General features: G+C 38.1%; 3 protein-coding genes and 1 long non-coding RNA gene across 18 annotated transcripts; 2 read left to right on the plus strand and 2 right to left on the minus strand.

The window, feature by feature from the left end:
- Positions 1–29269: 29269 nt before the first annotated feature.
- BIRC6 (baculoviral IAP repeat containing 6) lies at positions 29270–224418 on the minus strand. 13 transcript variants are annotated; one of them, XM_030035311.2, is made up of 74 exons: positions 224018–224414; positions 208112–208293; positions 205113–205250; positions 204504–204697; positions 202475–202586; positions 201082–201164; positions 199665–199887; positions 199407–199567; positions 197429–197487; positions 194676–196070; positions 184881–185030; positions 179854–180079; positions 175312–175472; positions 172221–172310; positions 170843–170974; positions 170381–170559; positions 169643–169773; positions 168636–168797; positions 168391–168522; positions 168024–168121; positions 166632–166779; positions 162154–162287; positions 160911–161045; positions 160176–160363; positions 159211–159525; positions 158694–158793; positions 158011–158225; positions 157616–157824; positions 156957–157303; positions 155746–155965; positions 154673–154806; positions 151974–152111; positions 151091–151218; positions 150355–150486; positions 147716–147931; positions 147167–147350; positions 146630–146785; positions 146148–146281; positions 144331–144484; positions 143451–143567; positions 142308–142462; positions 140965–141091; positions 140001–140111; positions 134851–134984; positions 126600–126727; positions 123913–124475; positions 120665–120840; positions 119997–120093; positions 119613–119807; positions 117513–117713; positions 116591–116870; positions 114079–114335; positions 112762–112870; positions 112037–112258; positions 108219–108999; positions 107123–107266; positions 105198–105327; positions 101685–101816; positions 99169–99336; positions 97101–97274; positions 94619–94815; positions 92083–92383; positions 89130–89347; positions 86593–86757; positions 84416–84584; positions 52969–53179; positions 44334–44479; positions 43367–43477; positions 41949–42166; positions 41084–41245; positions 39469–39546; positions 35090–35278; positions 31112–31246; positions 29270–30117 (listed from the first exon to the last, which is right to left on the minus strand). In XM_030035311.2, exons 1-74 carry the CDS (start codon positions 224286–224288, stop codon positions 29938–29940), a joined length of 14547 nt encoding a protein of 4848 aa, XP_029891171.1. In that variant the 5' UTR covers positions 224289–224414; the 3' UTR covers positions 29270–29937. The 13 variants fall into 13 exon arrangements, with proteins under 13 accessions (XP_029891171.1, XP_029891170.1, XP_040984419.1 ...); XM_030035310.2 differs by having other exon boundaries at positions 160899–161045; XM_041128485.1 differs by having other exon boundaries at positions 151055–151218; positions 160899–161045; positions 169643–169779.
- Positions 73777–76858, plus strand: LOC115350108. The gene is made up of 2 exons (XR_003926324.2): positions 73777–74784; positions 75946–76858. It is a non-coding gene; the product is annotated as an uncharacterized LOC115350108 (long non-coding RNA).
- A 2607-nt stretch (positions 224419–227025) lies between the features above and the next one.
- Positions 227026–242695, minus strand: YIPF4 (Yip1 domain family member 4). 3 transcript variants are annotated; one of them, XM_041128403.1, is made up of 8 exons: positions 242437–242492; positions 239275–239390; positions 238727–238880; positions 235679–235850; positions 233370–233447; positions 231374–231487; positions 230880–230981; positions 227026–228978 (listed from the first exon to the last, which is right to left on the minus strand). In XM_041128403.1, exons 2-8 carry the CDS (start codon positions 239321–239323, stop codon positions 228841–228843), a joined length of 807 nt encoding a protein of 268 aa, XP_040984337.1. In that variant the 5' UTR covers positions 239324–239390; positions 242437–242492; the 3' UTR covers positions 227026–228840. The 3 variants fall into 3 exon arrangements, with proteins under 3 accessions (XP_040984337.1, XP_029891201.1, XP_029891202.1); XM_030035341.2 differs by lacking the exon at positions 239275–239390 and having other exon boundaries at positions 242437–242681; XM_030035342.2 differs by lacking the exons at positions 230880–230981; positions 239275–239390 and having other exon boundaries at positions 242437–242695.
- A 186-nt stretch (positions 242696–242881) lies between these two features.
- NLRC4 (NLR family CARD domain containing 4) lies at positions 242882–264820 on the plus strand. Its single transcript, XM_030035692.1, is given in 17 exon segments — positions 242882–243171; positions 253475–253734; positions 255124–255192; positions 255195–255497; positions 255500–255580; positions 255583–255792; positions 255795–255867; positions 255869–256096; positions 256098–256306; positions 256309–256574; positions 256576–257101; positions 259828–259917; positions 260685–260855; positions 262978–263031; positions 263034–263069; positions 263413–263580; positions 264576–264820. Coding segments are annotated over 17 exon segments (3279 nt in total).
- The last annotated feature ends 23538 nt before the right edge of the window (positions 264821–288358 follow it).

Consider the following 288358-nt stretch of genomic DNA (forward strand, 5'->3'; position numbering starts at 1 on the left):
TCGCGGCGGGACGGGAGGCTGAGGCGTGCTGGCTGGCGGCGCGAGCTGCTGCGTCTGCGGGTGCAGCGTCGCCTCGGGAGCAGCGGGGACAGCGCCCTCGGGGACAGCGGGTCGGACTCAGACGGAGCGGGCGGCCGTGGAGCGGGGCTCGCAGAGTGGGCCGTCTTTGATCGCGGACATGGGCACGGAGGGTGCGGCGGAGACGGAGGTTTTTCCTGCAGAGGCGGCACCAGCAGGACCTGATGCGCCCCCCCCCCCAGTATCCACGAGAGGAGTTGCGGCGGGTGGTTCGGCAGCTCATGGGGAGGGACGGTTTGCAACGCCTCAGGCACAGGCACAGGGCATACGCGGGCGTGACTTTACGGCACTTGCAACAACTGCCTTGGCCGCACTTGGGCGTGTCGCGGCCATGGATAGAGCGGACCCCCCTTGCGTGAAAGTTCGGCAGGGGATTGCCGAGAGGTTTACTGCCTTTTTAGATCGGCTTCAGCTTGCTGTGTAGGCGGCAAACCTCCCGGAGGCGGCTAAAGAGGCGATTGTGCTTGAATGTGCTAGGGCTCAAGCTAACCCACAGAGCGCAGCGCTTGTCTCTCATTTGCCAGCGGGTTCGTCCCTAGGTAACATGATACGCCATGTACTGGAGAGAGAGCAACACCGGGAAGCGCGTCCGATAGCGGCGGCCTTGCAACAAGTTTTGCAGGCGGGTACAGCCTGATACTGCTTTTGAGGAGGCAGTCTGTAAGCAGGCCGCTAATGAGCAGGATTCTGATTCTGATAATAATTCTTTTGTATCAGGCAGGGTGGACTCTGAAAAAGAGCCGGATTTAAGTCCCTCATTACCTCCACCGCTGCCTGCCGCGGCCATCCCGCCGCTGCCTCCCACGGCCTCTGCGCGGCCGGGACCGCTGCCGTGCCGCCGCCGTCCCCCACCCCCCCACCCCAATCGCCTGGTACTCCCTCTCCAGGGTTTGCAGAACTTAAAACAGAACCTAACTTTACTACACTACCTGTATCTCCTTCTCCTGCTAATCCCTCTAACTCTGTGCCTCTGTCTAATCCATGACGATTCACTTAATGATTTGGGAAAAAATACACATAGTTTGATGCAATGCTGTCGAGGAAAAGCTCTACAGCAAGGAGATACCATGTTTACTTTTCCTGTTGTATGCACACCTGCCTCAAGAAATGCAAGAACCTCAAGAGTTAGAGTTCTTAGGATCAGTCATCATGAATCCCTGTGTGATGTTTAATTACACCCATAACACCACTGGAAAGGGTCAGAATATAAATGCTATTTTGTCTGTATATAGAAATGCTACAGCTTGGTGTAACTATATCTATTCCAGAATATCACACTCTTTTTTTCTATTCCAGCTGCTTTACCTACGCGGATGTTTTTAATTTGTGGGAATAGAGCGTGGGAGAGGAATTCCATCGAAACTTAACAGGAGGCCATGTAGCCTCGGACAACTTACGTTACTAACACCTGATATTAATATGATTCACAGTAAAAGGCTCACGATAACTGACACAGGTTTAACTGGATGGCTAACAAGTTTGGGAATTACGGGATGGTTGAAAGATTTGCTTATGCATGGCTTAGTTATTTTAATTGTAATATTAGCAGTTGTAATGATTGTACCACGTATCTTAAAATAGTTGAACGTATGATTGCAAAAGCATTTCATGTAACTTGGCTTGCATAAAAATAATTAAAAAAAAAAAAAAGAGAGAGAGGAAGAGACAGAAAGAAAAAAAAATTAATGAAAACAAACAGCTGGAGAGGGGGAAGAGAGATGCGGTTGCAGAACACACAGACATGGCAGCTGAAGAGTGAGAACATGTAAGACAAATAACCCTGCAGACACCAAGGTCAGTGCAGAAGGAGGGGGAGGAGATGCTCCAGGCGCCAGAGCAGAGATTCCCCTGCAGCCCGTGGTGAAGACCATGGTGAGACGGGTCGTTCCCCTGCGGTCTATGGAGGTCCACGGTGGAGCAGTGTGCTCCTGAAGGACTGCACGCCGTGGAGGGGACCCATGCTGAAGATCTTCGTGGAGGACTGTCTCCCGTGGGAGAGATCCCACACTGGAACAGGGGAAGAGTGTGATGAGTGCTGCCACTGAGGAGGATGAAGTGACAGAGACAATGTGTGATGAACTAATCGCAAAACCTCATTTCCCGTTCCCCTGTCCAGCTGTGGAGGAGAGAGTGATAGGATAGCTATGGTAGGTAACTGGTGTTCAGCCAGGATCAACCCATCACATAGACAAAATGCATTATAAAATAGAATGAAATTACATTGCAATTGGGAATTTCAAAAACAAGGACTCTGTGTAACTCCTTTACAAGTGAATGAAAGTGTATGTGATTGGAATTAGGTGAAGGCACATTTGCAAGGTGCATTTGCTACTAATATTGCAGGAGAGACCTAAGACCTTGCACAGATATTACAAGATCAAATGGGAAATATACGAAATTAGCAGAATAAGGTGTTTTTCAAAGAATTGTCTAATACTGTTGAATGCTTAAATCCAAAAACATGATTTGAAGGTTTAAATTTGTATATCTGAATTTATATTGCTATTGGAGAATTATTAATCATTTGTGTGTTTGCAGCAATCAGAATCACCTGAGGAGCAGTACGAGGATTGTGTCAGTTCGAAGCTAGAGTCCTTGCTGCCTTCCTCGTGAATCTGATGTTCCTAAACAAAAAAGGGGGCGATGTGGGAGCAGCTCGGAACACCTGGCATTTGTTTTCAAGAGTGACCGTTAGAATTTGTTGTGCTGCATGTTTGCCAAGCCTTGAAGAACTAGTTTTACAAGGTCAGGTTGGAGGATGGCCTTGTGTAGGCCTGGGAAGATGTGGCTGAAGACAGTCACGAGTATGTCTATGGAATGTTTTTATCTTTAACTGTTCTGAGGACTGGCAAACATCCCAGCTGGGTCAGATATGCCCTCCTGTGCTAGTAGTATTGGCTGTGAGTCGTTAGTACTTTCTGGATCTTTGTTGAAACATATATAAGTTGGATTCTTTTGTGAAATAAAGGGAATCTTGCACGAAAAAAAAAAAAAAGGGAAATTGTGGGAGATTTCATAGAAAATGGGGGAACATTTCTTTGAGCCTGATTATTTAGAGTTAGCACAAGTAGCCCGCAGTCAACATGAGTGGACCGGAGTACGCTCCCTTTAAGCCACTACAGTATTTGCATGTTACCGTAGACACCTATAGTAAATATATTCTCGCTACAGCGCACAGGAAGCAGAATAGCTTGGTGGTTGTACAACACTGGCGTGCTTGCATAGCCCAACTGGGGATTCCACGACAGATCAAGACGGATAATGGTACAGCTTATACTGCAGAAAAGGTGAAACGATTTTGTGCAATCTGGGGTATAGCCCTTGTACATGGCACACCTTATAACAGCACCGGCCAGGCCATTCTAGAACGAGCACATCAAACCTTAAATACCCTGCTAGATCGGCTTAGGAAGGGGGACCAGGCGGAGCCCTCCTGCTTACGGGATAATTCACCTGTTCTCCGTGCACAGCGTCTCCTGTTAACTGCGTTAACTTCATTAAATCAGACAATTCAGGGGGACCTGGACCAGATGACAGCGCAACGACATTTTACGAGTACGGAAGAGAAAGGCCCCTACCCGTTGGTCCGTGTGCGTGATCCCCAGACACGCCAATGGGACGGACCGTTTGAGCTGCGTTGCCTCAGGCGGGGGTACGCCTGTGTACAGATACCTGAAGGGCTACTGAAATGGGTCCCTAGTCTCATGGTTCGTCCTGTCCTAGCCTCATAGTGTTTTGAGTGTTTTTTCTTTACAGATTGCTGTTATCCTTTCCTGGCTTGTGATGTCTTGGGTATCTGCTACGAATTTCTGACGCTGGAGCAATTAATAAGCAAGATAACAGAACTGCAGAAGCAAGAAGGCGCTGCAAGACCTTTATAGCAATTAAGAAAAATGTCATTTTGGCTTGGAGCATTTAGCTGCGGGATGGGGACTTAGGAGTTGGTTTGTATCTTTGTTAAAAATCGGGGTTTCTTTTATTCTTGTGTATTTTATTAGGTATAATGTTGCTTTTACTGTGTTTAATTAATTGTGTTCATATATCTTGTAGGTCACCTTAGCCAACATAACAGGTCAAGATTCTCTATGCACTACAACCACATCACTAAGCCCGTGAACCAATAGACAGGATGGCTATGACTCATGCAGCACGTCTGGCCAGCGACCGCATGTGCCATAGGCTCCCTATGTTTCAACTGAGGCGAATTTTAGCACCCGCTGGCCACGTGTGCTGAAATCTGTTCCTCTGCAAATGTACAAATACCGGGATTTTCCGAAGAGCATCGGGCTGGTGTACAGCAAGGCCATCGTTGCCTCTGTGGGAACGCCCATGTAAAGCTGGCACCTACCGATTGCTGGGCTGAGTTCGCGGATGGTGGTGACTAGATCTGCTAATACTCTTCTAATAGAAAAAGGGAGGGGGAATTGTTGTGGGAACATATTTAGCTAACGGTCACAAGAGCATTCCAGACGCCTTTAGAAGGCCGTGAACAGAATAAACAAGAAGACAAAAATAAGAAAGATACCAATTAGAAAAACACAGGTGCATATTCCACGATAAAGAGAACTTGGCACAAACAACCTCAATTCGGCAGTTTATCTTGACCAATTAGACTGAGATAAGTCTCGTATGTTTAGTTAGTATGACCAATTATATTTTATGTTTATGCGCGTGTGCAGTGTTGATGCAGCCAATCATTGAGTGCAACTGGACGCGTGGACAGTGCATGAATAGTGTGTGTAACCAATGGGAGCTAGTTGGACATGAGGAGGGGGAGATGTAGGGAACACCGTTCGGAAGATCTCGCGATGTCACGGAAAGGTAGAAGGCTAGTCGTCGCCTCCCTATGACATATCAGTAATCCCACCTACCGTTGTTAGTATAAAAGGAATTAACTGCGCAATAAAGGACGGAGTTGGCACTCACACCATGTGTGTTATCTGTCTCTTCCCTGGTCCAGGCCGACCAGTGATCTAATCGCGGCACCTTGATATGTAGCACTGCTACATCTTTCACCAGGGAACAGTGAAGCTCTTGGGTAGTCAATTCCAGTTGTGCTTGAAAATCACTTACAGTGCTGCTTTATATGTTGGTCCTCCAAAGCTTGACGTATCTTTGTGACTTTTGACTTCCGTAAGGTTTGGTGTGTGACTTGGAGCATGAGCATTGGTCATCTCTGGTTTATAATGTAAGATTTGGTGAGTACTGTGGATGAAAGGGGGTGGGGAGAGGTGTACGGCGGGGGGGGGGGGGGGTGTTAATTACAGAATATTCCATGTGAATAAACAGAAAAATACCTGATATGTTTTTGTGACTATTTTTACAATAATATGATAAGCAATTCCCTTCAGCTTTCTGTCTTAGATTCTGAAATTAGATTCTTACGTAATTAAACATTAATGCATTTTACACAAATTGGATTCCAGAATTGTTTTAGGTCTACAGAATGGTCACCAAACTCTTAGATGTTGCAATGTACCTTCAATATGGTTCTTCCAACTAATTAGTATGAAGGATTTAACTTTAACAGTGGTATTAGCTTAAATGCTCTGTGGTAAGTTATAATGAGAGACAGGAACATCCTGCCTGATGAGAAGTGTACCATCCTGCAAAACTTCCAGTTGCTGACAGCTTTGCCAAATAGCACAAATATGTAGTTTGATGTTTTCTGTTTGGAGAATGTCCGTTAGCTTGGACTTCTAGGCAAGGTAGGTGCAATTTATCTTTTTTTTTAAACAAGGGCACAAAAATGTTTCTTCCTGTGTTTTCTACTCTTTTCTCTGAAATGTATGTTTTGAATGAGGAGGTAATTAGTGTTTGGGGGTGTGGTGCCCTGTATGTCAGAGAAGTACTTTTTTGCCATCTCTGTTTTTGCCATCTCAGTTTGAATTTGCTTAAGTAAAAGTTCAGCATAGTTTTGCTGTGTGATAGAATTATAATAACAGAGGAATAAAGAGTGTGAGACGACCAAGTGTTAAGGCAGGAGGCCTCAAATTCTGGGAGCATCTGGAAATGACAAATTAAATTGTTCTGGTAAATTGAATCTAGATAATCACTTGTGCAATATGTTTTACAATAATGTTTTGCAATAATGTTTTACAGTATTATCAAATGTGATTTTGAATAACATGGAGCATCACTGTTGGTCCTGTTGGATGCTGTTGGTCTTCCAAAGTTTGAGGCTGGCAAAACTGGCTGCAAATGTTAGAAGTGGCAAAGAAGAAGGTTCTAGCAAAATAACTAGATTATAGTGGAGTGAAGCAGATGGAGAGAGAATATTCACAGTTAGAACACCAGTAGGTCTGTCTGACTGTCCTTTAGCAACCTAAAATCTGCATTATAATGAATTTTCATATTTTCCATAATGAGTTGCTCCCTAAACCTTTGAAACTACTAGCTTCTTTGAGGATTATCTGTCCTGGGAAGAACAAAAAAAAGATAAATGTTCTCTTTGAAAACCTGCCTCAAAATGCCTGTCAATATTTACTATATATTTGGAATTTGACAGAGTGAAGGATTGGTGAGATCATTAACAGTTGGACTAGGATGACTCATTTCCCTGTCCTTCATGACTGCTTCTGCTGAGCTCTTTACTTCTCCTGGCTGCCCAAAGGAGACACGGACATCTTCTGAGCAGGCTTCCAGTGAGCTGGAGGAAACTGACCCATTCTTTTACAGTCCTCGAAGGTGAACAAAGGATTCTGCAAATCTCACAAATTTTCTGTATACTGCCAGCACCCGTGATGCACTCAAGAGATTTTTTTCATTCATTTTGCACAGTTCTTAATCATTAGACTCCACAAACATTAGGAAATCTGTTGGTGTCATTCACAATCTCTTACTTTCCACAGGCAAAACTCTTGGTATTGGTAAGAACAGGATTTGACTTTCATTGACATGTATAACTTATGCATATTCTTTCACATCCTATGGTAAAGTGAATGGTATCTGTTATATTCCAATCCCCTTCCAGGTTTCCTGTGGCTAGTAGGATGAAAATAGTTCCCATAGGCTTTCCAACTGTTCTTCTCAGTAGCAGAATTATGCCTTACTTTTGTGCTGTGGGAAGTTCTTTCTTCTTTCCACTGTTGTAGATTAAGGTACATTCTAGTAGGGTTATGACTAGAGAGCAGACTAGAAATGCGCATGACGAGAAATCACTTTTTGTATCTTGTTGCTTGCCTGAACTCTGCTGATCTGTTATACATCCGTTCTGTTCAAAGGCTGATTGTAGCAATTATTAATAAAAATGGATTAGGAAATAGTGAGGGATTGGTCCATGTCTACATGTTAATTTATGTTCTGCCACAAAATAAATTACAGGGCATTGTGACCATGCTTTGAACATGAGAGTAGGGAAATGCTGTCCTCAGCCTGTTCACTTGAGAGAAAAGCAGTTGCTTTAGACTTAGGTTGTACCTCAGAGGAACACATTTTCTTGTTCAGCTTTATGAATAAAAAATTATTAAAGGCAAAACATTTTTGGGGTTGGGGGTTTTTTTGTCCTTATCTAGTCTTGAGTCTTGGTTTTAGGATATTTGAATTGCCTAAGGTTCTATTTGGCTATGTAGTATCTCTAGCTTTACTGATAAAGCATGGCCTGAAACAAATAGAGTCACTTTACTACGGATCAAAAGTTGACTAAAACCAGATTTGCAGTAACAAATTTGGGAAAGAAAAAAAGCTTATCAGAAAGTTGTTAGAGATGTGGGAGTCTATTAAGAGCTGGAGAATACTTTTTGTCTTTGTATGGATTCACACAGAGCAAAAATATGTTGGTGGTCTGACGTCCCAGAGTGGCTTTGAATTGTCTGAATCACAGAGCTGCATCATCATGACTCATTCTCATTGCATACTGACATCCCTGCTGGGAAAGAACTGCTGTCTCTCCCTTGTAGTAATTTCAGTTTGCACATTTTTGTTTTCTCCTCCCACTGATGTTTGTGTTCTTACAGACGTCTACAGTTGAGATTGCCTTCTTCAAGAAGACAGGCACTGTTTTGCAGGTGCGGTAGGTCATTTATTTCTGTATTAGAAGCAAGTATTCACTCCACCAAATGGAAAAGGAGTATAAAATCCTATCTAGTGTCTCTAGGGGCTTTGCTGTAACTGAAGTCCTTCCATGTCAACACACAAGAGGATAGTAACACAAGCACCAGTTGCAGATTTGTATTGTTTGTGTACACCTTTATATACGTAACATCTAAACCCTTTAGAATAAAGATGCTAATCCTTATAAAACAAGCAAGTGAGTAGCCACTGAAAGAAGAGCCTTTCTAAAATAAGATGATCACCAGTGCCATGAGTTCTTTGTATTCAGTTCCACTTGGCTCAGAACTATCCTGCCTGGGATGGAACAGTACATATCCTGTGTTTTTCACCACCATAGATCAGTCCTAGAACGAGTGAACCAGGAATGGCACACACAGAGTAGGTGCTTCACTAACAATATGTTCTTCTAATCTCTCTGGTTGTAGATGAGACACTGTGTTTTCAGGGCAGATTTCCAAATTTATGCTGGGGTGGGGGCTGGGGGGGGCAAAACACAAAACATCCTTTTTCCGGAAATTGTGATTTTTTTATCCCCCCCCCCCGCCCTTATGTTTGTCATCTTCTATAACTTTGATTACACAGTGGGTGATCTGTCCTTCCACAAGGTCAATAGAATTGTTACTCACTGCATTGTTCACAAGGACTTTTCAGGTGTATGTTAGTATTACCACCAAATTCTTGTCAGCACACTTGGGCTAAGAGCATTTGACTGCTGATATCTGGCAAAAAGTCCTACAAGATTTGCTTCTAAAATTGATAAGCCTGCGCAAGATGAGGAGAGATAGGCCGAAGGGGCATAGTGATAGTGCCGTCCTGAATAAAACATCTTTTCTTAGAACTTCCAAGGAATAGGTTTTAGATCTCTGCTGCCACCTGTGTCTTGATAATATTCTCAGATCTTCTTGTCCAGAGTTTTGGGGTGTTTTTTAAACTTTATGAACCCATGCCTTACCTTTTCTTATCCAGGAAACTGAAGCTTAGGTTATTTGATTCAAGTTTTCCTTTGGAGTTGGCAGTAATTTGAAGGCTGAGGGCCAATTCATTGTTCCCATGCTGGATGCTCACATGCCATTTCAACCTTTAATGCAGTTAAACTTTGTAAAACTGTTTAGCTAGGTTTTTCCCTTATTGTCAAATAATCCTTCTTAGAACCTATTGGCCTGGTTTCAGCTGGGATAGAGTTAACTGTCTTCCTAGTAGCTGGTACAGTGCTATGTTTTGAGTTCAGTATGTGAAGAATGTTGATAACACTGATGTTTTCGGTTGTTGCTAAGTAGTGTTTAGACTAATGTCAAGGATTTTTCAGCTTCTCATGCCCAGCCAGTGAGAAAGCTGGAGGGGCACAAGAAGTTAGGAGGGGACGCAGCCAGGGCAGCTGACCCAAACTGGCCAACAGGGTATTCCATAACATGTGATGTCCCATCTAGTATAGGAACTGGGAAGTGGGGGCGGGGAATCGCCGCTGGGGGATTAGCTGGGTGTCGGTTGGCGGGTGGTGAGCAATTGCACTGGGCATCATTTGTACATTCCAATCCTTTCATTATTGCTGTTGTCATTTTATTAGTGTTATCATTATCATTATTAGTTTCTTCTTTTCTGTTCTATTAAACCGTTCTAATCTCAACCCATGGGTTTTGCTTCTTTTTCCCGATTTTCTCCCCCATCCCACTGGGTGGGGTGGAGTGAGTGAGCAGCTGCGTGGTGCTTAGTTGCTGGCTGGGGTTAAACCACGACACCTATTTACAAATTCTTTTTGTCAGCAAGAGCTTTTTGGAGTGGTGAAAATGGATTTATACATTTATGCTTACATTTTAATGAGTATTTTTTTAATTACAGAAATCAAGTATGATAACTTAAAATTTCCTCAGCAAAATTAAGTAAATGTGTCATCACAGGGTCTCTGAATGATCAAGGCAAATTCATTAAGTTTTCTTGAACCTTAGGGACAGGTGGTTTTATTTCGTTTTGTTTTCTGACAATGGCTAAAGAGTTAGGAACATTACATTTCTTAGCTTTTTTTTTTCTCTTAATCAGTAATTCTCAACTTCTCCCTGGTTTCTTTCTCAAATTTTGCTCTTTTCTATATGAACTAGCCCATGAGAAAAGAGTTAGGATGGTATTTGGTCAAAAAAAGAGAAGCCTTAGGAGAGTTCATGATAGTCTTCCCATTTGTAATAGTTGCTATAAAGAGGATGTACAGGATGTTCAGCACACAAGTTCAGACTTCTGTGGTTTCTGAGGGTAGGAGTTTTGCCCAAATGTTCTCCTGACCTCCCTGATGAAGCTTTTTCCTTGTGATTTTGTCTCTCCTTAAGTTTTTTCTGAACCTTGAATCACCTTGATGGGAGAAAGTTACATTCACATTTGGTGACTATGAAATACACTTTGCAGCTGTACTAGAATAGAAACAACTTTCATCAGTGTAGAGCTTTACTGGTCTGCTCTGTTGAAGGTGTAGTCAGGAAAAGGGAGATGAGATCTTTCCATAGATGGTTGTGATCTGATCAATAAGCATGTGTGTTGTTTAAAACTGTGTATTCCATTTGTTGTGCTGCTCTATCATACTTTAATACTTTTTAGTCTAAGGATTTTAAACAAATGATTCAAAGCATTTAGTCAAATGCTTCTCAAAAAAAGCCCAAACAACAACAAAAAAGAACTTTTTCTCCTCTTCCTCCTCTGCTCTCCTCTTTTAGCTTGTTATCTAGTCCCCACTCTGCACCCAGGCAGAGCCCCAAAATGAATAATAAGTCTCATTGTGGGAATGACACTTGTGTGACCTTAGCAAGACTAGGTAGAATTACAGCTTTAATTGGAAATTGCTGCTGCTCTTTCATTGGTGTTTTTTAAAGTTACGTATTATTATTTGTAATGGCATTAGGTGTTTCATCTTCTAAAATAATGCATTATTACTTTTCTATAAACTTAGAAAGGTTATCAACAATTGTGTGTTGCTTTCCATCTTTTCTATAGATAAGTATATTTTTTTAATAGGCGAATTCAGATTGCAGAGGCGACATTGAGACTAACTGGCATGGAGCCAGATTCTGATAGCATCACAGTGTGGTATAGGTCAAGACTTAATTTAGTCTGGCTTCTAGTGTGAACAGATTCTCCTCTAATGTCATCTCTTCGCTCCTGGCATAGAATAATAGCTATTTCTATTTACATCTAATTTTCAAGCCATAAAATTTCTATGCTGGTACTAAAAAGGGAAGAAAGGTACAGGATATGGTGTCCTCACTATAGTTGAATTGTTTCTGGAAGAATAGAAGTAGGTTGGGCACTTGATTTTCATCCTGCTCTTTTAAAAATGAATAAATAAAGGTAAGATAAGGCTTGCATCTTTAAGTTGCCTAGTTAGTGTAGCAATATATGTTCATTTATGTTGTGAAGCCCTCCAGTTTCTAATTTAAATGAATCTGCTGCAGGAATTTAGTATGTGAAGCCTGAGTTTTGCAGAGATTATAGGTCCTTGTTAGAGGAGTTTCACCTAGCTTATACTTGTAAGTAATGTTGTGTCTTGGTCTTATATTTTTTAAACATGTAGTAGAATCACAAACACATATTCCCATCTTCTATTTCCTTATCTTTCCTTGCAACAATTTTCTCCTTAAAGTCCTTCATGACAAAGTCACAAAATGTATTCTGTCTCTCTTTTTTTTGAATAAGCCATACTGTCCTCCATTTCTGGCAGTCAAGTTTCTGGTCTTTCCAAGTTTTCAATCAGTTATTTGGGAACTCTGCTGCTTGTTTTGTTTAGTAGTATTCATATCATCTTCTCCTTATTCCTTATTGGGATTTGAGTTTTATATGCATGGGATCTTCAATCACCATTTTTTGGCATCTTAACATCTTGAATTAATTTAAGCAGATGAAGGAGATCAATAGGTAAGGTCTTAAATATTCTTGATAGCCAGATGCTGGTATATTTTGCATGCAGAAATCTTCCAGCTGCTGTCAGGTTGACAAATGAACTGAGTTTTGAATGTGTCCCCTGTTTACTTTAATGGCTGAGTGTTCAGGTATTCCAAACCTCATGTTCTGTCTCTGCATTGAAGTGCATAGGCCTAAATAGCAGGGAAGCTTCATATTTATTAGTTTAGTATATAGTACATTTCTTTTTTAGTGCCGTCAGAAATAGTTGATTTTAAACATTTGTAAGTATCTTCAGACTCAAACTCCAAACACAGAATCTTTTAACTGCTTCAGACTTGCACAGTGGGCACTTGGGGGAGGAGGAAGAGAAGCTTATTTCAGTAGCTGGCTTTTGAACCCTAGAGCTGAAAATGTAATTCTTTGTCACCTGTATTACCTAGAATTATTTTTGGAATTTGCTGCAAAGTTGCTATAAATCAAAACTGTCTCACCTTAGCGTGTATACAGATATTTCAGTTAGTCTTAGATACTATTGCATTATTCCAACCTTTGCAAATAAGCTTAAAAGAATCTATAGTAGTTACTATATTCTCTGATGTTATTTATGGTAAGGACAGGTATCAAAATACACACACTGTCCTGCTGTAGGAAGGTCCCACACTCAGAATGTATGGAATATCTGTTGTCACCATGTAAAGCCTTGAGAATGTTGACACAGAAGCTGGAAGGTAATGCAGCATGTGGGAGCAAAATTTAAAAGACATTATAAACTATGTTAGGATCATAGTAATAGAATAATTGTTGTAAAATTCAAGACATTAGATATCACGAAGATTTCATTGTTGCTTAATGACTTAGAAATAAAAAAAACCAGGGAAATCCCATGGGTCTAAGCGCAGCCAAAATCTCTGCCAAGGTGCAGTTTGGAAAGATGCCATTTAACCTCCAGGAAAAGATCCTGCCAGAAGCTTGGACTAATAACAGTGTTCAGACTCACTGCCTAAATAAATAGATTTTACAGTCTATTGGATGATGATGATACATAAAAATATATTAACAAATCCCAATAATGGGATAATACCAACATCTTAGTCCTACATATGATTGAAAATAAACATAGCACTTAACACAAGGGAGCAGAAAGAAACTATCTAGCCCCCGTATTACTGTTCTTCCTAGCCTGATTTCTTAGGGAAAACACATCTATGCAGTCTTGTCTTGCTGACTGTCCTCATTTAGTACATTCAGAACCCACGGGCCACATTCAGCCAAACTTAAACAGAGGCATAACTTGTCTCTAAGATTATTAAGTTTTTTCTACGTTTGTGAAAAAGCTGGGTAGATAAGGAAGAGAGAAATGTAACAGCCCCAGTTTGTGTCTCCTGCATGAAAACTTTTGTGTTATTATGTAACGGAGAACTCAACTTTGGGGGACATGGGGGTGGGAGTGGGGAACCATTAAATGCCCTAAGAGCAGAAAAAGCTTCAATTGCAGCTTGCAGTCAACTGAGACGCAAATCAGTTGGAAGCCAGGCCTCACTAACTCTTGTGTATGCAAAACTCCTGGTTTAGTTCTATCACCGTGATCCTTAAAATTTCTGCTTATGGCACACAAATTTGGAAACTGTTTACTTTTCCCAGTAAATTTTTCGATCTCTTAATTTCTCTTTGTATAATGTAGTTTTTTGTACTTAACACCTATTACTGCTTTTCCAGTGTCGTAGTATCCATGTACCTCTAGGCTAAATTCTGCTGCCATTGGCAATGCAAGCCACTGTCATAGTTCACTTTTGTCCCATATTGCAATTAGCAGTATAATTTTCTTTCATTATATGACAAGCTTACATTCAAGTCGTCTTTTCATCAATAAAAATGTGTAGCTTAAAATCTCAAGATTTCAGTTCTGTAACAGAATTTGTGACTATAAGTCATGCTGATGTCTTCTGGGGAAGGAAGAGGAAGATTGGATTCTGATGTACAGTGATTTTCTTTGTAAAGTTTTTCTGTGTCTGTCACTGTAATGCTTCTTGTTGTCAATGTGTTCCAGACTTTCTAACATGGAGGATGTGTTGCTTTGCTTCAGGTTACTAGCAGAGTTTTGAAAAAAAATTTCTAAGAAAAATACTAGCTAAAGAGAAAGTGTGAGAGGGAGAGATGAAAGGGAAAAGACTGCATTTTCTCTGTTAACTCAGGTCTGCCAAAATCCTTGGATTGCAAAGTTTACAATGACTTTCTTTTGGTATCATCTTAATTTCTCTTGGGATGCAATATATAATCTTACTGAAATATCTTTGATTGGTAGCAGGGCCTAACAGGGGTTTATGAGTAGGATATGTATTATCATCCATGGACTTGCAAAGTTTATCATTTAAACTAAAAACATTGGGAAAAAATGAAGTAGTCCCATAAAATACCCTCACTGCACCTGCCCTTGCAAAGAACTGAATGTTGCCATTAGGTTCTATATACGTCAATGAAATTAAAAGTTGCTGCTGCCACAGGGGCACCTTCATGGTGGTTCCCAGCTGCAGCAGCACTGGCTACTTCCTTTTCACAATTTAATGCTTTGTGTGGACCCAGGAAAACACCTGTGAATTTCTGGAACAGAGTTTCTTTAAGGAAGGAATTTCTGTTCCTTGCTATGTAAGAGGTTGCAATTCTAAGTTACAATTTTAAAAATGCTGACAGGGAGGGTAGGGCTTCAGTCTCTGGATGAGTGTTTGAGGCCAGAATTTTCTTTTTTGAAGCTAAGTTATTTTCAAATCACACTTTGATTTTAAAAAAAACCAAAACAAAACCACCACCACCACCAAAAAACCCAAACCAAAAAAACAGCCAGTATTTTGCAGCAGTGGTAACGGATTAGAAATAACCAGTTTTAAAGGAGTTTCCTTTGAACATTTCTTTACAAAACTTCCTCTTGGGCATTAGAGGTATGCTGATAGTGGAAGTCAAGTATATAACATTCTGTCTTGTTGCTTTTCTGTAAAGAAACCTAAAGCAAATTAATAAACATAAGTAAGATGTTATTACTAGTTTATTCATTTGCATAACTTGCAGGACTCAAATCAGTTTGTAGCTGGCTTCACATTTTAACCCAAGAGAATGTAAAATTCAGCTTTCATGGCATGAAGCATTGTAGGTGACATTCAGAACTTCTCTTCTGAAGGAACCCATCAAGAGCTTGGGGCCAGCCAACCTTTTCTCCTCCTTGTCCTTCATACAGCAAAAAGCAGTAGCCATGACCAAAAGTAAATGCTGAAAAGGTTATACTGTGGAAATCTCCAAGCTCTTGAGGATTCATAGAAAAATTGTTTGCTGAATATGACTAGAAGATGAGTTAGCTGTCTTGTTGGTTCTTTTTAAAAAAACCTGCTATCCCTGTTCTGATCTTTTTTCCATCCTAATGATGTTTGTCTATATATTAGAACTAAAAGTGAGATAGATTCCTTGCTCACATGTGTCTGAATACAATTCAAGATGGAAGAGTAGTCTGAGACACAGAAAAAGGATGTTCCCAGAAATAGTGATCTCCTAGTACTTCTACAGTCTTCATAATTTCCCTAGGCATGAGTGAATTCACAGCTTCTGTAATGTGTGACTTTTTGAAGATGATGAAGTAAAATATATTTGAAATTTATATAAAGCCAATGCTAAAGCTTACTGCTTTGTGTGCTAATGCAGCAGCAGTCTGCCTTTTTTTTTTTTTTTTTGCAGCACATGCTTCAGTGCTACTGTAGTCAGCTATCTGCCCTTGGAAAATTTTACAGATTTCTCAGGTGGAATACCTACCTTTAAATTTTCTTATAGTTTTTGTAAGTGAACCTCATATCTATTATTCAAATGACTAGTTGAAAAGTGAGAGAGATATCTTGTTGATAAATATTGCTGTGTGGTGTGAGGCATTGGTTTTATGTATAATTCTGGCAGCTGGTAGATTTCAAATGTGAGAAACTTGGCAAGTTCAGCACAGGATAATCTTCAAGCTGTGAGTAGCTTGGATGAAGCCATAGGATGAAATAAAACCAAGAATGACTTCCCTTAGAAGTGATTCATCTACATTCACAGAATGTAAGAAAACAGTGACAGCTTTTTCTCTGCTGTTGACAGTGCAGTTCAGTGCCATCAGCTAGAGCTTTGCTTACAGATTGCTCACATAATAGAGCACTTGCAATTTTTCCTATTTGTAGATATAGTTTTTTGAATAGAGAACATTTCAATAATGGTTTTCAAGCTCACATAAGTGAAGGAAGAGGTCCTTTCTTTTTGAATTTCCATAGTTGCATTGTTATTTATTCATATTGGGGTAGCACCTCTCATAGACCCTGCTGTGCAAGTCACTATACAAACTCAGCATAAGAGGTTTGTCAGTTTCCAGAGAAATAGTAGTCTAAATTCAGTACTGCAATAGAACTGCTTTTCATACTCATTGCCTGGGAAGTAATTTTCTTATTTTTAATGAACCATATTAAAATAGGGCCTAGAAATCTTAATCACAGCAGAAGAATTCGGTAACAGTCCTTGCTACAGGACTGGCAGGGCACAGTGAGTGCTGGCTGCTCCTTAAGGCCAGTGAGCTGAGGAGGGGGCACACAGCTGGCAGGGCAGGGTCCCTGCCAGCCAGGGCCCACTGCCCACAGTGCCTGAGCAAGGCAGGCCCATAGCCTGTGGTTAGGTTCAACCCAGTCTACATCATCATGCAAACTCACAGTGATGAGGCAGGTCCAAGGTCAAGCCAGCCCCTGGGCTGGGATCAAAAGGATCCATGGCTGTGGCAGAGCTAGAGACCAACACTGTGACAGCCTAGCTCAGGCAAAGACTGATGGCCCTGGGCTGGGCTTAAATAGAGCTCCTGGGCCCATGGGCAGAGGTGTGTGTGGAGGCCCCAGGTGAGGCTGGTCAGGGCTGTTAAGGCCTATTAGTGCACTAGAGGCCCTGGCAAGAACTCTTTCAGTGTTTAAGATAGGAAGAGTTGTTATAAGATGTACTGGGAGATGCTGTGGAGAGCTAATGTGTAAAAGGCAGAGAAAATAATGTTTTCATAAACCAGCTGTGTGAACAGCTGCATCTTGTCTGATTTTATCTTTTTAATGAAAAGATCTGAATGCTACATAAATAATGGAAATTGCTGCAAACCCTCTGTATATACAATCAGTACTTTGCAGGAGCTGTCATGGTAGATACTGAAAAAGGATGAGAAAAAGACTGTCAAGAAGCGGCATTGCAGACAAGCCTGGAAGGGTTTTGTTTTAGGTTGTCCATAATGCAGTGTGAAAGATAGCATTAATGTGTTTGTGGAGGAAAGGGTAAATAGGCAATGGAAATGGATGTTGCTAGCTGAGTGAGGGATCAGGCTGTACCAATTTACATACATCTATATTAAGAGCTCTAGTATCTTGGTCAGGGGGTCATGAATAAGGGGAGGGCGTGAACATTTAAGAGGTCTGATACATTATTGTTACTGACAAGGAAAATAATTGTTAATGGTAGCATTTAATGCTGAGAGTCATGTTCTGGAAGAACTGCCTGGTAAGTTGTGGCAGCACTGCTGGTAGAGGTGAAGCATCTGGACAAGAGGTTCAGTGGTTGACCAAGACAATTTTGAAGTCTGCTTTGTTTCCTTGGAGTGCAATAGAATTTTCCAAGCAAATGAAACCTAGTCCATGTTCTTTCCTCCCACACACAATTTACATCTTTTTCTCCAAAAGACCTCTTGGTTGCCTTGGAATAAAGAGCATTTCAGCCTCATAGCTCAAATACAGGGCAGATGGTGCCCTTGCAGAATTTAAATAAGATATCAGCATGTTGTCACCTGTAAGTACAGTGGTTAGAGGAGTTCTGCAGTGCAGTCACTGGGATGTCAAAAACAGAGGAAAGAGAAATTTTACTTCAGCAAATGCTGTGTACAACAGTTTTGTGAATTGCTTAAAGCTATTTTTTGGCTTGCTGCAGTGCACCTGGCAGAAAATGATTAGAATGAGACGCATGCACACAAAAGTACTGTGAGTTTAAAAAAAATATGTAAATGGTTTCTGCATGTAGTAGGTTGAGGGAATTAAAAATATCCATAGCTGGCAGGTTTAATTTGTCAGCTTGTAGCATGGCTTTAGATGATAATGGACCCCAGTATGAATTTAAAAAACATACTACCTTTATCAATATCAAGGAGTACAGAAGTATGAATACTCAGTTTTCTTAAAGTAAATACAAGGTTGTCAGCTGCAGTCTGTTCCTAAATTGAACACAATATGGAGGATGTGTGCATACATTTCCCTTTTCATTTGTGTTACTATTTTCATTATCATTTAAACATTGCATTAACATATTGCTCAAGTAAATCGTTTCCATTACTGAATTCCATTTTATATTTTCTTCTTAAAAGGGGTGGAAAGGTGAAGAGCTTGAAAAATAATTTAGGTGTAACACAATTATTTAGGGTGGCACTTTAGGAAAAAATGGTGAAGTTTTTACTGTTAACCTAGAAAATACTACAGGAGTTAAGAGAATTGGGCATCCAAGTATGAGGTAAGTACTAAACACTACTTAAATAGTCTGGAGCAAAGGGCCTCACATTACCAGAAGGGACCATTTTTTTAAAGAAAGAAGTCAAGCTTTGCATGAGCAAGGAGAATAGAGAAGGGAAAGAACAATGCAAACATTGGAAAAGTTGATAATAGTTTTTGCAGTGAGAACAAGGTAAGTGAATGGAAAAATCTATGAATTGATAAAGGGAGTCACACAGGAAAACAGCACTTGAGAACACAGTGTTTGAGTTTAAATTCCTTTCACTAAAACATTTTATACTCGTTTGAATCAATGTTTTTTTGGATCTGATTCTGCAGAGCCAGCAGTAAAGATTCTGTTTTGGGGAGTTTTACCACCCAGATCCTGACTGATTGCCACCAAGGGTTGTTCTCATTTAAGTGCATCCTCCAAGTGGCCACTGAACCAATATGCAGCTATATATAATCCAAAGCACTTGATATTGCACATTAATCTATTTCCTTATCCTTCTCCTGTATCAGTATTGAGAAATTACTGAAGCTTACCAAAGCTCATCAGAAGAGACCATGTCATCCCTGTCAGAACAAGGCAGAATTATTTTATTTGATTTTGCTTTTCTGTCATGATCAGTGGGCTTACACACATAAAACTACAGAAATATAATCTATGTCTTTATGAAGTATAAGAGCAGGAGAGGGTAAAAAAAGATTTGTTGTCCCTGAGGGTGGTTGGTTTTTATTTTGATGTGTCATGTGAGAGGCAGAAGGATTCCCGGACAGTATGCAGACGTATTGTAAAAGAAAGATTTCTGTTTGTTTTCTGTGGGTATTCAGGAGGATGATCTACTGGTGATGTATTGTTTGATTTTTTGGTTGGGTTTTTTGTTTGTTTGTTTGTTTTTCTGTAACATACTAAGGTTTTCCTGGTGCAAGGGCATGTTAATGGTATGTCTTAACCCCAAAATACATTTCAGAGCACATCTAGAGGAATTTAAAATTGGTGAGCTAATCAAGCTGAATAAAAATGAATAAACATCTCTGGTGAAAGGATTAGGTTGAATTCACCAGGAAACTGTCCTGTTGTAATGATCAAATTGCTTTAAGGATCTATTAAAATCTATAAATAGATTTTTTTTTTTTTTTTTTTTTTTTAACAGAGAAGGAACCTGACAGTTATAGGGTAAGTTTAAAAATTAGCACGGTAGAAATGCTAAGGCTGTACTTGCAGGAGCAGCTGAGCTGGCCAAACAGCTTGCTGCCTCTGAAAATGAGAGGTCTTGCCACCCTGCCTTCCTGCCTTGCTTTCATCCACACTGTCCCGTCCCTTCCTTGGAGGTTGCTCTGATACCCAGGAGACCCTTCCCTTGGCAGGCTGCAGCTCTTGACAGGTTCCTCTGTACAGGCAGCTTTTTGTCAAGTTGAGGATGACACTGTCACAGTGTTAGCAGTGGTCAGATGAGCACCGGAGCTCATCTGGCAGCTCAGGTGTAGGAGTGCAGCTCTGAAGTGAGGAAAAGGGGACCATCCTCATTCCTGCAGCAGTGATCTGTTAGATCAAGTCACGCCATCTCATGTGGCTGTGTACTGTGCTTCAGGATGAAATGGATAATTAAAACATTTGTGTTAGATATCAAACCTGCTTAACTGTTTTACAGAAATAAACTGCCCTGACAAAATTGCTTCTCCTTTGGAGTCAGGTGTTGAAGTATAATTTCAACATGAAAAGAAACAAATAATGAACCAATCCATATTTTTAAGTGTTAGTTCTCTTTTGTCCAGACTAGGTGTTCTGCAAGATGGTATTTGTTTCTTTGGGGTGTCTAATTTGTAAGTGAAGATGTAAAAGTCTTATGTGCAAAAAGCTGGCTTTAAAGGAGCTGATCAGGAAGCTGATAGAGCTACAGCCCTGCAACCATTGGAGGCTGTGAAACCCATTTTAAGAGCTGGATAAATGCTGAGGGGTTATCCAGCTTTCTGTTTTATTTGTATAGGAAATAGCTGTTTTAAAGGGGACTTGCTTCTTTCATTGCAGCTGGTCTGTGTGGGCTGTAGAATACCTCTGATTAGATCAGCTGCATGGAAAAAGAATTGCTATGCCTTACCCAGCAGGGCAGTGGTTACTGAGTATGCCCACTGCTGCATTAAGGAGTAGGGATTAAAGCTATGTATGTGAAACATAGTTTTTCATCTGTTTTCCCCAAAGGAAAAAAGAGCAAATAGAAAAAAAAAAAAAGGTTTGAATCAAACCAAAGTCAGTAATTCCTTCCAAGGCTTGACTTGGAGAGATCTTGGACAGAGAAACAGGGACTAACAGCTTTGACTTCTAGGTTTTGTCACAGTCTTTCCATTTTCCATGATGCCATATATATATTTGTTCTACCATGCTGCTGTAGGTTTTCAGTAAATAGCTGCATTTTGGTTAAGGTATAGGCTGCAATTCAGGCAAGGTTGGTTGCTTTTGGAGGGAGAAATAAAATTCTGTTTCTCTCCTGTACTACTGTTTCATTGTTTGAGAATTCTTATGCACATAGTCAAATTAGATGCAAAGCTAATTTCAGTTAAAAGAATTTGTGTTCAACTATATGTACATGTACAGATGGTGAACATGAAGTGCTGAATTATTACTCAGAAATTGTCCTTCAAAAGAGGAATGAAATTATACAACTTGCAAGGTTAATTTTTATTTTAATAATCTTTTTCAAATTTCAGAAAATCTTAATATTAGCTGGAGCTGGATTTTTATTCTAGAAAGGTCTTGGGTTCTTACTGCTCCAGTATTAAGTTAGGTGTATATTTTCTCAGTCTATAAAAGTGTTTCTGTGTCAATGTAGTATTTAGGTCTATTTTATGAAAATTAAAACCAAATTTTTCTTACCAGCAGCTGACATCAATCATGCCCTGCCCCCCTCAGTAACCTTTAATGCTAAACAATGTTCCAAAAGAAAAATTTATTAGATCACCTATTTAGATTCTCTGGCATCATCCTGTCATGGCAATGAAGTGATTTACATGAAAAAAAGTATTACCTCTGCTTTTAGACAAAATGAGTTTATGATGATTAATGGTTTTACTGCAAGTATGAGAGAAACTGGAAATGGCTGGCCTTTTTAAAGTGAAACATGGCCTATGGTCAGTTTTCCTCCTTATTTTCTTCACCTATTGTAAAATGGTTTTGGTTCTGAGTAAATGAAAATGTACAAATTATGTCTTGTAACTGAAGTAAGCTATAAATGCAGGGTATCCATGGTAACTTCTCTACGTAACTGGAAGTAGACACAAAAGGGAGAAAGCAATTAGCTTGAAGCAGAGTCTAAACTATTGTGGTGGTAGGGGACCTAGATCATGTATTCCATGAGTAGTCGTAGTCACTGAGGGAGCTAGATGTTTAGTTTAGGGAAGAGCAGGCTAAAGGGTGATCACCCCCAGCTGTCCCTCCTGGTCAGCATTTCTATGATTCTATGATACAATTGACTTTGGGCAAAGAACTTAGTATACAGAATGGTCACACGAATGGTGAAATAGTATTTTAACAAGAAAGCACAGAGCAAATAATCTTCTCTGATACATGCCTTAAAATGACACTCGAAACATTTCCTTTAGCTTCATACAGAGCTTTCTTTTTCCTTAGATGTCATATAAATAACAAGTAATACACAAAGGCCTAAACTAAGATGAGAAGATGATGCTGAATAAGAACTCTGAAATATTTTCTTTACGTATGCTAACTGAACTAAAACCCAAACACCATTAAGGCAAAAGCTGTTCAACTATGGCAATACTTCAATTTAGGAAAAATGTAAATAGTGGCACTTTTTCCAGAGGGCTTATAGAACAAATTCAGTCTGATAAAAAGAAGGCAGAGGTTGAGTTGAACACTGGTGTCAATTTAATCTGCATGGAAACTTTGCATCAGTTGCAGGATGTAATATTTGGGAATGAATAGCAAATAATTTCTGTATGACAGATCAAGCACGCTTTGCTGTGGGACCCCAGATTCTGACCAGTAGGATGCTTAATTGCAGCCTGTGATGAATGCTGGGGCACTGAGCACTGTTCTGTTGCCTCAGTGGAGCTTTGATGCATAGGTCAGTGTGTTAAAATGTGGAAAATGAACTATTAAAACTGGATGAATTTACAGTCGTGATTTGTCCTTGGTGACATTGACTGGACAACTGTCTTTGAGCGCACACTTGGCAATGGAAAAATCACTTGCTGTTGGATTCTGTGCCTGAAAATGCATTTGCAAGTAATAGCACAAGTGTATTTAAAGTAGTAATTAAAAATACACTTATGCAAGTCATACTAACATTTTTGGGAAGACAGCAGTATCACAACAAGCATTTTAACTGTGTTATTTTTATTCAGATGATTAATCCATGTCTTGCATTAGGCATACATCGAATTTAGCATTCTACTGCAGTTCTCTATATGCAATCTTGAAATTTCAGCACTGTCCTTCATTGATTTCTGCTAGCAGTCCAGACTCTTGAGAGCTCTTCAAGATAGAACCATCTTTCCCGAATTACACAGTTGTTTATCAGGAGCCATGTACTGTTGTTCTATTCTTTGTTTAAATGCCTTGGCTTCTCCTCTGATACAGGTTATTGATGTTCAGTTCCCTGCTGTGTGTCATTTGTTCATCTGGCTATTTGTTTTCTAACATGAATGATTTCCTTGGAGGAACAGCTAGAAAAGAGCGGAAGGAGGTTTAACACATCAGTAGGAAGTGCAGATACAAAAGGATATTTTGTTCTCTGGAGTACCTCTGTTTCGGTCTCCATTTGCTGTCATCAACAACTGTTTGTGTCTGAGTATATATTTGTAGTGTTGGTGTGGTGGTGTTTTTTTTTTTTTTTTAAACTAGAGTAAAATCTGCATCAAGCTAAATTGTCACTTGGATGTAATTTCCACCTTGTCTTCCCTGTTCTGTCATATGGATCAGGTGCTCTCTATTAGACCCTTCATGTTGCTAATGTTTAAAGCCTCCCAGGGAGCTATATGACAGCAGGTGTTTCAGTGTCTGTGTGACCTGCCTGCACACTCTATTGCCTTTAGTGATCATGAGGCAGACAGGAGATGTATTGAATTGAAGCTGGAAGAAATTTTTTTCCCCTAGTTTGGGGCTTCTGTAATGCTCTGGGACTTATCCAGAATCCCACATGATATGGCAGCATTCATTCAGCCAGCCAGATGGTTGCATGATTTCTCTTGTGACTGCTGCTGAGCTGGAGGCCAGCCCCTGTGAATTTCTTATATCACCAACTTTCACTGGTTGAAACAGCCTCAAAATCCAGTTGCCATTTGCACAGTGACAACTTGGTAGTTGAGAGATGGGTCCTGTTGGCAGGGATATCATTTCCTTTCCAGCAGTCCTGTCGTTGGCTATTAAGTTTTTGATCTGCCATGTCACCTCTGTTTCCTCTTGAATCACTGCCACAGTACTTTGCCAGCAAACATTTGCAAGGTTTTCAGGACAGCCTGAACTGTAGCTATAGCCAGGATGGAGGCTAGGACTCCTATCCTACAGGACCGTTCCCAGCCAGCGTGCACAGGGATCTGGCACCCTGGCTTCCCTAATGTGAGAATGCTGGTGCTTGCCTAGGCTGGTTGCACAGCCTAAGTAATGATGATGGCCTTCTTACATCCTAAGTTAGCCATACTGGTACTCCTTGTGCAGTGTTGAGTTGCTGTCATACTCTAGGCTTAGAATTGTGCTGGGCTTCAGCTAAGACTGCTGTACAGCTGTGTGGCATCCAACTCATTGTCACCTTCTTACAAGCTGCTTAAAATAATTGTAGAAATAAGCTTATCATTATTACCAGAGGTTTCAAACAAAGGAATTTTGACTGACAAATTCCTGGAAGTTTGCACTGATGTGGATGTTGCTAATTTAGGTATGGGCAAAGGTTTTCTGTGGCTGAAAACTTTAAAGAGTTTCAAGGTGAGAGAACAGGACTTCTGGAGACATCCAAACCATTGTTTAGGAGTAGATTGCAAGACATTTTCTGTTGGTATTCTTTTTCTGAATCACATACTTGTTTAAATGCCTGATAGAAAACAGAAAAGATGGACACCCGCCCAACCCCCCAATTTTGCTTTTCCCATTTGTTCTCCTGGTAAATGAGAAAATGCTTAATGAAGCAACAGAGGCAGTCTTTAATGATGGCAAACTGAATTTTTTTATTATAACATTTTAGTTTGCTTTAATTTTCTGATGGGAGGGGGCTGTGTTTTTGTGGTTTTTTTTTTAAGATGTCTTATATTTGCTATTGGGGGACTGGTGTGTGGTTGCTTTCTATGCAAAGAGTTTATGAACTACTGCAGGCTTCATGCATGGCTGTGGATGTGGGTGGGTAGGTGAGGAAGAGAACAATGAATGGAGGTGCAGGACAAACAAATTTAAAAAAAATGCAGTAAGTGGTTAAATTGGAAGTATGGAGCACAACAGTGGCAACAGGAAAGTATTTGCAAATTTTTAAATGGGGTGAGATATGGCATGTTTGAGACACGTTCCTCATGTAAAACCACATCTGCCTTGTTGCTCTAGTAACCACAGTAGATCAGCCTGCTTGTTTATTTTTGCAAATATACATTTATATTTGATTTAAGTATGATTTTGGGCATTACTGTCGAGGTTTAACAACTTCTCTTGTGTGCAAGTCTCACCACAGTCACCTCATTTCTAAATGTCTTTGAGGGGGACAATAACATGCATTTTCTTAGTCCCAGGAGATTTTCTTAGGGCAGTGCTTGCACTGGCTCCCAAGATTAACTCGCCTATCTTCCCATCAGAAGCAGGGCTGCAAGATGCCCTGCATGGTCTCTGACTGATTAAAAGCCTGCTTCTTTCCTTTCTGGACTTTTAACTAAACAACCTTAAAACCAAAATTTTGCTATCTACCTGAATTACAGAAATGTTACCAACTCTAGCATTAATATTATCTAGACATTTGAGGATGATGTTGTATTATTAAATGATACAGTTACAGGCACTCTTAATGTAAAGGATAAATAGCATTAATACAGCTGGAGAACTAAGTGGACCATGTTATCACTTTTCAAGAGCCAACAAGTTGCTTCTGAGGCAAGAAGCACATTAGAGAGTGCAGCCTGCAGAGAGGACAGGTCACAATATGCAGAACTGTTTCAATCAAGATGGAGCATTGTGGTTTGGGATTTGTTTTCTCACAGCCTTTATTAAAAATAGAGGCAGTGGTGAGATTATTTTAGAGTTCTACTATAGTAAATCACTGGGTAGATATTGTATTTTCTGCATTCATGTTCTAGGAGAATAAAATAACAGTAACAACAAAATCTCTGTGGATTGAAATGTTTTTACCTGTGATTTGGTTTAGTAATTGTAGAACTTGCTTTTGTCCCCATTCAGCTTACTGTATTTCAGAAAGCTCACATTCCGATATAAATGCCTGCACATTCCACCTAATGTCACTATCTATGGAAAAGGAGAGGGAAAATAAAGCTCAGAAAACTGTTTTCTGAAGACTAATAACTGCCAGACCTGATGCATTTATACACACATAAATAGGTATGTGTGTATATACATGGTAAAAAAAAAAAATCAATAACATATATCTGAAATAGCTTCTATAACATACACTTGTTCCTTATGGTCAGATAAAGGTAAATCTGTGTCTCCTTTCCAATGAAAAATACTTCTAATTTCTGTTTCTAACTACAGAGAGTTGACAGTCCAGGGAGGCAAGTCCACATGATGGTGACTGGCTTCTGGAGAAAAAATGAGGAAACAAGAACACTTCTAAACCACACTAATACAAAGGCAGCATAGAGGTAAGAAATGAAGATGACATGCCTGAGAAACTCCAACTAAAAACCTAAGCCTAAATAATTCTCCTTCACAGGGATCAGAGTAACATAGTATAGTCCTGGCTTAAACGTAGGTCAGCTGGATTTGTGTTCAGATATTTATGGGTAAACAAAGTAAATTAATAATACGGTTCTTTGCTTATCAAGTTGTTTGTTATAGGATGTAAAATAGAACATTTGTTTATGTAATACCAGAAACATTTTGGGGAAGAAAAGCTCCCCTAATAAACATCCTATGTACAGTTTTACATAGTTGCATGGAACAAAAGATTGTTTTGTAGTAATGTTTTCTTAACAATGTGATTCCTGCCAGAAACAGAATGCCCTATTTGATACAGCAAACAGATGTTAAAACCATCATAAGTAGTGTAGTACATTTATTATCTGCATTGTGTGAGCTTTTTGCTGCTTAATAGATCATCATCCAACCACAGTACTGATGACACACTCACACTGAAGCTCCCTAGAAGCTATTAGTAGTCCAGTGCCTTACCTGTGTTGGCATGATTTTACCTGCTGCAAAGGAGAGTAGACTAGCAGACATGCACAATCTCTACCTTGAATTTATGTCAAAGATTTAGAGAAGAAAAACAGTAACAAAGCCCAACAAAGCAAGCCAAACAGGCTGCTGTAGACCTAGTCCATCTATAGTCACACATACTTTATTCTACTAGTAGCTAAACATCTAACATAATTACTGGAGTGGAACTTGGAAGTTGCTTACAGGGTTCTTATGTTTCAAATTTTCTTGGTTTTCTCCTAGATTGTCATTTTTGTTTTTTCCTGTATAGCAGCAGTAGGATTACAGAAAAGCATTAATCCATACAGCTATGCACATGTTTTACCCGAAGGAAGTTCCAGAGGAAACTGCTAAATCTTGCGGCGGTATTATTCATATACTGTCTACAACTGCAAAACAGAACAGTTGTTTATGCACAGCAATCACTGTAATGAGTGGTTTGCTCTCGTGGAGCACAAGGTCTCATAGATTGCTGAGCTGTTCCCTCTTCAGTAGGTAGTGTAGATTCAACCAGTCAGAAAAGCTTGGCATTATTGTCTGTGACTTACTATGTGGTGCACGCTTCCTTCAGCAGAGTGGCTACAGTGATTCCAATGGCTGGCAACATCTCACTCTACACTGCATGGCAAGGTGGCAGTGGTGAAACTTGGGCCAAAGGCAGGACCAAAAACAAGGGGTAAAATTCTGTGACAATCTAATTAGCAGTTTGATGCCCTTTGCACTTTTGAAAATAATTTCTCTTGATTTTTTAAATATTTTCTACAAAAACAGCTTCACAGTTAAAACACAGGACTTTAATGTGATGGGTTAAAAACTGTGATCTATCTATACAGGTTTCTATTCAGTTTGATAAAATGGTAGAAGATGAGGGGAACTGGTTAAAAAATACTCAGTTGTCAACATACGTCATAGGTTTTACTGTGGTTTTACTGCAAAGTAACATAGCTACCTTGTGTGTTATATCTAAAAACCTTGAAAATAATGTAATTTTGTGTCTGTTGCCAAGTTCACAATTTACTTACTACACTATAACATAGTTGCATGTTATTAAGGATTGAATCTCTGCATTAATTTGGTACAATACCATTCTAGCTCAGGTTAGAGCAAAAAAATGCTAATTGGTATGTGGATACAAATTAGAGTTTAATATCCCATGCAGCTGTTTACATCTGCTTAATTAAGCAGCAGTAAGTTCACATTAGCATTGCTATGATACCATAAATACACACTAGAGAAAATGGTACAATCATGTTAGCCACCCTCTTAATGTCAAATCAATGCAAGTTAGGTACTTTTTATTTCAGTGTTGTTTTTTAATGGTAAAAAAAGTCTTCACGTTTAAGGAGGATCTTCAGGTCTGATACATTTGGTTTTGCTACAAGTGCCAGAATTTTATAAAAAGACTGTGCTCCTGTAGCTAGACAGTTTAAGCACTAAATGAAGAGATTTAATGGAAACCACTAACTTAAATATAGTTGGAAGTCAGCGGGTAATTTTGCTTTTGGAGCCTTTAAAAGAGTATCACAGTCATTTTGTACAGTAATAGAAGGGAAGTAAATACCCATCTAGAAAAACACAGTGCTGTTTTAACACTGATGAAGTTCTAACACTTTGACTATGTAGCATAAACTCTTTGTTTCATGTATTTACCAGCAGCTCTGGCACAGAGCTGCTTGGTTTGCTTTTTGATTAAGGATCCCCTGAAGTAACACAGACATGCCTAAGTTGTTCTTTTCAGAGGTATGTACAATCAGGACAGGCCTTGGATTAACACAACATATCAATGTAACAGAAAAATTGTACTTTGGTCATAACTATCAAAGTCTGTTAACCATCAGCATAAAAACACAACCTCAGTTGGTGCCATTTTTAATGATTAGCAATAATACATTGTAAAACAAAAAGTGAAAAAATTCCAGCGTGATACTTATAAACAAAGAACAAATAGAAAACAAAAAAGCTTCGATTTTGCCTGATTTATAGTATTTATAATACAACAGATTATTAGTCTGAGGTAATACCAGTAATAATTTTTTAGTCCTTCAAGGACCGCTCAAAAATTAAGAACAGTGATAGTAATGCATGTTATGTTGAAAGCAAGACTTGATTATTAAATCAAGCAAATCTCTTACCCTTTTTAGTTAGGGATCTGTGGTTGCAAGTATAAAATTGGAAATAAGTCTATACAGTAGGAACTACAGAACGTTGAGAGTCCTGTGTGGCACGTCATTAGCCCCTGTCAGTACTTAAGAACACAGTTGATTATGTAAAAATCAGACATTTCAACAGAGAAAAGACTTTGTTTCAGAATAGCCCTTAAGAAATTTAGAATACTGTTAGTTTGCATAAAATAGCCAAACAAAAGATTAATTCAGAAGTCCAAATTTTGGCATGAGGTAAAACCATGTGCATTTATTTCATCTGCATTTTAGAATTAGTAAGCATAAAATTAAATATGTTGACTGTAATGAATTCAGTCATACAAGTGCAAGTCTTCAGCTAGAATGTCTTTTATGGCAGTTTATTTAAAAAATGTACCAGTAAATCATAAAAGAGGGATCATGTCCATTTAACGTTTATTGAAGTATACAGGTTTTCTTTAGAATCAAATATGAGCATGAATATATGGCCAAACGTAAAATCTATCAAATTCAGTGAAAATTTTCTGACTTTAAATAGTAGCTGTAAGAATGACCAATATATATTCTTTGTTACAACTGCCCTCACTCTACAAGTAAAAAAAAATAATAAACATTCAGTAAACATTCTTTCCTAAGGTAGTTTCCCTTATATATCAGTGATTTATCCATTTCTTGTATACATAACTTTTTAAACATACCAATCAGTGGTTCTCACAACTGAAAAATAAAAGCACAAAAAAGTTTACACTCTTGTACAGGTAAATAAAAGATCATCTTGAATTAAACTGTATAACCTTAAGGGCATAGTATAGTTTCAATTTCATTACCTATTACATAATTAGCTTCTTACATACAAATATTGACATATTTGGCTTGTGCTTCAAAGCCTTTGTGTCTAGAAAGTCCATGTCAATGCAACTCATAACTTGAAATCAGTGGGGATATCTTTACTACTGCTGGGTTTAACCTGTTCGTGCAACATAGTCTCTTCTGAGCTTGTTGTGGCACTGCATTTTTCTGTGGTGTCGTCCGTGTCTGGATCCAATCCTTCAGGACAGGGAAGTTTTAGAAGTTCTTCCCGCAACTGCGCTGTATGACGCTGAATATACAAAAAGAAGTCAGCGTGGAAGACCATAGTTAAAACAATACTTTTCACAATGTTGGACAAAATAAGGCAAAAAAAAGGAGTAAGTAGAAAAGGTTTAAATGTGCTGTTTCAATGACTGGATAAACTTTTTCCCTGTATTTAAGGATTCGTACTGTCCTTGTAGTAACAGAATAATTAGCAAGTGCTGCTAGGGACAAATTAAAGGCAGTAAACAGAACTGCCGCAAACAAGTGCATCAATATAAATACTATGCTATTTGGCTTGCAGTTGAGTCATATCTGTGTTCTGTGATCACAGCAGAAACTGGCTTGTATTAGGTAGGTCATACAGTAAAAATGTAAATTTGTAAAGAGTTCATGATGAGATCTGTTACAGACACAGATATACAGAGATTTGTACACTGATTGTAGTAACGAACAGTAACTTCATTTTGAAGACCAGGCACATCGAAAGAATGCAAGTCTAGCAATAAAAGCCTTTAAAAAATTTCTTTTGCTCCTCTGGGGAAGAAAGAAAAAAAATATAGGTCTGTTGTCTGTGTGGACACAAAATACACAAATGATAGTACTTGGCTAGGAAGGAAGAAAACATTTATAATGGTTATAACTGTTAAAAGTTAACACAGGGTAAAACTAATTGTAATGGATCACAGTTTAGTAACTGTGCTTGTCTATTCAAAAAGCTTGTTTTCTGGCAAGCAATTGGTTGTAGTACAACTTTATCATAACCCCCCATCCACCCTGAGAGAGAACAAAATAAACTCTCTCTATCTTATACAACTATTTATAGAAAAATAGGCAAGATAGGCGCTAAAGGAAAATTTAACTTGTAGAAAAAATACTGAGAAAGTGGCATGCACATACACTTTCTCTCTTGACAGTTGGGAAACTGATGTTTGTTTACATGTTTTAAAGTTACTGAGCAATTTCATTGCCATTCGTCATCTTTTGATTAAAGAACATAAAACTACAAAAGCAAGTCTCACCTTTAGAGCTGCTGCATGATGTGACATAGTCCTGCCTACCCGTTTGTCACTGCTGTACTGCTGTATGTCTGCTATCCACTCCTCACACTGAGCCATGATCTCCACTCTTTTCAAGTAAAAATGTTTGTGGATGACCTGGGAGAAAACATTCAGAATGAAAGAACAGAGTGTTCATTGTGTTCTAAGAACTATATACTTCAACAATACAAAATCTGCAAGACCCCTATGAGTCTAACTGGATATAAGGGGGGGGGGGGAAAAATCAGTATGAGGATAATTCAGCATTGAACCAGGTTGCAGATACATTGTGGAATTTCTGTCCTGTGAGGTTTCCAAGACCCAACTGGAAAAAGGCCTGAGGAACCTGGTCTGAATTCAGCTGATACTGTTTTGAGGAGGTGGTTGGCCTGGACGTCTTTTCCAGTCTGTATGAATCTACAATTTATGTGCAGCCTGCCATTTCAGTGTTCACTTGTGTTATCTGGGTGAAGGGTAAATGAGTGCCACAAATACAGTATCACAGCAGGGAAAAGAAAAAGTGATGGCAGTACATTAGACGCATTCTTCAGTTCAAAGATTATCTTACTATGCAGCCACTAGGTATGGACATTTATGTTTGCATAGGGGCAGGGTTACTCAGATACAATATTAAGGCTTTTATTGTTGCTTTCACAGTCCTTATTAAAGAAGCATAGGCAGGAAGTATAAGCACCATGTCTTCCCCTGTCACTAACCACTTGCTGCCTGAACAGAAAACCGATAAGCAGAAACACTGTCAACAGTATAAGCATAGGAAAATAACATGCTTCTGCATAGAGAAGAGGGATCATACTAGCTGCTATGGAAGAGTTACAGTTACATGCCCTAGGCAGAGGCAGCACACCTCTGGGGACACTACAATTCCCAGGCAATAGTAGTTGAGCTGCTTACAGTTTGCATGGGAACCAGTATTTGATTGCATAGTAATTTTGGTATTTCTGTACACATCTGAGTTTAAAAAAACCAACCAATCAGACCCCAAAGTTGTGAAACTCTACTTAGTGTTGGCTTTGTCTTAAACAGTTTTCTAAAACTCTGCCTGGTAAAAGAAACAATAAAATCAAAGAAATTTTATGGAGGACAGAGAGTTCTTGGCAACGCTGCAACATAATTGACAAAATCATCTTTCCATCTAGAGGTTAGAGAATATAACTATCTGTCTAAAGAAAAACTGCATATTGAAAGCAGAATTGACTCCAGTTCTGGATGCACTCCTTATATCCATAATGGAGCTTGGAAGAAATCCCAAAGACTGGCAGTTTAGATTTCCTGAGCCTACCTGTCATTTAAGACACTGAAGGGGAGACAGCTCAGATTTGTGAAGGCAAAAGATCTTAGGAGCTGAAGAATGTAAGTTCTTTCTTAGACCTCAGTTTTCAGGCACTTTCAGCCTTTGCATTTATGTTACTGAATGATCATCATTGCTAAGGTTCCTAACACAGCCCTACAAAAAACCTAGAGAACTTAACAAGCTCGTCTCTCAGAGAAGTGCTCAGATAATCTATACAAGAGATGCATTTTCATTTGGATGGGGCTGCAGATGGAATTTAGCATTCTTCCAAAATTCAGCTATTGCATCAGAGAAAAATCTAATACTCTCCAGTTCATAATTTCCATTTTTTGATATGTAAAGAAAGATACATGCCACTTCACATAATGATGGGGAATATGTATTCAGAGAAGTAGAAAGGGAGTTCTCATGTTGCACAAGTTGATAGGCACTTGGGAGGACGCCAAGCTTAAGCTAGTATGATTGTGTTTTTAACACAAAAGCAAGCTATCTTAGCCTCAAACTTCTCCTTACCAAAGCAGGCTATCATAGCTTCAAATGTCTTCTCAGAATCTTGAGGATTTCATCATACTGTCCTAAAGACCTCAACACAGGGTAAAACAGAAAACTGTATCTTCGGAAATGAGGAAAACTGTGTTACCTAAACCAGAACAAAACAATTTGGATGCAAGCTTTTAAGTGTTGGCCAGTTCTCTTCCATGCAGCAAAACACTTGATGGTTCACAGGTAACAGAAGGTGGTTTCAAATGTTCAGGATACCTCTGCAAACTGATATCTACCTCTTAATGCTACTTTTCCTTTACACGTGCGTGGCTTAGCTTGACTCAGTCCTAGCTGCACACCACCTTTAGAACACTAGTAGTTGTATGGTTTTCAACGACTGCCTTTGGTAACATGTGCTGTGCATAAATCATCTGTTCTCAGGGGATGATTGGTTTTCCATTGAACCACCACCATTTGGATACACCTTTTTACTTTACCTTCCTGAAGAGGGGCAGGATGTCAGCTTACAAGCTACCTTTTTTATACGAGTAGTAAAAAAGCTAAGCTGCAGAGTAAGCACAGTATTGCTGAGATTCTTTTGAAAAGTGCAGTAACAGCAAACCAGGATTAATTTACCAAATACTGTAATAATTGCATATCCTTCATTTCTGTATATGTGAAAAGAAAGATGGAGCATTATTATCAGGGAGCCCACCACCTTCTGTATCTTCAATTAATTTAAACTTACTGTAATTTGAGAACTTCTGTTGCTAAAGTGAAACTGTTACATTTAGTTAGAAAAAAAGCACCTATTAGCAGAGGTTATTTGATTATGTGTCATGATATTATTTTTACCATGGTCTTCAACTTATTGAGTAAAACATTAAGAGGTAATTTAGAACAACCACCGTGTTTTTCTTCATTAATTCAAGACACCAGAGTAGACTGCACATCCTTTTCCACCTGCATGTGGATAAAATATTTAACTCCTGTCATGCAGGTGAAGTGTCTATGGTTTCTTATTCCACAAGACACAGTAACTGTAATGGAAAAAGGTTTTTGCATTCGATGTTTTTATGGACAGCAAGGAAGGGATGGGAGACTACCCTTTCACTCAGATACCATACTTAGCAATGTGCATAATCCTAAAATAATTATGCTTTTTCAGAATTTTAGTATGCAGACAATTGAAAGCATAGGTGATGCTACGAAATGATTCTACACCTCAATTTAGAAGAGGCAACAGTTTTAGTAGTTCAGAGTAAAATGTGTTTTTCTGTAAGTATTTGCTGGTAGTACTGTGAGATGACTCATGTTTGACCAACCATTCTGCATTAATATTCATACAGACTCTCTTACTTAGTGTATCTTCAACTCTTTTTTCCTTAAATCCTTTCTCATATATGTTCAAGTCCCTGAGATCTAACTGACCTGCTTTGAGAAAGGAGTTTGCCTAGAGATGCTGAGAGAAGTCCCTAACAACTAAATTATTCTATGACACTATAGGTGAATTAGTCTATTTTCAGGAATGTAAATAAATTTGATTTCTTTCAAGTAAGTTTTTTAAGATAGTGTGAATGCACGAAGGTTAGTATTACTTCTATCAGCATCAAGACAGTTGTTTTCAAAGGCATAGGTTTCTAGTTTAGCACAGATACTTTGTGGATCCTTCAATAAATTACATTCAGGCTGGTATTTGTTTTAAAGTATTTTTCCAATTTGCATTGTTTTGGTGTATCCAAAGTGCTTCCTAATACTTGCGTCAAATTCGTGTTTCTTGGAAAAATACCTCCTGTTAGCTATGCTGACTGACAAAACACCGAGTGCCCATTTGTAAGGCTGATCAACAGCTTTCACATGAAATGTAAAAGGTACCACCTGGCATGAAGAATGAGCCCATCTGTATGAACCATGTTTTATCAAACTGTGCACCAAGCCTCCCTACAGGTCAGTCCTAATTTGTGTACCTTCCCCTTTCCCAGAAAAGAATCTGTGAAGTCAGGTGCATCCTTATTCACTTCAGTCTCTAGAGTCAGTTGCCCCAGGGAATAAAAAGGAGGCTAAAATGGACATCTCATGCATGTTTCCAAATACCTGCATTAATCTTAACACTCAAACAAGAAAAATAAACAAACAAGATATTTACTGCATTTCACAAAACCTACCTCCTTAAAACATGGTGATGGATTTCTGATTTGTTCAAGCATTGCCCACTTGACTGTTGCCTGTCGTATATTTCCATCATATTCTCTGGAGCTCTGGGTACCACTTGGAGTACCTCTTGATCGTTCATAACCCGGTTCATTAAAATATGGTTCTGCTACCAGTATTAGGGATTGGACAGACACTAACACCTGTTAAGCAAAGAAACTAAATATTAAAAATGTGCCACCCACTTCTTTTTACAAATATACATAGTTTTGCTTACCTTATATAGAATCATAGAATGGTTTGGGTTGGAAGGGACCTTAAAGATCATCTAGTTTCAAACCCCCTGCCATGGGCAGGGACACCTTCCACCAGACCAGGGTGCTCAAAGCCCCATCCAGCCTGGCCTTGAACACTGCCAGGGATGGGGCATCCACAACTTCTCTGGGCAACCTATTCCAGTGTCTCACCACCGTCACAGTGAAGAACTTCTTCCTAATATCTAATCTGAATCCACCCTCTTTCAGTTTAAAACCACTACCCCTTGTCCTGTCACTACATGCCCATGTCCCTCTCCTCTTCCACAAGAAAGTCCCTCTCCGGCTTTCCTGTAGCCCCCCTTTAGGTACTGGAAGGCTCCTGTAAGGTCTCCCCGGATCCTTCTCTTCTCCAGGCTGAACAACCCCAACTCTCTCAGCCTGTCTTCATAGGGGAGGTGCTCCAGCCCTCTCATCGTCTTCATGGCCCTCCTCTGGACCCGCTCCAATAGGTCCATGTCCTTCTTATTTGGGGGCCCCAGAGCTGAATGCAGCACTCCAGCTGGGGTCTCATGAGAGCGGAGTAGAGGGGCAGAATCACCTCCCTCGACGTGCTGGCCACACTTCTTTTGATGCAGTCCAGGATACGGTTGGCTTTCTGGGCTGTGAGTGCACATCACCGGGTCATGTTGAGCTACTCGTCAACCAACAGCCCCAAGTCCTTCTCTGCAGGGCTGCTCTCAATCCACTCATTGCCCAGCCTGTATTTGTGCTTGGGATTGCCCCAACCCACGTGCAGGACCTTGCACTTGGCCGCCTTGAACTTCATGAGGTTTGCACGGGCCCACCTCTCAAGCCTGTGAAGGTCCCTCTGGATGGCATCCCTTCCTTCCAGTGTGTCGACCGCACCACACAGCTCGGTGTCATTGGCAAACTTGCTGAGAGTGCACTCAGTCCCACTCCAGAACCACTTCTATGGCAAAGTACTGTCATTGTAATACAGGCTACATGCAAGTAGGGAACATCCGTGCTTTCAAACTGAAACTGTTACTACACATTAAATACATAAGTCCTATGACTCAGTGTCCTACAACTGAGAAAATGACAAATGTAAGTTAAAAAATAACAAAAATACAAATATAAGTAAAATGTTTAAAGGAAGTGATGTCTGATTGCATCCTTTTGTGAAAGAAAGTGTATTTGTCAAGTTCTCAGTCAACAATTCTTGAACTTTTCCTGTGGCTGAGCTTACTAATTCTAATTCTGAACTAGATGGAAAAGGAACAAGGGAGGTGAAATGCAAACCACTGAAATTCATCTTGGTATATATGCTCTCCAATTTTTTTCTTTCAAATGCATTCAATTGACGTACATATATTTTTAGCCCTTTAGTTTCAGATTTTACATACAACACTGTGTCATATGTCTTTAAAACAAAACCTCAGTATTTCTCTTAGGAAAAAAAATGTTTTCAGTACTATATCAACAAAGCACCAACTATTCAGTGATAAGGAAATGACAATTTTGCCCCTTTCAGTTTTATTATCAAGTACATGTGGGAATAGATGCTTACATACATACAAGGCATTTAACTATATACCCAAATACTCCTAATATAAAACAAAGAATTAAATATATACATAGGGCACTTAAGAATCCAAATGTATATGTACTGCATATTCATGATTTGATGGCTTGCTAATTTTTCCAGTATTAGAATGTTTGTCCCTCTCAACTTGTTGTACTTCATAAAAATTACATTACTACAAAAACGTTGTTATGTAGGTAGAAAGATATAATTGACTTTTTTTTTTTTAAATGAAGGATAGGTTTTTCTTATGTACTTAGGACCAAGTCCAGCAAGAATTTTCGGGATTACAATTCTGTGACACAAACCTAGTTCCAGAACTGTAAAGAATTCAAAAAAGTGATTTGAACACTTTCATCTCCTGAAATATTGAAAAACTGATTATATGTTTCATGCCAAAGAATGGCATTTCCAGTACCTGGCATACTTAGGTGCAAGACATCCACTGCAGTAGATTAAAAATGTCAGGGCAGTTTTTTCTGGAAGTGACTCTCCTCCCAGCCTAGATACAATTTAAAGCTTGAAGCCTTTCCCTAATTTAGCAGCCCAGTTTGTGAATTTGGATATGGAAGACAACAGTCCTTTTTGTTGGAACATGCAGAACATACAGCTTACATCTGACAAACACTGTGTCAGCAACAATTCAGGACTTTGGTTCTCTCACAGGGCAGTGCCCCAACAACTAGTTGTGCTCTGTGCTTAAGCGTGGCATTCTCTCAGAGCTTCTCTTGTAGCAAAGCCAGCACAAAAGCATTCCAGCTTTCCATACTCCGCGATGTGTACTCACTCCATAGACACAATGCCAAACCAGTAACTCCTATCAAAGCAACAGCCCAACAATCAGTTGAATGACCCAGGTTAATCTCAGTCCCACCATTACCTCACGGAAACACACCCTTACCCCTTTGGTGCCATGACACTTTCTGTTTGTAGTTGTGTAGTTGCTGTGCTTTAACTATATCACAGAAGGGCAATCTAGGGCAGCTAAGTCTTTATCCTGATGGATAGGGCACGTGGCTGTGCACTGGGAAATGTGAACTAGCATCCCCCATTGGGCTGGGAAGAAAAATTAAACAAGTTTTTCTGTTTCTCAGGCAGGTGCTCCAGCTAGCTGCTGTTACATGGTATTGTGCACACCATCACATTGTCTCCCCTAGCTGCCATGCATTCAACCAGAAGAAGCCATGGCTATTTTGTGTTACACTTAAAAATCAAAATATGGATAAATGCATTAAAATATACAGAATGTGCCTCGCAAATCAGGTTCCAGCAAGAAAATGGCTACTTATGACACTAAAAAAGGCAGAATATTAATGCAAATGTGCTAAACCCAGGTAGAGTACTTTGGGTCCAAGGCTTCAGGTACCTAAGGTGTCTGGAAGTAGTTGGGTTTTGCTTTTTTAAATTTGGTATTTTAGATACATACGTATTTTTAAATAGCTATGGTAAAGAAATTTGACACTACGCAGCATTGTACTTTCTTGGCCTCAATAACCAGTTGTTACTTTGAATTATAATTGTAATGAATGAGAAACTCTAAACTGATCTTCCAGTTTCATTTGGGTTATAAAAGTTAATTTCTGAAGTATTTTGGGTGGTCTGACAATGGTTTAATCTCTGAGCCAAAAAACCCCATGTAGTGCTTAATTCTTTCCAAGCAATTTATTTAGTCCTACAGCTGTTTTCCATTTAATAGCTATAAAGTGTTTTTCTCCCAGTATAGGGGGGGACTTTTTCCAACAGCTTTTTTACTTTTTTCAAAATAAAACCCTAAAAAAGCTTTTAAATTTGAAACTCAAATGCTGCATGACATTTCTAACAATCAAATTTAACATTTTAATCTAAGAAAAAGGACTTCAGTGAAAATAAGACTTCTTAATACTTGCACCTTTCTACACTGATTTTATAGTTACAGTCCAAAATTTCAGTTCATCTCTTGATTAAGAAGTTGTATCTTGGGAGAGTTACACTATGTAAGGAACCACAATTTAGATCTCCAAATCCTACTTGACCCATGAAGGAAGAGGGAACATTAATATCTCTAGGGATAGAAATTCCACAATCTCTCTTGGACACTTGTCTTAGTGTTTGATCACCCTCATAGTGAAAACGTTTTTCCTAATATTTAATCAAAATTTCCCATGTCCCATCTTGTGTCAATTGGTACTTGTCCTAGTGCTCTGCAACTTTAAGAGGTGTCTAGCTCCATCTTCTGTGTATCTTCCAGTCTTTTTTTTTTTTTTTTTTTTTTTTTTTTTTTTTTAAAGTATGTGAAATCATCCAAGCAAAGTCCAGGCAGTGCAGGAATAAGCTGCACACATGAACAGCCACTCTTCAAGACAAGATCAATAGAAATATTGGTTGGAAAGAGCACTTTGAAGAACTTGTCTACTCTACAGTTTCTTTCCTAGTGTTCCAAGGACATTTTCTGGACTTTTGTCTTATTTATCCTTATTTGAGGAAGAAAATTCTGGTTTAAACGCACTAGAAAAAGAATCCTTAGGACCGACAGACCACTTACATCTACTGAAGAGAAAGAAGAAATGCTCACCTGCAAAAAACTTGATGTTTGGGGATTCCATTTCTCTTCTGGCCTCCCATGCCATGTGTTAAGTATGCTTAAACACACCTGAAAAGGTAACATTATTAATACCACAGACAAATATTATGATAAAATTGTTCTGCTTGGGCAGAACAGAATGTTAACATTACATTTAATTTTTTTTTTGACAAACTTTTGTATAACTGCATTCTAAAAGACAAATTTGTTTCCTGTGAAACTAACTTAAAATGAAAGCAGATAAAAATAATGTGGATAAAAAAGAACAGCATGTTAATAAATGAACAAGGCAAGATAGATTACTTTTCTTCAAGGAAAACGTATGGATTCTAGGGGCTCCAAAAATAAATGAATCATGAATAGTATCTGATTCTTTACTTTCCTCTTTAAATATTGTTCCAACATTTACTGTTGTGGTTTTTAGAGACAATAATTCTGCTTAAGGATGTGAAAGGTGGTTTCTGTCACACTGACTATCAAGGAATTGAAAATACTCCTTAACTTTTATGACTGATTTGGACTTTAGGGAAGCCTATGGAGTTCTTGAACCTTATCACGAAATGGAACAATCAACGATAGGGAACACAAAGAGACAAAATAAACAGAAGAAATTTAGAGGGAAGTATTTGCCAAGACTTAATGATAGGCAAAGAAAAAAGGAGATGATGTCTCCAGTATGAATTACATTCTCCATCCATGTTAAGAGAAAACCCCATGTCTAGTACTGGAAAGGAGTATTATAGCTTGTGAAAACAGGGAGCATGGGGAACCCATGAATGACAGTGGAATAAGGGAAAAACGTTAGCCTATGGATTAAATGTTTACACAAAAAAAAAGCTGAAGGGTGCCATAGTGCTACAGCCAAAGCTATTTTGTGGGTCTGTGCTTCAGTGGAGACATACACACAGCCATCTCTGTAGCTCTGTAGAGAACTTCACATGTGCTGATTTTTAATATAAATAGAAGTTGCATCTGCCTGATATGCACTTGACTTTCTCTCAGCTTTTTGGAGCCTTTAGAATGAGCCACAACATACCGAGAAGATATGGGAAGGAAGGGGGAAAGCTTGTTTGGTTTAACTTTTAATATTATTTCTAAAAGCTTTACTATTTTTTGAGAAAACTGTCATTAAGTCCATATTTTAGAGTTACATTTTCTTTTTTAAAGGATACTGAGGTTAAGGAAAGTCTATCTTCCCTCAAGAAAAAGCACTTTTGCATGGAAAAAGAGACAAGGCACTTGGCAATCACATTCAGCTGCAGCTGACATGAAGCATACTTTGCCCATGGAAAGGGTATTTCAGCTAGCCAATAGATTTCTGCCTGGTTAATTTAGCAAAGAAGGTGGAAAAGAATTCAAAATTACTTGCTTTTTGGTCCAATCCAGCTCATAAAGGCTTTAAAAAATCTCCAGGAGTATTCAGAAAGGAGATCATTCCCATCTGAAACTGTTAAATCACTCTTCATTTCAGTTTGAAGACCAGTTTTAACCAAATGGCTTCCTCCAGTATGTTAGGAGTGGCTGATCATTTGATTGCAAATGGAAAAAAAGTTTAATCCGTTTCACTTCCTTGTTACATCCATACACAAGAACAAAGTTGACCTACCTTACCATCATTGTAGAGGTTTGGATTAAATCTCACGCTGTGGCCTCCAGTTGTTTCCAGATTCACAAGGGGAGGGGAATTAGGATAGTCTTGTGGAAAATATACATCAAATTCAAAGCAACCATTTGCATAAGGGGTGTCTGCAGGACCAGTAATGAGAACCTACCATTGTAAAAAACAAGACGATAGTTTTCAAAAGAACCCTTATATTTGTCACACAGTTGAGATTTTTGTAAGTTTTATGAAGCATTTTATTTCCACATGCTACTTATCAGAAAATACCATTAGACATCATAATCATATGCAGGCTGTCAATCTGTTCATTTTGATACTCTGGGTAAGTAAAGCCCTCTGCTAACATTCATGTCTCCAGATTACAAATGGAAAACAAAACAGAAGGAGCTAAAACTCTACCCCCTATTGGATGCTATTAATAGAATTTTTCTTCAAACTTCAGGTCCAGAGATATTCAGTGTACTTCTCCATACCTACTGGTTTTAATCAACTTAAATGGTCATATGCAAAGATGCATATTGACCATAATGAGTAACAAAAATCAAACTTCTCCCTTCAAAATAGCTGAAGAACAATGAACCTTGTTCTGTGAAGACTCCTTGGCTAAAGGAGCACTCCTGGGTAGATGGACTCTCCCAAACCCCTGCCAAGTTACTGAGAAGTCAGGATCAGACTCTAAAATACTACTACTTAAATTGTAGTTTGGACAGCAATTAAAGTACACATGAAATACTTCTGGTTTTTTTTTTTTTTTTTTTTTTTTTTTTTTTTTTTTAATATTTAAGGCACCTTCTTAAACATTTATATGCCAAGCTGAAAAAGGGAAATAAAAATAACTTTGTTTCTTTACCTTCATAATGTCAAGCCGCTCCTCATCACAACGTACGAAAACACTGGATGAAGACGAGAGAGGCAGTGAGGTTGAAAGAGTCACAGCTTCTTGAGCAAGACGTCGGGCTCTGGCAGCACTGTTGGCGTCGCTTGCATTTTTTACCTGAGACATGTAGTGGTAATTTACTTTAAAAACCAATTTTCCGTCATCATCTTCAGAAACCATTTCAAATGTATCTAGAAGAGAAAAAGATTTTAATGCATCAGGAAAACAGTGAAATTAATAATGGATTAGTCTTGGATACAGATTCTGAGTATTAAAATCAGGAAAGTTTAATTTGCATTATACTAATGCAAAAAAATATGTATTTTGTGAGTTAACAGTGATCCCAGAAAACAAAGCATTAACAGTCCTGGGCTGAATTAATTTCTGCAGCAAATTTACAAGCTTTCACATGCAACTTGTTGAGTGTACACCATTTCTGATTTGGAGAGCTACCAGCTACTCCAGACCAGGAATATAATGATACTTATGACTACATAATAATGCTAATAAAGGAATCAGCATGAAGCAGACTGCCAGCAGTATTTACTTGTGTGGTGGCTGCAGTGTTATTAAAGAATCATAAAAAATTACAGTGAAGCTAGTTATCTTTAAACGCTTACTATGCAAAATCTGCAGCATGGCTGCCATGGTGAAAAGCTACCATACAAACTTCCCTACCTCCTATTCTTGGCATACACTCCACAAACATTTGTGAGGAAAATCCCTTACAAATACAACAGCAAAGAAATGTGATTGCAAACGCTGTCACTGCAACTGAAAAAATACTCATAGAACATGTTTTTGCAATAATTTTATAGCTCTTTTTGGATGAGATACTATTTGTTCTTTATGAATTTTTTTTGAACATGTTCCCTTTATGGCCAAAAAAAAGCGCTAATTCCCATCACATTTTCCACATGCAACATATTGCACTCCATGAAAGGACACAACGAAGTTTACTGCAGTTTCATTTTAAAAAACACATTTTGATCTGAATTCTATTCCATTTAAAAAATAAAAGCTACATTAACAAACATACATATACAGTCATATATGAGCTTTAAAAAAATCTACTAACATTCAATATAATTTGAGAACTGAAAGACTCATAAATCATTACGGGAATGAAAACATGAACACCATCATTGAATTCTTCTGGCCCCCTGAATTAATTGAGTGTATGCTTAAAACACTTATTAGTTCAAAGAGTATATTAGTTGGTAACCTGAAAATACAGACTTACGTAATTTTCCGTATGTGAAAAGTATTACTGGTTGCATATGTAAAAAAGTTGGTAACTCTAAAAAATAATTAGGGATTCTGTCCAACAGATTACATATTTCTTCAGTATCTGCTTTCTAAAACACAAATATTCACACTTTTCAACCTACCGAACTGGAGTTTTTTCATGACAGCCACATACTTTTCTTCAAGAGACCGTAAAACAGACAAAGGCTTGGGCCTCACAACAGCCTTTTTGGAGTATTCAGCCATCTTCTTTTCTGTTATATAAAATGTGATGATTATTTGTAGTTAACCATGTAATTTTGAGACAAGTACAGCAAGCATTTGGGGATTGTTTAACTTGAAATGACATTTTATGGTTACTTTGTTTGCAGAGAAGTCTCAAAACTGGGGTTCACTCACAATATACAAATCTGTTCTTCTCACTACCATATATTTCATTATCTGAACAGCTCAAAGTAAATTAAGGTCATAACCTCAGCTCAGAAATAATTCATGACTGCTGCTGCTATGAATACTCTTGTATTGTTTCTTCTATTTTTTTTTTTTTTTAAATTTAAAATAGGAAGTATGACATACGCTTATGTGGATGGACATGCACACGTGTATTCTTGGTGCACTCTCCAAAATCAGGAGCTGATTATACACGCCTCTAAAATCCACTCTCCTTATTAAACTACTTAATCTTTAGTTTTCTTTACTAGACAATGAGAGATGGTCCTTTGAACATCTACAGGTTCCATCCATGATTTATGATTTTTGTTCTGCATTCATCTAGTTAAGAGTTAATCTAATTCATAAGATTTAGTTTTAACAGCAAAGGCTTTACTATTAAAGATCATGTATGTTGTATTCTGCCGAGAAAAAAAAAAGTTGCTACATAATTGTGCTAAAAGTCGTGAGGTGTACTGTAACTTGCTTGAATTATTCTGTTTCCTGATCAAAACATTTAAGACTACCACAAGGTTCCAGCCACCTCTGAAAATATAGTCAGTGGTTGGGGGCAGTAGGGAAGTACTTTTTCTTGCTTTTAAGCTAATTTCTAAGTTAGCTGTTAACAAATGTATTAAAAATAAACACTATACAGTGTCTATAAAAGTATTTCTATTCTACCTTGGTTTGCTTGGCGCAAACTGGTGGTAGCAGCATAAACTATCTCCGCAGTCTTTTGGATGTCTGGTACCAAAAGTGTCAGTCCCTCTGGTTCTTGATCGGAAGTATCTGGTTTTACTCCTGCTTTAGCTTTGTCTTTTTTAGACCTGTTTTGGGCAAAGAAATAGGATGTAGTATGAGGGAATACTTTTCAACCAGTCATACAGTACTCAGCATATTTGTGAACAGGGAAAAATACCAAAGATTAAAGGATCAAGATTAAAATAAGTCTTCTGAAATGGAACGTCTCTATGTATCTCCAGGTTAATCACTGAATGTAGCAATGAACTGTGACAATACCAAACATACAGTCTTGATTTGACAAACAGAAGTACATCTGATACGAAGAGTAAAAATATGAGCACAAAGCCAGTGATACTAGTACGTGAGTTTCTGCTTCAACCATTTAGTACTTTTGATTGTTACACTGCATGCTGACCTTATCTTTGCACGTTTTCAAAAAGTGTTAGAAAAGCTTACAAAATCAATGTAACAAAGATCATGTTGTGAATGTGCATTTATTTCATCCACCCATGCAGATCCACATGCAAAATCAAGTCCGAAATAGGTAATAAAAATACTCTTTCCTACTACACAATACACTAGCAATTATTTAAAATACACTAATGCTAAAACAGTAGGAAACCTCTAGTAAAAATTCACAGCATGTCTATGAACTGCAACCCAGGCATCACAAGAAAGTGGGTCAAAAATGAAGTTTGTCTCTCTCTGCAGTTCTCTTCTGGGCTATAGAAGTTAAGACCTTTTATTTCAATAAACAGTTTAATGTAACGTAATTTTATAAATCTTACAAATATAGAAGGTGTCTATTATATTGGATGTTTACAATCAATGTATTGCAAATTGTCAATTTAAACACCTCAGATTTTTATGAAATAATTTGAAAATACAGTCTATATTAACACTGTTGTCTGATAGAAGCTTGTTGCCTAGTAATTTAAGATATATTTAAATATTTAGATTGTGACAACTCAGTCTTTACTAGCATGTGTATTCAACTGTTGAAATGAAGACATGGTATTTGATAACACTGTAACCTAAATGTGCATATTTAAAAGCTTCTGTGTTTTAAGAGCTAGCATAAATTTACATTGTTATCCTGCAAAACTTAGGAGATTTTAATGCTAACAGCCCCCAAATTGTTTTACTGCAGTTTCTGTAAATTTTTTTATTTTAACAGCACTTGTTCATTTTAAGACCCAAACAAGTTCAATAGCCAAGAAGCATGGGGTTTTTCTCTTTCCCACTACCATACCTAGAAGCAAACCAGAAAGCTATCTGCACAAGAAAAATTAGCAATTTAATGCTTTGATGTCCCAAACATATTTCAGCAACTACCACACACTATATCCTTTCTGTATTTTAATCTAAACTGAAATCATACATAAGGAGTGAGTCTCTAAACTATTCAGTAGAGGTGATTACAGTAATACTGAAAGTCTTTGTACTGTACCTAATCAAATGAGAATATCCCTAGAGTGCATTAATAACAAAATTCATTACTGCAGCATGGTACATTTTCCCTGTTCCAGATTTAATCCAAAAGAATGTCAGCCTGTTGTTGACTTCAAGCAATATTGAGCTTTCAGGTGCTCAAAGTTAAGAGGAAAGCATCAGAGCCAAACAGTGTCGTTCAGCATTTGCGGAACAATTTAAGACAAAGAAGCAGCATCTGCCTCTCCTGTTCATACTTTCAAAAATCCTCATTACTACCTTTTTCCTTATGGAAATCTAGGCCAATATTTTTTAAATAACCTATTAAACAGGTTCAGAAATATGTATTTAAGTCCACTAAACCTCAGGGATAACCTGTTTTAATATCACAGACATGCTAGCAGCCACCAGTCTCAAGAAAGGTGTACACATTTAGAACTGCTTGCTGCTGATGTAGAATGCTTAAGCTATTTACTACAAAACCCTTGGAGAAATTTTGGCTAAAACGAAATGTCAATGGGCTTATCCAAGAAAAAGATGCGTGAAAAGCAATAAAAATTGGTGGAGGTACTGAAACTGAAATTAATTCTTACAATTTTATTTTCTAGACAGTTGTCTTGTAGGTCTTTCATCTTCCACATGGTTTTACAATTTAGACTACTAGTTTTTTTCCTTCTACCTGGTCTTAGAATCAAAAAAATTCAAGTGTTGGCCTCATTAGACAAAACGCTTAACTACATGCTTAAAACCTCCTACAGATATACTAAGTTACTGACAGTCAACTGCCTAAGCAGACAAGGAATATGTATCTAGTTGAAGCAGTAGGAAAAGGAGACGTCTACTTCAAATGCAAATTCTCAGTACCAATAGTAAAATTTCCTCTCGTTCTCCCGGTTGTCCAGAACAGTTAACACTTCAGCACTTTTGAACTATCAAAAGAAAATGTATTTTCTTAATGTCTCCGTTATCATCAATATGACGATTCTGTCCACTATTACCATGAGCAAAATAGACAAAAAACCCCTCTCCTCAAAATACACTTTTTTAATCAAGTATTTGCAGAACCAGAACAGCTCTACCCTGTCACCTGTAGATATCTGGAGCTTGTGTGATCATCTACATTACCAAGTTGCCTAACTCCTGAGCCAGGCCATAACTGTGTGAAAGCAGTTTAAGAAGTAAAGTGCAAGAATGATTCTACCTCAGACACCCTCCCTGCCCCAGGTCTCATATTTGACCTTGATTCTGCCTAATCAGGGATTTCAGTCAGTTTCTTAGGGGAGTATAAGCTAGCTGGCATCACAAAAGCCCCAAATCAGACATACTGCCTTATCAACATTTAGTTTTCCCACACAAGTCATGCTTGTATATTCTAATGGTTAGGGTAAAGATAATTCCCCCCCCCCCCCTTTCAGGGAAAAACCCAACTGGTATTGCCGAAACTTACAAGACTTCTATTAACGATGACCTCCATTTTTTCTTCCCTCATTTTGTCTTCCTACCTTTATTTGATTCAAATCTTTTGCTGTAAGAATAGCAACTTCTTTTTGCTCCATAAATCTATTTCTTAGTGTAGTCTGAAACACGTGGTATTACTTTGTGTACACATGAAAAAGCAACCTGGTGACCATTCTACCATTTGTGAGCATGTATAACACGGGCAAACCAAATTATTACCATCCTCCCTTCTTGACGTCATCTCCACTTTTATATTGCTGCTGCGCTCCTGCCTGCCTGGATTCAGAGCCACAGTGAGCTCTCTCCAACGAGCCGCAGTGAGCTGTGTGTGGTACACAAGTGTTTTAGAGGGACAGAGTCCCAGCTCGAGAGAGGGAGTTGCTGGGAATTACAAGGCTCTCCCAAAAATACATGAATGAGGAGACGAAATACCAAAATTAAAGTGATAAAGCCAGTAAGATCCTTCTGCTCCTTCACTGCACTCTAGCAACCTGCATATAAATTTATGTATGCAGATAAACTAACAGTGTTATCAAACTCCTGAGCTCTAACTGTATGTTTTTCAATGGTATTCCAAAGAAACGTGAGAACCAACAATACTCATAAATAATAAACTATGGTCAAATATGTAACCATATGAATATTTTGCTGTACATTTTCTCTATTTTTAGAAAACCTTGAAATATCTGCATTATACTGTACATTTCTTTCCACCAGGATTCTGCTTGTGAAGTAAAATTTAGTGCAGTTCTTTAATACAGGCCAAATCTTTATCTAAATGTTACAATTTTCAGAGTGGAGGAGGAGCCAAATATTTAATTTAGACTTAGAAACTTCCTCATACAGTTTTTCAACCATTGAAGAAAAAAGCAGACAAAATCATGTCAACTCATATTTAAAGGGATGACAGTCACTAACATATTTGCTAGAAAAGACAACAGTATACATGCTAATAATTTAAGCCATTAATTTAGCTTGTGCTAGAAGATGACAGCCTTCTCTTCACGCTGTGCTAAATGAATAATGAATGATACACTCCCAAGGCAACTTTAATTTTTAAAGCCAATACTAATACTTACTCACCCATGCCTGATACTTAGAGGTAAATGTGATGATACGGAATGATACCTTTATCAAAGTATTCACAAAATAAAGCCAATGAACCATTCAGCCCCTGTGTAGTACAGGGACAGTGCTTATAGCAGAATTCTGCTCCGTTTTATACTGACGCTCACTGTCTTAGGATAAAACTGCCATAGGTTGGCAACTGTGGTATCGCTCAGCCCTCATGGTCCCCCACCTTCTGTAGGTTTCCACAGGGACCAAAGAGAAGCTCCTTCCTTCCAGTAATTCACAGATTCTTAAACCAATCTGCTGAAATCAGGCAAAACAAGCAAGGGACTGTGCCTTTGCAGATAAACACTGGTGAAAGCTAGTAACCTCCTCTGAGATGGCTCCATATATTCCTCCTTGGGGCTTCGAGCACTGTATTTACAGACACTAAGCTGAAGCATTCCAAAACAGCAAAGCCTGCGTGAATGCTCCCTGCAGCCAACCATCAGCTCTGAGCATAAGCTTGAGAGTACAGCAAAAGAAACTGACAGTTGTTTTGTCTTTTAAAGAAAAATAAATTAAAACAAATTAGGCCTCAATTCTTGGGACCCAATTCTAAAGAAAAACTTTTGTTTGCAAAATGTACCATTTCACATAGAAGTTCTCCAAAAAATGAAGACAATGAAAAGCTGTAGCAGGGAAAATGCCTCAGGCCTACCTGGTTGTATTCTAGCATCCCCATGCAACAGAAAAACATCCAGGTCATAACAACAATTTGGGGCCTGATACAATCAGACAACCTTGGAACTGTGCAGGATTAACCCTTAGTAGCAGTGTGACAAGTGACAGAAGCGTGAAGATGACAGAATTCAGATCTCAAGCAGTTATCATGGGGGTGGCTGGGGTGACGTGGAAAGGGAAAGCATAGTTGGGAATTTAAACATAGGCTTGCTATACTCCACATTACACCAAATTTTGCCAAATTAACAATTTGCCATGAAGCTCTCCTAGCAGATGGTGGTTCAGATGAGCCTGCTTTGCTGCAGAGAACTGCTGTCGTGTAGCAGAGGGCTCAGCCATCACAGCAAACAAATGTCTCAAACCCCACCCTAGTGGCAACCCATTAGACAAGGCTGACCACACTCTAAATTAGTGATGGCTTTTGACTCCCTTGCACTCCAACAGTCATGAGAAATCATCTCATACCTAAATGTCTTCTCCATCATCCAGAAATTTCCCAGTTTTCTAACAGAGTATTATGGCCTCTGAAAGTAAATGAAATCAAATGCTAACTGGAGTCCAAAACCAAAACTGTTCCCCTTAAATTCTGGATCCAAGTGGACACTCTCGCTCCAACATGGAGATGACATTTGGTAGACATGCAAGTGGAACAGCTGTTCAGATAAAGGAAAGTTTTGTCTTTGAAAGTAGATCCCACAATTATGTTGTTGTTCTGGCATTTGACCTGAAAGGGGCAGCAGATTGTCCCATTTAAGAAATTCATGCCAACACTTGCTTATATTGCTGGCACACCTTCAACTAATATGCTGAGAATTAAAACTTTCCACCCCAGTGATTCCAGGCTGTTCAGGCTGTTGGTGTTTTCATCCTTGTCTATATACTCCTTTAAAGACAAACAGTATTATGCTTAAACCAACCAGTGAAAGGCAAGATCTCTTTTTGTGCTGATATATCAAAGTAATATAAGAAAATTGTACAGATAATGTAACTGAACAAACGATGGAATTTTTATCAAATTCATCAATTATTAAAATAGCACTGATTGTGCTTATAGAATTCTTCTTTGTTTTCAGATCCTAAGCTGACACTGAAGAACTATTCATACCATATTTTATTTTACCAAATTAAAAAGAGCTTATGAGTAGTAGTCACATGCCATTCTCACAAAGAAGCTTTTTAGACTTCAACTTGGGGAAGTGACATGAGGAGATACAGGTTTACATGCACATTAAATCTGAGGCTAACAGTTAACCAGATTAGCAAAAAAAATTGATTGTAGTGGAGAATTTTATACATACATCTATACTGGAAATGGATTACACAGAAGCCAAATATATTTTATTTTCTATTTTAAGAAGATTACATATACTATGTTCTACATAATATTGCCAGCAAGCACAAGCTAGACACTTTTAGATGGGTATCCAACATAAAGAACTGTTATTTGTCCTTCCTAATTCTGTTTCTTTTGCACTAAGTCAGCAACACCCCCCCCCCCCGTACATTTCATGCTTGATACACAAGACTAGCAATCTCAATCAAGAAGGATTAGAAAAACTCATGGGTAAAGTCCAGTCCATCAGGAGTTACTAGAAGGAGTTCCCAATAATGGGATTCTGCTCAGAAAATCTCTTGGGTATTGGCTGGTAAATATTCTCAGTTTATAGTGGGAGGAAGAACATTCTATATACACCTTTTCCTGACATTATATTTACCTTCTTTTCATGATGTTTCAGCGTATGCTTAGGGACAGTACTAAATTTTGCAGGGAAGGACAGGTATTATTTCCTAACAAGCCATCTTTAAATTGGAAACAAGTAAACAGAATCAAGAAAAAATTAATTGCTGGAAGCAGAAAATTATTAAAAGAAAGAAAGGAAAATCTGTGTTGCGGCATTTGCCTTTCCAACTCCCTCAGTCAGGGCAGAAAAAGATGATTCAGCCATTAAAAACCCCCAAATCCTTGGTTCTGGAAACTAGAATGGTTGAAGACATACAGAAACAGAGATCGAAAGTTGGTTGTGAAATCTGTTCCAGCTACAGCACCTCCCAGAGGCAGGAGGTATTGGGAGGCATGCTGGGGCTCCTCCTGCATGGGCTAGTCTGGTGACTGTCCCTTCAAACAGCAACCACGTGCAGCACCGACCTAATGGGTCAAATGACTAAAACCCATTCCCTCTCAGACTTGTACCCTGCCCTGTGAGCCATAACAAAAGAGCAACGTTTTACAGAAGGTGACGGTCAGACCTCAGTGATAGCAGCATTTCTGAAGACAAGAAGCCATGGTTTTGCAGTGTGAGAATTGATGATAAAAGCAACCTTAAAGTAACACTGCTTGAATCACTCAGAAGTGCTCTGAGAAGATGATTTGACCTTTGGAACAGTCAGAAATGGCAGAAGAAACATCAGGAAGGTAGAGGTAAGTAGTTTTGACTGTTAAAATAATACAGAGCTGCATTGTATTTATCCAGAACACGCAGTTCTTCTTTGTCAAAGGAGAATATTTAGAGGGAAAATTGATTTAGCAGTATAGGTATTGGTTGTTACTGAGTAGAACAGGAAAGAGACTGATAGTCTCCATTTTATTCTGCTCCAACATCTATGGCCGAGCCAGCTGGGGGGATAATAGGACAATACTACCAGGTTTGAAGCAAAACTGTCTTGTAACTGCGGAACACACCAAAGTCATCAAGGAATAAAACCAGCTAACAATTAGCCTGAGCCTGGAAGAGAATCTGTATTTATTATTAGCTTTATAACCATTTTACAAAGGGAGTTACCTAAAGGCTGGTCTGTGGTTACTGAAAGAAACTGTCACTCATGGTTTGTCCGTATGTGTTTCCTTAAAAAGTCACCTGAACTCTGGAAGGTGTGCAGAACCAGCTCATACAGCATTATACTGCAAGGCTTACACAGCCCCATGGCATCACAGCTGAGATAGGATATTCAGATGCTTTTCCATTTGTTTGCTAATTGCTCTGCTGGACTGCAAGTGTTTGACAAGAACTGTCAAACACAGAGTTTCTCAGAGGAGGCTGGAAGACCCCAAAATCTGGCATGGATGGCTCCAGGGCATTCACTTGTAATTTCACATCATCTTCAGCATACCAGCTCACCTCTGACACCTGCTCTAAAGAACAAGCTAGCTGTCATAAAATCACCAACATATAGAAACATGCTTTTCATAGGTAGCACCAACAGATGCCACTAGCCAAAAATTTTCAACCATCTCTATATAGTTAGGGTTCTCACCACAAATAATAACTCCCAAATCTTTTGCCTCCTGAAACTTATTCTTCCTGACAGAAGCCAAAGGCTTCTGTCCTAACCAGTTAGCCTCCAAAGGAGCTGGTCCTTACCCAATGAGTAAAGCAGCACAGAAACATATAGAAGACATTTGGGACATTTCTTGTAAAAACTAGCATTTGGTTTGGCCCTTCCCGATCCCATTCTTTACAGAATGGGCTTCTTCAACAGCTCCCAAGGAATGCTCCTGCCTTCAGACTGACAGCAGGAAATGCACAGTCCTGCAAAATAAAGATTCACCTCTTTGAAGAGGGAAAGAAATTTAAGAAAGATTTGAAGCTCCTAGATTCTTGAGCAGCAACCCTCTTTCTGATCAGTGGGCAGTTACCGATGAAATGACAAGAGTATGCAACCTACCAGCTTCGTGTCATACAAAAAAAAAATTCCTTGTAAATAGTACAGTAAAACAGAATATATACATATAAACATAAATCTAGATCAAACAGATGGTATGTTCTTACTCTGGACTGCAGCACCCATTCAGATAAATACACAGAACTGAATCTTCTTTCACTTCTGTATTCATAATACGCAAGTACAAAATACAGTTTAAATGAAGGTTAGGGATGATAAAATTGATTACCTCAGTCGGTTGGTATAAGTATCTACACAGGTCTTCATTTTAGCCAACAAAGTCCCAACAGAAGCCTGTGACTCCAACTGTTCTTCCTCCTCTTCACTGCTTTCTCCTGACAGAGGAAGCAGTAATGGTACCATCGATGTGCAGGATGCAATAGCACGGAGTAATTCTAGCAGAGCTCGGTAAAGGGGAACGTGTCGGGCCATATCCAAAACTAATAGAGAAAAACAGTTTACAAAAATTACTAAAATTGAAGACCCTTCCATTCTTAGTACAGATGTTTAAAATAGAAAAGCTAATTTTCATAATTATTAAAATATTAATGACATTTAATGACAAAATACAGTATTTTGTAATAGCCATTTATAATTTGTGTTTTAATGGACTTGTCCAGAGAAAATTGAATAAGATACCTGGAAAACAAAGGTTAGCAAAAGACACAAGACAACAAAAGTGCTAACAAGGTATGGAACAGGATTACCACATGCTGTGTTCATTTCTAGTAGCTTAATATAAAATCCAGGCTCAAGTTGTATGCCGACAGTAATCGAAAACAAGTATCTACAGAGGAAAAATTGTAACCTGTGGTGTAGCAGGGTAGCATTTGCTGATTCTAATAGTGTAAGCATTAATAAAGACAGACTTTTCATATCGCCTACTTTATTTATAGTTATCTTCTCCGTTGGGAAAATTTGTCTGCATTATTGCAAGAATATTTATGGTCATGAAATAAATGAAGTTATATCTACCAAGAAGTCTAGCTTTGATTCTTTTCATGGAGAAAGTATAATTTTAAAAACCATTATGCATTCTTCAGAGCATGTGAAGGCTCTGAAGAAGACGCAAATTTTATCTGTATACATATGAACCACAAACCAGTAAAGATGAATAAGAATATATATTAGGTAGCCAAACTTCATTGCCTTAGTACAGCTCAGTGTGATATATATGTATTATAGAAGTAACTGTGGGCAGAATATAGATATCGGCTCCTCTGACTAGGAAAGACAGGCAGAGACTCACAATTCTAATGGATTCTCTAGCACCACATTGTTTATTTTTCTTTTCCACTTGCTTGGACAAATATGTAATGGATGTCATTTCAACTGACTTTGTATCATTAATAGAAATCCTGAAAACATAGCAATACACAGATACTTTAACACAGCTGCTTCCTCTGTCCCTAGGACATGCTGTTTTTAACCTAACTGCAGAAAAAAATTGCTCTAGTTCAAAGTATTTACAAATGACTGACTTTATGATAAAATAAATTTATGCTTTTTCCAGAAAAAAAACCCCAACAAACAAAAAACCCCTGACAACTCGCATTAGGACAGAACAAAGCATAGAACTCTCTAATGTTTCATTTAGCACATCTCACCCTCCAAGCTAAAGCAGATCACAAAGTTTCATCTTGTGTCACCAAACCCTTAGCTCTAAATACAGCGCAATGGGACAGTATAAATAGCCAAGCAAAATTCAACAAGCTGGTTTATCCAGGTTTAAAGCTGGATTTATCTCTACCAAGAGTTCTTTGATCAACAGCTTGCTATTGGTATTTTGAAACTATTACAATGGCATAAACTCTTAACTGTGTGAAGTTCTGTTGTGTTGAACAGGAGGAAAATTTACTGAAACAAAGCATTAATCTGTCGGGCCTGGTATTATGGCTCTAAAAATATCCTGTGTCAAAATATTCCATCTATTTAATGTAAACTCCATTGAATTTTAACATTGGCATTGAGAAAACCAGTTTCAATTATCTGTCATTTCTTACCTTTTATATATATTTTTTATATATACCTTCATTCCTTATGTTTAATCTCTAGTCTCTAGTGAACAATGATTGCCCACAGAAAAATGCCCACAATGTGTAAAATGGCCTTAAAATAAACACAAATAGGTCTGATGTGTGAATTAAAAAAAAAGGAGGGAGGGGGGTGGGGGTGAAGGCAGGGCAAAAGAAAGGGTGAAAGGGAGACCATAAAACCCCATAGTGTAGCCCTCACCAGAAATGACCTCCCACCTGTAGTGCTAAAGATCAAGCAGCTCCTCAATAGTTGTTTATTATTAAGATAGTGAGTGAAGGAGAGATACAACCTCTTAGATAACATCAGCATTTCACTTCTGGAAAGCTTTTATTTATTTATTTTAACAATGAAATTTTCATGAGGCCAGAATATATAATTTCAAATCCTTCAATGCTTGCTTGGGCTCTCCTTTGCTAAATGGATAGTTAAATTCAAAATTACTGTCATGAGGGAAACTGAACTGACATAACTTTAAAATGGGAATGTTTTCCAGAAAGATAGGAGACAATTTCTGGTTTTAGCAAATTTGACTCACTTGCACCGCTTTGCAATTGTTCCCATGTGAAACAAATGAAATGCATTCACTTGGTTTCGACTTAAACAATCTTTTAGGGAACAACTAACAATTTCTTTTACCTTAATGCTAGACTCTTCTAAACTTAATTTCTTGATACCATTATGTGTCTTACCCTATTTTTGTCTAAGGCCTTTACTATACTTACCAACAATTATGACCCATGCAAGTGTGTTTGTCCAAAATGCCAGAATTCCCCTCATCCCCAATCTAAATCCTAAAAATGTTTACCAAGATGGGATATCTGGATAAGTATCAGAAAAACTTGCCATAAAGAACTCAAAATTGGAAAATTACTGTTTATTACCTTTATTTGGCAGTTCATCTACTCCTTGTGCCTGCTCTGCTTTCAACTGAAAGAGAATGCCAAACTGACTACTGTATGTTTTCTGCAGATACAGCTCTGCTTTCTGAAATAGGTTAAGACGACTTGAGCATTTTTTTAATCTCTATATTTACTTGTAATTAGATGTTCCAAATTGGAAAATGCTCAGTTTTTAAGGCACTATGTTTAAGCCACTAGGACTACAAGACACTCCTTTGTAAAATACCCCTCTGGCCCAGACCTACTGTTTGCGAACCTGTCCATCTCCTCCTGGCGTGGCCGGCTGTATCTACAGATGTCCTAACAGCACCTTACTGGACTGACAGAGGCTTAGCAAGTCCAGCAGCATTCAAACTAGAACCTCAGTGCTCAGGCTGTACCACTCAGACTCCATCATCGTCTTTACTGATTTTAGTGTTTGCAGCATATTTAGTTAGTTGGGATTTATGACAGATGTCTTCCCTTTAGATATCATTATGTATATGTTTGGGGAGAGTATTTCAGAAATATAAATGATACAGCTTTGTAAAACAAAATATTTAGATCCTGTAACTAAGTCCTTTAAAGGAACTGAATTAAAATACTAAAAACATGAATAAAAATATAAAATATAAATCTGCAAATTAACAAATCCTATTTCCATCAAACAGAAGGAATAGAACCTTTGGACTATCATCCTCACATACAGGTATCTTACCAACTAAGATGTCAGCAATTTGGATTTTAAGCAAATATAAACTTCAGTGAAGAGCAAGTGTTAAAAGTAATCCACTGTTTTCTTCAAAGTATGCTATTCCTTGAGAACATACCCAACTTTTTTTTGCCTGACTGAATGGGGCAATGGAGGTGGAACATAACAATTTACTCAAATAAGGTAGCTTCTTGTGTAGGAAAAACTCCAACACATCACAAAATAGAAACAAATACTTTTGCTTACAGCAGACCTATAATTGGAATAGCATTAGCACATCGTAAATACGTCAGAACTTTTTTATATGGTTACTTCAGTTGTTTTTAGTGCCGCCTTATACATTTGATTTATATGGGCATGCACGTAAGCACACCAAACTGCAAATACACCACATGCCTAAGAAAATGAAAATGGGAGATTAAAATTCTTGGCTTTGTAAAAATGACAGATGAATATATTATCCAGGATTCTCTGTTATCCCAAAGTAAAAAATGTTATTAAATAATGACAAATATCTTTTCCAAAAAGCTTAGTTTGGTGCGTCTCTCAGACTCCTGCACTAAGTGTGCCTGGACTGTCCTGGCCGTCAGGCACACACAAACTGCGCGGTCTTTCACATCTGTCCATTTTTGTGCTGTTGGTGCTCCCTGATTCTGCAGGCAGTGAATTGCTGAGGAAGGTCCAACTCCCAGTACCAGGGACCAGTTCAGAAGCTCCCCCTTGTTGACTCTCAAACAGAACTGCTGCCTGAGAGAGCCTATCTGAACTTTTCCTAGGTTTCCTGAGCATTTCTTCAGATGACTACTATATGCCACATACTTATATCAGAAAAGAGGTAAAGGTTAAATTATTTTATTAGTAGACTCAGAGCAGGGGTTTGCCCTCAGTTTTTATCCTGCTTCCTTGTCTGCCTTAAACAGGGCCGGCAGGACAGGGCCGCCTGGCGACAACAGTGTTGCCTTAGAGAAGGCTCCAAAACCAGTGCCTGGAATGTGGCTTTTGCACCGCCTGACCCAGTCTGCTTCCCCTGCAAGCTTCCCATGTGCTTCTCAACTTGCATTCAGTAAATACACATCAAAGTCTCACCTTTTGGCTATACCAGTGGTTAACGAGTTCAAACAGTGGAGCATGAAGCAGAGCACGAGCTAAAAACTGCTGCTGAACCTGGAGTATGAGCAACCAAGCTGCAGACCTGCAAAATGTCCCCTCATCGGTGGCCGGGAGGCAGCTAGGACAGCCCAGGGTGAGGGAGCAGGGCCAGGAGGTGACAGAGAGCAGCAGGGCAACACCACCACAGGGTGGGCGGCAAGATGACAGCAGTGCTCTTTAAGGTTGGAATCCCAGTGCTACCACAGACAGCTGATTTAAGATTTAAAGGATAACAGCAGCATCTTTATTACCACCTTTGTTTTATTAATTGCAGGAATTAAGTTCTAGAAGGATGGGTGGATCTGTCCAAAAAACAGGCCAATGTCTTATTGTCCTTGATAATTAGCAAGGAAGTTCACTGTAGCCTTTCTGGACAATAGGCACCATGCATATATACTCACAATTCACATCAAGAAAGCATCTCGGGTCTAAATTTATCTGTTGCATTTATGAAAAGTAGAAATCTCAGCAAGGTCACTGCCATTTACTAAAATAGGTAGGGATGGCAAACATCTGGAAAACATCTCATGGTTTAGCGGGATAGTCTTATCCCTCCTTCCCATTCCTTTGGGTAATAAAGGTCAAGTTTTACTGGAATCACTACAATTCAGTTAGCCTCTTGCCACAATATTCGCAATTTAGAAAGGTACTGAAGGCTAAATAGGTAAAAAATAGACATTTCATAAAACCAGATCTCCCTTATATGCTAATAATAAGCAGTCTGATTTGGGGTGATGGTGAAGGGAGCTATTTTAAGATGTCTTGACTTTCAGAAACTGCTGAGCATCCCATCTTTTGAAAACTGCAGTCTTTCACAAATGCCTGAAGATCATGAGATATTAAGGCACTGATCACATTTTTGCAAACTTCTAGATACAGCCTACTTATTCCTGGGAAACAACTGATTAACATTCAAAGATTGTGTGTGTGATTTCAAAAAATTTCAACTGCTTTCCACGCATCTATTTATTCATCACCAGTACAGATCTATTTCTTACAAAGACCTAAGACTACCCATATGCAATTACAACCTTAATTTAATGAAAAGGCATATGAGGGCAGGTAGTTTCACAGGATCAAGGTATCAACTTAAATTGCATATATATCTGTAACAAGATAATGGCCCAACTGAGTCTAATATTCCTTTGCTTTCTTTTAATATTATACAATATTCAAACAAAGAATAGCCAGGCCTAACAGCCCATTAAATGGATAGTACTGAACAGCAATAAATTTTTTTTGCAATTCGTTTAACATCCTCAGTACAACTTAACTGGCTATGAATAAGATTATAAAACTTATTTCCATTGCAAAGGATATTTAAAACATATCACAAAGAATATGAACATTTATTTTAAAATAAAGGAAACTATTAATATAGCATATCCATTACATCCAAAAGTCTTCACACTTTACAGCAGATTAAAGAAACAAATAGAGAAGAATAATTTGTAAGAAAATGATAAAAAGGTCTGCTTTACTTGCATCTAACGTGAAGGCCTTCCCACCGTGATTCTCACTGTGACCAAATTACCCCAAAGGAGCCTACAAACTTGATGTAAAATAAAACAGAACAGACACTTGAGGAAAAAAACCAAACACATTTACCAGTTTTAAATATATCACATTGCCAGATGCATACCCTCCTTGCTTCTGTGCTACAAGAAAAGCTGTGTGTGTGTATATATATATATATATATATATATGTATGCTCTCAATCTATCTTCTGTACATCATTTCTCATTTACTAGACTCGCATCATTTAAGGACTTCTGGTGTTTCAGTTATTTTAGAGGCCCACAAAAGTATGACTATTTTTTCTCATGTGCAATTTCTTTTTACTTCTGACCAATATACACGACTGACTTTCTGCCTTTGCTGAAGGAAAGAAGGGTGTGCTGGCAGCCACAGCAGAAGGTACCACTGGGAACTCTTTCCAAATTACAGCCCTTTTATTTGTTTTCTCAGAGAGCTGCCACTGCAAACACGAGAGGGATGGTCATGAATGGACAATTAAAAGGAAATAACTGAAAAGAAAAAGGCATTCTGGAGAGAATGCATATCTAAGAACAGAAAACACAAATTTAAACAAAAAAATTCTTGCAAATGGCTACAAGTGTGGCTTACATTTAACAGATCAGAAGAGGGGAAAAAACCAAGTTAAAACTTGAAATGAACAAGTAAACCTCTATAATCAAAGATGAACCTGATTTCTGATTTTATAATTATGCCTTCATCTCCCATTCCAAGAGGCCTCCTTCTTGCATGGGGTAGAGGTTGCAGTGACCCAAGAGACGCCTTCAAGTCTCATTTCTTATTTTGTTTTGGATCTATTTTTCTCCCATTTCAGTGAGACTTTATATCTTCTTGGAAAGATGCATGATTGTGTTTTGTTAAATATTAGTCCAGAAGTAGCCACCTAATCCTGCCTCTGTTAAGTAATGTGAAAGAAAACCACTGACAGTTATGTAGAGCAGCTATATTATAAAACTATTCATATCATGCACAAATGCTCAAAATTTACTACAGTGTATCCAAACCTCCCCTGCAAAAAAACAAGAAAATACCTTTGTATTCCAAGACTCCTATTTTTTCTTTTATAGTATTAAAGCTTAAAGGACTAAGGTCTCAACAATTTAAGATGCTAAAAGTAAAATAAGACATTCTCATTACCATGCTACTTACTAAAAAGCTTAAGTCCAGTGCTAAGATCATGACTGCAGTACCACACACACCTGCCACTACATTTTTCTTTTTTATTTTACCTTTTTTTACCTCTGAATAATTTAAAAATAGATCTTAAAGTTCTGTCAATTTTACACCATTTCTAAAATACGCTTAGTAATTACTGAGGACATATTTTCGATGCCTCAGTATACTATTCACAAACCTAAAACCCATAGCCATGATTAAAGACTTCAGGATCTCATTATCATATTAAAGACTCTCAGTAGCTACAAACACCACTGTTCAAAAAAGTCACACAAAGGAAACACTCATTTTGTATTTTTAATTAAAACCTTCAGACAGAGTCTTGTGGCCACAGATATTGCCAAGCATGAGTGAGAGACACTGTCTTTCCAATAGGGCCACACGTCCTTTTGCTAAGTATTTTAAAACCAGAGCCATTCCTCAGCCCCCCTTTACTGCATCTTTGCAAACATATGATCTATGAATGCAGTCCACGCTGCAGGCAATAGTGTCAGTTCCAAATACGTCATGCTCCGCTGCCTCTTGATTTTCTGTTTCAGAATCAACCCAGGGCAAGCCTCTTTTATAATAGGCCTAATTAACACCCTGTGTTCTGCTCCATTTTGATAGAAAAAAAAGATTGCCTACAGAGTATTTCAAAATCAGATCTCTTTAAGAAAACATTAGCCTTCGGGTAAAAATAAAACAAAAGCTTTCTAAATATTGTCATCTTGTAATAATTTAATTAGCTTGACATTTTCTTCACTTTTCTTTATAGGAATAACACAAGCATTTTCACATTACTATTTTGAGTATCAGAAAATGGCATCAGAAAAGACTAGTCCCCTTGCATAACGAAGCAGGAGAAGGAAGGGTTAAGCCCCCTTACAGGTTATGAGTTACAAATCCTGTGTCAGAGCAGTAAAACAATGCAAGAAGGGTGGGCCTCTGAATTCAAGGCATGCAGTATCAGGCTCCAAGTTGATTATTATTATTATTGTTCAGATACAGCCTTATAATTTTGCTTTTCTGATGCCAGCACTGAGGCATTAGCAGTCAAAAAAAAAAAAAAAAAATCAGATCAAATGTTAGAAAAGATGAAGAGAAGTTAGAAATTACTTAATGGTACTGCATTCAATCATTTGTACTTCATGCTTCCAACACCATGTGCATTTTTCCCCTTTCTCAGAGGGACAAGACAGAACTGGAAAAGGGATGAGAGAAAGACGACTAAACAACCCAAGGTATGGAATGAGCTGCTGTACTATCTAAAATGAAATAAACTAAGACTTTGCAGCCTCAGTGACTAATGAAGTGTATCATAAAGGTTTTTTTTAAATTATGAGGGGTAAAAAAGGTGAATAGAGTTGGACTGATCAATATATGCAGAGGAATAGGCGCAGCATTAGAAGAAATAGCGCCACTTGTAAAAGAACATACACTGCACAACACCTCGCTGTTAAACTTTGGAAAAGCTTAGCACTAAATGCTGGGGCAGTAAATATTGTTACAGGTTCAAAAGTAATTGGGTAAATTCATGTAAGAACAGGCCATCAAGGGCTGATAAATGAGGAGACACCACCCTTGGCCACATACTAGCAATACCAAGGCAGCATCTGTATGTCAGCCCCATCGCTATATTCTCCCATAGGCATCTGTTATTGTCCACTATTGGTGATAAAGTAACAGGCTAACAACCTTGGTCTGTCTTGGCATTGCTAGTCTTATACGAGTCTTCTAGGAAACCTGGAAAAAAAAAAATAACATTTTAACTGCAATATAAAAGGAAAACTGTGTTCAATTATAGAAGCAAAATGCATTGCTCAAGTTAGTTGGTCAGTCATCTGGAGTTAGTGTAGTAATGTGGCTCTAGGGAGCAGACCATTGCTCTTAACTATTTCTGGGTTGCTTATTTTGAAAGAATATTTGGTTTTGGTGAAGTTAAGTATTTTCAGGAAAGTTTTGTTTACAAGTGAAGTCAAACAACACTTAAAAACCTGTCACAAATGTACCCATGAATCCAGAAAAAACCTTTGCCAGAAAAAGCACGAGGCGTTACTTCATTAGGCTGGTGTGTACAGTTGAGTAAACAGACACAATTTCCTGTATTTCGAAAGGATAGGAAAAAGAAACCCGAATGATATAAAAGACATAAAAAACAAACTGAGCTTTTAAAGCATAAGTGACTACTAAAACTATGCGTGGTCCTCAGTTTTGGAGATATTACTATGTCTGTGCCACACTCTAGTCCCTAATAATGGAATCCATTACAGAGATCACTCTCTGCCATTAAATAGTGCTCCAAATAATCTTAAAAAGGTAGTCAGGTAATGAAGGGATGCTTCTTGGGGGCTACAGAGCCATCTAACATGGGGGGTGAGCAATACATCATCAGGCAAGAATAATTAATGAAGACTAAAAATGCAAAATTCTATATTCATTAGGTTTGTTTGAAAAAATGGCCCAGTAGGCATCAGTGTAGAAAGTATGAGAACAGAGTACTGCAGAGGAAGTCCGTACTGCCACAGGATCCAACCCCACTGCAACTTTTAAGAATCTCTCCTTTGAAAGATTGCTGGTTTTACCCAACATCAGTTCTTTAAAACAACAAAATATGAAGAAACACAATTAAAACATAAAGCTATAACGAAATCATGCTTGTATCTAAATCCAGAAAACAAGTGTAAGGAAGTATCAATGTAAAGCTACAGGATTGCTCTATATTATCCAATAAATAGATAAAAGAAAGATACAAAAAAAGATATGAAGAAAGACCTATATAAGAAAGGCATTCAGAAACTGCATGAGAATGAAGTTTTTTGCCTGGTCAGGGGATGAAAAAAAAAAAACTTCATTATTAACACAACCCTTTACTACAGCATTTAGTAAGATAAAAAGGACCAATAATTTCTATTTGAGATAGATGTAATCAAATAAATCTAATATTAAAGGTAAGCTAGAAGTGTCAAATTAATCTTCCACTTAGCCAAGAAAATAAGAAAAATATTTTCTGCCCAGAAAAGAATACAAGATTTAAATAGTCTGCAGACAATACCTTTCTTGAAAAAGCAAAAATAAAACCAAAACAACTCAGGTGCAAGCTTGCCTACGACCTCATGTTGAGTGTCTCAAGTGCAGGCACTTCACAGAGATGGAAGGAAAGGTATCGCTACTCTAAGAACACAAAGCAGGATTTTTAAGGAAGTTAATCTGGCTTTCATCATCCCTGCACTGGAGGAAGGAATAGTGATTTCACTATTTTTGGCAGAGGAGTGGGCAAGCAGCCACCTTGAAATGGTCCTCAGTCTGAGCATTACCCCTTCCAGCCCATAAAACAGTCACTACTATTTTACAATAAGATGGGAATTGAAAATAAGATGGAAACGTGCCATTTCATTGCACATGCTGCAGAAATCAACATGGAAATTCAAAATTAGATGATGAAGTTGTGGGGTGTTTTTAAACCATTACTTCAGCAGATGGAAAAAGGCCAAGACCAAGGTCTTCTGTCAGCAGAGGATACCAACATTGTTACTGGAATGAAGGGATGTGTGGTTCCTGTGCTTTACAGCAAACTTTCCATATGTGTGAGCACACCTACAAGATCATGTCCTCAGGGGACAGAAAGATTACTTAGGAATCTCATTCTGCCTTAAATATCCAATTACTTCGCTTGGCCAAGATGGCAGAGCCCCTGTGCATATGCAACACAGAACCTTTACCACTTCAGTGTATTTTCTAGAGAATAGTTGGTTGTTTAAATACCAAGATGGGCTTTTGGCAAACACGCAAAGTGCAGGCTGAGGAGAAAAATTCAAGCCTAACAGCCTCCCTGAGTCTAAATTAAATGAAAGTTAACTGGTTGCACTCACTGCAGACTGAAAGTGCCTTAGAATGCAAATAGCTATGTGGCAAATTTATCAACCAGTTTAACTGAGCACCACATATGATGGGAAGAATCATCTCTGTGCCTCAGACTTGTGGAACAGGAGAATTTGCACCTTCCGTGCAACCTCACGCAAGTTCCTGCATCACTGTCCTAGTTTCAGCTGGGATAGAGTTAACTGTCTTCCTAGTAGCTGGTACAGTGCTGTGTTTTGAGTTCAGTATGTGAAAAATGTTGATAACACTGATGTTTTCAGTTGTTGCTAAGTAGTGTTTAGACTAATTCAAGGATTTTTCAGCTTCTCATGCCCAGCCAGCGAGAAAGCTGGAGGGGCACAAGAAGTTGGCACAGGACACAGCCAGGGCACCTGACCCAAACTGGCCAACAGGGTATTCCATAACATGGGACGTCCCATCTAGTATAGGAACTGGGGAGTGGGGGCGGGGAATCGCCGCTGGGGGATTAGCTGGGTGCCAGTCGGCGCGTGGTGAGCAATTGCACTGCGCATCATTTGTACATTCCAATCCTTTCATTATTGCTGTTGTCATTTTATTAGTGTTATCATTATCATTATTCGTTTCTTCTTTTCTGTTCTATTAAACTGTTCTTTTCTCAACCTGTGGGTTTTGCTTCTTTTTCCCGATTTTCTCCCCCATCCCACTGGGTGGGGGGGGGGAGTGAGTGAGCAGCTGCGTGGTGCTTAGTTGCTGGCTGGGGTTAAACCACGACAATCACTTATTAAAATGGATCATCCTCCATTATGTTACAGTATAACAATAAAGACTAACTCAAAAGGAAAGAAAATATTCTTTTGTTAATGAGCGGTACTATCTTGAAGTCGTCCTCTAGAGCAGACAAGAAGATACAACTACTATTAGAAAAAGCCAGAGTTTGTGTATTGGAATAATCTACCATAGATTAACTCTTTTTCTAGACTAACTCCTTTGGCCACAGAGATCCGTTTCCTTTGACTTGTACTCAGTACTATGAATACCCTCAGAGAACAGTAAGAAAGGAAATACTATCAATGGGAAGTGTCTGCGTAAGAGTATGGGAAATGCCAGATATATTTATGATATTTTAGTTTCAGAAACAGGAAAGAAAACAAGAACATAGAAGAAATAAAAGACGAGTGAGACTGTTACTGCCCAGAATAACGAAGACCTATCACTTGACCAAACAAATGAGACTTTCAACTGCTGAAAACGAAAGCCAGCCCTCACCTCAATGTTCCAGTAAGTTCCTTTTCAAATGCATGCCGAGCTACATGCCTCAGCTGACAAAACTCTTCCCATGCTTCCCTGAAAGTGAGCTCGCTCTTAGGAAAGGCAAAGTAAAAATGTCTAGAACTAACCCTGGCAATCTGCTCTGTACATGAACAGAAAGAAAGGGCTTGCTAGTTTGGTCAAAAAATTTTTAGCAGCTTATCCAATTGTGCTGCCACTAATTGACAAAGCCACTTATATGGAAAAAGACAAAAAAATTGAAAATGCATTACTTAAAATTCTTTCAGGAGTCTCTGGTGTGTACCGATAAAACATTTGTGCCCCATAGGTGGTTACTGTATCTTTAGCAACAAGGACCAGGAAGGCATGAGAGTTAAAAAAAAAAACAAAAAACAAAACCAAACAAAAAAAACAAAACAAAAAAACCCCAGCAGATCATACATTTCTGCAATACAATATGGACCTGCAGGACATCTAGTATGGTGTCACATTCTCCTCTGATGTCATATTCTCTTATCAAAAAGGACTGAGTCTCTTGGTAATGAGAGGCATCATTTTTAAAATTAATTCTTAATGCCTCCAGTAAAATCTGTGAATATTTGTAGCACATGGTGCTGCACAGCAATCTATTCCAGACACCCTGCACTCATATTCCCAACCATGATTACCAAGTCTAAATAAAACCACTTGAGATGTACTGTCTAACTAAAGTAAAATAAGAAAAAACGGGAGGCCCAGTAATATTTACTCTGGAAATTCTGAAAGCTGCAATGTGGTATCTCAAGTTTTAAAGGGCCTGCTGAATGTCTTTACCAATTACCCTCAGAGGGAAAACCAGTCTAGTACTTACAGACTCCCAATCTTGTCCTACAAGCATGGATATAGCTACCAGTGTTGGCTTCCAATTAATGAAGGGAAAAAAGAAACTCCTGGATGAAACACTCATGGGCCTTAACAATGAGAAAAATGGACCAGGAAAGATTAAGGATAGGCTCCCTCCGCTTTAAACAAGGCAGAACCTTTACTGTCTTGTGCCTTGAACAGTCACATCTGTGACCTGTGCTGTTGTCCGTAAATTAAACAGCTATCACAAGATGGTGACAGTCTAGTGGCAGAGAGAATTGCCAAAACCAAACAGTTTTGAAGACAATGGCCCCTACTTCTCAAGGGAATAATTGCCATTAGCTCTTTGAAGTAAACTTCGGTCTTTAAAGGACTAAGTGCTTTACCGGCCATGCAATCCAGTACCCAATTACAAACCAAATCTAAGCGGCTTTGTTCCTCATAACAACTAGGTTTTTAATTCTCAAATATCTCAATGCCATGATGTTTCAACACATATGTCATAATTACTCACTATAAATTACAACAAATTTCTGCAACACAGTAGAGCTAAAAGCACAAATTTACAATTTGTTCTTTCATAAATCTTTTATATTACTAACCACTCAAATGGATAATCGGTTTTAACATTTAAAAAAAATTCTCTTATTAAAGTTCTACTCCAAAAGCACTATCTACTAGGAACAGTCTGCTACTTTAAATGTTTTGAAAATATAATAAGCATATATTCATATTCTTTTGCAATAGAAAACAAAAGATTTCAGGAGATAATAATTTCATCCTTATTCCAACACCATTTCCAACTAAAGATGACAAATCAGAGGAAAGAAATGTGGCAAAAGGTGCTGGAATGGTGGTATATTCTAGGTTTGTTTCTTTTGTTTTTTAAGATCAGTCATCTGGAAACTCATATGGACAAGATTTGTTCTTTGTCACAAGGTAAGATGCTTTAAGGGCTCTGGAGAAAGAGGAAGTTGTTCTAGTATTGTTGTTCTCTGAGAGCCACCCTCCTGGACTAGGATCAGTTCTCACTACTCTGCTTCCCTTTGCTTGCCCAGTGAGGATCTGATATTCACTTAATGGACTCCTCTAACAGCTCAAAAACTTGATACTTGAAAGCCCTAACACTCCTCCAGAAGCATGCAGCCTACACTCAAACCAATGTGAAGAAATAGTCCTGGATACCTGCTGTCTTTGACAAAAAAACCTCTTGAGCTGCAGAGAACAGCACTGAATCATGACTGAAGCATTTTAAAAGTTACTGCTTTTCAAAGGTACAATACCCATACAAGAGATTCTTTTTGACACCAGTTGTCCTGGTTTAAGCCCAGCCAGCAACAAAGTACCACAAGGTCACTTGCTCACTCCTCCCCCTTGGTGGGATGGGGAGGAGAAAATACAACAAAAAGCTCGTGGGTCGAGACAAGGACAGGGAGGGATCACTCACCACTTATGGCCACAGGCAAAAGCCAGATTCAACTTGGGAAAAAAACCAAAATCAATTTAATTTTTTACCAATCAAATCAAAACAAGGATAATGAGAAATAAAACCAAATCTTAAAAACACCTTCCCCCCCCCAGCCCTCCCTCCTTCCCGGACTCAACTCGTGTCCCAATTTTCTCTACCTCCTACCCCCAGCAGCGCAGGGGGACAGGGAATGGGGGTTGGGGTCAGTTCGCCACACACTGTCTCTGCTGCTCCTTCCTCCTCAGAGGGAGGACTCCTCACTCTTCCCCTGCTCCAGCGTGGGGTCCCTCCCATGGGAGACAGTCCTCCATGAACTTCTCCAATGTGAGTCCTTCCCACGGGCTACAGTTCTTCACAAACTGCTCCAGCGTGGGTCCCCTCCACGGGGTGCAGTCCTTCAGGCACTGACTGCTTCAGCACAGGCTCTCCCATGGAGTCATGGCCATCTTCAGGGACATCCAACTGCTCTGGCGTGGGCTCCTCCATGGGCTGCAGGTGGACATCTTCTCCCCCGCTCACCTCCATGGCCTGGGGGGGACAGCCTGCCATCTCACCACGGGCTGCAAGGGCATCAAAACCTTCTCCGGCGCCCCTCCTCGCCCTCCTTCTTCACTGACCTTGCTGTCTGCAGAGGGGTTTCTCTCACATTCCACTTCCCTAACTCCACTGCAGGTTTCCCTTCTTAAATATGTTATCCCAGAGGTGCTGATTGGGTTGGCCTTGGCCAGCAGCGGGTCTGACTTGGAGACGGGGAAGCTTCTAGCAGCTTCTCACAGGAGCCACCCCTGTAGCCCCGTCCCCTGCTACCAAAACCCTGCCACACAAACCCAACACACCAGTGAAGAAGAGAAAAATGAAGATTGCCTGATGTCTCATGTGAGACTAGAGACTGAAGAAGAGAAAAAAGCCTCTCGCCTTTTTTCCATCATTCCCTTCCACCATAGCCAGAAGGTCACCACACACAGTTTGGGCTGAAACCCTCACCTCTAACTCTGGAACATTCATCAGTCACCAATTTCTGAGTTGCTTCAGTTCATCAAGAGAGTGATTTAAATAGCTCCCTCAAAACAAGTATGTGACATATCACTCAACACCCTCCAAAGGCAGATTGGCTCAGTTTTTCATAAACTATTACTCAACTGTCAAACTTAGCACTTTTCTTGACAAAATACCAGTGCATTCTGTGTGCATTCTGACCATATTCAGCTCAACCACTGAACAATAAAGCAGCGGTTGAGCTTGACCAGTACTAAGAGGAGCTGGTGTTGAAAGGCGTGTGGCAGAAGAACTGGTACCACTCCGTGTCCATTTAATTGATTTCTTAACCCAGAACTATTTTAAAGGAAGTGTGAGAGAATGGAACAAGTAAATTTCTGGTAAGTGAAGACTGACACGTGGGAACAAACTAGAGGAATTTCTGTAGTTAATTATGAGAGATTTCTGAATTATTCCAAGGATATTCTGGGTCAGCAACTAAGTTACAAAATCAGGAAAAAACCCCAGACAATAGCCAAAAGGCATTGAAGTTCCTCAATCAGAAGGAAAACAAGATGCAGACACATAGCTGAGGTGTCAAAATCATCAAGTCAATGCTGAGATGAAACACACGAAAGAGGTGTGAGTAAGAATAGTAAGAAATCTAAAAGTAACTTGTGTTGCTACAGATGAAGGATCTGAGTTCTTCCTCTGTTTTCAACAGAGAGTAAAAAACCACTTTGAAACCTGGCTCAAACTGGCCATGCCCATCACTGCTGACTCAAGGGCATCACACATCAACCTGTATCATAAAAATCAGACTAACAGCTCCCACAAAGAAAATAGTAGCTGTGTTTAGTTCTCAGGAGAGAGAGAAAAAAAAAAAAAGAAAAAAATAAGGAAGCAGGAAGGAGCATGGATATCAACTTCTCACTTAAGCTAAACGAAACCAGTTCATCTTAATTTGTGCATACTGTTGCATCTCTGAACAGACAGAGCTTTGCTCTATTGTTCTGCAAATTAACTGAAAAAGTGTCAGATGTCATAAAGAGAAGTTTGTGGAGGTTGTCAGAGAAGAAAACTAGAATGTATCACATACAGGATGCATGTGCTACCACATTTCAAGCAGTTTCCTGCATCTTAAGGAAAATGCAGAACAACTACAAGAGAAAAGTCTTCATGGACAACTGATGTATGAATTATTTTAACCTTTTAAATGCAGTCAGCTCTTTACATTTTTCTTTCCATTTTGGCCTCCAAATCTTTCTTTACATTCTGCTTTAACTTGCAATCTTCTTCAGAGCATTTGCTCTCTATAAGGGCAAACAGTATCTTAGTCAAAACATAAGATTTCTATGAAAAAATACAGCATATAGAATAATGTCAGAGTACAGGAAAATCAAAATTACATAAATCCATAAAAATACATGACAAAAAAGAAAACACACTTTGGTTAAGAGTACTTGTTCCTTTTGTAAATGTGGTGTTATGGGTGTTCACATTACTCATAGCAGTACCATATAGCAGGATAACAATCATCTAAGGATCAAGACTGTAAATCATTGAATTTATACCACTGAGTTTTTACAAGATAGCCTGGCAACTTCCTCTTGAAGTATGAATATCTTTAAAATATGACATACATTTGTATTGCCTAAGGTCTATTCCCATACAATACAAATCTCAAACATCAGCAGTAATGAACAGAATGACCTCTAATGAACAGAATTTGTTCTGCTCTTGGGATGCTACATAAATCAGTTACCACGGAATTGCCAAAGTCTTACTTGAAAGCTCTGCCTAGACAGAAGAACAGAATTAAATTTAGGACGTTTTTGGATACCAGAGTCCAAACCCAAATGCTGTGTAACCATGTAATGTTCACCCCAAAACAGGTGGTTTTATTACTGATTTGTATAAAATATACTCCCAGACTCTAACGTTATTTTACACAAAATGTAAAATATCTCCATATCTTTCCAAATATTATCGAATAGTATGGATAAATCAAGCCCTTTGAAATTAACCTATATTACTTGCTTCACTTGTGAGAAATTTCTCATGAAATTTTCTCTTCACACTGGAGATGCATTGTAGGTATAAGGTAGTTTTTTGTAAATACCAGCTTCTAACCAACATAGAATGTTATGGGTTGGAAGGGACCTTAAAGATCATCTAGTTTCAAACCCCCTGTCATGGGCAGGGACACCTTCCACCAGACCAGGGTGCTCAAAGCCCCATCCAACCTGGCCTTGAACACTGCCAGGGATGGGGCATCCACAACTTCTCTGGGCAACCTATTCCAGTGTCTCACCACCGTCACAGTGAAGAACTTCTTCCTAATATCTAATCTGAATCCACCCTCTTTCAGTTTAAAACCACTACCCCTTGTCCTGTCACTACATGCCCATGTCCCTCTCCTCTTCTACAAGAAAGTCCCTCTCCGGCTTTCCTGTAGCCCCCCTTTAGGTACTGGAAGGCTCCTGTAAGGTCTCCCCGGATCCTTCTCTTCTCCAGGCTGAACAACCCCAACTCTCTCAGCCTGTCTTCATAGGGGAGGTGCTCCAGCCCTCTCATCGTCTTCATGGCCCTCCTCTGGACCCGCTCCAATAGGTCCATGTCCTTCTTATTTGGGGGCCCCAGAGCTGAATGCAGCACTCCAGCTGGGGTCTCATGAGAGCGGAGTAGAGGGGCAGAATCACCTCCCTCGACGTGCTGGCCACACTTCTTTTGATGCAGTCCAGGATACGGTTGGCTTTCTGGGCTGTGAGTGCACATCACCGGGTCATGTTGAGCTACTCGTCAACCAACAGCCCCAAGTCCTTCTCTGCAGGGCTGCTCTCAATCCACTCATTGCCCAGCCTGTATTTGTGCTTGGGATTGCCCCAACCCACGTGCAGGACCTTGCACTTGGCCGCCTTGAACTTCATGAGGTTTGCACGGGCCCACCTCTCAAGCCTGTGAAGGTCCCTCTGGATGGCATCCCTTCCTTCCAGTGTGTCGACCGCACCACACAGCTCGGTGTTGTCGGCAATCTTGCTGAGGGTACGCTCAATCCCACTGTCCATGTTGCCAACAACGATGTTGAACGGTGCCGGTCCCAATACCCACCCCTGAGGAACTCCACTCATCACTGGTCTCCACTTGGACATCGAACTGTTGACTGCAATTCATTAAGTGAGACCATCCAGCCAATTGCTTATCCACTGAGTGTTCCATCCGTCAAATCCATGTCTCTCCAACTTAGAGACACAGATGTTATGCGGGACAATGTCAAAAGGATGGATTCCTCAAGTTTCCTATAATAAGAAATGTTACACCTCTCAACCTTTCTTTTTTTCTTCCCAAACAGCAACTTTTTGCCAGCACTGACAGCTTAAGCAGCTACTGCCCCATGACTCTTATTGTGCTGTGCTAGGTATTTATTTTTGGCTGGATTTGTTTTCCAAACCAGTCCACGGCATGTCCGCACAGACGTGTGTCAATACAATGGAAGGACGGGAGGGGAGAAATGCCATCAAACCAAGGTCCACAGCAAACGTTGGATCTGAATCATGGTGTGCAGGAGGTGTCACTCCCCCTTGACTGCATGCAGAAGGAGCCCAGAGAGATTTGTTTCCTTGGGTTCACCTTAGCCGCTGAAGTGGCAGTTGCATCACAACTATGAAAACAGCAAACCACTACGAGACCTCAACTATGGCAATAACAAGGCTAAGAAATACTTTGGGAACCTTTTGCTGCTCTCTGTGGATACTTCTTAATTAGCTGGTTATTTGCAGTGGAGCTGCTGAATGTACTTTATTGTCACTATTTATACTTGATAATAGTGCACGAAATTCTTCTGCTGACCTTGAATCTTTATACCTGCTTGTGTTGACAAGGTGACAGATTCCTACCCTCCAAACACATCATTAATCTTTAAATAAGAGATGCACATTGCACAATTTCCCCCCTTTCACAAAGGAAAGTGTTTGATTTTTAATATGTGAAGGTTAATATAGTACAATGGCTTGAAAATTTGGTTATGGCTAGGTGCTCTCAGCAACGTGAATGATCAGAATACACAGGTGAACATTTCCCCATCTTTGTATCTCTGAATGGATCTAAATGAATACAGAAATACGTTCAAGATACATAAACAGAAAACAATTCCAGGAACAAGTGAAGTTGCAGCAGCCTTTTCGGAATAAAGGAAGAGCTTAAAAGGAAAGACCATATACCCATAGTGGAATATATTTTACAGAGGCTATGCTGTAGAGATTTAACCTAATTACTTAATTCTAGAGTCAGACAATTTCACTGAGGCAACATTACTTTCAGGATAAAGGGCAAATCACGTACAAGTACCACACAACTCACGGCACTTCAAACATGGTATTTACCATTAAAATAATGCACATGTAAAATAAGCAGTTTTGTCCATTACTAAGAAACTAACGAACGTACTTAAGACACTTTAGAAAAATGAGAAAAAATTTCAATGTGTAAGTACATTAATCTGAAAAATGGAAGTATTTAAAGCAATGATTTTACCCTCTTTTGCTTGCTCACAAAAAGATTATTTAAAACTGCATTTCAAACAACACCTTGTAATTTCTAAAAAATATGCTGTTCTAGAAAGTGATCAAGGTTTTCAGTTACATTCCTACTATTTGAATTAAATGTAATTAATTATCTTTTGATTTTTCTTATGCATAAGCTTTTTGTACTTCTGAATTGCTTGATACTGCAAGTATTTTTTTTAAAAATAAGTTTTCCAACGTATGTAAAATATAGTTGCCTTCATATCAAGAAGCTATGCTATACCAATGAAACACACTCCTTCGGTAGTCTTCATAGATCAAAGTGACTGAATAAAATTATTTGAAACATAGCTACCTGCAGAGGTTATTAAAATTGTGGCTTTTTATCTCAAGAGAGTGGGAAGAAGAGGACTTCACAGAGCCCCCCCCCCCCCCACCGGCTTTCCAGTAGGGCAGGCAAAAAATACCTCTCTGATTTACCTATGAAAAAACTGAGTTACTGCTTCCTATGAAATCAGAACAGGAATATTTTTCTTTAAGTCTGTGTTTTCATTAATTACACACTAACCTGCATTCTTTGGGTGGTGAAGAAAAAGAAGAAGAAAAGCGTTAGAAGTAGTATTTCCCATAGAAACAATTGTCTGTCAAACAAAGCATAAAAAGACAAAAGGCAGAAACACTGTTTCAGCTTGAATGCCTTAATGTCACCATTTGTCATGCAGCACTTCCTCAGAAAACCCTGAAGTACAGTTAACTCTACTCCTCTTTACACCGCATGCTTTCCCCTTTGGTACAGAATTAAAATGTGCCGGGCCTGACAATGAAACAGCAGAGCCATCGCACATTGTTATGCAACTCACTGTCTGCAAGGGTGGCTCGTAGCTCCTTCTTTATTCAGCAAGTGCCAAGTGCATGTTTAATCAATGTCACAGCTCACCACAGTGTGCAACTAAAGCCACTGTCATTCCCCTCTTCAGATTTGCCTGGCTAAGTTATGCAATGCTCCGAAGAATACCTTGGAATTCTTTCCACAGGCTCTGAATGCAGGTGTGTGACAGCATTCACACTATTGCCAGTAAAGCAGACTTCTTCTCATCCTTTTTCAGGCTGGACTAAAATTACATAGTGTGACTGCACGTAGTTCGCTGCATTTGGAATTACAGCATGTCAACGTGAGAAAGCCTCTTCAGACGGCTGCCACAAAGAGTAAATCAAAGGCTGGGTTTTTCTGAAGTCTTAATAAATAACTAAGTATAACTGAATAACACCAGGAGCTGTTAGTATTTTCTTTTTTTTTTTTTTTTAAGACAAAACTGAACAGCATGCATTTCGTTGCTCTGCATCATCTAAGGAAAAAAATCCTCAATTTTAATGCGAATTAGTCAACAGTGAGGATCATTACCAGTAAGGGTTTTACTGTTTTTCGACTACACTTGCTTTATAGTGGATTACTGAGAGAGAAGGCCAGTCATTTGGAAGATTCTGTAACATTATTATCCTCACCGACAAACTTCTTCATCAAGGAACTGTTCATGCTCCTATCTGGTCTGTCTGAGTGAGGAGAGCAGCCCCTTCATGAAGATAAAAGCCTGGTTTGCCACTGAATCGACGAGTAAGAAGCATGTCTGATGACATTTTATTCCTGATGCAATGTAGGGTAAGAAACATATTTTCTTTTTTCTTTTTTTTTTTTTTTTTTTTTTTACCTTTCTATGAGCTATGCTCCGAGCTGATGGCTTTAATTAGACTCACAGCAGAAATATGTTTATCTCCAATGATTAAAGATGTTTGCCAGGAAAGAAAAATGCTATTGCACTATAAAACGTGATTGCAAATCTTCAGTAAATTGGGGTTATCTGAACTAGTAGAAATCCCAATCAAATTTTGGTTTAAGGTTAGAAATTTCTGATCAATAAGGCTAAAACAGCATAGCAGATTACATATAATATCAACATCTCTGCCACCAACTAACAATTTTACAGGGAATATGTTTCTAGAGAATATGTGACTAAATTAAGAGTACAAGAGCAGCTAAGTAATAGAGATGACCTGTCAACCTCACTTTTGCAACAAAAAATGTAATAAATCATACACACATCTGTAAATATCTATTTCAAGTCCTTATATTGCATAAAATTTTGTTACTATAAAAGTACTACTGTCCTTTGGCATACTGCAGTAATAAGCATATATAATAACAACAACAACCTTTATATTTGAAGAGACAGACATTTTCTGTTAAATGTTTACTGCTGCATGGATGTCCAAAAGCTGATCTATTAAACAAGCAAAAGGATAAGATCTCATTTGCAATTGCCTACTTAGGGCTCACTGGTCAAAAAAGACTGTGATACTGTATTAAGGAGGCATATTTTGCATGTTCAAAACCAGTAGACGTGAATATTTTCAACTGTTTTTGTACTGTGACAGTTAAATATTTAACAACAGCTGAAAATTCACATAATCTCCCCAGGCATTTCAGAGTATTTGACAATGCCCACATACTTGGTTTCATCAATTTGATGTTTCACAAGTAAACGAATTAGCTGGCTAAAGACAAATTTTAATTTTCTTTTATAATAAAGCATATTAATTGGCTTGAAGCATCAAGCTATTTTTCACTCCTATCAAATCTGTATCTAGAGAACAATTACTTTTAAAATGGACATGTTCATATAAAAAGAAAATAAAGGATGAATACAAATCAATAAACATAGAATTAAGAAATATTGTGTAAAGAAGTACAGAATTGTTTTTAAAAAGATCAAAGCTTGCATGTTTGTCAGACCAGATTTACCATTTGTTTTCTTTCTTCTAGCTAGCTGCCAGAATACTGGTGAAGGTATTTGCAGGAAAAATGGGGACCTCTGCCATCACAACACTGGAAGATGTAAAAAGGCAAGAGGAGAAAGAGGAAAAAGAAGAATCTATTTTAGCACTGCTTGGGATTATTGGAACTGTGCTTAATTTATTTGTTATTGTATTTGTGTACATCTACACTACACTTTGATGACATTTTTGAACATCAATTGCACAGCACACAGTGCAAAGACCAGCGATGGTAAGAATGATTTCTAAATTTAAAGCAAAAAAACCCCACTGTCTGAAAAGATTATCAAAAACATTCCAGAGCAAAGTGTGTGGCTAAGGGCGCTGCATCAACGACTGCTAAATGTATCTGCGAGCCCAGCTAGGGTGCTAAATTACATAAATGACGGCAGACAATATTCAACTTCTCATTGATAACAGATGAAAACCAAATAGCAGAAACAGAGATGGCACTGTTTTATTGCCAGCAAATGTGCAAGACACAAGAAATGTAAGCAAACACTGAAAACAATCAGAACATAGGAAGAGATTAATTAAATATACAAATACATATAAAGCAAATCCCATGATGCTTTCTATGGTTTTGTGCAGTATGTCTCTTCATAGCTGAGACCAGAAAACCAACAAAAGGGTTTTATTTTTAGATCACCATAATTTAAGCTTATAACTTACACTAATGTATAATAAGCGTGGGAACAGGAACACTGTTATACTAAAAATTGTAATATTATAAATAAAATTTTAACTATTGACTATATTCTGCAGCATTTTTGTTAGTCTTGTGGAAAGCTGAAAAGGTTAGATTTTCTTGCCTTTACCGAATCTGTATTTGAAATCATCATGCTATACCGACAATGTGCTTTTCTAATTAAAAATCCTTTAAAGTGGTGTGAAAAAATAAAGAACAGTTTCAGTACTTCTTTTAAGAAATATTAATAATTAAGATGACACACACTAATACATATTCTCCACATGAAAAAAAATGGTTACATTTTCTATATCACCATTTTCAGAATGTGTTTAAACATTAGTCAAATATAACTTTCATGTTGTCATCCTGATGCTTATTTTCAAGTAAAATAAAACATATCGCACAAGGATTCATGGTGTTGCATGGAAAACAGGTTTAATAATCTTTGTCCAGAAGAGTATACTCTCTCTTTCCAGACCAGGTCCTGAAGAGATTTTCCCTTTTTGTATTGTTTATGATTGAGGCCCAGAATTGCAACTTTTATGCATACTTCATGGAACATGCAATTAGACCATTGAAATTAATCAAACTGTTTACACATTTTAAATTAAACCTATGCATGTCTTTGAATTAGATCCAAAGCTGCAGACAGTCTGAGATCATAGGAGTTTTTGTATACATGAATATATCTCGCACATATCTTCTAATAGAAAAGCTGCTTTTGAAAGCTTAGGATTAAAAACACAGTAGAAAAACAACACTAAAAAAAAGAAACACTGATTTTGATAAATACTGTTCTTAATATTACATGTGCCACAGAGGAACAACAGAGGAGCTGTATTTCTGAAAATCAGCTCAGTTCCTTCTTCTAGGCTGAAAAGCTATATCCAGTCTTTCCATAAAATGAGAAGCAAAAGAAATACATCCCTTGTATAGGTGATAGCTTATTACTGTACAGAGCTTCATAACTGCTAAACCTACTGAGCCTTTGGAAGTCACTTCGAAATAAGCACATGCTTAAAATAAGGTCAGGGATCTAGAACAGCATGAATTCGGTAATGATATTTCAGTCAGTTGTAGAAACTACTCTGTAACACCAATTTATGGATGAATGAGGTGGAAGATGGTATATTCTGGTTTTGCGACTCTGAGTCAATACTGGCTCAACCAGAAGAAATGATAAACAGAGCTGAGGCCGCACTAGAAGGAAACATGTGCAGACAAGAAAATTTATTCACTCTCTGTAGTCTTCAGCAAGTCTCTAGTATTGTATACTCATTTTCAGTATATGAAGCACCAAAGCATTCTGTAAAACTAAACTACATTCTAGAGGAATTACGCAGGTTATTCATGTTTACTTAAGACTATAGAATAGAGTCAATACATTGAAAAATTTAACAATGTACTACTTATACCTACATACTTATAGATATTATTGCATTAATCTCATGATACAAGGATATTTGAGATGGGTCTTAAAATGAGAAGCTACAAGAACCTGAAAAGTGAACAGAAATATGAAATTCAGGTAGAAAACACTGTTTATTTGGATCCTGAAGTTATTTAAAACTTGTCAATTCTGTGAAATAAACAAACAGTTTTATTTCATGTCATTTCAGTGCATAGCTCTCTTCTCGAAATTGTGAATCAACTAGTACTCCAGCACTGGAGTGCGATACTGCACCTTTTTTTGTAAACACTTAAACAGCAAACCAGATAAAAAGCAATCCCAAAGTTATAACCAAATGTGGCAAAGGTTCAGCATTGTTCTTTTACCAATGAATGAGTTCATTAACATTGATGATAACTAGTGGAATTTTTAATTTCGGTAATTATATACTGTTTATCTAAACTGCCCTTGTACTTCTAATTTCACTCACAGCAAAAGGCTTTGACCCTTTGAAGGAAGTCACAGGATAATATTACCATTAGAGATTGCCCCAGCATACGAGTTATATTTAGTTTTAAAACAGAAGTCTAATATCGTCTCTTAACAGGTAATACTTACGCTCTATACTCATGCAGACCTAAGTCTAACTTTAGTTAAATGAGCTCCAATATACAGCTCTGGTGCTTATACATTTAATCCAATATACGCATAAGAATCTCAACAACAAAAATCATCTTAAGAGCAACTAACTACCTCTTATTAGACACAGTAAAAAGTCAATAGTCTAGGGAAAAGCAGAATTTCATAATGATTCAACATTTACACTGCAGTAGTACCTTCACACCTTCAGCAACTGATGAAAAAAGATGCAGTACTCTTAGCTGAATAAGCTCAGCATTATCAACTTCCCATAAGGGAACACTAGCTTCCTAAAGTACTCAGCCTACTCAGTCCAGTGGAACTGGACTACTTCGCAAAAGGTAAAGCAACACCATACAGTACCTTGAGAATAAGTATGATTAATAGAAAAGAAATACTCTAACTTCAGCAGGCAATCTAGTGTAGTTCAAGCTCTGAGGTAAGGAGGCAAGGCCTGGAAAGAATTACTTTAATGGACTCAACTAACAAAGGTATATCAAGAGAGGCAGAAAAAATTATTCAGTATGTTCACCTTCAACAAATTTGTCCATAATACTCACTAAATAAAGTTCACAATGAGGTATTTGGCAGCAGAATAAAGCAGCACAACTGTTAATGAATCCACAAGTCCAGGGTGTGACAGTACTTGGTAAACTATGAAAAGTGCATTAAAAGCAAATATGGGACTCTTAAGAAGTGGAACATGCTGGTCAGTAAATAAAATACTTTTAGTAAAGCCCTCACATAGAAATGCATCATCTCTTCTCAGCAGTCAAACCCAAGGAAGACTGAGCTAATCTAACACCACAAGCTATGATGACCACATCACATGGAATCTTTGTCCACCAAAGACAGAAGGTGGCTAAGAGAGATAAGAGGGCAGCATGCAAGAAAACCCCAGCTAAAATCACAGTATCATCTGCTTCCTGTAAGCCTAGGAATTCAAGCAAAGAGATTTCAGGCAGAATTCTGCAACTTCCTATGAGGTCTGTCTTCCAAGAAAGAGGTGGTACCAAACCTCTCTCACTCTTTGGCTTTAAACAAGATTAAGACATCTCAGGGTTAGCTATGTACTAGTTTAGGGACAAACCATTACAACTCTATTTTTAAGCAAGAAGAGTCTACCTAATATTGTGGTATCACTGATAAATCCCAACTTCACTGGGCTTTTTACTGTCCAAGCCCATAACAAAATAGACAGTCCCTGTCCTAAAAGTCACTTGATTTTCCTTCCATTTCACGATTCCCTTCCACTGCCTTCTCTCTATAAACCTTTTTAGCTACAAAGACTACTATTACTAATTCTTTTTTCTCTCCCACTTGTAAATACTAGCTTGTATTAGCCTTCATAAACCTAAGTCCATCAGTGAAGTAACTCTTACTTTTATCAGCAAAATCTAGACCTTCAAGATAGCCAGTTAGAATCTGATGGTCACACATTTGCTGGGAACCTCTTGTTGCACAGTGCAAATTTTATTCTTGTGCATTTTGTTCAAGGAGAGAAGTGTTCACATATTTGAAAGAGTTCCTACAGCAGTGATTCTTTCAAATGAAATGCGCTGTATACAAGACAACAGGGAAAAGGTTTTACATGACAGCTTTTGGTGTGAAGTGTACATAACTGCCTGGTAATGAATACATGCTAGATGTTCCATGATACAGAAGTTAAGAACAACATCAATTTTGCAAATGTAAACATGAATTAAGTCCTTAGGAATAAACACAAGTGTAATAAAAATATCTCACCATGTTACAAAGATAAACTTTTTTCTTTTATAAAATGAAAGATAATAAAAGCCACAGTAATGCCATAACAAGATATCAAACAAACAAAGGAAAAAAGTTCAAGAAATAGGGTGAGGATTACAGCAGCTACTGCTCCTTGTGACTAGAGCTATGATCTCTCTCGCATAATAAAGTAAGTCCTTCATAGACAGATAAACCTTCCACCTTGACAAGAAAAAAAGCAATTATGGAAATTAATGAAAGTGATCAGTTCACAATTTTCAAGGACTTCACAATCACCTTGCTCTGATGCAGATGAAGCTGCAGAATGTGTCAGAGCAATCTGGTTTATAATGATCTGCTTCAAGGTTAGGTTTCTAAAAGATTAAATGATATGCAAGCACTCCTTATCTGATCAATATTCCTTTTAACTAGAACAATCTAGATAATAATCTAGTCCATGTATGTTTTGGGCAAATTAAGCAGGAATGGCAAAACATATTTAAGCAACAAAAAACCCTAGATAAATTTCTGACTGTGACATAGGTCGATTTTACATTCTGATACTGGAACTGTTCAAGAACTTCGCCAAAACAACTTTGCAAGCAGCATGTATCATAACTGTAGCTAACTTAACATGTGTAAACAAAATATAAAGTTCTCATCAATACCAAAATGCTTACTATCTTTTATCACCACAGTGATATCAACCTACTGTGCAATAAAGGGAAGCAGCACATCTACAGCTTCATTGCACATATGTCTTTATAGAAAATTTTTCCCACATAATTTTATGCATATGGCTGATCACGTATCTATATCTATATAGATAGATATAGATATGTGAAGATCACTGTTATTGCAACCCTTGACAGCAAAACCTAAAATCTAGTAGAATACCTCCAGCATAAGGGTAACCTTTAACTGGTCCCACCAGCATCCATTCAAGTCCGAGAAAGTTACAAAGTTGCTGAAAAGTGCTATTTTGTGTCAGCATTGTGCTGGGCACAGCTTGTTCCTGCTGGGGTGCCAGAACCTGGCAACACCCTATTAGCATTCTGTATGCAGTGTCCTAATTTCTCAGTCCAGCATGTTACAGGAAGAATACAGTTACCTACCTGTTCCACATGAAAGTACCTTTTGACAGCAGAAAGTACACTGATCTGAAAATTAGAATGTACATGAGCGTTACCACTAATGCTGTTGCCTTTCCTACTCCCCCTGGGTAGGCATTCAGCCCTACTGGAGAAGAGATAAGTATTCAAGATAGGGAAGCCTGAAATTAGATGAGGTCTAACAGGAAAAACTCAAATCTGTTCTACTATATTGCTTTGGTCTTTGAGGTTTTAAAAAATAAAAATAATTTTAGAAAGTTGCTTCCATATTTGAAATTTTTCAACTATAAACACATTGTTTAAGTGAATTTTTCAGTCTTACGAGCATTGCACGAGAGCTTAACATAGCTCCAGAGCTTCTCCACCTCTGTCTCTCTTGCAACAGCCAAGCTCTCTGTCAGCTGTGTCTCCTGACACTCTGTTACTGACACTGAGAGCCCCAGCAACACCTGCAACTCACACTCATTAATGTGAGAATTATCTCTCTGCTTTTGAACTAAACAGCAATTACTGCATTGGAATTATGCCCGGCTATCACCAAGACAAACTGTTTTCAGGGTCTCCTTTCAAACTAAATACATCTGACTCAAATACTCATGAAGAGAAGACATTCTTCCCAGAAGTCACCCTTTTTGCACATTTCACTCTCATACTGATAACCCATCACATTTTCAAAGACAAGCTTGACTGATAAAAGCCTGCAAAGTTGTTCGGTTTTTTTTCTAAATCCAGAAGAACATCGTTAATTATAGTTTTATGTATAGACTTTTGAACAGGTACAGCAGGAAACATTCAAGACCATTGCTTGCATCAATCACAGCATAACAACCTTCAGATTTTACAGTTCTAAATTCCAACAGAAATAACCCCATCCTTTGTGAATTTGTAATCAGAAGAGTAGGTAACAGCTCTCCTCTGACAAGCAAGGTTTCACTTTGCTTTAATATAATTTAGCTGCTACATTAAGAGCTACACATCCATTTATAAAAAGCAGAAGGTACCTGCTTTGTTCACTCTTTACTAATTATTAATTCATAAGCACAACATTTCAACATCCCCTGGCAACCACAAACAACAGTAGTCCAGCAGTGGAAAATATACCTAGAAGGAACATTTCCTACTGAAACTTTGCCGTTTCTTTGTACTTTGGGAAAAACTAATGGTCCCTGAAAGCCAAACTAGTCTGAACTTCTCACCACCAGCCACATATCTCATCTATTCTATCAATATCTGACTGTTCTTCCCCAGTTAAAGGTGACTTACACAGATACGTTTTTCTACTGAAAACAGCAAAAAGCAATTTTAAGTGCTGCAATTCATCTATAACTCAGAACCAACAGCTTCATCCTTTAGATAACATAGCATTTTTTGCCAGGTCTTTGAATGACTTTTCCTTTCTGCCTCAACAAAGAATAATTTATGAGTATCTGTTAGAAAGATTATTTTATTGTTTTACTTCATCATTTAGTTTATTGTTTTACATTATATTTTCATTTGCAATAATGAGCCTGGTGTATAAGCTACATAGTTCATTTTCCTCACTGTAATACGTGCAAAACAGAACCAACAAATTCATTGCAAAACTAGAGACAGGTGTCAAACTGCAGACCAACAAGTGAAATATCTTCATATTTTTATTTTTACTGTAAGGCCCCAGCAGACTTTTTGAACTACTTCCATTCCATCACACAAGATTATGTAATGCCCTAGTTACTATAGATTAAGAGAGCCACATTCTTGTTTTAGTCCTATGTAGCTTTGTAAATACTTAAGACATAGATGATTTCTCTTTTACCTCGGAGATAAAATATATTGTGTAATTCAACAAGAAGCTATGACATTGTTTCAAGAAATTCATATCACCACACCCTACAACCAGCATCCAACAGAACTGCAGTAATGTGACAAGACGTTCATGAGTTACTCCAAAAATAGGGCAGGCAAAATAAGGTCCAAAACCAAATTATTCATATTTGGAACAACTCTATTTCTGCTACTTAAGGATTAAATCCATCTTCACAAAGTAACTGAACAAAAATCCAACCTAAGGCTCAGGAGTGTTTAAAAACTTCAGACTGACAGTTATCTGAAGAAAAAATGCTTATCAGTATCTTCATACTAAAGCCTGTCATCTAGTGAGACCGAACATAAATCACAAACCCAGTCTGCTGGTTTTGCCATTAGTTCCACACAGGCATTCACTTAACTCATACTGCTTGACAATACCTTGTATAACTGAACAGGTTTCCACAGCAAGGTACAACATACCGGATAAAAACAATCAAAACATCTTTGTTTTAAAATTATGAGTAGAAATGTCATGACAACATATAACTCATTTGTTTTTCCTTTAAAAAACCCCCAACAATTTCATTGTTCCCATATATTTGAAATATTTTGCACTTTTGATAGGAGGCTTGTTTTTGTATTTCCTAAATAAAGCAGAAAAAGCTCTTATCAAGGTAAAAGAGAATCGCCCTAGTACATGCAACATTTACCAACTTCACACTTATACTTGCTCAATTTTCTTACAAAATAAACATTTTTCTTCACAGTAAGATTCACAATCTTGTATAAAGTACTCTCTCTCCATGTATCTTCTGTAGAAGAACTAAAATGTAAACTTTTCAGATGGAAATACTATTTTCCTGGTAGTTTCAACAGTTTAAGAACTAAATTTCAAATTTAAAAAAAACCATTAAAACAACAAAGTTTAAACTCTTACAACAAATGAGTATTTCAACAAACACTATCATTTTGTTTTCTAAGGCTCAAGTGAATGTTCCATTAGTACAATTCTAAATTGGCAAATGTACTGAAACTAGCCAGAACCACCTATTGTTTGTATAAAAACTTATCTGACAGAACTTTGATTTAGAAGGAGACAATAGTACATTACCTGAATCATTGCGGAGGTATGATGACATTGCTGGGATGAGGCAAGATTGACTGAGTAGCTCTAGGAGAACGGATGGAAGAGCACTGCTGTTTTGTCCTCTCCCCTCATGGCTAGTTTGGGTGTCTCCATTTGAGGTACTCCCTGCAGGATTTATGTAACTGGCAAGAACCTGAAATACACAAAAATATTTAATCGAAACTGATTTATTCTAGGCAAAAGAACTTTGACTTTCCTCCCTTAAGGAAGACACCCTCATACTTCACTAGCTATTTTGCTAATTCAGTACGGTATTTATTTCAGCAGTCCCGAAGATGTTTTAGAAGAAATTCTATACAGTTATTAGATCATGATTCCAACTTTGGCTAAGGATAAAATTAAATAACTGTTATAATTCTGAATTACTTTAAGAGATCAATTAATATGAATTTTGACAAACACAGTGGAGTAACTCGAAGCAGATGTTTGCCAGATCACACCACTGAGACATGCAGCTGATCAGTCCTATTTACTTTAGAACACCAACTAGCAACAAAAGATTTTTTTGTTTTGTTTTGAACTACAAATGTTTCAAAAACCTTTGTAACTTCCTTTTGGATGGGACTTCAGGGTTTACAGATGAAACAACAACTTACAGTGAGCATGACAGTTACTGGGAACAACCACTTTGTAAGCACGGCTCTTGCTTCAGTAAACAAAGAGCAGCCTTCCTCTCAGTGATGGCAGGGGAGTTACTTCAGGACTGCACACCTGCTGTTCCCAAGGGTAGTTCTGGCTGAGTTCACAGGCCCCTACCATGTGTTGTAGATGTACAACCTAATGCACTGCCACGGGTCTGATTTGTGCAGTTGTACTCTCAAATTAAGTAAATTCAAGGCTTGAAAGGCTGTATTATTTGAAGTCTCAGGGGCTCTATTCACCTTTTTAGCCTCTTCTCCTTTCTTTCAGTCTCCCTCTTTCCTCTAACCCCATTACCATGGTATTTTGCTGCAGCATCTTATCAGCATTCTGTACAACAGAATTTTTCTAAACAACCTTTCTAGAGAAGGAATATCTGCTGTACAACTGACTGACATCTTCAGCAAAATGCTGAAGGGCTTTCTACTTCTTCCTCCACTTGCTGACTGCCCAAAGCAAATGCCTCCTTACCTCATGACTTATCACAGTTATAGCTAAACCTCTGCATGACATAATACAGAATACTGCCTAGAAGCTTTGCCAAGAGTAATTCAGGTGATTTTCCTCTTTCGTGCTTAGGAAAATTGTTTCAAATTTTATTTGTTTTGATTTTGCAAGGGACATGATACTTGTGTCTTGTACTCTACAGTGACTGAAATAACTGATTACATCAAAATGATATCTTCATCAGTCAAGGCATGGGCATTTTCAGAATTTCATCTCCTCTGTGCTCTACCCCAGCAGTAAGGTTAGCTAACGCATTTGAGGTGACAGTTCTGTGAATGAAATTTTTGATGACCAGATAGAATCTCATTTTCCCTACACTGAACCAAGATAACAGGGGTTAGTCGCATTTCACAATGGACTGAAAAGCCTAATTATGCAGAATTTTCTTGTCCTTAGCATGAGGCACTTGGACGGCATCAGAGTTTTACTAAGATCTGGATGTTTACTGGTGATTTACTATTGTCATTTAATTGACATACTCAAAAATTTATGTCTGAGTGATATTTTGTTATATTGGCATAATATATTCATGGACACCCAGTAACAACAATGGGCATTTCCTTAAAGCAGAGCAAAAATATGCGAGAAATGAATAGGTAAGATTATTTGGCACACAAAACAAAATGCCTATTCCCACATCCTCCCCATTTAATGGACAGTCTTTACTTTTGACTGAATGCAGCAATGTTGACAGAGATATGCAACAGCTCCAGGGAAATACATTGGAATGCTTCTTGGTTCATTGTCTATTCAGAACTGTCACCCAGGCTCACCTATGCAGGTCTTCTTTATGCAGCAGCCCAGTGATGTTTGAAACAGCCTCACTCAAAATATGACCTATACCATTTTTCGTGTAGACAGGCAGTTGTAAATTATTTTTTGCCCAAAATATTGTACTTTTTCAGTCATATAGCAGAGTAATTAAGCTCCATTTTTACTATCCAGTCCTAATGTTTTAAGTGCTTATCATTAATCAAAATTTCATTATTACACACCTGTAGAAGGCAGGTCACATGCTCTTCTTCTAGCCTTTGCTTAGTCAAAGCTTGTTCAACATCCCATCCTGAAGCTGTGGAGCCTGTTCCAAAGCCTGTGCCCTTAGCCCAGTACAACTGCTGTTCTTCTGTTGATGCACTGTTGTGTGTACTTGACACCTGTGGCTAAGTTTTTTTTAAAAAAAAGACAATAATTTCACATTTTTCATCTTATGAACGTTGTCTTTGGAAAGCCTTTGTTCTGCAAAAGAATGTAATCCCAATTTATTAACTTTATAAAGATACCATCAGGATCCAGTAAAATTCAAAGCTTTAGATAGGAAAGACTGCCATATCCATGGAGTTGTAGTACATGTCAGTGCTAAATCGTTGCAAGTGATTCTTCAATTTGACTAGAACTGTAAGCCCCTTTTTGTTCTCTTTTAAGATACTATCACTGCTTAAACAAGGAAAGCTATTAAAATGCTACTTAATCAATATCATGCTAAACATCACAGCTCTGTAATTATTACTGTTTAACACCTAGTCAAGTTTAATAACATAATTAGAGGAAGGAGAAGGGAGTAGAAATGTTATCAGAAGTACACAACTGAAATGTTAAGATGCTCAAGCACGTGCTGATTTTGAATAAATGCTCCAAAATAGCAAGAGGTGTAAGTTACATGTATAGCTCTAACACATGATCTCTGGGTCAGTGAAACACACACTATTTCCTGTCCAGATAAGAGTGGGGAAATGTCTTGTCCTTAAAATGTTCTGAGAGAGCACATTTTTCCAAAGGTATTTGTACAGCTTTTTCCAACGCTCTGCCTCACTGCATTTTACTAACATAACTCCAATATTATATTGCTTAGCCCTTATGAAACTATTCAAGTACTTATGTTAATTTTGAAAGTTTACCAGACCTTTGGTGAAAAGGATGCAAAAAAAACCTCTGCTAAGCATTTTTTTAACTAATGCTTTCCTAAATATATATTTAGCACCCTAAACAAGTAACCTCCGTTTTCCAAAGCAATGAACACTTCCTACTTTCATTAGCTACTCAGTGACAATTAGCCTTACTGGAAACCAGGTCATGTGAGTAGGTGCCCAACTTCAAGTTGTAATAGTTGATTTACGGCTCTGAAAATTTTCATTTTCTGTTCAGATCTTCCTTCAGTGACTTTGTTAAAGATTATACTTGAAGGAAAAGAAATGATGTATGAACAGACAGCAATGGTAAAAAAAAAAAGTTATCACCTATGAAGTACCATACTGACAGTAGTCTGGAATCACCATTTAACTTTTACATTGGGAATGTAATGCATCTCGGTGATGAAACAGCTGTGTGGTTACTCTCATGTAGGCATTACTCATTACGTCACTCATGAACATGCTGTGCCTTTAACACTCAAGAGGACTGTCATGAGCACTGACTTAAAGCACTTAAGGGAAAGCCTGGCCCCAGAATACAAGCCTCAGTGCAAGCCTGATGGATATCTAGTTTCAAGTTACCATCTATCACCTGATAGATATGAATTATGAGAAAGCAAGCTGTTTAAGAGGTCATGGTAGAACTAAAGCAGAGATAAGAATTAATGGTTGCCCTTTCCCTCCAAAAGCACAAAAATGCTAAGGTGTTCATGTGTCAGCAGCCTGATACCCCATTAGAAGCAGAATATCTCAGCTTCCCCTTAAATTTGACTAGCCATTAAAGTGAATTATTCTCAGGCACAGCTTCACCTCTTCCTTGCTCAACCTCTTATTAGTATCAGAGCTGCTAAAATAGGGACAGCCCTATATTTTGCAGCTACTTTAGCCATATTTAGCCACCAGAAACTTTTTCATGCAAGCCTCTGCCACAGCAATGCTAAAGAGGGCAAGTCACTAATTTTTTTTAAACACTTTTATAGACAATTATGTTTATAGTATGTTATGCAGAAATGGCAACTTATAATCCTAAAAAAATCAGGGGATACATGTTCTGAATAGAGGGTGGTATAATATGGGAAGTACCTTGAAAAAGTTTTGAAGATTCACTCAGGATCTTGAACACTATGGAAAATTTTTGTCTTTAGATCTCATTTCTCCATCAGTAAAAAGGGTATAAAAAAAAATCACTGCATTAATTCATTAATTTTCACAACTCATTTACGTTTGTGAAGCATTTAAGAGAAATATTTGCAGCCAGTAGAGTTTAGATTATGAATGCTAAATAAGGTAATGAGGTCATGCTATCTAACGAGAATTAAAGAACCACCATCCATTGAGCAGTATGCCTCTCACGCACTGAAAAAGAAGATCCTGTGAAAGAAACTGATTACACCTTAATGCCTCATGACAAGCCTTCTTTGTTGGTGAAATTTCATGTTTACTATGTTTCTTTGCAACATGCAAGGACAATTGCTTAATCAGGTACTTTCTAATTATTTTTGTTCTTCATTCAAATGCCAACTCTGCAGAAATTAGACTGTAATGAAAGCAATGAGCTTATTTTCTTTCTTATAGTTAAAACTCTTACTGCTTCTCAGTGGCAATTATTCTGCTGCTAAACTTACCTCTGCCTGGTTGGGACTAGAGCTGGGCACTCTTGGTGCATGGTGGCTTAGAGCAGACAGACAAGCAAGGATAAGATGTATAGCCCCAATCTCCAGTGCCATCCGCCTAAGCAGTACTCCATCATCAGTAGTCAATGGCGTAGTGCTGAACAAACTGCGCAACACATGGAAGGGCAGAGTTGGAAGCACGTTTGCTGAAGGAGACTGCAGAATATGACCTGGATTGAAGAAGAAAAATATCAAAGCCACATTCTCTTTCAGTAGTTCAATACAGCCTGTTAATCTCTGCAATAATTTATGAACAACACATACAGAAACCTACTAAGGCGTTAAGCATTCGCATATAGTAAGCTATCTAATATTAGGTTTCTCTTCACAAAAAAAAATTCAGCAGGAGAACAGTGTAGAAGAATGAATGTTTTTTTTTTTCCCTCTATGGATTTGGTTAAGAACCAAAGTTACAAAATCTGATTCACCATTTCCAGGCAGAAAACTCAGTGAATAACAGTGAGTATACTTCTGTATTGGACTACACTTCAGGTCGTATTTCTGAATGAAGAAAACAAAGGTGGTTTGGAGTATTTCTTTTTTTTTTTATTTTTAAAAACATTCCAGCTACAGCAAATTAATGCACATGGTCAGCTAATAGCAGCTCAGCTGACAAGGAGCTGTAGTTTATCATGATGTAGGATTTTTTTTTCATATTCGAATTAAGTCACTGACACAATCCAAGCTGTGATGGTATTCAAGTTGAATACATGATGAAATACTAGCATAATTTTAATTAGATGAGCTGCATGTTTGAATTTGATAGCAGAATTATTTTAAATTTTTAACCCTTTTGCAAAAATTAACCCTGTTCTAAAATTTTAACCCTTTCTGAGCAAAAATTACTTCTTTCAAAAGCCACGTTTCAAATAAGAGTGACCTATTAATGTAACATACTCAGATTGGGGAAACTGTCTCAATTTTTTCTGTATTTAACAATGCATTTCACATCCCTTCCCCAGTGCATATGTAAATAGAGATATTTGATAACTGAAAACACTTCAAATACTGAAAATAATTCAAAATAGCCAACTTTGTTCAGAAGTTTTGCTTCTTCTTTATATTAATGTTCTCCCTTATTCTTAGAGTTTACCAGCTATATCACCATCAGATGTCTAAACTGAAATACAAGTGTGTATATCTGTATTTGTATGTATATATATCTACACACACACACATGCATACACACGAGTTAATTCATATCTATCTGATACTCTTTGTAAAGACAGTAACAAGAAGGAAGCAAAAAGTCCTATGACTGGGATCTTCATAAATAAAACTGGAAAAAAGCCCATCTGATAGACTTCCAGAACTGCAGATGTAGCCAAATGAAGAAGCAAACAAAAAAGGAAATCTAAACATTTGCCCATGATTTATCTTTGCATACAACTGAATCCACATTTAATCTATAAGCCGTGGATTTTTAAGTGCAGGTCTTCATATTATGCGAGAAAGTAAAGAGATTCTAGGTGTATGTCAAGACGTATTTCCAACACAAAAGGAAAATATTAATGCTTTATAGAGAGAACTAATGTGGACTACTGTGTAAAATTGATCCCACATTTCATAGAGTTGAATTCAGATGTTTGGCTTAGGAAATGGAGAAATTGACTCTTTAGTCCAGCAAAAACAAAGGCTAAGAGGGAATACAACTCCTGTCAACAAATGCGTTGGAAAAAGAAGAGCTATTTATGATGAGGAACAATGCTGGGCACAAACTGGATCTGAACAAATTTAGGCTGAAAATTAAAGCAGTCCCTACCTATCAGGAAAATTATGTTCTGGAACTGTATTCCAATAGCAATAGTGGATGCACACAGACAAAAAAGAAAGCAACTCAAATTCTGACAGTTTGAGTTGGTCTCTATTTAAAAGAAAAAAAAAGAAAGAAAAAAAAGAGTATAAAAATTCTTTGCAATAGCAAGTGACTGGAGCCACTCAAGGACATAAAAATCTGAGGGACTGTACTCCTTCAGTTAATTACTACTCAAATGAGGAGGGAGTAAGCAGCCAGACTGAATTTGTGTTAACCAGTTTATTGTTGTCTACTGCACTGTACCTAAATACAAGAGAAATAAAAAGATAAACAGAAGGGAAGGTAACAAGACTCTTAGTTTCTCAGTTGGTCTTATGAGGTACGCATTGTCCACCACCCTACAGGCTGCTGAACAGAGACCAACTTCAGTTGATTGCTGCATAGAAAAACCAGCATTCTTTTCAAAGTCATAATGAAATGTCTTAAAAGTAATAAAACATCTTTCACATACACTCTTCCAGTGTTTCAAAACACTAAGAAACACAAACATTAGAACTATATGCAGAATTCCAGGTTCAGTTGTGAAGACTCTGACCACAAATTGTCTCTTGGCTCATCTGTTCATTCATTGAAGAATACCTCATTTCTCCCTCTGAACTCACACCGTTAAGGTAGAGCTTCTGCTCGGCTAATTTGATCACTACGATCTTTAGATCTTTCTCTCTTTTTCTAAAACATTATTATTCAACAGTTTATTCTACATCTGCTGTATCTATGCTCCTATCCATATTATTCTGCATTTGGTTGCAGAATTATACAATGTTTGCTCAATTAGTTGAGCATACCCAGCTACTCAGACCTTCCTGTGTGAACGCACCATCATCTTGACAGTGTCGTTGTGAGTTTTATCAGCAGTTATTTTACAATTACTCTGACATCTAGATGAGAACACTTGAATACTGATGACTGTGACAAAACTTTGCCAGACAGAATTTAGCATTTAGAGACAACAGACTATCAAAGATGCCAGCAACACAGTTCTGCACAAACCAATTCTAACTTCCTGCTAAAAGCATTACAACGTAAATAAATTTAAGTAAAATGATCTAGCTGTGGTCTACAAAGAAACATAATAATTGCAGCACATACTTCCTTCACCATCATCTGTAACTCCCAACACCAATCTCAACAGACACTGAGCATGTTTCCGTTCTTTTAGCAGCACCTCAGCATAGCCCGGGAGACGAAGAAATAAACCAAAGGCAGCCAAAGAATGCGCAGGTATGGGAGACATAGTCTGAACTGTTGACTTGATCGGTGGAGGTTCTGCAGCAATTGTTTCTGGTGCTTCATACACCAATTCCCCTGATTGTTCAATGGTAACCCATTCAAATTGATCACTGTCCTTCTGCTTTTCCTGTGTGGTTGATGTAACCACTGGAGTGCTCACCTTACAAAAACAACAAAAAAATTTGGTAGTCATTCAGTTAATCACCGAGGCAAAAATTTTATTAAAGTTAGGCTCTAAAGGACATACAATCTTAATATAGGACACCATTAAAAAGTCACATGAAATATACTACCATTTACCGATACAAGGACCAGGCTAAATGGCTAAAAAGAGCATACTTGCTGCATTTTCAATACAGTTCTAGAAAGTCCCACCTACACAAGCAAGCAACTGTATTTTGCCAACCTAAGCGCCTCAATTAAAACATGTTGTTTAAAATCTAGAGGCATAGGAGACATAAATTACACTGAAATAATCAATACAAAAATTAGTTTATGTATCAGGCTGTTAAATACAAAATGGCCCTTTTATTTTTAACATTAAACATTGAGTGTGAACTCAAGTGTTTAATTTTTAATCACAAATTGCAAAAAGGTGAACAACTGATCATAATACCTTTAAAAACCAAGAAAAAATTTCGGTATCTTAGCAGTCTTGTAGCAACTCGTGCTCCTTTTGGGCTTTTGACTGATTTGGCTGGCTTTATTACTATTATGCTCTAACACAACAGGCTGTAGTTCTGTTTTATGAACTAAGACAGCCCAGAGGACTATGCAGACTATGACAGGAATCAGAGTTTAAGGGGGTAACAGCTGTACAATTCCCCAGGAAACAGTCATACACTCAGTTAAAATGAAGATATGATACCCAGGTCCCTCTCATAATTAAATATCACAGAAGTTTCAGGCTTTTATGCTATTCATATGAACTGATGCAATCATATTTAAAATTTTACTATTTATCACCAGACTGATCTCAACTGGAAAAGATAAATCTGAAAAGACCTTGCAGAATTTATTCAGAATTCCAATTAAAAATCAAAGCCACGTTTAGCTGCATTTATTCCAATCATCTACACATTAAGAGAATCAGAAGTATCAGTCACTTGGAGAAATATAAAAGTAAAATTAAAGAATGACGAGTCTAGAGAATTCATCAGTCTTCACACTGAATCTTCTATTTGGTATTATTGTATTTAATTTGTTTTTATGGATCACAGAATTCTTTTCCAGTATTTGAATTCAAACTTATATCTCAAGCTAAAAAATTATGACAATAACTTCCCAGAACTATAGAAAAAGAAGGAAAAAAAGGGATGAAATTTCTCATGGTTGTAAGTTGCCTTTCATCTGTTGCAGAAATCCATGAATCGGTTTTCTTCAATATAGAGTATGCATTATCTCTCTTGGATTTCAAAATACAGCAATTATTTATGTGAACACATTTCCTTAACTTTTAATTTTTGAATGAACTTGATACTAGACCTCTAAAACATCTTTGCAGAAGTATTTACAAAGGATTCATACTAAATATCTGGTCTCACTACAGACTTCCTACTCCTGCCATAGTTTTACAGTCAGGATACTGAACAGCACCCTTAATTTATTAGTACCTTAATTTCAAAGGGAATATATATTCACAATATTTCCTGTTAGGAGTATCAGCCAAAAATTTAAAAAATACAGCCAAATAGAATTTGAATGATTCACAGGTTATTTTTTTCCTTTTTAATAAAGACTGTGTACCTAGAACAGCAGCCAAAGGTGTAATTTCACGCTAATGCCTCTATTGACACTTTTGAAATGCCTATCAGTGCCTCCAGAGAAATTCTATACATAATTATAATAAGTATATAAATAAATAAATAACATACATATTATTATTTATTATATGATTTTATTTTAGATATTTATTAATATAAATATAATTAAGATTATGCAGTTATTTATTATTTATAATAATAAATCTAAAATAAAATTACATAATCTGCTTTGAGAACTGAATTTCACTTAACCATAAAAAAAAAAATCGCTGAGGGTACATTTACATGAGCAATTAAATGATAAGCAAGTATGGCTTTATAGTACATCAGCAACTTTACGTTACTGCACCCTCCAAGATATTTTATGAATTAATGGAAGCAAGGCAAGCAGGAACACTGAATTCATGCATTTGTTCCACAAGGACATGGCTACTCAAGCAGACTGTAACATGTGTAGGGAAGCAGCATGTATAGCTGGACTGGGCTGTGGAGTTATGCACTCGCCTATTTTAAAGCAGCTTCCCCACATAACTGAGATGTCAAACAGAACATAGAGAAATATGAGGAAAGTACTGTCCTTAAACTAACAAAACACTCATAGCATGTTTTTCTACACTGATTTTTTCACTTACTTGCTGAATTACGTCAGGATAAAGCATAGGGAGTCTCTCTGCAATAAGGGCCAATCCACCCATTCCTGCAAAAACTTGCAGTGGAGACTGAATGGGACAGGTTTCAAGAAGCGATTCATCTAGAACTGCATCCATACACTCCTCCCCAGGACTGATGGCTTCATCTTCAGGGCAAGGTCCCAGTAAATCTGCATGCTCTACAAAAACCACAGAGGTAAGAGAAATTAAATCAGGGGTATACAGGAGTATGTACATCAGTTCACCCTAATTCAACCTGACGGACTATGAGAAATAGAAAAGGTCACACACACTTCCAAAGCAGGATAATCTTTGTAAGAAAGAGCCCAAATATAGCACTTTTGGTACACACAGCTTTGATGTCTACTGTTCTTAAGGATACAGGCAGAAACCACCTCTGTGGAAGTTTTTGCTATCACGACAGACAGTAGGTGAGTATGTCTGCAAACATGCTGGTCTCAGCAAGGGACCACCTTCTGTCAGACGTGAAGAATTCCACCACGCTAGGCTGAACATAATTTACAATTCCATTGCTTGCAATGATGTGAATTGATCAGACCACAAGAAAGGTTAGATCTCCTTGATAAGGAAAATTTTAAAATAAAGATTTTTAAGGAAGACTCACCCTTTTGTTTTACACTGTTTTGCAGTGTAAAAAGCTGTAAGCCTTCCCCAAAGAAGGAAAACAAGAAAATAGACACACACAGATATTCACAACGCACAGAAAGATCACTAAGGCCAAATGCTTCTCTGCAAAAGACACTTGAAAAATACGTCATCAGTGAGTAAGGGTATAGGCAGATCTTTTATTATGAGTGCAAATATAATGCTATTCCTTCCACATCTTAAATATTGTTGCAAGGAGTTACACTTAAGTATACTTCTCCAGTACTTGCTTTAGTTAATCTTCTTATAACCCAATTTAAAACCATTTCACCTCCATGAATGTTCTGCAAGTTTTCAGTGAAGTCATGCACTTCAGCTGTGGAAAACTGCTGATCTCAAACAAAGGCATTGAAGCACACAGAAGAAAATACAAATAAATGACACTTTTCCTCAAGTATAGTAGTAGTAAATGCAGCACTAGAGACACCATGTGAAGTTATAAAATCTATCCAGTACAGATGGTGTCAAGAAAAAGTCTGCTTTAAGTGGCAAGCAAGAAAATACAGATATGTAAGAATGATTTCTATAGATATAAAAAACTAGTCATGAAAAAGCAGTAGCACTAACCTTCATAACTGATGAGTGGTGACTGTGAGACATCTGAATGTAACTAATTTTGCTGTATAGAACCACAGATCAATGGATTTGTAATGACAAAGTCAAATTTTCAAAAGTATTAGTCTGAAGTTTAAAAAAAAAGCCTAGGAACTTAATAAAAGCTGAAAGAGGACCTTCATGTTTTCATATGCAACTCTACTACTAAACTGAACCTCCTCTAATGATTTTTGAGTTTTATTCAAATTGAAAAATATTTATTGTAGCTTGAGAATTTAAATAAACAGCAAAACAAAACAAAATTATTTGAAAGAGAAAGGCCTTTCAAGAGTGTGAGAGATCTGTATATCCAGCCATTACATGGAGTCATTAAATACTTAGCTCAGACCAGATAGCAAGAAAATAGATTTTTTTTTTCAACTCTTCTGTTTCTTATCTTTTCTAGTAAGAGACTGATCTATCAAGTGAACAATTTTTAAAAGAAGCCCCTGTCTTAAAACAGCAGAATGATTAACTTTGTAATTCCATGCTGTGTCAGCAGATCCCCTTAGCTTAATTTCAAGGTCCCATTCCTCTAAGTCCTTCCCTGAAGGAATGATATCAAAATATTTCAAAACAGATCCCTGGGGTACAGCTCCTTCTTCCCCCTTCCCCAGCACTACAAGTAAGTAGATAGCAAGCAATTAGAAAAAACATTAGCAAAAACCAGACCATATTAGAAAATGTTAAAAATAATGGTTTTAAAAGCTAGAGTTACAAGACTGGCTTAGATGGGCTTGAGAAAAATTCCCATTTTCTAAGAAGCCTTTAAATACCCAGGTTGCTGCAATAAAAAATTTCACAGGCTTCTATAACTCACATGGTTTCAAACAGTTCCTGCATTACTTAATCTGCCCTGGTTATCAGCACACTTACTACAGAGAACCAGTATACAAATCAAGAAATAAAATACACAATATCTATACAATCATATAATCATATAATGTACAACACTACGATGAAGAAAGAAAAGTAAAACCAGAACAACCATATTGGTGCATATTATAGATACAATCTAAAGACAGGCAATGAATTTGTTCTTTTTCACAAAGTTTCGCACTTGTCTTGTACAGGATGGCTCAGGAACATCATCCAAGAAAATACAGAAAACTGCTGTTTTCTTACCAAGAAAATCAAAACCATTTTTTTGTCCAAAATAAAAGCATTTTAAAAAGGAAGATACCAAAAAAGTAAGAATACTCACCTTTTTCTGTGTGAAGACGTTTAAATGAGTCTGTTTTTGATAAGCTTGGATCTGAGATGACTTTGGAACCAAGCTTAACTGTCAAATCTATTGATCGGTATCCTTGAGGGAGTTTACGGTCATACAGCAGAGTCAGAAGCTGGGCAAGTGTCATTTCAGCTGGTAATGGTTGGCCTAAACAACAATGGCATTGAGTCAGAGAGGAAAATTATGATTGGGTTATTTTAACATACATGTCCAGGTGCTGTTCATTACTTGTAACCACAGATGCCAAGTAGACTAAATATTATCTGGCTCCAAACCAAGGCCTTAATTTTACCATTTGTTCTCTTGGGAAAAGGGGCCCCATCAGTTTGGAACCAACCATCAAAGGACTATGCCAACATTCCCTAAGGCAGCTCTGCACTGAGAGCCCAAGCACTTGGCATATTTAACAAATGGTTAAGGCTGTAATTTGATGCGCATTTTAAGCAGGTAATGCCTGTCCCCTGCTATTAAACCCCACCCCTGCATCACCCTTGAATTGTGGTGGCATAAAGGTGTGTGACCATAACGTAAAATGGCTGAAACAGAAAAAAGTGGGAAACAAAGAAACCTGCAATTCTTTTTCAGTCCTATTAGCTCACTACTCTTGTGTTGGGACACAACTTGGCAAGAAAAAAATGAATGGTGCTGCCAGGAATACTTTTCTCAGCAGAAATGCAGACTTGAAATGCACATGCAGTACAGCCCAAACTGATTACTCAAATCAAGATTTTGGCCACTCTGTTGTTTACAAAGAATATGTTCTTCCCTGAAATTACAAGTTACTCTCAAGGCAGAACAATGTTTCTTGATAACAAATAGACTTACACATGAAGTGAAATGTTTTAGATCTGGATCATACAATACACTTAGCATGCCCATTTCATCTTGACTGTACTTAATACAAGTTCCATTAAGGTCTTTAGTAGCAACCTGTTTCTTCAGTGGAAGACGTTGTCTTAAGAAATGAAAATTAAAAATGTCTTGCCATCGTGCAAGTAAGTTTTCTGCCCTTTTTTTAATCACTAATTCTGCTTTCCATGGCTTCTTTTTTTGTAACAACTGGCTGTTGCGCAAGACGTGATCGACATGATCACAAATACAGAATGGTCTACATTACCATTAGTAGACAGTCAAACTTTACCAGGTAGATACTGAAAACAGGCACTGAGTTTTGATCTCCTCTCCAAAATAGCAACATTAACTGTATCAATTTTAGATATTTTAATCCAAGTATATGACCCCTCTAATAATTGCCAGAGGACAGCCTCAAAGCCAATAATTCTGTACTAAGTTGAAAATTTAGTTTTTTATTAGGTGAAAATGACTTCAGTTTACCACCTAATTCCACTAGCTGGTTCCTTGTTTTTGTACTATAAAAGAGATAAGAAGCTCTTCTGCATAATATTAAAGTGTTTCACCTACGTTCCTGTCCTTTATCTAAGGTTAAGAATTTCAGTCACACCAATCTCTCTCTATGCCCCAGCTACAACACTGCCACCAGCTTTGTCCAGGTAGCTGATAAAATGCGAATACATACCTGCTATATGTAAAACAGGACTAACTGCTCAAGACATGCTGGTTTTGAAAACACAAATATTATGCAATTCAAGAACATTCCTGAACTGGCAAATCAACCTTCCAGAGAACAATGCAAGCTGGCTGCCCACTCAGAACATGAAATAACAGGGCATGAATACCAGTTCCGTTCTGCCTTGCAGGTGAACGAAAATGTGAGTCACCCTACAAACCTACTGCCCTTTTATTTCTGAGTGAAAGTGGAAATGTTTTTGTGATTTTGTTTAGGAACAAGGAACTAAACTTCAAGGAAGATCAGCATAATTGTTACTTTTGTTGAGCCACTATGACGTTATAATGCTCCACTTCCACTTGAAAGCTGTTACTAACCCAGAAGGGCTCTACAGTTCAAAATGCTCAATCAAAAGATAAAGATGTCCATTAGCATCACATCTATTTTCTGAAGATGTATCAGCCACTGAAAAAGCCCAAAATTTTGAAGTTTAAAACCAGTTATTAAAGTTACCTGGTAGAAGCTTATGGTATAGATGAAAAACTGGAACACTAATGGTCTTGCTGGCAGATTCTCCTCCTGAGGCAGAGGTACCTACTTTATCCGCCATCACTCTTCCTCGCCTTGACGGTGGACGTGGAGGGGTGGATGAAACAGCTCTTTTTGATTGAGATTTCAAACCTAGTACAGAAGTGCAAAGTCATTCTAGTATTTAATAACTTCAGTTAGCCAAGATGCAATGTACTCAATACCTTCAATGATAGCAAAAAAAGTAGAATTTTTCAGCACTGGCTAATTAAATATCAGAATAGCATTCATGTATAAAATGTATTTGGATATAATCCCGGTATTTTTACAGTTACAAGGCTGTGCATCCTCCTGAACTCCAAACATAAACTAAACCATAACCGTATTAGATCATATCATCCATAAAAAAAAGCAAAAGCTATTCTGATTCTGCTCTTAAACTCGGTTAAAGATCCTGTCTAGCAATGGGCCCTGCAGTAAAACTTTTTTAGGTTGGTTTTTTCAACTGAGAGCAAGAAAGGCAAAAATTTCTAAATTGACAGACATTTCAGCACAGACTATAGATGACAACCACTTGTTTGGCCTACATAGGTGACTTCAGCTGCAGTACTGACAGTACCACACGTGATGAAAGGAGTCTTTAAACATGCTTTTAAGTTGCCTAGGTCAAAACATTTAAAGTAAGCACTGCATGAAAATTAAAAGACAGAATAGGTACATAAAAGCTTACTGAGCTTATATAGCAAGACTGCCATTTTTGGGGACAGCTTAAGTTGACTTAAGGTACAGCGAAATTATACTACTGTCATGTAGTCTTCTATGCAGGTGACAGACCAAGTGAAAAAGCCAGCAGGTCAAGATAGAAAGACACATACAATGACTGCCTTAGCTTAGCCAAGAGCAGCTGCAAAACTAACAACATCCACACCTGAAATGCTGTAATACATTCTGGTTTCAGCTGATCAGCAGGAGCAGCTATAATACACAACACGTTCTCCAATAACCTCAGTACACTAAACCAGCTTGTCTCAGGAAGATCAGGTTCCAAATACCACCTCTACTCTCTATTAATTTTACCAATAGCAAACAAGTTAAATACTGGCTGCATGAAGCTCTGACGACACTAACAAACCCCCAGAATATATGAAAAGATAAAGACAAAAGAAGAAAAGATTTCACAAGCAGGTAGTAAAAACAAATGCAAATGAAGTAAGTTTACATTTAAACTCTTTTACTTAAGTGGAAAAAATACAAACAAAAAGAAGCAAAAACTTAAGTCTGCTTCTTTCTAAACAGGGAATGGGCTGTATCAGGCTGTATGATCAGAGATGCAACTGGGATGAGACATGGCTGACTATGCTGTGCCCTATCTTCAAGCCTGGCATATTTTTTTTTCTTTCTTCCTAGATTCTTTACTCATGTTTTAACCCTTCACTTGGACCTATTATTATTTTACATATTACCAAAACACATTTATCCTGTTCAAGTGGCACCCACTGCAAATATCCTTCCAGATAAAGATGCTGTAATTAACACCAGCTGTGTTGCCTTAAATATATACCAAGATCCATGAAACTGCTGCCCTATTCAACACTTGAGTTTAGAGTTATATCTACATCTAAAAACCTGAAATAAAAAGCTTAAGAAATATTGGTGCCAGAAGTCAAAGGAAATCAGCATCTCTTCTTCATGCTTCATGAAGTGTAAATGAAATTGAGGTACCTCAATGAAGGCAGAAAGCTAGATAGGAAAAGAGTAGTCTGAAGTTCATTAATCTCTCTCTCACACGCACCAGAACTTCAAACGGAAAGACTAATGATCTCTACAGCCATCATCTGAACTGTAATCTTCTCATGTCACTGCAAAATTACTGTGTTCAATCTATAACCTCCATAGTAGTTTTGGAGGAAAAGGGTTTACATGGATGATTTCAGAAGAATCTTCACGTTAGTTTTTAGGTGAATGCTTTGTAAGAAAATCCTGTATTTGTGGTTGCTAAGTGGAACAACATGGTTTTATGCTTACGTTTCCATCTGACAGTTTTTAGCAGAGTACCACCAGTTGTTACGCAGAGCATATGGATTCTTTTATTTCCAAAGCATATTGCGTAAGTAAAACTCTGATGCACCAGCCACTGCAAAAAGGTAGAGGTAGTAATACCCATACCACAGTAATAGTACACAAATACTAATATATTGCCATGAAATCCAAGCTCCAGGTGTGTCTCTACAAAATCTTGCAAAATGCACTAGCAACAGCATCCACAACATATCACTGACACACACATTTAGGTACAAATTTGTCAAAGTATATAATCTGCTAGAGACAGCAGTTCTACCAGGAACCAATCTCTGCTGCCTAACAGCCAGTTAGATTAACTGGGCACTACAATTTTTCTAACCTAATTAATCATAAAAAGAATTGTTGGTAGATATTCCTCCCCCCCCCCCTTTTACCATCAGAAAGATCCTTTTTTCAGAAGGTGGAAGAAAAAGACATACCAGAAGCAACAACAACACTATAATTGTCCTGAAATCCATTTTCTGCTTTAACTTTTTCTTTCTCTTCATAGTTCTTTTTTTCTTTGTCTTCCTTCTGTTCATTAATTAGCTTAGCTGTAATACTGGGTGTATCTATTCAGGGGAGAAGAAAAAAAAAAAAAAAGAGGAGAGAAAAGCATTTCAAGATACCAAGTTGATTTTATTACAGTTTCTAGGCTGTTAACAAGGGGCTATTCTCAGCTATTTTAAGGGCTTAGAGTTCCATTCCAAGCAGCAGTAGTCTTGTAAATATCTATGAATTAAGGTATTACAATAATTCTAGTCCCCTCTGTCTTCTGACAATTTAAAACCATAACAGTTTAAAACCATTACCTGATGAGTCAAGTGTACTCATGAAACTCCCCCCAACCCCGCCCCAAACACAAACCAAAACACCAAAAAAACCCAACAAAACAACAAAGAAACAAAAAAAATTCCAAAACTCTTTTTAAGGACACCTGCAGACTTATTTAAATAAATTGTTGTATTTAGGCCTAGGTATCTAGTGTTATATACTGACCCGATTTCAGAACTGGCAAGTATGACCGTTCCTTTGAAATTGGAGGATGCCTGAAGTACATCACACCTCCAAAACTCGTGTTGTTTGCTGAACATTAGATTACTGCAGTTCAACTGTTTTGGTTCAATCATTAGTGTAGATCACAAATATCAGCAAGCAACTATTACATTATTGATGACTGGTGACAATGGATCGTTTCACACCTTGTAATACACAGCACTGGCACCAAAATGGCCAAATAATTCTCTAATTGCTTCTGAGTAGTAACTTGTTTCCACATAGCTACAGCAGCCTTAAGCTACAACCACAGACTCAAGACCTAGAAGTACCGTCCAGCTACCTTTAACTGTGTATCACTGGTGAGTGAGGTGCTGGAAGAGATATGGTCTGACTGCTTGGAAATAAATTATGATTTGTGCCTGAAGACATTGGTTATGTCTGTGTTGGACAGTAGTGCAGACCAAAAGAAGATACAGAGTGTGAAACTGCACACACACAAAAGAAGATACACAATGTGAAACTGCACCACCCCACCCCCCCAGCTGAAATACAAAACAACTGGTACCCATCCTAGACAATCCTACCTGCAGTGATACTGCACATTTTCCTCCTATGGTGAAGGGACGTGAGAAGCAGATTTAGCAATGATTTTTGACCCCCCCCCCCCTTTTTTTTTTAAAGGCTGGGAAAAATGTATGAAATGAACATGTTTATTGTGATTTATTTTTGCAGAAAGTACGACATGATTGATTTGAGAAATTAACAGCATAGTTAAGAAAAAGGAAGTTAACCCAAGGGACAGACTCCGACACAGGACCTTCACAACTTCCTATTGTTGCAGTGGTGGCAGTCCTTTCTTTCTTTCTGCCCCAGAGTCCATCCCTTCTCTCTCCCTCTCACCCCAAACACAGAGTTTACTCCTCATATATTCAAGTCTTCTTTACAATGTCCTAACCATGGACTTCATGGAATGATATACAAGTACCACAAAGCTTTTAATACAATCAGAAATCACACTAGATGAGGGATGGCAACATAAGAGAACCTAAACTTCTCCAGAATTAATTCTACCAATTTAAAAAAAGAGTTAAGCTGAGGAGTAACAATTCTGTAGCAAAACCCAAACTTATGGTGCCCTACAAAGTCAGCATTTGATCAATTTCAATTACAGACGTTACAGTATATCACATCATCACATTCCCCTCCCAAGTCTCTATTAGCACTGGCTATCAAGTTGACTGCAATACACCGAGGCAGCTATTCAGTACAGTTTATGTCACTGCTCAACAACAGATCCCTACTTCATATGCAGTGACTATCCCACCCATTACAGTAATTCTGACCATACATTGCACAAGGATCTAAAGACCTCAGTCACATTCCACACATGACTCTGTGTAAGTGAATACAGAATTCTATCAGAAATAGTGAACTATTCCCTGGTAAATAAGCTTCGAGCATTTTTCTAGGATTCACTATGTTTTAATTAAAATTCCAAAGCACATCTTGTTCTGTCTAGTATTCTGCCAAATGCCATTATAGTACTTCTATCATCTTGTTAGGTAGTGTATTTATTACCCTAATAAATGTGTTAATAATTTCAATGTAAAGATTTTAAGTAGATATAAAAAAGCAATAGTTCCTCTGAACTCCATGAAGATCTGCTTCAGAAATTACAAGTTGATCTACACTGAGTTCCAAAAAATTACATGTACAAATATATCTACATATAAGAACACAAATACCTAGTCAGATGAGTGTGCAGCTAAGCGCACACACTTCAGTGCACATCTGCAATATGGCAAAATCATCTTTGACTTTTCTTTGCTATTACTTGAGAAGCTCATCTTAAGAGTAAAGAGGAAGTGTTGGTTGTTTTTCCTTTTTAAAATTAGACATGCTTAAAACTGATTTTTGACGTAACTTGACCTAACAAATTTTGCTCTATTTCTTACCCAGGGAGAATCAACTTGCATCTTGCGTGGTTTTACCTAGGGAGCTCTGGCATGGACATGACACCTTTAGTATGAATTCTACTCTTTAACTAAATTTAAAAAAAGATCACTAACCCTAATATTTAACATATAGTTCTATTTTCTAAAGTATTAAATAAATACTAAAATTCAAGCTGGGATTAATTTTAAGATTAAGACATCTACCATTCAGGTGTCAAAAGGTCTGTGGAGGCCTGGTCAACAGAGTTTCCTACAAAGGGGCTCATCTCTCCATATATATTCAAGTAGTATAACTGAAAGTACTGAACTTTAAAAACCAAATTCATGTCTTAAGATTATCCTCTCATTGTATATAATTTTAAAGTTAATCTCTAAAAGTAAATGATGGCTTTCAATCTCCATTTAGTAAGCAAACTCAAATGTTTATATAAATAGGTAGATATACATCCACAGAAATTAGATGTAGCCTTCATTATTGTCCTTTTCAAAGCAACATGGTTTCATCTCTATCTTGAGATAAACTTCTAAGTTTTGGGATATTTAACTGACATAATTTGGAAATATTTAAGTGACTGGATGAAAGACAGGTCATTTTAAAGACTGATATCTGCAGAACCATTTTTACGGTCTTGCAAATACCCCATGAGAGATTTGAGAACACATTAACACTAAAATCAAACACAAAAACCTCAACCAAGCAACCAACCAAAAAAACCTCCAACCAAGCAAAAAAAGAACAAACCAAATATCCCACCTTCCCCACCTCAGTTTTACAGAAGGAAAAAATAGTATTTGACTAGTAAAAGTGCATTTTACATGCCACATGTAAGGCATATGCAAAAGCTTACAACTTAAATCACTGTTTCATATTCGGCAATTACCAATGAACACTGCAAATATGTATGTTAGACACACTTGGTTTATGCAGGTTTTTTGGTTCTGGGGTTTGGTTTTTTTTTTGAAACTGTATCTTTAAAACATGAACTATTGCAAACTTGCCTGACACACGATCAAGAACCTCTGCTAGAGTTGTTGAGACAGGCAAGTGAAGAGTACGAAATTTGTGTCCAGCTCCATACATTGGGTGTTGAATTACATGACTAGTAGCATTAATTCTACCTTTGTACAGCTGAAAGGAAAAAAAAAAGTCAACATTTAACATGACTTTAACATTCAGAAATAAGTTAAAACACTAAGTTCTTAAAAACTCACCTCAGCAAAATAAAGCTAAATCTTTTGTGTGCTAAAAGAACACTGACATATCCTTCAACTTTGGAGGTATACAGTAAAAATGCATCAAATTAGGACAAGTTTAATTTTTTAATTCTTTTGCTTTGAAAGCCTAGAATACTTTTAGCTGCAGAAACAGTGTGATATCATATTTGTTTTTAAAAACCCAATTATTTTGCATAGCTGTGTATAAGAGAAAAATTGAGTGCCCAAGACTTGCAATTATTTATGAAATTAAAATTTAATTCTCAAATTAAATTAGGAAATCACAATGTACTTGGGAGTAGAGAAAGATGTCATTTCTCTATTGCTGACTTGAGGATGAAGTTTATTCTAGATTTAATATCTACTTTTTGCTATTATGACGGATAAGTAAGTCACTACTAGTTAAAACATCTCAAATATTTTAACATATTTTAGCCTGAGCTCTGTTCACATTTTGTATCATTCTTTGCTTGCACTAACTTTTTACAGACCTTTCTGCAATGAGAGCGCCACTTATCCCCTTCCTCCTGTCATCAGGAGAACTGTTTACTAATATTCACACACAGGACCAATTTATTGTTGTGCAGTATTATAAAAAAAAATTTAATACTTGAATGACAATCAGAATTTAGCTTCTCAAATACAGTTTTGGTAAGAACTTAAGAGATAAAAAATGGGGATCAAATCTTTGAAAGGTTATGTTGTTGGATATACTAGAAGTAGATGCTGCACATCCACATTATTTTTAGGGTTTCTCTTTGGATGTTAGAGGAGGCATCATCTCAGTAAGAACAGACAGACTGTTTCCTGGCGTTTTGAATAGGATAAACTGAATTATCTGACAACTTCTTTTCAAGATAATTTTTCTTCTTTTGCATATCTAGTAACATTCTGTAAAAATCTGTTGTATGTAAAACAAATTATTAGAAAATCGATTTTACCTTCACATTACCGATGGCCATGTTAACAATTAATCTCAGCCAGGTTAAAACAAAGCATTTAAATGTTTGTGCTAAAACTTTATTTGTTCCTCCTTTTCCATTTTATACTATCTGATGCAATTCCCCTGCCATATATCTCATGTAGTACTTCTGAGATGTAGTAAGAACAGCAGAAGCCAAAGCAGAAACTTGTTTTTCCTATATTTCTTTATTCACAGCCTTCAACTAAGAGCATAGCACTTCATTCAGTCAATTATAATTCTGTGTTCTGGTGAAGCATGTGGAAGCGTAAAAGCATACATCTGCTTTATAAATTAATTCAAGTATTTGTCACTCAAATTTATTCGTGGTGTTTTGGCTAATGCTGAAGGATCTCTGCTAATTTTGAAGCATCAGAACTAAGACTATTCTTTAACAAAACTGATAACGAAGAACTGCTGGAAGGACTAGAACTTGTATCTATATTTGCTGCTAGTGCATAAGAATACTATTAAAAAGTCTTCCATAAGATAAATTTCAGTTGTCAATTCTTTCAGAAGAAAACAAGTTTTCAAGAAGATGGCTTTGTCTTACAACAGTGCCTTAAATTTTCTCTTAAAATGCTGAGTTACAATTCACCAACACATTCCTTTCCAAAATTCTGCAACATGTACAGTAGGAAAAGCTGCTGTCTGACATTTCAAAGTTGAATATACTCAATTTTTAAAATTTATTTATTTTAAGGCTAATTTATTCCATGTTCATGATACGGATATCAAAAATTCTTACTGGACATGGGGACTGAAGAAACAAAGTCACTTTCTCATCCTCTAGCATCAGCTGCAAAAAAAGCCTCCTAATAAATCCAGAAATATTTCCAGAGTTTGGGAGGTTCCCACGCTGAGGAGAGGACTGGAACAATTCACAGAGAACCTGGGAATGCAAAATGACATCAGATTTAAACTATTTCTATATTTAGGTCTCTAAAATATAGCTCTAAACAGCCATAATAGGCAGTGCCTAAGATCTACCTTCCAGTTATCATTCAAACCAGATCAGAAATGAGCACGACTGAAGAAAATAGCAGCAGCAAGTAAGGTTTTTTTACAAAAAAAGTTCAAAACACTGACTACAGCATGAAAGTAATTGTAAATACATAGACTACTCAAAAAGATAAAAAACGATAGAAGTTTTTTATGAAGATAGAGTATTTAGAAAAATAGCTTTCAAATTCCTAAAGCAAAACTTTTCCATTGCATAATGCAGTATTACTAGTAGCCATTAACAGAGAACAGTGCTGAATTTTTTACTGAAGTCTACCTGTTCCCAGGCCATGGTCATTCTTAATGTTGAAAAATCTTTTTTTATTTATACTTTTATTCAACTAGGTCTACAAGGTTAACAAATGTGAGGAAAACAGCTGAATTTGCACTAGAATGCCAAATGCAAAGCCATATTCTGCAATAGCCCATACTTCCCTGGTCACAGATTGCACAGGGTATATGGTTGCACAAAGAAATTTACCAGGAAATCTCCTTAAGTTACTAATATTAAAGATGTGTATGAAGCTTGATTTTCAAATTCCATTTCAGAAGAGTTTAGACCTATCCAATTAAATACAGTATTTTGGATTATGGTCTAAAGTTTATTCCTCCAAATCAAGAGGTATACAAATCTATACATAGGACTGGATGGCCATGCCAAAATATTTTTATACTTTTCAGAGTCAGACCAACAAGCCAACAATTTTAATACAAAACTTTTCCAGTCAATGGCAGCTTACAAAAAAATTTATTTTAAAGAAAGCTAAAAAAAGTAAAATTATTGAAAGTTGGATGTAGTTATTAATAAAGAAATTAAAACTTTATTTGTTTTTCTTTCTCACCTGTGCCATAAGTCTCTGGTTATTAGGATGGCAAGAGATGCACTGTAAGAAGAAAGCAACTGTTGCATTTTCAATTGCTGTCCGCTGCTGAGTGGTCAACCCTGTTGTTACAGTTGAAGAAAGCAAGCTACATCTTGCACTGGCCTGTTGTGCTGTCACATTGTGTCCTCCAGAAGTAGCACCAGAGTGGCATAACAAAAATAAAAGTGCTGTCCACAATGGATTGACTTCAGAGCCTCCCAACCAATCCTTCATCATGTGGCTATTGCCAACTTCTGTCAAAAACCTGAGAACAGGAGCAACCAGGTCTGCTGTGATAGGCATTTTATTAAAGTGCTGTGGAGCATGATGCCTCCTGAGCCTGTCCTGGGTGATATCCATTGATTGTGCAGTGCAGTCAGAGCTAGAAGTATGGTTAAAGCAAAAACTAGCAAGACTTCTTACAAGCAGTGAAGGCAAACCTGAGTCCAATAATTGCTTGATAGCTTCAGGAGACTGAGATGAGGCAGCAAGAGTAGCCAGGTGAGACTCTGTTAGTGCAAGAGGGGCTTGTGCGTTTTTAGAGTCATCTGTTAAAGACGAACTAAGGTCCTGCTTTTTGCTGTCATCAGTCATGGACAGTCTGTGTTGACACTGCATTGGAGGAGGAGCAATACCCATCCATCCCATGAGTAAGGAAAAATAATTTGGGTGGATGTGGCACATTGAGCAAAGCAAACTATCAACAGCTTTCTTCAACACCATGTTGCAGGGAAGAGACATGGACCAGTTAAACAGTGACCTGTAGAAGACAGAAAATCATGTCAACACATAGTTTGCAGCTCATATTCCCTTTTCTTCACTGGTTCATAAAACACCTTTCCACATTTATGCTTTAACTATTGCAGAAGCTGTTGTAAAACACACTGTGCTGAGCTTGAAAGCCTCTTTTGGATCACAGTATCAGCAGGACATTCATTACACAACAGGCATTCCTCAACTCTATGTTTAAATTTCATCATACTGTATTTAAAATAGATGTAAGCTGACTTTTCTGGCATGCTGCAGATGAAAGACAGGATTTCAGTCTTTTGACAGTTGTCACATAATTTATGCATTTTTGAGCCAACTGCAACCTTTTTGTGCTTTCAACTCTCCAAGCCGCAGCTACTAGGATCACACACACATGCAGACACATGCTCATTTACATAAAGGTCTTTTAATCCTTTGTAAGAACTGAAAGAATTTTAACATGTTTGCAAAAATTTTAAAAATTCGCTTTATTAGAGTTCTACCTGAAGATGTTGCAAAAAAATGAAAGCAGCAATAATGTTGTTGGCTGAATGACGTTACCCTCACTACCGTTACTCAACCTGAACTTAGGACACAAGTTAACAACAGAATTGTTCCTCAGCGATACTAAAAATCCCACCTACCTTTGAACTCACTTCCATCCAAACACTATTTGCTTGAATGCTAATCCAAGGCACATGAATGCAAAAACTAATTTAGCTCCTATTATGCAGCTTAAATTTCGTAAGTGGTATTTCTAAAATAGTGAAATCGTAATTTCTTCATACAGACTTGTTCAGAGTAGGTGAAGTATTTAAAAAAAACAACCCACGGTTTTCTGAACTGCATTCACAATACCTTGACACCATACATAAGTTACATTATCTTAACCTTCACATACAGAGGTGATCACACACTTTGTGCCACTTCAATATTAGGTTTTTAAATAAGTTTGGATGTATCATCATATATCACATTCCCATTTGAAGACAAGGATTGTTCTTCCCTCTTCTGGATGGAAGTGTTATTCCATGTTTAGTCTAAGAGTTTAAAACAGAACATGGGTCTAACCAAAAGTTAGCTTTATCACCAGTCTAGTGAACAGCTGACAAAAAAAACTCTCCAAGGAAGACATTAAAAAGTCATCTCAGTGACCAAATGACCCATAACTTTGGGAAGATAGTCACAATTTCCCAAAGTCCACATATAATAAAGGTAGACTTAAACTCTTTGCCAACTATATATTCACACAATCCTTCTGCCAAAATTTTCCGGGTAAGTTCATGCTCTATGAAAAATAAGATTCTTTTCCAAGTAGATATTAAAAAAAAACTAAGGAATAAATTAGTATCCATCAGACAAAGCAGAAATATTGAAATGGAAAATGGGTATGATGGGAAAATATATCCAAGAAAAAAATGAAATATCACATGAAGGAGAAATTGGGAGTTATAGCTAGAATCAATGAAAATGTTTCAAAAGTTAAAATATCAAAGAGGATGAAGAATACACACGAGAAGTTATTTTTATTAGAAGAATTATCTACCCATATATTTGGGTATGACAACAATTCATCTATATTTATTAAAAATATATTTTATAATTTGCTCCAGATGCTGGCTGATATGAATTATAGTTTTATTTGGCAGGATATAGAGGAACAGGCTATATTGCAACATGCATGTTCAAACTAGGTAAAACAGTTTATCGGTATTCCTTCATTTTGTCCTGTGATGAAAACAGCATACTCTCCTCCAAAAGACAGGAATTCAGTTGTGAAACCCACTTTTATATTAGTATAAATCTAAATGGGCTATCCATTTTAGGAAGTCTATTTTTATTAGAGTTCTTCCTTTTTGAAAGCTAAAATCATTAGAATGTATGCTGAAAATATATTTCTGTTAAAATGTATTGCTGAAAGGGCTAATTGACCAGCAATTTAAAATCCTTAAGTTGATTCCCAAAATGAACAAGCTCATTTTGAATTAACAATTATTTATATGACAGTATCACTGAAGTCTTTGGAAAAGGTTTAGCTTGTAGTCATGTATCTAAAGGCCATCATGTTGCACATATACGAGAGCTCCACTTGCTTGTACCAATAACCGTAACTTGTACATTTCCCAGTGTTTGAATGTTTGACTATGCCTAAAAGAGACAGTAAAGTAGCAGAAAAATATGAACATTTCCTAAGGGCAACAAAAAAATTACAGTCTATCAAAGTTCCTTTCATTAACTGGAATTTTATTTGATGGTACGAATGAAAGACACTTCACTAGATACACAAATTTAACAGCTATTTTTCTATAATACACATAAAACAAAGCTATGTGGCTTGTCTTTTGTTTTCTTTAAACAGAAGACATGGTTAAGCAACATAAATTAGGAATGTTAGCTCATATATTTTCAATCTGGAGTCACTAAAAGTATACATTTGGTGTTTAGGATGAACTTTTCTTTAGAATTCAGCAACATCCAGCAAATTCATAGTTCAAGATTCACTCAAGATTTTGTGCTTTTTTTCTTTCAAATCAGACTGGCTGGAACAAAAGTGGCAACTCCAAAGAAACAATCCCCCTCCTCCCCTGGCTCTTAGCTATCAGTTATAGATAATGGATACCATGAGTAATAAAATAATAGAACCTTATAGAACAGGAGACTAATGAAGATCATGATTTATAGGTACAGTGAAAATTACTGCAAACAATTTCAACAAGAACAGCCCAAAGTTATCCTTAAAAAAACAAAACAAAACAACCACAAAAACATGCAGCAGTTTACCTTACACATATCTGCAATTATATACATGGATCTGCTGTTTTTGTTTTTAAACACAATTATACCTGGAATACGTGAAGTGCAGTTTTGTGTTTAGAACTACAAAACTACCTGTTTAGATATCTTTAAGTATTCACTTTATCAATTAGCTTCAGGGATGACAATTTCTACTACTATTTCACAATGAGTGCACTCCAAGTCATACCATTTCAGTGAACAAAATAATTCAGTTATAAGAAGCCTGTGGTGCAAAACTTTGCTTTACTTACTCAAAGAGCTCTCTGTCCAGCAACGCTGGTAAATCATATTCAACAAGCAATTCATAACTATGCCACAAAATTGCTGCTACGCAATGCAAATGGGAAGGAGATGGCATCAAAAGACCATACTCTCTTGTTGAGCTACTTGGACAAATGTAGCTGACCCGGCCACTTTTTTTCATAGCTGCAACTCTTGCAGAATCGCTGACCCATTTCAGCAATGCTTGAATTCTGGAAGGCAAGATGATATAATACGTCATAAAGTGTCAAAGACAGACTCAAAAACAAATTAGCTCGCTATCTTTTTGTAATCTGATTTACATATTTATCTATTCCTTTGAAGCAAAGTTCAAGAGTGATCAAACTATTTTTTCAAGACTTAGATCACTAACAGGGAAAAAATGAATTAAAAACACTTATCTTGGACAGCCGCCGCCTTCTACAGAGAAAGAAAACATAGCAGGTATCCGAGTTCTAAGTATTTGAGAGAAAAGTCAGTTTTGCAACAAAAGTTTTACCACATTTATAAGAGCAAAAAAAGAGGGACAGCATTTGCTGCAAAGAATGCAAAGAGCTATGAGGAAAAGCTGGAATGCTTCTTTAGATTTCTGCACTTTCACGCTATCTCGTAACAATCAGATTTCAAAAAGTCTGCTTTTGTGCAGTAACATCAAGCCACTATTTAGCAGATTACTTTCATATACACTTCCACATGACAATCCAAATAACATTACCTATCTTTTGTTCCAGGGTCTTGCGTTGTTCCAAGCTGATAAAGAATGTCTATTGTGGAGTCAGAAGAGAGACCATTTAATCTTCCAAACAGTAAAGGGCTATTCAGATCTTGCCGCATTGAAAAAAAAAAAAAAAAGGGGGGGGGGGAAGGGGGGGAATAATAGAAGTACTTACATATGTATTTTTTAAAAGTACTAATGAAATTATTATAGAATTGCAATATTAACATTGAATTGAGTTTTGCCATTAACATAAGGATGCAATTCTTACACACACCACTGCCTCAAAATTGTGCATTTTATATGTTCAATGCAATGTGCAGCCTTACTATGAAATGAAAAATCATTGCAACATTCATCAGATACGGGACTTAAAGGTTTAACTAGTAGGATTTTCTTCAACATATTCCAAAAAGACATGAATAATTCCAACAGAGCTGTCAAACCTCGTGCTTCACAGAAGCAAACTTTTATTTCAAAATGGAAGCTTATTTAACTCCAATTTCCATCAATGGGACTAAGACTGAAGATTTCCTCAGATCATTTCCTATTCATCTTCTCCTCACTATGTTCACCTCCTGCCCTGTAGGAAACTACTCTCTTATCTAACAGCATTCCAGCAAAAGACAGTAGGTTACACTGAAACATTAACTCATGGCAAAATAAGTCATGGAAGCCATTTTGAAAAGCGTGTTTTCTGGCAGTATCAGCAACCTCAAAACAGGTAAAATATGAATTCAGTATTCCTTCATTTAAAAGACACAAACCAGCAAAGTGGTACGGAATCATAAATACAGAAACCCCAGTGCATTAACAGAAGAACTACTGTAAAATTTTGCTGTGGGACATAGATTAGTTGTTCAAGTGTCTTGATTATGTACCTCTACCTGTAAATACTTTCAATGCTTAGCGCTATTCAGAATTTATACTGTCCTACAGGCTATTACTGCCCAAATATTGCTGCATTTGTTTTCCTTAACACTACTCATGGACACTCTTTATTTTGAAACATCTAGACATAGTATCTATAGTAAGATGCGCTTACGATATATTGCATGTCCTACTCTCAAGTCTTCAAAACATTCATCTAATTATCTATTCTACACAAAAATCAAAACAACCCTGGTCGCACTTCTTTACTGTTGTAGAACCACCCACATACAGAGACTGCGATATTTAGAAGCATAACAAAACACAATGGCAAGTTCTGGCAACCCAAATTCAGAATCAGAAAGTAACATGCAAATATACTATATTTGTACATTTATACAGGCAATGTTTTTAAGCAACAACTGAAAAGAAAAACATTGCACTCACCTGCAGGATCGCTCCCCGATGCTGAGCAGTTTCTTAGAAGAATGTCAATCAATTTTAGGCCTATTCTGGTGGACTGAAGCCCAATTTTTACAAGCACAGCCTCAATGTTTGGAGAATGCATACCACAGTAAGGTGACATTAGTAAAGCAGCACATGTCTGCAACAGATTAGCAGTGGGTGCTGCAGCACTAGCCATCATTCCTTCTAAATCACTTATGTGAGTGAGGCAGTGGTGTAATAATCTTAACCATCCAATACTGAAAAGGAAAACATAAAAATGAGCTAATGTATCATTTTCTTATAATTTTATTTTTCATCTATAACATAACTACCTGTATTAGATTCTAGGACAAGTACTGCAGAAAACTGCTGTGACATAATCAGACATCGTCTGAGAAGAGCAAATTAAAATTATTGAATTTAAGACCACAATGTAATATACATTAGTAATGCTGTTGTAATCATTGGTTTAAGGTGGTAAGAAAGGCAGGGTTTGTGGGTAGGAAGAGTTAAGAGCCTGCAAGTTTTGTTCCTAAAGTTTCTCAAGATTTCTTGATTCACATATATATTTCTTCTAATAGGGTGAAGCTATTGGGCGGGGGGGGGGGGGGGGGGAGAGGTGTTTATATGGGGGGAAGGTACAGGGGAGGGTGTGTGGGTTGTTTGTTGTTGGGGGTTTTTTTTGTTTTGTTTTGTTGGAGGTCTTTTTATTTGTTGTTTTTTTGTTTGGTTGGTTTTTTTACATTTTTTTACATTAAAAGGAGCTAGCCAAAACATAAATGTGAAACATGAAACAGCACACTGCCTCACTTAGGCACCATTGGATTTATTCATATTTAAGGTCAAGATTCTGCAATAGTGGTTGGCATTAAAATTATACACTTGCACAGCTTCCCTGACATTACAAACTTTTAGAGTCACACACATCTACAATAAATTACAGTGAACCTTAGTGAACTTGATTTAAAAAGCACACAGAGAAATTAAAAACACACGCAGAAATTAAAAATGTGTCAGCCACTGCATTTCCCCCATATCTCTCTCATTCTTTAACAATATTGTTCAGTATTGCTTTTAATAATAAATCTTGAAAAGTAAACCTATTGTAATTGAAACAGTTTGGAAACACATTAACTAGACTTTATTTATAAAAATATACTACAATGCTGTATAAACTAGCATTATGAATGAGATGGCAATCTAAGTTGCATGTGAAATAAATGGCATCATTTCACTGACAAGTTCTAAACTAACAGGTTAACTTGTCTTCACAGCTAACCTTATCTCCCATAGTTCAAAACAAAAGGCAAACTTGCATATAGATCTTAAATTAAGTTTACAATTTATTTTAGGAATTATTCACTCCCAAATATTTATCATTTTAGAAAAGAGCAAGTTTTCTGTTATATCTAAAACAAAATCATATCCAAATTTACTGAATATATCTATCATATTACTACCATTACTTTACTGAGATACTTATAAAACTGAGCTGAAAGGAATGTTCCTTTCAGAGGAAACATGAGCAATGTTCACTCAGCTTCTTTCTTTAGATACTGATTATTTTTGTGTGACTAAGATAACCTTTTCTGAAGTACACACACAGCAACAGAGTAATTTGGCTATGAAAATGTCCTTCACTGCTATTCAAGATCAAAGGCTAATTTCAGTTATACAGCTTTTATCAAATACACACTGGACAGTATTCATATTCTCTAAAATCTACTTACTCAAAATTTTTTCCAGCAAAAGAAGAAGGGCTTTTAAAACTTTCCCATGCTCTCTTACAATTTAGTACGCTAAATTTCAGAACCAGGAAATCTCAAAAATTCACCCATTAAATTAAATTCAAGTTGTAAAACTTTAACACTTATTTTCTTTAAATACTTAAGGGTTTATTTATTTTTATTTTAAAAATGAGTAAGAAACTCAAGGTACCACCTAACCAAATAAAAGCTTTTGAAAAGAAATCTTGCTGATATGCCAGAATCATAACAACATTCAGTTCCTATTTCTCAAATGTTTGCAAACAGCAATATTAGATAAGACTCCAGCAAAACATCCCATTGTCCTATTTCTATTCCTACTCCAATAATTATGTAACTCCATTGACTTCAGTAGGGAGAAGAAATATGTTGCTACTTCAGGTTTTTTGACAACTGCCTACCCATTAAAAACACAGAATGCAAGTCTAAATGCTTTGCTGTGCTTTGTATTCTTTCACCATTGCAGAGATGAAACATCCCCTTTTATGTATGCAGATTAAGCATGCTACCAAGAGTGAGACGTGCTGCTTGTATTTGCCTTCTGTTTTAAAAAAAAAAAAAAAAGCAAGTTTTCTAAGATATTTGAAACAGATGCTGTAAATGTTAAAATTCAACTACAAAAACAGGTACTCACGAATACAGTTTGCTACTGAAAGATCTGACTCAGAGCAGAAAACATCATTAGAAAAACCCCAAACCATGAACTGGCACAAACATGCCTCTGTCCATTGATACTAGAAGTTTACCTTGTTTTAGAGACCTGATCCTCAGAGGGAAGGAACGGATTGTTGACGGTTGCAGACGAGGTGTTTCCGAAGGCTGTGAGGCCTAACAGTTTGATCTGAGAGAGGCCTAGTGTACTGGCATCCCGAGGACGATGGAGACGAAGGCAGACAGCTGAGGCAACTTCAGCTTTTACCAGCTGGATTTTTATATAGGTGAGACCGCTTGTGATAACAGGAGTTGACAAAGGTAACATATTGACACCATCTGCACTTATTTCAACAGATACTGATGAAGGGCAAGCTACAGAGTAAGACAAGAAGGTTTAATACTATTTCAAAATCTGTACTGGTTTGAATTTTAAGTGTTAAATACGTATCCCTGTTACAGATACAGAACAAGATGATTGAAACAATCTTAGGCAAACACTACTACAGAACTGCAGCTGGAGTATTTGACCTGTGCGATGGTATATATTAAAATGCATAAGTATTTTTTGATACATGGTGTATATAGTTTATTTCAAAGACTTAAGGTGAAGAAAAGTCTTGTCAGTGTAAATGCCACATGTTTCCCTAGCAGGGCTACAACAGTAAGAGCTGAAAATCTCATGCTTTATTCCAACTACCATATAAAACCATTTTGCCTGAAGACCCCTGACCAATATCACATTCTCACCAGGCAAAGTTTTGAGAAGTTTGACAAGGTTTTTTGTCATTTGACATTAATGCCACAAGACGTGTACTAAGCTTGAAAAAAATCAAGCAGAGGCAGGGCCTTCCATTCTCAAGGAAAGCAGAATTAGCAAGCTTTTCAACTTATTTTATTTATTTATTCTTCAAACAACCTGCCAGCTTTAGTTCCTCTGATTATACTCTTTGTATCATTTCTAAATCCTACCATTCAAATTTTCAAACCAGCATCAATGTCAGTGAACCTACTTACTTGCTAGAGAGGCCAAGTGAGGCTGGATGTGGATCTCCTTGAGCAGCACGGCCGCGGGAAGGTGAATCGTGAGGTCACACCAAGCTTCCTCAGGTAAAAATATGTATGACCACGCAGCAGACCGAGCTCGTCTGTGGGGAGGAGTAGCCTGCAACAGCACTTCAGCAGGCTGGGCAGTGGGACTGCTTGAGGTGATTGAACCTTCAAAAACAGCACCATTAACATTGATTATTAATGATTCTTAATAAAACCGAGATTCATTTACAACCTGAACTGTGGAAAACACTTGTTTTTTATCTCACCTGTTTCAATTTATTGATTACATCCCATGTATAATAATTACAACTACTGAGATATTTTTCTTTTACTCTTAGACCGTTGTACATAGGCAGTTTACATATGCACATGCATTATGCACATGCTTGAAAATTTGCTAGGGGACACTTGCTATCAAAATCCTAAACTTTCTATCAAGAGTTCATTACGAAAACAAACCAACCAAAAATGTGCAGGTTGAACAGTGTGCTTAGAACTTGAACTCAGTTAATTCATAGTTAACATAATGAAGGCTTTAAAGGTTTAAATTTTACAATGATAACATAAATGACTTTATAACCAAAGTCTGCAAACCTTTTTCTTTAAAAAGGTTTGTTTCACATGAAAACCTTTTTCTAAAAAAGACACCAGAATCAAAAAAACCTGACCACAACGGCTGCTTATTGTTCTAAGCTTAGCATGAGTTAAGAATGAAGTAGGAAGATCTAAGGCTATGTCTTCCTTAGCAAGTAGTAAGGCACAAGACGACCAGATTTGTGCTGTTCAAACTAGAAGTACTTGGGGTGTCTTAATTTAAAGTAGCTCTAGCCTGGCCCCGTGACTGAATGCCTAGTAGCAGCTGGAGGTGAATTCCTGGACACATTTTGATAGACTCTCACCCCAAATGAATTGAGTTCATCTCTCAGAGAACACTACATGATGAGAATCAGAGTGTAGTAAGTGAGGACCACCAGAAAGTTAATTTCAAAAGCACACTCCTGACTGAAAGTAAAACATTAAGGTAGATGCACTCATAGCAGAACATCAAAAACTGCAGCACTTTGCAAGTTGGGAGATAAGGCACGCAAGAAGCCACCACCATATAAGCTTAGGATTTTTACTACTTAAAGTAATCAAATACCAACATTGCAGGATTCTTAAATTTACCTTTTAGGAACTTGTGAAGAGCAAGGTAGAAGAGTTCTAATGGCCCCTATTCTGCCAAATAAACCTCTTTTTTAAAAAAAAAATTCATTATTTTTGACATTCTGAAATCTGAATGACAGGACTTAATGGATTTCTCTCTTGTCCAATAATTTTTCCAGAAAATTTGAAAATAATCCTTTCTTTCTCCCCTCTTGACACTGAGACACACTGTATGAATACAAACATGGGCTACACTGGGCTAGCGGGCAGCAACAGAAAACATTAAGACACTAGTAGTGAAAAGGAGCCTTTGTAAGACATTAGAGTACATCTACATCTTAAAACACATGCATTTTAGTTAACTGGAAGCCATTGTATTGATACCAAAACAGCACTGCAATTCTAACAAATGTTCATGCAGGCAACATGGGAGCAATTAGGTGCAGGTGTGAGAGCAGCAGCAGCATCAGGCCTACGGTCCGGCTTCTTCTGCTCTGTTTGACCCAGCTTGGGCTCATTCTGTGTCATCCGACTTCGCTATGCTTCTGTAACAGCTCTCCCTCAAACCTGATATGCCTTAAGTGAAGTCAGTGAGTCTTAGTGTGTCTATGGTAGATGGTGGGCTGGAACTGGGTATCCCCTGACCTAGGGGAGGAGTAAGGGGCCCACCTTGATGCATGACTACATCAGATACAGATCACTCCCTTTCCTTCTTTCCCCTATCCACACAAGGTCTTATTACCTGTGGAGGAGGGGCTAACCTCCTCCCCCAATGTCTTGAAACACCAGCAATCCCTCTGTTTAGAAGATTTAATAGTATTGCAACATCTGACACTATCACAATACTGTTTGTTAAGAACTTGATAAAGATTCAATTGACCAGTGGATATTAATGTAAGAGAAAGAAGTATTACTTACCCAAAGGTGCAAAATTGTGAATTCCTTCTGCATTATCGGGCTCAGAAGCTAGCACTCTAGCTTTCAAACTGCTATCTGTTGCTTTGGTGGGACCAGAATCAAGAAATTTCATAATAGTCGAAACCATACTTCTTGCTGTGTTAACAATAGCTCTTGTGCTTGTTACCATGTTGTTACAAATAAGCTGAACACCACCTGTGTATAATGCAGGCGGGGGGGGGGGAAAAAACCAACACTGTTCAGAAGCATGCAATAGATTCTAAGCTAGCAAAGGCCTATTTAGTAAATTTTCTCTTCCAGACATAGCTGTATTCCTTCTTTAAGTGCCAAAAAAATCTACAATAAACCTTTTACTTGATGCAGCTAAAGAAAAGACATTCTTACCCATATCATGGAAAGCCTTCAGTGCCTCACTTGTATCCAACACTCGTAAAATGAACCAGAGCAGTGGCTCAGACAACTGACAAGTGGCAAGAGAACCCTAGAAGAAAAAACAGTTAAGAAATAGATGTTTCATACAAAATTAATATGACAGAAATATGCATGACTGCTCTTAGCCTCCCCTTTTAGTAGGCAGAAATCCCAGAGAGGAAATGCCACCACAGTTGACCTCTCTGCCACAAAAGAGCAATACCATGTTCCACATGGTTCACTCCTTATGTAGGCAAAGTTTTTACAGTAAGGAAAAGATCAAACTACCAGGGTAAGCAGCTGAAGGGAAAGAAGAATATTGAGCATGTAAAATATCCACTAATATGAATACAAAAAATGTGTTTCCCACCTGCACATAATAAAATATTCAATCCATCTTCAAGCCTTTAGCCAGGAACATTTATGGGAATGTAAAAATGTCCTTACAGAAACTCCCTCTCTCCCTCTACCAGGGGCAATGGAGGGAGGCTTTCTAACTTCAGCACCAAAGTGAAGTGAGGTTGGAAAAGTGTTAACATTTCTTTTACATAGCAGTAGTTCAGTTTTCTGAGCTTATTACAGGTTACAGTATCAACTAGCCTATAATTCCCTTGAAGCACAGCAGACCTAAGGAAACTTACCTGTCTTCCCATGTACCCACAGGCCATGTAGGTAAGAATTGGCTGAAGCATCACTTGCACCGTTGTTGCTTTTTTACTAAGCGTCGTCAGGATAGTGAACAACCCATCTCCAACTGATATTGCATCTAAGCCACCATGAAAGTTTTCATGTTTAGTGAGATGCAAGCCACTTGCACCTTAGTGAAAACAGAAACAGTTCAAAGGTCAGAAACCAAGACCTAACAAACCATAACAGCCCATGAGAGAACTCAAGGATATTTTAATTTCTTTACAGTTAAATGTTCACGTGGATTTCATAAACTACAAATGGGCCAGTTTTCAGGATCATATAAATTACTATTAGTGTTCCCAGATACATGCTACCTTCTTTACAGTATAAATACGAAGACTTGACCCAGGAAGTCAGGGAATTTAAATCCAATTTTAGACAAGACCATAAAAATGAGTGTAATTAGCGAAGGAAACAGAATAAGAACTACAAGGATTGGAATCACTCCTAGCCAGAAGCAACTAACAAGTATTTAAGATTTTTTTTCAGATAATAATAGAAGTGCACTTTTGCAACCAAAAAACCCCAAACATTTAACATATATATTTCTATCAGAAATACCTCTCCCAGAATTCTCCTTCTCAGTGCTACAGCTCAGGATTTATTCATGAGGATTTACTGAATATTAATATTAGCAATATTGATTACATGTTGCTGAAACTGAGGACGGAAGGCAAAAGAATAGTCTTCCCAAGGAAGAGATTACCTCCATAAATACAACTGTCTTACAAAGCATATGATATTAGTCTGGAAGAGCTTTCAAAAGTGGTTTTAGATTTGAGTGGGGGGAAATCAGTGGAATAATCCCATACCATTTAGAGAAACTGGAGTTATACTAACAAATAATAATAAAAAATAACATGTTCAAGTCATCTTTGGAACATGCCTTAGAGAAACATTTTGGCAAGACAATTGACAGCTGTAGTACTTTAATCACCTTCAAGCTGTCAAGAAAGAAAATATTGATAAGCACTGAATGCATGGAGACAGACAGAAAGAAAAGTCTTCTAGACTGTTCAGAGGCTGTCTTAAAAGTTAAATGGAATGAATGATGGAGCTGAAGCCAACTAAGGTGGGTTTGCTGTGAAGACTTTGAGGTGAAAAGAAGGTAGGACAGACTTTGAGGTGAAAAGAAGGTAGGACAGGAGGCGAACACTGTTACTTGTATGATTTTCATAGTCTGTCAATGACAAAGCATAAAAACCTAATGAAATAAATAGACAAAATGGTCACAAAAGAAAATCCAACAACTGTTTTAACTTCATGTGACATGAATTACTCAAAGCCATCCTGGTTCCTGACCAGCTGGCCCACCAGGTGCAGCAAACTAACATTATTAGCGTAAGTTTTGACACCAGAGCCACTGCTTATGGGTACACATCTGCAGACACCTTCTTGTTTATCTTTACTGGGTTGCTAGCATGCTGCACTAGTTATTACATGTTTACTACTATATGCTGATAACTGATTTTTGGATCATATATAACCTTGGCTGCAGTCTTGGACAAATGATTTGTTAATAGAAATTGTCTGGAGAGCGCTTAATACAGCTTTTCATGAAGGAACTGAAACCACAAATAGCTGTGTTACATCTTCCCAAAATACATATACAAATTAGTTTCAATAACCTGTATTAAAAGACTTTGGGAGGAACAATCCACTGAAAGGATCAGCTGGCCCAGTATCCTGAACTCAATGAAAAACATTTTGAAACAACACTATCTTTCCAAATTGCCTTTTTAAAAATGCAAAACAACTGCTGGACAGAAATCGGTGGTTTAGAAAGACATCAAAGTTGAGGAGAAGAATATTTGAATTCCACTCCAAAGAAAAACATACTCAAAACAAAGCATCATTCCCAGAACGCACTACTTTCACTGTTCATAGTGTATTTGGAATATGACACGAACTATCCAGAGTAAAGGAGGAGACGTTCTGGAATTAATTTTGGGAAGGTTCCAACAGCACAATCCAGGCTTGTCAAATCTTGCCTGCTGTTTAATTTGACTACTGGAGATTACTACTTTTTCCTCAAATGTTTTTATGCCAAAATGAACCACTGGTCTAACATTCACATGCTCTCATCCAAAAAGTATACTGTTTTCTGGTAATAGCATTGGTTAACAGTTTCACATCTGCTTAAAAGAGACTAGCACAGAAAAGGCCAGAGACACTTTCTTTGAAAAAAGAGAACACTATAAAGAGAACAACGTTTTACAACTATTACGCCTGAAATGGAGTGCAAGCTCTTTGCCTATCCTCCTGCAAAATGTTCTTGCAGTTTTGCACATGCAGAAACATTCATGGTATTTCAGCCAGTGGTTTAATTTGTACAAAAAACCTCTATGCTATCATCACAGCTCACAAGCAAGTCATATAGTCTCTCTGAGAAAATGCACCTTAGGTACATGTCTGACAAACAGTAACTTTGCTGTTCAAAGTATCACCAACTTCCTCACTTGTTCATAGCAGGAAGATCCCGCCCACAAATATATGACTGGAACTCCCAGAACATGATGTTAATGAGATTTCTGGTGAAACAGAGGAATAGAAAAATTTATGTATTCTGTGCAAGGGCCACAACTGCAAATTGTCTTTTTCAGAAACGATTAAGAAAAGGGAAAATAATGCAATACATAGAGAACAATTGAGGTAATGTGTCTATAGTACAAACTGAAGACTAATCCTAATCCATGCATAGAGACATGCGATGGGCACATTGAAATACAAGAAATTCCATTTAAACATAAGAAAAAGGCTTTTCTACTTTAAGAATGATTGAACATTGTAACAGGTTGCCCATAGCAGTTGTGGAGTTTCTACCCTTGGGGAATTATAAACCCAACTGGATAAGATACTGGGCAACCTGCTCTCTGAGGCAGGCTCTTGAGTTGACCTTGCTTTGCACAGGGAGGTTGGACTAGACAATCTCCAGAGATCCCTTTCAACACTGACCATTCTGAGATTCAGCAAATTCAAATGGCAAACACATTCTTGTTTAGCTTTAATTACTGTCTCCCACCTCATGTTAGTTTTTTTCACATACCTGTCCCCCACTTTCACTTCTTATCAGTCTCTTTTTTCCTGTCATTTCTGTGACACATTCTTTCATGTCTGCACCCAATTTATGAGGTTGTAGAAGTTTCAAGTGTTTCATACCACCCCAAAAGATCTTCTACTTTATTTACAAAACACCTACCAATAATCATTGCCATAGCGCTGCTATTACACTGGCCAAGTGCAGACAAAATCTGGCTCATAATTTGTTGGTTGGCTAACACCAAGTCTGCCACATATGCAGTTGATCCTTGAGTATTAGGGTTGCTTCCATTGCCATCTTTGCCTCCTGAAACCTTTTCTTCATCAGACACACTGTCTGTAGTACTGCTGGGTACTGGAACACGGGCACTATATTCTCGGTTACTGGAAAGCGGCAGTTGAACTAAAATGTTGACCAGCTTTAACAAATCAAACATAAGTTGATCCCTTGTCATTTCTCCACAAACTGCTTTGGCATCACCTGGACGGATAATATTGGCAAAAAGCCCTCCAAAACATGCTCGAGCACCCACAGAGCTGTCTGAGCCACTGCGAGACATCACTTTGTCCGAACATGTAATGTAATGATGCACAAGGAAGGTTATAGACTCAATTACTGCAGAAATAGTGCTAACTGATACAACTTCAAAATTCTGTTCTAGGGTGAATTCCAAGAGTTTCACTTGTGCATCCAAGGGTCCCTGGCCCGTCTGGAAAGCACCCCTGAAAGAAAAAAAAAGGATATTTCATCGTTCAATATTAACAAGTTAAACAGGTTTGGTTGTTTGGGGGTTTTTTTAGCATTATTTGTAAGAATCAAAAAGCACACCAAACTTAATAAATAAAAATCCAGCCATTTTCAGAAGCACATCTTCAGCCATGTTGAAGCACAATCTGATCTTTCACATAAGTCAAGCATTCATAACTTCTTAATATAATGGTCATTGCACAGCCTGTAGAACCTGCTCATGCTATCACTTTCCTGATACCACTACGGATTAAAGTTTCCTTTGAAAAAGTCTAGGATCCATCTTTTTTTAATCAATTAATTTTGCAGGTATAGGCTTGGAATATAGTCCTAGTGGGTGAAAAGTTTTGTATGTTTGCAGGGAAGCTTCATGGGAAGAAGTCATCTAATACTTCAATATCATTAGGATTATTTGTTTTCTAACAGGAAATCATGATGGGTTTTTTCTTCCAGTAGTTCCCCCCCCTGCTGAGGTAGTAAGAAGAATGGTCAGGTTTTAGGTATCTAAATAGTAACTATACATAAAACCATGAAAAGGTACTCAAACTATCATAGGTTGGTGCTTGTAGGTTGATTGCCTGAAGGATCCCTTTTAGGGATAAGTTTATTTTCCCAGTTGCTTTTACACATATAGTGGTAGACTACAATATGAACCTTTTGAATCAGTACATTTAAAATAAAATTGGTGCTAATTCTTGAAGTGTGATTTAGTTACTGATTTTTGATATATTCCTCTATCTTTTGACATTGATTGATCTTACTATAACTTTTGAAATTAAATACAGACCAAAACAGTTTATAGAAACAACCCTGAAGAAAATATTTGGCATTTAATTAGTTCTAACAGCAAAATACTGCTTTTCTTCACAAACAATCCTATGCTTTAATCAGACATGGTATACTTCAATAATTACCTGAGGTTTTAGAAATAACCATCTAAACCCTTTTCTGGTGCTTTGCTCCCATTTTTTGACATTTCAGTCTCTCCTTTGGTTTGTCTCAAAATATCTAACACATTTCAAAAAATAAGCTAATGAGACCACTGAAAGGATATTTCAAATAAATTATGGCATGCTGACACACATTCCAAAATTCACTGTGAATTACTAAATTTACTGTATTATGACATTTCTTGCATAAGTGATTGATCACCAATGTAACCTGGTAAACACTGCCCACCCAATTTAAGTCACTAAGGTAAAATCTCTTAGAGAAGGCCGAAACTGTTTTCTGTAAGATTAAAGGATAACACAAAAGTGCCACCTACTGGGAAGCCAGAAACTGAGGAAGCTCATCCCTAATTATATGAAGCCTTTATATGGGGGATGAGCAAAACATCAATACCAGAAATAAATGATAATTCCTAATGAACTTCAGACAAAAAACTGCCACATTTCCGGTGTACTGCTCTATACACAACAGTCTTGTGCCCATTGACCTGGCCTTGAAGAAGCAGAGCTGTAAGAAACAAGCCATAAGCTCTTATCTCTCCTCCAGCCAGTGGCACTTCTCTACACTAGTAGGGAGACAAGACATCAATAGGCTCCAGAAGGAGAGTGGGGCAGAGGAGGTTTTCCACTGTTGGGTGAGGAGAAGAGAAAAAAAAGACAAAGCAATAAATATGCATATTGCATAAATAGGATTATGCAATCTCATATTTCATCCTACCATGTTATAAAAGCCATCCATATTATTTTCACAATCTATGAATAATTTCTAGAATCTTTGATTAATTCAGGCCTCAGAATACTTTTTTATCTTTTTAATAGGTAAGCTCATCAACAATGCCCTTATTTTAGGGACTACTTTAACAAGGCCTATATCTTAGCTCTAGATAAAATCAGTCCAAACAAATGTTTAGTGCCTCTATTCACTGTCCTTCACACAGAGGGCTGTGTGCAGATTCCAGTTGCAATCTTCCATGTGCCAGAAGCAGCCCAGATCCTGCTGGTAGTGCTGCAGCAACACCTAAGATCTCCATCCATATATAACTTGACAGTGTGACAAGGCAGGACATACACATCTTAGTTGTGATTCACACTCACACAGATTTTAAAGACAAAGAGGGCATGAAAGAAAAAAAAATAGTTAAGATTTACCTTTCTGTTGAAAGTATATGTATTAATTTCAACAAAAATTCACTGAACATCTGAGGACAAGTTGAAGAAAGGTGCACTTGTAAGCGAGTAAGAAATTCTTGCATAGCTTGCGTAGCCGTTGGCCCAACCTAGAAGGAAAGGCATTTTAATAAGTATTATATAAAACTGAAATGTCTTCAAATACATTAAGTAGTATCTAACATGAACATTTTCTAAGAACAGAAAAGTATTATGTAGCTTAACTTGCCTGCTAAAAAATTTTACTGGTGTCCTAGTTTCAGCTGGAATAGAGTTAACTGTCTTCCTAGTAGCTGGTACGGTGCTATGTTTTGAGTTCAGTATGAGAAGAATGTTGATAACACCGATGTTTTCAGTTGCTGCTAGTAGTGTTTAGACTAATGTCAAGGATTTTTCAGCTTCTCATGCCCAGCCAGCGAGAAAGCTGGAGGGGCACAAGAAGTTGGCACACGACACAGCCAGGGCACCTGACCCAAACTGGCCAACAGGGTATTCCATACCATGGGACGTCCCATCCAGTATAGGAACTGGGAAGTGGGGGCGGGGAATCGCCGCTCGGGGACTAGCTGGGTGCCGGTCGGTGGGTGGTGAGCAATTACACTGCGCATCATTTGTACATTCCAATCCTTTCATTATTGCTGTTGTCATTTTATTAGTGTTATCATTATCATTATTCGTTTCTTCTTTTCTGTTCTATTAAACTGTTCTTATCTCAACCCGTGGATTTGCTTCTTTTCCCGATTTTCTCCCCCATCCCACTGGGTGGGGGGGGAGTGAGTGAGCGGCTGCGTGGTGCTTAGTTGCTGGCTGGGGTTAAACCACGACAGTCCATTTTGGCGCCCAACGTGGGGCACGAAGGGTTGAGATAACGACAAACCTGACCAGAGCTCGTTAAAACAAAATTGTTATAAGCATTCATTATATTGGTCTAATAGTCGCTGGTCATTATGTTGATTTATGTGTTAGAGTTGTTGCTCTGGTTTTTAAAGTTCTGTTATGTATCACCTCGCTTGCTGTATGTAGTCCCTCTTCTGCTGCTTATCATCCGTGGGAGGTGGATTAAGGTTTTCGCTTTGATGTGTTGTATAACACTGGTTTATGGTATGATAAAGTCATCAGTTGTGGAATTAATCCGGTATTTGCACTCAGCATTGTCACCTTTATACGGCGGGAGCCATCTGTGGGAAACTATTAATAATTATACCATTTACCTTTCCTCCTTGGAAAACCAGTCTATGAGTGGGATACCTTTCTTCCCCTCTCCTTTCTCCTTCAGTCCAGTTACAATGGTGTTTGGGAATTTTGAAAAATTTGAATACTCTTGGGATGTTGATACCAGCACGGTCCTAGCCCTATTGCTGGGAATTAGCATGCTCCTGAATGTGGTTCAGCTCTTGTTTAAGGTTAAACAACTATTTAAGAAGATCACCCAGAGGTCTGCCCCGAGGCTGGATAATTATGAGTGGCAGGGTGTGTGGGGTAGTATGGGCAAGTACTTAGAAAAGTGGGCACCTCCAATGTTTTGGAAATTCACCCCTGAACAAGTGCAGAATCCAGAAGAACTAGTAAAATATTTCGAAAAGGTATGCTGTCACCCCAGCAGCTCCAGAGAGATACAAATCACTGCAACGTGCTGGGGCCTGGCCCATGCCTATCGAGCCCTGTTCAACACAACTCAGCACCCTCAAGGGGAAGAGAAGGTCTCTGGACCTAACAACAAAATGATGAGCATTGTGGCCACCCAGACCTTGGTGACAGGCACCGTGACCCCTCCAGCCCTGGCAACGAGAACTGTGGCTACCCAAACATCAGCAACAGGCACTGCAGCCCCTCCAGCCGCGGCAACGAGCACTGCTGCTGCCCAAACCTTGGCGACAGACGCTGCGGTTATCCACAACCCGGCGAGCGATACTGCAACTGAACCAGCGGATCAACCTGCACCAGTATCGGTTGCCCCCGTACAGAAAAAGAAATATACAAAAAAATCAGCTCGCTTAGCAAAGGATGAAGGTGAACCAGGCTCATCACGGGAACAGGAGGAAGAGGCAGAACCAGAGGTAATAACCCGGTCCCTATCCTTGAGTGAACTGCGGGATATGCGAAAAGATTTTGGCCGCCATATAGGTGAGCATATTATCACCTGGCTACTCCGATGCTGGGACAATGGGGCTAATAGCTTGGAATTAGAAGGTAGGGAAGCCAAGCAGCTGGGATCACTTGCCAGGGAAGGTGGCATTGACAGGCAATTGGAAAAGGAACACAAGCCATCAGCCTCTGGAGGCGACTCTTGTCAAGTGTGAAGGAAAGGTACCCCTTTAAGGAAGATGTTATATGTCAATCAAGCAAGTGGACCACCATGGAAAAAGGTATCCAATATCTGAGGGAATTAGCTGTGCTAGAGACGATTCATCATGACCTGGACAACCCACAATTACCCAAAGATCCAGATGAAGTCCAATGCACACGACCCATGTGGCGGAAATTTGTACGGAGCGCACCATCGTCCTATGCCAACTCACTGGCAATAATGACCTGGAAAGACGAAGAGGCACCGACAGTGGATGAAGTGGCTCGCCAACTCCGTCAAAACGAAGAAAATCTCTCCTCCTCCCTACAAGCCTGCATTTCGGCTGTGGAGAAGCTGTCCGAGGATTTCCAACAATTCAAAGAGGATATGTCCTATTGCCCACCTGTAAGGACCAATGTCTCAGCTATTACGAGTGAGCGCTCCTCTGCCCAAGAGAGAGAATATAGAAGGTACACACCGCGAGGTGCCCTGTGGTTTTACCTATGTGATCATGGAGAGGACATGATGAAATGGGATGGAAAACCTACCTCGGTCCTAAATGCACGGGTACGTGAGCTGCGAGGAAAAACCACCACAAAAAGGGATTCTACTAGGAAAAATGCTGCTCCAGTTTCCAAACAGAGTAGAAGGGCTGATCTTATTTCTGATCCTCTTGAAGGGACTTCTGAGCCAATTTTACGAGAAGTGAATACCGGATACTCTGGCCAGAATTAGAGGGGCCCTGCCTCCAGCCAGGTGGAGGAAAGGGATAACCGGGTCTATTGGACTGTGTGGATTCGATGGCCTGGCACGTTAGACCCACAGGAGTACAAGGCTCTAGTAGACACCGGCGCACAGTGCACTCTAATGCCATCAAGTTATAAACGGGCAGAACCCATCTGTATTTCTGGTGTGACAGGGGGATCCCAAGAGTTAACTGTATTGGAAGCTGAAGTAAGCCTAACTGGGAATGAATGGCAGAAACACCCCATTGTGACTGGTCCGGAGGCTCCGTGTATCCTTGGCATAGACTATCTCAGGAGAGGGTATTTTAAGGACCCGAAGGGGTATCGATGGGCTTTTGGTATAGCTGCATTGGAGACAGAGGGCACTGAACAGCTGTCTACCCTGCCTGGTCTCTCTCAAGACCCTTCGATTGTGGGGTTGCTGAGGGTTGAAGAACAACAAGTGCCAACTGCTACCACGACGGTGCACCGGCGGCAATATCGCACCAACCGAGACTCTCTGATTCCCATCCACAAGTTGATTCGCCAACTGGAGAGCCAAGGAGTGATCAGCAGAACTCGCTCACCCTTTAATAGTCCCATATGGCCAGTGCGAAAGTCTAACGGGGAGTGGAGACTAACAGTTGACTATCGTGGCCTGAATGAAGTTACGCCACCGCTGAGTGCTGCCGTTCCAGATATGCTAGAACTTCAGTACGAACTAAAGTCAAAGGCAGCCAAGTGGTATGCCACAATTGACATTGCTAATGCGTTTTTCTCAATCCCTCTGGCAGCAGAGTGTCGTCCACAGTTTGCCTTTACTTGGAGGGGTGTCCAGTACACTTGGAATTGATTGCCCCAGGGGTGGAAACACAGCCCCACCATTTGCCATGGACTAATCCAGACTGCACTGGAAAAAGGTGAAGCTCCGGAACACCTGCAATACATTGATGACATCATTGTATGGGGCAACACGGCAGAAGAAGTCTTTGAGAAAGGGAAGAAAATAATCCAAATCCTTCTGAAAGCCGGTTTTGCCATAAAAGAAAGTAAGGTCAAGGGACCCGCACAGGAGATCCAGTTTTTAGGAATAAAATGGCAAGATGGACGTCGTCAGATCCCAATGGAAGTGATCAACAAAATAGCAGCTATGTCTCCACCGACTAATAAAAAAGAAACACAAGCTTTCTTAGGTGTTGTGGGTTTTTGGAGAATGCATATTCCAAATTACAGTCTGATTGTAAGCCCTCTCTATCAAGTGACCCGGAAGAAGAATGATTTTAAATGGGGCCCTGAGCAACAGCAAGCCTTTGAACAAATTAAACGGGAGATTGTTCATGCAGTAGCCCTTGGACCAGTCTGGGCAGGACAAGATGTTAAAAATGTGCTCTATACTGCAGCCGGGGAGAATGGACCTACCTGGAGCCTCTGGCAGAAAGCACCCGGGGAGACCCGAGGTCGACCCCTGGGGTTTTGGAGTCGAGGATACAGAGGATCCGAGGCTCGCTATACTCCAACTGAAAAAGAGATATTGGCAGCATATGAAGGAGTTCGAGCTGCCTCAGAAGTGGTTGGTACTGAAACACAGCTCCTCTTAGCACCCCGACTGCCAGTGCTGGGCTGGATGTTCAAAGGGAGGGTCTGCTCTACACATCACGCGACTGATGCCACGTGGAGTAAGTGGATTGCACTGATCACACAACGGGCTCGCATAGGAAACCCCAGTTGCCCAGGAATTTTAGAAGTGATCACGGACTGGCCAGAAGGCAAAGATTTTGGAATGTCGCCAGAGGAGGAGGTAACGCGTGCTGAAGAAGCCCCGCTGTATAATAAACTGCCAGAAAATGAGAGGCAATATGCCCTGTTCACTGATGGGTCCTGTCGCATTGTGGGAAAGCATCAGAGGTGGAAGGCTGCTGTATGGAGTCCTACACGACAAGTCGCAGAAACTGCTGAAGGAGAAGGTGAATCGAGTCAGTTTGCAGAGGTGAAAGCCATCCAGCTAGCGTTAGACATTGCTGAAAGAGAAAAGTGGCCAGTGCTCTATCTCTATACTGACTCATGGATGGTGGCAAATGCCCTGTGGGGGTGGTTACAGCAATGGAAACAGAGCAACTGGCAGCGCAGAGGTAAACCCATTTGGGCTGCCACACTGTGGCAAGATATCGCGTCCCGGCTAGAGAATCTGGTTGTAAAAGTACGTCATGTAGATGCTCACATGCCCAAGAGTCGAGCCACTGAAGAACATCAAAATAACCAACAGGTGGATCAGGCTGCCAAGATTGAAGTGGCTCAGGTAGACTTGGACTGGCAACATAAGGGTAAGCTATTTATGGCTCGATGGGCCCATGATGCTTCAGGCCATCAGGGAAGAGATGCAACATATAGATGGGCTCGTGACCGAGGGGTGGACTTGACCATGGACACTATTGCACAGGTTATCCATGAATGTGAAACATGTGCTGCAATTAAGCAAGCCAAACGGTTAAAGCCCCTGTGGTATGGAGGACAATGGCTGAAATATAAATTTGGGGAAGCCTGGCAGATTGACTATATCACACTCCCACAAACTCGCCAAGGCAAGCGCTATGTGCTCACTATGGTGGAAACAACCACCGGATGGCTGGAAACATATTCTGTACCCCATGCCACCGCCCGGAACACTATCTTGGGCCTTGAAAAGCAGGTCTTGTGGCGACATGGCACCCCAGAGAGAATTGAGTCAGACAACGGGACTCATTTCCGAAACAACCTCATAGACACCTGGGCCAAAGAGCATGGCATTGAGTGGGTGTATCACATCCCCTATCATGCACCAGCCTCTGGGAAAGTTGAGCAATACAATGGACTGTTAAAGACTACATTGAGAGCAATGGGGGGTGGAACTTTCAAACATTGGGATACACATTTAGCAAAAGCCACCTGGTTAGTCAACACCAGAGGATCTGCCAATCGGGGTGGCCCTGCCCAGTCAGAATTTTTACGTACTGTAGAAGGGGATAAAGTCCCTGTAGTGCACACAAAAAATATGTTAGGGAAGACAGTCTGGGTTACTCCTGCCTCAGGCAAAGGTAAACCCATTCGTGGGATTGCTTTTGCTCAAGGGCCTGGGTGCACTTGGTGGGTGATGCGAAAAGATGGGGAAGTTCGATGTGTGCCTCAAGGGGATTTAATTTTAGGTGAGAATAGCCAGAATTAACCTGTATGATATTAGTTGCTATATAACCCTGCTACTGTATGTTATCATTACTATAATTGTTATATGCTATATCCATAGTACTATAGTAAGAATCACTTAGATCAAACAAGAAAAACTGTGATAAAACTGAATGAAACGCAGTAGTGATGGAACCAGAACTGACTCCAGCATGCAACAATCCAACGGTGCACACCATCCTCCTGCTGCGTCCAATGTCAACTGCTCGTCACACTGCACTGAAGCCCAACTCTGCTCTACCGACTGAGAGGACTTTGCACCATTCCTCCTGCCCAGAAAGACTGGTATGACAGATGGAGCCTAGAGTCAGGAACTAAATAAACTCAACGAACATTTAATGAACATAACACATAAACTAAAGGGATGATATCTCTGTGTATGTATACATATATATATATCATTGTTCATATGTCTCAAAGGGATGGAAAAGCTGATAATGACTGACCAGGATGTAACTAAAGGTATGGGAACTGAGCATGACGTCAATGGTATAGAATAAGGGGTGGATACTGTCCTAGTTTCAGCTGGAATAGAGTTAACTGTCTTCCTAGTAGCTGGTACGGTGCTATGTTTTGAGTTCAGTATGAGAAGAATGTTGATAACACCGATGTTTTCAGTTGCTGCTAGTAGTGTTTAGACTAATGTCAAGGATTTTTCAGCTTCTCATGCCCAGCCAGCGAGAAAGCTGGAGGGGCACAAGAAGTTGGCACACGACACAGCCAGGGCACCTGACCCAAACTGGCCAACAGGGTATTCCATACCATGGGACGTCCCATCCAGTATAGGAACTGGGAAGTGGGGGCGGGGAATCGCCGCTCGGGGACTAGCTGGGTGCCGGTCGGTGGGTGGTGAGCAATTACACTGCGCATCATTTGTACATTCCAATCCTTTCATTATTGCTGTTGTCATTTTATTAGTGTTATCATTATCATTATTCGTTTCTTCTTTTCTGTTCTATTAAACTGTTCTTATCTCAACCCGTGGATTTGCTTCTTTTCCCGATTTTCTCCCCCATCCCACTGGGTGGGGGGGGAGTGAGTGAGCGGCTGCGTGGTGCTTAGTTGCTGGCTGGGGTTAAACCACGACAACTGGGTTTTCACAGGACAACTACTCTGTATCAATTTATATTATGTGTTTTTCTACTACTAACCATGAGTAAAAAGCAAATAATTCACTTCTTTGCCTAAAACTCATTTTGCAGCTTGAGACTTTATCTTTTCAGCAATGCAAACTACGCTTCACACAGAATATATTTCTGTGCTAATCTGAATGTTTTGTTTGTTTTTTTTTTTTTCCCCACAAACCACACATTTACATATAAGTGCTTTAAATTAACGGCACTGCACAATGTTTAATTTCTGGAAAAGAATATGTGTTTTCTGGAAAATTTTCTGGAAAATACTGGAAATACCAGGTGTTTTCTGTCTCTTAAACTAAAGTGTTTCTGAGACTCCTGTCAAATATTACATACAATTAAGTTAACAGGTTTTTTTTTATCACTATTTACAGATGTTTCAGAAGACTGCAAAAAGCAAAAAAACATTAGTTGAAATTAGGAAAAACAGTAGACACCACATGAATTCAGAAACAGGCAGAAAATAAAAGCATAATCTTAAATTCTGGAATTATTAGATATTTAAACTTAATCTCCATTGGCATTTTTATCCCAACCCAACAAGATTTCAGGAAACTAACTGAAGTCTATTACTTTTTTCATGCATGCAACTAAGGAATCCTAACTTGGAACACATTCACTGACATATCGCATGGCATTCTCTCCCTGTGACAAGTCTCCAGATAGTTGTAAAAACACATGATCACTACTCAGAGTGTATCACCAACATGAACTTCCCTATGGTTGCTCATCAGAACCAACTAAGACCATAATAAAAAAAAGAGAAACAAGTCAAGGATATAATACATTATGAATAACACACATTCATGTCAAGTGTACTGAAATCCTCTTATGAACTTTTTTTTTTTTTTTTTTTAATTGCTAGTTACCTGTGGACTGTGTTGATTTGTTCCATGAGGATTAGTACCGGAAAGAAATTTCACTAACACATGAATGAGGTTTGGATCTGACACCAACAATTGGGCAGTACTTTCCTGAGCTCCAATGGCACTGCTTAGACCAGCTTAAAAATAAAGACATAAAAATTAAAACTGTAATCTTAACCATTAAGTATAAGTCAAACATTTATACTGCATATCCTTTATACTTATTTCATGATGTGTAAATATTCTCAGCAAAATCAGCTACAGAAAGCTGCTTACTCAGGACTACAATGTTGAGTGTAGTTTTCCATTAAGTACAGATATAAACCCCCAAAACTGTTCCATCAGTGTTCCAAGCTTGCTAAGGCAGTGTTCCTGAAAGTAGAGCTCATAGCTCTTACATGTATACTTAGACCTGTTATACTACTGCATTTTGTGGTTTTTTTTTTTTTGAAAAAAGTTCCCCTTATAAACTATTTTGAAATTTAAGACAAATCATTATCACTAAAACTACATTCAACTGCAGCTGACATAAGTAATCAAAATGAGAAGTGAATCTGAATTTGGTTATTCTGTTTTTCATAGTTTTCTGTAACTTTTCTTTGTTTCAATGTAACCGCATCATTCAAATTTTGTGTATGACTTCAGTTTTGAGCTAGATGTCACTTGAGTTTGTCCAAAAGTACCAACTATCCAAATTAATTTTAAAATAAGTGTACAAGGTGCACAAAATGTTTATATTTATTTGAAAAGGGGACATACTTTTGTGCTTTCCTGCATTCCTGAATGATACCTTCACAGACAGAAGGTATTTCATTTTCTTCAGAGACCTTGAATCACCTATGAAGTCTATAATGATCACTGTGACAAGCAAACTGCTATTCAATTTCTTTTTTAAAAAACAAAATGAAACCAAACCAAACCAAAACAACCTCTCCATTGAAACTACAGCTTTTAGAATATGTAAGCTTGCATTCTTCTGAACAGGGCACATTTGGGGTACAGCTTCAAGTCATTTAATTTGTTCATTTGGTGTTTCTTTGAAGGTAATATTATTTAAAAAACTCCAGCTTTTTCCTGCTTTGTTCACCTTCAGTTGTTAGGTCTGTACTGTAACTACTTAATTAAATCTGGCTATTTGTGAAGACTTTACATCTTAATACAAGCAGATGTTACATTAGAACTTCCACAGAATTGACTGTTCCAGCCCATCTCCTCTTGACAAGCAGCAGCCAAGTCCACATGCTAACCCTCAACTCATCTCCTTCCAGGATTAGAAGGCTCCATAGTTTTTCTACTGTTTCATGAAAGGGTTGATGCCATAACTGAATAAATACATCTTCATTACTTCCTATGTTATTTTATTTTTATATTTTCTATTTAACAGCTGAAAATATCACCACAATATAACAACCCACTTTTTTTCTACATTATATTCATAGTCTGACATGTTTTGTTTGACATTCTAACTCAGATTTCAGGATGCATCTACATTATCTGCTCTGTCATGAAGTGTTTGTGCTCAAAACACTGCTCAAACAGTATTTCTGGTGACAATAACAGATAAGCAAAAGGGCATGTGAGGAGAGCACAAATAGTTCTTGCTAAAGGAACTGATGAGTAAATGCACTATGAGAACAATCTGACACATGACAGCTGTTTACTTTAGAGCAACTGTAGCTCTGAGAAATTTTTCTTTGCCAGGTGTCGTTGTAGATTTGCTTCTACCTACCTTCCTTTACATGGCATTAAATGTTTCTAGATGTCACCCATCAAATACTGATTGTAAACACCATCCTTGCAAAATTTGTCCCTGGATCTTGTAACCAATTAAAGGCATTGTTCTCAAAACAAATGGCAGGGGTATTGGGTTTATCCCTGAAAAATATCTTGCACTCCTCAGATAAGAGCTTCTGAAGCACAGAAGTTACACAGCCTGAGCTCTCATTATGAAGACATTTATCAGCACATAATGGCATAATGAAATAAGATTTTCTGACCATGAACTGACCTGCCCTAGACAGTGGTTGCTCATAAAGTCCCAACATAGGACAGTTCCCAAAAAGAATCTGCCCTATACTCAGGTGGGGAAAAAAAACCTACTGAAAAAAACCAACTAAAAAGCTTTGATTACTACTGGAGAGATCTGGGGTTTTGGAAAAATAACTAATAAGCAGCTTTGAAAATAACATCAGGATGAGATCTCTAGAACCACCTCATTTCTCAAGACAAGATCTTCTAACTTCATTGATCTCCTGAAGAAATGGTGACCAAAATTGTAATCTTCAGAGTACAATAGTTCAGAAGTGGGTTCAAAGAGACTACTCGTAAAATGCAAATAAGGCAGGACCCTTATCTAGAATGGATGGAAAGGTATGAAAAAGCACTGCCCTTCCTCCCCATCCACCCCCCTTTTTTTTCCCTTTCCTTTCTTCTTTTTAAGTGAAAGACTGGAGAAAACAAAATGGCTAAATGTGAAACATATGTATTAAATGGCAATAATGAATTTCAACTAAATAATGCAAACTTAAGAAGGAGGTTCTCTGAGAAGGCTTTGAGATCCAATGGTTTAGAAAAATAGCGATAGTGGGATTTTCTCGGTGCTAAAATGCCCACCTGCAAAAAGAGTTTAGTGAATCATCTATGAGTGGCTACATCTCTAAGTTGTTTTTCAGTTTCTGAAAAAGCAAATATGATTATCTAATGAGAATTATGTCAAGAAGAGGTACCTTCTTGCAATAAGCCTTTTAAATAAGCATCTGAAGAGGTTTATTATACCTGAAATCATCTGAATAAATATTTTTGGTGGTGGTGGTGTTTTTTCATCAGTGAAGATATTCTGCAAATGAACACATTTGGGGGCTTGTTGCATTTTGTGTATTAGAAGGGGAAAGAACCTCATTTTATAGCCACACATATCTAGCAAGACTAACCTGAATTATTACCAATGAACTGTAATTGACATCTTAGTGGTTTAAAAAAACCACCCAAAAACCAACAAAAAAACCCTAACCATAACCTGTCAATACAGTGAAGATATGTGAACAATTTGTACTTAATAGCTTAAAACATTACAGAATTAAAGAGGATACAAGAGAAACTTGACTCCAAAAGAAAGCTGACATGTTAATTACATTTCACCAGTCTCAGGAACAACTTGTCTTTAAATTGTTCACTCTCTACTGTATATATTAAAAAAACCAAACCAAACCAAACCCCTATCTTTCCTGGAAAGCATGATCTTGAAAATTTTAAGTTGATGAGAACTCCTGTGAGACACTGCTTGTAATGGCTTAAGATACTATTATTAGTCCCAGTTCTGAACTAAAGCACATGGAAACCAAAGTCATTGATTGGAGAAGTGCTCTGATGGATACCACCTTCAATTGTCAAGAAGTGAACAGAGATTATTTCAATTCTTAAATGTGACAACTGAGTGCCATTGAGACAGAATATTATCTTGAATTATTAGCTGCTGAGGTATCCTGGCACAGAAGTTATCTGATGGGCACTTAAACCTACTTAGCTCCTGGTTCTATCAGTGAGTATGGGAAAAGGGGCAGTTAAGGGATATATATCTGTATTAATCCACACACGTGTATAAAAGGAGACACACCTTCAACCCTTTTCTTTACCCTCCAGCAACCTTGTATCTCCAACCCTTTCCAACTCAACTCCAACCTGAGGCTCACAATCCTATATACAAAAAAAATCCACAACCACATTTCATATGCTTATGTGAGCCTGCAATAAGCCACAGTGGTTGCTTCTGAGCAGCTTTTCATTCACATCATTACTTACTGATCTCAGACAATTGCCTAAGAAACTCCGCAAACATGTGGCTGCTTGTCTGTCAGTATCAAAGCACAAACACTCAGCCTCATGCCACTTGGAAGAGATTCACATATGGTCTCAGTAGTACACACAGCATAATTTTTGGAAATTTCTAGTCTACAGTTACAAATTGGAGTGCTGAAAATACACATGGGTGTTAAATGCAGGCACTGATATCCTACAAATCAGGCCACATTCTATTCTCAAACATCAAGAATAAGACAGAGGTCTCACTTTGTGAATATCGATTAAGTCTCTTCCATTAGATTATTCACAGTTCTACCTCACAGCAAAAATTTCAGCAGATTTTTGTGAGACTGATCTCTAAATAACGTCACAGAAAAGGGACAGAAAGTGAAAACCTGAAGAAAAAAGTGCATCCCAAAGATAATGATTTGTAATGGCATCTATGAAAAAAAGATTCATAAGCATCTTTGAGGAAAACTGTGGAGAATAGCTGTATCATCACAGGATGGCAAATTGCTTCATAGAAGTGTGATCTTCAGGAGGCTCTGGGTTTCTTTCTTCTGTAATTACTGTCTTTAGTCCGATGCTTGGAGTGAAAACAGAATTTAAAAAAGCTCTGACTTGGTCTAACATGTAGGTTTTAAAATATTCTAGTCTCCAAGTTCTTACTATTTGATATCTTCTTTACCTTTGAGGACATGGCCACCAAAGCATTCCTCAGGACAGCTGCCCTATGATAGCAAGCCATTTAGAAGCCTCATTTCTTCATTTAAAAAATTACATCCTTTAATTTCTACCAGTCTTGTGGCAAAATCTCATTCTCAATGCGAGATTATTTCTCATGTGTTATGGAGCAATATACACAATGTGAGATAACCTGGTGTGCAGAGGGAAATGAAATGAAATTAAAGGGTTGGATTTCTTTTTTAATAGGTTCAGCTTCTGAGGGCTTATTTTCAGATAGCTTAACATAAGCAATGACTAGTGCCAGCATATTTACAAAAATATTCCTACTGCATCAGAAAACATGAATCTCTCTCATAGCACCTTAATTCTTCCTCTCTGCTACCTCTTCCCATAGTACAAAGCTAATTCCCAGGAATCATTAGCTAATCCTAAAAATCATTTTTAGAAGACATTATCAACCTACTTATAATGACATTTTCTTTTACCACTAGGGTTTCAGTTTCCCATGGTACAAGCAATTCAAGGAGCCCACTCTTGAAAAGCCTGAAGCTATGGGAGAACCAACAAAAGTACTTATATGACAAAAGGAAAGTTCTGGTATTTGGATGGGAATCAACATTCATTTGCACGTCACTAAAACAGGCAACATAAAAAACCCCCAAACTTACCATTAAGCTGCATATTTGTCATGAGAGTTAGGCTATGAAGCACAAGGCACCATGTCCGGAGTAAGGTATTAGGATACCATGCCAGAACTGACAGGAAGCTAGTTACTGAAGCTGTCAAGAAAAATACGTTTTTCCGAGCTTTAATCTTCAGGCTATTACTATAAATTTCTTGGGTTTACTGTAATGTGCTATATTTATTATTGTTATTAATATTACTGTTTGTGGTATTTACTTTGTTTTGACAACTATTGTTCCAGGAAATTAAGAAAACAAGCCTCACCAACACTTCACAGGAACTGGCCCACAGAACTTTCTACAGTGCCCAGACCCTGACATCTCAGAGAAAACAATGCAAAGAAACTGGTTTCAAAATGTTCTCATGGAAGCCAGCATAACGGGTTCATTATAGCAGGCATTAACGTTTTGGACTATCACCACAAGATTTTCTAAACTATACAGTATAACATATTATAGAAAAAAAAAAAAATTCGACATGTCTTTGTACTAGATTAGTAGTCTGATGACAAAAGGTAATAGGGCTTCCCCCTCCACCGACCCCTTTGATAATAAAAAGATCATAGGATGGTATACAAGGAGAAGAAATTTGTCAGAGAAGTGCACACAGGTGCACAGTTCACCTTAGACCAAGTAGTGTATTTTAAAAAGTCCTCTTGGCATTAATGATGAGTTAAGAACCACAAATTTTACAATTTAATTTCTGAGGAGATCATGTAAATTCAAGGAATCATCTCTCAGTTACATACTAGTTACACATTTTTCATATTAAGAAGATAATGAGCCCAAGAGCTCTTGAATAAGAACACAGAAATTATCCCAACATTGATCTTATCAAGAATACTTATTGTAATACTTTTTGCTTATTAGCAAAAATTGAGTACTTGTAAGATTTTTTTTTTTCTTACACTTCCTGAAAATTAAATTTCCCATATTTAATGTATTTTACCTTGGTTCAAGGAAATGACAGGAATTCGGTTAGCGTTATAAAGGAAAATATCAGCGCCACTATCTTTACTTCCAGAGGAACTGGAATTCAGGCTTAATGTGAGCCATAACTGTAAAAGGGATTCAAGCTGAAAAAAAGGGAGAGAAGAACACTATCAGACCAAACTCAAGTGTTTTTCCAGAACTCCAGAGCATAAAAGGTTATTTGCTTTAATTTTAAAAGCCTTATCTACATTCTCAGCTGTTACTGTTTCACTGATACACACATACACACTCTCTCCAACCCCCCCCCCCCCCCCCCCCTTTACTGGATTTGAAGATTCTGATAAACATAATATTCAAGGCAAATTCAGCATTACTAGCAAATGCTTCTGCTATGTTTTTGTAATTGATTCTTCTAAATACAGTTAAGTTTCTCTGAAGAAGTTTCTTCAAACTTATGTTAAAAGAAAGCAGCTTTACACACTGCTCAGAAATGTCTGTATCATAACCTTACACCTGTAACACTGGTTTGCATGTAAGCTTTTGGAATGTCTCAATAAGTCAAGTGATGTTTACCAGTCAACCAAAATTATTCAAAAGGCCAATTTAATTACTGGGAAACTTCCTTTACTATCAGAGACACTGATGCTTACTCTGAATAACTCCCTTCAGGAAAATAACTATTTAGATATTCCAGGGAAGCATCAAGGTTCTTTACACCACAAACTGTATTTCGGATGAGATATTTAAAGAACAATTGAGGGATGGAGTCCGCCACCCAGTTAAAATATAAACAGGCAGGCAGGTACCTAATCACTCATATATAGCATGCATGGTGTTCCTTTGTATGTATCAAGAAAAGCATTGCTAAACCAATGACTTTTCAAAAAGCACACTTTTAATTTTAACATTTATGATCATTGGATAATTTAGGTTGGAAGGGAACTCTGGAAGTTATCCAATCCAATCTTCTGCTCAAAGGGCCAAAGAAGACACCAGAATGGGTTGCTCGGGGGTTTATCCAGCTGGGTTTTGAAGATCTCCACAGATGGAGACTTCACACTTAGTGACACTCTTCACTAATAAGCTGACAATTATCTTTCAGTGAATCTACAAACTTGTTTTTAAATATGAAAATGTATACCCACTTTTTCACTGTAACAAGAAATGTCGTTTTTGATAAAAGCTTTCAGCAGCTTGTCTATTACATTATTGGTACTGTTGTCCATGACGGCTTCATAAGCAATAAAGCACATAACATAACAGGTTACTTGCATCCTAAGTAGTAAGAAGTATAGGAAAACAACTTTCAAACTTAGAGAGAAATGCTATCAAAACATTTCAAAGTTCATAATTCTATACCTGAACATGGTGGACTTGTAGCATGGAAAAGAGTTTGTTGAAGCATGCACTCAGCATAGGTATAGATGACAACTGTACAATTAACTGGGCATTTTGGTTAGCAGTATGTAATCCTCTTAGCAATGAATCATCTGTTCCGCTAGGAGACTGGGTTACTAAAAAACAAAAAGTATCATCCCGCCATGAATTATTTTGTGAAAGTTGCTCAAAGTAATTTCATATTTATTTCCTTGCATTCTATACTTAAGGGAAATACACTTCTTTTATAATTTACAGGAACATCTTCAATGTAGTGTTCGGCTGAGTTGAACTACTGACTACCATACTGTGAAAGGCATACTTGAGTATCAGACATCTCCACTTTCACAAAACTGTTTGGAAAGTGAGCCCACACAAATACATTTTCACAGTTCTTGCAAAACATGTATTATAGGAGTGTCCAGATAACACAATGGTAAGACAAACATTTGGAACATCTCTTTCACGCATTATGGTAAAACTATTGCAGTCAATAATAAACTTCCAGAGATTAAAGGCTGAGGATGTCACTAAACCTACTCCATCATCATTCAACTAATGACTGCATGCACATGAAGGTACCCAGAGAGCTACAAAGCAGCACATCTTAACAAAATGGGCAGTGCAACTGGCTGAAAATACGTTCAAAAGTAAATTGGCATCATGAGTGTTTTTATAACATAAAGCTTATTGAACAGCTGCGTTCAAAATTTTATTCAAATATTTTCACTTTCATGACTGAACAGGTGAAACTGTCAAGTGCAAAGCAGCTTTCAAACAGCTGAAATTTCACAATGAACACAAGAATGAAGCTTCACAAAACCAGGAAACTTAACATTCACTTGCACCTCGATCGGAAAATGAAAATAATTCCTCCATTGTAGTATAATGCACTGTAAAAGAAATCCTGCATATTTGACTAGTTCCCCAAAATATCTTAAATATATGTATACACACAATTCAAAAATCTGAATAAAGAAATATCTCTAAAGCTTGGCCTAACAAGAAAATTCAAGCAAAATATAACTTTTTCTAAGCTGCTAAATGACTGCAGAAAAAATGAGTACAAATTTCAAAGCATCATGGTCATTATGTGAAGAGAATGATTTGACAACATGTAGTTACATGTAGGAGATGTGTTTGTTAATGCTTGTAGAATGGAATCAGCCTCCAGGGTGGACATCATTTTCAGCATCAGCTCAGCCTGCTGTTCAAGTCCAACTTCTAGACGTGCATCTAAAGCTACACAAGGCAACAAACAGGGTAAAACTGAATTGTATCGGACATATACAATTAGTTACTCTAACTTCCTGTGAAAGCAGTATAGATATACAGTACACATTAAACTGAAAAAAAATCTCAGTATCACTAACAGAAAGATTCATTTTTATATATGACAGAAGCAGAATATAGAAACTTATACTCTGAACTGAATATAAGGTTGTTATAGACGTGAAATATATAATTAATAAAATACTAAATTTCTGTGAAACAAACACATATTTCTTTTTAATATCACACATGACTAATTCTGCATATGTTTAAGCTTGTTTTTCCTAAGGTAATACCTCTCAAACAAGAACCAAAAAGCTGTATTTCCCCAGTGTGGCGGGGGAAAGATCTATCACCCCAGTTCAGTAGTTATTCCTCCAAACTAAACAAGTGTGCCACCTCATTCCTTAGGGTAGATCCAACTATCCAAAATATCAGCCAACTAGAAAAGAGCTTCCAAAATTTCCTGAGAAAACAGGAATAATTTAAAACTGCCTATAAGTGTGTGCTCAAAAATGTTAGAAAATAAGATTTTCTGCTGTTAGGCTATTTTAAATATAAACTTCACATAATGTTCTCTCAGTTACCAAAGAAAAAACCCATGGCATATAGAAAATTTAATTATTTCCACTTAATACATGTAGAGATTGTTAACATAATTTGATATGCAAAAGTGTCAAATACAGTATCACAGAAAAGAGACCCTGAACAGAACTTTTAGTTCATTGCTTACCTTGAGAGACTGATACGCTCACAGTTTGTGACCCATTTTTCTCTGTAGTTACTGGTGGTTTTGCAACTGGAATTCCAACGCCTCCAATGTAAGGATTGTAATTGTAGGTACCATAATCAGCACCCCAGTAATCGTACCAGGTGCTGCTTATAGGCTTAAAAAACAAACAAAACAACAAGAAAAAACAGCAACTCTTTAGACTGCCCAAGTACAAAAATAAAACTTGTAATGACTAACAACAAACACTGAAGTTACAAAAGATTAAAACCAGAAGATTGGATCCAATAGCTTTAGAAAATTTTGTTTCAATTTTTATTGCCGTGTAAGCTACTGAATCCTTAGTGATTGTCAAAATCCAGCAATGTAGTTAGCTGTCTCAAAGATTCAAGAAGCCAATCTGAAAATGTTATCATCAGTTTTTATTCACACATTTGTACTATATTGTAAATTTGGAAGTGGAGTATCACACAGATATTTTGAGAAGTTATTTATCAAGACAGAATATTATATTATTAACTGTACTATGAAAGTACCTTGAAGCCTCAGCGAGGCTCAGGGATTATTTGTACTGGGCTCTGCAAAAGAAAGAGCTGAATAATCTCTGCTGAAGTGTCATAATTTAAGACACTAAGAAAGCATGTGAATCACAAGGAAAAAAATAGTAATGTAAGACTGTATGAAGGCAGTTTGTGTATGCCTGTATTTTTAATGGCAAGATCCAGTATCAACTGTCATTTTACAGATACAGAAGCAAATCTTAAGAAGGATTAAGAATGAAGAAGTGTTTTTCTGGCTGTTTTTTAGAGGACATCCAATCAGTCAATAAGATCATGAAGATACCTGCAGATGAAGTGGACTAAGGCATACTGCCACATGAAATGATAGCAGAATAAAGGAGGAGGGAAACATCAGTAAAACAAAAATTAAGCAATGAGTGGAATTTTTGGTAGGGTGAGATTTAGAGAAAAAAAATCTTTACATGATAGGTAAATCGGTGGAAGGACATATCAGGGAATATAGGAAAAAAAAAAAGAAAATTTAGTGTTGTCTGAGCAAGTGGTGAGAAAGATAATTTAGGTTAATTCAAATGAGGCTGAAGGTTTAAGTCAATAGTGAGAGGAGCAGGAAAACTCCAAATGAGAGCATCATCCTTATGGACAGAGAAAAGAGACTCAACATTTTTTTACAAACAGTTGTGTTTCTTTAAAACCAAAATATTTTTGTTTTTTTAATATACCTTGACAATATACTATTACATCTAAATGTAATTTTACCACCTCTGATATGTTTAGCTTCCATTTTAAGTATGAAAGCATTTAATAATTTTCTTGTTCCACAGTGAAATAAGTTTTGAAGTTAGCTGCTTGTTGTCATAGTCTGAAGCTGGTCTGAGCACTAGCTACTGCTGCCTTGGGTTTCTTTGAACACAATACTATCAGTATTAACCCTTAAGATCAATCACAGAAGCAAATGGCATGCTATTCTTAATAAAAAAGGACAAGACTAGTTCTTATTTTTCTTTTATATTATGCTTTTGTTGTCTTTAACATGCTACAGTATGAATAAACTCAGAACCTCTTGTTTATACAGATTATCTTCATACAAAAGCAAAATATTTTGTGGTCAACTGAGATATCAATACATCTGAGATGTGAACACAATCTTTACATTCTTTCCTGTCATTCTACATTAAACCTTTATAAAAGGCTAAAAGCAGGTCTTAAGACATCAAATACCACTAACGAAGAATTGTAAGAGAGAAAGGATTTTATTATTCCACATGTAAATGTTATCCTGAAAACTCAGGTGTGTCATACCTTGAAGACTTTGGCTGCAAGGGGATCTTTCTCCAAATCAATATCCAAAGGATCAATATCAACTTCCATCAGGTCTTGCAGTAATTCAAGATCAATATCCTTATCTTTTTCCAAAGATGACAAAGGTGGAGCACCTTTGAATGATTAAAAGAATATTAATACTACTAAGTACAAACCATAAAACATGGATATATCATCCAATTCATGGATAATTTTAAGGCTTTTAATATTACAGCTCTTAGTGCAAAAAGATAATGAATGCAATCAAGTTGCCTTTTTTAAATAATTGGAAAAATAACCATTTCGTACTGATCAGATGTAAAAATAAGTTGAAGAATTGCTCATATTCTGCCTGTATTTTCAGAAACTAATTATCCTATCGCCAAAACTCCTTTACTGATACTTTGATAGATGAGTAATAGCAAAGGTTTTTTTACTTTTTTCAGTATACATATATACATCAAGATTATGGAATAATTTACCTGTGATGTCATGTGTCAAAGGCTCATCTATTGCTTCTACTAACTGAACTGTGGACTGCTGGAGAGAGTCATCAGAATCCCCAGCTGAAGCTCCAGCATCTTCTCCCAAAGCACTTTCTTCCATAGCTTCAGCTGCTATAGGTGCCAACAACTCTCCTACATATTAGATTAAGCAGACAACTGAGTTTCAAGCTTTATTCCACTTACAAACTAACATCCCAGTGTCTAGGCCAACTGTGTGTTCTTCTTCATCTAACTCTAAATTCTCTAAGGGCTGCTTCTTCAAGGAGAGGAGTTCTGAATAATTTTCAAATAATCAGGGTCATATAAATATTAACTTTTCAATGCCCAAGTCACTAATTCAGGATTGACTGTAATTGCAACTTTAAATTGCATTTTTTACTCACTAATCTCACTATCTTAATAGTGTCAGCAGATTCTAACATAATAATTAAAAAAAAATAAAATCGTAAAACATTCAAGATAGAAAGTTTCAAGTGTAATGTACATTCTGAAAAATATGAACTTAAAACAAACCTGCTAGAATATCCTGCAGCATACAAGTCAGAGAATACTGAGCCCATGCTCCGCCCCAAGAGATGTCTCCTCTGTTAAAATCAGTTCCAACAAGAAGCAGCAATAATCTTTCCAACTGCGTCTCGTTTACAATCTCACATAAATGAATTGTTGGTCTTGTAGCATTTGCAATTCTAGCAAGAACCTAAAAAAAAAAATGCCTATTCATATTTAACACTATGAAAATATGTAATAGCTTTCATTTCTATGATTATTAGATTTCGCTTACTAGTAAACCAGGTATTTTTACAAGCTTAAATTTATGATTTTACAAGTGTAATTACATGAAAATATTTTTTTTAAAGTTACTTTTTCTATGCAATTTTGAAGCCATCATATCGTAAGTTACGCAAAAGGTGACAGATCAGAAAAACTACCTCACCAGAAATTACTAGAAATTTTAATGCTGCAGCTAATTTTTACCATCGAGCCAGCAAAAAAAGCAGTAACAGAAAGCTAATTTAGTGTGGTCTCCATTGCAACTAGAGTGACATTCCATATTCTGTTTACCTTACAAACAAATAGAAGTAAGTCTGCATGACAAGTAAAGTCCATGGACAAGAGAAAAAGTGCCAGCTTCTGCACTACAGAAATACAACGTTCATGTGCCAGTGTAAATGGAAGTGGTTCAATTTCCGGAGTTTCCTTTGTTGTTGATACTTCTGTATCTAAAGTAGAACGAGGCCATTCTGCAGTTCGACGTAAGCGTATTAAGTCCTTGAAGTGCTGCAGGAATTAAATTTGAAACAACAGTTACATTTTAAAACAAACCTCTAAATCTTTTCCCAGTGAAAATCTGAGGCAGCAATAACAGTAACGAAGAGAGAGAAGAGAGAGAGGGGAGAGAGAGGGGAGAGAGAGGGGAGAGAGAGGGGAGAGAGAGGGGAGAGAGAAGGGGGGAGAGAGAGGGGGGGAGAGAGGGGGGAGAGAGGGGGGAGAGAGGGGGGAGAGAGGGGGGACGCAGAGAGGGGCGGAAGCATGAGGGGGGACGAGAGGGGGGGAGAGAGGGGAGAGAGAGGGGGGAGAGAGGGGGGAGAGAGGGGAGAGAGAGGGGAGAGAGAGGGGAGAGAGAGGGGAGAGAGAGGGGAGAGAGAGGGGAGAGAGAGAGGGGAGAGAGAGGGGAGGAGAGGGGAGAGAGAGGGGAGAGAGAAGGGAGAGAGAGAAGGGAGAGAGAGAAGGGAGAGAAGGAAGGGAGAGAAGGAAGGGAGAGAAGGAAGGGAGAGAAGGAAGGGAGAGAAGGAAGGGAGAGAAGGAAGGGAGAGAAGGAAGGGAGAGAAGGAAGGGAGAGAGAAGGGAGAGGGTCTAAGAATGCATGAGAATCTGGAATGGAATTAAGGCTTTATTGGCAGAAATTTGGTTTGGCAGCATGTTATCTCAGGTGACAGACTCATAACCAAATTATCCAATTCCACACAAGTGTCAATTAAGCCTTTATGTTTGCCATAAAACTTATTGAGAATATGTGTTTTAGAAGTTTATTTCATATTTCCACACCTGCATATAAAGCTACAGCTACCTTGAAGCAAACTGTGTACAAGAGCTAATATGGAAATTTACCTTTGCAAGAACGCTGACTTCTAAGTTCTTCACATTAGATAAATCATCAGTAATTTCTAACTTTCTTAATACTTCCAGTGTACAAAGTGTCCATTAACCACCATAAATTGAACTAGCCTGATACTTGATCAGAGGTCTAAACTACAACCTTTTTGACAGAGGGTCTACAAATTCAATGGAGAAAAAAAAGTGCTTTTATTAATCCTCCCATCCACCACGGCACACATTTACCAGCTCAGTTCATTGTATCAGCTACACAAGCAGTCTAAAATTAGGTAACACAAAAGCCTCTTATAATCTCATTGAAGTAGCAGCCACTCAAGTAGACCAGAGAAAGAACTATTTACTAACACAAAGGTTTCAGCTTTCTCCTAAATGCAATAAATGTTTTAAGTTACTCACAGCTTGTCATAACTGAAAGTGATTAGTAGGCAAAGTAGTAAAAACTACATGAAATGCAACTATCAAGTGCACAGTAATACCATAACTAAATGTTAAGATACTGCAAGGGGGAAAGTCTTTAGTTCAACATGCTTTTTTGATGCAACATGGCTGCTATAAAGTGAAACTTAAATAGCTGGATAGCATATTTCAGCCAGTGACTCATTTAAAGATGTCTCAAGGGGCCTACCAGTGGAGCAGCCCCCTTGCTATAACCTGCAGGAATAAAGCAGAAGATAGTGCAGGAAAGAACAGCTCATGACAAGCAGAGTTAGTGAAAACTTAGGGCTTTATTTTTATGCTGGTGTTTAAATTTTGGTGTGGGGTTTTGTTTTTTTTTTTTGGTTGGTTGTTTTTTTGTTTTGTTTTGGTATTTTTCCTCATAATTACTGGAAGTTGTTTTAAGATTTCCCTTTAGATTGCCTGTAAGGTCTTCCCACAGGCCTACTTTCAGTCATCCTAACAGACAGTAGTACTTCTGGAACTAGAGAGTAAATATTTAAAGAGATACCTAAGTTTGGTAGCTAGAAAAATTTACACATTTTTTTTTGTGTCCTCTGCAAAGTCCATGTTGCCATCTCCAGAAATCCCTAAATTTCAGCACCTCATCCATAATCAAAATAATTAACTACCACATCCACTCTCAGTATCTGGGGCTTACTGCAAGATGCCTCAACTTACATGAGAAGTACTTTTAAGAAGCTTCTGAGAAAGCTCAGAAAACATTCTCAAAAGTTGTATTTATTAATTTGAAGAAACAGCCATTGGCATGATTATTTTCTGATTACTCAACCAGGAGAGCATCCAGAAGAGTATCATGCATAAAAGTTAGCCATATAAAACATTACTTTACATTTCTACTGGTATATGTTATCCAAAGTTTAAAGATATGACTGGCATTCCCAAAGCTACAAGATTATTAGTGATTTTGGCCATGACTACCTAAAAAACCCCTGCAGAAGTATAAACTATTTTTCACAGTGCAAGAGATTTCCAGATGGCTGCTGTTTTCAGCATCAGAATATGCTTGATAGCAGCCACGATGAAACAACTTTTTAAAATAAGGTCAACGTAGGACAAAAATGACTTTGCAGGAACAGGTCTTTCCATGCAAAGGACAAGAAGTCAGTCACAGTTTCAGAGCATCATACCTTTGAAGTAGCCTGCTTTAGTTTTGCCTGTTCTACTAAAAGTTTGTATGATGATCCTTTGTTGCTTTGTATTTTCTCTTTTTCCATCTGTTCCACCAAAGCCTTCTGTTTTGCTTTTAATAAGTTAAGTTGCTAAAAGAAAATGTTAATAGGAAAAAATGAAAATTTAAGCAGTAAGATGTTAAAAGGATCTGTATGTTCATATGATAGTAATCTTCAGTTCAAATTGTAACTTGAGCTTTTAAAATACAGTTTATATACAATTTTAACTAAGACACCATAAAGGGCTACTAGCAGACCCAGAACAGATGAAGTTTAAGAAGAAACAGTATTTTTAAAGGAGCTCAAGACATACGTGCTCAGGGTCATAAAACCTGCATGGTTGCATTTAGAAATGAAAAGTTTGTTTCTTAAGAATTACCAACTTTTAAATCACAGCTTAGGTGCTTGCGCTCAGGTGTACCCAGATTTCTCTAGAAAGTAAATTATATTTATTATCCAATATGGGCCACAGAGTGCAACAGTACACTCCAACACCTGTTCTTCCAGCGGATCCCATGCCCCACGGTTCGAGACGAATGTTGAAGAAGTTAGGCAGCCTTTAGCTACAGAACCAGACCTATGCAAAAGCAAGGCTGAATGAGTCCCAAGGCCAAAGTTGTTCTTCCAACAAATGAGATATACTATAAACAAGACATACTTGTGTGAAAATAGCCACTACCGTTCTGGAAGTCACCTGTTTATGATGCACAAGCTGTTTTCTGATCTTTCGGGAATACAGTCTATCTAGGCTACTGTTGCCTTTAGCTGATCTGCTCAGACTCTGAGTGTGAAGGCTATTATTTATAAAACTCCACTGGTTTCCTAATGGAAACAGAAAAAAAAGGAGATATTAATCCATCTTATTAAACCTCACTTAACTCCAGAGAAAAGCATTTACATTGCAGCAATGGTTAGCATCTCCATACACTAAATACTAAACAAACAAGCAAAATCTCTCTTAGTGTTATGCAACTATCACCACTGATGGTAATATTTCTGTGTAATTTTAAAATGCAGCAGTACCATCTTGTTTTCATTATTTTTAAAACATATAAGGAGGTAAGCAAGACTGTCCTAACTGAAAATACCTAAACAGCTTCCATAACACAAAAGCTTTAGAGTTTTCACTTTTAGAAAAGATGTTCAAAGAAAACCACAGCTAATCCACTTAAATAATAAAAAAATAAACAGACAAAAAATGCATTTAAAAATACTGGATAAAAATACCATGGCAAATACCAAAGCAGTTACAAAGTCATACTGTTGCCCTTTCTCACAACACAAAACTGTTTCAACATGGTGCACTCTCAGTTGCCAGGTCCTGGAGTCACAGAATAATATACAGATATTTTACAAACTAAAATCAATCCTGTAATTTCCACTTTAAAAAAATGAAAGAGATCATATTTCTAAGGAGAAGGGGATGTAAAGAAGCAGACAACAATGCAAATAAAAAGATCACAACATCTGTTTTTAAAATCTTATTTTTCAAGTGAATTGAAAATACATTTTAAGTATTTGAACAGCTCCCAAACCAATACCCATAGAAGCAAGTTTTGATAATAAGTGCTACATACCTGTCAAAAATCGTTCCCTCTCTTTTCCATTCAGAGGTTTCTTGGCCGTGGCTGCTTCATCTTCAACAGTAGCTACATAATCCAGTAGTCTGGACACCAGCATTACAACCCAGCTGATCATGGGAATGTCTAGAACTCCTTCAAAACAAACAGATTTGAGAGCATTAATAAAGTTTTGAAGCCATAACAAATTAGTTTTAAAGAAATCATAAAAAGCATTAGGTAGCACACATTTCACTAGGTCACAAAGATTCTGCTCTTTTTTTAAAAAATGAGAATAAGAGTCTGAGCACTCATAAATGAGGGAAGAAATCAAACATTCAGTATAGAGTTCAGGTGCAAGAGAAAATGCCACAGTTCTTTTAGTCTGATGAAGTCAGAAGTCAAAAGCTTCACCTCTACCATTGAAGCTAAAAATTAAGCAGCATTAAAAAAAAAAAGTCAAAAATTCTATGTCTAAACGTCCTAAATACCAAATGCAGAATGACAGCTGCTTGCATTAAAGCACATAAATTAGAAGTCTCAAATTCCATAGTGTGAAATTCCTCCATCAACCAGGGCTCCAACTAGACAGTTATAACCATGCACCCGAATACCTTCAATTTTTACTCCTTTTTTAGTGTATTTTCACATAGCCATTTGAATAAGATGCAGGAAAGCCAAGACTGAGCTCAGACTAGATGAACCATGCTGGTGGCACTAATGACTGGCTATTGCTTATTTCAGTCTCACACATTAAATGCAGTATTTTTGTACAGGCAGAAGGGAAAAAAAACTACACATCTTGCACATCATGCAAGAAAAATCTTTCTGTGCATGAGCAAATCTTAATTAACAGTTCTAAAGTGAACTCATGAGTGCTCAATAAAGACCAGAAACCTACAATTAATGACCACTTAATTACAGTCATTATGCAAATGGCATACTTTTACATAATATCAATACAACAAAATCATTAGTACTACAGGTTACACATACATTTTCATATCTGCACACTGTGCTAAGCCACATTTAACTACACTACACTTTTCATGCACTGACCTCAAAAAAGCTTTCATTAACTCAAACTATATTAATTCCAGATCAAACAAGGAAAACTAAGGGACAGAAACCACTCGTGCAAAATCACATGTAGCTGCTGGCAGCCCAAGCAATAGGATGCAGGCCCTGACTATTAACTCCAGTTTCCTGTCCACACTGGCAGAAAGCAGCCCACCCCAAGCAGGCAGAGGAACAGGAGGCCTCCCCATAACAGGACCTGAACAGGAACCGCAGACTAAATTGCAAGAATAGAAATGAGTAGCACTGGTGACCATTACACACCTTTTTGGTTGGCACACTAAAAAGAAAGAAGCCTGCTGCAGAGTGAAGTATATACCTTTTCATACTTCTGTTTAAACAAGTGCATTTCTTTTCCTTTCATCTCCTAAAAAAAATCAAAGTTTTCAGCTTCTCTCCCTCCCTCCAAGTGTCTTTTGATTATTCCTTTTTTTCCCCCTCTGCCTCAAAGTTTACAACTTCTCTCTACCCACAACTCACCTCTCACTTTGATTGTCCTTTGTTTTCTTTTTCCCCAGTAAGTTTTCAACCCTTTGACCCTTAGTTATGTGTGATAGTTCTCAAATAGGAATTTCTTCTGCCGTACTTGATGCTTCCACCACACGTAATAATGCCCTAGTACTCACCTGTACTGTCCAGGAGGAAGGAAGCTGGAAGACCAGCAAATAAAGCTCTGAAGTATCAGTTACTTCTGCTTCCTAAAGTCCTCCGTGAGGACAACTAGTAAGGCAAGAGCTATGAAAGGAATTGGCAGCTGTGGGGAGAGTGCAAACAGAGGTAGAGGAGATGTAAGCTTGGGTTTGCCTCAAACTAGTTAGAGACTACTGCAGGATATGGCCAAGATAGAGAAAGTACACAGCAGACCAATGGGAAGCAATAGGACAGCTTCTGACACCAGCTATAGACTTGTTTCCATGAGGAAACAAGGTAAAAAGTAAGGACAGAGTCTCAGCTGGCATTTACGAACTTCACAACACTAAGAATTTTAAACAGCCTATCTTCTTCAGTGCTCTGCTACATGTACATAACAAATGAAGTAGCCTAGAGCTTGATGTGTTCAAAAGCAAGCATTTTCTTCAACCTTAGGGTAGTTAAGAAAACACTCAAAGAAAATCAAGTTTGGAGAATATAATTTCAGTAATTTTTTTAGGGTAAAAAAAAAAAAGTAAATTCCTTGTGATTACAAAAAACCCCAGGTAGTTTGCAGGAACCTTGCAGATACACCTAACAAACTTGTCTTCCTAACTGTGTTTCACCTCAAAAGCTTGAAACTTAGAATCTCACGAGCAAAAAGGGGCACTTCTTTCCAAAATGCTAAATTCCAAAGTCATTCACTAGAGCCACTAGAGCTGTCTACACATTGGATGTCCCCCCCCACTTTGTTAAAACTTTAAAGCTTCCTAGCTGAATTTAAAGCAACCAAATAGATTTTGCTCAGGTTTAAACAGGGGGCTGGGGGGAGGAATTTCTTTTAGCACCTAAAGAACAAGAAGTTTCAGCACATTTTAAGACAACTGTGTTTTGGAAATATAGTAAACAAGCAATTTCTTCCTTTAATACACCAAAAATTGTGAGCTAGTCTCTCAATTTTCTAGCTTATAATGAATATGAAAATATAGTTTCTCAAATTAGAGGGCTACCTTCAGTTCTTCTGTGCACAGGTAAATGAGGTTGCAGTGGTGACAGCAGGTTATCCAGGAGATTAAGTAAACTTTCTAAAACACCACTGTTGCTAAGCGATCTTTGGCCAATGCAAGAAAGCAACATGAAGACCCTAAAAATAAAATTTACATATTTAAGATTTTATTTCTTTTTCAGATCCGGTAATATTCTGAAACACCCCTTATAGAACAATATTCCCCTAGGCTTTCATCTGAGACACAAGCAGATTGCTACAGAAAGCAGTACTGTGGCCCAGCAAATGAACTGGATTTCACGTTCTATTGTTGTTAAGGATAATGCAGTATTTTAGGGTGAACACTTTCTCTTTCATGCTCAAGAGGTCAGCAGAGCATTCTACTTCGTACATCTGAAACGAGATCTCATCCATTTTATTTCCTATTACCTACAATATACTGAATAACAGGCATAGAGAATTAAATCCATGTATTCTTATATCCTTGAATTAATTCATTTTAAAAAATCATGAAAATGTAAATGTTGCTGTCCAAAGAAGGCAGAAAGCCACAGAACAGCAAATATGTTTGATTAAAATAAAATGCTAATGTTTAGAATATCAAAGACCTCTATCAATAATGTGAAATAATCAACACACCTAACATTCAATGCTCAACTCTATGCTTGCTTACTCTTATCTCAGAGAAATCTTTTGTATTAAATGCTAATAGTGTGCCTTCCAGCCTCAATCCTAATTCCAAATGCATTAGAAAAGCAGCTCTATGATGAGGGTGTATTTAAGCCTATTAAAGACGACAATTTTTGACACTGGGGAACAATCCTGCTAGGTATGTGAAGATCTCCAAGTAAAGAAAACCAGCAACTTATTGTGGTGTAAGCACCAAATAGGTGCAATAAATAACTGCAATCAGACATTTACCATTTACAGTGCTTTTTTAGAACTGTTTCTTAAATCAATGGAACAGATGGATAAGTACCCTTCAGTCACATTTTGTCAATTCCAATGTTAAGTTATGAACAATGGAATTACTTAAGCGATTCACATGTAATGTATCAATATAGACTTACACCTTACCTGTCTTGCGGGAATATGAGAAGCTGCTCTGAATTGTATAATTCCTGCAGTACGTTTGAGAGAAACTGACCCCACCATCTTTCTCCTCCACAGAGCTGAACAAGCAGAAGGCCAGTATGTAATCTTATCTTTGGGGTTCCACTGATACATAGGTGTTTAAATAATTCTTCACAAGCTTGAGCATGAAAAGTACTTTGCAGAACCACAGGAACAGAGTGCCCTTTTAAGAAAGGAGAACAAGCAACTATGTTTAAGGAGACAATGGTTTGAAAACCTAGGAGGAAAAAGTTTGCAGGTTGTTTTTAAAACTATTATGACTAGACTAATTGGCACAAGGGGGAAGGAAGGAGGGAACACATGGGGAGATGGTAATTTTCAGGTAACCCATAAAGACCAGGCCATTTGGTCAAAACCAAATCAATTTCATGTCAGTGCAAATACCCCCATGGAATCTACACAAAGCAAAAAAACAAACCATCGTTATGCTTAAGAACAAACTGGTACAGAAAATTACAAAATTACAAGACAGACACACCTATCTATCAATATACCTATCAACAGAACAATGTTCTGCCTTTTTTTTTTTTTTTTTTTTTTTTTTTAAAAAACACCACTCCTACTCAGAATTTTCAATTTCAGTTCTCCAAGAACTCTTTCAATAGCAAGTTTAGGAAATAAAAATCCTTAATAGATATTAAAAATCATGAACCGAGTAGAGATACTGGTTTTATGATTTCCCGCCCCGCAAAGAAGCAATTTCTGCTTCCCTTCCCCACTTCTAACTACCTACTCCACCCCCAGTGTTGCACAAGCTTCGATGCTCACAGATCCTTCCACAAGCTGATTCTACTTATGAAAACATCATGAGTATTCTGCCTGGGCAGTCTTTTGTTACTTCAGCAAACTGAATCAGCCCACAGAAGGATCAGATGACTCTCTGAACAAAGGAATATGCAGCCGGGACTATGGAAAAGGGAGAAGGACCTCAACACCCTCTTCTATCCTTTTTGGGAGCTGGACGTGGTTAGGTCAGCTCGGTGCCACTGGTGAAACTTTACACTGTATGTTACCAGCTACTAAAATCATAGTAAAACATATGTGAACATAGATTAAAAGCTTTATAGCAGGGAAGTATAGATCAAGAAATAGAAACACTTGCAAATTGTTTCTACTAACATGACAAAAATACCAAAACCTCAAAAAATACTAACCATTGGAAGAATGAAGCAAACTAAGCAAAGTGTCCAGTAAGTATCTAATGATGGTGCGTAACTGTTCTGTGGATGACATCTGAATCAACTCTTTTGGATCAGATTGCTCTTTCAGCGTTTTCCTGCTTGCACCTAAAGCTACTTTGAGCCTCTGAACAGCATGGTGAGCCAAGTTGAGTTGAAGCTGTAGCTGAATGCAGTCCTGGTAAGCAGAAAATACTCTGCTATCTTCTTCTACTGCCTTGTCTGGCTTTCGTAAAAAGTACTGGGCATTGTTAGCACTATTGAGTGGTGGCAGGTCAATACTCTGCAGAAGGATTTCTAACCGATGACAGGCCAAATTGTACCTAAAGAGAAACATTCCAACAGACAATTCAAATAGACATTAGCAATAGCAATACATTTGACAGTCACCCTGCCAGAACACAACTTCTGATCTATTTTGAATTCACTGTTAAAAGAGATATTGAAAAAAAAATACAGTGTAGTCTTTTGTTACTGCTATAAAGATACTCACTGTAACAACTCTACAACAAAGGCAGAGTTTTCTTTGGTCTGAAGAATGTAATGGGAAGAAAAAAACAAAAACTCTAACATTACAATATCCCAGTGTTTTAAGTTAAAATAACTAGTAAGTACACATATTTTTTTCTTCTAACCTGCATTGTATGTCTTCTTGCAATGCAATCATCATTGCCAAATGTTGGTCAATTTCTGGCTGATTTGCAGCTTCACCTTCTCCTCTGAGGGGATCGTGCATTAGTTTCAGCTCATTTTCAAAGGGTAAGATATAGGTGTGGCCATAATAAAATCCTAATGGGATTTTTGCTCTGGCATTTGTGCTACCATATCGACCAATAACAGTGATCTGAAAGAGAACGGAACTATACTGTAACACAATTGTATCAAACAGGCAAAATAAACACCAAGTCAAAAATGCATAAAAAATTTATAGCCAACTAAAGTTTGATCTGAAGACAACTTAAGAGAAAGTTCACATACTAACAAAGATCAAGAGTTTAAAAGATAGAGTATGCAGTCTATCTCCTTTTACCTTCATAAACCTGCAAACTGGGGGTGGCAACAAGTCATGTAAAATAAGTGAATGTGTGCTAATATCAGTAGCCACTACCAGTCGCCTTCCATCCACTTCTTCTCCTAAAGTCCAGATGTCAATTGACAAAGAAGCCAAATCTCCACAAGTGGGAATCAATACATCTGTCAGCAATATAGGTCTTCCAAAATCTAAAGTCACAAATCTTCTTGCTCCTAGGGGAAAAACACAGGATTGCCTAAAATACCAGTGTGCTAACCAGTGAAGAGATGTTACTTTTCAAACAATAAAGCCATTGTTTATATATTGCTCAAAAGGTGTATATTTCAGGTTACACATAGCTGCACAATCTCAGAAGCTCTCACTACAGCTTGCACCCTATGAAAACAAAATTGTGGCTTCAACTTAAATTAAGTTGTTACGGTTTTTACACATTATTTCAGAACATGTGCTCTGTGCAGAGACCCAACATATTCCCCCAGCCCCAGGATTTTTCAACTTGACAAACATCACTGAATGTTAAGTCTTAAACTTCCAGATACAACAGAAATGCAAACTGAGAAATATATTTTCTTTGGAAAGCCAAGTGAGACTGCAGCTAAGCAACTTACTTAAGACCCTGGAAAATTTTCCACTTCTTATTAGAAAACGTGTCAAATTATTATTAGGAATTCTGGTTTTACCTGAGTGCATTCGCTCTATAATAATTGACTGATGAGGTGGAGGTTGAAGAAAATGCGAAGCGTGAGATATTGCAAGAGCAAGACCGGATCCAAGTGGATTCTGAGGAGTTGGAGAATATCAGTAAAATTAAGTCATTAAAATCTATGCATTTATAATAAGCTGTTCTTTAAAAAAGACTGTAAGAAAACCTCTTGTGATTTAAAGATGCATGATTTTGACAACACCTCACTACATTTAGATTTGAGCATGAACCATCAAAATATATCAACTAATAAGTTGAAAGGATTAATTACTCCTTATACAGTTAAGCTAGCTCCAATTAAAAGAAAACATCTGAGGTACTATAACAACTCTATCTTGCTTTCATAAGTCTTCCTTTTCAAATAGTCTGAATTTAGTGATATAGTTTTCACATCTCATCCAAATGAACAGGTATTTACTAGCACTCAAGTACAAATTAGATCCTGATAAGGCTGACAGCATCTTGTTTCTATAAGAAAAAACAAAAATAATTACCGTCCTAGACTTGCTTGTATTTTTGTTATGTGCTGCAAGGTTAACTGTTGGGGGATCAATGACTGAACCAGGGAAAAGCTGAGCAAGCTCTGCATTAATAACAGCAGAAACTGCCTCATTAGGTGGAGTCAAAGGTGGAGTCATGAACAGAGGAGTTGTTTTTGGTGTGGGCGGAATGACATCTGAAGGATGGATGAAGAATCCTGGGGCTGCTACTGGATTAGAAGGCACAGAGTTGTGAACAGGACCAACTGCTGATGCTGCTGCTGCTGCTGCTGCTGTTGTCTGATGCAGTTTTGCTTCCAGCTTGGCTTTCTGCGGGGAAAATGAAAGCAGTGTATGTAGCAGATAATACTGCTTGTGAACACAGTAGTAGTATTGAACTACAAGTTCAACTTTTATTATAAAACTAGATTTAATAAATCCAAACCACCTTCAACATAGGCATGTTAGATGTCCAACTGTTAAGTTGAAAAATGAAACTCTATTCAATTTGATCTTGCTGAGGAACATGAGTAATTAATTGGAGTAATCAAAAAATAATAAAAAACCCTACAACTGAACAGCAAAGTAGAGTCAACACAGCCAAGTTTCATACTGACAATGGCTTTATGACTGGTACTTCCCTGTGTCAGCAATTGTGCTTTTCATTTCAGTGGGCTTTTCCAACTTCAGACTGATATACTTATGTATTAAGAGTTAGTTTTGATTACAAACTCCCAACCCACCCTCAAAATACACAAAAACAAAGTCTGAAAAACCAACGCAGCATGGAAGACGCTCTCAGCATTTTGCTTAGTAAGAGTGACCCTCAGTGCAGAGCCGTTCCTTCCTCAAATACACTATGGAGAAAAAAGAGGAGGGGTGGGGGGGGGTGGGGAGGGGGGCGCAACTAGCTCTGCAACTACTTTCTCAGCTTTTGAAGTTTAGAGACAGCATTAAAATATAGCCAAATAGCCTCCAACCTGTTGCTGAAGCTTCAAAAGCTGCTGCTGTTTCTCTTGCAGCACCTGGAGCTGTTGCTCAGCTGAGGCCATTGCATGAGAGAGAGACTGCAAAGCTACCTGGGCTGCTGAACTCAGTGCTGTCGAGGCTTCCCCAACCGTTCCAGAAGAGAGGCCACCAACTGCTGGGGTAACCCCAAAGGTACTCACTGGCATGAAACAAACAAACAAAAAACCAAACAAAACAAAAACATGTATGTAGAAAACTAATTATAAAGCACACCTCTAATTCCATTCCTTAATAATTTGTTAAGAGCAAGGTAAAAACAAGAGAGAGACCTCCTTTTTATCCAGTTCTTGCTACAAAGTAACATCATCTTGAATTACAAAATATATGGTTTATAGACTATGCACACTCATCATACATGCAATATTTTCATTACAGAAGAGCCACCTAATGCCCTGAAATTCTGTCACCACGTAAGGCCGCAAGGTAAAGATGCAAGCTTGTATGTTATACTCTCCAATAGAAACAAATTGATTCAAATTAATAAATTTGGAATCCAGTTTGTTAAGTTCCAAGAAGTTTAACTTCATATATAGAACTATTTAAAAAAACCCCAAACTTTTCAACAATTATAAAACTACAGGCAATCTGTTTGTCAAACAGTGCTCATTATGTCCAATTAAAAATATAATGTTGTAGAACTATACCAAGTAGAAAAAATGAAAAATTGTATATACCAGTAAACGTACTTGCATCGTCCCTTTCTATTCTAGTTCCATCACTTGTTGAAACACAGGTAAAGTGCAGAGGTTCAACTTCCAGAAGTCCAGTAAGGGAAGTAAAACTACCTTCAGCAGCTGCACAGCTACTTATTTTCCCATTTCCTGAAAAAGAAATAAATATCTGCACGATCAGCTAATGTTTTCTTGATAGCGACATTTCAAGTCATGAAGAGTCAAAAGGGACAACTAAATATAATCCACATTTTATTACTTTGCATTGTGGAATAAACACCATAACACTGTCACATCCACAATATAAATGGAAGTATATTTTAAAATGGATAATGCTGCCAAATTTGAACAGAGTTATCTTAATAGGTCAAACTATCAAATGTGACAACAGAAGCGTAGTGTAACCTTTTTAATCCAGAAATAAATTCTATATGGATGCTCTGTTCTTTCTACACTGTGAGAAAATTAGCTTGCAAAAATACACTGATGTTACTGGAAGGAAGAGAAAGAAAACAACAGACTTACTAAGATCATACCACAAGTTACTGTAAAAACTAGACTATTATTCAATATACTAACAAATTCAGTGTTATATGGAGGGAGGGGTGGGAAGGAGATGGACAAGAGCATACGAGAAAAGGATAGGAGTCACTATGACTGATGAATATGCTTGCTACAAAAAGAATTTACTGACAGGTAAAAATTGTCTCATTCTTAGGACATTCCATGGCCTAAAGATTCACTTATGAACTAACCTGAGAGAATACATACAAATATGCTCTTAAGGTATTTTAATGCCTCTGAAACAGAAAAAAACCCCTCATTAAATCTGTAATATTTAAGTAGAGTGTGCCATGTGGCAGCTTCCCAACTTCAGAAAAATCCCTTTAGGTTACTCTGCCTATGTGATGGTTGCTAGTCTAAATGAGTAATAACATATCTCAAGGAAGCTGCTCAATAGAAGTGACAGATGCTTCCTAGATGACTCTGACCCAGGGAATGATAGCAGCCTTACTGTTTAATCTCTAGCCTTTTGTTAGATCTTCTGCAGCATAAAAAAAGAACAGATTCCAGAAAGAGGCTTTTTTCTTGCCCTAAGGGCAATACAAGAGATCTCTTGAAGCAAGAGAGCATCTTGAACTTCATTATGTACAGCTATAAAACAGATGGAAAGTATAAAACCACATCTTCACTAAATGAAGAGAGTATAATAGAATTACCAATTCTTCCACAATAGATTACTGTTAAACATACATACCTGACAGAACATCAGACAAATCAATTTCATCTGACTGTACTCCAATGCTGCTGTTGTATACATTTTTACAAGAAGAGCCACTTATTTCCAAATCAAACAGAACTGGATCAAAAGGCGAACTATATAATCCATATCTGCAAATGGAATAAGACAAACAGCACTATTCAAACAATAAGAATCTATATAAAATTATTTACTGAAAAAAGCCAAGTATTTCATCATCAGGATTTATTATATTCCAAAATACTATTTTCATTCAATTGACATATCTTAGAAATTACTATTTACTTATATTTCATTAAAGTAATTTATTAGGTGACCTTTTCAAACAGCTTATGGTGCTAAATAAGTAACTCTCTGTTACTAGTTTTGAAGATGTAATACTGTCCTGCAAACATGACACAATCACATTCAGACATGGAAACTAGAACTACAAACCTTAGACAATTAGCCACAGCAACATGAACGCCTGCACATGGTAAATCAGACATTTATCTGAAGTCAATAAAAACACGGTACTGTTTTCCAAAACAGCAAAACAAATTCCACCTCAGCTTTTCTTCCAGCTGAAGTAAGAAGAAAAGAGGAAATGCTGCTAGGGATTACCAATCAACACTTACGAGTACTTTAAATATCTCAACAGAAAAAAAAAAAATCTCATTAATCCTACTCTGGCAGTACCACAAGGGGAAGAAATAATACAATCACTCAGGTGACAAGGTGGTCCTAAAACAATTAAGGTTTTATAAGCCAAGAAAAAGGAAAATCCAAAGTAATTACAAAATCAGTGTTGGTTTTTTTGTGTGCCAATACCTATCACCAGCAACTGACGGGGGGGGGGGCGCAGAAGGAAATCAGGCCAAATTATTAAGCAGGACTAGAAAGAAAAAATGTGTCTGTGCAGGTAGAAAAGTGAAAAACTTCACACTTCGACCGGCAAGAGCCAGAACAAATATTAAGTATTTCCATGAACAAACACACCAGCAGCAACAGGAAGTTCCTCCACCCCCCTTTTTCCTTCTCCCTCTGAGCAGCTTCTCTGTTCTTTAGCAGGCAAGGAAAGCCCCCAATAGGTAATGCTGAGAAGGCTGGAGTGTTTAAATATCTTTTTTGATCAAGTAGTCACAAAAGGATAAATGTCTACACGAACACTACAACACCAGCAACAAGGTAGAACAGGTTCTAGACTTCTCTGAATGTTAAAATGCCTCCATGTTGGCTGGGCTCAATGCTTTTTGCCACACAATACTAAGACTAACTAGTCAGAAAATGACATTATACAAAAGGGCAATAATTGCTACTGATCTTCAAACCCCCACCCACCCAAAACCCCATACATTCCCCAATGAAGTTACTTACAAGCATGTACAAGGTAGAAAATTTAAGATGACAAATTTATACTAAGAAAAATACATATTGGTTGAATCTAGGTTACTCTCTACAAGCATGTACTACACAGAAACAGTGCATACTGCACATCTAGCAAGAATGACGTGTTTGCTGCATGACCTTTCCTCATAAGCAAAGCAAGGCAATGTGCTACTGTAAAGTGGCTACTAAAACACACAAAAATGCTCAGACAAAATTCAGTAAGGTACCTTCACAGCCTGTTTTAGACCTCAGATTTACAAACTCACTAAATTAGGTCAGCTCAACATTAACACTGATTACTTGCATGATTTAAGTGAGGAGTTCGATTTATTAAGTAAGCAGGTGATAAAACCTAAAAAGGGGTTGCAAGAGCTTTGTAGAATGGGATCAGAATTTGAATGTATTGTAGAGAGTTAAATATATTCTGTCCGACCCAGAGTTATTTCAATAAGCATAGTGCCTTTTACTGATCCTTCAGCAGGAATGATCAGGTTCACAGTTTTCAGCTGCATTGGCGACACTTTTCAGAAAAGGATATAGAAGTTACATCAAGAAAAAACAAAGAATGAATCAACAATGCCACATAAAAAAAACCATCACCCTATTAATCTACGCAGTAATGAATATAAACTATGAGAAATAACTCTTCTGCTTCAGTCAGAGATCTCAACTGGAATAATGTTGACAATATTGTGTACCACAGTTCAAGGCAGATGAGGACCAGAGAAAACAGCTCAAGGAAATGCTTTAAGAACGACTACAGATCTAGAGAACGTGATCAAGATACATACATCCTCTAGACATCCAAGATTTGTTAGGAATTAAATAATCTGCTCTTTATCACCAATGTGGACAGGACACAAACATTAAAAGGCTTTAGTTGCAGCAAGGGAGTTTTCAGATTAGACACAGGCAGAAGGAGACAGTTCAAGTGTTAATGGTAAGAATAATTAAGGCATGTAATAGCTTACAATATTTAGAATAATTAAATGCCACAATCACTTTAATCAGGTGCTTTCAAGAACAGGCTGGAGAAATTAGTCAGATTTGCTAGAGACAAACCAACCTGCTTTGTTGTAGGACAGCCTAAAATACTGTCTGAAATCCCCTTTTTGTTGTTCTCTGAACTGCAAGTCATGTAACACACCCAACTGGCCTTATTGTTGCAAGTTTTACTTGCTTTATTTTGGCACATGATAGTAAAATGAGTACAACTCTGCCTTAAGACAACATGAATGTGTAGATCCTTTAAGTAGACATCTGTTTTTATTTGATTACCAAATGTTAGGCTATTATACCTGGGAACAATGACAAAGAAATAAAAAACAATACTAGAAACTCTGCAACACAAATGCACACAAATAGATTAAAAAACAACTCACGGAGAGAGAAGGGGAAAAGAGTAAAGCAATGGCTGCCTACTAACTAATATATTTTTTTAAAAAAATATATATTAATACTTACCTTCTACATAAAAAACCAAAGAGAGAAATGACAGTATTCTCTTGATCTGTAGACATATAAAGGGAAGGCCAGTAACTTCTGTCTAAATCAGTAAGCTAAGTCAAGAAATAGTCCTTGCTAGAGAGAGCGCTATAGTAATCAAATACGGGATTAGACAGATGTGTCTGCTGCTATTCTTATCCTAACTATGCGGACACTGAGTTAAAAGAGAAAGCAAATTTAGTTCCAAGAAGAAAATCAGTAAAACACCATCTAGAAACATTCAGAAAACCCAAGCTTGAAGGATCCCAAGAACAGGTGCTCGCTTCAGAAAGCCTCCCTTGAGATGCAGACAGCTGTGTTCTCCACTAAATGATCTGAAATGTCACATGTGCCAAACTCAGAAGTGGGCAACTGGAAAGGAAAGAAACTTCTATTTCACATATGCTGTTTAAGGGAGGTACTTGGAAACAATCTATATGAAGGAACAAGTCAATTCTACAGAAAGGTGCCATTCTTATATCAACTAGAATTTTCACATTTTTCTCCTCCATTTGGTTTCTAAAGAAAATTCAACATGAAAATACAAAACCTTTTATTTTTCCAGTTAATTTTGTATATATTTTCAAAATTCTCCATTATCCAGTCACCATTTCTATTGTTGGGATAAATCTAATCAGCTGCAAGGATTGCAGATAGTGAAATAAAGTAACAGTTGAGAAGAGGAGCATAGTAGAGAACATGACAAGGATCCAAGTATAACACCTGAGAAGTTTTTATCAAGTATTTTGGGATTATAGTCCTTTAAAAAAAAAAAATAAAAACAACAACCCAAAACCCACCAAAAATAAACAAACACCCCCCCCCCCCCCCCAAACTTAGCTTACTAAATTTTCAATTTGATCTGAAGATCCTGAACAAACCTCTACCAAACCTCTTCTACCTTGATCTTGCTTGACTTGGAGGGAAACTCTTGCCCACAAATCACAACTGAAAGAGCTGTCTAACAGCAGCATGTTCCCATCATCGTAATAAGGCTTTGCAAACTGCTGGAAAACTGAACCACTAGAGATTTATTTCCTTTAGGTATCACGTAAATCCAAAGTTAAATGGCCAATCAGTTCAATATGTAAAAGATGCAACATCACAGTCTGAAATGACATTGACATATAATTTATAATAAGAACCTGCATTCCCAGTAAATTACTCCAGGTCTCTACACCTAGAATCTGGCCTTTAGTTGCAATACATTAAATGTATGGCTAGCTTGCAGAGAGACTACAATTTTGTGTAGCATAATGCAGAATTGAAATTATTCAGTGTATTTGATTCCTGCCCATACTCAAAATAAGACATGCTTTGTTAATCCTTACACTAAAAGTCATAAATACTAACTTAACAATTGCACAGACTTCAAACATTACATACACATTTGCTGATTTAAAGTGCACTGTAAATTGCAAGATAGCAATTAAATTCACCTTTTACTTTGCACAAGTCAAAACTATTTTCCAGAGCTGTATCAAATTGACCCTTGCTCATAATACAGCAAAATACATCTGTTTTTTTTAAACAGCCAACCTTTTTCAGAACACCAGAGGATGGCATTAGACAGTTTGTATGTTTGTTTTTATTAAGTTTACAACCACCACATTTCTTAGTACCTTGTTTGAAGTAATGCTTCCATAGGTGTTAGGCGATCCTGCAACTGTCGGGACACAGCAGTTAGCAGTGATGCACAAGCTGTACTACATCCTGCCAAATCTTCATCCTTTACATAATTCAGCAATACAAAATACCAATACACAGATCCTGCATTAAAAAAAAAATTCATTTCAGGTGAAAAATGATGTGAATTTTCCACTCGGAAAACATACTTTGAAGCATAATCAATGGAAGTGATAAATGAAGTATCTAATGGTTACTGAATACAGATTAGGAAGCATTCTCCCCCTCCCCTTTTCTTGAGAGACTTCAATTAAGAATCATTCTGTAATCATTAGTTTCCACAAGTACTTCAAATTCTCTTATCAACTAATTCATAATTGAAGAAAAAAAAGGTTCCCAAGACACAGCTTCACACATACGTCTTGCATCGTTTCTGCCCACTGCTTCTACTAAGCACAATAATCAAAATCCTCTTGATACACTAAGGTGCTAGGCTAGGGGTTCCAATCCCTTCAGAGCCAAGCCTTACTCTAGATTCAACTCTTCCTCTCCTCTCACCCTCTGGTTTTGGCTGCTGTCTCCTTATTCTGTATGTGCTGGAGGCACTGTTTACTTACAGATAGTTCTGGGAGCACAGTGCAGTGGTTTTGTACAGAAATACAAACCTCAGCTTCCTCCTCCTCCTCTGCATTCCATACCCTCAATAGCAGCGTGTTAAATGTTTCTACCTGGGTGATAGCACAACAAGCATTTCGGACTCCAAACTAATTTTCCTGCAAGACCCCTTTGTGCTGCCAAGCTAAATGCAATTCAACAACATCATACTGTGAAAAACACAAAGCAGGTCTTGCCACCCCAAATACAAGTGCTAAAGTCATCTTCCCATTCTACCTGGCACTCAAAAGGCTTCAACAAGGTGCTAAGATACCATTGCTCTGCAATGTAGATGAGGAAGGAATTTAATCTCGTTAAAAATTTCCTTTTGGTGCAGAAGTAACCGAAGTGGATTGCTAGTTGGACGTCATTTGGATAGTCAGGCTCCCTGGAATACATCTCCTAATTTTCAGAAATAATAGACAATCCTGACTCTCACATCAATAGAATCTGTTGTTGCTGAACACCTTTGAAAATTCTTGCAAAACTTCCTTAAGCTCTCCCAAAAATGTCAGTGCCTTAGCACTCTGTTTTAAGCAATGTGATTTGCTTAAAATTCTATCATCCACAAATGTATAATTCATACTTGGTTACCACCAGACCAGATCACTCCAATAAGCAGTTTATACCAACTAAACAATTACCTAATTCTTATTTCACAAGAGAGTCCAACAAAACATGCCAAACAACAAATGTGCTGTGTATTTTTATGACAACAAACATCTTATACATACCACCTGTTGCAGCAGCAGGCAAAAGAGGCATATTGTCAAGTAAAGCTTTTAGAAGAACTGATCCAAACCCCTGCTGACTGGGGTCACACCTGCCATTGCTACAAAGAAACACAGACACTTAAACATTTAATGAAGTAATAACAAAACATGAAATCTCCTCCAGAAGATGAAGTTCAAAGACTTACGTTCTTTCCAGTCATACCCTAACACATTTTAACTCAAGAGATCTTCCAGATCCTTTTGCTTTATAAATTCAATGTTAAAACAGTAACAAACGTATATACAATTCAGACTGCATGCAAAACCCCCAAATATATACAAAATATAAATATATAAAAATAAATATATATATATAATTAGCACTTACCTGATGCATAGTGCAAGAAATCGTGCACATTTGTGAGCTATGCTCCGCCCAGCTTCAAAGAAGCAAACACGTATTATATCAGAGACACATTTACGTGTTTTAGAAAGCAAGCTGTCATTTCCTTCCTTTGCGCTGTAAAAACAGGTGGCATACTTGACATAGAGAATCATGTAAAACTTTATTTTTTTTAACAGAGCTGATACTGAGAAATAGTCATGCTAATTTAAACACAATTTCTCTCTTACCTGCCAGGTCCATTTGAATACACTCCAGCCAGCCAACAAAGTGTGTCTAGTACAAGACTCTGAGCATGTTCTGTAGTCAGACCATCACCTGTTTTCTTGCAAAGAGTGGTGAGCAGCTTCTCATGGAACTCTGAAAACTGTAACATGGCACACCGTTGAACTCTAGGGAGAGGGGGAAGGAAATAAAAAAAAAACACAAAAAAAAGAATTATCCAATATAGCCATTCTCCCATTAAACTGTCCCTCCAGCTTTGTATCCTGTCTTCAGAGCAGCAAAAAAAAGATGCCCAGATGAGAGTAAAACTAGCACACAAGCATATATGATACTTACCGTGCACACATACTCAATACTCCTATTTTCTGCTCACAGAACTTCCAACATTACTGTATATTCAGTAACCTTCAAGGAATTATTTTTTTTTCCTATTAACTTGTACAGTAACTTCTAAACCTAAACAAACTTTCATCATCTACAACACTCGTTGGCAACCATTTGCCATGCCTCTTTGCAGCCTCTTTGACCTCTTTAAGCCTATTACAGCCAGTGCCACCATTGTGGGGTGGCAGTTGGTAATACAAGTTAAATACTGTATGATTTATATTTAGGTCTGTAGTACCAATCCATAAAGACTTTAACCAGTTTTTTGAGTAACAATTTGTTAGTTAAAATTGATTCTAAACTTTTTGACAAAAATATACTCTCTGCTGTAAGAAACAAGACAACATGTGGAACTAGAAAGGAAAGATGCTTCCTTCAAAAATTTACATTTGCCTTTTCAAGTCAGGCAAATAATCACTCAACATACAATTCCATGCATGGTGTTATTCTACAACTTGCACAGCATAGTGCCCTCAAACTCACAATTTACAGCATTTTCCATAAAAAATATGTTTATAAACTGACAACTTGAAACAGTGGTTTGACCTGAGCTATTCTGAGAACTAAGTATTTTATGAGAAGTGTAACTAAAGCTAGCATTTTTTAGAATTAAAAAACACCTACTAACCTTTCCTTTGAAATGGAAGTTTTTTTAAATCTTCGAATCGTTACAGAGACTTCTTGAAGTAAGTCACAGCCTCTCAGATTATCTGATTTTCTTGAAGAATTAGTGGCTTCAATTTTGCTAGATGGCTTTTCCTGATTCTTTTAGGGGAAAAAAATAATTCATGAATCAGATTGGTTTTAACTGCTCCATTTGTAAAGCTTGTTCAGTGAAATGCATACAGTTCAGTAAAATCCCTCACTCAGTTTGAGCATTGTACTAAAACCAGACTACTTTTATTCACTGATTTCTTTAATACAGAACATAAAATTTAACAATGTTCTATAATTTATTATGTTCTAACCATTCTAATAATGTCCACAAGATGTACACCGTATCATCCAATCTTACAACTACAACAATCAAGAGTAAAATACACACAGACACACACACACACACAAAAATCTTTGTAAAAGGATGAGGCTTATCAGCTACTAAAAACATTCATGGAAACAGAAGTTTTGAAAACAAGTGTTTAGAATGGGAAAGTGGCAGAACAGACTTTTTCAACTAAACTTGCACAGAAGAAACAACTTAGAGATGTTGAACACTGACTCTTGAAGGTGTTAACACAGTGTCAACTCTTAAAAAAGTAATTTTTAATGGATCTTAATTGTCCTAACACCTGTTTCGTTTTCAGATTACACAAATCATACCAATTCTACAACTTTAACACAGATGTCTGTCTTGGCTCTTCATTACCTTGCCTGCTGCAACTTTTGCCAACAATGAAGCAAGGGAATGGCCCTTGTTAGTCTGAGGTTTTAGAGATGGTATTCTAACAACTGGTCTAATGCCACCATTGCAGATTTCTTCTGTTCCTCTATCATTCACTGCTTTAACATGAATTAAAAATGAGCGGTACTTGCCACCAGCCATGCCTAAAAGTAGGGAAAAAAAAAAAAGAGGAGGGGAGGGAGGAATTTGCATAGTTTACTAGGGCAAGTTGTAAACAGATTTCAACTTCACAGACATAGTGTACAAGCAGAGCTCAACTACATTAATTACAGTACTTCAGCATCAGTTTGAAAAGGTAACACACTATTGTTATACACCAAAATTTGTGAATGTGAAAATAAATACAAACCAAAGTCTGACTACAGAAGTATGAGATGCACTTTAGTCACACATACTTCATGTGAATAGCATAATAAACTGGTTTACCTTTAACAAGCTTTGGACTTGTTAGTGTCAACATTCCAGCATGTCCTGATAGATCAAGTCCAGTAGCCAGCCATACTGGACCACAAAGTATATCCTCCTTGTGTTCCTCCAGAAATGGACACAATCTAAGACCTTAAAAAACATGAGTAATATGGACCTGAAATACTCATAATTAAGTCACAAATTCTGATCATTTGCATGGGTTAAAAATACACCACGTCAAACTCTGATCACTAAATACATATAAACTCTATATCAAAACATTAACAATTACTTGAGGTTGAGTTCTAGCCATTTTCCAGTGAAATCAATAAATGTAAATAACAGTTTTCAAAGCATTTTCAGTTATATTATATAGATAGTATGTAGGTTGACTGGCTCTCATCAGAGCCACAAAATACACAACTGATAAAATGATGAACCAATATATTTTGATCCACAACTGTCACTGGGTCTTTTCTGAAGCAGGACAGAACTGTTTGGGGAAAAAAAAAAAAAAAAAAAGGACTAATTTGTTTCTCCTGTGGTATATTGAAATTATTGAAATTATCATTTGCTCATCTGCTGCTTCTTTCTCAGCATGAAACACCTCCTTCCAGCCTTTTTCATTTATTATGCCTTTGATCCCTCCCCTCATCGTTTCCAACACCTTTCTTGGAGTCATAGAATGGATTGGGTTGGAAAGGACCTTTAGAGTCATGCTCTAGATAAGCCTGATCCCATGAAAGAAAAGGTGTAAAGTAAGACTGTTGAAAGGACCACGAAAAAGAATCATAGATCTGGAACTGATTCACTCCAACTACCAATTTTTAGTCTGTAGCTCTCCTCACTCAGATCCAATCTGATTGCCTTTCAGAGTGTTTCTAACAGCTTTGTGAAAGAGTAGTGCTTAATAAAAAAGGTTATAAAAACAGGCACAGCAAGTCTGATGTGGCTGAAAGTCAACATGACCAGTTATGAATTCTTTACTAGCTGTTTATTATTTTTCTTAGTTTACAGCAGCAATCTCTACAAAAGCCAGGTATGCAAGGAAAAATTCTATTAAAACTATATAAGGAAACCAAGTAAAATACTGCTGAAACAGGCTAAGAGTTTAAGTTAGAAAGGTGCCATTTCAATCTATTTCTAAATTCAAATAAATACTAATCTGCTTTTAAGCACCAAATCTCTCCAGTAGGTTTTGGGGTTTTTTTTTGGTGTGCTTGTGTTAAACTTTCAACTCATACAGTAAACATACCAGTGAGAGAGGCAACATTGAAAAGGGCTGAGAAATTAGTCTATTTTAAATGGCTGAGAAATTTTTGCACAGAAATTCCCACGTATTATTAAAAAAAGCAAAAAGCAAGCTCATATTTTAAACAAGATAAATAAAACTTACATTGTGGTTCCTCTACATCCATATACTGCATTTCTTCATTGAATTCAACCAGTCCTGGTTTTCCATTTCTCTCCACTTCAATATTATGAGCTGGAGATAAAGGAAATGTGATCTGTCTATCTACTGCTGCTTCTGGAAATAAAAATATTAGCAAGATTTCATAAACATTGCTTAAGGCTCACAGAAAAAAGAAGCAGTAGTTTTCATAGCAAATTTATCAGCTTTCTGCCCAAACCACTATTTTTAATATAGGAACCACAAATACACAGAGGCATGTTTCTGATATTAGGATTGCAATTGAAGTTGCAGCAAATAGTTAAAAAAATATTTCTTTGAATGACTTGTAAACAGCCTGCTTTGCTTTAACACTACCCAAATTATTTTCTCCTAATAATCAACTGCAGATTACTCCTAAGTAATTAGATTCCAGTATTGAAAGTTTGATAATTTAAACTGAAAATAACTGGATTGCTCCTGGTGAACATCAGACATTATTTTGATAATACTTAAGTACTGCTCTTTTTTCAAATAAATGGTTGTCATGAATGATAGATGGAGAGGACATGCAAGCAAATGAACAAGAAGCATATACAATGAATTAACTGCCAGATCAAAAATCTTAGTTCCAAACCAGAAGAATTTTGCCTCTGGCCTTCCTGTTATTACACACTACATATTTAACTGGTTCCAGGGTTCCTGTCATACAAAAAAAGACTGAATAAATTCTCCCCTACACATCTTCCTCAGGTCTCATTATCTTAAAGTTTCAATTCCTTTCTCCCCCTTATGGAAGGGGAGAAGGGAAGCGGGGAGGGGGGCGGGGAGTTAACTGTATTTCAGTCTGAAGATTTTATACATTTTCAAGAGCCACCAAACAATTCTGAATATTACTTCTCCCCGGGATTGGAACATTTTGGTTAATATCCAGCACAGATATAAATTATCTAGGTTTGTCTTCCCTTATAATGAAATCACTAGTACCCTATTACTTCATTCAATAGTGCATACAAAAAAAGGCAAACGTCACTAAGGTCCTTTTGCAAAACCAAAGAAATTGAAGAAGGGTAGGAAACAACCACAATGCAATAACACTTGAGAGCACGTTGGTTAGTTGAGGCTCCCCAGTCCTACTGAATCAAAAAGAAACAAAGACCTTGCCAAGGTTGCCTCATAGGCGCTCTCACAACCCCCAGCCCTTTCTAAACTGCCTGTGTATACCCTGGCCCTCCACTCCATGCTTTCTCCACCCTATCCATAACAGAAAAAAGCAAATTCCACTATACTGCATTTAAGGAAGTGAAATGTCACTTTCTGGAAGAGCTCTGTAACATTTTATGAGCAGTATGGTGTACTGTTAAGCAAATGAAATGTCACTTTCTGGAAGAGCTCTGTAATGTTTTATGATCAGTATGGTGTACTGTGAAGCATCCACAGAAAGCTCTGGTAATCTACTTCACAGCCAAATCAAATGTCTTCAAAGAATCACCAACTCATGGAACTGTTTGCTTAGAAATATTTAAAACTGAAACATTAAGGAAAAAAAGTTTAGCTTTTCTTCTACTGTTTTGTTTCACAGGTAAAGATTTTCAGATTAATTCTGACATCCAGACCTGCAAATGGACTGAATTCTGAAATTCATGCTGAAAACAAAGCAGGTTCCATTCAGAAAAGCAACACGAACTATCTGTCTTATTTTTTGCTTTGATAGAACAAAATTCTGCTACATGTTAAAATTAAGGTTTTACTTCAAGCATTAAACAAAGGAAGAACCTGCAAGAACACCTGTTGACTGCTGTCTTGCAGTCACAACTAGCACTTCTGTTAAAACTCCTAAACCATCTTGTGTCCTAAAAGAATATGCTTTTCTCCAAGAATATTAGTATGCTAGAATATTTTATTCTTGGATAACCACCAGTTTATAGGATTTCTTTAAAGAGCATCTCCAGCACACTTTTTTCTTGTTAAACACTGGGGGATGCTACAGAGTGAGAAGTTGCATGAAAGCATGTCAATGATCTTTGGATGCCTGCATTCTTTTTTAAAATTTACAGCTCTATTACCCTTATTTAACTGGGGTGCTCTTACTTAGCATCTAAAGAAATAGAAAAAGACAAAAAAAAAAGCTTTTATAATCATGCTTACTATTCTCCCCAACACATTTTATATCCAGCAGCCAATTTAATAATATCCAACAGCAAGATTTCTCTGAAATACCGAGTTCCTAGAAGCTTTTCAAAAAGAGGTTGTCAGATAAAGATAACCAATTAATACCTCAATAAAAGGAAGTGCCACATGTAATACCTTCCATCCCTAGCAGACAGGGCAGCAGGACATGCAATGAACACTGTCACCACAGGAAAATCCCAATGGAGGCACAAACTATTCCATATCAAAGAAGTGACTTTTCAATTTATGCTACCCCCTCACAGGTTCCCCGAGAGCTAGTAAGATGCAGAGTCCAGCTAGGAGTCTTCCCAAGGCAAAAGCATTCATAACTTTGGTCTACCCAGTCAAAGCTGCAAGGAACAAAAGATGAAATCATACTGCAGCTTTCACATAGTTTAGTTAATGAGCCAGATGATGAGAGAATTCCCAAGGAAGCCAGGTTTTATCTACTGCCATGAAAAAAAGCCTTGCTATTTTCTCTTATGCATCCAAGAGGCACTGGCAAATAATTTCCTTCTGTGACTTGGAATAATTTATTATAATTTTTTTAAACACATCACAAACTTGAGAGCCCCATTTGTTTCACCAGTCAATCTCTAGGATGATTTACAATTGACAGCATTTTTTTGTAATGACTATAGGATTCAAGCACTACAGAATAATAATTCAGTTCAACCTTTTTGAACTATGCATTTTTATTTGCATAAAATTCAGGATTTTGAAACTGTACCCAGTTTGTTTCCCCAATTTACATTCAAACATGTTAAGTGAAAACAGACCACGATGCTGAGAAAGAGTAAAATAGAAATAAGTAAAACCTAAATATTTACACAATTTCAAGCAATTCTTCTAATATATATCACAGAGAATAATGAGTTTGAGAAAAGAAATAATATTCTGAAAGATACCTTAAGTTCTTTCTTACCATTTACTTTCCCTAAGCCTGGAGCTTTATTTTTCAGTAAAGTCACTTGAATCTGGGGAATATTTGTGATGTTTGAATTCAAAACAAATTTGAAGTCCACATGTCCAACCATACAGGCTTTTGGTAGAACCAGTTCAAAGACATGCTCATCCCAGCTGTTGCTGTCAGGAAAAAAAGAAAATGACTCTGTGTTCAGAGAAAATTCAGATCAAGCAGGCAGCATTATACAGTGCATTCTCCATCTACACACACTTTCTTTAACAAGAAGAAAAACTTATTTTGCACTAGTTGACATCTACATGAATTTCTGAAGTAAAAGTCTTTCAAGCTGCAGTTAACAACATTCATTTTGTGAAAAACACATTAAAAGCCAAATGGTAAGAGAGGGAAAATCAATGTTCAGATAATAGTAGCTGTGGAAAGATTCTCTACTACCTTCATTACAGTACTGTTTCGATAATACTATAAATACCAGTTACTCATTTCTAGGAAAAAAGGAGGGGAGGGTGGGGGGAACACCAAAAAAGGATCAGTGAAGTATATGAAAGCATGATAGTAACTACCTTGCAATCTCTTAAGTTGGCTTTCTCCATTGGTAAGGGTTAAACACTGTCGCTTCCCAGTGGTACAACAGCCACATGCAGGAGACTCAAAATACTAGTCTCAAATTATTTTTTTAAATACATTTGATAATTTATACAGTATGAGAAGTGCTTCTTACCAGATGCACACTCAGAAGCCTGCGCTCTGCAAAATGGGTGCAGCTTTCTTTTAATGAGTCATATTTTCCTTTTGAAGCCAACTTTGGTTTACACTGAAAGTGTAAACTTGACATAATAAATACCTCTCAATAACCAGTTCCATAATTTGATACACTAAGGTTTGCAAAAAATAGTTCAAACCAAAAAGCAATTCTAATAAAACTAATCGTGGGTCAATTGTCACATTTGTAAACCTTTTTAAAATAACTGCACTTCCAGATCTTCTCAATTTATCAGTAAATGATTTTTTAAAATGTAGTAACTTTGATAGTCTGTGATTATTTAATTGTATAACTGAGAACATTAAGAAACTGATAAAAATTGGTTAGATGTTTTTCTAACATCTAAATTACAAAAAGGTATTTTAAATCAAATATGCTACACATCAACTACTGTGCAGAAAACCATTTTAAAATAGATTAAGGATTGGTACAAATATATTTAATTCTTTGCATTTTTTACAGCAATATCTGTGATGGCCGTATCTCTCTCAGGCAAGTATAATACAATTATAACAGATTCCAGGTACACATGAAATGGCACACCAGCTTTCCAGAACAAGCAACATAGAAAAGCAGTGATTTTGGGAGGAAAGGTGGTCAGAAGCAAAAGATGGACAGAAGAGAGCTTGCGGTTATGATTTAAGAAGCCACAGTGAAAAATTTTCAGCTAACTGTACAAATATCTCCTGTAAATAAGATATAATGAAAATTTATCCTACAACTCCAGGGGAAAAAACCCTCTGTTAGCAAATGTAACACTAAAAACTTCAAATCACTCACTCCTCTGGCTCGGAGAATATGTAGCGCAGTGCAAAACAGGGAGAGGTTTGGAGGTGTTTTTTTATGTCTGAGTATTCCTACAGGTGTCATGCAATGCATGGACCCAATGAGACATTCAAAGGAGCAAACCTTTGGAAAGACTAAGTAATATTCTGCTCACCCAGTTTTAGTTAAAGATCTGGTACAAAACCAGAAATTAATAATAAACCAGTCTGCAGTAGTCTTTTGTAGTCCATATGTTGCATATGACGCAGACTGCCATACTGAATTACGACTGTTACTTGTCTACCCGAGAAATCTATTTTTGACAGAATTCAGCACCAGATGCCCCAAAGAAAGTTTTAAGTACCTCTCAATAGGCATGTATGGAATAATGACCCTCCATAAAGGTCTCACATTAATCCAACAGTGAAGAGATCATCTTATACCTGTGGCAATGAACTTCACAATTTAATTCTGTGATGATTGAAAAACTCCACTTTAAATGTTTTTTTTAATTTCTCATAGATCTGTTTAGATGCATCCTCTTTACTCATGTATAAAGTTTTAAAGAGGCAAAAAAAATAATTTACTTCCTTATTATTTTCTCAATATTTTGGCATACACATCCTAAATATCACTTCTCTCTGATAATCTAATGCAAGTTCTTTTAGCAACTTTTCTCACCTTTGAAACCCTTCTAAATCTATAGCATCTTTTTAAAGAAGAATACACAATCAAGACTGTTCTAAATGCAAATATATTGTCATTCTCACAACTATGAAATATTTTTCCAACGCACTTCTTCACTCCTTTTCTAGAACATCTCATCAACGTTTGATCTTCTGCTACAACTGAACTTTGAGCTGCAGACCTATTTCCAGAGTTTAAACACTGGAAATCACATCAGTATGTAGCTCTTCCTTCTTTCACATATTTTCAAATATGTCTGCATAAGACTAATACCTAAAATATTTCCTTTATAAATTTGAGAAAAAAACAGGAAACTCAGATGTCACTGCTTTATCAAAGCACATTAGGAATTCATGTACTTTTTTTAGAAGGATTAACCCAATTTAACATTTCAGTTAAATTACCACTGAAGGGGAAATATTGACATGTAGATAATTCATCAGGTACACCAGAGTCTGCTTTTTCTGTTTTCTTTGTTACACAGCCTTTTTAAAATAACAAAGTAGAACTGAAAGAGCAGGAATGTAATATAATGCCATTCCCTAAAATACATTTACAGGATTATCTCCTTCTATCTATTTGAGAAACAAAAGAATTACCTTACTAAATTGCATTACTCATCCATCTAAACCTGTAATCCCACCTCTTTATAGGAGTCAGTATGAGACACTCAGAAAGGAGATAAAAGGAACCTCATATTAAGGACCAACAAAATAATCCAGAAATCAAAGTTTCTTCCCAGATAACTTTTAATTAAGAGCTAATGTTGCTCTCAATCTTAAGATTGTATATTGTACCCTACAAAGGGACTGTAATTTAATCATTTTCATCATGAATCATTTAGCAGCTGTCAAAGATTTCTAGTACTAAACCAAAACTTTTAACTTCACCTCTTTAAATTCCTGTTTTACTTTGCAGCAGGCATAATTCTTTTCCTCTAATGAAACAATATTCATAAGCTAATGTTCCACCTATCACCTTCCAATTAACAGCTATTACCTTCACTGTTTGCTTCCTTATATCTTCATATTGGTAGCTTTTTACTCTTCAACTGTTGCTGAACACACTGGATAATAAATAGTTTTAACTGGAAGTTATTTTGCAAGGAACCACCTCCTTTCTATTTGTTACATACAGAATATTTTACTTACACAAAGAAAACCCACAAGATAGATAAAGGTTTTCAAGCCTATAACACACTGCAAGTTTTTATCCGTAGCTTATGAACATTTAATTAAAGCAAGTTCTGCTCACATTAGGTGTCAGCCCCAGAAATGCCTGCAACTATTACCTTCCAGACCTGTTTTCCTACTTGGAATACTTCATTATCGCATGCTAGCTTTCACTTATTTATATGACAAGCTTTTTTCCCCCCACATATGATCTCTAGCTCCCCTAGCATCCTTCAGCTATTTCATTGTTTCCACTGGATGGGCATTTAGATTCTACATTGCTATCCGAATCTTATATGTCAGCAGGACAGATGTGTGACAGCCTGACCCAAAAGAACCTATAATGCCTTATTACACACGTCCCTTAATAAAACACACAACAACTTATATCTGTATTCTGTTTCTCCAAGTATTTTTGAGAAAAAACTATGCAAAGCTACTGCAGGTGGGTTTTAAGCCACTCTTCAAGGAGACTGCAACACTGCTACTCTAGTCTTTAGGATCCCAGAGGAATTCCAAGTTCTCATGCCACATGTAAAAAAGTAAGAAGTACTACACATACCATGTTGGTGCAGTTCATTTCAATGAAAATATTGCCTAAATTTTAGCACAGCTAGGGCTCTATACTGGCTTAAGTAAATGTCTCACATACAAAGATTTAACTTGACATGAACAGACATAAATCCAGGTTCTATCTTCACATTTTAAAATAATATGATTCCATTTAGGACAACTAATTAGTCATACTGGCACCAGCAGCTTGCATTTTCCGATTTAAAAATGTACCATGAATGTGTGTATGCATAAGAAGGGTGAATGAGACTTTTATAGAAACAATCAAGAATATCTGCAATTCTGGTAAATATGCTTGTCTAATTATATACTGAAATTGCAACATTTGGCCAACAAAAATACACAAATTCAAAACTTGATTTTTCAATTTGTTTCAAGGTGCACTAAACCAACTCTGGCAGTCTCACAAAGACCTATAACGCAAACTACCAAATAGGGATTATCATCTTTGAAAGTACATATTCTTAAACTGGCACACTACTTAAAAACCAATTAAATTGCATGCAATTTGTGATTACACCAGCTATACGAACTAGTTAAGCAACACACACATGATTCTTTCTGCACCATTACCCTACCTACCTGTCTGTCTGTAGCTTCCAAGTTCGAGTGTGCTGAGCTGCATCCCCATGGTGCTGCTGGTGCAAATGCTGTGGATGACGCCTTTGCTGCTGCTCTTGCTGGACTTCTACCCAACAGGGAGGGACAGTGGCTGAAAACCGTGGCGTCAAGGTCTCAAAACGGGTCAGTTCCACAAGGGATGTCAGAGTTTCAAGGGAAAATGGCTGGTCCACCAAAAGATCAACTCCTGAATAATTACAGAACATACATTAATTACTACACAGATATTTTTTCCAGAACACCCTATAAACAGTTTGAAATATATCCAAATTGCTATAGGTAGAATTAACTACATTATATGAAGCTTCTCTAACACTCTCCCCCAAAAAACCCCAAACAAAAAACCCCTCAAACAAACAAAAAAATGACAACAGCAACAAAAATAAAAAACAAACACAATCAACCAAACAACCCTAGCCTTGAAGCCAGAATCCTTTGAAGGCAGCTCATTTGGAATCAATTTTCTAAGTACTGAGCACTCTGAGCATGCTGTCTGGGATTCAACCAGAAGCATTAGGGAAAAGTAATTAGCCAGCTATACTTTGATGATGTAAAGCTGATTAAAACATTTTTTTTTTAATACCACTGTTGACTCAGATTTAAAAAAAACCATGAAAGTTTTATATTTCATGAAAACAGACATATGGAATTACTATGCAATTGTAACATTTTAATCACTGTTTAAAACATTACTTTGGCACTTGCTTATCAATATAGACTTGTTTTATGGTGGATTACTAGAATGTTTTGGAAGGCTCCCAATTTAGCTTAAAAGAGGGGTAAGTGAAAAACAAACGTGCTTTACGTAATGCACTTAAAAGACACTGGGCCTAGACAAGTATTTTGTCTTCTGGACTTCATATTGAAGTCTTGTTCTGAGGAAACAAGGATATTAATTGAAGTAGTACTGAAAATTAAAATATCCCAGGGAGACAAACACCTAAAGAAACATTACAAAAGAACTCTAAAAATAATCAGGTTTCCTCAGACAAAAAAAAAAAAAAAAAAAAAAAAAAAATTGAAAAACTGAGGGAAAATAAGATATGCACAATACCAATTTTCTTCTATTTCAAGCATGTTCTCTTAAAAATGCATTTTTGAGAAAATCTTTTACTTGCAAATAAATGATGGTTTTCAAAAGGAGAAAGTTTGCTACCTGACAACTACTGTCACCACCCCAGGAGACAAAAAAAAAAACAAAAACCCCAAAACCCCACCAACACAAATACTACCCCCCAGCAAAGTCTGAACCTAGAGGCTATCTTGCAAAGCAAGCCTGGTTGAAAACAGAATAATAACAAGATTTCATCCTTCAGCTTGAAAGTAGAAAGGCACATGCAATTCTTCCCGACAAGTGGAGAAGCTCAAGATGAGATACCCAGTCAGGCAAAAAAGTCACTCTAATTGCAACAACCAGAGTTTTCTACTTTTCACACTAGGAGGCAGGAAAATGCTGGAGAGATTAGAAATCAGAAATGCTTTAGAAATTTTATTTCAATAATAAACACCTTCATTTCTTTTACTGACAAATGTAAACCTCATTAGCTAGATGACACTGCAAAGAGAAGTGAGATCATAGCTCAAACTGTGCAACAACTCTATCTTTGAGTAGACTGGATTTTTTTCTGCTTCATTCTCGCTCCCCCTTCAACAAAAACAATTACAAATTCAGAGCATTCAGGGTAACCAGATGTAATGTGGTATCAACCCCTAAAATTGAAAAATGAAGGACTTTGCTTTCCAGTGCTGTCAAGTATACTTGGCTTCTTTTACAAAATTACATGATTTTTGTTATACTGTAATAGCGAGTTACGACAAGCTGAAGTTCTAATAGCAAACTTTTAATAGAAAAAAAGGTTTTAAACTTGTCAGGAAAACTAATATTCTTTTTCAATTTACTTCTGAAAAAATTATTTTAGATCACTTTACCACAAAAAACCCTCCACTCCTTAGAAGGAAATAACAACTTTAACCTAATGTAGGATTTACAACTCAGTAAGGTTAACATATTTCCTTCTAAAAGAATACAATTTAAAATGCATCCAAGTAGTAAATGCAAGCTAGAAAATAAAATTTAAGAAATACATTCCAGAATGCCAACAACAGAGAAAAATAAACACACGAACAAAACCCACAACAGATATGAACAATATATGGACAAAAGCTTGTGCTTGTTGCTGTGGTTTCTATGCTGACTACAGCATCATTTAGCTGCAGTTTCAGAAACACCAAAGTGATTTCATAAAAACACCCTGCTGCTGCCTGCCATCAGCTGTGAACAAGATATATAGATCAAGACCTCATGCTCAGTCAGATCCGCCTAGGAGTTCATTTCCCCAAACAGAAAGCTTTCTGTTGAGTTATGTCTGTCTGAAAAACATGCTAAGACAAAAGTAGAAGAAAAAGTTTTTTCTGCTGTTTAGTACTTTGATTAAAAGAGAAGCAATGCTGATGTTATAAATGTTGGGGGCAATATCTGATCATGATCCATACACATGCTGACAGCTTCATTACTTAGAAAATGTTTACACAGTCCTAGCAATCATTCGCACATTATATGCTAAGAATCCAGTATTCTTGACTTTAGTATCCTTAACCCAGATAGTTCAGACTAAGAGCTCTGCAACTACCATTTGGTTTCAACTCTTCACCCCAGCCCCCTCATTTCAGCATTGGCTTCCTGTGACTATTAAGCTTCTCTCACAGCTTTTAGTGGCTCAGTTTGATGCCACAGCAGAACAGTAGTCAATTTATCTGATCACTACTGTGTATCCAACAACTCTTTGAAACCATTACAGACCAAGATCAAGCAATACTACACTCTCTGAATTATATGACTACTTAAAGGAGGACCTGCCACTTGTGGACAATCTAAAGATACAGCTACTTTGAAGTCTATACGTAAGTAAATCCCTTTCTTATTCCAATAAGCCATATTCAAGCCTATACTGAAGGCTGCATGGGGAGAACAAGAAAAAAACAAGAAAAATTTGCCCATTAAAGTACTGTCAGAATTTAAACAGTAATGATTAATCTGATTCATTAGGTTAGTCAAAGTTACCATTTGATTGGAAGTCACTTAAATCTGCTGCTAAGCTACTGTACAGGGAATGCATCTATTGAAGCAGATCTATGTCCTGGATATTCGTATTTTCTTTATTGCTTTATTTGCCATTAGCAGAAGAAGTAACGTGAAGAAGAAAGCCACAGAGTTCTTTCCCCTCACATACATACACTGGTTTATTACCTAGCGTTTTTCAAACTTCAGGAATGGCTCCTTTTGTGAAAAAGAGGAGGAACAGGAGAAATCCAGTCCTCAAAGCAGAAAGGATGATGGCAACTGCTGTACTGCTGCTTACAGATAATCTTATGACAAACAGCATCTTTTCCTTCCCTCTTGATCACTTCTTGTGAAGTAAAATCAGGGGTCATACAAACACAGCACAACACAACTTGAAGTGTTACAAGGCTGACAGCAAGCAGGGGTTTGGGGAGAAAGACAGCAACTAGCCTGTCGACAACAAAGATGCCATAACCCAAACCGGTCCCTGTACTGCCACTCAGTCCTCTCCCAGCTTTTTTTGTCCTCTGCAGCTGCAGGCAAAGACACCCCCCACCACACACATGCACAGACAAAATTAACATCACTTCTCTGAAATAGCCATAGCTACATGAATGATTTCCATTCTATCATTGCTTTATCTTCATGCTTTATTATTTATTCTTGTATTTTATATTCTAGGTCATTTATTCCCAGTATATCCCTCTTTCTGTCACAACAGACATGACCAAAACCTCCAAACACCAACCCAACTAAAATCATTATGCTTTGTGTCTCTATCTTCAACAATTGCAGGTTAAAACAAAATGAAAGTCATGATAGTTTTACAGCTCTCAAACTTTAAAACCCAAAGCAAGACTATACATATATATATATGCACTTTTAAAACCTCGGCATGACTCAAATCTTCCTCAGGCTTAACCAGCAAAATTAGATTTGTTGTTAAGTTTTATTAGCGAGTTATCTACACTAAAGCATCTTTAATGAGGGCTGAGAAAAGATTGAGAGGCCCACAAAGGAGCTCCCATAACCTGCATACTCACTGTTCTGCCTTACATGCAGGAGGAGCCCCCTCACATTTTTCCCCTTCTTCCTGACTACAAAAGGAACAACCCTCTCACTCAACTCCTTATTTTATATAAGTGGGCCAGGATACTATAAAAAGCAGCAGTCTGGTGGCAGGACTGGTATATGAGAACTGCAGTAAAGACAAGACCTAAATATGATGTTTAGGGTAAAAATAGAATTTGGACAATCAGAAAATTATTTCTTGCTGTCCAAGGGCAGACAACCTTTCCAGGAAGGAAACTAGTAGGTAGGTAAATGACAGCAGTATTTGAGCATAGCTCAACCCAGACAAACTGCTTTAAATAAATAAATAAATAAATAAATAAATAAATCCAAGAGTTCACATCAAAAGCTTGATTTATCAACAGCAGCTGCACTGCTTGAAGTATAAAAAGCATCAATTTCACTGTGTGCAACAACAGCTGTTGAATACATGTTTTGTACAGTTTTATTAAGTAGAGCTGTACAGCTTCTGCATGAAACTTTAAGACAATTTTACATAATGAACATATGATTTTAATTCCAAATAAAGTGCTCAAGCCTATTTAAACTATGAGGGAAGCTCAGTGCCTGCACAATTACCTGTTTTTCCCTGTCTGCCACACTTAAATAAAATGCAGAGATCGGAAAAACAATCAGTTATACAAAATTGGTGTTTTTTTTTAAATCAGGAACTGCTCAAGTGTTATGCTTGTACATAACCAGTGATAGACATATAGCAACTACATAACTCCAGCTTCGGGCAGCAAAATGTATAAAGTAGTATACTATTAAATAACTTAAAATCATCTTAATATGCAACTTCCAAAAATTACAAAAACATTTTTACTTATGATACATTTAAACACATGCAATTTACCTGTAATGCCTGGACTAGAAGGGTTAGATAAGGGCTTGGTGCCTTCTGATGACTGTTCTACACTTTTGGAAAGGGATCCATCTACAAGTATATCAGCTTCATCTATGTCATCGCAGGTCCCTCCAATCTGAAGGAAATGAAGTTCTCCACCTAAAATCATCACAGACAACAAAAGAAGGTTTAGACAGGCATACAGCTAAACTCAACTCACAAGACAGGCTTGCAGTTAAAGTGCTACACAATTATGAGAGTAATTATGCAAGACCTGAAACCAGTAAGATTACACAGGAATACTCATTTTGCTTTACTACTACAAATTTTTTCAGAGTAAATGCAAAACAGAACTACAAGAAAACTGACTACAGTTGTGAATGGGATCAAAGGGAAATAAAAAATATTAGGGGGGAAGGGGGTTAAAAGGTAATTAACTAAGGAAACCTTAATAGAAACCCAAATTCATAACAACTATGACACTTTCCATAATCCAAATTATGTTTTTAAACAGAAAATATTCCATCATGTCAGCTGAAGGCCTACACTACCTCATTTGTACAGGCTGCATAAATTCCCTTTTAAAGTTCAATATTTGAGAATTGAAGAATCACTTCCTCACTGAACTCTCCTAACTAAGGGGCTCTTCACAGTATTTCATCAAACCAGGAATTACAGCACTGATCAGGTCAACAGTCAAAAGAGCAAGTCCAAAATTTTCAACAGACACAATGTTTTGATGGAAGCTTGATATCATTCAAGAAGTTTCCCATCATTCACAGAGAAGTCACTGAGAGGGAATGCTCAATTTTACATAAGGCTGGGGAGAGGGGAAAGGCTGTTAACAGTTTCAGAAGTTACAAAAACAGTAATCAGTAGGATTTAAATAGAGAGGAAAATCCTAGGGTAGGCCTTCCTTAGTTTTTCTGAAAATTGATTACAGACTGTCCTTCAGCATCTGACTAATGTTATGACAAACACTGTTATGCAAATTATCAAGGTAATCTGAAACAAACCAACCTGAGATAATATACGTAATAAAAACCCAAGATAAAAGCATAATCAGCAGGTACCTGTTCTGAATCGAGGGGAGCGAAACAGAGCGATAGAGAGGCGCAGCGAGGCAGAGAGCAAGCATGAGAGGCACAGAGAGAAGACATGTGAGAGGCACAGAGAGAGCTGGTACAGGTGTTTTTCTGGATCTCAGTAAGAAAGGCACAACAACAAATGGCTTAAGAAAATAGCTGTTTTAGCAAGACAGAATAAAAAGAGGAAAATAATAGCTCAAATGACCAAAAAGGAAGAACCTCTCCATGGACAGGATCGGTGCAGTGTGCCATGGGAAAATCCACCCAGGGTCTGGGTGATGCTGCATGAAAGCAGGACTCCCAGCATCTGAAGGGACATGAGATTTTCTCACTGTCTATATTTCTCTTTTTATTCTATCTTATTGAAACAGCTATTTCATTAAGCCATTTGCTGGTGGGACCTTTCCCACTGAGATCCAGTAAGAAGCCTGTACTGCCCCTCTCTCAGCCCCAACCTACCCTGCCCCAGTGCAGAACAGTATATCCCAAGTAGATCCCAAGAGTGGAGAGGAAAAAAAAATAATTCTAGCAAATAACACTTATAATGAATGTCCTTCAAATTCAACAGCTCACAAATGAACAATTTTCCTCAAAAAGAATTAGGTACACATTAAAAGACACAGACCTTGACAGCTTCATTTGGTAATAAGCCAAACGTCAGTTTGTTTCCCATTCTGTTTACTGCTCAAAGATCAATAATCAGAATGATCTCAGCGATCAAAACCAGATAATCTGTCCTGGAAATAAAGTACACCCTCATGCAATGGAAGTTCAACATATTGACTTGCACCATCTGCCAGTTTTATGGCTCACAGCAGGAGAAATACTGAAGAACTTCAGAAAGCTGTGGGTTTTTCTAAAGGAAAGTTATGCCAAGGTCTCACTTATTCTGTAGATGGTTGGGTAGGGTTTGGTCTTAAAGAAACAAAACTTTGGTTCTCAAACCAAGTTTCCGAGTTTCTGTCACTAATCAACAGCAGCAAAAATTATCCTTACCATTTTATCTATATTACAAGAGGAAGAGAGAGTCACAATCCCTGCATTCCTGAAAACTCCAACACTTTTCCAAGAATTTTGTGCTAAACTTGAGATATCTCACTTCCTCATATTTGTTTTTAAAAAAGCTTCTGGGAAGAAGTTTATCGTGAACTTCAGTTATATACTATTAGCCTACAAAATTTTTAGTGCTTATGCATGCTTTCCAAAACCCTGCAGGTGGCTTTGCTTCTGTATCACACAGGAGGCATTTGTTCTCCTAGAACATCCAAAGACAACCTTCTGATGATCCATGCTTAATTATTAATTTCAAAGACACCATAGTTACTATAGTAAAGTACCACCAAAAAAAAAAATCTGTGCGAAAGTCAATGCTGGTGGGTTTTTTTTGTTTTTTTTTTTTTTTTTTTTGCATTACTACTGGCTTATGGTACGCACTACTACGCTGAAACAGTGACTCATCTGGTGCTTTCTAATGCTAGCCAGGTAGCAAACATTGTAAGTAATAGTTTATCGGAAAACTTCTCTGCTTGCATCACTTTGACAGAGGCAATAAATGCTTCTGTTGCACTACCAAGAAAGTATGAAAGCTGACACTGACTTACTCAGTGATCACAAAAGAGGATAAATTGGAAACCACATCAATATACTTCCTGAAAATAACAGGTAACACGTTCAAAACATTGTTAATTTAATTCTGAATTGTATTTAAAATCCGTAATTTGCTTGGACACGAGAACCTGGTGGGTTATATACAACAGAACATAAGAATCATAAATACATCCAAATAAATCCCAACCTTCCTTCTGGCAAAACAGTTATCAGTTCCAGGAAAGCAGCAATGGCACAATTTAGAGAACATGTCAGAGACCAGGCCACTGCAGTCAAAGCCAATCTGCTGACATGTTCAGTATCCTGAACATAACCTGCAGGGGTCTGGAAGAGTGACACAATTGTCGACAGCAAATAACAACACAAGGGCATAGTTGAACAATACCTGAATAGTTAAAGGAATTAAGAAAACAAGCCATACCACAGGAAACTATCCAGTAAACAACTTATAGTCCTCCTCATCTTACCACTGGCCTGTAGAGAAAGGGTAGCTCTAAACATACTAGTTCAGAACACTTGAAAAATGTCCTCAGGAAAGCTTCCCCAAAACCTCACTCCAACAGAATTTACGCTATTCTTGTAATTTTACAGCTGAAATCTCCATGCCAGCTTATGAAAAAATAGAATGCAATTGAATAGGGACAAGTGAAAGTTACTATGCCTAGCAAGAAATAATTAAATACACTATTACAGGATGAAGAAAAATCAGATAGCCAGCAGTTCTGTAAAAGAGGCTCTCGTGAGTCAGAAGATAAACCTGATTCAATTTCCTGCGCAAAATTGCAAACATCCCACTACGTATACGCACACATGGTATGTACAGACTGCAGAGCTGCTAAGGAATTCTTCTGTTCCATTCAAAGACATCTGTAGGATTACTGTGCCTGATTTTGGGTATCTCACCAAGAAACATGTGGACTGAGTTGAGCAGGTCTTTTGGGAGGAGAGAGTAAGGGTCTGTTCTCTTTCAATGCCCCTGAGAAAAGTTTAAAAGGATTGGAGATATTCAGCTTAAGAAAATAAATGGTTCAAGGAGGACAGTACCCAAAGAAACTCTGTCTTCCCGTCCTTTTTTGAGGCAATCTCTTTGCCATGTTCATAAAATATAGTAATGACTCCAATCAGCAAAGATGATACCAGCTAAACACTAGGGGAAGGAAAAAAAAACAAAACAACAACATCATCAAGCAAGCAGTAGAAGAAATTCCATGAGTAGGCTGTTAAATCTCCATGTTGAAGATCTTCCAAAACAGGCTGATCAGTACTCTACTTCTGAATGGGTAAGTGAAATTGATGCTGACTTGAAGATGATCTCTTAGCATCACTATCAACACTAATTCTGATGTGGAAAAAACTTGACCTCTCCCCAGTCCCATTAGACCCCATTGCCTATGAAGGCAGAAAATTGAAAACACTAAATTGATTCCTGAACTTCAAAGGCACCAGCACACAAGGCTGACAAAGCCTAATGACATGGTAGAGACAAGTAAGATATCCAAACAAAACCAGAAAAAAGCTACAGAGAGTAATTAATACAACTCGAGAAAAAAATGTTATAACTGAAAGGTACAAGATTTGGGGCCATCCACTTCTGCCAGGCTTGCAACAAGAAATATTAGCACAGACAACTCACTTCTGACATACCAAACTCCAGTCTGAAAAAAACACTCTCTCCAACAAAGGGGAGTGACTAGCATCCTGGTTTCAGCTGGGATAGAGTTAACTGTCTTCCTAGTACCTGGTACAGTGCTATGTTTTGAGTTCAGTATGTGAAGAATGTTGATAACACACTGATGTTTTCAGTTGTTGCTAAGTAATGTTTAGTCTAAAGTCAAGGATTTTTCAGCTTCTCATGCCCAGCCAGCAAGAAAGCTGGAGGGGCACAAGAAGTTGGCACAGGACACAGCCAGGGCAGCTGACCCAAACTGGCCAACAGGGTATTCCATACCATGCGACGTCACATCTAGTATATAAACTGGGGAGTGTGGGGAGCAGGGCGGGGATCACCGGTCAGGGATTAATGGGGCGTCGATCGGCGGGTGGTGAGCAATTGCACTGTGCATCATTTGTATATTCCAATCCTTTTATCATTACTGCTGTCACTTTATTAGTGTTATCATTATCATTATTAGGTTCTTCTTTTTCTATTCTATTAAACTGCTCTTATCTCAACCCACGAGTTTTACTTCTTTTTCCAATTTTCTCCCCCATCCCACTTGGGGGGGGGGGGGGGGGGGGAGCGAGTGGCTGCCTGGTGCTTAGTTGCTGACTGGGTTTAAACCAGGACAACTAGAAAAACTCTTGTTATAATGTAACACTGCAGACAAGAATTTAGGAGAATGATGTATATAGAAAAGAACATGAAAAAAAAGAATAATCACAAAACAGGCACCTCAAACAATCAGCAAGATACAAATGTACATGACAGGTTACATTCAGTGTTCATGGTCATCTTGTACAGCTTCCAACTCTGACTAATTCAGAAATAGACCATATCTGAAAGAACTGATCCAATGTGATCTAGGAATTGATAATGCATGAGAAGCTGATTATGGAGCTTCAACTGGAGCTGGGTCTTTTTGTCTGTCAGCTCTGAAGCAATATAGGCATAAAAGAGACCTGCTAGAACAAAAAAATTACTGGAGTTCTTTCTTACGATGAAAACATGTAGAAAAACTTCTTTTTTCCCCCTGCTTTTCCCCAAACTACTTCCAAATAATAATTGAAATGAAAATATAACTAAATTAATTTAGGCAACTACTGAAGAACCACTTCTTAAAAATCAAATTGACTTTCTGTTGAGAAATTTTTTGCTAGATGTAATGCAGAGACAAATACTAGCATTTTCAACAAGACCCAACAGGGAAATGATTTACTGTAAAATCTTCACTCAACACAGACATTCAAAAACTACATTTGTGAAAGAATAAGATTGCAAATTTCAGGTGAGCATAATCCAGGTATGCTTCACTCACTAGAAGGTACTCAAGCACTCAAACACATCATACATATTTTAACACCTACTCAATCAGTCTGGCAGGGAAGTACCTGCTTCACCACAACAGAATGAACATTTCCACTTTTTGTAGCATTTGTTTGAAATGCCACCTCACTTTCCTATTTGATAGTATTTCTTCAGAGGGCTTCAGACACTTAAGTTCGTAACTTGACAAGGCAGAACATCAGTAGCAGTGAAAGACAGAAAATAGACGATTCTTAATGATCTTTTAAAAAAATACTCCCAGAAACACACGTATGCACAATTTTCAAAACTGCCAAAACAAAATTCAAGCAGAGATTTGCACCTTTATGTTAGATAAGAAAAGGAACACTTCAGACATGTTCATTTTTCCACCTCATTCCATATTCTAAAGCAAAGTTCAACAAAATTGCCTGAATGGCAAACAAAGTTGAACAGCTAAACTAAGGAAACAATCCAAACCAAACCCAAGAAAAGAAAAAAGTTGAATGTATACTGTGGACCATTTTCTTAAGTGATTTTTGGTAGGACTGTAATTTAAAAAAAGAAATATAATTAGATGAAAATTGAGATATAGAGAAGGTGGTGACAACTGTAGTTCTGGAAATTTATGCATCCAAACCAAACTATGTCTGATCCTCTTAAACACCAGATAATAGGCTTCAAATATCATCAAAAGACCACCCTACAGCTGTAACCCTATTCGAAAACACTATCTGTCTGCATAGTTTTATAATAAAGAATTTTACTTGGTTTGGATGCTACAAAAGCAGAATTCAAGCTGTTTTATACTAATGACACAAGACAAAACATTTAAAACCCCCATATGATAACACACAAAGGACTGCTAAGAGGGATATTAACTACAGTCTATCTTGGCCAAGGGGAAGAGAAGAAAGCCGAATACAGAGATTAAAGTCCACTACGTTTGCATAACAACTGGAATCAAGAATATACTTGCACACTTCCTCCCAGAGGTCAGCTCTAGGTAATCCTTGCAGAAACAGAGAAGCACCCTAAACTGACACCAAGAGATAACATTTTGAAGCAGGATAAGAAAAATTATTCCCAACTCAAAGCTGGATGATGTCAACTACAGGTCTAAAACACCTTTACATAAAACCCCTCAAAACCTGAAACACCCATTCACACATAGGTTTCTTTTCAGTTATAACTTAATGGCAGCTATGGGAAAAATTATATGATATACCAATGAAAATAATATGTCAACAAGCAGGAACAGCAGGAAAAAAAACCCAGGCTCTTCTGCATCCAAAACTTTCAGACACTAAGACACTAAAGTACCTCTTTGCCTATGCCCACCATCCAAGCAAGTAAACAGGAAAGAATATACTGCTCAGCTTACAGTCTTGAATAGTTTTCCAACAACATCCAAGCATTTCCAGTGCATGTAGGTTCCAAATCTTCTACTTAACATTTTCACTTACGTCTTTGCACTAAAAGCCACTTGCTAGAAGTATTAATGTTGAATACATCAGTGAATATGGCTATTCTACTTTCAACACATCTTCCTAATGCTGTCAGAATGCAGGCACCATCCCGTAAGTGGCAGTAAATATAGAGAAGCATATATATATATAGATTTTGGAAAAAGCCTAAGAAAACTGCATTTAAGAAAAAATAATAATAAAAAAAAGTATCTTCAGCCACCTAGCAGATAAGCAAGCAATTTTACCCACTTACAGCAGAAACACTGAAGGATGATTATGATTCAGCACAACAAAAATTATGTAAAACCTATTCTTTGCATCAAGTTATTCAAATGTACAATAAGATATAGGATAAAAAAAAGTATATTAATAGTTGATCTTTCCGATTTGCTTTTCCTTTTAGTATTCCTGAATTTCATGCAGTACAGTTATTTATAAACATTTAAGATCAAGTCACTCTTTACAAAGCTTCATATTTTGGCATAAACATTAGGACTCTAAGGCTTCAGACAGATCTAGTATCAGACCCTGAAATCCAGACTTCTAACGGACATTGATGCCAAAATAGTTGTGATGGCTTTTGACTTAATTTCTCAAAAGTGAGAAAAATTATACCAGGTGAAGTGACTGAAATGTTAAAAAAAGGAATGAAAATTGAAAGCTTCTAAAGACATTTAAACAATGAAAATAATGAATTCTGAAGTTCATTCTAATTTGGTTGCAGAGCAGAAAAATCAAGTTCCAAATAGAGGTGTAGTGGGTGTAAATAAAAGATAGGAATAATCAATGAATAAAAAAACCTGAAGAGGTAGCAAAGTACTATATTCAAAAGAGAAAACTTGAGGGCAGAGGGATACCTGTCACATATAGGACTACAGAAGAAAAAACCAAAACCCCAGTCACCTTAAAGGCAGCAAGAACAAAAGAAGTCACAGCAAAGCTATTTGTAAATTACTAGATTGATAGTATAACACTCTCAGAGAGAAAAAATACAGAGATATTTACTGAAAAAGCAGAATGATGTGCTTGTCTATTATGAGGAAGATGAAGTATTCTCCAGTCAGTAACGGAGGTGGTGGTTATCTAGGCAGAAGAGACAAATACTCCTACACACACACACAATAAATGCTCCCAACTCAGCAGACCTGCATATCTTACACTCAGAGTCCCAAAACAGGTTTAGATAATACCAAGTGCTACATGAATATAATTACCATACACAATAACACTGGATGGGAAAGTACCATGCACAGTAACAATAAGCCCTTTAACTTTTATCATTAATCTTAAAACACAAGACAGAATAGATTTGATGTAAGAAAGAAATGAATAGTAGCACAATTCTGTAGAAAAAAACCTTAGCAAGGTTTGGGTTTTTTTTAAATGACATTGCAGTTTGATCAGCAAAGTATAGGTAAAAACATTATGACATGGATATGATATACTAACAGTTTTCAAAAGCAATTAACCTTTCAGTTAGAGCTCCATTTTAACTAGGAAAAACCATGCATTATTAAATAAATCTAAAACAGTTTAACAGACATTTCTTCAAAAGCAGTTACCAAAAGGGAACAATTTAGTAACTGTGAATGTTTCCATTGGGAATCTGCAAACATAAATACTACTTGCTAACATGTGATGTTTTCATCCATACTAAAAAGCAAATCTAAAATCTCCACTGCTAAAACTCTTGGTGGGTAAGTGATAAGCACAGGGCCCTTAACAGACAGGAGATTTTTACAATAAGCTTGACTTCATCTGGTGGAAATAAAGAGGTAGATCTGGTATGAGTTTAATAACCCCTTATAGGAGGACTGTGTAATCAACATGACACCACCATGAAAGAAGCAAATGTGTCAATTTAAGTTTGTCTAGTAGAGATAAAAGTTCAACATGATATTGGTGGGAGTTCATCTGAAATGTGTGAACCATCCCATCAGCTTAGCCCCTCTGAGAGGCTAAGTGTTTCCACCAGAGCTGCATTCAAATGCAGGAGAACTAAATGAGACATTGGTGCATGGAGGAACTCAGCTGGATGACAGCCAGAGCTGTTTCCACTGCCCCAATGTAACACAAGGAAGAGGGGAGGTGTCTGGTGGTCTAGGTACTTCTGTGAAGTAGCAGTTGCCTGGACTTGAGTTACACTCCCCTCCTACCTGCCTCCTTCCCCCAAAATATCTTGTGTTCATTTTGAAAAAGATTTAAGAATCCTGCATGGATAGTCTGGCTCTCATGCTCAAGAAAGTGTAATCCCAATTGCAAAAGGCTGAAACAGAACCAGCAGCCCTATCTGAAAGAAGATAAAACTGACCACTCGAATAAGGTGTAAAAGCGTTATCTTCTTTACCCTCTTGAATATGGCCAATTACAGACAGGAGACATTTTTCCGAAATGTGGATCTCTAGCACAGAAATAATTACATACAAGAATTACTTGTATTTGTTTTAGATTTAAGAAAATCCGTGCCTCTACAAGAACAAATTTCTTTAGACATTAAAATCTACATTTAAGATGAGGAATTAACTAGAGTCCATGGTCCCTAGAACAGAATTAAACTGTACATAAATTCAATGGAATTTGCCTATTACTATTTTGAAACTTAGATTCTAACATTCTATAATATTATCCAAATACAGTCAAATCAAGCATTAAAAAAAATTTTAAAGAAAAGTCTTACCTTTGGTGCATGCACATAATCTGTCTGTGCCCGAACAGTATATCACAGAGACAAACATATCTGGTTCCTCAGTACCCTCTTTTTTAGGTGGCTCCACTTTGGCCAGAATTTCAAAGTTCGAAAGATCTAGTATTTTTACATATCCTCCCTGAGTGGTTATTACCAGGTGCCCAAGAGTAGAGATCTCAGATCTTCTCTCTCTCCCACTGCCATTTTTAGAAGTTAATTGTATTTCCTCTACAGGCTCCTCACAGTCATCCTCTCGATTATCCAATATATCTGGTGGGAGCAAAATCATTGAGGTAATTGTGTCTTGGGGGTCTTTGATATGCTGGATTTTTACCGGTTCCTCCTCTAGAGTAACTATTCTAGTGGCATAATTCATCTTATAAAGCACTAGGTATCCACCACTAACACTTCTCTGTTCTGGTTGAATTATTAAAGGAGTTGGTACATCTGCTGGTGACTCATGTTGGATTACATCAATACTCGTGCCATTCACTACAGCAAGACTTGATTCTAGTTCCCCCTTCCTTCTATTACATAGTGCCGAGTTTAATTTATTTAAATTATTCAAGGCCTCTACTTGATTTATTGCACTCAGAGATTCGACAGGACAAGTCCGCAGTCCTACTAACAAATGAACTCCATCTGCACAAGGAGTGATTGAATCTACACACAGGTTCTCCTCCTCTGCAAACTTTGGCAGACGCAGGCACTGAACCAAAGTCCCAGGCTTGGGAACCATAGAGCTCCACTTGTCCGAGTCTGGAGAAGTTAGGTTGGCTGCAGCATCTGCAAACTGCTGAATGTAAGTCACAGGTGGATCCTGTAACAGCAACTGTTCCTGACTGTCCAGCTCCATTTCAATGATCTGTGGAACTGTGAAACCATCATCATGTATACTTTTACTCATAATATTGTTCATCTGTGAAAAGAGTTTTCCTGCTTTTTCATCAGACTCCTTAATGCTGTATAGCAGCAATACAGGTAAAGTCCTCCTTACCAGAGGGGAATTCAGTTCTGAATTAGTGCAGGATTCATTGTCAGTTGATCCCTGTTCCGAGACACTCTCACCTCGAGTCCTACTTAAGCCATCCAGTGACCTCTGAGAGTTACTGCTAACAGGAGAGGTAGCAGGTGATTTGTATGTTAATAGACCTCCAGCTAATAAACAAGGAAAGGGAATGTTGTGTTGTTCTAGATGTTTTTCCTTCATCTTTTCACTCTTACAGTTGGCCAAACAGGGATTTGCCCCAAGTTCTTCTAGATCCTTAACCGTGTCTTCCAGAACATTTGCAACAATTTCCCACTGAAGTTTTTCAGGTTGCTGAAGAATGCTGAGAGCTGTTATATCAAGGCTGACTTCCATAGTTTCTTTTTGTGATGTATGCCCTTTAAAACAAAAATGTTTAACATAATATATGTTCGAAAAAAAGGAATCATATTGCATATATTACGGACTTATCCTTGTAATTAAGCAACAAAAAGTCACTGCTCTACAGTTTCAATATGTTAAAACATTCCATATGTTCAAGATTTCATAGTCAAGAAACAATAGAAGAGGCCCAGAAACATTCCTTCCACATAGACTAATGGTTCTCCTAATTTTATAAACAAGAGTGAAAGTAAAGAGAACTGGACATTAGCCTTTGTAACAAGTCTCCCAGTAAACAGCATTATCTACCTATTATTCTACTTAGGCTAGACAACCATACTGAAATCCAACTAATGTAATCAACTCAATTCATGTTCTGCCACCTATTATTCTCCTTCCTTCCTAGACAATCCAGTACCATCAAAAATCTACAGATCTGCAGATTCATTCTCCAATTTTAGTTGAAAAACATGTCATTTTACACTAAAACTTGATACTTCCCACCATGTAGGAGACCACCTAGTAGAAAGAACTCCAAGCTATTATAAAACAAAACCCAGTAAAAACTTAAGAGATAGCCTGATCAAATTAAACAGGAATAACAATGAATCAGAAGAGTTCAACTAAGTAATGTATAGATTTAAAAGATTATAAAGGACACTGTATAAACCCAGATTAAGAGGTGACTTAAGCATAAATGACAGAGCACCACCTTTGCTAATACTTCTGTTGAAAAAAATCCTTTTTACATCTCAAGTCTATTTCCTTGTGTGTATGCACATGCACATGTTCTTTTTTTCCCCCACTTGCTAATCCTTACTCAAAGATGTAAACTGGATTATGGAAAATAAGCATGTAATCCTCCCTCCCAGCAAAATTTCTGATTCAACCCCTAAGAAAATAACACAAGAACACCATGCATAGCAGTGTTCTGCTTCCATAGGAAATCTTTATTCAGGAAGAGAAATATTGTATCAAAGTGCATACCCACAGGGAAACAAACAAGATACAGGAACTCTCTCTGGCAATCCCCTGAATTTAAAGGGTTTTGTACAGCTGTAACTTGTTCCCGTTCTAAGTAAGTTCTTTTAACTTGGTTTGTGTGTTTTATTGACACCAAAGATAAGCAATGCTTACTGTCAAATAAGACATTTATTAACCAACAAAGTAGGGTTTTTCTTTTTTCCTGTATGTAATCTCTCCACCATACAAACAGCGACTTAAATATTGGCATTGCTTTCAAGGTCAATCTTCTTTCTTTTTTCTAATACAGTGAATATAATATCATTGGTTTTGACAGGGCTTTTTCAAAAGCCTGAGAAGAACTATTTCCCTCCCGACCTCTAAACTATTACATGGATCAGATATAACCTACCTGTCACAGATTCCGATCTGGAATGCTCTTCACTATCTGAATCCTCCAGTAGATCATCACTGAAAAAAAAAAAAAAAAGTATGAATGACACCATGTACACTGTAGCTGCATTCTTATTTTTAATTAAATTTTTAAAAAAATTTAGTAAAAATTACAAGTGTATTATAACCTGGCACTTCTTTTGGTCAGCACTGTACATCCATTAATGAGTTGGTCACTGACACTAACAATATAAAGACTCTTTTCCCTCTGTCATCGAACCAGTAGACCAGCTTTCCGTTTGCCTCATTCTACTATTGTATTCCCAACAATCCAGACATAAATGGAATTAAAATGAAAGCCTGTTCTCAGGAATCTTTCCAAGAAAAACAAAACCAAACAATCAAAACCTCTAAGAACTGATGGCACCTTATTCAAAGTTCCTCAAAATAGTCTCTGAAAGGTGGAGCTGCCAGACTGGTCTTTAATTCTACCAAAGCAATTCTGTAGCTAGTACAGAAAGGGTGTATGAACAGTGTGTTGCTTTTAAAAATAGTACCAGATGAATCTTATTTTTTTTTTTTTTTTTTTTCATAAAAGCAGATTCTGTTCAAGATACCTCTTCAAGAGAAATAGGCCCTTCAGTAGTTCTAAGAATATATGAAGATTTTACGCATCTCACTTTTCCAATAGAAGAAACAATTTCCTATTACAGGCTCTTTACACACAAGAACAGTAGTAATGCCTTTGCAGCTTCAGGTATAACTACTCACAGTACCAAGCGGGATCCCCAAATTTCAACAAACTGGATGCTTCCTCATCATGCCCAAGAAATAGATCTTTTTTTGGCTCAAGCCTGATCAACCTTCACTTCATAACAAGACAGTGACAATTCAATACTTCAATTCTCATCCAGCTTCCCCTTGAGTGGGGAAGTGATAGTAAATGTCATATAGATTAAGTGAAAGATGCTTAGTTCTGAGCAGTATGATTGTACTATCCTTTAACCAGCTCTTAAAATTGGCTTACTTCTTTGACTCTCAAGGAGTTTACAGCCCTAAAGCTACAGTACAAGTCTAGGCCCCAGCCGTTGTTAGGCCCCACACTGATGCTACCCATGTTTCTACATACCCTCTTCAGAAGGGCAAGCTTCATATTTGCTATGCAGTACTGTAAGAATCACACCAAGCTTAAAACCAAAGATTTACTTTCCTGTGCAGGTAGCAGTGCTGTTACTTTCCGTGATGCTGAAGTTTAAGAATAAACAATCAGAAAACTAGCAAGATTCCCCAAACACCTTTTGTCCTAAGTTTCCCAACAATTATTCACTCTTCTGTTTGAGTTTTGGTAATATGAAAAAGGAGTTTTCAGCATAGACTGTAAGAAGCATAAATGAAAGAATACTGCTTTTTCTCACACGACACTTTCTAAGCACTGGCATACCCTCTAGCTTATCTAAAAGCTTGTGACAGGACTGTCTAATTATTTAGAGTCTGTATGCATGTGTTAAAGGTACAAAATGAAAGCAATTCCTAGGACATCCACGTCATTTATTTTCAGAATGACATAACCAGAAATTACAGAGAAGCAATCAGAGAAAAGCATGTTCCAGAAGTCCACGAGTAGCCTTTACTTTCAAAACCTGAAATCCATAATCCATAACTAAAATGAAAAGCTGTTCCAAAACTTACATCCCTTTCTCTTTTTTCTCTGCCTCTGGGACATCAGCACAGGACAGCAAAGAGATTTGGTATCTCTCTGTTAGTGGAGTATAAAAACTGAAACAGCAGGAATAAAATGGAACTGGCTTTAAAGATAGAAATCTAGATTATTGTTTTTTAAGTGTTGAATTGTGTACAGATACACACTAATTAAAAAAATTATCTCTCTGAAAAAAATAACTTACCAATCTTATGTTTCACAAAGCATGACTTAACTAAACAGCATTTACCAGTTACACAGCAGCATTTCATATTTCTAATTTCATAGATCAGCATACCTGTCTCCTTCTAATTTTGGTATATCTGAGCAACTAGATGAATCTTCTAGCCATGCTAATGTTGGTCTCCTTGAGTCAACCCCTGAGCTCTGTTCTCCTGATAACATAAGTTGCTGCACAATAGCCGGATCATATGCATTGATCTCAAATTTTAAGTGGACCTGAGAAATAACAAAAAACAGAAAACGCCTTTGATTTAAATCGAGATAGGCTTAATCAGTAATTAGTTAATAAAAACTCATTGTTTATATTGTATACCTTCATAAGTTTGGAAACATCCCATATGCAGATCTTCCCTCGTTTTGTTGCAGCAGCTAGAAAATGAGGGCAACTTCCAGATCCAAAGCAGGCTATTCTGTCAGTGCCATCTGTGCAGGGAAATTGTGCTGGACTTGTTGCCAGTGTGACTGAAAGAGGTACATTCTGAGTGTGCTCACCCTTGACAAATGGGCAGTTTGGGGAATGTCTCTCATGTTCAGACCTTTTCATATTAAAAACAAACATAGCAAACATTGATTTCTTACTGTGAAAAACATACACAGCATATACAAACTCAGCCCTTGAAGTAAAGCTGAAACTGAACTGTTTGAACTGCATTGCAGTCAGTCACGCAAGAGAGTTCTGAAGTTACTAACACAGCTTTCCCTGCTGTTTCTCAATAGCAGACTGCATTAAAGCCTTTGATCACTTAATGGAGATTCATATTCAAATGGAGGAATCTACACAGTGCTCTTAATATAATTAGTCCATTTAAAAAAAATAATTGTTCTATAGGCAGTAGCCCATCACGTCCTCATGAAGAAAAGTACGGATTAAATTCTACAGAATGCACATTACAATTCCACTGTTACGAGATATATTATTATAAGTAACCTTAATAAGATGAAGCAATGTCCTGTCTTTAGTTCTACATCCACACTTACAAAAATAAAAATTGGAAAGAGTCCTGAATGACACATTGACCAAGGAAAAAAAACCTTCTAATTTCAATATAAACCTAAGGCAGAGACATGGCAAAGAGCAATTTACACTACTACAAAATGTCTGGAACCTAACAAGGGAAAGGAGAAGACAAGAACTATGAAAATAACATTACGAAGTATAGTTTCCAGCAAGTCAGGAATCTGATGTGTTCAAATAACGTTATAAGTTACCAAATAATCAAGTCAAAAATTACGTTAAGAACTCTTTTAAAATCAGTATAAGAACCTGCATTTCTGTCACTATGCACAATTTTAGCTGATTCAGGAAACTAGTAATGGATCTCGCAACTTCACAAAAAAAACAAATATGCACTGCATGGCCATTGCAGTTTAAGAACTTAGAAGAAGATGTGTTCTAGTCACAATCATACAGAAGACTGAGTTTAGATTCCTGCAAGGAAATGTTGGCTGCCATCTTTGCCATGGAACAATTTGCAATGAAATAGCAAATCAGAATTAAGAAACAAAACTGACTACAATTTCTTGGGTTTAGTATTATACAGAAATTTGACATAGTACAGGGAATTATTTTGTGGTTTGTCCCATGGAATCATTCTGGAAATCCATTCTTGTCAGTGACACTCCCTAAACTCGCCAGAAATCCCATCAAGATAATGTTGATCTTTGTCCTCCAAAGATTTCTAACCTCATTAGCACAAAATTAAGTCTACTCCAAACATCATTAAACTTACCAAGGTTCATCTGTAGGCTCCCAGCATACCAAACACACACTACAGGTAAAGCACATGGCTCTGTCATCTCCTGATGAAGCAGGCTATAAAAATAAGAAGAAACACTTGAAATTTATATAGCTATGCACCACTTTAACTAGGTGATCAAGTCCTCTCCCTCTTCTAGCGGCATAGCAAAGCACCACATCAAATGTATAAAAGGCAACAAATTACGTACTACAAAGTGGAAGTATTTCACATTTGAAAAAAAAGGATGCACCACATTACTATAGAAGAGATTCAGAACCAACACCTGTGCAAGCCACTGGATAAAAATCATATAGACGTAGAACAGAACTCAGCATCTCTGCTAAGACTTTTTCCAAAGAAAAAACGTTCATGAGGTTCAAAAAATTTAGAACCTCAGCAGAATAACTGTACATGCTTGGAAAAACAGGTTAAACAACTATTTCTTATTATGCCTTCAGTCTGCTGGAATATAAAGCATTCTATATCACTCCTCTGCAAAGAACAGTTACTACTAGCTGAAGTGACAGAGGAAAAGAATGGAAATTTCCATTCTCTTAAAATTTCACGTTTTCATGACCACATTTCAAGTCACCAAGATATGCTTGGGAATATGCAGATGTAATTCTACCATATGAATTCTCTGCATTTCTCCTCCTGAACAAGCTTAAGTCCTCCAAAAGCTTTATCCACTTGCACCTGTCAGGCTTTGCAGGTGACATGAGACAGACAATATTGATGTCAAATGACATGCAGTGCCTAGCCATCATCATCTAAATCCATACCATAAATAATTTTTTTATAGTAGAAATCATTTCAAAGAATGAAAAATGGAAATAAGCAAAAGTAGTGAAATAAAATGTTGAGGTTGTATTTAGTCACTAAGCTTAATAATTTAGTAATGTGATCTAGGACCATTGTTTGTTACAATACAGTTTAAGTCCCACTAAAGAAAAGTATGGTTCGAGAACTCAATGTCAAGCTTACTGGTTTTTTTGCTTTACTTATAATATAAAAACTAAGGACATTTACTCAACAATCTAACAAGGACAAAGAGAGACTCTATGTAACAACCAACTTGATCTTTATTACTGCTGTTTAACTCAGATCAATTTGATACTTAAAAGTGTTTTATATGCTGAAGTTCAGAACAGTATTTTCTGTGATCTCTAGAAAAAAAGAAGCAACCTCAAGGCATGGAAAAAACCTGAAACTTAAAAAAAAAAAAAAAAAAGAAAGAAAAGAGCTGAATGACAAACTTGTTTGGTTTGGTTTGTTTTTTTTAAATGGATCCCTTCAATGATTCAAAAAACATAATGAAACTTTTTCCCCTGCTCCCCAAACCTTCAACTAGTGGACAAATACTAAGAACAAGTAAACTTTTTACCTGGTGATAGAACCCAGCTTGAGCCATAGGATCTGGCTGTGCCCACCTATAACCTACATGAGGCCATGAAGTGAATGTCTCCCGTCTGTTAGCTTCACTATACATCAAAGACCTAGAAAGGTGAAAAATTCTACATTAATCAAAACTGCCACTTAGAATAAAAAAAGTAAACTATTTATGAGATATTTTCAATGCTTTAGTAACCGTTAGAAATACCACAGATAGTTTTAAGTATAAGTTACAGATAACCATCATTAACAATTACAGAAAAGTTACAAAGTTCTCTCACTTGGGTGCCTGAAGTACATCCTCAGCAAAAGACCAAAAGCAATACAACAACCTACAGGCCTTAAAAGCAAGAGTAATAAAATAAGCTTCCAGGTAGCCTATTTGGTCTAACTGCAGAAAAGCATCAGATATCCAAAACTACTCTGCATTTAGGGAAGATGCAGAATCTAGCCCAACAGAACTGCTAGAGAATTGTTTTTTTGAACATGACAACTACTGCAAAAATTTGGCTTTATTAGTTGAACAGATATGAATATGCATATTTAAAAATACTCCAAAGCAGTATTTTAGGCTTAACTGAATACATGGTACAAACCCCCCCAACATTCATCCCTCACTGCATACTATAATACTTAAAAATTATAAGCTACTAGGTCACAAAATACGAACTCCTCTGCAACTCAATATCTACAGAGAAAAGCAGCTCCTCTCTTTTCCAGCTTCACTCAGTGCATGTCCCTTATCTGAAATAGTACATAAGAAACAACTATCAGCTTTTCTTTTTCCTTGACAGAATTTTCTTCTCCAGTATCATCCCAAGAACTAGTGCTGCTAAACAGAAAAATGCCTCACTTGTTTCTGCCCCTGAATTTCAGGAGATTTTTGCTGTCTTATAAAGAGAAAACATATATTAAACATTTCCTACCAAGGAAGCAAACTTTCTTGCAACACCTACATAAGGGCTGTCTTAACTTGACATTATACCATCTTAAGAGACAGATCTCGGACAGCTCTAATCAAAAATACAATATGGTGAGGTACAGGTAGCCCTGGAGGCTTGGGCAGGGGAAATAAGAGACGAAATCAATTTTATTAGAGCTGCAAGAAATGATAATATGCTTGCAAAATGATATTTGTATAGAAACTTTCAAGAAGGAATGAATTTATAGACTTAGATTTATCAGTATTCTAACTAGTCTGGGCTTATGAGGGCTAAAATAATGGGCTACTCGCTTCTGTACACATTATCGGTTGGATCAGAAAGAGATGAAGCAACAGTCTCAGGTAAAATTTTCTGACCCCAAACACATAGCAGGTGACTAGAGAGTTCAGAAGCAGCATACATATATTCTGCAAAGGTAACAACTTCCTAAACTCCTAAAACACAAAATATGGGCATAACTCTTTCTTGTATGAAGGAAAAGGAATTGATTTCATGATGCAGCACAGTACGTATGCTTTATCTTCGGTAGACAAACGAGTGCTCTCTTTGCATTCCGAAGAGGCATACATATGCTCTTAAAGCTATGCAGTTTCTGAACATCTCAACATTGCAGTCTCAGTAAGGTTTCAGTATAGTTTGAGTAAAGCCAGTAACTTAAGTAACTAGTCATACGCACCTGACTGTTCAGGTAAAACCCATAATCAAACATGATGAAGAGTAAAGCCTAGCTGAACATATCATATTAACGTGTTACAATACCACCTAGGGACCTATATTTAGGGCTGCAATTGTTACTTTTCTGAAGGTATATGTTGGGATTAAGAGCAAAGTGAATTCAATTTGCCTGGCATTAAAGTCAGAATCCAAAAAAAACAGTCTTGTGGCACCCATAAAGGTTTCTCTAAGTTTAGTAATATGTACTGCACATTGTGCGTTAAACAGTTAATTAACAGTATGTGTAAGAGAAGAAAGTATAGACTAGGACTAATTCCTTTGGCAAATTAATTAAAGTCATCTAAAAGCTTATTCTGATATAACTAAGGGGTCAACTTCATCACTTATTTTGTCTTAATATACCTGTCCACAGATCGACCAGGTCCCACACCAAGTTCTGGTCGTGCGCTGGGTAAGAGGTAAGATAACCTATCCATCACAGAGGATGCTACAGGTAAGGCAGCAATATTTTGATTTATCTTCTTGAGTTCATTTACAATGGCACTGGCGACAGACTTCAAAACATGATGAGGAAGGTGGAACGTAACCGTTGCCCACTAAATTAAGAAAAAAAGTGCCTAGTTTATATTTTAAAATTTTAACATCTAAACAACAAATAGATCACAAAAGTGTCAAAAGCAGAAACAAATGCACATCTTGCACCCTCTCTTGATTTCAAGAAATAATACAAGAACAGACACAGAAAAGCAACATGAACATAATGCAAGGAAAGTCAGTAACTTCAGATTTTAAGCTCAGTGGGGTTTATTAGTTGGATTTATCAGCAAGAAACTAACCTTGTTTGTTCTCTTAATAAGTGAAACTTCACACAGAAGAATTCAGGAACACATAATATATTCCATCCTCTTCAAACAAAATCCACCACTCTAAGTCAAGCATTTTGTACGCTTCAATAATTGTCGCCAAGCAAATTAGGCTTGGGAATCCATGTTAGACAGTACAAATTCTTACCTTTGCAACTTTATGATTTGCTGCTGTTTCGTGTGAGGTATTTTTTAAACCATCCTTCAGTTGTGTGATGAATAAGTCATATCCCTCTGTGCTAGAAACATCTACTTTTTCTATGCAAGCAGATAACAGCTGCTGAGCCTAAAATGCAATGTGCAAGAAAAGTTGTCATCCACGTTAAAGAGCTACAGACAAGAATTACACCTGTTTCATTACTCCAGGAAAAGTAATTTGTCATATCCTACTTTATCATATATTACATCAGCAAAATTCCCATAAAAGACCCAGAGTTGAGTAAGCAGTTCCAAATTTTACTTTGTAGGCCAATCAATGGATAAACTTCAGCAATAGTGACAGTAATTACTACAAGTTTCCTCAAGGGCAATGTTAAACAAGTCAGTCATATAAACATTTAAAACTGTACATATATCAAAGCCAAGTAAAAAGGAGACATCTATTGCCCAATGCTTTCCCTTCAAAAGGATTCATTCAGCTTTAGGGACAAAAAGCAAGACCAAGAACAAAGTCTTGACATTTTTCTGAGTAGCTTTGTATCTTAAAAAACGAGGAAAACAACGCTGCAACAAAATTAGAGATAAATTACTTACAGTGCTAGTATAATGAAGCTAAAAAATGAGGCAGAAAAAACCAGGCTAGTTTAGAATCTAGAAATTCTTAAAACTCAGAAATAATGCATCTAGAAAAGAACACTATAAACATCCATTTATAGTCTTCTTTTCTTCCAAGTCCCATCTGTTTCTAGCTTGTCCCTCTGTCTGCTAACTTCATGTTGACCGATAAGATTTAAAGGTATGCTTTATGTGCAAAGGACAGAGAATTCTCTGTCTGTTGTTAGGTGGTGGTGTTCAAGTTACAAACACAGGGAAATATTTCCCAAGGGCAACGGCCAGCCAGTCCTTTAAAGAGCCACAAACTGCTCCAAAGAGAATGGGCCAAATGGCCACTTGGTTACAACCTTGGGGAGTTCAGGGGAAGACAGACAGAAATAAGGCAAATCAGTCCCCTACCTAAGGCTGTATCTGTTTCTCAGATTTCAATAAAAAGACAATTACAATTCTTGTGGCATCTCATACTTCCCAACTCTCTTGCAGGTGACATAAGAACAACAATAGATTGTGGAAGTTCATAAATCGGGGAAGTAAAAACAGCATAGAAGCTGCATCACAACTTGTCAATGCTGCCTGTTAGAAATGCATGAAGATGCACTGCATTACCAGTAGATCAATCATATAAAAAGACCACTTAATTTAAGTGCAAAAATTTGTAGAAAACTTCTAGAGAATAACAAAACATCAAGGCTCTTGCTTGGATAAAGGTTCTTGACCTTCCTATGATGAAAAGAGGTGGACTGATGCATTTGTAAGATATTTGCTTAAAATTGACTAAAATTTTCTGAGGTCTGAGTACCTCCTCTTTAAAATTAAAAGTAAGAACTGAAGACTGCTAATGTTTTTGCTCCCACCTCACTGACTTGGCCGTGAATTCCCCAAATCTGTTCCTACTGAACTATATTTTCCAATTTTTTTCTACAGGAGGGACCTTTACAGAGAAGTGCTCTATTTTAACCTTGAAAGGGTCTGTAAACTCTTTAGAACCACAGAATCTTTAGCTAAAACTGACACAAACTTATAGGTTGTATTGAACCACGTGAGACTGCAAACCAGAGACAGCAAAACTTATGAAAGGAAATTATGACCTCTGTCAGTCTCTTCACACTCAGCCACACATACCAATATTCTGTAGTTACCCACAAAGGGTGTAAAAATGATGCCAGTGGCAGCAAGCCTGAGGAACCTGGAAAGCTCTCTTCAGAGACTTCTATGAAGCAACATTTTATTGCTGTTACTCCTACTCAAGACAAGTAAAAAACCTCACATATAACACACATTCTTCATTCATAGTAAGCACCTATTATTCAATACTCCAACAGCACATTAATATTTTAAATCAATCCTCAGGATAAGTTTTTGTTGGTGATGCATCAGTCAGTATAAATTTATGTCCCACAGAGATGAGTGGGAAGTGCTCTTTTCTCAGAGTGCTTTAAGGATTCAGAATCTGGATCTAGTAGTCCGGTTTTGTTTTTTCGACTGTAAGCACTATTCTAAATATTACCATTGGCAGATGCTCTATGCTTTTCCCAAAGATTTAATCTCACTTGTAATCAAAACTGCTGTACAGATTTACTTCCCAGGTCTCTTACTTCATGACCACTACAAAGGTGAAAGCTACTTTCCTCACCACCGAGTGCCTTAAAATAGAGGCAATCGTTAGCTATCTTGTGTTAGGCAATATTTAAAAATAAGAATGTACATGCTACCTCACCTAATAAACGCTATGCCAGCTGAAGATAAACCAATGCAGCAAGATCCTAAGCATTACACTTTAAGCAAAAACGTACACATTAGATTCCCTTAAAGTGATCCTAAATGCTTGATTATATTGTCTCAAACCATGAGGAATCCTGTTACAGCTGCAATAGTCCAAACGTAAAAGGGAAGCCAGGTCTGCAGGGAAAAGCCTTTCACTAGGCGAGCTAACCTAGCTAGAAAAGTTAGATTCCAGCACTAATTCTTCATATGTAGCAACACCATATTAGCCGATTTTAATTGTCTTTTTTTCCCTGAAAGCCCAAAACAAAAAAATTCAAGGATGCCTAGCAGCCCAGACTAAATTCTAGAAGTGCATATAGATTCCATACATAAGCACTGACAAAGCTCTGTAAATGAGTCCTTTCTTCTGGTCACTAAAAAGTTCCTTCATCAGAAATAATGTGCTCTTGATGAGGCAAGCTCTTGTTTGCTTGAGATACAGATAACTGCAAAAAGCTATTGCCCTATGACACCTAGTAACTAAGAAACTTTTCCATTACATGTCATTAATATCACACTAGAAACTCAGGGTCAAACATCTTGTTTCAGTATTTCTGACAGAGTTATTTACATACTCTTCCCCCCGCCCCCCCCCCCCCCCCCCCTTACCTCTGTAACTGGCAATTCAAGCTGAACCACGTCATCTTGTTTTGAAACAGGCGTTTGCAGAGCTGTGTCTAACAGTAAGATGCCATTGAGATCTTTCCTACATCCTACCGCATAATCGTCCACAAAGATCACTTTATCCACAGCAGAAATATACTGACATTTCACCCGTCCACCTGGTTTAGCTATAAAGGGGAAGACAAAAAGCAAGATCCAATTAGAAAACAGCTTTTATAAAAGACCTTTAATATCTGTTCCCAAAAGTAATGTAACACTTCAGCAAAATCTTTTACTTCTTGAAATGATCATTTTAGCTACTACAACTTTCAGCAAACTTTTATATTTCCTACATTAAGAAACAAACCACCAAAATCTGTACATCCCATCAACAACTACAACCATTTTATTCCTATAGTAGAAGCCATCATTCAGGTCCTGCTCCTACCAGGAGACCTAAATTAGTGTTTTCAAGCCTAATGTAGATGCCTGATGTATTTGATGTTAGCTGACAATCAATAATAAGAATTAAATTGTACATATCAGCATGAAAGACAAAATTGGTAAACTACCATTAAGCCTGATTAACACCATTTCATCAAGCAAAACAATACTCAAACTTCTGAAAACTAAGTACAGCATATAACATGTGCCAATGCTACACGTGTTCCTTGAGACACTAAGGTAGCTTATGTCTGCTCAGCACCACACACGTGATGTCAGTAACAGGTTAGAGAAGTTTGGTGGGAGTGGACGAAGACAGTCACCAGATAATAAGGAAAGGCTGCAGCAATGGATATTATCCCAGAAACATTTAATGTTACTCGACATTATTACGTGTCTAAGGCTGGATGGATTGTAAAACTAAACCCATGTAATATACTATCTGTGTAGAAGGCAAATTGCTTTAATTCACAGAAAGTGTAAGCTGCTGCTGCTACAGAAGCAGACTGTATGTATGTTATAAGTATATGGACACATCATCCAAAGGGCAAAGCAGAAATTGCTGGATCGTCAACATAGATCTCTTCTTGTTGCACGGGAACAGGAGTTTCATTAAATTTTGCATTAATCAAGTCCTGTCCCTGTTCTCCTCTTTCCTCAGACACTGGATACTGTTTTTATTATGTATAATTAAAAATCACCATTTAGGTAGCTAGCATACAGATAAAGCATCCAGAAAACGACAGCTACATAATTTTGTCCTCTTCACAATTTGATCTAGTTAAATGGAAATTACAACTTCTCCAAATATAGGGCACATCAATCCATCACATTGCATTTGTGGTATCCTCTCTTGAAAACTCAGGTCAAGAATAGTTGTCAGCTGCCCTTCTCACCAAAATTTTGGAAACAATGACTCATATACTCTCAAAATATAGGACATATGCCTTTGCCTGCATGAAGTATACTACAATTGTAATCATTGCTGTAACAGTCAGAAACACTTCCAAGAGCCCTAGAATCACTTCATAGTTGTGAAGTTGTTAGTCCTAGCTCAACAAAAAACGGTCCTCTGAATGGCAAATCAACTAGTTTCAAACTGTATTTTTGCCAATACATTGGAGTTCCTCACACAAGACTTTCTACAGACAACATAGCTGCAGGCAAGGAAGGAGGTAAAGTCATTCTACAGAAAAACAATGGTTTCAACAAAAATTCCAATACAAGTTTTAACATCTTGAAAAGTATTAGTTTCAACAATGTACTAGGAACTATTATGTAAATAAACTAAAAGGTATCTGATGCCCTAAACTAGAAACCTCAGTAGATTCACATGGTGTTTGCAGTCTATTCAGTGTGATCCAAGTGATGGATCACTACAGGACACTTTCTTTAACCCATCACTTCTCTCCTCCTCCTTCCCAGAGAAAACAAGGAAAGCAGCTCACCTTTCTAGCAGTGCCAACACCATGAACACTTTCTCTTGCACTTTCCTTATTTTCTGTCAAGCACAGGAGTACACTCATGCCCTATGACTACAAGTTTAGCAGTCTGTAGGAGCCCCAAACCTTGTGGCTTTTCAGGCTAGACCATTCTTATTTTATCATTTCTGTAGTGAAGTTAGTGAAATCTCATGTCTAAACCACCAAACAGCTAACTAATATCCTCTGTGTAAGCAGTCCCCATTTTTAGAAGCCAATGAAGATTACTAATGAGGTAGATAATTTGCCTAATCAACACAGTATTTCTGCTCTGTTAAGAAACAAAACAAGAAGTTATGACTAGAGCACAAGAAATATATTGCCTAACAACTGTGATTCTCACTGTGCTAGTTAATATTTTGGTTGGTTACACTGACAGAAAGACTTCGACCAAACTACCTCTAGGAAGTTATTTACAATTGCCAGTTGTATTTTATTCAAAGCACATAAAACCAAAACAAGCTCACTTAGCCTAAGTCCATGGAGCTTCAAGGAAATGATTCAATATTTAGTGTCCTTCCAACACCCTGGGAAACACACTCTGCAACTGACTGGTTTACACTTTGAATAGCCTCTGAACTGTTGACAAACTATTTTGAAAACTTGGGAGTTTAATTTTGTAAGTTCAGAAAACACATTTCAAGATGGTTCTACTACTAGTCACAAACTATATCATAGTTCACATATGGCTGCCCATATGATTAAAACAGTAGGTTGAGAACCAGGAAACTAAAGAATTTAGAAGTCTCGACTACAGAAGTCACCACTGTAGAAGAAATGCCTAGAAAAGTTTAATCATCCTCAAAGCATCAGCAGAAGGGTCCTTTCTAACTCAGGATCAAAGTTTTACAATGTGTCAAAGGACTCCAACCAATATCCTTTGAAAAACCTACTAGTGGCACTACAACATTATGTCCTGCCTGTCCAGCCTGGCTAAGTTTACTAGCAGTAAGTAGTGATCTGCATCTTCACGAATCACAGTTCAAAAGTTTCACATAAACTCACTAAATGACTTAAGCCAGATCATTAAAACCCAATTGTTATTCTCATTTTAGCCCTAATTTTTTCAGTTGTAATTTATTTTGGGTGGTGGAAGGAGAAATAGTCATTTAAAGTTTTTAATAATTTTGCTTTTCAGTCTTGGCACAAGTGGATCATAGCTTTTCCCAAGATCTCCCGCTTATCTGTATAGGATTAAAACCAAAACAACTCCCAAAGAAGTCATTAAGCATTTTGTCAGTTCCTATAAGGAAACCTGGCAGGCTGCTAGCATGCTAGAAGTGCAACCCCAATAGCATACTGCATTATAGATCTAGCAACCTGAAACTTAAAAGCAAATAAACATCAGATTGCAGAAACGAAGAATTTGAGAAAAGGAACATTCCCCCTCCGACGTCTTTGTTTCAAACAATACAGAACGGAGATCAGCAATTTCCTGTGATCAAAATCTGACCTACAAAAAATATTACAAAAAAAACTTATTTGGAGAATACATAACAATCTAAGCAGCATCTATTGTGCCCCCTTGTCTGCAGGCTTCAAGATGAACCAAACTAATTAGAGAATTGGCCTTGCGTTTCAAGTAGAAGAATGAAAAAACTTGTCTCCATTTCTCTGCTACAGATAGCTTTAGCCTAAAAGCTTTAGAACTTAAGAGAAAGTGTCTGTCACCTGAATATGCAAGGCCACCATCATGAAGAGATGTAGGTTAATGTTGATTGTAACACCTTTGATCTCCTCTAATATTGAAAAAAGTTAATTCACCTTGAAAACTGCTAGCCAGGAATGGCACTAAAGCATACCACAAAGTCAGTAATTCTCTTGACAAGAAGCTCCCAATGCGCAGCATGCAAAAAACCCAAGTAGTTTCTAAATTACAGTAAACTAACACTTTTATCTGCAGCTATAAAGTGAGAGTGGTAAACATATGCATCATAGCACTACTTCCATAATGCTAAGATCCAAGACCAATCAAATATCTAAAGTAACATCCATAACTGATCTATGAATGCAACTAGGTCTTTAGATTAAGAATTAAAGTAAAATTTTTGCAGAAATAGAAATCCCATCAGCTCAGCAAAACACACACATTATGTGCACTGATTTTGCACTTCTAATTTAAACTACAATATCCAAACAATACCTCAGTACTCATTTCAAAAACAGGGGAAGCTAAATGGATACGGTTTCAGGAGATCAAAAGCCCTATCTATCCTCTTAACTTAGTATCATTAGCTTTGAACATCAAGCTATTTAAAGGCAAGAGAATCCAAAAACTCAAGAGAATGGAATGGTACAACTGCAGAAGTCCTTAAAATTTACTGTCAGAATTAAAAATAAAATTTTAATTTTCCCCTTTCTATTGTGAAGTGTGGGTGTAAAGCTTCAAGTTTACGAGATATTATCACTCATAGTAATAAGGTGTGTGAAATTCTCCTTCCTGAAGCCAGGTTAGCAGACAGCAAAACTATCCTTTCCATTAGAGGCAAAATGCTTCATGCCAGAACATTGCTCAGCTACTTCTCACACATTTTTCACATGTGTGCCTGCGATTAAAAAACCATATGTATCAGTTATCCTCATAACTTGTGAGGCAGGTGCCTTTCCTATTGCTACCAATTCACACAATCATAAAACCAACTGAAAAATCCAGTTAGCAAGTATAACATCTCATTGCACGCTACGTAAGTAAAACAAGTTTGCCAAGACAAGCATATCAGAACACCTACAGTTTGAGGAAGTTCTACAGTACATATAAAATACCCCCCAAACTGTCTTAAAGTTTAACTTGCTGTCTTAACTTGCTATATTTGCAGGAAACTATTTTGAACTAATACTACATAAAATCACAATTATGGATTAGCTGCAAAGGGTAACATTTTCACACAAAAGAGCCCAAAAAGCAAACCACTGCAAGTCTGGTTTAAAAAGGAGAAAGTTGTCTCTAAATTGTTTCACATCAGTGGCTCCCAAAGAAAACAAAGACATGGTGGTTATGAACATTTGGGAACACAGTAACAAGAAGATGGCTAAGGCATGGCCAAACCAGGCCATGACTGCTCGTCATTACTGAATTTATCAGTTATAGATTCTCTCTTGTTCCTCCTCTTCTCCTCCTCACCTACATCTTCAGTGGAAACTTCAGCAGTGCAGTTTCATCTTCCAGGTCCAGGCCTAGCCCCTTATTTGCTCTAAACATCACCTCAGCAAAGCACTCTGCTGCAAAGACACTCCATGGGTCCCTCCTTTCCCAAAAGAAAAGCATTCTCAGACTTGAGCAAAGGATGGAAAGGAATCTATTGGATGAAAACAAGTTCAAGTTGTCTAAAATAGCAAGTGATGTAGACAGGCTTAAACGAGCTATACACAAGCAACGTTTTGTCTTTCAGATTTCACTATATACACACACCTCCATCTGCCACAGCACCTGGAAGAGCAGTCCAAAATGACTGAATAAAGCAAAAAATTCATTCAGAGCTGAAACATGGAAAAAAAACCCTGAAAATGTTCTCCGCACAGCAAGAATGCCAAAGGAGGCAGAAATACCCAGCTTAAAATCACAAAGTGCCTTCAAACTCCCTTATTTGCCAAAACTGGATTTAGTTAATCAAGAACAAGACATGTGATCTACAGTTTATCTTTTCCTTTAGCAACAAACAGGACAGAATTGTTTCAGTATCAGTTTCATTATATGATAGCTGGTTTTAATAATCCTTATTAGAGTAGGAAGATGTGTTATCTGGGCCAAAGCATTAGAGACTGCCACATGAATATTAACTAGATGTGTCTGATCAAGCAGCTACTAACAGAAGCTAACATTAACACTTTAAAGGTTTCAGAACATAAACAAAAACCCACTGAGATCAAGGCAGTTCATATTTCACTAGCTCTGCAGGCATAGGGTCCTCTTCCACTCTGCAGACTTAAACCGAGACTGAATCAGCAGGAAGACACTGGTGAGCTCTTTGTGCCCACGCTCTTTATGTTGTTTCAGATCTCCATGTACCTAACATGGCTGCCGCCTTATACACCATACAGAAGCAACTGCTCACAAAGCTTTATACCATTATTCTGAGAACAAATTATGAAAGATTTCACAAGGTATTCTACAGTCCTTCCTGCAAACTCGGGTAAATTGTGAAAATTTAAGTCCCTGCAATTCTCCTGCAAACACCTCACAGAAGACAACGCCTTCTTCGAAATTTTTCTCAAAGTGAAAAACTATGATAAAAAATTTTCAGGAAAGTCATCTTTCACGAACTACAGACAGACAGATTACACAGCATCCACCCAGAACCAGAGACAAGCAAGGAATACTTCACAGCTCAGTAACAGCAAGTTCCTATTCTTCAAGAGCAATTCCCTTCGCAGCATTTCACAACAAAGAACCTTTGCCAGATTACCCATTACGTATCTTGCAGCCTCCGTAACAGGAGAAAACATCTCCAGTTACGGCACTTTTTAAACTCTCAAGACTGCTTGGCAGCAAATGGCTTAGATTCCAACCCCCAAGCCCCAATATTATAAGGGGCTGCCAAAATACCAAACTGAGAGAAGCAGCAAGTTCTCAAAAGCAGATGGGTGGGCTACAAGGCAAGTGAAAAACCAGCCAGACTGCCATGTGCAAAGTCAGTAGTTAATGATTCAACACCTACCTGGCAGCCAGTTATGAGTGGCATTCAGCAAAGCTTGGTATGGTTTACTATCTTCATCAATGGCTTGGATGATGGGACAGACTGCACCTTTAGCAAGACTGTGGATGACACCAAATGGGAGGCGACTGAGGGCAACTGATGCATTAAATGGCAGGGCTGCCTTTTAAAAGGATCTCAAAAAGCCACAGAAATGGCTTGACACAAACCTCCTGAAGTTCAACAAAGACAAATGCAAGGTCTTACACCTGGTATGGACTATAACCCCATACATCAACAGAAGCTGGGGACCAAGTGTCTAGGTGGCAGCCCGACAGAAGGAACTTGGGGATCCTGATGGGCAGGCTGAACAAGAGGCACCAATGCATCCTTGCAGCAATGCATCCTTGCAGCAAGAAACTGTTACCACACAGGGGATCACACAGGCAGTAGATCAAGGGAAAAGATTAGTCTCCTCTACTCAGCAATTCTGAGCCCACTTCCAGAATACCATGTCCGGCTTTGATCCTCCATCTCGGATATCACCACATACGTGAGAGTCCCATGAAGGGGTACTAAGACAGTTAGAGGGCTGGAGCATACAACATGTGAAGAAAGACTAAGATAATTGGGCTTGTTTAGTCTGCAGATAAAAGGGTTTAGGAGGAAATATAACAGCAGTCTTCCATTACCACAGCAGTAGTTCAACAGCTATGTTAGACTGCTGAGTTACTACCTTTCTCTTTTTGACATTACTTTTAAGGAAATACAACACTGAACACAGAAGCAACCATACTGGATCAGAAGAAAATGCAAATAACCTCAGATTTTGTTCAAGACAGCAGTCTAAACCAAGTGGTTAGTGAATAATTTAAGAAAAGGTATGTATACAATGGTACTTTGCTGTAACACTCACAGTCCCTGCTAATTTGTAGTCAGGGACCTTCTGAGCCAGAAGTGATTTCTTTTTTATATAATGACCTTTGATAAGTCGTTCTTCTATCAGTTTGTCCAACGCTGTTGTAATTCCACAAACATCCAGCATCCACAATGCTCTGTAGCCAGAAGCTCCATATTTTCCTATTTCTCAGTTACTTCTTTTGATGCCCTCAGCTCTTGTACTAGAAGAGACAATCAACTCCCAATTTACATTTTTCACACATCCAGAATTTTGCAAACCTCTCTCACTCTCTTACGTCCCCATTCCCAATCATCCCCACCATCACCTTTTTCAGGTTAAATACTGTCTCACATACATAAGCCATCGCACACCTTAAGTTTCTAGCTCTGTTATACTCTTTTTGAGATGGAAATATCAAAATTGCACACATACAGGCATTGAAATGGACTTATATTCTCAGTTGGGTTCTTGACAATTTCTCTAGTAATTGCTTATATGATAACTACTGAGCATTTAGCTGTTATTTCCTATTTCTAGCAGAACTCCAAGATCTCATTCTGGTATTATGAGTCAGTTCAGAGTCCAGTATACCAGGCTCCAACTCCACTAAATTCTTATGAGTGCTTCAAATTAATTAAACACATTCTCATATTCTCCCAATAACTGCTTCTACATAGGAAAGCTGAAGTAGAACAGACTAGATCCATTCATGTTTAAGTTATATTTAAAAGTGAAACTATTCTTTAGGATGCCCTTTCAAATTCTTTAGAGAAGCTGGCAAAATTGAAAGATCTTATATGTTTAAGACACTTATTTGCAGCATAGGAATATTTGAACATGGTGACTATGTAAGTTTAACTTTAGTTCTGTCACTAAAAGGGGACATTCAGAAAAGCTAAGTTAAGCCTTGTAAGACTGGTCTTGCCAGGCTCCTTCTACAGGTAACACGAAGCAGGTTCCTCCAAAAGTTCAGAGTAAGGACTTTTCCTTTCTCTGTATTGAATGGAGAGGGAACCTAAGATTATTTGTTGAAAAATGCTAATCTTGTTAATTCTGACTTACAAAAGCTATAGGAAACTGAACAAAAAAAATTCCATTATTAAAAAAAAGTCTATCGAGCAGTGTTGCGTGTCATCGTTTACATCACAATATGAATCTAGGATCCCACAGAAGACAGGTCAACTAAGTCTATCACAGTGTTTCTCCACAATAACCACAGTGCCTTCTTGCTCTCCAATAAAACACTCCCTATCTTCCCAGTCTTCACTGCCATCTGCCCAGCTTCCTTCTTCTCTAACCCTTTCTAACATTCTCCCCATTGTAATCCAGCCACTCCATTACAGTTCTCAGTCCCATCCCTCACCCTCCCAGCTCTTCCTTTCCATAAGGAGTTTTGCATGGTAGAGTCTCTGTAGCCTGTTGCCCAGTAAACAGAGTTTATCAAACTCTTCTCCTACAGCTGCCAAATGCTCAGGCAAGATCCTGATTGCTTCACACTCAGTCTGGTCAAGGACATGCAGTGGATCAAACAGTTTTCCCTCCATGAACTGTACAGGGGACTGAAGAACTGCCGACAGAATGTATGCTGTGCAAGCCTTCACTAACCAGCACTTGAGACTGGGTATGTGTTTTCACTAAGGCTACTAATTTTCAAGACTACTTAAACAATAAGCAAATTCCCTTCTCTCTTAAGTTACACATTCAAAAAATTAACAATAAAATACTCACTGAACAGCCCTGGCAAACACCTCAAGAAAATTTTAAACAGAATAGTGTTTGCACTTATGTGACAGATGAGTTATTATTTCCACAATTTTATACTTTTAATCCAGGCTGTAAAACAAAAGCTGTTCTTTCTCCCCTGCTTCTTGTGCATCATCCTTATCTGTGGAGTGCTGTTTCCCCTAACATACGTGCAAATCTTCCAAATAAATGTTTTGCATATACCAGACTTCCTGTCTATTTTTGGACCAGCAGTGTGCACTGGGTCCTTTACCAAATCCTGATACTCTTCCCAAAGACAAGGCAGCAAGGAATTGGGCCAATACACAGTCCAGTATTTGACTCCACAGAAACCAAAAGCTGCTAAGTGTTAGCATCCACACCTACTTCACAAACTGAATAACTGAGGGCAATAGCTGTTCTTTCCTGAACTGTCCACTCAGTGACAGGCACTCATGTGGTGACTGCAAGCAGTCATTGCAATTAAGAGAGCATTAACTATTTAAAGGACAGCTTTCTAACAACAGAACACGATACTGTGGCATCACTTAAGAACCATCAGGAAAGTGAACTGATCCATGTGTAAATTTTTTATTTAAAAATTAAAAAAAAAAGGTGAGCAGCTACTGATCCCAGTGGAATAGACAACATGCAACAAGCTATCTCATAGCATGACCTAGGACAGACTGATATGCTCAAAAGTTGTCCTAGAGTCCACATGGTTGTAAGCCTTATCTCCATCTCCAAGACAGCCTAAGAAGCATTTTTTAAAGACATCATACTGTTCAGGGAGAATTAAAGAATACTCATAACAGCAAGGATGGACAGCTTTGTTTCCTGATTTGAAAGTAACTTGGAAAGAAAACCTGAAATAACAGATCAACACCATACCAAAAAATCAGACATAATCATTATTAAAAGCTTGAGAGGAACAATTAAGGTGAATCTTCAGTCTAGGACAGACTTTTCTTATACTGTTTTATAAAACTCTAGGTGTTGCATTTCACTCAAGCTCAAGTTATGGATACCAATGCAATAGTAATCATAAAATTAGTTATAAACAATATAACTAAAGACTCAGAAAGGGGTTCTACTGAGCCAGCTAACATTATGGTGGGCTGCTAGAAAGGACCAATTATAGGACAAGAGAGTATACTAGATCCAAACCACTGATCACCACGATGTTCAGAATAGTAAAAAGATCAGGGCTTCTAAAGATCACTAGGCTGGGCAATCCAAAGCAAAAACCTTCTCCACATTCCCATTACTTCCAGTCCAATAGAGATTTTCCTGCTTCCTTTCATAATGTTCTGGACTTGAACTAATCAATTATCTCTGCCAGAACATATTTCTGCCAAGTTTTTTCTGTATTTTGTATATTGCAGTATACAATATGACTGAGAGCTGAGTTGAAGGGTTTACCACATAAGCATATTAAAAGCTGTCTTGACCAAAGCTTGGCCACAATCAGCACTGAGGCTGAAAATCAGTATCTTCCCGAGGATTGTTCATATCAATGAGAAATACCTTAACTATCTGTGAGATGGAATGGGGCAGGAAGTCAAAGTTCAAATCCCTGACACAAGAGCACAGTACTTCCTCTTCGGGTCAGTAAGAAGTATTTCAAGATACATCTTCCTGCAAAAGACCTTTTTAAAGTCCATTTGCAGAGAGCTAGGAAATTTCTGATTATCTGACATTAAAGCATTCTGCAACCCTTAATAATATAGTGCCATTGTTGCAATGACAGCCACGAATCCATCAGTCCAGATATGAATGATCTGCCAATAAAATGAAAAATGTTGTGCTATCTTGTCTGGCAACATAACATATGCCTGCATCGCTGTCTGTTGTTACTTCTGGATCACTGCAATAAACACAGTAATGCAAACATCCCTTTAAAGGCATGTGAAAAGAAGAGATCTCTATTTTTACTCTATTTTAGCTTCTGCAGAAGATAATACAGATGTGCTTCCACAGAGCCTGGATATCAATTAATGGCATCTTGACAGTCTGGCAAGATGCATGGCAAGTAATAAGGGATAACTGACATACTCTGATTAAGCTAGCAGACAAATGGAGCACACAGCAGTCTAGAATCTTTACTGGTATGAAACATTGAACTGAAATCTAACAATTCACCTATTCTGTTCTTTGAAGTGCTTAAGGCTCTTCATGAATGACCTTAAGATCACATAAATCATTGGAATGATCTCTTTGAGAAGCATTTTACCCAGATTAGCATTGTCATCCAAGTATACTAAAACGCAAGGTGGGCTGTAGCAGATCACTAGATATTTGACAACACTCCCCATGCGATGAGAAAGTAAACAAGGAGAAAATTCTGTATTAATTGCAACAGCCTTCATTATTAATATTTGCCTCATAATTGAACAAATGAAAATAAGAGCCAAGAAGATGAAGAAACTCGCCCCAATTTTGAGGAATGATGGAGACAACTTGAGCAGTATTACCACAGCGAGCTTGAAACAGTTGAAACTGCTGCTGATGCCTTCAAATAATTCAAGCCTAGAATTGGATGGCAGAGTATCCCAACAGTTTCTTCCTAGAGATTATAAGAAGTGTACACTCCCTCTATGACTTCCAAGCTGCAAAAGAGAATCTTTTCTTCTTGTTTTGCCTCCTGCATCACATAGAAAGGAATCAAAAAAGAAACAGAACTGGGTATCCCTCGATAGATTTCCAAGGCTCCATAATTCAAAGTGAGCCAGCTGAAGACAAACAGGACTTCCCAAAAGGGAATGCTGACAGATAGACGATGGTGTTGAACTTGCTGCCACAGGTGAGCCTCCTGGGCTGGGACCTATTTCATTCTAAATTCTTCTATTGGAGGAACAGCGGTTGAGGGCCTCTGGTGACAATGCAGACTCTCAGTTTCCCCTACAGGAACTGGTACATATGTACAATGAACAGATCTTTCCCTGTATGGATTCAGAAGTCTGTAGTTTGATTACTGTTAGGGTCTCTATAGTAATTTAGAAGGCTTTAGCTATGAAACACTGCATTTTAGTGAACAAGGCTCTGAAGCTATTGCTATGTCAAATTAATCTAGAAAAACCTACAGAAACATTCAAGATGGTCACTGTCCATCTGACAGTACATTCTATTGTGTTCCTGGCCAAACTTCTCTGGGAATTACAGCACTGTCCCAGTTCAAGCAGTTTTCTTATTTTATTTGTACATGGAAGGAACTGATAAATCAAACATCTCTATGAACACTAAGAGAGTCACTCAAGATTATTCTGGAAGTTTGTTTTGATTCTTCAGTGGGGGGTTGTCTGGCTTTTTTGGTTTGTTTGTGGTTTTGGTGTTGGTTTTTTGGGGGTTTTTTTTTGGCAGAGGAAAAGGCTCATCCTTAGTGCTGTATTTGAAGAATGATCATTCATGCTCTTTGGCCACTAGTGTTCAATGTGAAACTGAAAGCACACAAGTATTTAAATGCCTAAGAGGGAAAATAAAGTACTTGATAGACTTGCATGACAGATTCAAAAATAGTCCTGACTAACCACTACTAGCAAACATGCAAATGCATAATATCCAGTAATCACAAGAATTGTCCTTGCACTCCCAGTCTGGCTCTCTGAAATGCACAGTGTGCATGCAACAGCCTTGGTAGAATAAAATGGACAACCTTGTGACCAGGTAAGACAAAGATTAATGTTAAAGGATCACCTGATTTTCCCCTTACCAATGGTATTCTTATTCACTGCCATGCTCCGGGCTGTTGCAAATGATCACCTGGTCCTCTTTAATAGGCCTACAGTGCCCATACAAGAAACAGTTAAAGATGATCACACACTTTCAATAGAGATCTGATGAAGATTCAGTGTAGTATAATAATAATAATCATAATCCTTATTGGATTCCTACAGTTTGGACTGAGAAGAACAAACCCTGGATCATCACGTACATCAGACCAATGATGTTCACATGAGAAACTGAAGCACGCAGACCAGAGACTACATCCTAATGCTTAGACCTGATCTGTAACTGAACTGTCTTTTGGCTGTGAATCTTCTGTCTTGCTCTTTTACACACCAAAGAGAGCAATCTGCATTTACGTTCTAACAAAGGCAATCTCCAACGCTCTACCAGATTCAGTATTCCACAGGTTCTGTCTTTTCACTGAGAATGAGCTCAAACCTTAAAGTATTGCTGCAGTGATCTGCAACTACAAATAAAAGCAACACTGAGGCCTGGTGGTGTTTCCTTTTCTCTGCCCCTCCCTTGATGGGGGATCCTTTTTCTTGCTCTGCTTTCTAAAAGAGAGGCCTGCTATGTTTTGTTTTTCCTCGGGTAATGAGCAACAGCATTTCTGTCCAACATAAATCTTCTGGCAGGGCAAAAGACCTGCAGCCCTAATTACCAAGGAGGACAAGCAGTCTCCCAAGAGAAGCAGTTGTAGTTCCCAGGGACTCTATTTTTAGTTATAGCACCAGAAGTCCCTGAAGCAACAATATCCTTTGACCTATCATTTATGGCAGGGGAGGGAGCAGCAACAGAGTTGGTCTACAGGTTTGAGTGTCCAACTACTACTACCTTACATGAAAAGGGCTCACACTGTACAGAGTGGCAGACATCAGAGAACAGTTGAATTCCATTTTCCTCCTCTTCCCAAAGAAGGGCTGAAGAGGGAGAGAACAAGAGCGAACACAGTTGCTAACAGCCCCGACAGACACCAACTGCTGAGATGAACCAGATTTCTGACAGGCATGCTGGTCAGAATCTATAAGGACATTCATTTAAAGTTTCTTCAAATTAAACTAAGGTTATAATTTTTTTTCCAGTAACGTAATCATCAGCTATACTGCACAGATAAAATTTGGGTAGATTGCAAGCAAATCTGTTTTTTCATATGAGGAGGAGTAGAATCCATCTTTTACAGTCATGCTGTCACAGAGAAGACTGACACTAAAGGAAGTATACAAGACTGAATGTATGTAACAGAAGCAAAGCAGTAAGTTATTTTTAAATAGTCACTATTTAGGGGAGAATTGCCATTAGCATTCTGAATACTAAATCAAATCCCTTGCAAGGATTCTATCACAGAGAAGTGTAAAACAACAGCTTAGGCTTTGATTTACAGTTCACTTCTTTTTCTGTTCATGAGAATTAAACATCTCCTACATAGACAACCAATTAAAGATTAAGTCCTCGATTTATGCCCTCTTCATCCACAACTTAAAAGCAATTCTCAAATTCTGGCAATAGCTTGAAGAAAAGTAAAAAATGAAGTTATTAACAAAAAAAGCACTTTAGGAGAGAGCACGGTACAAGAAACGGAATTACAGAAGCAGAGTGATCTGAATTCTGAACAAAGTGGGAAGCATCACACAAAAGTCTCATTTTCAATACAAGCAATCGACAACAAAAGCAGCTGACAGCTTCTTAATAATTCCACAAAACTTTCTTATTGCCCCAAACACTTAACCCTTACACTTTACAATGGACCAACTTTAACTTATGAAAGGAAATCACAGATTTTTGTCCTGTTCTCTCCAGTTTGACATTGTAATACAGGTGCTGGTTGTCAAGGTGAAAGTACACTCGTTACCTAGACTATAGCACCTCCATACAATTCTTAACACTACTCTGCCACATTCAGGTGGCAAACATCAACCCTTCGCTACCACCACTCAACAAAGCTAGGTCTTATTAGTAATGCCCAACTATAAAACTCTAAGGAGAACTTGAACGTGGAAACACACAACTAGTAAGAATTGTATCTTTCTAGGGCTGGTCTCACAACATACTAAATAAGCCCCCTGCCCCTGCCAATATTCTGACAAGTACCACAATTTAAGAACCATTAATGAACCAGGAACAAAAGCTGTTAACGGCATACAGATCTTTTGCTATAGAGCGAGCTTATAAACAGTACAAAAACATCAATGGGCAACGAAGAAAGTTGCTTCGTGGTTATGAAGATGCTACAGTCTTAGCCTCCACAAAGTCAGTACATAATCGTGCCTCCTTGACATAATAGCAGGGATACTGTTACTAGCGCCAGAGAAAGTCAAGATACTCAGCAGCCTGAGGAACTATGCAAATATGTATAAAAACATATCCTCAAATAACTTTATGAAGGGCTCTGATCTTAAATAATTCTGAGCTACAAGACAAGTGACACCTATAAGAAATAAGCCTTCTTAACAAACCCAGATTAAGGCTCAAGAAATAAATTACTACAGCATCAGTTATCAATAAGAACTAGAAGTACACCTATCCCGCGTAACACGTTTCTCCTAACCTTCGGAAGGTTCGACATTATGTTACCCACAAGCACACCTAACAAACTAAAATAAAAAAATACAGCCCTATACATCACAGGCTTCCATCCCGGTTTAATCCTTTAGTAACCACGCCAATACATTTTACAGAAGAAAAACGCCTGCGTGCTGGCCACACGAGTATCTCTGACCCGAAGAGTAGGAACCGTTCGTGCTTGAAAAACAAGAAGGGGTGAAAAAGAGCCAGGGGAAACCCCCGGCACCAAGGGCCTGAACCAAGCCCGGCCTCTCCCCCCCGCGGAAACCCCTCGCCCACCACAACACCTGTTTTCAGGCGAGCCTCCGGCCCGCCTCCCCCGCGGCTCCCCAGCGCCGCGATCGCGCCCCGCAGCCGCCCCGGGGGCTGCCAGGGCCCGCTCTCCCGCCCCCCGGCCCGCGCCGCGGCCCAGGGCCCCGGCAGGCCGCGGGGGCCCCGCACTCACCGTTGAGAGCCGACGCCTGCAGCGTGGCCCCCGAGGTGCCGTCAATGACTTTGATGGCGCCGCGAGCGGTCACGGCCAGGATGGCGTTGAGCGCTGGGTGGTAGCAGAGGCTGCAGAGACCGTCGGCGTCGCAGCGCAGGCAGCCGTCCCGCAGCAGCAGCCACTCGCAGGAGCCCGGCCCGGCCGACACAGGCCCGGGGCCGGGGCCGGGCCCGGAGCCGGCCCCGGCCGGCGCCGCCGCCGCCGAAGAGCAGGAGGCCGCCGCAGCCATCTTCCCGGCCGCTGCCGCCGCCGCCCTCAGGACAAGAGGCCCGGGGGGAGCCGCTCACTGACAGTCCCTGGAGGAGCCGCCGCCGCCGCCACTCACCATCCGGGTCCGGGGAGAGGGGGAAAGGGAGAGCGCCAGCGTGAGCAGGAAGTGACACAACCGCGCCGGATGCGGAACTGACCGCCGGCCCTAACGCTGGGGGGGGGGGGGGGGGGGCTAGCAGCCGCTCATCACAGAGGGGCAAAGAGGGGGCGGGGCTCCGCTGCGCGCGCGCATCCTGCGCATCCTCCTGCGCATCCTCCTGCGCATCTTCCTCCGCCGCCACCGCCCCTCCTTCGGGCGCGCTCAGCCGCCGTGGGGGCTGCGCAAAGAGCACCCGCCTCCCCGGTGGCCGTGGGTACAGTGCGCATGCGCGCGCGCCTTGGGGCGAGGCGGACAGGTGGGCCGAGCGCCTTTCCTCAGCCCGGGGCGCCTCGCTTCGGGCGGGCAGCCCAGCCCAGCCTAGCCCGGGCGGCGGCGGTGGCAAGCGAGGCCTGAGCGGGCCGCCTCCAGGAGTGCGGCGGTGCGCTGGAGCTGGCCTGCGCGGCCTTGGCCCTGCCGGGAGAGGGCCGGTGTCGGTGCCGAGCCCCGGCCCGGGGCCGGCGGGGGGAGGGTCTCTGCCTTAGGGTGGAGGGTTGCTCTCTTGTGAGGAGTCGGCGTAACTTCCCCGTCCTGGCTCCGTTTCCTCCAGGCCTTGAGCGCGGTCAGCTGGCCGTCGGCTTTCCCCGGCCTTGCCCTCGTCGCTGCGGTGTCGTTGCCGCTTCGGACAAAAACTGGGTCGTAAGGGGGCGCGGGCGTTTGCCGCCTTCCGCCTCGGGGAAGCCGGAGTGGGGATTTATTTTTCGTACCCCGGCTCCGAGACTGGTTTTCTTTTTGTACTTGAGCGATGTGAGGGAGCCCCCGTTTAAGTTGCCTCCAGATGTGGTACCAAGTGAAAAAGCCGAAGTGCGAGTCTGCCACAGCTTCCTTTCTGAATAAACTGGGTCCTTGAGAAGGATGTCCCTGGCCGCCCGCGGCGGAGGGGGGGAGGCTCCTGCCTCCTCCTGTGGGCGGGATTGTTGCGGGGAGGGGTGTCCGCGTGTAAATACACAATGGTTCCAGAATGGGGGTCTCCCCCCCAAAAAAAAAGTACGGTTGGAGTCCTTGTACCCATGAAAGCATTTTGTTCTGAAGCAGTATTCACTATGCTTCGACAATGACATACTAAAACCTTTTGTATTTTGTTGATATTTTCCCTTTTCACCCACTGGAATACCAATGCAGCTTGTACAGCTAAGCCTACCTGTAGGCATTATTTTATTTAAGTGACATGTTCTAAAATGTTTGGGAAAGCTTTTAGGCTAGTGACAGTCTTAAATACAATGAAGTTTCAAATATAATGTGATTTCCTACAGAAGAGTATTTTTATTAGGACCCAAATTAGCACAGGCTGCTGTAGCAGGGAAATGATCTAAGAAATAGTGTCTGTGTAAAGAAAAAAAAAAAGAACAAAACCAAACCAAATGGGTATGTATGCCACCCAGGCTAATAAAAATTGTCCTGAGAGCAAAATAAGCAGCTTTTAAGCTTGCTTCACTACTTCAAGCAAAACATCAAAGATCAATAAGGGTAGCAACAAAACTTAAAGCAGATCTCAAGCTGTATGTTGTCTCCACATCAAAGCAATTGATTTCATATACTTCTCAAGTAGGTATATTTTTTCTGATAAACAACAGGGTATATCTGATGAGTAGGAGAGGGAGAAAGACATGTACATGTGTACGTGTCTAGCTGCTCTATACAGATCATCCAAAGAGCATGTCTCATTAAGGTACGATAGCCATGTCTACCGTGAAAAGAGGCATTGCATCTTGGAAAGGGAACTTTTGCTAGACAGATGTGCTCTAAGTTTCCCGTTTTGACAGACAGAAGTAGTCTATAATCACAAAAACTCACGGCCTCAAAGCTTGAGATTGATGATATATAGGAATATAGATGTGTCTTAATTCAGTAAATATAAATGAACTTCATACATTCTGTAAACAAGTTTAATTCAAAATTTTTATAAAATACATCTTGTATTTATACACATACCTCATCTAAAAATATGAGTCTGTTGAATGCAAAGTTATTACAAACTATCAGAACCATTTGAGAGCTGTTGTACATATTTCTTGCACAGCATATGCAAAAGGTGACCCTAGAGATACTAAGATTAAAAGGTGCAAATCTGCAATTCTGTACAAAATATGTACTATGTTAAGTGCATATCTACATTGCATATTACACATGTGCCAAGTCTGTGGAAAGGAAGTTAAAACTGCAACTATAAATTTCACAGATCATTAGTATAGAGGAAATGAAGCTATTCGGAGATTAAATAGAACATTCTTGCATCCTTTGAATATTCATAGTCACTTCAGATGCACAGGAGCCATTATTGACATCTAATGACCAGCTATGCAAAGATGAACTAGGCTTAAAGCTCTCTGACAGCCTCATAACCTAAAAGTGTCCTTGCCCTTCATGATTGTGGTGGTGTTAGTTAAACATGTATTCACAGGGTCTGGGTTGAGTCTTCTAATACTAATTGGATAGTCCTGTTAAAAAAAGAAATATAAGTCATGAAAAAAAGAGATAAGACCAGATTATCATGCAAGATTCCAAAGCTAACATGCGCTTTTTTTTAATACACTGTAACTTGCATATTTTTTTTAGAATGTAGAATAAATGCTCACAAAACACTTGCAGATAAGAATAAACTGCTAGTATAATCAGTTTAGTAAAACTGCAGTAATTCCACCAGAACTTCTGTAGAAGTCAAAAATTAGGTGAAAAGTCAATGGCTCTACCAGTTTTTCCTCCTTTAATGTATTACAACCTAGAGTGTTACATTACAATTTATGTCCAGCATCAACTTTAAGTAGTTCTGTTTAAAACCAACACAAGCATCCACCAGAAAAGCAGACTGAATAAGCTAAAAGTTTGTGGTAGAGTTGGAATTTAAATATATATTTTGCATCAGTAATGAGTGGTAAAAATAAATTACCGAAATGGGAAGTTACACAGTCTAAAAAGCTGAAAAACTACAGTTCTTATAAGGAAATATGTCCACCATGGATCAAAGACAGCCCTTGCTATTACCTTGACATGGTTGATTTTTTTAATGCTGCAAATAATAAAGGCATGGGGAATGCTTTTTTTCTGTTACCAAAAAAACAAACAAACAAAAAAAACCAAACAACTGGAGATCTATTTGGCAATACTAAATACTGAAGATTGCAAATGCCTAAGTTAGTACCATGCAAAATTAACTTCAGCGGACTTCCCTTGTGAAGAAACATTACCATAAGGACGATTACATAAGCAATCAACACAGTACACAGGAAATATTTAACATGTCATCACGTTATTACATAATCCTTGGATAGTCAAAATTAGCAAGACTGTAATTGTTACTAAGGCTGTAATTCTGCCTTATTTAGTGGAGGGAGAATCTGGCCTTACAAATCTTTTTTATTTCTCTTTACAAGGGATTAATAGTACTGGGGAAAAAAAAAAAAATAGATGCATGTTAAATACCATGCTATTAAAAGCAAGACAGAGCAAGATGTTGTAAAACATAGTTAGGGAAGCATTATTTTTATTTTGTCATCATAAAATAACATTGTTTAAAGATCACACAAATTTGATAAATCATCTTTTTTTCTCCAACATTAAGCCAGTACTACATTTGAGAAAGGTGTTCACCCATTTCTCTGTAAATTCATACTTTTAAGTAAAATAATTTGATTCTCTAAATATGCATTTTAATTAATTATGTCACACAGTAAATATCTTGCTCCTTTGGTCAGAGATAGTAAATGAAGACTGCAAATACTTGTATCTTCAATTTTTAAAAACCCAATATACATCCTTAACCAAGGAGTATTTACGCTACACACAAGCCATAGATACAAAATACACAGTATATACATGTTTTGAAAACAAATTGGAATTTATAAAAACTCAACAGCCAAATCAAAGTAACTGAGGCACTAAATTAAAAGTAGTATCTTCATGTCTTGATTATACAGACTATTCTGTGAACAATCAGGACTGTTTCATAAATATATATTATCTACAGAATTTGCTGTGCCAAAAAAGCCAGCTGTGTTTAAGCTCAAAAGAAAAATTGCACTTTAAGATTGTTACAGTTAACTTCTCATTTTTCTCCTCAAATATAGTAATCTGGTCCTAGTGCTTTTGGCACAGGTATTGAGTTGTGGTTTTGCTACACTTTCTTATAAAACACAAGGTTCTTTTATTTTGTTCATTAAAATCTGAAGAGTCTTAAACAAACCTAGAACTTTGATACAAATCTATATAGCTACAATTGCTTCATTAAATAATATACACAAATATGCTCTTCGATCTTAAAACATCTTGACAACTGGATACAAAACAGTCACTTGTATTATCTCCAGTCTCCTTAATCTTATGCATTATCAGTCTGCAAATGAATAAAACATGGTTTCTGGCCACATCTTGCACTAGATCACACCCCAGTGTACAATGACAGAAAATAAATGTATAATAAAAAGATTGGATAAATTAGAAGGGGTTTCTTGGTCTTGAATTCTTCTCCAACTAATAATGATGCGGCACTGTATGCAGCCCAAAAGACTCCAAACAACTGAAAAAGAAGATGAACAGTCTTAGCTGACACCACAAGAAAATCTCTCCAAATACCAAGATAAATATCAGTTCATCTCTCAATATAATTAAAAAGAAACACCTCAAAGAATTTGGGGGGGAAGAACTCCACACACACATAAAACAAATACATTAAGCATTTTCATTTAAGTTTAGAGAAATATTTAACAAATAGGCATGTTATTTTCATTTGAGACATTTTTATTCAAGTGAGCAACTAAGGATCTACAGTAAGTTTTCTCTAATGTAAGACATAGAGATACCATAAAGCAAGCCATAAGCTTACATACACCGATAATTTGAAACTTCACTGGATTAATAACTTTTTCTACCTTGACTGTCCCCAACTATTAACTCCTGTCTTTCTTAAGCAAAAGAGTTACTATACTTGACTCTTCCTCCTACAATATATACCAGAGGGTTAAATTACCATTTTTTATTTCAGGATTCATCTGGCTCATAAGCTTTTCTTTAATTATGGTACCTCCACCTTCAAGGTAACTGAACCTCACATTCCTATTCCTTTCAGGTGCAGTGAGAACCCTGCCAAAGTACAATCTGTACCAAAAACTATATTGCTTACTGAGTTAAGAAAGAACCAGTTTAAAAGACTGGTAGAAAGTAACATTACCTATGAATATCTATTATGTTGTACAAAGTTACCATGCATACTTTTAAAAAAAATGTCTTGAAGTCAGTGAACTTGACTCAAACATCAAGCTAACAAGTTTATAGCAAAAAGTAATCAGACATTATTATGCTTTAGCAGCACCTTGAATATTAATAAAAATGGAAAAATACTTAAAACTGAGTGGCATGCAAAAACACTGTAACCTTCTGCAAAACAGAAGACCAAAGAGGACAGCCATAATAGGACCCCAGCAAATAACTTTTTCCACAGTTTTGTCAGAGGAGCTGAAGCCGCTTGAGGGATTATGTGGCCAGTTCAACAGCCGTTGTAAAAAAAAAACACAAAATAAAACAAAAAAAAATTTGCACGTGATTGCATACTTCTGTTCTTGCTCCCTAACCCAGGACTGCAGAGATGGACAAGAAGGACAATCAAAATCATGACTGAATTCCCTAAGATACATTAGGAAAATTGCAGCAATTATAACAATGGAGGTGCATTACTTGAGTAGTTTACTTTGCTGATTGCAGCTGGAAAAGAACTGACTGGAATTTCACTATTTCACTGTAAGTTCCCCAACTTTTAGGACTGTGAAATATTTCCCCAAGCACAGAGCTCTCAAGCCATAAGAAGTAGTACTTGTCACAGCATAAGTAGTATTGGCCATATGGGGCTTGTCCTGCATTTTCACACTAATGATGCAAAGGTAAGAACCTTGCACAGATTCTCCCTGAAGTAAATGTAAGACTGTTAGTAGTAATCAAGTAACAGAGGTTTCATTAACATGTATTTATTTTCAAGTCATATTATTAGTTAACTGCCAAATTAATGATTTGCTTTCTGACTGTACCACTTAATAGTAATTGCTGTGTTTGTGATCTGTTAAGTTGCAATTTTGTTATTTATTATACACTTTAGTTGTACTTCAATTATACTGTTTACCAGCAAGTTAAAAGCACAGAAATCAATCAAAGCAACAGAGCAACAGAACAAGAACTCAAAAAGCATACAGCTTAGCTAGTAACAGAATTTTCTCAGTCAACCTTTCCAAAAGTTCAGCAATAACTTCAAAGGCTACCTAAAAGGGCTTTAAGAAGTACTGGAAGTGTTCAGGAACGTTATGTAGTTCTGGGATCTTTCAGGGAACATTGCTAGTTTCATAAAAGGTGTCCAACCACAGGTGGCATCAGGCAAGTTATTCTTGCTTTGTGCCTTACCTTCCACATCTGTAAAATCAGAACAATACTTACCTTCTCTGCAAAGGGTATTGAGAGCTTTGTACTGCTACCACTAAGGGAAGGTCTCAGAACAATGACTAACGTCATATTCATGCTGCAGTAACTAAAAATAAACTGGATGATGGGGGAAAGGATAACAGCTTATTTTCAGATTCTTCATTTTGAGGTTTATTTATGCATCCTCTTCTCAAAATGATAATCCTATTTATTTTTAATGCAGCTATTATAGCACAGCAAAATATTAAACAGAAGCTAACCTGATATCAACAGGTGTTGTTATAGCAACAGCACTGTATATCCCCAAACACTCAAAAGAAACATTTAAAACAGAATTCACTTAGCAGTCATGTTCACCACGCTAACCAAAAGGATCACAGAGCTCACATTGTAGTTCTGAATATTTTGACACATTGTTACATTGTCCTGAACAGATTAATACTTGAAGTATTAGGAAAGTGACTTAAAAATAACTGTAAACAATTCTCAATAGACAATACTGAACTTACTTTTATTAGCGTAGAAACAACTTCAAATGATCCAACCACCAAAAGTACAGGTGCTATGACAATGAGGGGAAGTAGGGAATATCCTATCACACCAAGAACCTGGCCATAAGCAACCTGAAATTTTCAAGCACATAAAACCAAGGTTTTTAGTACTCAATCTTTGTGACCAGACTTTGATCTTGTTATAACAGTATGAATAGCGGTAATAATGTGTTAGGTATTAATGAAATTTCAGCTAAAGGAAGCTTGCTAGTATGAAAATTGTTTTTGCATACTACCCCCGAGAATTTTGTAATTAATCATTCGGTTCTCTTAGAAATGCTGCCTTAATTTTTATTTTTTTTTTAAACACTGTAAATGACAATTTTATCACTTCCAAGGCAAGTATTTACACAGGTTAAAATATGTAATTCCACCCACCCCGCACATTTTCATGTTCCGCCTTAAGTGGTTCTCAACTGCCACTGTCCATGGAGTGTACATATGATACCCAGGAGCACAGAACTAGAACAGACCTCTCAGTCACTAGCTGTAGTCCTGGCTGTCATAAGCAGCAAAGATGTAATTTTCTGCATTAACATACTCATATCCATGATACATAAATAAATATATAAAGCACATGAATGCTTTTGGCATCAGTGGAAGACCTAGAACCTGATGCCTCTAAGGCACAGAAATCTTCTCATTTCCAGTTGAATTTATTATGACTATCTTAAACAGATTTATTCAAAGTATTTCCATAGCTGGTTTTAGCTTCATGGGGATTAAAATGTCTGATTCTCCCCTACTACGGTTTGAAATGTTCCTGGGCCCAGCTAGGCTTCTTGGATTTAACAGGAAAACTAGTGGCAAGACAAGTGACCATCTTGCAATCAATCTCTTGTGGCTGTTGATACTTCACAGTGAACTGTGCAGACCTATACTTTCTCCCCAGTTTATACATGCTGGTAATTTCACATTTTGAGCCACAAAACAGATTGATTTAAGGGCATCTGGATTATGCTGGTATGCAGAAATACCATGCAACCACATTTATAAAAGCTTTTTCTTTCAAAACAGTGTTCACACAAGAAGATGCTAGCAATTATGATTAAAAGGAAAATCTAAAAAAATTAAAGCAAATGTAAATAACGTAGGAAGTCTGCAACACCAGTTCATCATTAATGCAAGATGCATAGTAAAAATACAAAAATCAAGTATCACTGAATATTTAGCTCTTCACAACACAGTTCAATGCGTTTTATGCTGTGGAGCCATTTTAAAAAGTTTGTACCCTCCTGACTGTTCCACTGTAGCTGCCTGTGGGCCTTGCTGTAAGTCATTTTTTGTTGTTTACACCTGGATCACTTAGTGACTCAATCTGTAAAGAGCTCAAACAGCTATTCCAAGCCTGCTGGTGCAAGTAGCTGGAGGGAGCGATGTAGGCCAGAACTTCAATTGCCTTTGCAGTTGGAGAACATGCGCTGACTTTCATCTTTTAAGGGGTTTGAACTGCATCAGGCCAAGGATGAAAACAAACACTGGTGGGTGCTCTACCCACAAGGACATTATACAACTGCAGCTAGCTCCATTAAAAAAAAAAAAAAAAGTTTAAATAAAGGGCAGCACAAGAGCAGTGCAAAGGAGGAGAAAGGGTCCCATTTAGCTCAGTGACTGAAAAATTGAAAGCAGTTGTCCCTCAAGAATGGACTTCAGTTCTGGATCACAGGCACCTGTTAGAATTTCTGGGATTCATAGTACAAATTTCCAGATTGTTTATCACATCCAGCGCACCATCCATCACACAGAAAGATTAGCTGACCATGTCTGTATTTTAGATTTTATTTTGGAGGCCAGGAACCTGAAATGTAGACATTACACTTACCAACTGCATCCATTCTTAGTTGGCTACAAGGTCCAAAGCCAAGCACCAAGAAAACCCAACTACTACTGAAAAAAGTAGCCAAGAGACTTTGTATTACCTCCCCCTATGTCCTTTTTGCATACCAGTACTTACTTCTCCTCCAAGAACCCTGGCCAGTAAAAAAATTGTCAAGGATCCAAATATCCAAATAGTTATAATCCAAGACACAACCTTAAGAGATAAAGAACAATTCATTTATATTAATCATTTTCATTGTGAGAAAGGAAAACTCATTTCTATTAATCACTTTCACTGCAGTCAACAATTTTATTACGCAAAACTGAATTCTGAATTGCAGCAAGAATAGTTTTTACTTAGTATCACAATGCAACTTGAGAATAAAATTCAGAGGTTACATTTACAGAATCATATTAATGGTAAGTTTGGTGAACATGGAATGCATGTGCAATGTTTTATGAAAGTATTGTAATATTGTAGCAGAGTAGGAAGAGTTTAGTTAAAACTACGGCTAAGACCACCCTAGCTAAATGTCTTCACATCCTGCCTATTACAAAATGTGGGCTCAGACAATTTTTAAAAGTCAGGCCAACCAACACAAGCAGTTGGAATTCTGCTGCTTTCATCCATAAAGATGCCACTTTATTCTTTACTCAAACTGAGAATGCTCAGAAGAAGACATAGGACTTTAACTCTCAGTAGAGCTTGATGATTACAACTTAACAAACAGCTCCAGACTCCTGGAGCAAAGTCTGTCATTTTTTCTTGCTTCTTTCATTATTTTCTTCTTGCTTCTTTCATTGCTCTGCTCTTAAACTGAAGAAGAAATCTTAAAATCATTCTCTGGCTTAACAGAACCTTCAAAGTAACTTAGCTATTCTTGGAGTTGAGCCACTGGGAGGATTAGAAGTGAAGCTCTCCCTTTTGAAATACCTTTTTAGAAGGAAACAAAAGTATCAGTCCAGTCTCTGCATTTCCAAATGTACAATAGCTGACCTTAGAAGTTAAGTTAGTACTCAATTGAATATTTTGCTTAATTAAAAGTTCCAGATTCCCAGAAGAATCAAATAGGGGAAAACCAGATAAAAACCACAGCACAACTTAAAAAGAATAGATAACTATAAGAGCTTTATGCTATTTGTGAAAATAGCACATGGCCTCCTTTTACTTCCTGCTTTCTTCCACTGTCTAAAAGAAGCAGACCAGATTAAAGTCTTAGAGCTGGACTGCTCATCTTTCTCCAGCTTACAACCCACCATTCAGTTCATCTAGTCTAGCTGCTGTCAGTCATCCTGTTGCTAGCTACTAGCTTTCCCTTCTCACACACGTACAGCACTCTTGCATTGGTACAGTAAATCCACTGTTCCTAAGAAACATCAGGCCTACTTTTCAGGTACAGTAGGTACATGAACTGCAGAAGGTAGTTTTATCTGTCATGGGATCAAGGAATGGTCCTTGCTTTACCTAGGAGACAGCTAAGTGGTCCACCAAGACGACTTGAATAATACAGTGGTTTAGTCTACTCACTTCAAGTCTCATAGGAACAAGATACTGAGAATGAGATCTCAGTCAGCATTTGGTATACCATATGGAAGCCAGAGGCCGCAAAAGGAATGATTTTATCACACCATTCACAAAAATCCTTGCATAAGCACATTCTGCTACTTTACATATGGCTTATTGCTATACTACATTGTATTTAAAACTGGAACTACGCATACAGTCATAAAGATTTCTGAAGCAGGACCACCTAGGCTTACATTCAAATTGTCACTATAAATAATACCACTTCTCTATTTCAATGTGAACTTAAAGAAAAAAGCTAATGGTGTTTATGGAGGCCAATTAAATCTGCACAATGCCTCCAAATAGCTATTCAGCCTAGAGTTCAAAAGGAATTATGGAAAAAGTCCATTGACCAGAAGAAAGTTATCTGATTGTAACTGAGCAGGGAGGACAAAATAGCAAATGGCTCTAATGAAGATTAAATATACCAGATAACAGCAGTGATATTGTATGAATTAAACAAGTAGCTTTATTTGTCAGGAAATTAAAATTCATGGCATCCAAGCAAATGTTCTTCCATAACATTTTTTAGTAATAAAAAGCACGTTAACAAAAGGTCACAATTAAAATGGAAAGATTCACTAATATGACTATAAACCCATTAGTACCAATCTGTTTCCTCTAGAAACCACATCTTTCCTTTGTTGTACTGTATAAAAATAAACCTGACATTTCATCATGATTAACTTATCTGTGGGCTATTTAATACATTTCTTACTGCTGTCTTTCTACATATTAAATTGAGAGACAGCATTTGAAATGCTTTGCATTAGTATGTGAAGAAAAGACTTTCTACCTATGTAAGAATGCAAATTACTTAGCAACCATGCCCCAAAATTTAGCTTAGATTTCTTTTTAGGTAGAAGGCTTACACCTACCTTAAATTGTCCATATAATGAAATCATTGAGAAGAAGAGGACAACTGCCAGAGGACCCCAAAAGTCTGGATTGTCTCTCACTACCTGCCTATTAAACCCAAGGGATGGCATAGGCATCAACACACATCGAATTTTGTAGTAAATATCCTTCAGATCAATGTCAAGTTCTTCCCTGAAATTGTAAAGCAAGAGAGCATTACTGTACACCACAGTAATGAAGTGGAGCATAAAAAATAAGCACAGGGACAAACAGTAGGTTTATAGAGCAAGTCTCCTGTCACCCATAAGGCTTTCTGAAGCCATAACTAGCAAAAGAACAGTTCGTCCACAACAAAGCAACACCATACCTTCATCCCACATTCAGTAACTGGTGTGACACAGTTAGATATATTTAGTTACTTAAAAATCAATTACATGACTGAGAACAGAAAACATACACAACATACCCTAGCAGTCTACATTAAAACAGTAGATCTATTTTCTGACATGCAGGAACACATGACACATTCATACCCTTGTAACTACTTAAAAGTCAAAGACATGCATACACAAAAGTAGGAAGTCTGTGTATTCCTGTGCTGAGCAGTTTGCCATGAGCACACTTATTATGGAAACATTTTACTTCAAATGCTACAAGAAAGAATACCCTTACATTCACTAATCCCAAACCATTCAAAATACATCAGGTAAAAACAATTTTTTAAAATAAAATGGGGTTTAACTTGCTTCAACAACAGTAGTCTTCTGCAGATGAGTTTATGCCAATTGTTTAATTACTGGGTAAAAAAAAATAAATAAAAGTCAGTTAAATTAGCGATAAATTCTGTCAACAGATCTTGCTCTTCTCCAATTGCCTTCTCTACTCCCTGCTACAAACTATCTGTAAGCAGCTACAAATTGACCACAAGACTCTTCCGGATAGGAGACTCTTGACTCTTCACTGGTACATCTTGCCTTGATTATCCTAGCATGAAGGGAAGGAATCAGACTTCCCAAGTAACAGGCAATTCCACTTCTTTAAGTTTATGCGTGGAACCTTAAAACAGAACTGTACACTAGTGTTTTCCTTATGCAGTCATGACTGAGGAGCTCTGAAGAGTTGCAAGAGACTTCCCGGCAGATATCCCTCTGCTCTGCATTTAAGAGCACAACAGAGAAAGATGTAGAATCATATCCTAAGTCCATTCATGAAAGTTTTGTACAAGGCTTTGATTTATGGCTTTTTTCCTTAGAAAAGCTGAAGCAAGAAATAAACACAAAGACATGATTCACCACAATTTCTCTTTTAAAAAAAAATTAAATACTGCTCCTTGAGTCTCTCAAGGCAACTTCAGGATTGCTACTACTGAAGCTATTTCAGAACTGGTATTACTAACCTGTGACTAAATAACAAAAATTGTTCTTTAACACATCCCTGAATCTAAGGAGTAAACTAGAAGCATCTATTTTCCTGTGTTTATCTGAACAGGATGTAGCATTCCTACATTTTATTCTGAAGACTGTGTAACACAAATATTTCCTGTCTTGAAATAATTCTTTGTCACCACCTAGTGCTTCTGACAGTTTCTTACTTGAATAAACAGTCTTTCGCATGAAGCTGACAGCTACCTCACCTAAGAAGTGATGGTAGCTGTAACAGGAAACAAGCGTCTGGAGTACGGCTGCCCAATGAGAAAGGGGAAAAAAAAACCAAACAACAAAAAAAACCCCACCCAAATCTCACTCTATTGAACACTTACATGGTAGCACTGCATTGGTGAACTTCCCTTAGCTGGCTGCTATTCTTTAAATCCTTAGTAGGATTCAGGCTACAAGGCTTCATTACAGCACATGTTCTGGGAATAATCACAACTGCACAAAAACTGCTACATGAAAGTCAGATCAAGGTTTTCTCTGTTAGGACAATTATATTCATTGTGATTGCCACAAACTGATCATTTTCCTGGCATGTTCTCCTCGCTCCCAGCAATCAGCAGCTTAGAACACCTAGCTGTCTTTGAATCACAAACTTGGTTTTTGTGGTATAAAAAGTTACACAGAAGTGGGAATTCATATGTTGTCACCTCAGTACACCATTCTGTTTCTTAATTAAAAGTTAGAGGTTTACAGAACAGATATTCCCACAAGGAGCTACTTCCGCACACGTCAATTTAAAGTACTTTTCAAGTAGCAGTTTCATTATTAAGCTCTCCAGGCATCTGTTCCCACCCAACACTCTCACTTGAGTTCTCCAGAGTACTCTCCTGCTCACTCCATATTTTTTAAAGCATCTTTATCTTTAATTCACACCGGAAAACACTGAGACACTGAGAATGAAGTTGCTTAGGTGCAGAACAAAGACTACAACCCAGGCTGCCTGACTCACAGTGTAGTAACCTTAAGATACAAACCTTCTTCAGCCAACCATGTTTCTGTGAACAAAACAAGGTATGTAGAGATTTTCAGTTTTAAGGACATTTTTGTCTTTCAACACTAACACCCTTTTAATCTAGCTTTATAATATAAGATAGCATCAACGATAATAAAGTTTGTGCTACCTTGCTTCTAGCATCCCTACTGTAATAAGCATGATTCACAATGCTTTTACTTCAGAGTAACTGACAGAATTTTCTTAGATTTACATAACATGAATCTTTCCACAGGATTGTCTTAGCCTCCGATTCTCTGACAGCATTAAGAAACTCACAACATCAGCACAAAACATAGAAAGAATACAATCTAATTTTTTAAACCATTACAAGATCAACAGATAAGAGCAGAAAAGCCATAAAAGCTTTATACTTATAGAGATTAATAAAATTGCATTTTACCTCCTCCTTCCTTCCTCCCCTACAGTGAATAACAAGCCTCTCTTTTACACTAAAAATAAAACCCATAATGACAAACAATGTTTTCATTCCTGCCAAAGAAAACACTCATTGGTCAAGTAATTTGTCAAACAGAATTCTAGTCACAGCAAAAGGCTGTGGGACAATTTGAGAGGCTACAATTTGTTTGTTTGTCCTACACAGCTAATAAAGATAGATACCAAAAATAATTAGGACATACAGGAGTGGCTTGTTATCTTCTGGGTCATCATCTTCCACTTCTAGAAGCCAGCCATACCCTCTCTGTCTTAGGAACGTAGTAGCAGTAGATTCTTTGATGAATTCTCCTCCAAGATTTAGCTTGACATCTGGAGTTGTTATGGAGCCACTAAGATCTTAGAGAAAAAAATACACCTTTTTATGTCTTGCCAAAAGCCACTTGATTTCAAAAGTACTGGAAGATAAACAACAAACATACAAAGCTACATGTGCTGGTCATCACCATGAAATATTCAAAGTTAAAATTACACTTTAACAGATACATAATTTGAAATGGTACTTCTGGTTTTAATGCAATAGTAACAATGTTGGGTTAGGTCTCAAATTACCAAGTTTTAGCTTCTAGATGGAACTCTTATTTGGATGACACAGTGTTATGGTATGACAGAAAGGCTTCAATTTGTGCTTTATCATTAAGCATTTAAAGGCATAAAAGGAGTTAACTAATGAAAGCCTCATCATACTGTAAGTTGTGGATTATTTACCATTTTTTTGCTGACCATACTATACCTCTTTTGGAGCCCATTTCTGCACAGTGGCATTGTTTCAGCCAAACCATTCTCTGCTTTTATGTCCAATTTTTCATGAAAGGAAAACATTTGTAGAAGTTTTCATTTGTAGCCTGCCTTTAATACAGGTGAAAATGTTAGAAAAAAAAATATTATCAGAGATCCTTAGGCTCCAGCCAATAAGAAGAGACACAAGGAGTTCTCATCAATATACTATGATCTTGCTCTGCCACAGTACTAAACAAAACAAAGAGCAACTTATGTACGTTCTGGCTGTGTCAAAGTCAGCAATAAATGTTAATTTTATTCCCTTGTATTCAGTTATATACAGGTGAAAAATACAAAATAGTAACTGAAAATATATGAAGCAACTTGAAGAAAGAAAAATATAGAAGAGGGAAATAATTATTCCTTTAGGGAATCATGGATTTCCATTGTTTGCTAAAAAGGAAAAATGCAAACAGAAACATGTAAATTTATTCTACAGACCTTATTACAAATACATTGAGAGACAAAAAAAATCTCTTCTCATCCAGCACCTTTTCACTTCACCAAAGAAAATCTTATTTTGCCTTTCCGTTGTTGTGTGTTCCTCACACAAAATGTTCCTAGGCACAGATTTCCTAAAACACCTAGCTATAGCAAGTATTTCTGAAACACGTACTCACAGAGGCAAGTCAGGCAATATTTGTAGATTACATTTGTGACATCTTCTATCAAAACACAATGTAGTTTTATAGAAACAAAATTTGTACAGTGACAGAATCTCACACAGTCTTTAGCCAGCATATGTGAAATGTTCACTGATCACTCAGTACTATAATTAATTTAACAGAATTGTGCTTCCCAAATCAGCTTGCTAGGCCACTCAAATTTAAGCTCTTCCATAAATGCTTTTCAACCATTTCATTACCACAAGAGTTAATGATCCATTGCTTTGATTCATGGAACACCATCTGCACAGAATCCTTGTAAAGATCACTGTAACTTAAAGAAGGAATTTCCCTTGCTCCTGTCAGTATCAGCACACATACCCTGTTCTCAACAGACACAAGCAAAACCTTCCTCTGTTGTTTACAGAGGGAGGAAAAAAGAAAAATGTATTCTTGATGCCTGGACATCAAGGTAGAGAAAGCCTCAAAAGTTTGGTATTGTCAGTGGGACCCTTTTGTCATATTTGTTTATGCTACAACATAACACTTCTTTGCAAGGAGAGGTTCTTGCTACTCTTTGTGCACAAATGTGGCTGTCAAAACAAGCAAATATAACAGTCCAACTAGTCATTTATTTCTCCCTTCTCAGTGACCGCTGAAAATCCATCCTGCGGCAGGGAAACTTCTACACAAGTCTTATTTACCAAGACTCCTTTTAGCAGTTGGCGATTGGTGAATACCTACAAGCACACTTTTTAATCATGAAACCTATTAATATGATCTTAAGTCTATTTTGCAAGACATCTCAGGTAGGACATAAAGGTGCAGAAACCAAGGAAAAAAAATCCGCCACCTCATCTTCTATAGACTGCTTTGAATGAGATGGTTAATAGCAAGCCAAGTGCTGAAGAATCTGCCAAGAATTGATGGTTCTGATGCTGGCTAGTGAGAATTAGGGTGCCTTCACTGCTACTGCCTCAGGCAGAACACCACGGAAGCAAAACTGAGGTATCTCACATGCCTCATTTCAACCAGGCATTGTGGAAAACCAGCTTTCAAGGCAGTCTTTGCTCTCAATTTTGAAAAAGCAGTACAGGAGGCAAAAAAAATTCCCAAACAGTCTGTTCGTTCTACCATATCTGTCCAGCTAATTGAGAACACCTCCCCAGCACTCTTTCCTCTCACGGAAATAAGATGGGAAAATAAAACAGCTTGTACTTTTATATTTCATATGGATTAAGATTTGGGAAACAAATAGAAATTAGAGTGCAATGTGTAGTATTTTAATTTAAAAATATCAAGCTGTTTAACTTTGCTTATGTTTTTGTTTGTTAGGGTACCTCTATGCAGCACTCTGCAGACAGGACTACACTTGAACAGGCAGGAGATCTTGCCTTGCTTGTGTTCATAAGGAACACAGAGCTGAGTCCAATTCCACACCTCCTACTAGACAGGTGGCTGTATTGGACTGGGTTCAGCATTGCTCAACAAATGCTTCCAGAGGGAATCCAGAGAGTTTCCACTCAGAGGTACGTGGATCCTTTTTCAGACCAAGGTGGAGAAGAAAAACAAAACAGAAAAAAAAAAACCAACAAAACCAACTGAACAAAAAGCCACAGCTGAGACTGTTGATTAGTATTCCTTGTCAGAAGGACTGGGAAGTTCACCAAAGAACAGGTATTCTACAGTAGTTTTTCCAATTCAGTAATTCTTTTCCAGGGTGGGGCACACAAGTCAGGATTTACATGATTCCCTACCCCTGTCCACAGTTACAACAGTAACTAAATACATACATAAAGTAGAGTGCTTGTTGTTTAAATGGGTAGAGCCCAAAAGATCATTCTGCAACAAAAGAAGTTAGCACAACATTGACCCTTGTATGTTCATTTTCACAGTCTTAAGGCAGATCTTCACAGCATGCTGGTACACTACTGCTATTTGTGCAGCAGTCAGGCAGCAGGCCACACTTCACCCCCTAAACTACACGCAGGGCTTCTTCCCCCCCCCTCATTACTGCGCTGAAACGAGACACGGCACAGAGACTTTGGCACAGCATTACACCGAATGTGAACATACGGTACAACCCTCGGCAGACACCAAACTGCGCCTCCAGCAACGTGGGGAAAGAGAAGCGCTTGTCACGGTTATGGCAGGTCGCCGGGCACAACCTCGAATACGGCTTTCGGAGAACCCGAGAAACAGCGCACCGCGGCCGGCCCTGCCACGCCGGTGCTTCCGCCGCGCGGGTAACGCAGCTGCTCGCACCCACACTAAGCGCCGCTCCCGGCACCCCGCCGCAGTCCCGGGGCCGCGGCCCGAGGGCAGCGGCCACCCCGCTCCGCCTCCAGCCACGCCACCAACCTCAGGGGCGGGGGGGGGGGGGGAGGAGGAGGAGGGCGAGGCAGGCACCTCTTGCCTCAGCGGCACGGCAGCCGCCCGCTCCCCGGGGACCCCGCTGAGCCCTTCTCTCGGGAAGGCGGGAGCGGCCCCAATCGCGGCCCCGCGCTCACCTTCGGCGTCTGCCGAGGAGACAAAGGTGAAGTCCCCGTTGCTGGGCGCATAGAGCGGCGGCTGCTGAGGGCCTGGGGGCTGCATCTCCCCGCCCTCCGCGGGGGCTGCGGGGCCGATGGGGGCAGCGAGAGGCGAGCGGGCACCGGGGCCTAGAGCCTCCCCGGATCGCGGCGGCGGCGGCGGCCGGCACCCACAGCACAGCCGCCTCACAGGGCAACAACAAGCGACACCGCCCCTCCGATTGGCTGCTTGCAAGGCGCGCCCTGATTGGCCGCCGCAGGGCCACGGCTGACTGGCTCCCCGGCTCTGTCTCGAGGAGTGAGGTCACTTCGGCTCCGATATAAAGCTCCTCCTGAGTGGACGAGGCATGACCTGGCTGGTGGGAGGAGCTGTGGTGGTGTCCCTCTGCGCACCCCGCCGAGGGCTGGCTTCGGCTCCTACGGCATGATCCGGCCGACGTCGCACAGCGGCGTCCTTCCCTTCCGCCCTCCAGGGGCGGCCCGCCTGTGCTGGGTCTGCTCCCCGTTGCCGATGGCATCCGTCCCCGGGCCGCCCGCGCGGAGGCCCTTTTTGGCGGCGCACAGATGCGGTGCTGGGCTGGGGTTTGGGGCTGCGGGCTGCAGCCCAGAGATCAATCCCCACCGGTTGCCGGCTCCTGAACAGGCCCCTCTGCTAGTGCCCTGTGCTATTTACGCTGCGAGACCTGTGGGTTACCAGCGTACCGGGTCGGTTCGGTACTTGAACGCCACGACAAAAGGTAGCCCCGGGAAATGCACTACTTTCAACCCCCTCCACCTCCCCCCCCCCCCCCCCCCCCCAAAAAAAAAAAAGTATTCCTCCAGCAAGTGCTTCTCGTGGAAGGCCGGCTGGCAAGACCGTATGAACAACGAGAAACGGCCCTCTGACGGTGCTGGCTGGTGGGTGCAGGAGCTGCTGTCATCATGATGGGCAGTATTCAAGATAAGAGGCCAGATGTTGTAGTCCAGTCTGACCTCCCAGAACTGATCTGAAGGCTGATGGCAGAAATTCGGTGTCTGCAGCACCCTGGGATGACAGCTTCACCCCCTCACAGCCATCTGAAAGTTTTCCTGGTTGTCTTCCACAAGTTTTGTTCATCTATGTGGCCAATGCCCTCTGCCTGCCCCCACCTACCAACTGCCTGTTAGCGTGTTTAATTGTAACTCTGCTTCTCATTTAATAGTGAGATATTTTCTTCATGTCTTTCTATATGCTGCTTGACCTGTGTAATCTGCTTCCTGCATACTGCTAAAAAATAGTATTTTGAACTTCTGGTATCAAAAGATTTGCTGGAAAATGCTCAGCCTTTCAAATATAACTCTGCGCTTTTTATTTTTCTTTCTTTGTTGAATAAAAGCATCATCGCAAATATTTTCCTTCCATGATGGATATGAAAAAATGCATCCTTTGGACTGTTCAGAAGGAATTGCCTCCATCTTTACTATCCAGCGATTTTATACGGCTCTACCTCCCAGTATCATCAAGGTCATCTGCAACGCTGTTGATAATTGTTTCCCATATACAATCCTAAATCTATTCTGTTACCCTATATCCTTTTTTTTCTCCCATTCTTTTTGATTTAGAATCATAGAATCATTTAGGTTGGGAAAGATCTTCAAGATCATCGAGTCTAACCATCAGCCATGCCCATTAAACCATGTTCTGGAGTGCCTTGTCTACGTGCTTTTTGAATACCTCCAGGGATGGTGACTCAACCAATTCCCTGGGCAGCCTGTTCCAATACGTGAGAACCCTTTCAGTAAATAAATTTTTCCTAATATCCAACCTAAACCTCCCCTGCTGCAACTTGAGGCTATTTCCTCTCGTCCTATTTCCAGCCACCTCACTACAACCCCCTTTCAGGTAGTTGTAGAGAGCAATAAGGTCTCCCCTCAGCCTCCTTTTCTGCAGACTAAACACCACCAGTTCCCTCAGCCGCTCCTCATAAGACTTGTGCTCCAGCCCCCTCACCAACTTGGTTGCCCTTCTCTGGGCATGCTCCAGCACCTCAATGTCTTTCCTGTAGTGAAGGGCCCAAAACTGAACACAGTTCTCGAGGTGCAGGGGAACAACCACCTCCCTGCTCCTGCTGGCCACACTATTTCTGATGCAGGCCAGGATGCCGTTGGCCTTCTTGGCCACCTGGGCACACTGCTGGCTCATATTCAGCCGGCTGTCAACCAGCACCCCCAGGTCTTTCTCTGCTGGGCAGCTTTCCAGCCACTCTTCCCCAAGCCTGTAGTGCTGCATGGGGTTGTTGTGACCGAAGTGCAGGACCCGGCACTTGGCCTTGTTGAAGGCTCCCTCTCAGTATCTATATGCAGTTTTCATGGTATTTTTTAAGCTATACTTGGCCCCTGTATATTAGTCATGTCCTTGGAAGTCCTCTGCCATTCTGAGGTTTCTGGACTGCTCTCCTGCAATTCCCTTGTCTAGAAGGAAATCTGGCATAGTCACAAATCAGACATAGAATGCAGCACATTGCGTACACTCTAGAATTGCTGCCTTTTTAGTTCATAATTAAAATGCATTAGCATATCCAAAAACTTCTGCCACAGTTTAAGCTGCTACATCCATGATAGCTCCTCTGCCAGGCCTTGCTAGCAGCAACTGTGACGAATAGAATAGAATAGAATAGGAGTTGGAAGGGACCTGCAACGATCATCTAGTCCAACTGTCTGACCACTTCAGGGTTGACCAAAAGTTAAAGCATGTTATTAAGGGTATTGTCCAAATGCCTCTTAAACACTGACAGGCTTGGGGCATTGACCACCTCTCTAGGAAGCCTGTTCCAGTGTTTGACCACCCTCTTATTAAAGAAATGCTTCCTAATGTCCAGTTGGATAACCTGCAAAGCATCACCTAGTGGTCTATTCATGATCTGGTAGATGATACTGCTGTGAAGCATGTTTTTGACTGGCCTACAGAGACACCTATGTAGTACTAAGGAAGTTGCAAAATAATACAATTGAGATGCTGTTGCCAGGCTTTGAAGAATCAGGAACCAGGATCTCGTGTTTTATGTGTTCAACAACTACTAGATTTAACAGAAAAGCTCCCAGATAACCTTGCTTAGGCTTAGCCATTAGCTCCTTCCCTCTGCTCCCTGCTGATTACCAATACATGTGTTCTCTGAGGACACTTTTTTTCCCCTGACATCTCAGGGAAACAGGCTTAAATTTGGTATTCATGCTACATATATTTAATTCTACTTCATACATAGAAGGCATTAAATGCCATGGAGCATCAATATGGATGTATTTTAAATTGAAAAAGTTACAGGGTGAGAAATTGCATTAGAGCAGTGGTTTGATTTGGAGAAGGAACCTCCTTTCTCATATATATCCCATTAAAGGAAATCACTGCGAGTTCCATCTCAAATAATTTTGAACAAGTAAGAGCCAATATGATTTTTATGGAGAGAGAATGACTGAAAGCTTCTACTTTGCCATATCCAACCATAACTGAAGTTTGCATTTATATCAGATATAACTTGGGTTCAGGTTCTCCGTGGGCATTTTACAGTGATTATCAGTTCCCTTGCAGCAGCAGAAAAAAATCACCTATAATTGCATGTAACCTATTTTTTTATTGAAAACTGTCTTGATAATAGAAAATGGCCCAGATATTTGTGTAATTTTATTTCCCCGTTAAAAAGTTGAGCAATCAAGACAACTGGTAAGAGTAACTAATTTTCTTTACTATTATGTGGAACTTGTTTGTTACAAGACCTTTGCAATAGGCTTCCTTCAATTTCTGATGTCTCTTCTTCTACTCTGTTACAGCCAGCCTGCCAGAGTTCAAAGAGTTTTTGAATGATGCTCTTAGTCATATGGTTTATTGGTAGGTAGTCCTGTGAGGAGGTGGGAGTTGGACTCAATCATCCTTATGGGTCCCTTCCAACTTGAGATATTCTATGGTTCTATGATTCTATATTATATTTACCTACACTGTTATCATTGTGCTGTGCCCTGTTGTTGCTGGGATATCTCGGATGCTTCTGGAAGCTGTGCCCTCCCTAGGATGCCAGACATTCCTGGTTTTGGACAAAATTAGAGTCATGGAATCATAGAATCAATTAGGTTGGAAAAGACCCTTACGATCAAGTCCAACCATTAACCTAGCACTGCCAAGTCCACCACTAAACCATGTTCCTAAGTGCCACATCTGCACATCTTTTACAATACCTCCAGGGGTGGTGGTATTGTACCACTTCCCTGGGCAGCCTGTTCCAAAGCTTGACAATGCTTTTGGTGAAGAAATTTTTCCTAATAGCCATTCTAAACCTTCCCTGGTGCAACTTGAGGTCATTTCCTCTCGCCCTATTGCTTGTTACTTGGGAGAAGAGATTGACACCCACCTTGCTACAACCCCCTTTCAGGTAGTTGTAAAGAGGGATAAGGTCTCCCCTCAGCCTCCTTTTCTCCAGGCTAAACAACACCAGTTCCCTCAGCTGCTCCTCATAAGACTTCTGCTTCACCAGCTTCGTTGCCCTTCTTTGGACACACTCCAGCACCTCAGTGTCTTTCTTGTAGCAAGGGGCCCAAAACTGAACACAGTACTCAAGGTGCGGCCTCACCAGTGCTGAGTACACGGGGATGCCCGCTTCCCTAGTCCTGCTGGCCACACTATTTCTGATACAAGCCAAGATGCTGTTAGCCTTCTTGGCCACCTGGGCATGCTGCTGGCTCATATTCAGCTGGCTGTCGGCCAACACCCCAGGTCCTTTTCCGACAGGCAGCTTTCCAGCTGCTCTTCCCCAAGCCTGTAGAATTGCATGCAGTTGTTGTGACCCAAGTGCAGGACCCAGCACTTAGCCTTGTTGAACCTCATACAATTGGCCTTGGCCCATCGATCCAGCCTGTCCAGATCCCTCTGTAGAGCCTAGGCTCCTTTTGGCTCCTGTCTTTGTAGTTTTTTGTTTATTTGCTTGTTTTTCAATTTTTTTTGTTTAACTACACATAGGGTTGACAACAAAGAATGCCATGTCAAGGAATTGCTTGCACTTAAGGCAAACCTGTCACTTGCTCCATTGTAATTCTTATTTATTGAAATTGGGTGTCAAAACCTTTAAGGAGTTTGGTACCTGTCTTCTAACAAGACTAGCACCATACACTGCTAGAACAAGACTTGGCGGTACTTCTTGATAAACGTGAGAAGTAGCTCTCAGGGTACTGTAAAAGGGTGGGAGGAGACAAAAGAAGTCTCACACTGGATCAGCTTTGAGGGTGAAACTTGAGACAATGATAATTAATGACAGAATATTATGCGATGAGTCACAAATGTACATTTTATTAATGTGCCAAACAGGAGCAGTGAGAAATAAGATTGCATAATAGGCTGGGTGACTAGTTCTTTCTCTGCTCATTTCATGGCTTCATGCACTGGATCCAATGCTTTGCGTGTGCTGTATGATTTTCTAAGTATAACTAAAATACATGCAGGTTGATGTGAAGCAGAAGACAGTTCTGTGACACTGCTGAGCGTGCCTAGCAAAGAAGAGATCTTGTTCGCTATTTGGAAATATTTTCCATATTTTCTCATTGTCTATGATTCTGACTTGATCTCTGTATGAACATGAGCAAGTAAGTCATTCTATTTCTCTGCTTTCAACAGACTGTTTATAAAGACATTCATTATCTTCTTTTTAAACATGATTTTGATAATAGAAGGAAACTTGTTTTAATTATTTCTTTTCCTAGGGACTTTTTTACCAGCTGAGAACCAAATGGAATTTCACATAGAAGAGATGCTGAAGGAGACAGGAAAGACATTCTGCCCATGCTTACCTAAATTAAGAACAGTGAGTATATTTTCAAGAGTTGCTCCTCCTGATGCCTTGTCATACAAGAACAGTGAAGGATCGAGAAACACACCTGATCTAGGCACTCTGGATTTTTCTCAGCATTTGCTCAAATATTAAGATATTGGCTGTCCTCCCCCTCCTTTCAGCCCCCTTCCCTTCCCCTTCAGACTCTTCAAGTGAGCAACCCCTTGTCCCCTGCCTGGGCTGTGCCAGCGGAGGGCACTCTAGCACTGCTTTTGCCAGATCAGCCCTTGCCCAGGATTTCAGTTCAGGGTGGGATTCTGAAAAAAAGTGTTCAAAACCATTTGAGTAACCTGTTTCACCCAGATGCTGCTACTAGATTTCTCAGCATTTTATGCATTTTCCCCTTCTGTGCACTTTAGAAATAACCGTCATTGATTAAGGCCCAGACTACATGTAAAAATGTGAGCAATCATAAATTGCTCCAGTTGGTCTACTGAAGTTTAGGTTGTCTTGTAGCTCTTTGCACATAACAACCCTTCTTTGTATCTTAACTGTTTGCAAGTGCTGACTTCACTGCTACCACCAGTGGGACAATTTGCCTGCGCTCTGACTTACTATACAGTAGTCAGGGAAAGGAAAAAGGGAAAGGAAGTATTTTAAAAGGCTGTAGAAAGCTGTGCTGCATACAAATACCTTGTTGGATAGCCACAAATCCAATCTATCTGCAAATGGTTATCTTAGGAAGGGCTCCTGTCTAATTTTAATTCTAGAAATACAAAAATCATGCAGTATGTGAATTTAATGGAACATTTTGTAATATTTACTGTGAAAAGGAAGTCAGAATCATTGATGTTAAGAGTCATCTTTTGATTTCTTGGAGGAAGTCTGGAGCCAACTGCTGTGACAGGGGAAGTAGCAGAGTTGCTGGGGAGTTTTATTCCTTATGTGAGGAGATTGAAGTAGACGGACGCCTGTAATCTTGAGAGCAGACAACAGACGACACTTTATTGTTAAAACACACACATATTTATAGTCACATATTCTGCAAAGTCACTGTACACGCGCACAAGCATAAAATATGATTGGTTATATCAACACTGTACACACGCATAAACATAAAATATAATTGGTTATACTAACTCTGTACACGCGCATAAACATAGGACATAATTGGTTATACCAATTAAAACACGCGAAACTTGTCTCAGTCTAATTGGTCAAGATAAACTGCCGAATTGAGGTTCTTTGTGCCAAGTTCCCTTTATCGTGGAATGTGCACCTGTGTTCTTCTAATTGGCATCTTTCTTTTTTAGTCTTCTTGTTTATTCTGTTCAAGGTCTTCTAAAGGCCTCTGGAATGCTCTTGCGGCCGATGTTAGCTAAACATGTGTCCACACTTATGTCTCAGAGTAATATCAGATTAGGCTAATCTTTATGCTGATAGTATAAATCATCCACTTTGAAATGGGTTTTGCATTTGCATCTAGGGCTGTTAGACCCCTCTTTGGGCCTGCCTCACTATAGCTAGCTGCTTGAGTCAGTGCTGCTCCAATTAGTGAGGAAAGCACTGAGCCCTTGCTTCCTGGAACAGCAAGACTCCATGGTTTAGTCTAGATATCACAGAGTCCCACAGTGAACATCTCACTCATGAATTAAAGTTACTATCTTTCAGTGAAACCATTAAAGAGCGAATGAAGTAAATGCATTGTAGATACACTCATTTCTACTGGTAGTAGAAATATTTACTAACTTGACCATTAACCCTGGAGTTTTGATAACTGCTGTATCATAAAATTTCAAATAGTTATGAACTGGAACTTGCTTTACATCAAGAAACGTTCCATATGTTTCTGGCAACAGAAAGGTATTGCACAACATACTCTTTAAGCAAACAAGATATTAAGTAATTGTACAAGGAGGAAAGGAACCTACAGATAATATGGCATGAGATTTTGACAAGCACTATGACACTTTACTGCTTACTGAGTCTTTTTAATTTAAGAGCACTCTGAAGTGGGTTAATGGCTTGCTTTCTTACCACTACCTTCTTGAATATTTTTAAAGAAGACAGTTTAGGAGAGGTTTTAACTTCATTTTGCTATAAATTTTTTTCTCTTAAGTAACCTTACATGCCTTTGGCAGTGGGGAATTTACAACTACTTCTTTTAACTATTTCTTTAAACAAAAAAGAAAAGCCTGTATGCATTTGCTTAGAAAAACTATTAGAAAAGTTGTAATATTTAAGGTGATACTTTTTACAGGAGCAAGTTCAAATTAGTCTTTCAGCACTGTGAAACCAGTATAGTTTTCCAGAATTTATGACTAAGTAGTAATCTAGTATACTAGCAGTTATTATTAATTACTATTAACTATTAAAATACTATTTAGTGTGCTACAAACTATGAGATTATTACTAAGTAAAGCTGGCAATACTGGAGACTACTGTAGATTCTAGAAGCTTTAGAATATTTAAGTTTTGGCTTAGAGAGGGTTAATGTTAATAGACTGTGCTTCTACATTTGATATTTAAGTATTTTAAGGCTTTTTAAAAAAGCTTGTCTAAGCAAACATTTAATTCAGTATATTGTTAAGTTACTCTTAAAAATTGTGGTTTTCCTTACATGAGGATGGTGATTAACTTTTACAAATGAGAGCTGGGGGTTAAAATTGATAGCTCCATGAAAATATTGGCTTAATGCTCAGTAAAAGCAAATGGAAGGAACTGTCAGAAAATGGAGAATCAAAGAGAGAACATTATTGTGGCACTGTGTCCATCCATAAAGCCATATGATATCTTAATACCATGGTCTGCTCTAGCATTCTATCTTAAAAAGAATATAATGGAAATGGAAAAGATCCTAAGGAGTGTAACATCTTACAGAAGGCACTGCTGGAGACGGGATACTGAGCTAGATGGACCTTTAATTTGACCTACTACATTTTATATCACAAATGTACTTTATTTTCTCAGTTGTATCTATTAAAAGTAAGTAATTTTATTTAAGGTACCTTTATTTAGTTTTATGTAATGAATACATGAATTTAAATGTTGGTTTTATACCCTATTACCTTAATTGCCATTTCCATCCAAATGTATCTTGGTATCATTCAAAGTAAAAACAAATAAATAAGTAACATATGGCTCATTCACTATCCTTAATGATAAAAGTGTAAAAAAATAAGAATCTGCATATATATATTACACTATGAAACTATGTGAAACATGAACTGAAACAATGTGAAAAATGAACTGTATCTTTCTGGTTGTCAAAAATAATGACCAATTTACTTTAAAGGTTATATTTTAATGATTATGCTGGTCTATGAGAATGATCTATTTCTTAGGAATTAAAGCACAGAAGATTAAAATAACTTGCTTAAATCAATATTTCCTGCTTATTGATTTGAAACGTGCTTTAAAGTTATCAAATACATGTATAAGATTGTAGTCAATTCACCTAGAGAGAATACTATTACACCTGACTAATTTCATATCAACATTTCACAAAAGGTAATTTTTTTTCTGGTCTAGAAAAGTGAGAGTAATATCTGGAGTATTCAATCTTTTTATTTGTTTTGTTTTTCCTTCTGGATATTAGATTCACTGTTCCACAGTTCAAGCACTGAAACTTTCAGTCTGAACAAGTAAGATTTATAAACTACAGTTTCTTTGTATTTAACATTAGATTTAAATAGTAATTAAAAAAATGAAATAAACTTAAAAAGAAAATATCTTCTCAAAAAACAATACAATTGCTATATTTATGTTCTAGTTATATAATATGGCTATTTATTAACATTGTAAAAAGTCTTGCTCTAAAATGTTTTTAAAGGTAGCCTTTACGGAGAATTTTTATAAAAAAATCCCTATTTTACCATGTTATAAATAGAAAATTTTGGCTTAATTTTTTCTGACGAAATATCTTTCTGAACTGGGTATTACTCATTTTAGCTATCTTACAGTAATTTCTACAGTTTATTCCAAAATATTGCAGATAATTTCAGACTTGTAAAGACCATCTTCTCCCTTTCCTCCACAATTATACAGAAGCTTAAGTTTTATAAAATTATCCCTGAAAAAGTCTTGTTTACTGTAATATTCAAGGTCTAAAAAACTTAGTGGAATGATAGTCCAGTTTATTTTGACATGTGCATGTAAATCAATGCCCCCAACATTTATTTTAAAATTCTACACAATGAAATTACAAATTTGCAAAAAATGTAAAATTCTCAAAATGCAGCTCTTTTTGGAGAAATCCTTGTGGCACATACCCATCTTCCCACAAAAGACATTCCCATGACTACCCTAGTTATTACTATTATATCTCAAATGTCTCCTGGATTTTGTGGAAGGAAAGAGAACAGAGCTGCCCAACTGAAATGGGGCTGTCCCTAATGACTCCAATTTTCCAACATCAGGCCAGAGCCCTATCTCATTCCTATCATATCTTTCTTTTATCTCCTTACTGCCTACACAATGCTGTTACCTACCTTAAACTGGCTATTCAAAAATCATTTTGGCCAGATACAGGCACTTCTTGGCTAGCTTGGGAGCTGAGAATCTGTGCAGTTCTCCAAGCTACACACAGATAAATATCATATATATATATTCCTTCTGGTTCGGAGTGCTTGCATGCCCCGACACTGATTCTTAGCCATCCCAACCACAGAGTACAGAAGCCTGTTTGGGGATGTTTTCATTGTGGGATGTGTTCAGGACTGCCTATGAGCTTGGGCATTAAGTGTAACTCGTTTGACTTTTTTAATCTTAAAATGAGTGTAATAATATTTAAGTACTTCATACAGGTTTTGTTTGAAGAATCAAATTATATTTGTCATGTCCTGCATGAACTTGCCAAGATTTTCAAATGCAGATCCAGAAATATGAACCCATATTTAGACATATCAGTAAATAATATAACTTTCAAAAGCAATTTCCATTGAAACTTTTAATGTTTCTGTGATGCCAACCAACGTCTCAGACATATCGTGTGACTTTCGTACCCATACTGATACATTCCATACTGCATCTTTTTTTACCAGAAACCTCCTAACCATTCACAGAAACTTTTATAAACTTTTCTACATTCTTATGAAGATCTCGCCATTTGCCAAATGCTATTTGTACCTGTGTAGGTATTAGCCACTCAGTGCACCACAAAAGTGTGCATTGAATACTGAAGGACAGATTACGTTTCAGCTACTGTTTGAGCTAGACTTACTCTAAGAAATTGAATTCTCTCTTCTCAGTGAAATTATAGAAAGCAACAGAGTACATCTCATTCAAAGAATGGTAATGATCACTGTTGAGCAAATAGCAGATGACCTTTTGGCCTGCAATGTCATATCTTGTGAAGAAGTGAATGCCATTGCCTGTGAAAAGTTTGAACAAGAAGACTCAAGAATGATGAGTTACATGATTCTGAATAAAGGTTCAGAAGCCTGCAATATTTTGGTTAAGTCACGTGAGAAACACAAGCCTTTTCTCTTTCATGAGCTGCAAGGATATTGTAAGTATTACTGCTTATATTTTTGTCTTCTAATCAGGAGTTAAATTATTATAGAAAAAACCATGAAAAACTTGCAATGCACTCATTTTTACAATAGTCTTATAATTCTGTAGTTAAGTAAACTCTAATTTGATCTGTATGGTCTAAATTGTTTCATCTGAGAGAATAAGAGAGTGAACACTAAGAAATTTTACAACTGTTAAGACACAAAGAGGGGAAACCCAAATCCAGTGAAAAATTCTGAAAAGGTGAAAATCATCTGTGATCAGATAGTTGAAGTTCAGACAGTTAAACACATCCCATCACTTGTTTATTGTAAGAGAGTTGTGGGTGAGCTGAACACTGAATTATATCAGTTCTATGGACAAAATTAATATAAAATCTAATGGGGATATGTAATGAATTTTTCAAACATAAACCTCTTCCCTGGAAGCTGAAACTACTTGTGCACAGGCTGCAAGTTCGTTATGTTGTTAAAGGACTATCTTATTGTATAAATGTAAGGCATACACCTAGGCTAATCTTTCGGCACTCCCAGAGAGGCATGACATTTATTACCGAAACATTTCCCTAAAATAGGTTTCCCTGATTTCCTTCAGTTTGTGGGACTGTGCTTCTTTACTCCACCTGCTTCAAAAATCTGATCTTGAAATAAATGTCTGACTCAGCCCTGTCCCTTATTCTCCATCTATGCTCTTTAAAAAGTAGTGCATACAAACCTTCCAGGACTCCCTTTAGAAGCTGGTTTTTTGTAAGCTTCAGACTTTCCAGATGTTATTACATTTTATTGTGTCTAGGATAGAAGGTTCAATTAAGCTCACCTCCAAACTGTATGAAAGCAACTCTTAGACTAACAAAAAGTAACAAAAATGCAAGAGACATAGTTTAAAAAAAGAACTAGATTAAAAGTTCATTCGGTCCAACAGTCAAAAACTGTTACTGATTTACAAATGTATCTCTCTCAATACTCCAATACCTTTCATATATCTATAAATGCTGTACTTCCATATTAAAACCTTATCACATAAAAAACTCATACTTTCATCATGCATTTGCACATATACACTTTCATATGCCTGTATGCAAGCTTACATTTTTGGAATCCAATGCACGAATAGGGTAAGTCCAAAAGGCCCTCAAATAAGGAATTAAGTGGAGCCAGAGTGGTGTCTGCAGACTGTATGAATCTTCTGCCCAAGGATTAACTACAGCCCTTATCAATTAAGTCTCGCCTAGACAGTGGACAATAAATACATCTCATGCCTCTTGCTTATCACCATTTCATTAATGTAGCAAGTACATTCAGGTGGTTCTTCCAAAAGTACTGAAATTTTAATTGACAAACTCATTGACTATTTAATTCACTGATACATGATCTGTTTGCCTCAGGTACTACCAGGCAAGTGGAACAAGATAAATTAAATTATTTGATTCAGGTTTTAAAGTATGTGTATCTATCTTCAGCTTTTAAAAAATACATCCTCTGGGTAGTGATATTGGCATAATTTTTTATTTTGGAATGGCCTATACTGATGTCTTGCTGTGGAAAAAAAATATACATAATAGCAGGAAAGGACAGCTGACACTTAACGTCCTTCTGGAGGAACTGAAAAATCCCTGCGTTATAGAAGGAGAAGCTGGCAAAGGAAAAACAACTTGTCTAAAAAGAATTGCTGTACTCTGGGCTTCTGAAAATTGCTCCGCTTTGAAAATCTTCCAATTTGTTTTCTTTATCAGCCTGACTAGCACAAGACATGGAATATATCACTGTCTGATCAGCTTCATTTTGAACACCACCTCATCCGCAAACAAGGTTTCATGAAAATGCTACTAGTACAAAGACAAAGGTTCTTTTACTGTTAGACGGATATGATGAATTCAAACCCCCAAACTGTCCAGAGATAAAAGCAATGATTAAAGAAAACCACAAATTCAGGAACATGGTCATTATTGCTACCAGGACTGGATCTATTCATAAAATCAGACAGTTTGGGTCACTGATTGCTGTAATAGGAGATCTATCGGAGGAGAGTTGCAAGAAGCTCATTAACAATGTCTTGACAAGCTGGCTCATGGTCTGTTAAACCAGCTTAAAGAGGCCACTTACAAGAAGAACCTTATGAAGACTCTACTCTGTCATCATTTCTTGTGCCATCCAAATGGGTGAAAGTAATTTTCATCCAAGCACCCAGACCCTACTTTTCTCTGCTTTGTATGACTTGATGGTGGAAAAAAACAGGTACAAAACAAAAGAAATAACAGAAAATCATATGATGCTGAGCATAAATCATTGTGGAGACTTAGCTTTAGATGGAATATTTGATCAAAGATTTGATTTTCAGACTGAGGATTTAGCTGACATAAGAAAAAGTCCTGCTAGCTTCAGGTCTTCTAAATAAATACACAGCTCAAAGACTAAAGCCAACATATAGATTCTTTCACAAATCATTTCAGGAATACACTGCAGGCAGAAAACTTTGCAAACTATTAACATCCTGCCAAGAAGCAGAAGTAAAGAAAAGGTATAGTTATCTACAGAAAATTAATATTATTTCAGATATTACTAATAATTATTTCAATTGATTGTCTACACTTGTGGATCCTCTCTAGATGCCACTAGAATAATTTTGGACTTACTGAAGAGAACTGATCAGCATAGAGATAATTCTGAACTGTTTTCATTAAATAATGTGGCTTTGGAAAGAGAATACACAAAAAAATCAGAAAATATAACAGAAAAGGAAGATTTAAGAGGAACTGACAAGGATATTTTTGTGGAGTGTGTCATTAATTTCTTTTATGAAAGTTCTTCACAATCAGCCTTGAGCAGAGATTTTGAAGAGGGTTTTTTGTGATAAAAGTATTTACATTAATTCTCAAAATATCCCAACTTATTTCTCTGATTTTTTTAGATCCTTACCAAATTGTCTTAGTGTACTAGGACTCATTAAGTTACACTTTTTTGGAAATTACTCAACAAGTAAGGAAATAGATGATGAAAATGTGGAAGATCTTCCAATTAATTCACTTAACACTTACATTCCTGAAAAGGCTGTCTCCTTATTCTTCAACTAGAACCAGAGTCTCAGATCTTTAGAAATTACACTGCAAGATTTCAACAAGTTAAAGAAATGTGATATTAAATATCTGGGCAAAATATGTTGCTCTGCTGCAAGCCTCAAGCTGCACATCAGCAATAGTGCTGGTATCACAGGAACATTGAAAGAAGTCCTTGAAACCTGTGAAAACTTACAAGATCTTACTGTGGAGTCCACACCTCTTACTGTGGAAGATCAGCAACAGATCACAACAATGACAAAGCTGAAAACCTTATATAAAAGAGATCTGCAAAGTGAAAATCTGGAAGGTACAGTAAATGAGATCTTTTAGATAAATGTGGATGAGAAGGTAAAACAAAGGGGCTCATGGCTGCCTTGTATATGGAAGATGCCTGGTTTTGATCAGTTTGAAAAATGTTACATTCCTAGAATGCAATTTTATATTCTTGGTGAAAGTGACTGCAGTCTACTCAGTTACGTAAATTTACTTATTTAGTTGTGTAGGTCAGGTCTGGCCTTTGAATTCCTGTAAATTGCCATTTCATTATATTCTTGGTTCTTGGTACACAATTGTCGTGGTTTCAGCCCAGCCGGTAGCAAAGGACCACGCAGCCGCTCGCTCACTCCTCCCGCCCCCCTCCGGTGGGATAGGGCGGAGACGGAGGAGAGAAAAAAAAAACCTGGAACCTCGAGGGTTGAGATAAGGGCAGTTTACTGGGACAACACAAAAAAAGTTACAACAACAACAACGGTACTAATGAAAGAGTATACAAAAAAAAAGAAGTGATGCACAGTGCGACTGCTCACCACCCGGAACCCGACGCTCCGCCACTTCTCCCACCGAAAGTCGAGAGCCACCCTCCCCCCGGCCCACTCCCCATATATATACTGAGCATGATGTCACATGGTATGGAATAGCTCCTTGGCTAGTTCAGGTCAGCTGCCCCGGCTATGCCCCCCCACCTCCCAGGTACCTGTAAAAATTAACTCTATCCCAGCTGAACCCAGGACAACAATATATTAAAAAATCTGTTTTTTAATAAAATACTAGGTGGGAGAAAAAATGTAACAACTCTGGTGCAAATAATCCACAGTAAATGAGACAATGTCTATACGCTAGCTGAATTTTGTAAGTGCCGTGGGATACAGCATACCATCACTTTAACTTAGTTTTCACAACAGATGCATATGGTTTTGGCAACCAGATGAGAGTGTTGTAGCCTAATCTAGACCTGTAACATTGGGCAGAAATTTTCCCTCATTGCTTCCTACATCTCTGTCATAATATCTAGGTAAGCATTTTTTGGAAAGAAGTCTAGTTCTGATGTTAATACCTAATGTGATGGAAAATCTGCAGTATCTTTTGATAAGTCATTCCCGTAATTAATTAAATGCTTCTAGCTTGAATAGTTGTTTTCTCTGAAAATTGCAATGGCATTATAAATAAGAGTGTAGTAATTATAATGTAGTATGCTCCAGACATATCTGAGGTGAAGGATTCTACAATTAGGATGAGGGACATGTATTTCCTTATGCTGTGAATCACACACATCCGGGATCCTTCAATGTTACTGTTAGAGCACGGCACTAATGGAGGATGGGTGCATCTCCTGCTGGACTGTGCTCTGAGCTTTTCCTCATTCAAGCTATCTATGAATGTATCTTGTCTTGAGAAATGTACACAAGCACTGATGATGCCAAATCTCAGAGACAGGTGATCATGAGTCAGCAAAGCACTCTTGCAGTGATAAAGACTAAGCACATTGTGGGCAGTACCAGTGTACCCTGGGAAGTGGTTATTCCCTTCTATTCTGCACTCTTGAGGCCAAATCTGGAATATGATGTGCAGTTTCAGGCTGCTCAGTATAAAATAGATACTAACAATCTGGTTAGAATCCAACGGAGGGCCACTAACATGGCTAGGGAGCTGGAACACCTAATAACCTGATACATAAGGAGAAGCTAAGAGAACTGGGCATGGTTTGCCTGGAGAAGAAAAGGCTAATGGGGAAACTAATTGCAGTCGTCCATTACCTTAAGGGTGCTGTAGAAAAGATGGAAATTTTCAGAGCTGCACAAGTAAAGGGCAAGAGTCAACAATGTCAAGCTTGTAACAAGGGAAGTTGCAATTGAACATAAAAAGTTTTTTACCATGAAGGTGATCAAACATTGCAACAGGGATCTGGACGTCATTTAATCACTATCCTTGGAGATTTTCAAAACTCGTCTGGACAAGGCACCGAGCAACCTCATCTAACTTTAAAATCAGCCCTGCTTTGAGCAGGAAATCGAACTAGATGACCTCAGAAGTCCCAACCTGATTTTTTCGATCATTCTATGACATATAATCTCAAGATTATTCTGGAACTACATATTAATTAATGCTCTTTCCTGTGTGCCCACATATGCCAAGATTGTTAGGAAGAAAAGCATAAGAATATAACAACAACAGCCATACTGATTCAGAGGAAGGGTCCATCTACCTTGGTTCATTGTCTCCAACAGCACTTGTAAGTGAATGTCTAAGGAAGAGCAAGAACAATGCAAGAATCTATAATAATTTATTCTCAATAATCTCACAGCCTCTGTTTTAAGCTCAGACCAGTTGCCTGTGCTTATGATTTGTTTATTCAGTGACCTCCCCAAAGGGTCCTGCTAGTACTTGTCTGTCTTTGCTTCGAGCCCATGTAAACTTCCTGCATCTGCATCATCCTTTGGCAAAGGGTGTGAAGGACTATGTCCTTAATGTTTGTTTTGGACTAGTTTCAATTGGTGGCCTCTTGTTCTTGTACTGGAAGAAAAAATCCAGTCAGTCAGTCTCTACCCAACCTTTTCCTTGCACTCATTATTTTGTAGACCTCTGTCATATTCTCCTTAGGTTATCCCTTTTAGATGTTCATATTTTCACACAAAGCTATTATTTACTTTTCACAAGAACCTGATATCAGTGAAGTGTATCTGTTCCACATACGAATTTGTTCCTGTATTAAATTAAAATGCTGTATACATCTATGATGGTTTTTTTTTCCAGCAGGTGGACTTATTGATGGAATAAAGAAACTTGTGAATGCTGAAGGGCTTGTAGTTAACATAAGTATGGATGAAGGTGATGCAAAAAAATTAGGTAATTTCCTCTCTCCTATTTTACACCATAATCAAGTATATAGTGCTGAGAATGTGAATGTTTTAACAAGTTGGTCTGAAGTTTGTACATGAAAATCCTATCAACTAATTTAGAGAAGTAATTTCTTATACATTTACGTTGAAGTCTTGATGTGTTCTGTATCCTGATCATCACAAAGTATTGCAGTGCTCCTTTCAAGTCAGTAGTGCATGCTGTAGTCAAACAGATCTAACATACTGATCCCAGGACTGGCTAAGCTGCATGAACCACAAGTCAGGAGGTTGCAAAGATGATACAGTTCTGTTCCCTAACCTATTGCTGACTTTCTGCAAGGTCAGCCACTGGATACCAAGGTTGAAAAGCTTGAATAATGTTTGCTAGGGCCACACAACCCAGTAACTGAAATGGAGACAGCAATTCATATGTCTACCCATCCTCTCTTTGATGGCATGGTAAAAAAATGCTTTTCCTGGATTTGTTCCACAGGAAGATCACATTTGATCCTCTATGAGTTACTTTCTCTGGACTGAGGGGCAGTTTATATTGATTACATGATACAGTAGCTGAACAGGAGGCTGTGTTTATAATTTTTTTTCAAACAAAACCTGTCATATATTTCATGGCATCAAAATATAGATAGTTGTATGCCAGACAGTAAACATCTAACTCTGTCTAGCCATTTGCTGTGATCAAGACATTATAAACATATCAAAACAGTTCACCTAACAATGTGACCTGGGTTGTTTTTGTTTTTTTTCCATTCATAGCTGAAGGTAGCAGAAATTTGAGAAAGCTACACTTATTATACATGAATCATTTGACAGCTATTGGGGATGGCATAACCTACATTGTAAGATCAGTCTCTGATGAACTAAGTGAACTGGAAGAAATCCAACTAGTCAACTGCTGTATCTCCACCAATGCTGTGGAACTTCTAGGTAAGAGTAGTAATAGTAACTTTACAAACTGAATATGCATGTTTTGAAAATCAAAACATAATTCTATAACAGAAGAAAAAAGCATATAAGGATAAAATCAGAAACACTTAGGTTCACATTAAGTTTCAGTTAGCAGAGATGTAAAATACAGTAAGGAAAGTTTTATATAAAGCTTTTATATAAATCCTAAGTATAAAGGTTATATAAAAGAGAAAGATAAACTATTGCATAGCTCTGTAAACACAGAAAATAGGAAAGCAAATAATGGATGATGCAAGCAAACTAGTTTTCAAAGTTGTTTTTGTTTCAGTCATTACCAAAAATATTAGTTCTGATCAGGTACCTACTCAAATAATTTAACAAGGTCACAGTAGTACAAATAAGGATAAATAAAAATTATTTAACTAAAACACATGAACTCAGGTTAGCAGAACCTAGGGAAATTCACAATTAAGTATGTAAGGAACAAGCTGAAAGAATCATTGAACTATAGACAACTGTCTCTGAACATTTGTGGAGGCAAGAAAGTGGAAAACCCAGTATCTTTTCCTTGAAAGGAGGAAATCATAGAGAAGCCAACCTCCCTCTGATACCAAGAAAAATTCTGAGACAGATTATCACACATTTTGTAAGCACTTAAATTATAGAGATAAAAGGTAGTGTGAACAAATCACATCAAACCTTTCCAGGGAACAGGGTAATAAGATTGTGAAAAGATAAGTCTGGATCTATCATAACTCAAATGAGGTTTTTAACCTATCCTATACAACATCCTTAACAAGAAGCTAATGAAATATATACAAATAAAATGGGTGCACAACTGGTTGAAAAATTACTTTCAAAGAGTTATCATAAATGTTTCACTAAGTGAGAGCACATTTTCATACAATCAAATCCTTCCATATTCTAAACAATATTTTAACTGATGGCTTAAATGACAGAATGGAGGATACATGTATAAAATTTCAGATGATACTGAGCTTGGAAGGCTTACAAGCCCTGTTGGAATACAAAACCATAAATAAAATTGGATGCATTTAAGAGGTGCTCCAAAAAGAACGATAGGGGATTCAGTATAGACAGATGTAAAGGGCTGTAGCGGGGAATGAGACATGAATATCATGAATATAAAATGGAGATTTACCTGTGTAGCAGGAAAGAATCAGAGCTCTTCTGTGGAAGACTGGAAATATTATGCTATTGCAAAAAATATCTGCTGGTGAGTCCTGAGCAAGAAATCTGTGCCCAACCTCAGTATCATAATTTAAAAAGGTATGGAGAAATTGAGAGAGAGCACCAAGAACAGCTAGAGGTTAAGAAAATGTGACTTAGGAGGAATGGTTTAGTTTTGTTTTGGTTGAGAGAGAAGACTGAAAAAGATATGAAAAATTTTTTATGCTCTTTAAACATTGCTACAAAGAGATGAGAATCAACCATTCTTTTTGTCCACCTGGAGAAGAAAGTAGCTAAATTTGCAACAGAGAATATTTAGAATGGGTATTGGCAGAAGCTTTTTAAATCCAGGAAGGTAAAATAGTGCCTAGGGAGAATATGGAAATTTTCAAAGAGCAAGATAGATAAATATGTATCATGAATGGTTTAGTCTTATCAGTATCCTGCCCCATTACAGATGTTTAGACTCTAAGGTCCCATCTAGTCCCACTCTTCCACAGTTCTCTGATTCTGTAAAATATACATTTTTATATCATAACAAAAAAACTTGACAGCTTTGTGAAGCAGGAGGTTGAAGTCACCAGGGCTTAAACCACTAAAGAATCTCCCATGTGTTCACATAGCTTTGCCCTGCTTCTGTGTTGCACAGACAACTTAAAGTTGTCTCATTGCCACTAAAGATTCACTTAGCCACCAGAATATAAGTTATACAGAACCATTATTCCAGCTCTTACAGCTGGCCAGGTCCTTTATTTTATCAATTCCTAGAGACACAGTTAACAAGAGAGCACAGTTTGCATCAGAGAGACGTCAGAAAAACAAGAAAACTCTGGAGGTTTTTAAAAATCTTGTCTTGCTGTTCATTAAAAAACAAAGCTAAGGAAGGTGCAATAGAAGACAAGTCATGCTGCACTGAAAACATGCATAACAAGCTTTTTTCCTCTCATAGCTCAGAATCTTTGTAATTTGCCAAAACTGAATGTACTTGCTTTGTCGGAAAATTATTAGAAAAGAAAGGAAAAGATGTTATCCACAGACTTGGTAAGTCAGAAGTTTTCTTTATCTAAATCATTTGAATTGGGAATGAGCTTCAATTCTAAGACCTATCCAGACAGAAATTCAAGAATTCTTTCCTCTTTTATTTTTAAGTAGGATATAATTGGTATCCTGAACCATTTCCTCTCAGCAAATGGGAAGTTTTTAGAAGTGAGGAATATTGTATGCAATTGGCTGCTCTGTCTTTGCTATCAAAGCAACAATCTTGGAGTCTTTAACCTACCAGGATTTTCTTCACTGTTGAAATGTGATTTGGTTTAACTTTTTAAAGTGATTTTACAGTGAGCTGTTATAACAACAACGAAAAATTGCACTTATTTTCATTTAGTTGATGGCTTAAATGTCCTGCCTGGGATGAAAGTGCTGATGCTTCCCTGGGGGAATGATGTAAAGGTTTGCCTAAAAAAATTGTTAAAACTACTGGAAACAATGCCACAGCTGATGAAACTTGGGTTGAGGAAATGGAACTTCACTGATGTGGAGGTTAGAATTCTAGGTAAGGAAGGGTACTGTGGATGAGCAAAGGATGAAGGACAAAAACTAGACAAAACTCAAAACCAGTTCAGGAAACCCAGCAATAAGTGAAATAGCATCAAGTCTGAGTAGGAGAGAGAGAGAGAGAGATGATATATATAGCATTAGATGAGCCAAATAACGCCCACATTTCTGCTCAATGAGGACCATTTTTCACTGCATAAGTAGTGCAAGGAAGACGGCAGGCAACTGGAGATTCTGGTGAAGAAGCTCCTTGAGAGGGAATAGTTTCTGATTGACGGATTTATTATCGCCTCCATAAACATGGCAGGAATAGAATTGGACTCTTCTTACAGTAAATTGTCCACTAACATAACATCTGTTACAGAATGTATGTCAATAGTAGAGTTAAAAAAGGCCAATGCTAGTATAACTTTTATCAAGGTAGATAGCTGAAGATTGGGGAGATATAAAAACTACATGGATTCACATCATTCACCCCTTCTGAGGATACAGTAGAAATGAAATGTCAAAATGAATGAGAATATTCATGACCTTGATCTTGCAATGCTTTTGTGTGAGTGGTCATAAGCAGCAGTCCATCAGCCCATTTAAGCTAATGACCTCTCTGTAGTTAAAAGGATCCTGTTGTACGCAACATACTGCAAGGTTATGTTTTAACAAGGAAGAAAAGTCTAGATATAAAAAAAAATTGTGATCTGTGGCTGCTATATTTTACATTCTTGGTTCTAAACAAGAAAAAAAAGTAATATGCAAGCACATGTTTAAATCCTTTTCTATTAAGTGTGGTATTGTTTTAAGCATAGAAGTTCAACTGAATTCAGTAAGACTCAATTCTTCGATATCCTGAATAGGAATCATTCTCTTTGTTAGGGCTTGAAGCAAAAATAAATACATAAATACATAAATAAATATATGTTCACAGGCAATTTTTTTTGAGAAAGAACACCTGCAGAAGCTTCAGCATTTGGACTTGGCAGTGAATTGTGTGGCAAGCAAAACAGCTTTCCTTCATCCAGCCACTGATCTCTCTCAAGAAGCTGATATCTGTAGATTTCAGCAGCAAAAAAGACTGGGTGCCCGCATCACTGTTAGTCTGCAAATTAAGTCAGGTACCAACCACACTGAAATATTTAAAAGAGATTGAAGTCACTGGGTGGAAGTTTGATTGCCATGATCTTGGACTTATGGAGGGTGCAAAGATAAACTGTGGAAAACAATTTCAGCTACTGCATTCTTAAACAGAACAAGCTTTCCCAGGGGACATTCACTTACAATCCTTCATATTTGAGAAATGCTCTTTTCTATAACCACTCATTGAATCAGCAGCTCTAGGGTTATTTGGATCTCCTGGTCTGCTAGTGAGACTGGCGTGAGAATAGTATCACATCCTTTTCTGGGAGAAACAGGTCAAAAGAAAGTAAGAGAGAGATTACCTTGCATTAGCCCCAAATCCAGCAACCTGTAATGCCTCTCAGTCTTTAAATGGTTTCAAGGAGTGTTTACTTTATCTATGTGTGCTTTCTATGAGCTCATTTTTATCAGCTTTGAAGTTTAACTGTGTAGATTAGGGAAACTCTTAATAAAAAGGTAACAAAGCCTGCAACTTGATGGATAGTAGATAGGTGTTTTACCAGTTTTTTTTTTCAGTTAGATAGTAAAGTTGTCTGACCTAGCACAGAGAAGCTTTTCCTACTGGCAGGGCAATTCTAGTATAGCTACAACTCTATAATACACTACAGGAAAATGTATTGTAAAGACAAAATATGCCAATGAAAAGTTAGAACTCTAAAATAACAACAGTATGATTAGAGCACATTAGCTCTACAAAAAAGGGCATGGTCACACAAGTCACCATGAATTAGAGAGATGTAACCAAGAGCTATTCTGCAGTTATTAGCCACAAACAAATTCTTACTCCACAGCAAAACACCAGATAGCTTATTTCAAGTGACTTTCACCATTTTTAATCTACCACCATTTTGACTAGTGAAAAGAAGTCAGCATTTATTGCTTTCTTTCACAGTAAGCTACCTCACATGTGACTTGTGCTAAGAGTTTACACGTGGACATTATAACAAGTTGCCAGTGTGCTCTTAAGTTTATACTGTGGTCCACTTTACAGGAAGTTGGTTGTTTTCTGATACCCTTAGTTCCTGGTGTAGACAAGACAGAATGCAGTCTCCAGGCCCTCATAGTCCACAAATATCCCAGGAAAGAACCATGTACACAAGGCAGCTCCAAACACAGCAAAAGAAAACAGAGGATTTGGCCACATCTGTAGAAAGCAGTGGCCAACCAAAGACAGCAGACTCTTGTTTCCAGTCTGCCCCTGGAATGAAGGGACAGGAGCACCAGTTAGAGCTTCTGTTTCACTTCTCTAGGGAGTGTTGAACCATGGGCGCTTTTATGTCATGAACCCCTTAACTCTGTGTTATCTCCTCATAAGCACTTGTACTTGTAAGTTCTGTTTTGTGCCGGAGAGTGCTTCAAAGCTGTTTCATTCATCTCCCTGTGTCCTGCCAGTGAAAAGAAATACAGCATTTTCCCTGTAGTTAGGATCCTTCAAAGGCATGATCCCAATTCAGCAAAACACTGAATTCAGTGAAAATGCTTAAGTTATCTCTATTTTTTTTTCCAAGCAGCAAAACCCTATATCAAATATATAGACTGAAAACTGAATAAAAAAATAGAAAAATGGGTTTAAAATTACTAGGGTGCATCTGTGAAAACAGACACATGGATTTCTGTAGTAAATACTTATTTTCTATTTTGACACAGAAAGGAGATCTCAAAATAATACAGTTTAAAGAAGATAGTTTCATCAACATTTATGTATTTCGATCTTCTCAGTTGCTTAGTTGCTTAGCAGAGCAACTTTGTGCTTCAAAGCTCTAGTTGAGATTGGTCAAAATGTGAAAGAATAGCCAAGCTCTTGGTAAACCCTGCATCCCTCTTCCCACAGCTGTATTTGATTTCTTTCCCTCCTACTCCCTCAGCAGGCTATATTTCTCACCAAAGTAGTTAATGTTGTTTACATTAGACACCATGAAAAGTTGAATAAATTAGAGAGACCATTGTTGTTCTGCCTATTCCTTTGTTTATGCTTTGTCACTGGCACCTGATGCTGCAGACCCAGGCAAATTTCTTGCCCTCTACAGCTTGTTCTGTAGGAAAAAACAAGTAGAAAAGCACACTCTCTGTTTTCTGGTGGATATTGAATTGCAACATACTGAGTGTCCTTGTCTTGAGATGTATAAGTCCACTCTGACAGTTAAGACATATGATACAAAACCAAAGAGCTCTATTAGGCCTCATAATTAATGTACTAGGATGCGGACAGGTGTTTGAATCAACCAACATATCTTCAAAGGACTTCATTTTCCATTTAAAGGTAGTTGTGAAAACTCAGATCTAGAAAGCAGCTGATGGAAAAGGGTTAATAGCTATTGCTGAACCTGAAGAAGAAAGTGTGGGTAGTCCAGGCAGGTGGCCTTGTAAGAACAAGACCTTGGAGAGATGGTGGTAAACATTGAGTCCTGGAGGTTAAATGGAGATGGGTGATCCTTTTTTTGAGGATGATTGCAATTAAGGCACCTTAGGGAGAAAATTAGGGAGCAAACGAGGAGCTCGGACAAGATGCTGAGAAATTAGAATTACCAAGAAAATATTTACTTTGTACTCCAGGTGGCTGTGTGGTTTTGTGGCCAGTTGGCACCTTGGCCATAATAGGACCAAGCTGGAAACCTGAGCTATAGAACAGGCAGATTTGGGTAAGGCCTAGAAAGAAAATAAGAGCCAGATGAGGGCTTATGTCTGATGCTATGCCAAAACCCAAAGGACTATGCAACCACTGAGGCAATCACCTTCCTAGAGCTATAAATGGGATATGTTAAGTTTTTCAGTGGAGAAAGGGAAAGGAGAAGAGAACTAAACAAGTCCAGGAAGTAAAAAAAAATGAAAAAATGATGTTGCTCAGATAGTTGGGGACAAATCTGTACAAGTTTGATTTGACAGTGCTCTCAAATTGAACTGCTGACTTCACTTGTTTTTAGGCTTTCATGCTATTCAGTCTTACTCTCCCAGTCTGAAGACCTTTCTGTTTTCTATGAAAAAACTAACAAACCCATGCATAATTTAATTATTGTAATTAAAGGACTATTCTCTGCTTTCCAATGTGTTGTGTTGTCTTTTATCCCAGAGTGTCATGTTTCCAGAGAGAGTGCTTTGCACTGGCAGCCTTTTGCCCTCACTTTGTGCTGACGTAACTAAATACATACAATGCATAGCAATGGAAAATCAGGCACTAGAAATGTGGAAGATTATGTTGTGTAGAGGACTGGAGTGTGTTCCATGTCTTGTGAGATCAGAAACAAGTGCCATTAACTCTAGTCCTTGGAGGAATCCTTTACTTTTGCTAAGTAGTGGAAAAGCCTTTGTTAGGACTGCTGATAGGGGCAAAAAAGCAAGCAGCCAAAAAGCAATGTTTTAACCACTTCAAAAATGGGTAACTGAGCCTTTGGAAGACAATTCTAAAGAGGAGTCAATCGTAGCCTGTTGATAATCTCAATCCTGCTAGAAGAAAGGCATAATAAGACCAGACCTGAGTTGTTCCATGGTAGAGTCAGTGAGTAAACCTACATTTTGGTGTGCTGTTTTCCTCACTAAACCAGCATATTTCAGTACTTCTACAAAATATTTTAAAAGTGAAAAATTAACCAGCAGTATTCTTCCCTCCTTGCTCTAAAGCAAAGGAGCCTGAGACATATATAAAGGTGATTTTTCACATTCCCACAGTTGCTTTTCCCCAGTTTTCCTCCACAATATCTTGGATCATATTCTTTTACACTTTGTACATGCTTGTAGTAAGCACAGTAGCGCTGCCTGTAAACTGAACTATTTTAGGTTTGTTTTTACAGTCTATCCCCTTCCTTCCTAAAAGTCTGATGATTAACATGCTGAGTTACAATGCTATTGCTACACATGCACAACCTAGGGATAAAAAGATGCTGATGAGATACTTAAAATGTCAAAACATAGATATAGAGAAAGCAGGAAACTGCACCCTACAGAAGATCATTGTTTGTTGTTACAATACTGTATAGTGTATGCTTTCAATGATTTATGAACGATCATTTAATCTGCCTTCCCAGCACTCTGGATCTGAGTTAGTCTCTTGATAGCTCTGATTAACTTGGCCCCCTTCAGTCATATAATGCTGGTTTTGCTTGTAGATAAGCAGCTTTTGGTTCGTTGTATTTGGACTGTTTCCCACAAGTGGTATAAATGTGTTCTTAATACTTCTTACAAGTTTGTTAATAAGATTAGAAGGATGATTGTAATATTTGTTGACTACTATCCAGTATACTGCTAATCCATTATGGCGGTGAGGAAAGGGAAGTACACAGCATGGATTTGAACATAAATCTCAAACAGTAGCACTTGTTAACTTTCAGCAGCTTATGTATTTTATTGTGCTCATTGCTAATTAAAATTCTTACACAGAAAGCTTGCTTCACCCTAGGCTTGACCTGCCTCATATGATGCACTGAGGTGGCAATTTCCTTGAATTAGGGTAGTTTGGGCATGTGACAAGTATTCTCCGATCACCTTCCTTATTGTGAGTCTCTAATAACTAGCTAGCACGCAAGAAGAGCATTAATGTCCTCATTGTGTTAGTTCTCCTGTGTGAAACCATAATGGGTTCCAGTGGAAGGAAAATAAGATTGGGACTATTTCTAACCATAGAGATTCTTTCACATATGGCAAGCAATGCTTTAAATTTATTCCTCTGCATTTGCTTTCCTTTTCTCCTTTAACTTTACTTCTTTCTACCCCCATTCCTTTTTTCCTGCAAATCTTCCCTGACATCCTTTTTTTATACAAAGAGATTTTTAACAAAATGTATTTAACTAAATTTTGACGGTGATACAGGAGTGATCGGATTACTTTTGTGGGAGCTGCAACTGCTGAAATTCTTTCAAGACTGGGACATCAAAAAATTAGCTTGAGATTTGGATCAAATGGTGCCACCTGCCAAAAGGCAGAAAATAACAATAAGACTAGAGTTGTCAGTGTTAAAATTCAGAAAATTTTCTCCAAATTACAAAAATATAATAGGGAAAACAGCAAAGGGTTGTTCCTCTTCGAGCCCATGAATATCCCAGTATCCAGAGAGAAATCTCACTGATCTGGAATCACTTGCAGAAACCTAGCTACTTCTAGGCCTTCTTCATGGCACACAGATGTCTCAGGAGCTCTACTCACAATCCCTTAGGTTGTCTACCCAAAATTACCCTAGACCACTCCAATTGAAGGTTTGAAGGTACAAATGTGGAGCCTGCCTAGCTCAGCACTGCTAGTAGCAATAGCGTTGCGGCAGTACATTCGCCCCCCCCCCCCCCCGAGATCCTGCCAGCAGGAAACAAAACTTCTCCAGGAAGGGAGAAGGGGAAGTAAACCCTGGAGGCTGCAGGTTGAAATTTGAACTGGCCAGTCGAGATGCGCCAGGTACACTGAGGTGACCCTCCTGGCCAATAGGACTAAATGACCACAGGTCAGATTCGACAGGGGTATAAACGGGGTCCCACTGGAGGACACGTTGGCAGTCCTCCTCGGAGCAGCGGGTCTGCAGTCGGGGACTCCCCCTCAGGTCAGGGCACCGCCGGAGGTAACTCCTTGAGGGAGAGAGCCCTCAGCTTTTAGGTGAGTGATAGGTGCATTTTGAGCCATCACTTTAAATCTTGGGGATTCTTAGTCAGCTGTGTAGTATTAATTCTCTTTACATCATTTGAGCCTGTGGTTTTATAAAATGTTACCGGACTTCTAACTAACTTTTACTGAAGAATAAATCTGAGTTTTAACACCTGTTGGATTTGGTTAGTCGTGCATCTGTAACAAGTGTCTTACTAGAAAACTGGTAGGAGCTCATGCACTTAGGGCAAGAGGGCATATGAGGTCACAGATAAGCCTGAAAAAGGCCTAAACAACGCCTGTTCTGAAAAATATGTTAGAAGATGAGAGTGAACTTGCATGATTGGTAGGAAGCAAGCCTTTTCCAGCACTACATGAAAAGAAGTAAGGGTGACTAGGAGGTTTTTCCGCAGGGTTTAGGACAAAACCATTTCATTAAAGCCACAGACTGGAACATGAGTCAGTATACTAATATACCACAACAGTCAGGGTTACACTGTTATAACATATTTGTCAACTTGTAAGCATATACCTTCCCCAACCTTGAGGGATTTTCACTGGCAGATCTGCAAAAGCATAATCATCTGAGCCAACACTCAGAGGCAGTTATGCACACTTATGCTCCACTGATGTCACTGGGAGTTCCTCTGGTATCTTCAGTGGAGCCTGGGCTTCACTGCTCCTTCGCTTCCCCTGATGCTTGAACATGCATGGTCTCGTCTTTTGCAGTGTACTAATGCTAGTCTGTGCCTGGCACAGAATCACCCTTAAACTGTTGTACTCCATCTGCTGACCATAAGAACATAAGGATAACCTCTGTGAATTTTCAGCAAAGATTAAACAAAAATTACAGATTGAAGGGAAGTGAATTACTGCGCCGCTGCTCCACATAAACAATCAATGACTCTACTGCTGCTAGATTAGAAATCAGGAATCACTCCTCAATATTCACTTCATTTCAAGCAGGAAACTTTTTATTTATATCAAAATGATGCAAGAGCAATTTGTTTTTTTTTAATTAAACCTGGCACCGAGTTTCCATTTTGAAGCCTGATCTGGCTCCTACAAAAAAATCCACAATAAGATTTCAATCTGCACTTTAAAGGTAGAGGAAAGCCAGCTTTGTTCTTGAAAATATGATGTTCATATGTTGTCAACTGTAACAGCAAATTTGCTAGCCAAAATGCTAAAATAAAGATGGAATAACAAACTGAATGTAAACCATCCCATCTCCTGCCCTAAAGACAAAATAGAGAATATTTTCCCTCCAGACTTGATTAGCAAAAGTTTTGTGACAAATGAAAATAGTTAATATTGTACTTGAGCCAATATGATTTTATCTAGCAAAGGCTCTAAGAAAACATTATATTAACTTCATGTTACCATGAGAAGTTGAAAGAATCCAGAGGTGCAGGGTTTTCTTTTCTTAAAGGAATTTTTCAGAAGAAAGTACAAAATGTAACCTAAAAAGATGTAGACTTGTGACATTTTTATTATTCTTTGCTTAGTATGATTAGTGCTGTGTATTTATTTTAGTTCAGGAGCTTCAATAAAATATATAAAATAGAAACAGATACTGACTCACGTTTTTTTCAATGAACAGCATACGCTGGAACTTTTCTGACTCTGGAATGCATATGAGCCAGTCAATGATCTGATCAAGTGCTCCAAATAAATTATGGGCGTCTATTATATTTATTAGCAACCACTGGGTGTCACTGTGTCTCTACAAATGCAGCTAAAATGGCCTTGATTTATTAAGGAAACAAATTCATATCAGTTGCATTTACAATATATACCATTATTGTGTCTTTTTATGGAACTGTCAGGTTACTGTTCTCCCGTGTATACAAAACTCTTAGGATACCTTAAGTTCTGTATACTGAACAGCAAATGAGCAGAAAACCAGCAGCCAACTAGGAGGTAGCCCTAGGAAAAAGAGAGAATCCTTCATTTACTTTATACACAATCTGTAGCCATGATTGCTGGCACTAGCACGGTTCATTTTATATTTCTTTGTTTGCAATGTGTTGGCTACAAAAAAAGTGGCTACCATAAATTTTGTCCAACCTCTGCAAGTATTGTATTATTAAAGCCTCATACCTTATTGCAGTTAGAGGCCATTCTCCTTTAAAAGATTCATAGTAGCTATAAATATCAACTTCAGCATGGAATTCAGCCTGTAAACAACATGTGCTCCAGAAGGAAGCTCTTTCTTGAGTGAATATTTTAAAAAGATTGATTGTGGCACAGAACAGCTCAAAACTCTGGTTTCCAACCCTCTGTTTCACCAGCAGCTTTTACTCCAACCAAGGAAGCAAAGGCCAGGATGACTTTTAGGCTCTGGACAGACCATTGTACATATTACGCCCCCCCAATACTTCTCCAACTATTTAGGTTTCAAGAGACAGAGCATTGTTGTCAATGACGGTTACCATGCCCCGCTCACAGGGACAGCAAAACTAACCTCACCAGCACCAGCCCAGCCTGGAGCTGAGCTGTGCTGGGCTCCTGCCAGCAAGGGCTGAGGGGTTTTTGCAGGACTGACAGTGGGTAGAGCAGACGCAGAAAGAGGTGCTGCTGTCAGAGGAAGAAGGAACCTGGATCCTTCTCACCATGATGTTTTAAAGTCCTCACTGGAGAGTCCAAGCACATGAGTGGCCTCTCACAGCCTTTTTTTCATACGATGCTGCCATGTATTGTTGTCATGAGCTGCACATATGCAAGGCTCAGAAGAAGTATGTGGTGATACTTTCCTGGCATCTGTGGACTTAACACCAGCAGAAGCAGAAAGTATTGACTGGCAGGTTCTCCTGAAGGTATGAGATGTGACATTTCTTTAGCCTTGATCCTATGGTTGCCACAGAGCAAGGACAGAAAGTGCTGGTGAAGTGCTTTTTTATTTAGGGTTAAATTCATGTCATGCATTCAGCTATCTGAAGCATTTATAATAGAGACAGGCAGCTGTAGGTTTCAATGACAATATTCTGATTGATCAATCACAGCAAGAGAGGCAGCAAGGTCAGTGTCCTGATGAAAATAAGAGAGAGAAGTACTGGCTTAGTGTGAGCCATACATATTTTGTCTTCTAAAGTCTGAATATGCATTAGAAACATTCCCCAGTGAAGAGCTGGAGCAACTATGCAGTTAGCTCTGCCTCTGTGAGTCTGTAGATGGCTAAGCAGTTGCATAGATTGAGGCCTTGAGGCTGCAGCTAGAATTGCCTAAAACTTAGTTTCTTGTACTCTGGAACATGAAAGATTTCCCCTCTGACCTGGAATGGAAGCTACGGTCATTGTCATCCCCCACAGATTTCTCTGGCCTTCTTGCTTTGTTATTTTTTTTTTTCAAAAGGCAACAAAGCTGACTTATCTCCTGGGGACTCCCCAGTGGGTTTGCTGCTGCAGCTCAGTGGCCTGGCATAGCGCTCTGCTCTCTGGCGGAGAGCCCAGGACACTCAAAAGCTCCCGGTCTGTATCCTGGCTTCCCAGCTCCTAACCCCAGCTCAGGCAGCCTAAAAACTGCAGTGTCTACACTTGGCACCCAGTCCTCCGGTGGGGAGAGAGGGGAGGTCTTGTGATCCCCTGCATGAACTGAGGCTCCTAGTGCTCCTGTGCTTGGTGTTACAGCCTGTGGAGTTGGCGAGAAGGGAATCCTCCAGCTGGACAGGCAAGGGCCTTGAAATCCTGGGGACCTCTAACCATCGGCTAGCCTGAAAAGCAGGTACTCGTGCTTTGCATGTTCTGTAAGCACAGAGTAAATCTACGTGGGGGCCACCACCAATCTGCCATTAGTCCATCCTCTGTCTAAAAATGAATTCAAGCTCTGAAGACCCAAATCAGGTCTATACCTGTGGAAGCAAGATTTATGAAGAACTGCTCTCTGAGGTGCTGCTTCTCTCCTCCCAAGTCTGTAATGGCAACATCCTCATCCCCCTTCCTGACACCAGGCAGAGCCAGGTGCTGTTTGGCCCTTCCCCTTTCCCAGCGAGGTTTTGCAGGGATGGAAATGAGAGGAGCAGTCCTGTTGCTACCAGGATGGAGCCTGTGGTGCTGGATTATTTCTGCTCTGATCTTCTTCTGTCAGGACGGCCAAGCGATAGACCATGCTTGCTCTCTGCAGAAGCTGTCATCAGCTGCTGCAGCCCAGAAGCAGGGCTGTGAAGCCAGCAACCAATTAGAAGGATTTCTTCTGAATATTTGTCAAGTGCTCTCTTCTGCAAACCACCTTTCTGTTCACATACTGTAAACTTTGGATCTTCAACTCCTTCCAACTCATCTTAAGCTTTGCCAGAGCTGGCCAGAGCTTTAGCCCTTGGAAACACAAACTCCTGAACAGCCCACTACATGAATTTTCAGAAAACTGGGCAAGTTTTTAGAGGAAATATGACTGTGATTTGGGAAAAGTTTGTTGAAACCAAACTAATTCCAAAGAATAAGTTGGGTTTGACAGACCAGCATTTTCCAATGACATTACATTTTGTCCTCAAATTCCTGAACAGCTCCAGTCAGGTCTTCATTCTGGTTTGGTGACAGCAATGAGATCCCATCATCCAGTCATGCCAGACAGCAAATCCAGTTTTGTAAAAGGACCTTTCTCAAGCTGCGAGTTTCTACTTTGCAAGGGGTCTTGCCACTACTTTAAATTTCCGTTTGCATTTTAAATTTCTCTTTCTTGAAGGGAAAATTGCAGTATGCTGAGAAAGAGGAACACCAAAGGCATACATTTATAGTGAGATCATTTGTTCAAATGCAACCAACTGCAAGCGTTGATGACATTTTTGGAAAGGAAGGTTGAGATGATTACCTTGAGCCAAATAACAAGAAATCAGGATGTTTACACACTCTCTCCTCCATTCTGCAAATGTAGAAGCAAGATCTGTGGATGTATGTCTCTTGGTTGAAGGCAAATAGCGGTCGTAAGGTAGGAAATGACAGAACTAATAGGAATTTGCTGACATTCAACTCACGTGCTGTGATTAAACTGACACATCCCCCAAAACGCAGCAGTTAGAGACACTTGCAATACTGCTAAGACAGATCTTCACCAGGAGCATCAATCTTCAAATATTTAGAATCCCTTTGTGCAGGATTACCTCTGAGGTCTTATTTGGTTTACCATGTTACACATGCTTTTATCAGCTATGTTTATTTTCTATCCCCGTACTGCAACTTGTAATGATATGGCACATATATCCAGTTTCCTACCCCTAAATCCTTTTTTTCATAGGCTAATGTCTGAGTGCTCTCTGACATTATTTATTTACTTATTTATTTATTAACCATTTTGAATTGTAGTACCAGACAGATACTGTGATTTTAACACTGCAGTCCTTAGTGGTAAGATCACCACAAAGAGCATGCATGCAGAGGTTCTGATTTTGTTGGTCTGCAGCGAGTAGAGTCTCAGAACGATGTAAAATGTTCCCTGTTTCAAAAAGGCCTGTGGGCAATATTGTTGGATCACCAAGATCCAGCAATAAGAGTTTAATCCTTTAAATTTCAGGTGACTGGTAAAATCAGATTCGAAGATCATGATCCAAATTGGCCTCAGAAGTGCTTGATTCAAGACAAATCAAAATGTAATGGGACTTGCTTTTCAAGGCTATTTCTGATTTGCCTCCTTGCTAAGGAAATAAGAAGTTCAACAGAGGGGGAGAGACAAAGCATTCTGGAAATACCAAACAAGAATTTGGTACCATCAAACTTCATCTGGTTACCGCTTAGATTTGTCTTCAAAGTGAGACCAAATGCAAACCAGCCATAATGCAGATTCAGTCCAAAAACTTTTCTGTCTACTCTTAAGCAACATTAAACACAGTGACAGCCATGAAAGTCCACTATGCGCTAAGGAAACTTGTTAAAACATGCATACTTTTGATCACTCGGGACAATAAATAAACGGAATACCAAGCACTCCTAGACTCAGGACTTTAGGTGAGTCAAGTTGAAAATACTTACATTTTCTGACCTTAAAGTGAACTTTACTGAACTGTGGACAGATGGGGTTACCTTGCATTGTTTGTAAGGTACGGTAGTGGCACAACTCCTGACAGATCAGGCTCTTCCAGGCTCACCCGTCAATCAGAACTGAAGGAAGCAGCTGAGAATGAGAATTTTCTTTCCCTGGCCTTTTGTACACAGACATAAGATTTGTTCTGAGCTTCATGGTTACACTTCTGGCCCGTCTGCCCAGTTCTGTGATATGGGATTTACCACAAACTTCTTTATGGGTCACTTAGGAGCCTCTAAAGTGCATAGCATGTGAGGAGCTTATTGCTTAAGTTTTATGGGACTCAAGCAAATAAAACTGTTAGAATAATAACAATATCTCTTGAACTCAATAAACCTGGAGGATTTTTAGATAGTTAAAATGGCACACAAGCCAGAAGTATTATTAAAACTGATTGATCTCAGGGCTGTTTTAGCCTGAGAATCTCACAGCTGGTTTATGTCAGGTTTCTGTGGCTGCAACTTCCTGATGAAACCAATTTAAACCACCCTTATTCATTTTTCTACTGTGTTGTAGCTGTCATCAGTGTATAGACCCAGTGCTAACCTCAAGGATATATTTGAAAAAGGTAAACTTGAGTTTATAGGTTTTGGTTAAACAGATAAAAAACCCTATAAAATATCAAGGGCTATCTAGATCTTCAGTTCAATGTAAATTCGGAGGATTGCCATAGAAACAAGTGCATTTTTTTTCATACTGGAAGAAACTAATGAATTAGAGCAGTGAGTTAAATAATTTAGAAGATAGTATGGATGACTGCTTAACTCTCAAGCAGCAAGCTTGTTCTATTTATAGCATAGTTTCCATTTTTTCTCCTTCTTTCTGTATTAATTTCAGTAATTTACTTATTCATTAATAAAGTATTAAGTGAAGTCAGTAAGCCCACTGCCCTTTTCTATACCACATGGAAACTTTGAGTTTAGGAGATTTGCTTCTGAGGTCAGATGAAGAGGGTGCATAGAGAAGATGATCAGCTTGAGGGCAGAGGTAGTGATGCTGACGTGTTGGCATATGTGAACAGTCCTGTGACTGATTTATCAAATGTAGTGTGATGACACTGTTGCATGACTGATAGTTTCATTTCAGAGTCTGGGATGATGCTACATAATTATCCTTCTGCCTAGAAATAACAGGGCAAGTTGAATGTTGATCCAGTTAAATAGTTCCAGGAAGGGATTATTTCACTGATAGAAAGTGCAGTTGCAATGCAGAGGATCCCATTTGAATTAGGCAATGCATTACTGGGTGCATAACCTCTTAGTTGAAAGTACGACATGGGCAGAATCTCTCATCATATTTGAAAGGGGTGCATAAAGACAAGCTGTTAATGGCCAGGCATTCAGACAAGTGAGAAGGCAGGAGCAAGGTCCCAAAGGCAATGACAGAGGCTCTGGAATGGAAAATAAAGAGATAAGTGCTCTGGAGGTCAAACAGCATTGTCACGTGCGTTCACCTTAATACCAATGAATGTTCTATCGGTGCTGGAGAGATCACTGATGGGTATCAGTGAGCAGTTTGGTCTCCATGTCTGTTTTAAGCTTTTTGCTGCTAGTCATTCAAACTCCCTTCAACAATAGTTTTAGCTCTCATCAGCCAAAAGGTGGACAAAGCAAATGCTACTTAGCAAAAAGAAGACCAGGGAGCTCCAAACTCTAATATATGCAGCTTATTCCACAGGACAAGATACAGAGAGGCAAGCAGACAAAGACAGTACATGGTACAGGTCAGGAAAAAAACCTGTCAGGAGTCTCCCTGTGGGTGAAAATGAACCACTGAGTATTACGCACCTAGATTTAAAATCTAGGGAAGCAAAATTTTGGGGAGCAGCAAGTGTCCAAAATCTACTTCAGTACCAGTTGATTAAAAAAAAAAAAAGCTGTGTAAAAATGAAAACTCCTACTGAAAAAAAGACCTAAAAGGGGCAACTAAAAGACTAAATGCTTGCAGTTAACATGAAGACTATTTATAGGCAAGATACCAAAGGCTCAGAACAATGGCAGGACTTCTACCACACAGACTTCAGATATATCAGCACACTCCACCCTAAGCCCAAAGCAATCAATTGACATGATTTAATATCAGGTTAATGGAAGGTATCTGAAGTAAGAAGACTGGCTTTCAAATATCTGAGGCTACCTTGAAAGGAGGAAAATGGAAAGTAATATAAAACCTGGCAGGTTAAATATAAATGCATAAAAGGGAGTAGTCAGAGAACATAAGGTCAGAGAAGAAACAGTAAAAAATTTTTTTTTGTAGCTGTGCTCTGTTTGGAGACTTTGGGAACATTTCCCCATCAGACTCCTTCTTCCCGGTGGATGAATCTGAGGATGTGTTGCAGACTGAATTGTCAGTGGAAGTGGAACTATCAACAAAGTGAAGAGTAACAAATCATCGTACCCAGATGTCATTCAGAACAGAGTTGTAAAGGAATGCAAGTCTGAAATAGCTGAACTATTAACTGTTGTGTATAACTCCTTGTTTAAAACCACCTCAATACCAGCTGAAAGGAATTTCTTAAATTTGTCAGAAATAAGAATTCAAAACCACTGAAAACACCAGCTAAACCAGTAAAAACAGTGGTAGAGAATATAATCAGTGAGCTGGAAAAGGGGTTAAACAGCAAAGTGGCAAAATTTGCTGATGGTACTGTATTGTTCATGGTAATCAAAATGAAAGCCGACTGTGAAAATTTGCAGGAGATCCTTATGATGCTAAGGGAGTAATAAAACAACAAAGGAAACCGAATGCATAAATGTAAAGTAATGCCTGTGGGAGAAAAAAATCCTATATACATGTTAGACTCAGAAATAGTTTCTATCACTCAGGAGAGAGATTTTTAAAAGTAAATCCTTACTAATGAACAATTAAGCTGCTAAAATGCTGGGAATTATTTGGAAAAGAGTATGGCATGAATGCATAGTGGGCCCAGAACTTGAAAACTCTGTACACTGCCAGTGCTGTCATCTCAAAAAGTTTATAGTAAAAATAGAAAAGAGAAAGAGAAGGACAAGAAGGACTGTTGAAGCTAAACAATGGCTTCCCTGAGAGAAATGGCACACAGCCCAGAAAACAACAGAGGGATGCTATGATGGACTCTGTAGACAGAGAGTAGCAAAGAAAAGGTGAATAGGAGTTAATTGTCCACTGTCTTTTCTAATATAAGAACTATGGATATCAAATAGACCTAGCAGGTGACAGATTCAAAACAAACAGAAAAGAGTCACTTCACATAATGCATCACAAGTTCTTAAATCTCTGAGCTGAGTGTGTACCAGGGAAGCATCACTAGATACCTTCCCTATTCTTACACTTGGATTCTTCCAAGTATAAGAAGAGGGACTCTCCTAAGACTTGGAGTCTTAGGGGTAGGATGCGATTCTCATGTCTTAGAAGAAGGTTGCTATTCTCATGCCATAAGACAAATTAATTCAATTCCTCTCCTTTCCATTTTCTGAGTTTATTTGTTAAAGGCTCTTATCATGTCAGCAAAATATACAAGGACCTGGAATTGGACCACTGTAGCAAGAGCTCTCCAAGAAAGCTGGGGATAAACAGATAAGTTTAGTTTCTGTTGAACTTCAAGCAGAAGTCATTTTGGTTAAACACATATCTCCATAGAGAAAACATCCCTTTTAAGGCAGAACAATATTAGATTACAGGGTATGTGACACCATTTTTCCACATTCCAGTTTAACATTCACACAAGCTCTTCCTCCCAGATGTGACATTTCGCCTGACACTTACTGCATGTCATGCACTGGCCTGAAGGCAGTAGGTGAAAGTGACATGGCATTTAAAGAAAATGTTCCCGACAGGGTAGCCATGATCTGCAATCACATGAAAATCACTACCGTTTATTTACAGTGGCTTGGTTAAAGATCTGTACCCGGCCCAAGGGCATAAAGCAGTGACCTAAAGTCTTAAACAGAATTCCACTTGAAATAAAATAAAACAAATGAAATATGCCACAGTAATAATATTTGAAAGATCTGCTGAGTGGTAAAATAAACACTGCCTGTATTTATCTGGCTATCAATCTATGGAGAACATGAAGTAATTTGTCATGCTGGAATGGTGAGACTCATGAGCATCTTTGGGATCACTTAACTGACACACATGAAAACTTAGTGGGAAAACACAAGATCCCTTTTTTAACTTGGTGTTACAGTCAACACTGAGTAAATAATAATTTCCCTTTCCTTTTCCCAGAGGTCATCAGTCTTATTTACCTCAGGAATTCCAGCTATTTTCAATTTTAATTTAATATCTGAAACAATCTTGTAATGTGCACTAAGAAAGCATTTTTTGTATATTTGCATATTTTAAAAAGGAATTTACAAATAAGCTGGATTGGTTTAAACAACTGCATTTTAAAGCATACATGATGTTCTGTAAGTATATTTGGGAGACAGGATTTGTGGATTACAGCGGTTTCCCTCTGCAGATGTGATGGATAGGCTTGGGAACCACATAGAACTGTCCCCATGGTACATAACATATGGAGGTCTGCAGGGCAGAGGAGGAGCTGGTGTGTGGCATGTGCCTCACACCTGCAGTGCCTGCTGCGTGTGGCATGCCAGCCACATGCCTGCAGCTCAGAGAGCAGCCCAGGGCTGTCTCTGTCGGCTTGATGGAAGAGCAGTACCTGCCAGGCGGAGCAAAGCACCCATGGAGATGGTGCTTGAATGGGTACTCAGGTGCAGGATACGCCCAGACTCTCTCCCCTAATACGTGCCTGATCCCATTGCCTAGTCAGGCCTTGCATTCATACAAGGAAAAGGAGCAAGTCTGGGCTCAAATATGGCCCAATGAACAACACAGATGCATCCATGATTCTGGGGAATTTTCTACCTAGTCCTCCTTCTGGGTCATATTTTTGACTGCCTAGTAGATGGGTGAGAAGATGCTGACTGTTTTGCACAAGAAGAACAGAAGAAGCAGCCATTGCTCTTCATAACAGCTACCTATTCAGGTACATAAAATCGAATCAGAATCACAAGGCTGTTCTTTCATTTTGTGTATCCTTGTGCTGCATTTACCACATGCTTCCACATTTTCAGCAAATAAAGTAGGAGCGCTACAGACACTCTCAGTCATGACATGGCTGCCTCACTTGCCACATACACCACCGAACATTGAACAGAAATGTTGCTGGAAAAAGCAATAGATAAACTTTCAAAGATTCAGTGCAGTGCTTAACAGCAATGAAAAAACAAATCCACGATATAGAAATAGAAACACTGCCTATAATCTGGCAGAAATAATTTTAGGATTATTTCAAGTGGACAGCAGTATGCAAACATGTACAATATGCACAGAGATTAATATTCAGGGACTAGTATGAGGGGGAAAAGTGACTGGAGTAGTGTCTGAGTACATATTCTGGGGTTACAGAGAGCATAACAGAGTAAATGACCTGGTTCTCAGAGGGGAGCTGCATGGAGTTCCAAAGCATTCTCTTTCCCTATTTTATATCCATGAGCAAAAGAAAGAAAAATGATCCAGAAACAAAGGATAATCTACTTAGCACTGAAATCCTGATGCCATCAACTCTTCCTGTAAATTCAGTGGGCTTTTGATGAAGACCTTATATATCCAGAGCAGGAAAAAGAAAAAGGAATGACCAGGAGAAACATTCTGAAAGGTGGCTTAGTTATCTGTTTGGGGGATTTAAAGAAATGGTGAGGAAGCAGTGAGCCCAGGGCAATGACACTGCTGAATATCTTGCCTTCTTTACATTTTGCATCTCCTTAGGCTTCTCATTAGAACCAGTATCTCTGGTCTGAAACAGTAGGAGTCAGCAGGATAAATGTACTGTAAGAAACACATTTTCATCAACAGTTCAAAAGCCTCAGGAACAATGGTAAAGCTTCAGCTGTCTGCTGTGGGCTGTAGCAGCAGACAGCATGGGTGGAGCCTCAGTGCAAGTCTTGGCTGCCTGTTTTTTTTAGGGAGCTTGAATAAAGATATTTATTCTTGGAAGAAAATAGGTCAATTATTTTCTATGGCAACTGGAAAATAAACACACAAACTGGCAGCAAAACATCTATCCCCTGTTTAAAAAAAAAAAAAAAAAGAGACCAAGTAAAATATTACTTTGTAATATTCATTACTAAACTATTTATTCAGTTAAATTCCATGTTAGCTTTTTACAGCCTTGCAGAGCACAGTCCACATCGCTGGGAGCTGATGGGACAAGCCCCAAGAACTGCTGTGGAAGCTGAGCCTGAGCCCTGAGCCTAAGCCTGACCCAGTCCACTGCTGACAGTGAGTGGGGAGAAATTCCACCTGGATGCTCATGCAGCAGGAAACATGAATCATGAGCACTGTCTCACTTCCAGCAGGATTTGTGTGTGCCTCATTTGTATATAAATTAAATTTACATCTTAAAAGATGTCAGTACTCCTGGGTTGTTGAGGTCAGAGGGAAGGTATTTATTTACTTGCTTCCCTTATCTCTGCAGAAGCCAGCACTCCTGGCTTTCAACAGGGCAGCCAGCTTGCAGTTCATTCACTTCTCTTAAGCTTGAGCCATCTTTGTTTCTGCAGATAGGTTCTTCTTTCCAAAAGTCAGAGGGTTTCCTCAGAGGAAGGAAAGGAGCCTCCTGGCTGCTTTCAAAAGAAAGCTGACTCACTTCCCCACCATCTTTCCTCCCTTTAACAAAAGGGAGCCTTAGCCCCTCTCAGACTATTTAGGACTTTCAGTTGTACATCTCCCTGTCAGCCTGTCTTCCTCTTTGTTGACAACGGGTGATGTGCCAAGCCATTGACTGTGAGAAAAGGCAGGTAACATATACCATTATGGTTTATACTCGTCAACTGAAACTCAGATTCTTATTTCTTATATAAATTTGGAGTAACTCAATGGATCTGAGCTGCAGGATTCACTTCAAACTTAGAGTCAAACTATGTCAATTGATGAAGCTTTACAGAAGTACAGCTAACATGGGAAGCCAGCCTATCTTCTTCTTGGGAGAACTCAGATTTATCTGAGGTATTTAAAAAAAAAGTATCAAAATGGTGGACTATAACTGAAGTCTGTTTTTATAAAATAATAGTATCTCTGAATACCATGAAAAAGGGACGCAGTAGTGAGGTAGTAGGCACAGCACTGAAACATAAAAATATGAAAATTCTTAAAAATATCTTTGTATTCTGCATGAGCGGAGAGGAAAAATCGGTACTGCTATTAACAGCATGTTTTGATCTAAGCAGCTGTTAGATCAGGATCTCCTAAGATCTGCCAGTTGGGAAGAAAACTTAGTAATGGATTCAGTCACATATCTTTTACGCAATTGGACTTATAAGAATGTAAAAATCCCGCTTCTTTGACTGCAGAAAAAAATCAACCAACCTATGACAGCTTCTTCACTTACCCCTTCAAGACTCTTTCTGCCAGAACCTTAATCCAAGAGTCACTTCTCCAGGCTTCCCACGAGCCTACAGAGCAGCTGTTCAGACTGCTGAGGCTGCTTTTTCTCTCTCTTCCAGTGTGTGGTCTCACTCCTCCTATCCCAGAGTCAAATCACACACACACGTGCACACACACATGCACATACTTTTCCTAGCACTTCATGCAGCCAAGGTATCTCTGCTCAGACCATTCAAATTCCTGAGCATCTTTGTCTCACCTTTATTTTGTGTTGAGTATCTAAGAATGCAAGAGTCCCAGGGCCAGAAAAGAGAGCAAGAAAAAGCTAACCTTGATCCAGAGACTGCAGTATTAGGGATCCTCAGTCCTAAGAGTGGGCAGATATGGGCTCTAGTGCCAGCTTCCTTGAATTATTTTTCTTTCATCCAATAAAAGTGCACTGTGTGTTGCACCCTTTCTGGGGAATAGACTTTTTCATCTGAGTGCTTTAAACAAGGGGGCAGAATCAACACCTTTCCTTGCTTGCTCTAAGTGACAGGACACTATTCACAGCATGGCCCAGCAACTCCGCCCTCTCCTTAGAAACTGAACATGTGATGTAGGAAGGCATCCTTTGAGCATATTTTTCAGATAAGGTCTGTGAAGGGTCATAGGTAAAGAGGCATGAAGAGCTAGATAACAACAGAGCTACATTCCCAGATTAGTTTGCTTCCGAACATGTGTAGTATCTACCTTTAGGTATCTAACTAACTTCTGATCTCTAAATACTTTTAAGATTAAATATTTTGAAGCAGTAGGCTTTCTGGACCTCCTTCTTGAAACTCCTGCCTATATGCAGCATAGCTAAAGTTTAGACAGTTTGCACAGTGCCTTCAGTTCTGATATTCTTTTTCAGTCAAAATAGTGCTCTTTACCTCAGTGATATTAATCTTCATTTTCTCCATTGCAAATGAATCAGCACTGGGCCCAGAAGCTGTGAGCCAATGGAGCATAACTCTAATAGGCTCTTACCGTTGGATAATTTTAAGAAGTAAAGATGCCAAAGGGTACTTGGGTTTGGAGAGCAAGACCATTTTCACAGTTTCTATCCACTGTAAATACTGCATGAACTTCTATTGGTACAAAACACCTCTGTTAAGAGACCAGTCACAAAACTTTTTTTCTCAAACATCTCCTTCTTTACTGACAAATCCTTGGCAAAAGGAATTTTTGTAAAAACATGAGTTTCACTCTTCTCCTTTCTCATTTTTGCCATCAAAGCTTCCGTATACCTGTTTCTTATTTTCCACTTGTGGAACAAACCAGAACCAATGCCATTCCCAGAGACAATGCTACACACAGGCTTGCTTAAATCAGAATTAAGTGGGGAGAGAGGAAAAAAAAGACAACCTAACTAACTCTTGCAGTTTCTAACAGCCCACATCCCATTTAAGCCATGGCCACCTTACACTTTGCAGGCAAAAATTTCTTGGGCAAGAGAGGACGTATGGGGTTTTTTTGCTCTTCCTTTTAGTTTTCATTCTTTGTTCTCCTGCCACAGCTCCACCACCCTTCCTGTTCCCAGAAGAGCAATTTGGTGGCATGCCTGAAAGAAGGTGGGGAAAAATGTTGTGCCAGAATATGGCAAGAGTGCCTGATAGGAAATAATGGAAGAAAAGAGGAGAGGAGTTGAGCCTCGTGGCTACAGAAGGCTAGCACAGTCATGCTGCATCAGGGGTAATCCAGTGAGCCATGTCCAGACCGTTCCAGAGCAGACTGCATGCTGAGGTTGAAGGGGCGAGCCCTGTCCTCCTCCCCGTTCACCATGTCTTCCCAAGATGCCATTTTAGAGGTGTAAAATGACCTTCAAATAAGGATAAAATTACACTTGAGAGAATAATTCATATCAACCAACCAACAATCTGGGTTTTTCACGTGTGAAATGTGGATTTTAATGTGGAAAAGCACCCTGCAACTTCCTGAGTACTGGAGAGTTAATTAGTTACTCATCCTGATTGAAATTCTCCCTGCAGGCTGGTGTGAACAGTTTTAAACATCTACACATATCGCCTTAAAACATACAAATTTTTATTCCACAATACAAAGAAGAACAATGAATGTGGCTTATTACTCACTCTCGTGAGTAATTACCACACAATAGTAACAAAAGGCATTTGGGGAAGACAATGTAAGTGACCACTAAACCTATTTTTGGTCAGTATATCTATGGTATTGAATAACTGACTCCATTTGGTTTGATTTGCTGGCCATCTACACTGCTAAATGTTAGTTTGTTCCCAGCAGCTCCTTAATACCTTCTAAAGCAAAACTGGGATGTGGGATTGGGCATCGTGGTACCAAGTGAAAACCCAGGGTCAAGCGCTTCGTGCTGTGCATGCCATTAGTCTGCTCGGGAAGGAGTCTGCTCTCATTTCCAAAAAAGCTGATAAAAAGAGGTGCTGACACTGATGTTGGATATGAGCAAGATGCTAACTAGTATTTGGAAGCGGAGACAGAGGAGAGAGGGGGAAAGACAGGGTGGAAGTTTTGGTGATGCTTGGTTGTCTATCATCCATCACAAAAGACTTCCTGAGAACAGTGTTACAGGGTTCTGTTTTACTTGGCTGAACTGAGCACTCCATTAGGTCTCTATTTATTTGGATTCCCTGATACTTTGATGACATGCTAGAAGCCTCAGGAAATTAAAATGAGCAATATTTTTAGAGCAAGCAACATCATCTTTTTGTAAGCCCTTCCACCAGCTTCTTCCCAAGCTCCTGAGAGAAGTAACAGGCTGTACAGCTGGCCAAGAAGGCTGTTGAGGTTCAGCTGTTTTCTACACAAGCGCCTGTCCTGGAGAAAGCAAAGACATCAGAGTCTACCATTTAAAGGGAACAAGATGAAATTCAAAGGCCTTATTAAATTTCAATCCTAAAAATACAGCAGGGAGGAAAGCCATTTTTCTGGTAAATGGGTCCACATTTATTTGCAGGCTCATGTAACTTAAATCTAAATCCCAAACTTTGTTTGGAAACTTTTTGCCAGCTGATGCAGACAGGGTATATTGACACACAAGCAAGGAATTCCACATACAGGAGGAAATGGAACAGTAAGACATAAAATAGGAATATTTGAGAAAACCGTAAATTTAGGTAAAAGAAAAATGCTTAAACTCTGTTAATGGAATACAAGTATTTTTTCTTCAGGGAACTGAAGAGTTAACCCATTTACAGATAATGTTACATTTTCCAAAATAAATTCTCCTACATGTGACAGCACTGAGTTGGTGAGAAGAAAATTAATCTCTTATCAATGCCTTGTTTATTTGAACATGTACAGCTTTATGAGACTAATAGAATGATTTATCAGTCACTCTGAAATACTGTAAACATGTCATCCAGAGTTTCTACATGCACTTTTGCTTTGGGATCTCTAAGATAAATTCTACAACTGAATTGGTATTCGCATTTGCTAGGATAGAAGATGATGTGATTCACATTTCTAGGATTGTTACTAGATGTGGCAAGCAAAGAAAAGAGGAAATATTAAAGGAAGAACTAAAAGGATCAACCCTAAGTACTACTCACAGCAACTTATTATGAGGTCCTATCAGCCACATGGAAAAATGGACTCCCTTTTAATGCTATTAATTCTACATCCAGAAAGAAAACCATAAGATAGCCTTTCTTTCTTTTTTTTTAAGATGGCATCCAAGATTGCTCTAATTAGCAACAGGAGACTGAAACCACACAAGAAAATAGCTGAAACATAAGCTTAAAGCATTTTGGAAAAGAAGACAAAATTCCTCAATGTGCTTCCCTTTTTAAGACTGAAAATGGAATATCTAATTTATGCCACAAATCTGTGTTTGTGGCAAAGGTTCGTGTAGTCTGTTCCCTCACAATGGTGGAAAACTGCAGTATTTGATCAGAGGAAATATAAGCTCGAAATGCATTCAGTGGGACTGAATTCCTGTTCAGAATCACAACTGCATTTAGAATCTTTTGGCTGATTTGATCAAAACTTCTTACTATGTTCAGCACAGGGGAACAAGAAAATAATTGCCAAGAACCAATGTCATGGAAGGACATGTATTAGCAAGTTCCAACTTGTTAGTGGAGTAGGAGACCCTACTATGTTCTTCTGTTGTAATAGAGAGCTGCAAAAGTTTTCATAACTTGAATGATTATGTGCTTCAATATGCTAGAGGTACAAAGCATGTACACAGACGTTTCATTTGATAAACTGCCAATGCATTTCTCATTGTCCACTTCTTTGGTAGGAAAAAATAATAAAGTATATATGTGGGCAGGAAAAGTAACAACCCTGATACAGCTATATTCAAACTTGCATCCCTAGAAGTGCTGACAGTAAGTAAATTCGTATGTATTCTTGGTACTTTCTTGTCTTTATCAGTCATCAGGCCCATCACTCATGATGAAAATGCATTCTTTAAAAATGAAATAATGCAAAACATTTGAGACCCAGAGGGCTTTAAAGGAGCCTAGGTGGTCTGCTCACCTCTCCTGCACCTCTTCACTTACTTCTCTATTTGTTTGTTCGTAATGTTGGAGGAAGTTTCTGGTTTCTGGGGATGTGATAGAGCAGACATATAGCTAGCACTTACACAGGGTCAACAGGGCTACGAAACTCCAGAAGGAACATCTTGGGAAGAAGTCTATGAGAAAGAGACCAACAATGTAGCTGAATGACACCCTTGAGTT

The sequence above is a fragment of the Aquila chrysaetos genome, chromosome 13, assembly GCF_900496995.4.
Source record: "Aquila chrysaetos chrysaetos chromosome 13, bAquChr1.4, whole genome shotgun sequence".
Lineage (NCBI taxonomy): Eukaryota > Metazoa > Chordata > Aves > Accipitriformes > Accipitridae > Aquila > Aquila chrysaetos.

Bases quoted from the DNA above. Each gene is read 5' to 3' on its own strand.
- YIPF4 (XM_030035341.2), bottom strand. From the start codon at position 242,521: ATGCAGCCCCCAGGCCCTCAGCAGCCGCCGCTCTATGCGCCCAGCAAC. The intron at 235,851-238,726 runs GTATGTCCTAAT...TTACAATTTCAG, and splicing joins GAAGATAACAAGCCACTCCT to GGAAGAACTTGACATTGATC. The intron at 231,488-233,369 runs GTAAGTACTGGT...TGAAAATTTCAG, and splicing joins CCAGGGTTCTTGGAGGAGAA to GTTGCTTATGGCCAGGTTCT.
- BIRC6 (XM_041128480.1), bottom strand. From the start codon at position 224,288: ATGGCTGCGGCGGCCTCCTGCTCTTCGGCGGCGGCGGCGCCGGCCGGG. The intron at 196,071-197,428 runs GTAGGTTATATC...TTTGTTTTAAAG, and splicing joins CAGATCGGAATCTGTGACAG to GGCATACATCACAAAAAGAA. The intron at 107,267-108,218 runs GTGAGAAAGAAA...TTGCATTCCCAG, and splicing joins ACCAGAGACTTATGGCACAG to GTTCTCTGTGAATTGTTCCA.